Source organism: Ursus arctos, unplaced genomic scaffold (assembly GCF_023065955.2).
Source record: "Ursus arctos isolate Adak ecotype North America unplaced genomic scaffold, UrsArc2.0 scaffold_11, whole genome shotgun sequence".
Taxonomy (NCBI): Eukaryota; Metazoa; Chordata; class Mammalia; order Carnivora; family Ursidae; genus Ursus; species Ursus arctos.
This window is the reverse complement of record NW_026622775.1, coordinates 34,171,218-34,459,575: the sequence shown is the minus strand read 5'-3', so window position 1 is coordinate 34,459,575 and position 288,358 is coordinate 34,171,218. Positions and strand designations below refer to the sequence as shown.

The 288,358-nt window shown below is 37.4% G+C and overlaps 3 protein-coding genes and 1 pseudogene across 13 annotated transcripts; 3 read left to right on the top strand and 1 right to left on the bottom strand.

Annotated features, from left to right (window-relative positions):
- The first annotated feature begins 58,041 nt into the window (after window positions 1–58,041).
- OTUD4 (OTU deubiquitinase 4) lies at window positions 58,042–101,652 on the top strand. Of its 6 annotated transcripts, none has more exons than XM_057310097.1 (21): window positions 58,042–58,760; window positions 63,298–63,381; window positions 66,116–66,166; window positions 72,394–72,440; window positions 73,107–73,179; window positions 74,636–74,717; window positions 76,341–76,473; window positions 79,654–79,711; window positions 79,960–80,077; window positions 80,170–80,234; window positions 82,658–82,755; window positions 84,058–84,161; window positions 84,262–84,445; window positions 88,697–88,859; window positions 90,723–90,846; window positions 91,147–91,202; window positions 91,697–91,774; window positions 93,019–93,154; window positions 93,899–94,159; window positions 95,159–95,199; window positions 96,603–101,652. In XM_057310097.1, exons 1-21 carry the CDS (start codon window positions 58,602–58,604, stop codon window positions 97,809–97,811), a joined length of 3,324 nt encoding a protein of 1,107 aa, XP_057166080.1. In that variant the 5' UTR covers window positions 58,042–58,601; the 3' UTR covers window positions 97,812–101,652. The 6 variants fall into 6 exon arrangements, with proteins under 6 accessions (XP_057166080.1, XP_026355206.3, XP_026355205.3 ...); XM_026499421.4 differs by having other exon boundaries at window positions 58,043–58,760; window positions 82,661–82,755; window positions 93,016–93,154; XM_026499420.4 differs by having other exon boundaries at window positions 58,044–58,760; window positions 93,016–93,154.
- Window positions 101,653–106,879: 5,227 nt separating this feature from the next.
- Window positions 106,880–136,422, bottom strand: ABCE1 (ATP binding cassette subfamily E member 1). 4 transcript variants are annotated; one of them, XM_026499419.4, is made up of 18 exons: window positions 136,256–136,422; window positions 130,055–130,188; window positions 128,847–128,932; window positions 125,948–126,045; window positions 124,834–124,951; window positions 124,108–124,245; window positions 123,893–123,962; window positions 123,548–123,644; window positions 122,556–122,645; window positions 117,278–117,399; window positions 114,406–114,627; window positions 113,330–113,389; window positions 113,172–113,230; window positions 111,366–111,476; window positions 111,144–111,286; window positions 110,897–111,019; window positions 109,187–109,298; window positions 106,880–107,398 (listed from the first exon to the last, which is right to left on the bottom strand). In XM_026499419.4, the coding sequence occupies exons 2-18, from the start codon at window positions 130,155–130,157 to the stop codon at window positions 107,351–107,353; spliced, it is 1,800 nt and encodes a 599-aa protein (XP_026355204.1). In that variant the 5' UTR covers window positions 130,158–130,188; window positions 136,256–136,422; the 3' UTR covers window positions 106,880–107,350. The 4 variants fall into 4 exon arrangements, with proteins under 4 accessions (XP_026355204.1, XP_044240279.1, XP_057166082.1 ...); XM_044384344.3 differs by having other exon boundaries at window positions 135,822–136,387; XM_057310099.1 differs by having other exon boundaries at window positions 130,055–130,161; window positions 135,822–136,387.
- A 44-nt stretch (window positions 136,423–136,466) lies between these two features.
- Window positions 136,467–241,448, top strand: ANAPC10 (anaphase promoting complex subunit 10). Of its 3 annotated transcripts, none has more exons than XM_057310100.1 (5): window positions 136,467–136,592; window positions 139,310–139,432; window positions 161,267–161,357; window positions 181,046–181,166; window positions 194,260–194,604. In XM_057310100.1, exons 2-5 carry the CDS (start codon window positions 139,318–139,320, stop codon window positions 194,299–194,301), a joined length of 369 nt encoding a protein of 122 aa, XP_057166083.1. In that variant the 5' UTR covers window positions 136,467–136,592; window positions 139,310–139,317; the 3' UTR covers window positions 194,302–194,604. The 3 variants fall into 3 exon arrangements, with proteins under 3 accessions (XP_057166083.1, XP_057166085.1, XP_026355203.1); XM_057310102.1 differs by lacking the exon at window positions 194,260–194,604 and adding an exon at window positions 182,063–182,766; XM_026499418.4 differs by lacking the exon at window positions 194,260–194,604 and adding an exon at window positions 225,992–241,448 and having other exon boundaries at window positions 136,468–136,592.
- Window positions 241,449–257,624: 16,176 nt separating this feature from the next.
- On the top strand, window positions 257,625–258,100 carry LOC113255485 (NADH dehydrogenase [ubiquinone] iron-sulfur protein 5-like; annotated as a pseudogene).
- The last annotated feature ends 30,258 nt before the right edge of the window (window positions 258,101–288,358 follow it).

Here is a 288,358-nt window from a genome sequence, read left to right as displayed (position 1 = left end):
TCTATAAATATTAAAACCACCTGATCTCCCTAAACATTTTACAGTTTCCCAATCTGTAAACTGGAAATAATATCTTCCTTACAAGGTGGCTGTGAGAATAATTAAGAAAACACATGTAAAATATCTACGACACGCAGACACTCAATAGGCTTCACCAGGGAAACCTTAGTGTGAAGATAAGAAAATTGAGAGCAACGAAATCAGGGAACCAGCCAAGATTAAATACACATCATAATACAGCTTCCCAAGTCACTGCTTCAGGGCAGCCAGACTAAACAGCCTCTCCTTAGCCTCTGTTATGGACTTGGGCAGTTGGCTTTCCTTTTGACTTTATGTGAAACAAGTACACAGACCCATTGAAAATAGCTTACCCATCCCCTGTTCAGTGAGGACGATGGCTTCTGTGGTTGTCATTCCCTTCTTTTCCACCTCCCACTTGACCCACCATAGGGTATCTACAGCTGTGTCTTTCCCTCTTCCTCACATTGTCATTTTCACCCCTGCCTTGGCCTCAAATCTATCTGTCTACATACCAGGTCCCTAAAGCCTGAGACATTGATGAACATGGCACCAGGGAAGAAGGATCCAGGATTGGCAAACTCCACAGGGAGGAAGGAACACTTCTGACTCTTCTCTGTGCCCTAATTCTTAACTGTCTCATCTCACTTTCACGTAAATTACTTCAACAACCTCCTTGCCTCTCACCTTCCTAGCCACCTCCACTTCCCTCCCACACACATATCCTCCTTTCTGTTGCCTTAAGAATATTTCTAAAGCCAAATCTGATCATATCACTTCCTACTTAAAACCCTTCAGTGGCTCGGCCCCTCACTAGCTATTTGGCACTAGGAAAATACTCACATTCGTTTGGTCACTTTCTCCATGTGAAGAATAGGCAAAATGGTGATCCATTGCTTTTACTATCAGTTTAAATATCTTAGCCTGGCCTATAAATCCCTGTATGACCTCCAGCTTCATCCTAGCCATTCTCTCTCTTGCATTTCTAGGTCAAGTCATCCCTGTCCCCTTTCCATTCCTAGAACACAACACGCTCACTCTTAACACTGTAATAATGCACACACTTTTCCCTCTGGAAGAATACTCTTCCCCCAGCTCCCAGTGCCCTTCTCTACACACTCATTGACTATTCTTGCTTATACTCCAACATTCAATTTCCTCATGGACTATGTTTCTAGTACATAATAGTCTCTGAGTAAATATTTGTTGAATGAATAACTTACCAAATATTGAGTATCCATTATATTTATAATCTACCATATTAATAATTTTATGCACATTACCTCATTTAATGCTCACGAAATTCCTGTGAGGTCAATATCATTTTTCTCATCATTGGATGTTAAAACCAAGTCTGAGAAAGCTTGAGTGACATGTCCATGTGTTACAGTCATACTGTTATAGGTGGAAGAACTGGTATCCAAATCCAGGTCTGTGTGACTCTGAAGACCAAGTATGGAGTGAAATAAAGGGTCAAGCAAGAAATGAAAAAGAAGTAACAGTAAAATCAAATCTTAAACAGAAAGCTCTTAAGAATAAGGCCTTCTCCAGCAGAGGCCACATAGATTTTCAGAAGCAGCACCAAATCTTTAGAGCTGGGCTTTTTCACTAATTCCTGGAGAGAGATACCAAGCAGTGAGTTTCTCTTGGCTGGCAAAGAGGTGTGGCAAACATTCCAAACAGCCCTCTCCCACCAGCACTCTTGTCCCACAGCATCTCTAGCATGAGAAATTAGGAATTAGAAAGCTCTAAAAAGAAATTTCTTGGGGCGCCTGGGTGACTCAGTTGTTGAGCCTCTGCCTTCGGCTCGGGTCATGATCCCAGGGTGCTGGGATCGAGCCCCGCATTGGGCTCCCTGCTTGGCGGGAAGTCTGCTTGTCCCTCTCCCACTCCCCCTGCTTGTGTTCCCTCTTTTGCTGTCTCTCTCTGTCAAATAAATAAATAAAATCTTAAAAAAAAAAAAAGGAATTTCTTTTTAAGAAATGTCTCTTTTTAATAAGGGCTGTTATCCTGACATACAAGTTTACCAAAAAATCACACTATGAGAGTAGAAATATTGTAGATACAAAGGCTAAGCTACTGAAGTGCCCACTTCCAGGACCTGGGAGAGTCTAATTTGTAGTCAGAGCACAAGGAAGAGACTGTTGCAGTGTGCTCTACACTGTCATAGATTATAGGTACAGAAATAAAACATGGAACAAATATAGGTCTCCATCTCAAAGGGTTTGAGTGCCTTTATTCTCTGCTCATCATAAGAAAATACTTTACAAATAGTCACATGCTTATGGTACTGTTAAGTTTGCTGAGAGTTTCTGGTAATAGTATGTATCAAATAATTCTGTAATGGTTTTGTCCTCAGACAATGCTGACTTCAAATAGCAGGAAGGTAACTTTCTCTGATGGTGGATGTAATGATGAATAGAGCCTAAAGAGAAGGAGGAGCAACAATGCGACATTTATTAATGATGGAATAGTCCAAACACAGGGGTTGGGAGTGAGGTACTCAAAATTTCATGCGTAGGTAGATTGTGAAGTGGGGGGCAGAACGATGACAGAATACAGTACAGTCTGTGGTATGTGTATGTGTGTTTTAACCAGATGCGTGCATTTTCATTTCTAAACCAAACAGGAATGCACAAGGTTGCCCATAAAGGCAAGGCTCAGGTGTTTGGGGCACCGTCAAGGTCAGCCAAGCTACCTTAGATGCAGTCTATCAGAAGCAGACCTGAAATAAATTACAACTTTCAGAAAATCGAGGCTTAAATAGCTCCGCTGTGCCCAGCCTAGAAAGAACCTGAGGGCGCGTATGAGAGCCAAGGAAAGAGCAATGGGAAAACTGAAAAAGAGATGGTCACTATGGTGCCAAGGAAAGTGAGAGCTGAAAACCAAGACTGTATCCCCATTCAGGAGCCAGCTCCCAAGGTCACTGTAAGTCTCTGTCTCTGTCAGGTCTTTCCAGAATAGTGGAGGCTTTTCCGACCATCATAGCTAGGCAACATCTTCCGCTTGTCTCTACTTGCTCGGGAGCAAGTCTCTAATGATCACTTGGCTTCCCATGTATCTTGACCACGGAGAAAATATGTCCTAATCATCGAAGGAGGGTGGAATGAGAGGTGATCCTAGCCCACCTTGCAAATGTTTTACTGCATTTAAATAAATGAAAAGGAAGTCACTTGTATACAGACAAGATAATAGTTCTGAAAGAGTTTTTGTTTCCGAGCATTTCCTTCTCTCTCTATTGAGAGAGCTAAATCATTAGGTATTCATTGGCTCAGGGAAGACATGTAATTGCAGAAAACAGAGAAAAAATAGACTTTTCAGCTTTGTGTTTCAAAAGCTAGCTACCTCGAATTAAAAACAAAAAGGGGGTTCGGGGCGCCTGGGTGGCTCAGTTGGTTAAGCGTCTGCCTTCAGCTCTGGTCATGATCTCAGGGTCCCTGCTCAGTGGGGAGCCTGCTTCTCTCTCTCTCTCCGTCCCTCCCCACTGCTTATTCTCTCTCTCTCAAATAAATAGACAAAATCTTTAAAAAATACATAAAAACAGAAAGGGGGCCATCATGACGAGGTTCAAGAACTGTAAGAGCAGGACTTCCCTACCTACCTTCGCTACCAACTAGAAAAGGAATCTCCACATCTGGTGAAAGAAAAGAATTACAGGAGAAGTGAGAAGAGGATAACAGGATTGTGACCCTGAGAAAGGGAGTCTACGCCTTCCTCTCCAGGCTGAGCACTGAGCATCAGGGTCAAAAATTCCACACGGCATTATGGAAACCAGTAGCAGAAGACACTGGGCCCAACCAACTGGGTAGAACCCTGGGAAGGGAGCGTAATACCGGAGAATAAATATCTCCATGATCTGTGTAGGCAGATAGGCTCACCATCTAACTTCAAGCTATCATGATGCGGCGGCAACAGGATGAGTCTCATGTGTCCAAGGGAGGTAAAAAAATAGTTCAGAGGGAGTGGCTGGATTTGAAGGATTGCACAGATGGGAACAAAAGATGTCTCCAAGACAAACTGCGTGGACCAATGAGGGAGAAACAGATTTTCCCCTGGCCTCCTCGAGGAAGACCAGATTTCCCCCTGTCCTACATGACCACCACCAATGCCTTGGAACCATATAACCCATGTAACCATATAAACTTAACATAAACCGTATAAAGTCAGAACTCAGAAATAACCCCATGTAAGGGAGGGGGCAGGAATCCAAGCTGGCAGGGATACGTTTCTGCCATCCCGATGGAACGGCTACTGAGAACATAGATCTAGCTGAGGTACCTGATAAGAAAGTTGACATATTTCTTGGGCACCTAAATGTGTGGCCTTAGATTAGTACCCCCTGTACCTATTGTATACCTCAGCTTCCCGTGAGTCAGAGAGGTTAATCCAAAGCTTTTACATGTAATGTGCCACTGGAACGTCAAGTTCCCCATCAGTTGAGTAAGGATTTTAATATCCATCATGTGGGGTTAATAAGAGGCTTCGATGTGACATGTGTGTGTAATGCCAGGCCCAATGTCAATGCTCTATAAATACTATTTCCCTCATTCCAATATCATCACTTCTATTGACAACCATAGAATATTACAATTTCTAAGTTTATAGCTGGTTAGGCATTAATTATACTTTAAGTTGCCGGCTTCATGGTGGCATCTTAGCATCTTAATCTCATCAGTAAAATGTCCTCAAATCACATGGATTACTTCTGGGAAGGGTTTCTGTGGCCGGTTAGTCCCACCCACAGTGTGTGGTTTCCAGTAAGCTTCAATCAAAGAGAGTGTCCCCTCCCTGACCTGAGCATGCTGTCATTTCCCAGTCCTTTTTGCCACAATCATCTTGGAGTCCATCTTTCGGCATGCTAACTTGCTGTCCCTTATACGTAAGATAAGCCATGGTCTGCTTGCTCCCGATCCAGGAAATGAGTGCTGTCCCATTGCAGAACATCTCTTCCTATAGTTAGGTAAGGAAAAAAGAAGGGTATCAGCGTCGGCCCTCTATATGCATTATTTCATTCAACCTGTGCAATTATCACCATTTCATTGACCAAAAATTAAGGCTCGGAGAGGCTAAGTGATTTCCCTGGTATCCAGGAACTAGTAAAAGAGCAAAACTGGAAGCTAAATCTAGAAGGCTCCAAAGCGTGTGCTTTTTCACCACACAACCACACATGGAAGAAAGAATGTGGAAGGCAAGTATGATTTGTACCAAAATGATGGTTGATTGGAGTATGTGGCTAGTAATTAGGGGTATTTGCAGTTTGTCACCAAAACACATGCATGTGTTTACATAGTAGCATGTAACGTCAGAAAGAGAGAGAGTATTCAAATATCTTTCGTTGAGCTATCGTCAAAACTGGGGCTGACATTTAGTTCTATAATAGTAAAAATAATGATAACAATACTTTGTGTATGTCTAGTACTGGGCTTTTCTAAGTACTTTCACATCCATTATATGATTTAATTCTTACAACATTCCTGGCAAGATGTGCAGGAAAAGCATCATTATTCCCATTCTTATGAAAAGGAAAACAGGCACAGATTTATCCCACATGGCCTAGCAATCTCAGAAACACAGATCTGAAGTCCCAAAAGATGTTTGCAGCATTCGTGGATACTCTGAGTGATGGCAGGAGATACGGAGGGGTGTGACCTCTGTTTCCTTGAAGTAGGGAATGAGGTGTACCAGCCAGGGGCTCAGCAGGAAACAGATGACTTGGTGAAGTTGGATCACTTGAGGAGATTTTATTTAATAAAGGACTACTTATAAAAGAATGCTCAGGGTGCAGAGAAACCAGCAGACACAGTGAGTTCTCCAGATTGCTTCAGTCCAGGGACATAAATACCTGCATCTTACTCTCCTGCCTCCTGCCCCCTGATCACTTGCAGTGCTTCCTGTTGGCCAAATCCACATGAAAGTCAGAGGCAAGGATACCTATTGATGTGGTCAGAACAGTTCAGCCTCAAGAGGCGCAGAACAGGGAGCAAAGGGGTAGAGTGGATCTGGAAGAACAAACGAAAGATATCCTGGGTATGAGGCTTTCTACTAAGTGTTGAGACCACTCTAGAACAGTGTGTCACTAAGACTTCAGCTTACTTGAAATGATTAAACAATAAAGAGTAGTTACTGGACAGGCTTCAGGTACAGTCAAATCAGGAGTCTTGCATTCTGGGAGGGTGTGAGATTGTCCTCCTTGGCGTGCCAACTGTGTACTCAGGCTGCCTGACCACATGGTAGCAAAATGGCTGCAGCAGTTCCTGGTGCTGCATCTGCACACCACATTGAGTGGAGAAAGAGAGGGACCATGTTTCAGAATTCCCAGTGAAAACCCTAAGACTCACTGCAATTGGACCATCTTGGGTCATATACTCAATTATGGACCAAACATTATGGCAGAGATAGGGAATGCACCAATTGGCTTAGCCTAAGTCAGTGCTTCACCCCTAGATAAAGGAATGAAATGGCTTTCTATAAACCACATAGATTCTGGAACAGAAATTAGAGCTTTGTAGGATGACTGGGGAGCCACCAAGAAGTACTCACCCGGGTAGGATTGCCAACCTGCCACAATCAGTAATGGGAAGAGCCAACTAGGGCTGAGGAGTCATTCAGTCCAAAGTGTAATCAAACAGCAGAAACCTAAAATGGATTAAATGGACAAGGGTTTATTTATTTCAGTCAATGAAGCAACAATGTGTAGGTCATCAAGTGCTGTGATCGTGGCTCAATGATGCCCTTTGGTATGCATACTCCTTTCTTCTGATTATTACCTCATGGTAAAAAAATGGCTGCTGCTCATTCAAGTTCAAGGTAGGAAAAAGGAAAAGAGGCAAATGATGATCTAAAGGGAAAAGACTGTTCTCTTAGAGAGTTATATTGCCTTTCTATTGGCAAAAGGAAACCCTTTACATCATTGCCAGAATTATACTGTGTGGCCACCGCTTAGCTGCAAAGGAGGCTCGGGAGGAGGGAATTTTTGTGCCCCAGCCCGAGTCGTAGATGATGGGAGAAGGAGGTTGGGAATCGTTCTGGAGAGCTCAACCATGGTCTCCGCCACAGGAATGATTGCCTAATGGCACTGAAGACCCAGCTGAGGCTGGGAATCATAAATCTGTGGTGGAGCCAATCAGCAGGGAATCACCCGCTCAACAATGAAATTGGTTAACTGGAAAAAATGAGTTTTATACTAAATTTCACTGATTCTGCTAACTCAGAAGAACTACGGGCCAAGCTTTCCTAGCAAAGAGGGCAGTGAAGTCAACCACATAGACAATTCAAGAAAAGTGCTGGAACAATGGTGTTATCTCATTTCCAGAAAAATTAAGAGTTTTTCTGAATAAATGTATAAGGCAGAGTCTGTACACCGTCTATATCATATACCAATGTTGATAGTGGTTATTTTTCCAGAGAAGCTCATCCATTGAGGGAGACCTTTCCGTCTAGTTTTAAAGACTATGAACAAAGTTTCAGTACTCGTCTAAACAAAATAGTTCATACTTTATTTAGGCAGAAATTCAAAACGAATCCCTTAGTAGACAGGTCCTCCACTTTTTTACATTATCATTGGAATACAATTTTTTTCTTTTATACACATCTAGAACAGGGCCATATACAAAGGTGTATCTAATTAAATATAGCTTAATTAAATGAATTTTGTGCGTATGATTGTATAACCCAACTATAACTTCGCTTTGACTTTAAGACCCACAGTGAAAAATCTACAAATTCAACTCCAAGAGACTTGAAGAAACATGTCAATCTTCTCTAGGTGTTCTCTGGGAGCAATTAAGAGAGTTTACCCCCTACATAACATACCACAATTTCCCTCAAGTCCTTCATCACATGGCAGCTGCTGTCCCCACAATTTCCTTCCCGTCTCTCCTACCTATTCCTGGAGAGACACCATGTCCTTATTTATGTAGAACCATTCACGCCCTTTCCTAGGCTCCCTTAGGTCCAAATCTTGTCCCATGCTTCCACCAGTACATCAAAGGCTCTGTGTGTCTTCCCAAGCAGGAAAGGACCTTCCTTCTTAAACAAAAGAGTAGGGAGAAAGACTGACAAAGGTCAAATCCTAGCAATGCCAAACTCTAGGCAAGTGCTTAATATAGCTTCCTAGAAAGTACTAGTAACTTCCCACCTTTAATAAATAATGTAAGTATTGGAGCAAAAACATATTAATGATTAATTTTCACATGGCATGATATGGCAAAAATAGCAAACATCACACATTTCACAGATTTTCAGTGTAAAAAAGAAGAGGGAAAGGACAAGGGGAAGATAATGACTTAAAAGATATGAAGCAAGAGCAGTAGTTAAGACTGTCGTTAACAGACCATGTGTAACTGGAAAGGGATTGCTGGAAATATGGATTTTTAAGCTCCTGAATAAAAGAAGTATGTGTTCTATGAAAAATGAAATGGCTCCCACTGTAAATGTATAAGAAAATTTATGTTTCATATAGCATGTGAATTAATAAAGCTGCTTCATGGTTTGTGAATATCCTTAAATATTAATAACTGAAAAGTAAAATGAAGTGATTTCCATATCAAAGCAAAGAAATGATAAGCACAGTTATTTTTTTCTTTACGATTTTATTTATTTATTTGTCAGAGAGAGCACAAGCAGGGGGAGCTGCAGGCAGAGGGAGAAGCAGGCTCCCTGCTGGGCAAGAAGCCCGATGCGAGACTTGATCCCAGGACCCAGGGATCATGACCTGAGCCGAAGGCAGACGCTCAACCAACTGAGCCACCGAGGTGTCCCAGTAGTGCAGTTATTAAGCTGACCGCCAAGTCCATCGGTGACTGTTTTCAAGTTCTACGATGCTTATTAGCAACCATGAGTGATGACTATGTGTATCCAAGTTTGGTTTCTTCAGTTTAAAAGCCATGTGATTTTGGTCCAGCCCTTTAGCTTTTTCCATGTCTCTGCTTCTTCCTCATAAACTGAGAAGATAATATTTGCCCTATGTCTACTTCCCCAGGTGCAGTGAGGATCAGTCTAGGTAACACTTACTCCAGCATTCTGGGAATTGTGAAATACGATCAAACCCAAAGTATTACTATCACTCATAATAGTGGTAAATAGTATTTACTGCCTATTCACAGAGCATCTTGCAAGGTAATGCCAGGCACGTAGGCTGCACAATAAGATGTATGATGTTTACTCTGAAATACTTAGTCTCAGTATCACTCTCTAGGACAGAACAACATGTCTTTGGAATGTTAATTAGTAGATCTAATACAGCTATCATTTAGTGAGAGCTTACAAGGCACTAGTCTAAAGGCACTTTAAATACTTATATCATTTAAAGTTCACAAGAACCTGATAAGGGAGGTAGCGTTATCATCATCTTTATTTTACAGAAAAGGAAGCTGAGACTCAAAAGAGTTTAAGGAATTCACCCAATCCCATTTCATGAGGGTATTGAGTGGTAGAACTTGGAATGGGTGCAGCTGATAGACTCTACATGCCACGATGTCTCCTTGTAGTCACACCAGTGATGTGTCTACAAACACCGGCAACAGATATGTGTTGACTGAAAGAACAAAATAAATCCCCATGTTTCAAGTAGTTAGAACATTAAGAGATTCCTATGATATTTATTATTATTTTCCTAAATGAGGAAAGGGAAAGAAAATTTCTCATACCTGTAATAACTGCCATCATCAAGAAATGATCTTTCAAGAGCAGACTTTTCCAGATGGACACTTAACTCTTAAAAGACCAGATTAAAAATCTTCAATTTATTTTGATGAAAATTTTATAACATATGCTAAAAAAATAAAAAAGTTTGAGAGTCAGTGGACCAGGGATGGTATTTGATCCCCCCTCCAAGAACTGAGTTGGTTTGTCTTCTAAATTATCCTTTCCATGGGGCGCCTGGGTGGCTCAGCTGTCAAGCATCTGCCTTCGGCTCAGGTCGTGATCTCAGGGTGCTGGGATCGAGCCATGCATCGGGCTCCCTGCTCAGCAGGAAGCCTGCTTCTCTCTCTCACACTCCCTTTGCTTGTGTTCCCTCTCTCTCTGTCAAATAAATAAATAAAATATTTTAATAAATAAATAAATTATCCTTTCCACTGTCTGAGTACATTTGTGTGTGTGCTACTCACTGTCCCTGCATCTAATATATGCAGCTGTGACGTATCTCTACTGCTTTCCGCCTTTTTCTCTCTCTTTGCTCTTCTTCCTCATAGATCATCTATTACTTCTTTCCTCTATGCTTCCATTTGAAAATCTGGCTTTTTAGAGGCAGAATCCACCTTTTCACTCAACTATCAAAGTAAATAATCGCAATAAATTAGATGTGTTCCTGATATTTATTTGTCTTTCCACTCAATTTCCTTGTAACTTCTTGCCTGGGATCTGTCCCACTGGTAACAAAGACTTTTTTAGGGGGCCTAAATCCCAATTAGACAAAAGTGGGCCACTGAGCACTTCCTGGCAATCCTTCTAGATTTCATTACTTTCCTTTCCCACTGTCTAGAAGGACCATCACACCTTATCTTTTCTCCTCAAACATTGAGGCCTCCTCCTCCATCTTAGCTGGTGATCTCACCTTCAATTTTTCTTTTTTTTTTTTTAAAGATTTTATTTTTATTTATGTGACAGAGAGACAGCCAGAGAGAGAGGGAACACAGCAGGGGGAGTGGGAGAGGAAGAAGCAGGCTCATAGCAGAAGAGCCTGATGTGGGGCTCGATCCCATAACGCCGGGATCACGCCCTGAGCCGAAGGCAGACGCTTAACGACTACGCTACCCAGGCGCCCCATTACCTCCAATTTTTCTGAGCAGGGAGAAGCAGTACAAATGCCCTGCCTGATCTTCCCCCTCCAAATACACCAACACGCCAGTGTCGATACCCGTATGCCCTCTCTGTTCACTCTCTATGCTGTGTTCTGGGCTGTTCTTTTTTATGATCTTGCAAATCACGAATTCTCCCATTAACTATCTTAGAATTCAGATTTTCTAATACTTTTGTACTCCCTGACTGCATTTTTCATTGACAAATTTTTGATCACCTCTTTTGTGTTTCCTTTTTGTGTGTTTTTACTCCGTAATTTCTTGTTCTTTTTAGTGGAAGTTATGCCTTTATCCCTTCGATCATCTCAATCATATTTATATTAGAATCGTACCAAACTGCTGCAGAGATAAATCTGATCTCATCTATAGTTAATTCACATTCTAATTGTCGATTCTGTTGGCTTTCTTTCTGAGCATTGAACCTACCCACGTGTTCTGGAATTTGGGTTTGCAAGCTCATATTGAAGCATTTGGAAGCTTTTAACATTTTTCTTCCTGTCTCCCCTGCGCCTTCAGCCATGAACTCACCCTACTCTGTCAGCAGACCTTGGATCAAAAGCCGAGTCCTGTAGTAGCAGCTTGGAATTCCTGCCCTAAGGTGGTAGGCTGAGTTCCACAGATCCAGTCACAGAACAATCAGGCAGCTTGGCTCCATTTTTGACTGTAAGATTGTAACTAGGTACCTCCATCGCCCTAGCTGCACGGCTTTCTAAAAGCCACGTGTCTAAGTAAAAAATCACCTGGCATTTTAATTCTTTTCAGCCTGTTTTGAGAAGGAAGGGGTTTTCAAACTGTAAAGGGATCCAGTTTCTCACGGAGCAATTTTAGTGTCCTCTAACCCTCAGGAACTGAAATTCTGGCCAGTACTCTACACTTTCTGGATTTCCATAAACTTTGTGGTTTCAGCCTACTCCTTTGGCATTTTTGTTCTATTTCCATCTAGGAGATGTTTGTCTTGTTTTTGAACCTGGGTTTATCTTCCTCTTTTCTCCCTTTAGGTTTGATCTATTGTTGTCGTATGTTTGGAGAAGAGTGGGTTATCAAAGCTTGAACTCGGTGAGGTGTCTTAATCTAAAAATTGTACCAATATACTCTATCTTCTCTTTCATTTCTATCATAAGTCAAGCTCCTTATTTGTGCACTGCATTTCAGGCACCTTGTCTTCTTAAGTACTTTACTCCTGTAACGACTCCCCTCTTTTCTGGAATCATTCATTTTTTCTTCCTCCCTGGGCCATTCCCATCTCATACAGGTAAGCTGAAATATCACCTATTTTATTTTTTTAAAAAAATAGCGACAAATCTCTCCTTAGACTCCACATTCTCCTCCAGCTACTTCCCATTATTTTCTGCTCTTCTTTATACCAAAACTCTCTGCAAGAGTTCTCTATATTCGCTGTCTTCACTTTCTCATTGCTGCTTCTTCCCCAGGCTCAGTTCAATCAGCCATCATGTCTGAGACTGCATTATAAAGAGAATGCTTTGCTCATGTGAAGTTTGAATTGCCAAGTGGACATTCAAGCAAAGATAATAAGTAGTCTTGAGGCTCAGAGAAGAGTGCAGGCCTGGGGATATTAATATGGGATCTTTCAAAATATTGATGTTATGGCAGAGATTATTAGGTGCTTATCAAAAATTCTTTCTCCTCTGCCTCCTTAATACAGAACTTCAATTTTTAGCTAAGCATATTGCTGCCTGGAATAAAAGCCTCCCTTGCAGAGAGATGTAAACACATGACTAAGTCTAGTCATTGAACTAATGAGATAAACATGCAAAGGGGGGGATCCCCAAAAGTCTCCTTTAAAAAAAACGATCTGCGGGGAGGGGCCCCTTTCTCTTTTCCTTCTTTCTGGAATGTGTATATAGGGCCTAGAGCTAAATGAGCCATCTCAAATCATATGGTGGGACATGAGAATGAAAGCCACATGCTAGAATGAGGGAACAGAAGATCACAAGTAGCCTGAGTCTCTGAAGACTTTGTGGGTCTGCCACTTCAGCTACTGACCAACTCCTGACTCCCCCTGTGTGAGAGAATGAACTCCCACAGGTTTAAGCTATTGTAATGGGATCTCTGTTATCAGCAGTGGAACACCATCCATTAGGGAACAGATAGTATTGAAAGCCATGGAAGTGAAAGAGAACACCTAGGAAATGAATGGAGATAGAGAACAGAAGAGGACCAGGCCAGAGCCTATGGAACTTGAACAGCCAGAGGAAGAGGAAGAAGATCTAGAGGAAGAGGATCGAGAGGGAGAGGATCGAGAGGGAGAGGATCTAGAGGGAGAGGATCTAGAGGGAGAGGATCTAGAGGGAGAGGATCTAGAGGAGAGGATCTAGAGGAGATCAACAAGGTAACAGGAGAGCCAGGCCGGTGTGGTGTCCTGGAGGCAAGTGAAGAAAATGTTTGACGTAAGGAGCAGTCATTGTCAAATGTTCTTCGTAGGTCAAGGAAGGTAGAACGGAGAACAATTGACCACTGGATTTAGCAACATGGAGCTCATGAGTGACCAGGACAAGAGCAAGTTTGGAGGACTGATGGGGAAAAGCCTGATTTGAATGGGTGTGAAGAGAATGAGAGGAGAGGAAGACAGAAAGTGTAAGCAACTTGTTAAGGTACTTTTGTTTCAGAGAAGAACGGAGAATTGGAGGAATCACTGGAGAAGTCGACTCAAAATAAGCTTTTGTTCATTTGTTTAAAGCTGAGACAAATAACAGTGTGTTTGGTGCTAATGGGAATGATCTAATTTAATGATGCAGGAATGAGAAGGTAGAATTGTTGGTGTGTTTTGTTTAAATCAAGTTGCTTTCTGAGCTTAACTCTAAGAATCACGTTAATCAACACTTTAATATGTTTTCATAACTAGCCATCATGTAGTTCATTCTTCCTGGTTCTTTTATATTTAGTATGGCAAAAAAAATAATAATAATAAACTTAATGCGTTAAAAAAGGGCATAAATAATGACAGAAAAGATTTTTAAAGAGAATGCTTGATTAAAAAATATTAAAATATATCCTAATTCAACCTTATTTAGATTACATCATTTAGATGCTAAGCACTGCAAACAAATACATTCATATATAAATCTCCAACATATTAAGAGAAAGCATGAGTTGAAGGCAAAAAAAAAAAAAAAAAAGAGAGAGAGAGAGAGAGAGAAGTGCAGTAATTTTATTTTAGGGTATGCTTCGTATTTAAGGATAGTCACTTTGACATACAATGTAAAGGCATGATTCTGAGTTTGTCCTTCCTGTAGTAATTACAGTGAAAATAAATAAATACAATTTTAAAATAAAATTACGGTCTTAAAAATGTACTTAAAGTGCTACCCAATCTTAGATAAGAATGGAGATGACTAAAATGTGAATGTTGAGCCTGAAGTATTTAAAATGTTACATGGAAACTGGAACTGAATCAAGACTAGAAGTGGATTCTTTAACTTAACAATGGACCCTGGAAGTATCAGGCTCTCAGGAAAGGAACTAGGGTGACCCCTGCTGGGAGGATGAAGTGAAGGGCTCTCCGTAAAGAGCTAGGAGGGGTGTAAATAGGAGGTTGCAAATTTAAAAACTTGAGTGGAGGAGGAGTTAGAATGAGGAAAGAAAAACAGTAAGAGATAAGTGATCATGAATGACCGAAGTAACTAGTCCACGAGAAAAATTAAAGCAAAGACAGGGAAAGAGTCATACTACAAAAAGAATCATAGTACATGAAACTCCCAGTGGGTAAATTCACATGGAGGTTTTGGTTCCAGACCCTGTGAAAGGACATCTGCAAATTCCTTAAGAGCTCACAGACCCTACATAGGTCAAGACACCTTGCTAGGAGAAGGGAATATTCTCTGAGATGTGCAAATGGTCAGTCATGGTGCACAAAATCTCTTCAGAAACTCATCGTAATTTCAGAGAAACATTGGGGTTTAAAAAAATAAAATCCGAGGGGGGAAAAAGGTCTGAGGAGAGGCGAGGAGATGACAAGAGGAATGACAACAGGAGGTCTGGGGAAGACTGGAAAAAGTGATGAGTTTTTTTTCAGTGGGCTACCAGTGATCCTTGCACCATAGCTTATAAACCCTCACTCTGACTGATTTCAGTTATTTTCTCTCTCACTTCATACAGTTATACTTAATAGATAAAGGACAGGTGAAATTGAAATGAGAGAGAGTGTATAGTACTATAAGATTAGAGATTTGATAGGTAAGATTGCTAGTTTCGGCTTCATGGCCCGGAGCTGCCGTGGATGGCTTTCAGAGGATCCACAAACCTGGGAAAAAATACGTTTTCCTTTTCTGTCTTCCCCAATATTTAGAATTATAGTTGGGGGGGAATTTTTTTGTACAACTTATATTTTTATTAAAGCACTGTATAATACTAAACAAGGAAAAGGCAACATGCCGAGCAATGCACAGGTTGATGATTTATAATTGTCCTCACCGGCCAGCTTTAATATCCAGCAGGCCTTCCTTCCGTATGAATTGGAAATGCGACACATCATTATGATTGTGAACATCTATCTAGCTATACCTTGATACCGACTTAGGCTAGGAAATATCAAAACAAAAAATCATTGGGTTTTATTTGTACCAGTGAGCATAATGGAATGAAAAGTCAGAAGGCATCTTATGCAGCAAGATTTTTACGTACGGAAGTAGGAAACCCAAGTGGTCCCTTACACCCTAAAAATACATTGTACCACCTGCTTCTTTTGCCCATAAAAGACTCGATTGAAAAGTGTTAAAACTTTACCAAAATCGGACTTGATCCCACAAAGTGTTGTCCTGAGTCTTCTTATAGAATTGCTCACTGCATTACCAGATAAAAGACCTTGGTGCAATGGTATGTCTTGGAAATGGTTACTTTGATTTGTGCCCTAGAGGAAAATGTAAACACTAGAACAATGTCTCTCTCAACTGTTCCTATCCCTTCCAAAATTGCTAAAATCTATTCCAGTATTTTGAAGTATATCATAAAGGGATTGCCATTTCTCTTCAAATGAGAGTACTGACTTCTCCTAGCAGAGACAAGTCCTGGTTCTCATGTTATTGGCATAAGGACAGAATCAAATGAGGATTCCTATTTTGGGAGCCCTTTTGGAAAGCTCAAAGGCCTCCTGTGGTTTTGAAATTGTAAAAAACGGTATTTGCCAAACAAAACGTCAACGCCCCGGTTGGAGAGCCAGCAGTGTTTGACAGCACCTCTGGGGTTTCTGCCTTGGTGAAGAAAGAAACTCCGCATATCACTAAGATTCATTCCAGATTGCCTTGCATCCGTGTCAAAGACAGATCCTCAGTACAATTTTGTTTTAAAGATTTTATTTATTTATTCGACAGAGATAGAGACAGCCAGCAAGAGAGGGAACACAAGCAGGGGGAGTGGGAGAGGAAGAAGCAGGCTCAGAGCGGAGGAGCCTGATGTGGGGCTCGATCCCATAACGCCGGGATCACGTCCTGAGCCGAAGGCAGACACTTAACGGCTGTGCCACCCAGGCGCCCATACAATTTTGTTTATTACCACAAAGGTCTCGTCAACCTATTCAACATTAGAGCCTTGAAGTTCTGTTAGGAGCGTAGAGTACAATTCTCCTCTGCTAATACAAAAATCCCCTGGCTGTCTAAAAGGTAAGGCTAGTGGCCCTTAATTGAATTGGAGGTAGATAACGCCTCCTTGGCCTGAAGGTGTCAGGTTAAACACTTCCTTGGCATCATATCCCCCTTTGTTGGTACTCATAGAATCATGTACTTTTCCTCCACAGCAATTTTATATGTGCGGTTGTGATTGTTTGATTAATATCTGCCTTCCCTACTGGACTGTGGACTCAATGAGACCAGGAACTAATTCTATTTTAGTTGTTCATACAACTCAGCACAGTGCTGAGCATATACTGGTCTCAAGAAATATTCAGAAATAGAAGAAAGAACAAGCAGCAAAATAAGTGGCATGAACAAATTTTTCCGCAGCCTTCCAGGTATATGTGGCCATTTGATTAATGAAATGTGGCTGTTTTATTGTAAGTCTTTATCTGAATTAAGCTAATTCTCACAATAATCTTGTCAAGTAGGTACTATTATTGTCCACTGATGAGGAAATTGCGCCATATAGAGGCAAGTAACTTGTTTAAGTTCTCATGATTAGTAAGAGACGGACTCTTATTCTAAATTTAGCACCCACACTCCTAACTCCCTCTTTATTAGAGGAGTTGCTTGAAAACTACCTGCTCTTTGGATGAAGCTACCTCTCTGGAAGTGAAGAACAGAGGTAGACAGGTGGATCTGGGAGGAGATTTCCTGCCAGCTAGAATCCAGGGTAGCAGTTTCTCTGCAGGAAGAAACCTTTCAAACTGGGAAAAAACCCTGCATGTTGCTTCTGCTCAAAATACCACCTTGAGAGGGGCGCCTGTGTGGCTCAGTTGGCCGAGCACCCAACTCTTGATTTCACCTTGAGTCATGACCTCAAGATCATGAGATTGAGCCCCACAAGGGGCTTGGCGCTCAGCACGGAGTCTACTGGAGATTCTATCCCTCTCCCTCTGCCCCTCCCTCGCCCTGTGCATGCTCCCCACCCCTCTCTCTCTCAAAAAACAAAACAAAAACAAAAACAAAACCAAAAACACCTACACAGTGTCAATGGGGCAGATCTTGACAAAGACGATCTCAAGGACTACAAAACAAAGGAATGGTATAAATGGAATCCATCCCACAACATGTTTGAGAATTCTGACTTTTTTTTCTGATTTAAGCCAAACTTCACCCGGAAAAGGAAGCAATGGGAACTTTTATTCCATCTGCAATACTTACCCTTGTACAGGGACTTCACAGCTTACTGTCATGAGAGGTAAAATTCACCTCATAGAATGTCAACTCTGACCAGTGTCACTATGCCAATGACCGTTCCAAAGCTAAAATTCTTACTGAAGTTTTAAAAAGAAAAAAAAGAAGCCATGTACTTTGACATTTCCTTTTCAGCAGAAATTTACCTATTGAATCTTTTTTTTATTTTAACTACACAATCTGGATTTATTTTTAAAATTTCAGGCATCGGCTACTATTTTTTTAATAAAAATGGAAGTGAGAAAGATCCAATTACTTGTTTAATAAAAGTTCTCCGTCTCTAAGGAGGAAAAACATTGTATGTTAATTTGTATGGGGGCTTATATGCCCTTTTTGGAGTCTGTGACCAAAAAGGAATTCATAATCACCAGTCTCTGGGTTGAAACCATCTTTAACAACTTTACAGCTAAGAAGTAGGTGGGTTAAAGAGTGACTGTATGGGAAGAGTAGGCTGTTGTTGGAAGTCCGTGTGGGGACATTCTCCATATGCCTCCCCAGATTTGCTATCTATCCTTCCCATCTCCTCTTTGGACATTCTGGAAACTGACCTGTCTGGACTACCTCATAGCTCACCTGCTTTCTTGCCTCCATTGGTTTCTCTACTGAAGGCCACACTCTTGTCCAGAAGCCCTTGTCCTTCAGCTTCCTGTAGCTGATACTTCCCTTTGCCCCCTTAGGCTTGGAGCTGGAGACCATCTCCTGCTAGGTCATCACCTTTGGTTTCCCTTAACCTTGACCACGTCTCAGTAAATAGTGTCTTCATTACAATTTTTTCAGTGACCTTTTGACAATGTTTTCTATTAGGACCCTGACGGATACAGGCTGCCTCTCTTCTTTCACTTTACCTAGTCAAGAGGATTTTTTAAAAATAGGGTTTTGGTTTTTTTGGTGTTTTTAAAGTGAGATATGTCACTGGAGATCCAATCCATGGAAGAAATCATTAATAAGCTGAACTTCATTAAAATTAAAAACTCTTGCTCTGCAAAAGACAATGCCAAGAGAATAAGAAGACAAGACACAGAGTGAGAGAAAAGATTTGCAAAAAAATACCTGATAAAGGACTTTAATCTCATAAGCACAAACATTTGTAAAATTCAACAGTAAGAAAATGAACAACTCAATTTAAAAATGAGCCAAAGACCTTTAGAGACCCTTCATCAAAGAAGACAAACAGATGACAAATACACCTATTAGAAGATGCTCCGTATCACATGTCATCAGAGAAATAAAAATTAAAGCAAGATACCTCTACACACCTCTTAGAATGACCAAAATTCAGAACACTGACAACACCAAAGGCTGACAAGGGTGTGGAACAATAGAAACTTCCATGCACTGCTGGTGGAATGCAAAATGGTAGAGCCATTTGGAAGACAGTCTTGCTGTTTCTGACAAAGCAAAACATACTCAGTCTTACCATTGGATACAGCAGTCACACTCCGTGGTATTTACCCAAAGTAATTGAAATTTTATGTCTAAACAAAAACCTGCTCGTGGATGTTCGCAGCAGCTTTATTCATAATTGCCAAAACTTGGAAGCAACTAAGTCCTTCAGTACGTAAATGGAGAAATGAACTGCTGATATCCAGACAATGGAATATTCAGTGCTTAAAAGAAATGAACTATCAAGTCATGAGAAAATATGGAGGACCTTAAATGCATATTACCAAGTGAAAGAAGCCCATATGAAAAGGGCACATACTACATGATTCTAACTACATGACATTCTGGAAAGACAAAGCTGTGGACACAATAACATTTCTCAGGGGTTGCCAGGGGTGGGGGAAGGGAGAGATGAATAGGCAGAGCAGAGAGGATTTTAGGGCAGTGAAAATACTCTGTATAATAGTTTAATGATAATTTAATAGTTTAATGGTATATGTCATTATACATTTGTTCAAACCCATAGAAAATACAACTCCATGAGTGAGCTCTAAAGTAAACCACGGACTTTGGATGATTTGGGGTGATTATGATGTGTCAATGTAGCTTCATCCCAGGCTTAAAAAAAAAATATATATATATATATATATATATATATATATATATATATTTACACACACACACCATTTTGATGAATGATGCCGATAAGACTACTCATGTGTGGAGATGGGATATATGGACAATCTTTCTACCTCCTCTCGGTTTTGTTGTAAACCTAACACTGCTCTAAAAAAAATAAATTCTTTTAAAAAATATGTTTTAAATTATTTTAAAAAATAGTGATTTAAAACTAAATTGTGTACTTGCTCTACATTTCTCTCTTCTTCCACTACTTCCTCTTCTCAGTCTAATAGTTTTTGTAACCTGAATGCCCTAAAGGCTCCTTGGCCCACCCCTGCTCTCTATACCAACCTGGAGATCTCCAGAAAACACACATTAAACTCCAAAAAGTATTAAAGAATAATGTTGATCTTAAAGATGTTTTTCTGGGCAGATGAAGAAGACGGTTATTTCGCCCTTCCACAGAACAATTTCCTCTCAATTCCCTTGCTTGGACATCTCTTTCCCAAGGTTTTTCCGCCACAGGCAGCCTTCTCGTCCTCTTATCTGTCTCCAGAACTCGCCTGTCTTTCCCGAAGCTTGGCTCAGCCTCTCCCTCATCTCCTCCTCAGCCGCAAGCAAAACAAAGACCAAGCAAAACGCTGCTCAAACACTACCCTCCTTCAACCAGATCTCTCCAGATGTTCTCTTCTCAGGAAGCATCCTTATAATGTTGTCTGAGAAGAGGTAGCAGTAGCTATATATAATTCCATTCCCATTACTCTAAAATGATTATCGCGACCCTCGTCACCGAATCATTAAATCTGTAAAGATTGTCTTGATTGCGTGTTTTGCAAGAAAAAGAAAGACAGATATCTTTTTTAGATAAGAAAAGTGACGCATGCTCATTGCAAAAAAGAAAAAAATCAAACATATCGGAAACGCGTAACTTACAAATTCGAATTTCCCTTTAATTCTAATATCCACAGATAATCACTTTATTGGCTTGGGGAATGATCCTCCAGATCTTTTTCTCTGTATATACTAATCAATATTATGTTACTTCTTTTTACTTTTTTTTTTTAAGGGACCACATTTTTTTAATAAGCAAAAGATTTGAACAGATATGGATAGCAAACAAGTTCATGAAAAGATGCTCCACAGCGTTAGTTATTAGAGAAATGGAAATTAAAACCACGATGATTGCAACAACATGGACCTATGGGGTATAATGCTAAGTGAAATAAATCAGACAAATGCCATATGATTTCACTTAAATGTGGAATCTAAAAAACAAAACAAACAAATGAAAACAGAGATAGATTCATAAACACAGAGAACAAATGAGAGGTTGCCAGAGGGGAAAGGAGTGGGGGATGGGCAAAATAGGTGAAGGGGATTAAGAGGTACAAACGTCCAGTAATAAAATAAATAAGTCACAGGATGCATATAAATGTCAAACCACGATGCTGTACACCTGAAACTACTATAAAATTGTATGTCAACCATACTTCAATTAAAACAAACAAACAAAACTGCAATGAGATACCACCATGAGCCTATTAGAAGTATTAAAATTAAAAAGACTGGCCATATCAAGTGTGGGCCAGCACGCAAAGACTAGAACTTTCATACACCACTGGTAGAATATAAAATGGTACAGTCACTTTGGAAAACAGTTTGATGGTTTCTTCAAGAGTTAAACATACACCTGCCCTATGATCCCGTCATTCCCCTCCTGAGTACTTACCCAAAAAGAAATGAAAGCATATGTCCATACAAAGACTTGTACACAGATGTTCATAGGTTTTTTTGAAATAACCAAAAATGGGAAGTGATTCAAATGTCCATCAACATTTGAATGGATAAAAACGCATTGTACTATATCCACACAACGAGATACTGCTCAATAATAGAAAGGAATAAATTACTGATAAAAGCAACAACATGGATGAATAAAGTGCTGAGTGAAAGAAGCCAGACAAAAAGAGTATACACTAAATGTTTCTATTTTCTTAGAACTCTAGAAAATGTAAACTGATCTATAGCGACAGAAAGCAGATCAGTGATTAGGTGGGAAGGAGAAGCCAAAGAGAGATCATAGGAGCACAAGAAAACTTTTTTCCTTATTTACTTATTTATTAATTAATTAATTTATTTATTTATTTTTAAAGATTTTATTTAAATTCAAGTTAGTTAGCATATAGTGTATTATTAGTTTCAGGGGTAGAATTTAGTGATTCATCAGTTGCCTATAAACTTTTGATGGTGGTAGATATTCTCATGATCTTTTTTTTCTTTTTTTAAAACATTTTTATTTAAATTCAATTAATTAACACATAATGTATTCTTGGGATATTCTCATTATCTTGATCGTGATCGTGGTAATGAGTTCATGTTTATAAAGATATGTCAAAATTTATCAAAGTACACATTAAAATATGCAGTTTATCACATGTCAATTATATATGAATAAAGCAGCTTAAAATGGAGACAAAACAAAACATACAGCTTCGTAATTTATGGTTTCCAGGCAACATATATGGAAGATTTTTTTATATAAAGGAAGTGAGGGACACAATTCAGATCAGTTGTACTGGGGCGCCTGGGTGGCTCAATTAGTAAAGCGTCTGCCTTTGGCTCAGGTCACGATGCCAGAGTCCTGGGATGGAGCCCTGTGTGCGGCTCCCTGATCAGCGGGGAGCCTGCTTCTCCTTCTCCCTCTGCTTACTGCACCCCTGCTTGTGCTCTGTGTCTCCCACTCTCTTTCTCTGTCAAATAAATAAAATCTTTAAAAAAAAAATACCAGTTGTACTAAAGGAAATGCTCACCAATAATGAGAAACTACCTACTTCAACAAATATTGTGTTACTAAATCACCCTTTTTTTTCATATTTCACTTGTGTGATCTATAAGTTTTCTTAAAAATAACGACTGGCTTAAGATTGCTAAAAATCAATATTATAATTGGAAAAGTGAGTTATTCAATAAGTGTTGTTGCCTTTCTCAGATAGTTCTCAATCTCTAATTGGTTTAATTCTATTCCTATCTTAGAATTATTTGGAAAAATAAGTGTTTTTTATATATACTTTAAAGTGCTAATAATTTTGACGCCCATATTTCAAAGTCAAACAGATCTGAGTTTGAATTATTGCTCTGATGGTAGGTAAAGCCTCCTCGTTTTCATCTGCTCAATTATTAAAAGGGATCAAATGATCTACTTGTTAGGGTTTTCATGAAGAATGAATGTGATAGTCATACAATTTACCTATCATGTAGCATGTATCCAACAAATGTTAGTTCCCTTCCTCCTGTTCTTCCTAAGCAGACTCTTCTTTCCCAGCAAACAATCTACTATGTAGGTAATAAAAGGATGACACATAGGATGTTCCTGGTAATCTTGGCGTGTCAGATGGGGCCTTAAATCTGAGACCATTTGGGTAAGTGCTTACACATTCCAAGAGAGAAACTAGACACATGACCGTGGAAATAGTCAAGCTAGTGTGACAACGAGCATCTACCAAGAGCCTAGAGATTCATTTTAGAAGAGATTTCCTTCATAGAATTCTTGTGAGTAGAGAACACCGAATTTGCACAGACCCAAGGCTGCAACAAGATCCCAATGTGACGTTTAGCAAGTAAAAGTTTCTAGGGAAGCTTGTCGTGTAACCCCTGCAGTTTGGGAGCATAGAGGCTGGCGTCTGGATGAACCTAGCACAGGAGGCTGGTGGAAGCAGCCAGCAATGTCGGTGACAGGAGGCGAGACAGGGGAGGGCCGGCTGTTTATACACCAGTTACACATATTCTGAGTTGCAATGAAGCTGGTAACTTTTTTAAAATTTTAGGTAGTTAACATACAGTGCAAGATTGGTTTCTGGAACAGAATTCAGTGATTCATCACTTACATACAACACCCCGTGCTCATCACAAGTGTCCTCTTTAAGACCCATCACCCAGCTAGCCCATCCCCACCCACCTCTCTCCAGCAACCCTCAGTTTCTTCTCTGTCATTAAGAGTCTCTCCTGATTTGTTTCCCTTTCTCTTTTTTCTTCCCCCCTTCCCACATGTTCATCTGTTTTCTTTCTTAAATTCCACACTTGAGTGAAATCATATGGTATCTGTCTTCCTCTGACTGACTTGTTTCACTTAGCATAATACTCTCTAGCTCCATCCATGTCATTGCAAATGGCAACATTTCATTCTTTTTGATGGCTGAGTAATAGTCCAGTGTGTGTGTGTGCGTGTGTGTGTGTGTGTGTGTGTCTATACACACCACATCTTCTTTATCTTTCATTAGTCGATGGACATTTGGGCTCTCTCTGTAGTTAGGCTATTGTTGATAATGCTGCTATAAACATCAGGGTGCATGTACCCCTTAGAATCTGTATTTTTGTATCCTTTGAATAGATACCTAGAAGTGCAATTGCTGGATTGGAGGGTAGTTCTATTTTTAACTTTTTGAGGGACCCTCCAAACTGTTCTCCAAAGTGACTGCACTGGTTTGCAGTCCCACCGACAGTACAAGAGGGTTCCCTTTCTCCACATCCTCGCCAATGCCTGTTGTTTCCTGTTATCAATTTTAGTCATTCTGACAAGTATGAGGTGGTATCTCATTGTGTTTTGCTTTGCATTTCCCTGATGATGAGTGATGTTGAGCGTCTTTTCATGTGTCTGTTGGCCATCTGCATGTCTTCTTTGGAAAAATATCTGTTCTTGTCTTCTGCCCATTTTCTTAACTGGATTATTTGGGTTTTGGGTGTTGAATTTGATAAGTTCAAAGCTGGTAACTTTTCATATCAAAATAAGAATTACAAAAAAAAAAAAAACAAATGAGAAGAATTGTCCTTACAAACTACGGACAAATACATATGCATCTACAAGATGGAAAGGGAGTTTAGAGTTTCATTGGACTTTTCATCAATGTTTATGTAGTTCATACATATATGGGTAAGAAGCAACTCAGCATTGGGGCACCTGGATGGCACAGGGAAGTGTCCAACTCTTGGTTTCAGCTCAGATGGTGATCTTGGGGTGGAGAGATTGAGGCAGGCATCAGTCTCTGTGCTCAGCGCGGAATCAGATTCTCTCTCCTTCTTCCTCTGTCCCTCCCCATCACACATGCGCTCTCCCTCTCAAATAAATAAATAAATCTTAAAAAAAAAAAAAGAGGGGCGCCTGGGTGGCACAGTCGTTAAGCGTCTGCCTTCGGCTCAGGGCGTGATCCCGGCGTTCTGGGATCGAGCCCCACATCGGCTCTTCCGCTATGAGCCTGCTTCTTCCTCTCCTACTCCCCCTGCTTGTGTTCCCTCTCTCGCTGGCTGTCTCTATCTCTGTCGAATAAATAAATAAAATCTTTAAAAAAAAAAGAAAGAAAGAAAAAAGAAGCAATTCAGCATAAATCCTTAGGTGGTTCTAACTGGAAGCAGAAATATTTGAATATGTTACATAGATACCAAAATTTGTGATAATAAGAAATAATAAGATGATTCTTTGGAATAAAATTAATATTCGAAGGTAGTGCCACTTACACCCCTTACCACAAATAATGTTTGTTCTATATACAAGTGTAGGTAAATTGAAACCATAAAGGGTAATATTGAACTCATAAACTATTAGTGTAGCTGAATCAGATACTTTCTATGATCAAAAGCTATTCTGTGTTCCCAGAACAATTAAATGCCTTGAGATAGACTTAGACATAAGTCAGAGATTACTTCTGCTTATTGGCTCCTAGATTGCTTATCTCTTCACTGCAGATTGAGATCCATTAGCTCAAGGGCCCTTTGACACCAAACTCAAATTTTTGCATGTCCTATTGTTTTAAAAATGGTGCAAGCAAAATTTTAGCCATTTAGTGCCTGCATGCTTTGCATATCCCAAAAACCTCACTCAGCCGCTGTTACCTATTGTTTTGACAGGGCCTTGCAGAGATAAGGCCCCAGACTGATGCTACCCTCAGAGCAGTCTGTCACCCAGAAATTCCACGGAAGGCTCTGTCTAATCCCTCTCTCCCATGGGAGTTTCTTGGCCTTCCTCTCCCTCTGCGTGGTGGCCCCTTGTGTTTCGTGCCAGGAGGGTCTTCCTCTGTAATGTCGCCCTGTTCAACTGCCACCCTGTGTAGTATTGCCTCGCTTGGTCATCTTTTTCTTTGATCAGCCCCGCATCCCTCGAACTCCTCCCTCCAGAGACAAATTACAAATTTAGGAGAAAAATTGTAAAATGCTGCTGATACAGAACTATAAGAAGAAAAATTGTGAAATACATCCAGAATACATTTATTGTTATCTGAGACTATTAAGGAACGAAATGTGGGGAATAGGACAAAGATTCAAAAGATGCCAGTTTGGGGTGGGCAACAAATATGCCTTAAGCTTAAATTAATGGTTCCTATTTCCACCTATATTCAACGGGAATGGACTTCCCATTGATCTTGGTTCTATCATTTACTAGTTGTACAAATTTGAGCAAATCTTTTTTTTTTAATTTCTGTGGACTTCCAGTTCTGTACCAACAAAATGGAGACCATAATACTCATTGTGAAGTTATTACGGGTTATTGTAAATATTATTTGAGATAATAAATGCAAGGCACAGGGGCGCCTGGGTGGCACAGCGGTTGGCGTCTGCCTTTGGCTCAGGGCGTGATCCCAGCATTGTGGGATCAAGCCCCACATCAGGCTCCTCCGCTATGAGCCTGCTTCTTCCTCTCCCACTCCCCCTGCTTGTGTTCCCTCTCTCGCTGGCTGTCTCTATCTCTGTCGAATAAATAAATAAAAAATCTTTAAAAAAATAATAAAAAAAAATGCAAGGCACAGACACATATCGGGTTTTCAAAATTTGTGAGCCCTCTGTCCTAAATAGGGTGGAAACTTGGGTTTTTTTCCTTTAAAAGTGTTCCAAGTGTTATTATATATGTGATATATGTCAGTTATCTATACAAACAGGCACAGTGGTTCCAGCAGTAATTTACTGAAGAAAAAGCTGATATTTCAAAAGGTAGAGATGACCCAAACGACTGGCTTATGGAAAAGGCTAATCTTACTGTTCCCATCCTTGCCTTAAAAGAAGTCTTTATGCAAACAGTCAAGTGAGTAAAAGAGCTTCCTTCCGGCTTTCAGCCACACTCTGGTTTCATTTGGAAGACAATGTGGTCTAGTGGCGAGACGGAACAAAAACTCAAAAACTCGGAGCCAGCTCATTCCGACGCAGCGCAGGGAAGGCTAGCTGCCAAGTCACCGTCACTGAGACCCTGGGCAAATCCCTTGACCTTCCAAGCCCCAGTCAAACCCATGACGACAAAATGAAATGGACTAGAGTCAAGTTTCCTTTTCCTGAGAGTAAGGCATCTTTTAAAGGAGTCAAAGCAGATTGAAAATTAAAAAAAAAAAAAAAGTATCTTTCTGCCACATGAACTCCGAGTGCAATAGAAAAAGAAGAAGGAAAGAAAGAAAGAAAGAAAGGAAAGAAAATACAAATGTCATTGCTTCACACCAAAATCCAAACATCGGAATCAGGAAGACAGCAACAAACTTCCCCACATCCTTCATTGCTAGATATTTGGTTTAACCTTCCATCATGCCAAGCAGAACTTTAAATTCTGATGTCTGAAGTGTCGGTTCAGAGAAGTGCGGGTAAGGGATTCCTTACATTCTCGAAAGAACCCCCCTTTAATCCAGACTTTTACCATGTGTGGGAGAGAAGATAGTCTCTATTTCTCTTAGGACCTCACAGTGAGCTTCGAAACATTTTTAAGATTTTTGTTCTAAAACGACCTAATCCAGGGCAAAGTCCTGGAGAGTATTTGCTTTAAGAAAAAGTAGGAGGATAGAAGTTAGAATATAGCTTGCATCCTGAAAGAGGGCTCAAGATGCCCAGGTTCTATATTGATTTATCCTGCGTTCTAGGCCCCAAATAACATTTGGATCAGACTTTAAATCCATCAAGCTATCAAAGCATACCCAGACACATGCACGATCCAAAAATCTCCACAACACATGCCCAAGGATCTAATGCCATCTAAAGGCAGCTGAGGCAAACTGCAAAAAAAAAAAAAAAAAAAGAAAAGAAAAGAAAAAGAAAAAGAGAGAAAAAAAACCCAAACAAACCAAAAAACTATTAAAACTTTTCACTTTGGATACAAACATAAATGAGGTGTTCTTAGCGTCATTTATTCCTGTATTGAGTCTATATAATACCTATTGAAGTCAGTGAAGCTTTTGTCCCAATATCCAGTGTAAGCAAAATAAAAATACAAATAACTAATCAGGAGGGGGAAAAAGTGTCTGTCTGTGTCTGTGTGTGTTCAGCATTATAATAAATCGAATAAATATAATTAAAGATACATAGGGAAAAGTTTTTTCAAAATTCAATACTGCTCAGCCAAAATGTGGAAGCAACCCAAGTATCCAGTGACAGATGAATGGATAAACAAAATATGGTATCTACTTGCAATGGAATATTAATTCTGTTTTAAAAAGAAGGAAATTCTGGCACATGCTACAACATGGATGAACCTTGAGGACATTATGCTAAGTGAAATACGCCAGTCACCAAAGTCAACCGCTCTGGTTGTATAATACAATATTTGTATTGTTGTATAATACAATATAATACAATATTTGAAATATTGTATTATCCCATTTGTAAGAGGTACCTAGAGCAGTTGAATTCATAGAGTAGAATGGTGGTTGTTAGGGGTTGAGGAGAGGGAAGAGAGGGAGTTAGTGTTTGTTTGTTTTAAGATTTTATTCATTCATGTTTTAGACAGAGAGAGAGAGGTGGGGGAGGGGCGTACACAAGAGGAAGGGGAAGGGACAGAGGGAGAGAGAAGCAGACTCCCCCCTGAGCAGGGAGCATGATGCAGAACTACATCCCAGGACCGTGAGATCGTGACCTGAGCTGAAGGCAGTCATTTAACCAACTGAGCCACTCAGGCACTCTGGGAGTCAGTGTTTAATGGGTAGAGTTTTAGTTTGGGAAGATGAGAGAGTTCTGGAAGTGGATGGTGGCGACGGTTGTGCAACAATGTAAATGTACTCAATGCCACGGAACTGTACACTTAAAAATGGTTAATATGGTAAAATTTATGTCATGTATATTTTACCACAATAAAAAAAGTTTAATGCTGGTATGAGAGGGCTGAGATGCATTGATACGCTGTTGATGGAAGCATAAAATTGATACATCATTTCTGGAAAATATTGTGACAATATGTAGCAGGAAATTCTTAAATATTTATATCCTTTAATTTATTGTGTTAGTTCTATGTCCAAGACTCCATCCAAAATATATATGCAACCCTTATGCCAAGGATTCATTCAAAGAACGATGTACAAGGATGATCATTAAAGCCTTATTCACACTGGGGAAAATAGGAAACAGCCTACAAATCCCATGACAAGGGGAGATAAATTATAGACAATGCATAAAGACTGGTGTGTTGCAGTTGAATCATGTCTATGAAGAATACTTAATGACCTGCAGAATTAGATGGAAAAAGGGGGATTCTTGTTTGGTTTATTTTTGTTTGTGTATTTTACAAACATTCTATTATAAGCATTTCTTACCATTAACTGGAAAAAAATGTATATATGTAAACAATTTGTGACTTGATGAGAGAGTTGAATTCATTCTCTATTGAAAATGCATTGGCATTGTGTTTAAGAATTTTTTTTTTTAAAGATTTTATTTATTTATGTGACAGAGACAGCCAGTGAGAGAGGGAGGGAACACAGCAAGGGAGTGGGAGAGGAAGAAGCAGGCTCCCAGAAGAGGAGCCCGATGTGGGACTCGATCCCGGAACGCCGGGGATCACGCCCTGAGCCGAAGGCAGACGCCCAACGACTGCGCTACCCAGGCGCCCCCGTGTTTAAGAATTTTTAAGGCTTTTGTTGAGATATAATTAACCCCCTCACTTCCCAGACAAAAATTATTTGAATATTCAAATGTGTTAAAAATTCACATTGTATCTACCACCACGAGAACCTACTGTGAGTGAAATTATAATAGGAGTTTAACAGATTAAATAAACTGCATCTAAAACCACAATCTCTGGGGTGCCACGTGGCTCAGACAGTGGAGCATGCGACTCTTGGTCGCAGGGTCGTGAGTTCAGGCCCCATATTGGGCATACAGCCTATTTTAATAAATAAATAAATAAATAAATAAATAAAACCATCTCTCTCGAGCCCCTATTAGACCTCGCATGAACTTAAAAGCCATGATACAACGTTTAGATTAGCAGACTGCTTATTCTGTTACAATAAATAAAATAAGCACTTGGCTCTATGTCAAAGATAATGCTTTAAAATATTGATCGCTTTATTCAATTCAGTAAGTATTTACTAAGTCCTATCTGCGTATTAGAGATACAGCAGTGAATAAAACAGCCAAAAATCTCTGCCTTCCCAGAATTCACCATCTAGTGGGGAAGGGAGAAAACAAACAAAATAAGAAAGTAAAAATATGGGGTATGTTAGACTGTGATAAGTGCTGTGGAGAAAAATACAAGGGAAAAAGAGAATAGACAGTGTTGGAGAGAAGTAAGCTGGGTAATGAAGGGAGGTGACCTTTGAGGAGATTTGAAGAAACTGAGGGCGTAAGCCACACACATGGATATCTGAGTAAAGGTGAAGGGCATTCCACATACATGCAAAGGCCCTGTGGCAAGAAAATGCCTGTGTTTGAGGAAGAACAGCTTAGAAGCCAGTGTATCTGGAGCAGAACAAATCGGAGGGAAAAGAAGAGGTCTGAGTGGTGGAAGGAATAGGAGCTCGTATACTGCCTCCTTGTAGATCATTATAAGAACTTTGGCTTTTGTTCTACAAAAATGCCCGGGAAGCATGGAAACAAAAAGAACAATTTCTGTTATTTTATTTTTTACAGACTGCAGATGTCCTCGATAGCATTTTTTTTAAAAGATTTTTATCCATTTACCTGACAGACAGACAGAGAACACAAGCAGGGGGAGTGGCAGCGGGAGAGGGAGAAGCAGGCTCCCTGCTGAGCAGGGAGGCGGATGTGGGACTCGATCCCAGGACCCCCAAGATTATGACCTGAGCTGCAGGCAGATGATTGACTGAGCCACCCAGGTACCCCAACATTTATCTTATGTATCAGATTTTCTGGACACCCAAAATGAGACAGGAAGTCACTTGGAGGGGCAAGTCACTTGGACGACATACCTTCGTTCCATATGTCTTAACCTTCTCCAGGTTAGCCCTGAGATGTTCCCATGGTAAAGGCAAAGGGACCTGGCAGCGAGTAGAAATGTGCCTGCACTTTTTCAATCCTCTGTTTGAAAACATCCCACTGGTCAAATCGAATCACATGGCTCAGGCATGTGCCTCCTGAGGCAGAAAGTCCCATCCAGAATGGGAGGTGCTGCTGAGCCACAAGGGCATGGCAATAGGGAGGGGTTAAGAAGTCAGGCCAATAATGAACACCACTACTGGTTCGGACTCTCTCTTCTGAGCCGGATGAAAGAAAGCCTAGGGACCTGGGCTAGAGAATACCAATGTTAGTATTTGAAATCCATAGTTCCTATGGAAAGTGTGGTTCTCAAAGATAGGCAAACACCCAAGAGGAAGGTCAATATTCTAGATCTAGCAGCCGAGGTGAGGATGGAGAGACAGAATACTCAGAACGGTTCTTTATTAAAACGGAGCTTCAGGAAGAGAATTAAAAGTATGATGGAAACTTTAAAGAGTTTTGTGAACAGCATAAATGGACTACATATTTGGCATACTAATTCAAAGAAAAGATGTTTAAAATTGAGGTTGAAATTTCTGGCCTGAAGATCAAGTTATCGTAGAACAAAAGCTTAGGAGAAAAATACAGAGGGATGGAAACCATTAGGGAAATGATAAGAGATTTGAAGGATAGGTCCAGAAGACCCAACATATGAATAATGTCATGCCACAGGGGAATAAAAAGAAATAATAGAAAAAAGGGAATAATTAAACATAGCAGAAGAACATTTCCTTGAGCTGAGGAGAGATATGCAGGCTAAAAGGGCTCACTGAATTCCAGATGGTTTTAATAAGAAAAGATACATTCCTAGGCATATTCTGGTAAACTTGAAACTCCAAGAAGATTGAGAAATCATAAAAGCTTTCAGTCAGAAAAAATTTTACTTACAAAGAAAGACATAGTGCCGTTTGACTTCAAATCTGTAATGTGAGAAGCTAGAAAGTAGTAGGATAACATCTATAGGTTATTGTAAAAAGAACTGAAACTCCAGGATACTTTACATAGATTACAACAACAACAACAACAACAACAGGAAATGAATTGGTCAACTGGGAAAGGAAGTTATAATCAGAGATTCAAAGACTATATCATGCCTGGATTCAATCTGAAAAAAACTACTAGGAAAATCTCTATAACCAAACAATATGTGAAATCAGAACAGACACCTCAGGCTGGGTGTTGAGCAAACAAGGCAAAACAATGCAGCGCACACGTAGAGCTGCATTCGTCGTAGAGACTCAGGAAACGGAAGTCTCAGGAGTACAGATCCTCCCATCGCCCACACATCCGGGGGTAGCGCAGAGACTTCTGGCTGAATCAATCTGTAGACAGGAACCCCAGCCCCTGGGCTATTAAGCTTTTAAGCCGCTTGTATGAGGTTAACAGCAGCGCCTCCAGCACATCGTTAGGTATGACCGCAGATGGGACTCAAGAGCGACTTGACGGGGCAGGAACTTGGTTCTAGCTCTATCCTGCCAGTTCAGTGGTGTCCCCTCATCCCCTGACATGAAATGGGGACTGAAGTTCTTGCAGCTAGATGATGCCGTGAGCTGTTACATGACTCAGGACCTTACCACCCATGGTTGGGGGAGCAGGATTCCCTTCCTCGCTACGATCAGGATGGAGGCGCATTGGTCCATTGATCCAACAATTGCCCTTGGCCAGTGCCTTTATGCGCTGAGCTATAATCAGTTTCCATGGAACTTTGCAGAAAGGCCATTTTTTTTTCTGAAAGACCAACCTGCAAGGGGGTCAGTCCTGTACAAGTTAACCCCCACTTCTTAGTGCCTCCCCCAATGATTCTTATCCTCAAATTTGACCTCTACGCTTCATACTTTCTCTGTCAACACTCTGTTTCAACTACTGGGGCAGTGAGGCCAGTCTATTGACTCTGTCGGTGTCACTAGAGGTGATGAGGAATGACCTAGTGTGAACCCCAGAGCGCAGATAATGTGCACTCCAAGTAGACAGAGGAGGCCGTTTGTGAGAACAGCCTGGGCCTGAGAAGCACACACCGTCCAGTCTGGGGTGTAAAATGAGTCCAGCATCTGTGGCTACAGTTCTGCAGTCCAGAACAAAGGCTAAACAGGACTTGCTCTCAAGCCTCTTCCAATGACAGGGCACCCCATGTTTGCTGGAGGAAGAGCCATTGTGCATGGCTTGATTACCAGTCTCCTATATTTCATCTACCATTGCTTCCAGACCCCTAACTGGAGTCAGATGCCAGCTTGCCCTGGTGGGGGAATTACAAGGTCTGATCCAGAAGACAGCTCTGTGCTAATAAAAAAAAATACCCCAATAAAAGCGGGACGGGGGCACCTGGCTGGCTCAGTTAGAAAAGCATGCAACTCTTGATCTTGGGGTCATGCATTCGAACCCCACATTGGGTGTAGAGATTACTAAAAAATAATAATTTTTTTAAAAGCTGGACTATTACACGCTCAGGTGTTTCAGAATAAAGGTTGTAGTCACCCAATCAAGTAAGGAATCCCAACCAATCATGGCGCTGAATGAGGACAAAATGATTATAGAATGGGAGGTGAAAGAAGTAATAAATATCACCCTTGACCTTGCAATAGTTACAGAAATAAGGATCATTGCAGCTATGCTCTTTTTAAAAACACACACACACACACACACACCCCAAATCGTTGTTTTTGTTTCAGATTTTTCCCTTTCTCTTTCCTACTATGTTGAATGAGAACCAGTAGTGCTGAACTTTACAATCGAGTTCATAGGTCACCCTGACCACAGTGAGGACCCACACCCAGGGACGATTGCTTATCACCTGGAAAACCTTGAGATGGATACAACGGCTGGTAAGGTTTTGTGTCCCCCGCCCCCTTGCTAGGAAGAAGAGGTCAGTGTCTTTGTTTGCACGATAGATAGTTGCTTTCTGTGAGGCAGAATGGTGAAGTTGCTTAAGGGTAAGAATGGTTGCTGAGTAGCAAAAAGGCCAGACCTCGAATCCATCCTCTGCCCTTTTTGTGCTCTAATCTATAGCAGAGGGAACAACGTCTCCTCACTCCATTTGCCCTGGCTTCCGTGTAGGTTCAGCCGATGAAAGGCAGAGGCAGAAGACCGGAGTGCAGGAGGAGAGAAGGTAAATTATTCATAACCCAGCTCAGGCAGCCCCTGTGAAGTGGCTGTGTCACATTCTTGGTTTCAGTTTCTGCCAGGCAGGCCATGCTGGCCCCGCTCAGTGCGAACAGGTCCCCGACTCCAGCCCGTTCTCTGGACTTTGGTAAATCTGCCTCCTCTGGATGTCTTCCTGCTCTGGGACCATGGGAAAGTTCTGGGTTGCCAACTCTGGTGTCGCCTCAATGTCCTACGTTTGCCTTCTCAGCTTGTCTGTCCCTTGTGTGTGAACAATGTCATTCTCCGAATGAAAGTCCCCTCTTGTGAAAGCCCTTGAGTGGTTTCTGTTTTCTTGCCTGGACTTTGATAGAAACAATCTGCATATGTCATTATAAACTACCTCAAATTCTTGGGGAAGTAAGTAGGAGTTTTACAAATTGAAAGATGCTGGGGCATCTGGCTGGTTCAGCCGATAGAGCCTGTGACTCTTGACCTTGGGGTCCTGAGTTCGAGTCCCATGTTGGGTTGTAGGGATTACCTAAAACATTTTTTTAAAAAAATATATATTTTTTTAATTAAAATTGGGGCACCTGGGTGGCTAAGTCGGTTAAGCGTCTGCCTTCGGCTCAGGTCATGATCTCAGAGTCCTGGGGGGCTGTCTGCTTCTCCCTCTCACTCTCCCTCTGTGCTCTCTCTCTCAAATAAATAAAATCTAAAAAAAAATTAAAATCAAGATATTAAAATCATCTAAATACTTGAAATATTATTGCAATCATCTTTTAAAATTCAGTTATTAATTTTGTAAAGTATAAACAAGTCTTTTTATAAGCTACAGAGCACTTTAATGCAAGATGGTATTATTATTTACATAAATATTGCTGAGTATTTTTCCTGTAACGCGACAAGGTAATGCTCTTTTTAAATTTTAGTCTCTTGATTTACGCAATGGATGTAGGTAATCTTTTGATGGGTGAAATTCCACAAACCTCCCCAAAGAAGTCTGTTTTCTAGATTTTATATTTGACCAAGCCCTAAATGTATCCTTCCAGGCATTTTATTTTTTTCTCCTTAAAATTGCATGTGAAGTTGCAAATAATCCATGTTACTGATTTGTTTATATTTAAGTAATCAGCATTGTTTGGCGTAAAAGATTTGAAGGCCTGTGATGCTTTTCAAATATCTTTATCCTTTGAAAACCGAAGTTTATTGCCAATGCTAAGTGAAACTTGAGTTACAAAAGACTCAAGTCCAAGTCAGCCTAAGAAATTGTAAATTTGCACAAGCCCAAAGCTAACTGATGTTTTCACATCTGGCTCTTAATGCTAAGGAAGAGTTTTGTTTTGTTTTGTTTTCGCTTGTTTTGTTTTTGACCGTTAATTCCGCTCTTGTTAAAGGTTCCTATTCAATCACAAATTATATTTAATGACTTATGATTCTGACCAGATGGCTTCAAGATTACATGGCATTTGCATCTAAGAATGTAGCCAACATATCTGGCCTCTGTTCCGAAACAAGGTTTTTCTACCCATCAAATGCCATAAGCTGTTGTCAAATAACACCTACACATTTTTCTGTTACTAATCTATTTTCGTGGGCTGATGTACAGCCAAAGGTCTTTGAAGAATTCAAGTATACTGAAAGAAGAAAAGACTAACAGTATGGCAGAGTGATTAAACACAGCCTTTTGAGTCCGTAAGACATGGTGTGGATCCTGGCCGTGTTAGATCAATGTCCTCCTCTGTAACGTGAAGATAAGAATAGTAGCTGTCTCATGGAGTTGTGAAAATTAAGTGAGAATTTGGGGCAGGGAGGTGAACAAGGAAAAAAAAAGTTAAGTGAGAAAACATGTGAAGAGTTGAGCATACTGCCTGGCTCATAGCGTGTGTTTAATTAGCTATTACTATTTTAATACATTTTCCAGAACATGCTTTTTCGACGTTAGGAAATCTTTTTATACAAGGTAAAAGACAGAGATGAGAAGACATTCCTAAATGTGAGTAGAACCAATGAAACTTCTGGGGATCCGTGAATAGTTCTGTTCACCTATTTATATTTTTGTTTTGTTTTGCTGAAATTTATTTATTTTTCAAATAGTACATTTACATGGTTCAAAATTCAAAAGGTACTAAGAACTATACAGTGAAAGGACTCCCTCCCACCTAGTACCCCAGTTACCCAGTTCCACTCTTCATGAGAAAACCAGTATTAACGCTTCCTGGTGAATCCAACCAAAGATATGCACATACAAACAAATAAATATGAATAGGATCCCGCTTTTTAAAAAAAAAGATTTTATTTATTTATTTGAGAGAGAGAATGAGTGAGAGAGAGAGCACAAGCAGGAGGAGGGGGGAAAGGGGGAGAAGAGGGAGTAGCAGACTCCCCACTGAGCAGGGAGCCCGACATGGGGCTCGATCCCGGGTCCCGGGATCGTGAGCTGAGCCAAAGGCAGATGTTTGACCACCTGAGCCACCCAGGCACCCCTGATCCCTCTTTTTCACACAAATAATAGCATACTACCCACTTTGCTTATTACTGCACTTGTCATTTCTGCCTCACAATATATCTTGTATATATCATTACGTATCACTATGGCTATGCGGTATTCCCTACTTGATTTTAACCAATGCCCTGTGACTAGAAATTTAGGTTGTTTCCAGGCTTTTGCTATTGCAAATAATGTTACATATAACCTTATGTATTTATTACTTAGCATATATGTTATACATAGCATATTACTTAGCATCTTTGCTATACATATCTGCAGGATAAATTCTGTATTTCTATAGGATAAATTCTTCCCGGAAGACATGCTGGGTCGAAGAGTATGTGTAATTGTAATTTTGGTGATTATTTGCAAATGGTTCCCCATAGAGGTTTTACCCCATAGAGGCATAACCTCACAGAGGTTGTATTTTATATACCAACTAACAATACATCTGGACGTTTAAAAATCCACCTTTTGGGTCAAGTACAGACCAAAGGTTCAGCCCCTGAGTTGATCTGAATATACTTTGAGCTTCACATCCTTTTTTTAGTGATAAGCTCCAGGCAGAAGGATATCTCAGAGAGATTTCTTTTTGTCTCCATGGTGACACTTACCTCCTTAGAAGCCTCAAATTATTGTTCCTAGGTTACAACAGTAAAAACTCTGGATTAAAACAGTCTGCCCACTCCATGTTTTAAATAGGAAAGAGATAAGAAAAATGTACACAGGCAAACAGTGGCACACACGCCACATCACGTGCCTGGGGACTGTTCAATTTAGGCATTTTCTTAGTGTGTATTTGGGGTGTAATTTTCTGCCCTCTGAAACCGTCTTTAATTCTTCCCTCTGGCTTTTAAGAAAGAGTCTCTAATTTGTTTTCTTTACTAGCAGAACATGCAGAGAGGGTAAGCTCGGAGGGGACAGTTATGGGTTTGCACTTAATTTTCAGGCTCTCTAAGCAGAGGATTTTGCTATTTTCTGGCATGGCCCTTGATGACTTAAATGCATTTGAATTTCCTTTTTGCTATTAAGAGTTAAGATTGTATTAAACAGTGTTTTCCAAGGACAAAAATGTATCTACTTGTCTAATTTTCTCTTTCATTTCAGTAGTAATCAGAAAAAAATATTCAACTGAACTATTGGAAAATCTCACAGGGCAGAAGTAAACACATATACAATCTTCAGTGTTACTAATCACAGGAGGAAAAAAGTCCCTCTAAAATATCCTTCAAAAACATCAGAGAAGGGGGCGTTTGGCTGACCCAGTCGGAAAAGCATGGGACTCTTGAGTTCGATCCCCATGTTAGGTATAGAGATTACCTAAATAAATGAACAATTTTTAAACATCGGAGAGGTATGTACGTGTGGTCCTATCACTTGGGGTTGATGTGTGAAAATCTGCCCATTTGCCAAAAGGATTTGATTGGCTGTGAATATATTTATTTGCAACACCGAATCGTCCATTTGTGAATATATGCCCCTCTGCAGAGCAACTGTTTTCTGCATTTGGGTCAAACCAGGGGAAGGCTTTAAAACAAAAATCTTCTAGAGGTTTAAGCTTTTACTAGAACTTCCTTCATAGTGTTGATTCTAAATTCAAATAAAAGATTAAGTGAGGCGTAATTTCATTGGTCCAATTTTACGATGCTCTTCAGAGTGAAGATTTTTATTTATCCTTGCGGTTTCTTTATTAGTCTTTGAATTCTGGAAAATGTGTCATTTCAGTTAGAACAGAGAGACGAATAAAAGCAAAACTGAATATATTGTGTGATAATAAATCAGGTATTTACCATACTTGAGAACCAAAACTGGACTGATGTAACAAATGTTTTTCTTTCCTTCTATCTGTTTTGACATCATAAATACAGCTACTGAAATATTATTGGACTGCAAGTACTCATTACAGCCCCACAAATCTTTTCAAGCTTCTTTCCGAGAACTGATGGAAAGCTGAAATGTGAACTACCGCAAATGAATTGCAGTTACTTTATTTACATCAGTAATAGTCCTTATTAAAAAATCAGCAATAAAACTCTAGCATGTACATTTTTATGGATAATTGCTTAAAGCATCTTAGGAGAAAAGGGAATTAGTTGGGTCAACTAACCAAAAAAAACCTTTAAAATTTAAAGTGATTTTCACTTGTGACCTAAAATCTAATAATCCCACACTCCAAGATGTGGTGGTTATTGAGAAAATGCTGTTCCATGTATCCCTTCTTTTTTTTTTTTTTAAAGATTTTATTTTATTTTATTTTATTCGACAGAGATAGAGACAGCCAGCGAGAGAGGGAACACAAGCAGGGGGAGTGGGAGAGGAAGAAGCAGGCTCATAGCAGAGGAGCCTGATGTGGGGCTCGATCCCATAACGCCGGGATCATGCCCTGAGCCGAAGGCAGACGCTTAACCGCTGTGCCACCCAGGCGCCCCCCATGTATCCCTTCTTAATGTATGAGCCTAATCTGATATAAAAATTGAAATAATTTTCTTTTATTTTTCCAAACAAAATTTAAACAAAAAGAAGAGAAGGCATTTCGGTTAGGGGATGTTAAAACACAACCAGCCAAGCCTATATGTTCATACCTGTTTTATATTCTTTTCAGAAAAATAAAACTAGCTTTAAATCGTCACTGGTTTTAAAGATTTTATTTACTTATTTGAGAGCGAGAGTGAGTGAGCACAAGTGGCGGTAGGGGCAGAGAGAAACAGACTTCCTGCTGAGCAGGGAGCCCAGCTAGGGGGTCAATCCCAGGACCCCAGGATCATGACCTGAGCTGAAGGCAGACGTGTTAACCAACTGAGCCAGGCAGGCATCCCCTAAATGGTCATTGGCTTTATTTCAAGACCGTGTGCAGGGCTTCTCTTCACGGCAATATAGAGCTACATCAAAGGCAAATTAGGCTGATGGGGCCCTTCCTAACTCTGCCTCCATCGTGTTGTGTGTATACCAGTAAACAGGCAGGTAAAGAAGATCTATCTTTATATCGAGAAGATTCAGAACTTCTAAAGAAAAAAAATGTCTTTAGATGTCCAATGTTTAGTAATGATTATCTGGTACCCCTGGACTCCGCCTAATTATTCTTCCTAAACCATCTCCTACAGTGAAAGAGAAAAGTATATACAATAAACCCCCAGAGGTCTTCCTTTTAAAATATAATGTATAAGCATTACAAGTGAAGCAGCGTAGATTGGTGGATCAACCTTGGAGTCATTTAAGCCTCGGTTCAAATTCTGTTATGTTCATTTAACTTCGGTATTCTTACATTTAAAACGGAAATAATACTGGGGCGCCTGAGTGGCTCAGTCAGTTGGGAGTCTGACTTTGGCTCAGGTGGTGATCTTGGGTTCCTGGGATTGGTCGGCGGTGGAGGGGTTCCACATTCAGCAGGGAGTCTGCTTCTCTCTTCTTCTTCCCCTCCCCCAGCGCTTGCTTCACGCTCTCTCTCTCAAAATCTTTAAAATGAAAATAATACTTCATAGTGTTACAATTACATAAGATAATGTACATAAAATACAGTTCTTTAAATATACCAGAGTCTTAATAAATAGAGGCTGTTGTTATTACAATATGCTATTTGAATATTTCTTCGGCACCATTCACTGTAATAGATAGTTAAAGGAGACCCTGAAAGGGAAACAGATAACTGCATTTGTAGCTCCATGAGATTGCCAACTATCAGTTAATCAGCAAACCATGTGCGTGGCACTGTAATAGATGAGAAGATTACCATCTAACCGATTAGAGTGCTCTAACTCCAACATTTTTTTCCCCTTTCCTCCTATTGTTGCTTTTCCCCCTCACATATTAACCTCATTGTCTTAGACTGACTTTTTCTACAAGGCTGGAACTATAGTTATCATCAGGTCCAAGTTCACATCTCCCCAGGCTGGCCAGACAGGAAATGACTTGCTCCTTTAACTTCTAAATCAGAAACATCCTAACCAAAGTCTCCAACTGGCTAGGCTTGAGTCCTGTGCTCACTCCTATAACAGTGTGTGTTACTGGCAACTTCCTATAAAATCATACATTTAGAAGAGTGGGTGGGAAAGGGAGAGGAGCAGACCCCCCCCCCAAGGGAATGGCTGCATTTTCCAAAATGAGAGGGTGCAGGACAGGACAGACAAAACAATGGGTGTGCAACACTAAAGATGAAGTTTGAAAGTGAGATAAGTCTGTGACTGTCTAGTTGAAGCAGGAATATGATGGGATAAAGGTTAAAAACCTACACTAAGATGCATAAACCTTTTAAAAACTTGACTTCCCCCTCTAATGTGTATTTGTGCTGTGATTAATCACTGGCCATAGATGATGTTTGATACTTCCATAGTTTTGTATTGGTAACAGATGGAATGAGGCGAAATACAGCAAATGAGTGTATTTCATCAGGGTCCAGTCAGGAGAGATGAACAACATAGTCATTTGAACAGGGAAAGTTCTACATAAAGAATTATTACCTATAACAGGGGATTAGAGCAATGAGGTCTAGCAGGAGGTAAAGAAAATGCTAAAGGCTATGTGAATAGCAGATGTTGGGAACAGCCATCACCCCCAGGGCTGAGATAGAGCACCAAGGAAGGGGCACCCAGTGTTGACATCCAGACTTTGTCGGAAATTGCATGGCCTTATCTCACTGGGTCGCCAAGTTTGCTAAGGAGCCACACTGGTGAAACTAGCTGGAAATCTACCCCCTGTAGTGCTGGAAGAAGGTATTCATGGAGAAAGACCTTGCCACAAGCCCTCAGATGCAGTCACCCAAGAGACACCATGAAAAGCTGCTTATGAGGGGCTCAGCTGGTTAAGCGTCTCTCTTCAGCTCAGGTCATGATCCCAGGGTCTGGGGTTGAGCCCCACATCATGGGGCTCCCTGCTCATGGGAAGCCTACCCCTCCCTCTCGCCACTGCTCGTGCTCTCTCTCACTAGCTCTCTCCTTCTCAATAAATAAATAAAATCTTTAAAAAAAGAAAAAGAAAAAAAAGACAAAACACTGCCTTAAACTATTTCACTTGATTTTCCTTTACTCTTAATTCTGTTGTCCTGGGAAGTTAAGTCTATATTCTCTGTCTTCCTCACCCCACTGCCCTTCTCACAAGAAAACACACACACACACACACACACACACACACACACACACACACACCCCTCTTAGCTTGCGATGCCTGGTTGGCTCAGTCGGTTAAGCACCTGCCTTCAGCTCAGGTCATGACCCCAGGTCCTGGGATCGAGTCCCGCATTGGGCTCCTTGCTCAGCGGGGTGCCTGCTTCACCCTCTGCCTGCCCCTTGCCCTGCTTGTGCTCTCTCTCTCTGAGAAAGAAAGGAAAGAAAGAAAGGAAGGAAGGAAAGAAGGAAGGAAGGAAGAGAAAGAATCTTTAGAAAGAAAAGAAAAGCTGCTTATTGGAAGCTGCCAAATGCTATGGTCCCAAGTGCGGCTGGCTACTGCTAAAGCCTGGGGAGGGAAGAGCCCCCTGCAGCCAGGAAGAAAAGCCCCTTTCTCCTCCAGCATGCTCGCAACACCTCTACCGACAATGCTGAAGAAGGAGAAAGTCCATTATTCTAGAGCCGGCAGTGAAAGGTAGATTTGGAGGTGGGAGGCAATGAATTAGTAACTGGTATGAAGTATTTATGAATTTTTCTTAAGTACTCATCTTCAAGAAATCCCCTCCGCCAGCCTTATTCTGCCATACTTAAATACAACTTAACCAGAGAAGGAGGAGGACAGAAAGTGTCCAGGAGGCTCTGCAAATTCTACAAGTGAAAGGACACTACTTAAAAATGTAAAAGGAAGGGTTGAAAATCCTGCCACTAGAAGAGCTTTTTTTTTTTTTTTTTTTTTTTTTTTTTTTTTTTTTGGCTCAGAATGGATGACTGAAGGTAGAAATTTGGTAGTCTCTTACTTTGATCTGGGGAGTACATGGAAATACATTACCAGGTGACCTTTAGCCGTATAGATGCAATAGAAAGTACATCCAAAGTAGATTTGTGTTTTTATAAAAATGGGCTACATACTCTAAGAAAAAGAAACTCAGATGCTTATTTTGCATGGAAATTCATTCACTGGTATAGAAGGCTTTATAGGTGGTGTGTAGGCAGGTTGAAAAACAACTGTGACATGTTCAAACTGAGATGAATTACAAATTTTTAATTAAGAAGATGATAAGGGTTGAACTAACTGAGAAGCAATGCTTACCAATGTTTTTTCCTTTTTGGTTCAGTCTTCCCTTTGTAAAGGAAGAAGTGGATACCCCTCCATGTTACAGCTAGCAGAGCACAGTATTGCATCCATCAGAGTCCAATGAGGGAAAAAAAGAGAAAACAAAAGAAAAAGAAAAACACCGGGTACGTTAACAGGGAGATTTTATGGTGACTCGAGGGTTGTAGAACTGAAAAAACAAGAGTGGAGCAAGGAGATCCCCAGAGCTAACAGCAGAAGCAACGGCTACACCGAGGTCTAGGGAAACAAAGGCAAGATCTTGGGATTTTCATTCACCTCCGTGGAGGAAGAGAACCTTTGGAGCTGCGTCAGGCCTCCGAGAAGTGTTTGCTGCCTGGCTACCTCCGAGGGGCTGATGAAGCTGGGGCTGCTGACAGAAGCTTGGTCAACACAGTTAGAAACAGCACAAAATCAAGAAAGAAGTCTTCTCCTTCCTCCTCCCATCTTCTAATCTGGCTCTGGAACTGGCAGAATTCAACACCAGCTGGCAAAGGAGTGTGGGAACTGTAACCAGCAAAGTCCCAGCAATAGAGAAGTCATGAAAGGGTGCGTTTGGGTTGAGTAAATAAATGATCATTCCTGTGAGCTAGCTAGCTAAAGGGTTTCATTTAAGAATTTTTTTCTTGGGGTGCCTGGGTGGCTCAGTTGGTTAAGCATCTGGCTATCTCTTGGGTCCTGGGATCAAGCCCCGTGTGGGGCTCCCTGCCCAGCAGGGAGTCTGCTTGCCCCTCTCCCTCTGCCCCTCCCCCTGCTTATCCTTTCTCTCAAATAAATAAATAAAATCTTTAAAACAAATTTTTTTTCCCTTGGGGCACCCGAGTGGCTCAGTCGGTTAAGCCGCCGACTCTTGGTTGTGAGATCAAGCCCCATGCTCAGTGGGGAGTCAGCCTGAAGAGTCTCTCCCTCTGCCCCTCCTCCCACTCACACGTGTGCACACTCTCGCTCTCTCTTTCTCGCTCTCTCTCAAATAAATAAGTAAATCTTAAAAAAAAAACCAGTAGATTTGTTCACAGGAAGTGTTACTCATTTATAAAACTGAACCTTGTAGTACGTCCGAAGGCAAATCATAATCAAATGCATTCATTTTTGGATTTTAAAGTTTATTAAAATACTTATATTCCATTTTATTTATTGGTTTGTATCAGCTCTGTTGAAGTGTAATTCACATGCCATAAAACTCACCCTTTTTCTTTTTTTAAAGATTTTATTTATTTATTTGACAGAGCGAGAGAGCACAAGCAGGGGGAACAGTAGACCGAGAGACAGCGAAGCAGGCTCCCCTCTGAGCAGGGATTCTGAAGCGGGGCTCCCAGGACACTGGGATCATGACCTGCACCAAAGGCGGATGCTCAACCATCTGAGCCACCCAGGCGCCCCTGAAATTCACCCTTTTAAAGTAAACAATTTCAAGGTTTTACTATAGTCATAGAGTTGCGGGCATTTTACCGTGGTCTAATTTTAGAACATCGTCTCCCCTCCAAAATCATACCTATTAGGCACTCACTCCCCATTCTTTCCACCTTGCAGCCAGCAGCACCTGTAAAACTACTTTCTGTCTCCATGGATTTGCCTATTCTGGACATTTCATGTGAATGGAACTCTACATGTGGACTTTTGTGACAGGTTTACTCCACTCAGCATACTGTTTTCAAGGTTCATTCATTTTTGGGGCATATGTCACTACTTTCATTTTTATTAATAAAAGATATTGCATTTTAAAGAGCTATATCATATTTTGTTTACTCACCCATCATTTGATGGACATTTTCATTGTTTCTAGTTTTGGCTATGATGAATAATGTCTGTATGAACATTAGACTACAAGTTTTTGTGTGAACATGCATTTTCAATTCTCTTGAATATATACCTTAAGTAGAATTGTTAGATGGTGTGGTAATTTCTATGTTTTCTTTTTTTTTTTTAATGATTTTTGATTATATTATGTTAGTCACCATACAGTACATCCCAGGTTTCCGATGTAAAGTTCGATGTTTCATTAGTTGTGTATAATACCCAGTGCACTGTGCAATACGTGCCCTCCTTACTACCCATCACCAGCCTATCCCATTCCCCCACCCCTCTCCCTTCTGAGGCCCTCAGTTTGTTTCTCATAGTCCATAGTCTCTCATGTTTCATTCCCCCTTCTGATTACCCCCCCTTTCTTTATCCCTTTCTTCCCCTACCGATCATCCTAGTTCTTATGTTCCATAGATGAGAGAAATCATATGATAGTTGTCTTTCTCTGCTTGACTTACTTCACTTAGCATTATCTCCTCCAGTGCCGTCCATGTTGCAGCAAATGCTGAGAAGTCGTTCTTTCTGATAGCTGAGTAATATTCCATTGTATATATGGACCACAACTTCTTAATCCAGTCATCTGTTGAAGGGCATCTCGGCTCCTTCCACGATTTAGCTATTGTGGACAATGCTGCTATGAACATTGGGGTGCATATGGCCCTTCTCTTCACTACGTCTGTATCTTTGGGGTAAACACCCAGTACTGCAATGGCTGAGTCATAGGGTAGCTCAATTTTTAACTTTTTAAGGGACCTCCACACTGTTTTCCAGAGTGGCTGTACCAACTTGCATTCCCACCAACAATGTAGGAGGGATCCCCTTTCTCTACATCCTCTCCAACAATTGTTGTTTCTTGCCTTGTCTATTTTTGCCATTCTAACTGGCGTAAGGTGGTATCTCAGTATGGTTTTGATTTGAATTTCCCTGATGGCTAATGATTTTGAACACTTTTTCATGTGTCTGTTAGCTATTTGTATGTCATCGTTGGAAAAGTGTCTGTTTATATCTTCTGCCCATTTTTTGATTTGTTTATTTGCTTCTCGTGTATTGAGTTTGAGAAGTTCTTTGTAGATCTTGGATACCAGTCTTTTATCTGTAGTGTCATTTGCAAATATATTCTCCCATTCCGTGGGCTGCCTCTTAGTTTTTCTGACTGTTTCCTTGGCTGTGCAAGCTTTTGATCTTGATGAAGTAATCCCTTCAGAAGTGTATGAGGGATCCAATTCCTCTACATCCTTACCAAAACGTGTAACTGTCTGTCTTTTTTATTGTAACCATTCTAGCGGGTGGGGAGTAGTATCCCATTGTGGTTTTGATCTACATATCCATAATGAATAAAGAGCATCTTTTCATGTGCTTATTGGTCATTACTATCGCTTTTTGGAGAAACGAATAAGGATTGTGTTGAAACTGTAGATCAATTTGTGGAGTATTACCACCGTAACAATATTAAGTCTTCTGATCCATGAACAGGTGATACCTTTCAATGCATTTGTGTTTTCTTTAGTTTCTTTTTATTTATTTATTTATTTATTTTTTTCAAGCAGGATCCACGTCCAACATGGAGTTTGAACTCACGGCTCTGAGATCAAGAGTTGCACGCTCTATTGACTGAGCCAGCTAGGTGCTCCATTCTTTAATTTCTTTTTAAAAATATTTTTAACTACTTTATAATTCACATACTACATAATTCACAAAGGAAACAGTCAACAAAACCAACAGGATGGGAGAAGATATTTGCAAATGACATATAAGATAAAGGGCTAGTATCCAAAATCTATAAAGAATTTATCAAACTCAACACCCAAGGAACAAATAATCCAATCAAGAAATGGTCAGAAGACGTGAACAGACATTTCTGCAAAGAAGACATCCAAACGGCCAACAGACACATGAAAAAGTGTTCAACATCACTTGGCATCAGGGGAATACAAATCAAAACCACAATGAGTTACCACCTTGCACTAGTCAGAATGGCTAAAATTAACAAATCAGGAAATGACAGATGTTGGTGAGATTGAGGAGAAAGGGGAACCCTCCTACACTGTTGGTGGGAATGGAAGCCTGTGCAGCCACTCTGGAAAACAGTATGGAGGTTCCTCAAAAAGTTGAAAATAGAGCTACCCTATGACCCAGCAATTGCACTACTGGGTATTTACTCCAAAGATACAAATGTAGTGATCTGAAGGGGCACATGCACCCCGATGTTTATAGCAGCAATGTCCACAATAGCCAAAATATGGAAAGAGCTTAGATGTCCATCGACAGATGAATGGATAAAGAAGATGTGATATATATACACACACACATACACACACACAATGGAATATTATGCAGTCATCAAAAAATGAAATCTTGCCATTTGCAACAATGTGGATGGAACTAGAGGGTATTATGCTAAGCGAAATAAGTCAGTCAGAGAAAGACAATTATCATATGATCTTACTGATATGTGGAATTTGAGAAACAAGGCAGAGGATCCCAGGGGAAGAGAGGAAAAAATGAAACAAGACGAAACCAGAGAGGGAGACAAGCCATAAGAGACTCTTCATCTCAGGAAACAAACTGAGGGTTACTGGAGTGGAGGGGTGTGGGAGGGATGGGGTGGCTGGGTGATGGACATTGGAGAGGGTATGTGTTGTGGTGAGTGTTACGTATTGTGTAAGACTGATGAATCATAGACCTGTAACCCCGAAACAAATAATACATTATGTGTTCTTGATAAATAAAAAAATTAAAAATAATAATAATACCTATTTTGTGGAGATCAAATTAGTTAATTCATATGACTTTATCAGATTATGATAGTTTCTGGCCAGCTGTTCATCAAACATTTTTCCTTCTCCCAAATAATAGAATTACACCTCACCCCCACAAGAAAAAAGTTTGTGAAAGACTTAAGAAATAGGTCCAAAGGGGCACCTGGGTGGCTCAGATGGTTAAGCATCTGCCTTCGGCTCAGGTCATGATCCCAGGGTCCTGGGATTGAGCCCCGCATCGCATCAGGCTCCCTGCTCAGCGGGGAGTCTGCTCCTCCCTCTTCCTCTGCCTGCTGCTTCCCCTGCTCGTACTCACTCTATGTTAAATAAATAAATGAAATATGAAAGAAAGAAAGAAAGAAAGAAAGAAAGAAAGAAAGAAAGAAAGAAAGGGATCCAAAATCTTTGCCTCCAGTTTTAATGTATACCAAAAGAAGCAGTTTATTACAGTTTTTGTCTTTCAAGTTTGCAGTGAATTGTTGTCTTTCAAATAAAATATTAGATAATATTTTCCTTTTGCTATATGAATGTGAAAAGGCTAATGTATGCAAGAAAGACCCTTTTAGAAATGGAAATAGTGTGAGTGACTTGTTAACAGAATCATCAAAATTAGAAAAAAATGTTATGAAATGTTACCTAAGATTGAGAGACTTAAAACTTCTCGTACTGCCACAATTCATTCTAAATTCATCATTTTGGAATGTTTCTTTTCCTTGGGTTTGTCATATCCCTTCCCTTCAGTTTACTCAGTACTGCAGTTTGTCAAATGCAGTGAAAACTGCTTACCAGATGATATTGAGCAAGACTGGAAGCCTTTCATAACGGCGCTGGGGTGGGACCATGTCTCATTAATTTTTTATTATCTTCCTATTTGAATTCATAGCACCAGATCTCATAATTAGTTAGAACTTTGTAAATGGTCACTATTAGACAGAAATGTGAAAGCTGTTGTTCAGATAAAGTCATGACATGTCTCTTGTGTTTTTAGTTAACTGTCCATGACATATTGAAATATGGTGTTCACCATACATGAAGACAATATTATTGGTAACAGGGTATAAGACATGGTGAATTTTTCTTCCTTTACAATAGAGGTTGTGGTTTTGAGCTGTCCACTAATGATTATGTTTAATAATGATGTGAATATTATACTTATTATTTCTGTGGTATTCTTGTTAATGTTTTGTATACTGAAAGAAAATAAAGTTGTACTTGTGAAAAAAATTTTAACGACTTTATAATTCACATACTGCATACTACATAATTCACATACCACATAATTCACCAAATTGTACAATTTAAGGGTTTTTAGTACAGAATTGTGACACCATCACCACAATTAATTAATATTCACCATCCTCAAAAGAAACCCTGCAGGCATTAGTACTTACTTCCCACTTTTTCCTAACCTCTCACTTGTAGCCTGAGGCAAACTTTCATCTTTCTGTTCCTATAGATTGACCTATCCTGGAGATTTCCTATAAATCGTACAATATATAGTCTTTTGTGGCTGACTTCTTTCACTTAACACAATGTTTTAGCATGTATCATTACCTCTCTCCTTTATATTGCTGAATAATATTCCATTTTGTGGATGTGACACATTTTATTTATTCATCCATCAGTCGATGATGGATATTTGGATGTCTTTCACTTTTTGGTTGTTATAAATGCTGTTTTGAATGCTCATGCGTAGCTTTGATACAGACATCTGTGCCTCCTTTCATTTCTTTTAGCAATGTTTGTAGTTTTGTGTAAGTCTTGACCTTCTTTTGTTAATTTCTAAGATCTTAATCTTTCTGATGTTGTAGATAGAATTGTTTTCTTAATGTCATTTTTAGATTGTTTATTGCCAGTGTGTAGAAATAAAATTGATTTTTGTATTGATCTTGTATCCTGCAACCTTGCTGAACTTGTTTATTAAATCTTAAAACTCGGAAGGATTCCATTTTATTTTTTGTTTTTTCTTTTTTTTCTTTTCCTTTTTATTTTTTCAAAGTGCAAATGTGTCTTTGGTATGTATCCCATATATCAACTTCCTCCACTTTTAGAAAAACTTTTCTCTCCATTTACAATTCTATTGTACAACTTTTGTTTAAATCCTTATTCCTCTTGGGGCGCCTGGGTGGCTCAGTCGTTAAGCATCTGCCTTCGGCTCAGGTCATGATCCTGGGGTCCTGGAATCGAGCCCTGCAGAAGCCTACTTCTCCCTCTCCCACTCCCCCTGCTGGTGTTCCCTCTCTTGTTGTGTCTCTCTTTGTCCAATAAATAGATTTAAAAAATCTTCAAAAAAAAAAATCCTTGTTCCTCTTATACTACCGCTATTTTTGTATATCTTGTGAATTGGGTCACTGCAAGATTTGCTGAACAAATCTTCAAATAAAAGTATAGAACCACAAACTGATTAACAAACATGGATCAAAACATAAAAGTAATAAGGCAGTTTTTCAAAATTAGAATGTTTGTGGTGAATCATCCTTGTATATATTAATTTGTGATTGTCCAATGCCATATGGTGAAGAGAAGGCCCAGGGCATTCCTAAAGGGTAGATTGGATGCCTCAAGAAGATGTGACAGAGATGCATCCCTGCAGAGATGGTTGGGATCAGACCGCTTCCAGTAGGAGTCAAAATAGCACAGCACTCTTAGAGCCAAAATCAGGGAAATCTGAACTTATTTTGTGGCCCAAACTGAAGAATCTATAAAAAATAAAAATACGCACTGTATTTGTTTTCAAATTATTACTTCAGACGTCAGCTTTCAACCAAGATGGAATCACAGGAATTTTACCTTTTCTCCTAAAATGACCAAAAATCCAGACAAAGCATATGAAACCATGGTTTTAAAGACACTGGACATTAGACCACAAAGGACAATAATCGCTGAAAGATGGGAAATAGATGATTTGAGTTCTATGATTATCCTAGCTTAATGTCTTCAGAGAGGTTTCAGGCTGTGGTATAAGGAGAGGGAACTCAAGCGAAGCCCAGAGACTCTCTGAGTTGAGGAGATGGGATGCAGAGTCTGGAAAGACCAAGGCTGCTACAATTCACTGGGCAGTTTACAAGAGAGGACACGGCTACACAGAGAAAGAACTATAGTAAATTTGTGGAATCCCGCCTTACCAATGCATGGATAGGAGAAAACAACCCAAGATCAAGGTAAGAACTATCTGAGAGAACAATGCCCAGTGTATACAGAGGGCCTGGAATAGTCCTGCATCCCATCAGTTAGGCTAAAAAACCTTAAAATTCATGGGACATAGGGTACAATGCTCAGAAAGGTCTTGCCTTATAGTGGAGATTTTAAGCTAAATGCTGTTTTGATCCCATCTAACAAAACTTAAAAGACCCCCCCCAATATTAAAAAACATTAAACCGAAGAAGATACATAGTCAATACAAAAGCATACTTAAGGATACTCAACATCATAGTCATTAGGGAAATTCATATTAAAATCACAATGAGAGGTGCCTGGCTCACTCAGTCGGCAGAGCATGTGACTCTTAATCTTGGGGTCATATGTTCTAGCTCCACATTGGGTGTAGAGATTACTAAAAAAAAAAGTAAACTTAAAAAAAAATCACAATGAGATACTACTGTTTACCTCTCAGAATAGCAAAAATTAAAATGTCTGACCATACCAAGTGTTGGTGAGGGTGTGGAGGAAATGGAATTCTTATATACTGCTGGAGGGAATGTAAAATGAGACAACCCACTTGGAAAACAGTTTGGCAGTCTGACTCTGGCACCAATTGTGATGTGTGTTTTTTTCCACATTTTCTGATACCAGCTAGATGCCCTATAATTCAACTGAACTCAGACACTATCTACCTGAAGATAATGTCAATCCCAAAGTTTAAGGGCTCAGTCCTACAAGACTGTCACCCACCTGCCCAACCCACTTCTGAGATAATCACAAGACCAGGTGTCGCTGGTACTTCTGACCAATCTGCTATAAGGACTCCTCTCCCTGAGTTTGATTAAGCTGCTAGAGCTGCTCACAGAATTCAGGAAATATTTTAATTACTAGATCGCCGGTTTACTCTAAAAGGTCAACTGAGGGTGCGCCTGGATGGCTCAGTCTATTGAGTGTCTGACTCTTGATTTCAGCTCAGGTCATGATCTCAGGGTCGTGGGATTGAGTCCTGAGTTAGGCTCCATGTTCAGTGCAGAGTCTGCTTGAGATTCTCTCTCTCCCTCTCCCTCTGCCACTCTCTCTGCTCTCTCTCTCTCTCAAATAAATAAATCTTTAAAAAAATAAAAGGTTAATTGAGGAACAGCCAGATGGAGCAGATGCATAAGGCAAAGTATGGGAAGAGAGGCATGATGCTTCCATGCTCTGAGTGTTCTACTCTCCCTGAATCTACGTGTGTTCACCAACCCACAAGCTCTCTGAACACTGTCCTTTGGCAATTTTATGGAGGCTTCATTACCTGGTATGATTGATTAAATCATTAGCCATTGGTCATTGAACTCAATCTTCAGCCTGTCTCCATTCCCCACAGACTGAGGTGGAGCAAAGAGTTCCAACCTTCTGTTTGTGATTGTTTCCGCCCTAGGTTACCCAGGGACTTCCCAAAAGCCAGCTCAGTAACGTAACAAAGACACCTTTATCACTCTTTTCACTTAGGAAATTCCAAGGGTTTTAGAAGCTCTGTGCCAGGTACTGAGAGAGACAAAGACCAAATGTATATTTCTTATTATAAATCACAATATGACAGGCAATTTCTTAAAAACTTTACACACACACCTACCATATGACCCAGCTATTACACTGCTGAGTAATTTGCCTCAGAGAAATGTGGAGTTCACAGCAGCTTTCTTTTTAACTGCCCAGACTGGAAAGAACCCAAATGTCCAACAACAGGGAAATGGATAAACAAGTGTAGCTGGTCCAGACAATGAAATATAACTCAGGAATAAAAAGAAATGAACTATTTATACAAGAATGGATCAGTCTCAAAGTAATTATGCTGAGTGAATGAAATCAGGCAAAAAAGAGTTCATATTGAAATAGTTCCACACACATTAGCCTCTAGAAAATGGAAACTAATATACACTGACTGTTTGAAGCTGAACGATGTATTCCTGAAATTCATTTGTTGAACTTCTAACCTGGAGTACCTCAGAATGTAACTGTACTTGGAGATAGGGTCTTTAAAGAGGTAATTAAGTTAAAATGAAGTCATCAGGGTGGGATCCAATCCAATCTAACTGGTGTCCTTATAATTTCCTGGAGGGAAATTTCTGTTCAAATGGGTACAGAGCGAAGACCTTGAGAAGTCATAGTGAGAAGATAACTGTCTACAAACCGTGGGAAAAGGCCTCAAAAGAAATGAACTCTAAGCATACTTTGATCTCGGACTTCTAGCCTCCAGAACTGTGATAAAATAAATTTCTGTAGTCTAAGCCACCAGTCTGTGGTATTTTATTACAGTAACCCTGACAGACTAATGCAGTCACAGAAAGCACATCAGTAGTTACGTGGAGAGTTGAAGGTTGAGGAGGGATGGTGGGTAAAGTGTTACGAAGGGCAATAGGGAACTTAAAGGAATAATGGATATGTTCACTGTTCTGACTGTGATGATGGTTTCATGGCTACATACATACATCAAGAGCTGCCAAACTGCACATTTTAAATATGTACAGCTTATTGTGTGTCAATTGCATCCTGTTAAAATTTATTTTTGCTTAACTTTTATACCGCTTTTAAGAGTAGTGTGTTCCGTATCTATTTTGGTTTTGGTTGTCATGGTACAATTTGTATTTTTTATGAACAATGCCTTATTGTATATTCTTACTTTAATTTTAAAATCTTGATACTGCATTTTGCAACCATCTTAAGATACATAATTTTATCTTTAGATGGCTTTGTCTGGTAGTATTCTATATAAAATAATAAGTACAACATTAAGATTGGAGTCTTTTTAAGAACTTTTCATGACGATCTAGGAATTATAAACTCAGGAGTTTATTCCTCCTCTCGCATTAACTTAAAAGTCCATGATTTCCTTTTCTTGAGGAAATCCTCCTGCCACCACCCCAATTTTCAGATGTTCCAAGACCTGCTGGGTGAGCTTTTGAATCCCTTGGGGAAACTGATAAAAGAGATTCCTGTGTCCCATCCCTTGTTACTCTAGCTCAAGAAAACGAAGTTCAAAAATCTTGTTTTTAACCTTTTTAATTTTTTTATTTTTTATTTTATTTTATTTTTTTTAAAGATTTTATTTATTCATTCAACAGAGAGAGAGACAGCCAGCGAGAGAGGGAACCCAAGCAGGGGGAGAGGGAGAGGAAGAAGCAGGCTCCCTGCGGAAGAGCCTATGTGGGGCTCGATCCCAGAATGCCGGGATCACGCCCTGAGCCAAAGGCAGACGCTTAACGACTGAGCCACCCAAGCGCCCCTAACCTTTTAAATTTTTTTAAAGATTTTATTTATTTATTTGAGAGAGAGAGTGCAGAGAGAGAGAGAGAGAGAGAGAGAATGCACACCAGCCAGGGAGAGGGAAAGTAGGAGAGGGAGAAGCAGGCTCCCCACTGAGCAGGGAGCCCCGACTCTGGACTCAATCCCAACATCCTGGGATCATGACCTGAGCCGAAGGCAGATGCGTAACCAACTGAGCCACCTAGGTGCCCCAACCTAACACATAATCTTGACTAAATATTTAGACCTCAACTATAGTTTGCATAATTATAAATTTTCATTCTAAATATTTTCTTCATTGAGAGATTTATTGGAAATACATGAAAATATTTAATGAATATTTGTTGAAATATTCATCTAAATATGCAAAAACATTCTTAGATAGTTGGGAAATACAAAATAATCTTAAATTCTACAAAGCTACAAAGAATTTATAATCCCACTGGAGATCTAAAGTTAATTCTCTGCAATGCGACTTTGTGAACTCACTTTGGTGAGAGTGGGAATTGACAGGTGGTAGTGGAAGGAGGGCTAAAAAAGACTGGAAATATGTGGGGGTTTATCTAGAGAGATGAGGGACTCTGACTAACTGCTTGTATAAAAGCCTCAGTCTACTGTGAGATGGCTTAGTCTTTCCAGCTCTGGCATGGTGGTGTGTTCACCTGACAAAGAACTGACAGCTCTGATAAGAAACTAACCCATAATTTGACTCTTCCAATCATACTGATAATAAGGTTTCAGGACTACAGTCCAAGCACTGTGGTTTGGAACTCACTCAGTTTATTCCCTGAAGCACAGATCGGTGTTCCCTCTCCTCTCCTCTAGGTATTCATCTTGGGCCTGGGCAAGGGTCTCATAGCATACACCTGCTTTAGTCTTACAGAGCAGTCAGCAGCGAAGCACTGGGGTAGTTCATTAAAATGGCCAGTGGGAAATGCTCCCTCATATGGAGACTGGGGGGCGGAATGGGGATGGAAAAGATGCAGCCACCCTAGCTCTGGGGATCTCCAACCAAGCTTCTTGCAAGATCCTTCTCTAGGTTTGCTCATCAGGCACTTGCTTGTCAGTTGGCATCAGGGGCATGCCCATTTGTCCTCCCTCCCTCCCTTCCTTTCTCCTTCCTTCGTTCTCTCCTTTTTTTTTTTTTAAGTTCTTCTATTAATCTTAAGAGATATTAAGCCAGAGCCAAAAAAAAAATTCTGTTTTAATTAACTACAGGAAAGTGGCTCCCTTTTTTTGTCAGGGCTAGCAGAGGGTGATCATGAAACACTTTCCTGTGGTAAGAAGAAATATTTGCTGTCTCGGGAGAAGGTGTCCCATCTCCACTATTCATTTGAGCCTTTTCATGGAGCTAGGAAAAAGTAGAATAACTGAATAATTAGTGCTGTGTTAAAGGATTTTTGGCTACTTAAGAATGTGTAGTATTAAAGAGTTAAAAGATTCATGAAGGACCTTGTTAAGGCTGATATTTCAAGTTACGACAGAAATGGGCATAGTATCAGAGGCTTACTCGTAAAAATCTCTTAAAACCACAAGTCTTGGGACACCTGGGTAGCTCAATTGGTTAAGCATCTTTCTTCGGCTCAGGTCATGATCTCAGGGTCCTAGGATCAAACTCCACATCTTGGAGTCGTGAGTTCAGGCCACACATTAGGCATAGAGATCACTTAAAAATTAAAGATATAAAAAAAGAGTTCTTCACTTTTGCTGTTCACAAATGGCTTCCTCAGAGTGAACATTTTCAATCAGATGTGGTTTCTTACAAAGTTTCAGAGGTTAATGTTAACAAGGTCCTTTGAAAGTGAGGTTCTGTAAATTAGGGTCCAGTTTAAAGACATAGGATCCTTTAACCTTGTCTGAACAGTGAGCTATATTTGGGGATTTGGCATACTGAGGGTCTGTCTTGGATTAGGTCTCTAAATACCTAAAGGATTTCCTTAAACAGACCCAGGGTCAGATACAACAGGTGTTTCTCTTCTAATTTTGGAACCAGAAGCAGCCAGTTGATAGTGAGGCAGTTCTTCACTCATTCAGCAGGAGTGAGAACAGTAATTTTGCCAAGACGTCAAATGTAGAAAACACCGGAAATGTGTTATTCTTCTAATACTTCCGATAACAAACCACAATTTTAGAAGACAAATAGAATTTTGATGAATTCTGATAAAGACTTCTGTTTTCTTAGTATTTAATAAATTCGTTTAAAAATATTGAAAGTACACTTTAGTGTCAGGTCTTATTTAAATGATCATGTACCTTCTTATTTTGATTATACTATTGTCAGTGAATTACATTTTTGTAATGGAAAATAAAGACATGGTAGGTAAAGGATGTATCTGGTTTCCTTTTCTTTTCAAAGTATTCAAAGGAATTGTGGGGCTTTAGAAGATGGTGATATCACTTTATTAAAAAAATATATATGTAAGCACATTTAAATAAGGTTAAAAGATGGATAAGCTTTAAAATAAAAAATATGCTTTGAAACACAGCCACCCAAAATGAAATTACTATATATATAAAAGTGAGCAAAACTTTGTATTTGAATGACAAGAGTGAGATGCTCAACTACTGAGCCACCCAGGTGTCTGAAACATTTCAACTACAAAACAAGGGTTTATAAATTTTCAAATGTGAAGTTCCTGGAAATACACGTTTCTAATATGGCCTCAAGATACTCAGCAATGCAATCTTAACACGATATATACAGTAGATTCCTCATAAACACATATTGAACATGAAGTTACCTTTAGAAATTCTTATTGAAGGAATAGTAAAAGAAATATTAGAAAAGGCATAGTTTTCTTTTGGCACATAGAATCTACTCATTTTAGGAATTCAGTATTTAAGCTCTACAGTTTAGATTTTACCTTGAATCCCTCTGTGGGTTTAAAAGGCAAAACATGTTAAGATTTTTTTTTTTTTTTTGACAGAGAATGAGGTGGGTGGGAAGGGGCAGAGGGAGAGGAGAAGCTGACTCCCTGCTGAGCAGGGAGCCCCATTAAAAGGCAAAACATGTTAAAAAAAAACAACAAGCCGTGTTGTAGGTAGTGGCAAAACTTGGTGTAATTCTTTTTGAGTGAAATGAAAAACATATACATGCAAAATAATTATTTTTAAAGGAAGAAAAGCAATAGGTTTGACTTGAAACTAGATTTTTCTAAAAAGTGATTCCAAAGTGTTTCTCTACAAAATGTACAAAATTTAATAATGGGGCAAGAAATTCATTTAGGTCACAGTAACTTTTGTGTTCTTGAAAAACAGCACAATTAGACAAAGACTCTTAGATAAACATTAAGAATTCAAAATTAGAAGCACTGAGGAATCCGAATATGGGCATCATTAACTGCTTGCACCAAAAGTACTGAAAACAAATTTCGTAAAACAGAGTTTTCAGTAATTTGCATTAGATTCTCACCATCTGGCCTGCTTTGCCCCCATTCCAGAGTTTACTTAACTACATGCCTAAACCTATGGTAACCATACACTTTTCCCTTCTCTCTCTTGCCCCACAAGGCCTCAAGACTGGAGTCCAGTTTATGATTAACCAGGTATTTTCATAATTAGGGCACCAGATGCTGTTGTATTTTAGCCAAGTGAATTCTGGTGCCACAAAAACACGCTGGATAAATTCTGGGTTCTAAAGCATAACATGTCATTCAACTTTGAAGGGTAGAAAGTTGAGTTGGAAGCCTCAAACACTGCAGGAACCCATGGCAAATCCAGCATGTTATCAAGCAATTACAAGACGAATTTTTAAAGAAAAAATATTGTAACTTTTTCCGACCAGTGATATCACTTTGTGCTGGGGTGCTCAGCTACCCAGGGAGAACAAAGTCTGTGGCAAAGGCATCATCTTGCCATAGTGAGGGAACTGTACTAATTTCTAATAGGAATCAGCAGTCCACGGTTGATTTATGGACAGCCTGTGTTGTCCTGCACGATGCCAGTTCCAGGAGACCTCGCCAATTAGCTCTATTTTCTGCTTAAGCCATTAAAGCCACCTCCATGGAAACGCCAAAAGAGGCCGGGGGGAGGGGAGCAGACAGGTGCGCCCTCTGTTTGGGAATACACAAAGGGCCGACCTCGCCGCCGCTGTGTCCCTGGCAACTCCACGCACGCAGGGCGCGCGCACTTGTCGCGGCGCCGCGGCGCAGTGGGCGGGCGGCCGGGCGGGGCGGCGCGCGCAGGTCGCCGCGCGTCGGCTCGCGGACACCCTCGGCCTGCTCGCGGACGCGGTGCCCGGGAAGCGCGAAGCCTGCTCCCGGACAGGGCGGCGCCCGCGCTGTAGGGACTTGTAGTCCGCGTGCGCCCCAGCGCCTCCCCCGGGTAGGCCGGTCCGCGCGTCCCCGCCCGCCGCAAGCCTACTTCCTGCCGCTGCCAAAACTACACCTCCCGGCGTCCTCTCCGCTGTGCGGCCGAAAGTGAAAACAAATTCTGGGCTGAGAGGGTGCTGTCCTCCGCCGGGCGCCCCCACCCGCTCCCCGCCCCTCCGGCGCCCTCCTGCGAGGTGGAGAAACGAAAGGCCGCGTCTTTCTCGGTTGGCTTCTTCGGCTCCCAGGGTGGGGAGCGCTCGGGGAACGCAGGCCTCGCTTCCCCTGAGTCGGCCCCGCGCACGCGGGGGGCGGGGGTTTCCTCGCCTCACCCCAGTCGGGACGAGGAAACTTGTGGGGGCGGCGACCCCCGGCTGTGTTCCTGAGCCGGGCAGCGAGGCCGCCGGGAAGTGACTTCTCACGCTCGGGGGTTCTTTAGTTTGCCCCCCATTGGCGCCGGGCGCGTGGTCCCCCGGGAGGCGGCCGCGTGCGCACAGCCATGCATTAGGCAGGGCTCCCTTATGCGCGCGGGGAGCGCCACCCGCTGCCTCAGGCCGCCGCCGCCTGCCGCCGCCCGTCCTAGGCCGGGGCGTCGAGGAGCCGGGGGCGCGGCCATGTGGGGCTAACCCGCGCCGCGCCTGGCCTGCAGTAGGACCGGCAACATGGAGGCGGCCGTCGGCGCTCCCGACGGGGTGGACCAGGGCGGCGCGGGGCTCCGCGAGGACGCGACGCCCATGGACGCCTATCTGCGGAAACTGGGCTTGTATCGGAAACTGGTCGCCAAGGACGGGTCGTGCCTGTTCCGGGCCGTGGCGGAGCAGGTAATGGGGTGGGGAGCGGGGGGAGGCTGGGTGGGAAAGCGGCGGCGGGGCCGCTGTGCGGGCCGCCCACGTCCGGGGCAGCGCGTGGCCCGGCTGGCGTCACAGCGGTCCATTGTAACGCAGGAATGGGACGCTACCCTGGGTCTGGAAGCTGTAAATCGAAACTGAAAAACCCGTAAATTAACTGGGTGTCGTCCCTCCCGGTGAAGAGGTAATGAGGACAACCTGTGAGGCCTGTTGAGCGCGTGTACGGTGGATTGATTGCTGGGGACTTGGCGAAATGATATTTTTCCATTCTGTTCCGCATTCACCTCCGGTCGGGTTTATAAGCGCAGCGTTCACGCCAGTAAACCAGATGTTTACTGGAGGAGGTGGTGAACCAGGCATTACTCGCCGAGCATTGTTTTTTCTGCTACTGGACTTTGGAATGTGGGGGAGTCTAGCCCGTCGACGTCCGCTTGAATCAAGAGCGGAAAAAATGTGCAGTTTGGGAAAGTCAGCTTTTTAAAAAACAGAGAATGTTTTAAAAGAATTGTCTTTCAGTAGATCCCACTCTTTGTTATGCTCTGCAAGGTATGCTAAAAATAATTTACTTCTTAAAAGTCTGGTGTTGGGGATTCTCTAGGCTTTTGACCGAATTTTTCCTTGCTAATGGTCAACATGACTTACTAACAAGGAAGAATTTTTTTCTTTTATAAGAGAGCTTTTTTCCGTGTTATATAACACTGTGTGGTTGGTATGCAATCACCAAAACCCATCCTATATTGAAAAATAGCTGCTGAAATAGTTGGATAAAAGTTTCACATTACTGCCCTGGTGTGTATTTCATACCGTTCACAGTTTGCTTTCCTTCGGCTTAAGATCTCTTCCTCCCTTCTCTTCCCCTCCCATGGAGTTTTTATGATTTTTTTCCCCCTCTCACCTTTTCTTGAATGCTAAATAGTTTTTCAAAATTTCTGTTTGTGAGTAAATGTTTTACTTAACATCTGTAGACTGGTCTGTTATTTTTTTCAACTACTAAAGGCCAGCCATTTATTTTCCAGAGGCCCTTGTTTTCACATCAGCATCATAAAATCTTTTTTTCAAGGGAGAAATTGATTTAACTACTTAAGCTTTGCATTATGTTGCAGGCATTGTCATTCAGACATTCTTTGTATAACTCCCCAAATCCAACTGTCTTTTTCAGTTCATTAAATTTCTCTCATTTTTAGAAATTTAGGATGTTCCAATGTTGTTGTGGGGTATGTTCACACACTCCCACCCCAGTCTTTACTATTAGTGGATAAACAGTCTGTCCCATTTATGAATTTTCTGAATCTCCATCTGCCCTGCTGCTTCTGCCTCAGCTTCCCTGGACTGATCAGCACCTCCGGAAGCAGAGGGAAGGGGTGGAAGTGAATTCAGCCCTTATTTACATGTAGTGTTAGGTCTAGCAAGAATTTGTTAAGGAAGGAGGTAGAGACGAATGGAAATAAGGGAAGTGTGATGCTTATTTGGCATTGGATTATCCCGATCCTGGTTCATACTGAAGTAGAAAAGCATGTCAGTATCCTGTGCCATAATCGGCAAAACTTGATTATACAGAAACCTCTCTTATTGAAGGGGGATCTCTATGTTTTAAGTAAAAGGGGGCAAAGTTAGCGTCACTAAGAACGAACTCATTACATCATATAACACATTTTATTGTATCTCATAGGATTTAAATCAGGCATAAGAAAATATCCCCTTCGATTATGTGACTATGATTTTTAGTACACTGACCTTAGAAAGCTTAATGTGAATTTTGAAGGAAACTCCTTTCTTCAGTAGACATGGATTAAGGGTGTAGCCTTCCTGGCTAAAGGCAAAGTTGTGTGTGTGTGTGTGTGTGTGTGTGTGTGTGTGTTGGGGTGGGGAGGGAAGTAACACCAACCTCAGGCTTAAAGGGTGTGCTCTATAAAAATGTGTACAAAGGATTTACTTTTTTGCCAGCAGTTTTTCCAATAATATCAAAATAACTTATCATTTCTAAGAAGGAGCCCGAGTAAATAATCTAAATGGCAGTCTTTGGGAGGTAGGGTGGGGGAGAGACTTGAATTAGGAGTAGTCTTTCCCTCCAAATTACCTGATTTAGATAGGCCCTTCCCTTTTTACACTTCTGGACTTGGGCCTGCAGGAGGCCTGACCTGAATCAGCTCTGTGGCCCTGGAGCTAAAAATAGGGCGCTCTTAGAGGATTTGCTAAAGCAGTGTGTCTCGCCCTTTCCCAGTGTTTATCACTATCTTGTCCTAAGTAAAAATCGGAAAGTCTCCTATTTTCTAGGTTATTTTCATGTATATAATAATTTGCAGAGATATTTGTCTTAACCATTTGCATTCTTCCTGAGTGTCCTTGAACTGCACAAAGTTATACTTTTTAAACAGTTGTCATTTAACCTTCTCTTGCAGTGCTTGGCTTTGTAAAGCTCCAGCACTCTACAATTTATGGAAGTTGCTGAGAATTTTGCTTCTGAGTGACAGGTTCAGATTTCATGTACTAATAAGACCTTTCAAGAGGAGAAAAAACAGATATGCTTGTCATTGTTTTTGATGGAAAATAAGCTTTATTCAGTTATGTCTGCCATCTGTTGCTAGGTAAATGGCTTTAACACTATCTTCAGTTTTCCAATGGCAGGAAAGCCGCATCAGACAACACTGGTTTACTCAAAGTAATAATACCTTGATTCAAAATAGTGTCTAAAATAGCTTCTGTGGAAGAAGTGTTGCTAAATGTCATTTGTTGAATTGGCAAAAAATATTGTGTGGTGATTTATTTTTATATATGGACATTTCTTCCAGGGCTGGAAGCTTAGAATGTCTAAGGATGCTTTTTAATGGTTTCCAAGATAGCAATGTAGGTGTACTCCGTTAAGCTGAAAACCAGCTGTATACTGAAAAACTTATTGCTAACCTCAACTAGTACATCTTCAGTGTTTCTTAATGTAAAGGCATAACTAGCTCTCTCCAGACAGTTGTGCCTCTCTGGTTCTGTGAGTATAAAGATTTTATTTATTTATTTATTTTAGAGGGAGAGGGGGAGAGAGAGAGAGATGGAGATGGAGAGAGTGCGTGCTAGCTATTGCAAGTGCACGTGGGGGGAGAATCTCAAGCAGACCGCACCAAGCGCGGAATCTGGTGTGGGGCTCGATGTGGGGTTCCATCTCATGACCCTGAGATCAGAGATTATGACCTGAGCTGAAACCACGAGTTGGTCACTTAACTGACTGAGCCACCCAGGCGCCCATCTCGTTCTATGAGTATAAACGAACCTTGGATGTTATCCATAGAGACCTGTAAAATGCAGCTGGAGCCTTCCTTTTCCTGAATTCTCTGCTTACCTGAACATGAGGAAGAATCACTCATTTGGAACTGTCACTCTTAAAGCTACTTTATATTAATATAAATTCTCAAGAGCCTTATTAGTAGTTGGACATGTGATTATTATAAATGTTTCAGGTTCCCCCCCACCCCACCTTAACCCTTTAGGGTACCAGGAATACCTTCATTTGAGACACTCAGTAATAGAAAATAATTTTAATCTCTTCTTTCAAGCATGACAGTTACAGTATTAGAGGCGAGCCAAAAGGGTTCCCAAGCATTTGAGTACTAGTTTCTCTCAAACCAAAGCTTCAGCATTTTAGTAAGAGACAGAATGCCCGTAAGTTATCCTTTTGTTGAACTAGTTTAACAGAAGAATACAGAGGCTAGAAAGTGAGAGGATTTGGATCATCTTTGTATGGTGGCTTATTTCAGTTGGTGCTTTAAGATTTTGGGCCAGGGCTCTTAGCTCACGAAGTTCGTAGAGCACGTGACTCTTCATCTTAGGGTTGTGAGTTTGAGCCCCATGTTGGGCATGGAGCCTACTTAAAATAACAAACACAGATTTTGGGCCTAGGAGCAAGTTTCAAGGCTGTTGGGGTGACAGCACACAGCAGCATGTTTGCGTCCTGCGTGCCGCTCGCTTGGTTGTTCTTTCAAGGGTGCGTGAGCCGGACAGCTAAGGATGTGGGAATTTTTCTGAAACCCACAGTGGACTTAAATTTCTACATAAAGCAAGTAAATTCCGAATTATTGGGAAAAAGAAATCTAATTCTTACAGGCTTAACGGATTCCTATTGAAGTTGCCTGTTCTCTTTTCCGACAAGCATAGGATGAAGCGGAGGACTATGTAGCAGGGATTCTGCTAGCCCTGCTTTGTGAAGAGCAAAGCTGTAAGAGGGCTGGTCAAGAAAGGAAAAGTATGTTAATTTTACAAAGGTTTCCTCACAGGAGTGACCTAAAGGAGAAATGGTAGTAAGTTCTTCCTAGAATGACTTAAGAAGTACCGCCAACTGTATAGGTCACTTCCTCTGTGGTTAGAGGAAGAAGTGGAATGAATAAAGATTGAGAAATAGTACTAAGTGGCAAACGGAGAGACACCGATTTCTATCGGTTATTTAGGGTGTGAAAGAAAGTGCTAGCTTGTACCTTAAATCCTCTTTTGACAAAATGTGTAATAGCATGTTGCTTTTTCTTTTCAGGTGTTGCACTCTCAGTCTCGCCATGTGGAAGTCAGAATGGCTTGTATTCATTATCTTCGAGAGAACAGAGAGAAATTTGAAGCGGTAATTCGTAATTTTAAACGTGGAATGGTGTCTTGACTTGCATTTACATTGCAGCCTTTAGAAGTGGTCTGGTGGGAGTTTCACAGCCTGGATCTTAATGCAGGTTATGAAAAAAAACTTAAAAGAAAACTGCTTTAGGGGCGCCTGGGTGGCACAGTGGTTAAGCGTCTGCCTTCGGATCAGGGCGTGATCCCGGCGTTATGGGATCGAGCCCCACATCAGGCTCCTCCGCTATGAGCCTGCTTCTTCCTCTCCCACTCCCCCTACTTGTGTTCCCTCTCTCGCTGGCTGTCTCTATCTCTGTCAAATAAATAAATAAAATCTTTAAAAAAAAAAGAAAAAAAAACTGCTTTATTGAATTTAAATCCGGTTATATTCAGTTGTGATATTTTTAGGCTATTTTGTGGTTTTCATTTCTTTAGACATTTGGAAAGCTATGATACTTAAGATACTGACCTGTGGAAGATGGAAAGATGACTTGGACAGAGTCCTTGCGTATTAAGAGTGAGCTTTGTTTGTTATGGTCAGGGAATTGGGTGTCATGGTTAACTAATAGTTTTCTGTGATTGGTAACACCCTATGAATTTAAAAAGTTTCAGACTTGGAGTATAAAAAATATGCTGAGTATAGCTAATACTGAGCCTTTAATTTTATCAGAAGGCATTTACAGATTTTTAATTTTCAGGGTTCATCATTGTGAATCACACATCAGAACACTGTAATTATGTAAATAATGATTAATAGTTGCTAGTGTTGTATAACAACTTACTGTAATTTTCTCAGTAGTATGTAGTAGGCTGTGAAATAAGATGCCACAGTGGCCTGTTTTCATTTTACATTGAAAGCTTTATAGGATTTACTAGTTATTGGTTTTATGACCTAGAATTATGTCATCGGACTTTCAATGATATTTTTCCCCTTTGGCAAAAAAAACATTGACACCTTGCAGATAACTCAATTCTAAAACTTAATAGGTAAATAGTTCTTAAATTGGATGTACTTTTTGGTTGGTGTTCTGTATTCAAGCCGGATGTTTCTACTGGTGACATTCTGGGTGCCATGTTATAAGACAGGCGTTAATACATTCCAGGAAGGAGAGTTAACCCACTTGATCAGGAGATTTGAGAACTTGTTCTACAAAAAGGAAGCTGGTGATGTGAAGGTTAGATAAGAGTATTAGGGTATAGTATAAAAGGGGGAGGGGTGGGGAGAGTGGAGTGTTCTTTTTTAAAGAAATTACAAGTGATTAATCATTATTGTTGGCCGCAGAGAGTAAAACACTGTTGACAGTAATGGAAATTGCTGTCATTGGTTGAGCACTTCCTATGTGCCAGGCATTGTTTAAGTTCTTTGCATGTATTTATTTAGCCCTCAACAGTCTAAAGAGGTATGATCAGAGGTTGAAAAGTTCCAAGGAGAAAAGTTTCACTTTCCTTTTATAATTTATAGTAAGTACCTTCAAACAATTCCTATTGGCCAAATTGGAAAAGGCTGTCAGGGGAAGGAGCGTGGGGGGTGTATGCTTTGTTTACCGACAGTGTTTAGTCAGTCTAGATGGATACTTTCTAATTGATTAGAAAGGAGAATCTCAGATTGGATGGTGGCTTGTGTCAGAACACCGCATAGGTTTCTTCCAACTTTAAGTGGTTGTGTGGGTTTTTTTCCCCCAAAAGTATAAATTAATCACCTAACACAGAATTGTGCTTGGTGGGATATTTAAAATATATGGCTATAAAATACTGATTGGTGGGATATTTAAAATATATGGCTGTTTTATTATAAGCATGTGTTGAAACTTAAGATACTTTTTGGGAATTTGACAGCACATGATCTATAAAAGAATTAATCTCAATCTCAAAAAAAAAAAAAAAAAAAGCCATGAGTGTTTAAAAGATTTTTATGGACTGGAGCGTGTACTTTAATGTTTTTAAGTGTATCAATTTGCTAAGTTAACTGCGACTAATTTAAATAGAATTTGGTGTTTCAGACGAATGTCTTTTAGAGATTTCTCAGTTAAATTAGTATGATGGCTAACAAAAATCACATAGCTTGAATAAACTTTTTAAGTTAAACAATGAAGCAAGTTGTATTAGAAAAATCTTGTTGGTTCTCCAAAATATCTTGCATTATTAGTTCTCATCTGTGTTTTTAGTGTGACTGACCTGAGAGACAATATTCATATCTGTATTAGTAAATTAATATTTCTTAGCTCGTGTATTGTCTTTAATTCTCTTCTCTGCGTTGGCCATTATCAAAATACTCCTAAGTGCTTATTTTATATATTTCTCTGTTCGTAATATCACCGGCAGTGACCTTGAATTGCTTGCTCCCTCAGTCTGCAAGTCCTTCCTGGGCTCAAGGCCCTCTATAAACAGGTGTCCAGTTGAATTCCTCTTTCACTCTGTTCTCCCCACCCAGTTGTCCTGTTCCTGCTGGCTGGTTGGCTTCTGTCTTCTCAACACAGTGCTCGCTCCCTCTTTACGCCACATTGTGCCCGCGCCTGTCCACATCCTGTCCAGGAAATCTTTTCTGACCGTGTTTCCTTTTTAAAATTTTTTTGTCTGTTTATAATCTTTACTTAATGATTTTTATGTATTTTAATAATTAGGTTGTATATATGTATATAACGATTACTGATGTATCCAAGGTTCATGCAAGAACTCAGTAATTCACAGTGAAAACGTTTTTTGTTTTGATGTATTTCTAATAGACTTTTTTTTTTTCTTTTTTGCAGTTTATAGAAGGGTCATTTGAAGAGTATTTAAAACGTTTGGAAAATCCACAGGTATGCAGTGATTCTATAATATATTTCTGTTTTTTATATATTGAAGTGTAATATATTCAACATTCATTAAAATGTGTAGGGTATGGAGGGGTTCCAGCAAGTACTTTTTTTCATAAACATTTCTTAGTTGCACATTTTACGTAACTTTTAATTGGAAGACAGTTGGAGCTGTGTACTGGATGTTGCCTCAGTAAGGACAGAGTTGTGCTTTCTTTATCTTTGTCATAATGGCATCTGAATGTAGCATAAAAGACTTAAAATAACGGTGGTGATGATTTTCAGGATGCTGTATCGGTATGGGTATTGGTCTTGGTGGACAGGGTGCAAGATTTGATTGCTTATTTAGGCCGCTGAGAAAATAGGTTCTTCTATGGAGGTTCCATTTCCCATGATCAGCTTGAGAAGAGGGAAGAAACTGTTGAGAGGAAAAGGAAGGCGCTTCCCCAAGTCCCGCTGCCATACTTCTCTCAGTCATGTTGAAGTTAAAAGAATTTTTCTGTTTTTTCTGCTTGCAAAACTAATACTCTCCCTGTAAAAATTCACATATCATGAAATGCCACACAGAACGCCCTGTAGAATATTCTGTCATCCCCAGAGGTGATCACTGTTGAGTTTAAAATGGCATTAGCCAAGGAAGAAGCTCAGAAGAGGAGTTAGGGAGGAAAAGGAATAATAACATAGGAACAGGGTGTTTGATTAACAATTGGCATCTCCATTTGATTCTCTGAAACTAATTTGAGTCTTTGTTGAGTGCTGAGAATTGACACTCCGGGGATGCAGATGTAACTGGGGTTTGGGTGCTATTAGGAGTTTCCCTATAGTAGGGGAAAATACCTAATACAAGTGAGAAAGCACGTGTCTTAAGAAGTCTAGATATGATGCTGTAAGCATTCAGAGTTATATTTTTACCTAGGTAGGCAAAGGTAGTGGGTTGGCATTTGAAGTCTGAATAGATTCTGAATGAGAGGTGCCTAGGGTGAAGGGTATTTCTAGGTAGGGAAAATTGTGAGCAAGGTAGATTCAGAAAGCAGTTCAGTTTGTGTGGAGCACGTGAAGGTAGGAGGTAGCGAGAAGTCAGAGGGCAGGCTTTGGGACTGAACACGGAAGAGCCTTCACTGCTAGGCTCAGTAGTTTGGAGCTTATGCCTAGCATTTCTCAGAGTGTCAGCCATAGACTGTCTGCATCAGAATTACCTGAGGTGGTTGTAAATTCCACTATTCCAGACCTGAATCAAAGTCTATGCCTGGGGCCTGAGAATCTGGTATTGGGAAACCTTTCAAATTGTTGAGGAAGGAAGTGAGTGTGTCACTGCTGAGAACCGAGAATAGTGCTTGGCTTCCTTGTTGGCTGCCTGAATGGATGGATAGAAGAATATTGTGCAGAGATTGTTTGGATGGATTGGTGGATGAGACCAGAGGTGGGAAGACCAGTTACATGGTTTAAAAAAAATGTTTAGCACATTTTCCCAAATGTGCACAGTACGTGCAGTGTAAAAAAAAAAAAAGGAGTAAGTATTGTGTTACTCCAGTTTTGAAGACAGACACCTCTAAAGGTCTTTTCGCTAAATCCACTCCTGACTCCATTTTTATTTCAGTCATTTCAATACTGAGTTTTGCCCACATATCATGGTCAGAAATATCATTTGCCTGCAGTTTTTTTTTTTTTCCCCTCTTACTTTAAAGCCTCTTTGAAGACAAGGATTGTATTTTTTATTGCTTTTGGGATTTTCATAGTTACCTTTCAATTTGGGGTGCTGAACTGATTTGTGTGTGTGGTTTGTATGTATGCATTGTATGTAACCTACAGGAAAGGTAAACACCAGAATGTTGTTATCTCTAGTAATATTCCTGGTGATTTTTACTCCATTATGGAAAATAAAGGAAACAAAGTCTATTAACTCCTCTGCCCCCTTTTTTTAAAGTAAGCTCTACCCCAGTGTGGGGCTTGAAACTCACTACTCGGAGATCAGAAGTCACATGCTGTAGTGACTGAGCCAGCTAGGTTCCCCCTGTCCATTACCTTTTTAATCAAGAAAAATTGATGTTTTTTTCTTTTCAGGATGTTTTTTATAGTAATCTTTGTGTAGCAGTTCAGGCTGTCAAGCTATGAGGTTCTGAGTAAGGGTGGACATGGTGGGAGTGGAGAGAAAGGGGATAGAGGGAGGAAATGAGGTAGTGTGAACTGAACTGAGATTGATTTGGGCCTCTGTAGGAGAGGAAGGAGGGAAGTTGCTGTGGTTTTGAGCACATGGGACAGGGGCCTCCTTCCCAGGGTGCTGGCTGGCAGCTTATTTATTTTTACGACACCCCTTTCCCCAGTCTGATCAGATTTCTTCTCCAGATGTTTTGTACCTTCTGAACAGTTGTTTGTGCCTTTTTTTTTTTTTTTTTAAGATTTTATGTATTTATTAGAGACAGTGTGCCTGTGCACATGGGCAAAACGAGGGGCAGAGGAAGAGGGAGAATCACACTCTCCCTCTGGAGCCCAACCACGTGGGGCCCTATCCAAGGACGCTGAGATCATGACCTGAGCTAAAGTCAGAGGCTTAACTGACTGAGCCACTCAGGCGCCCCCTGGGCTTCTTTGTTAACAACAGATATTTATGTCATTATTCTTTTTCCCTGATATATGGAATGTATGAAATGAAAAGAGAAATACAGTTGATGTATAAACTCTTATGTTTTGTCTAGTTCTCAGAGAAAACATCTTTATTCTCTTCTTAAAATGCCAGTGGAGCATTTTGAAAAATGCCTCAAACTTTTTGCAAGAATGTATTTTTCTAAGCTTTATGGAGGTAAAATTGACATATAGTAAAATTCACCATTTTTTTTCTTTTACGCCTAAAATTCACCAGTTTTAAATGTATAATTTGATGAGATATGACAAGTGTATACAGTTGCATAACCACCACTACAAATACATAGGGGACGTTTCCATCACTTCACAGAGTTCCCGGGGCCCTTTTGCCCTTAATCCCTTTTCCCCCACCTCCTGGCTTTTGGCAACCACTGATCTGCTTTTTAAGTTTTGCATTTTCTAGACTATAGAAATGGAATGATATAGTTTGTAGTCTTATGGATCTGGCTTCTTTCACTTAGCATAATGGAAACGCTTCTTTCACTTAGCATAATGGAAACATATAATCCATGTTGTTGGGTGTATCAGTGGTTTGATCCTTTTTATTGATGAGTTCATTATATGGATATACTGCAGTTTACTCATACATTTATCATTTCATGAATATTTGGGTTCTTTCCAGTTTTAGACTATTTCATGATTAAAACTGCTAAGAATATTTGCCTGTAAGTTCATGTGGACATATGTTTTCTTTTCTCTTGGATTAACACCTAGGAGTAGAATTGCTCTGTCATATGGTAAATGTATGTTTAACTTAATGAGAAACTGCCAAACTCTTTCAAAGTGGCTCTCCCATTTTGCTTTCTCATTGGCAATAGATGAAAATTCCAACTGCTCTGTGTCTTTGTTAACATTAAGTCTTGTCAGTCTTTGAAATTGTAGCTGTTCTAGTGGTTGCGTAGTGGTTATGTCATGGTGGTTTTAACCTGTTTATTTCTCTAATGTTGAACATCTTTTCATGTGTTCATTTGCCATCCATATATTTTTGTTGGTGAATGTCTGTTCATAGATTTTGCCCATCTTTTGTTATGTTGCTGGTTTTATTGAATTGTAAGAGTTCTTTATACTGGATATAAGTTCTGTATTGATATGTAATTTTCACATATTTTCTTCCATTTGTAACTTTATCTTTTCATTTTCTTTTTTTTTTTTTTTTTAAGATTTTATTTATTTGGCAGAGATAGAGACAGCCAGCGAGAGAGGGAACACAAGCAGGGGGAGTGGGAGAGGAAGAAGCAGGCTCATAGCAGAGGATCCTGATGTGGGGCTCGATCCCACAACGCCGGGATCACGCCCTGAGCCAAAGGCAGACGCTTAACCGCTGTGCCACCCAGGCGCCCCTATCTTTTCATTTTCTTAATAGCATCCTTAGTAACAGAAGTTTATTTTTAGTGACTATTGAAGAACATTTAAATTACATGTTTTTTGTATAGTTCATGAGTTAAAACAAATTTTGCAGAAATGCTTTACTATCACTTACAATAAGGAAGTATATTAAACATCATAAGAAGTGATGAGTAAATAAAATTACAGCCTTAAGGTGGAAGACAATGGTAGAACGAACATAGGTATTTTTTATAATTTAAAATTGACCCAGGTTAGAGAAGACGAGATCTTATGATAGCCATTATTTACTTAGACTACAACAGAATTTATTCTGAAGATTAAGGACTTATAAAATGGTCCATTATTTGAGAGGCAGTATTTTGTTGACACAAGTAGAATAATTTTCCATTTTTAAAAGTGATTTAACATCTTTTGCATGAAGTAGATGTAGCTTATGTTAGTTATTTAAGCAAACTGGTTTGAACAAAGGATTTCCTCTACTGCAGAATGTCACTTGCAGTTCATGAGAAGCCATGATTGTTAGGCAGAGGCCTATTTTAAGAAATCTATTTTAAAATATGGTACCCGCTTCATTTTGAAAACCAGAGCCAACTTTTAAGAACTATTAAAATGAAAAATCTCTGGGGGAAAGATTATCCTTGTCTGAGATCAACACATTGTTTAAAATCTTTTCCTTATCTCAAATTTCTTTAAGGGAAAAAGTAGCAGCGTTCACTTACCATAGCTAGTTATCGTTAGTGAGTGTCGGTATGAAGTCTTGACTAATTTCACAAGTATCATAGGAACGCATTCTCATGTTAAAAGATTTAATACAGAATGAAGAGTGAAAATCCTTTGTTTTCCCTGATCTTGAATTCCCTGTCTCCACTGTCAGTTTGGGATGTATTTGTTTAGTCCTCATACACCTGCACATACATATACTGAACATACCTTTTTGTTTTTCTTACCCAATAGGGTTTTTTATTTTTTTGTAAGATTTAATTAATTCATTTTAGAGAGTGAGTGAGACAGCGTGTGTGCACAAATGAGCAGGGAGAGGAGCAGAGGGAGAGAGAATCTCAAGCAGACTCCACACTGAGCTTGACCCTGAGATCATGACCTGAGCCAAAATAGGGTTGGACGCCTAACCGACTGAGCCACCTAGGCACCCCATGACTGACTTCTTATACTTGATAGTTTGGCTGATCTTTCCAAGTCAGTTTACATAGATATACCTCATTCTTTAGATGATTGCATGGTGTTCCATACGTGGTGTGGGTGAACCATAAATTATTTGATTACTCCTTTCTTATTAGTGGAATATTCAGACTTTCTTTAAAAATTTTTTTTAAAATTATTACAAATAGCTACAGTGAACATCCTTGTTTATGTACACTTTTGTGGACATATGAAATACTTGTTTAGGATAGATTTACAGAATTTGAATTGCTGGGTCAAAGAGTATGTATGGATATTTAAATTTTTTTTTAAAAGATTTTATTTATTTATTTGACAAAGAGAGAGACAGCCAGCAAGAGACGGAACACAAGCAGGGGGAGTGGGAGAGGAAGAAGCAGGCTCCCAGTGGAGGAGCCTGTTGCAGGACTCTATCCCAGAACCCCAGGATCACGCCCCAAGCCGAAGGCAGACGCTTAACAACTGAGCCACCCAGGTGCCCCTGGATATTTAAAATTTTGATATATATTGGCCATTTCCTCTAATAGGCTTAAAGACATAAAGTGACTCCTTTAGGGCTGTAGAATTTCTATCTCATTTCAGAAAGATTGCTAGGACACTGATCTCTTTGTACTTTGAATCACCCTGAAAATAAGAGATCATCTCCTTTTTTATCCTTTCTGATTCTTGAGTTCTTCTTCTATTCAACATCTCATTTTCTGGGCACATACATGTTCTGAGCTGTGTCCTGGGTGCTAGGTTAGAGGACAGAGTCCTTGCCTTCAGCAGGTGCTCCACTTAGAGAGACCACTCCATGGTCTTACCATACCAATGGAACTATCATTTCACCCTGTGGTACTAAGGATTTTTACAACAGAGACTTGGGCTATTTTTTTAAGTAGCTTTTTAGTTATATATGTAAGGTCTGTTTTTTATCAATGTTTTCATAATATTCATAATACTAATAATGAGCTTTTTCTAGCTCATTAGGTATATTGTATGAAGGTATGTGTTAAGATATTGTATAGAGGTATATGTATTGTAAAAGTATGAGACACTTAAGTGCCAACTTTTTTTCTTCACTACAGGAATGGGTTGGACAAGTGGAAATAAGTGCCCTTTCTCTTATGTACAGGTAAACACTGTAGTAACGTAAGGAAACAAAAGATGAAATGGGAAATTAGTATATTCCGTTATACTAAAATTGTTAAAATATTAAAGCAGTTTTATGCCTTAATTGTGAAGCATCTTTTATAAGATTTTTTTAATTGCATCAGTTAGCTTTTGACGTTAAATATGTCAGTGTTTGGAAACTGTAATTCTCAAAACATTTTTGGGAAGGAATATAGATGTTTTTCCAGGCCTGTAACCAATATCACATATTAACTTGATAGAGGAATGATTTCCTACTTTCTCAGGCTGGTAGCATCAGATGGCTCTAGAACAGAGGCAAAACATTATGTTACCATTTTACTACTTCTGTCTGGGAGAGGAGCAGGTGAATGCTTTATTTTTTCTTTTTGAAGTATCTGTATAAAATTTCGTCTTCACAATTTCTGTAATTTTGAAGTCTCCTTTTAGAATTATATCTGAAGTTAACATATATTCAAATTATATTTGAAGTCCTACTTTTTAAAAAGGTACTTTCATATAGGTGTTTTACAACTTAGTTATTGTTGACAGACTGCTCCACTGCTTGGAACATGGCTCAGCACATATTAGGCTCTTGATGAATGAATGAACAAGTGGTTAAGTCATGAAATGCATTTCCTCAGAAGTAATTGCTCAATTTTATTTTCAGGAAAGATTTTATAATTTATCGGGAACCAAATGTTTCTCCTTCACAAGTAACTGAAAATAATTTTCCGGAGAAGGTAAGAATTTTTCTAAGTGTTTCTAAAGGATTTAAGTAAAAGAACTACTTGCAACCTTGACCTTCTAAGCTATAATTTTAAGGAGACCTTTGAAATATTTTTGTATGAAGGTTAGGATAATTCTTTTTTAGAGTTCCTGTTAATCATTATTGAGTCATAATTTATATTTGTTTTTTTCCACAAATCACTGTGAATACTATCAGAACATTACACTAGAGGAAAAAACCTCAGATGCTAGTGTATATGATTAGACCATTTTGCATCACTATAAACATTAAGTAGTAAAATAACTTGTGAAAGCAGATTCTGCCATTGCATCAAAAAATACTTGGGTATTAATGATGTATTTCTCCTTATAAAGATAATTTACTGGCCCAGGTGTTATTATCTAGTCACAAACTAGAAACAACTGAAAAATTATGTGAAGACTAAAAAGAAAAAGAAAACCCTCAATTGATTCATTGTTAAGAGAACTTTGTTTTAATTAGCTGTTTTGGAATCATCCAGGCCAAGTTGAAGTGTTTTTGTCATCATGCTAATCGTGGTAAGGGGGAGGGGAACTGAGTGAAATACTACCTCTATAAAAAGGACTCCGGAGTTTCTAAGGTACATTGGCTCTGGATTTGGCCTTTCCGGTACAGGTTTCGGAATATGACATAACCCAAACAAAATCAGTGTGTATTTCTCATTGCATAATTGGCTATTTAGAAAGTACTTAAAACTAAAGCAACAGAAACAAATTTACTTTTGATTGTGCCTCTTACAGGTAAGCATCTTAATAAGGTTTTGGAGTATTTAGTATTTTCTTACAGTCTTTTAACTGTTGTTTTTTAAGTAGTTGAAATTCTGTTGTTTTCATGTATATTGTGTATTTTTTGTGATCCCATAAGCCTTTCCCCAGAAAGGTCATTAAGAACTTGTTGGTTTAAAGGCTGTGTAACATTTCAGCATTGGATATACCATAGGTGACCACATTGAAGAGTTAGATTACTTCTAAGATAATCTTTTTCTTTTAAGTAAGCTCCACGCCGAGCATGGAGCCCAGTGTGGGACTTAACGACCCTGAGAATGAGATCTGGGCTAAAATCAAGAGTCAGACACTTAACCGACTGAGCCACCTAGGTGCCCCTAAAATAATCATTTTTTAAGAAATTTTACTTATTTTGAGAGCGTGCGAAAGAGAGTGGGGGAGAGAGCACGAGTGGGGTGGGGAAAAGGAGAGGGAGAAGCAGAGTCTCCACTGAACGGGGAGCGCGATGCAGGCTTTGATCCCAGGACGCTGAGATCATGACCTGATCGAAGGCAGATGCTTAACCGACTGAGTGACCCAGGTGCCCCTAAAATAATCATTTTCTATTTGGAAATTATTAGTATTTCAGAGAAATCGGAGATAAAATTTGCTATGTAAGTGTCATAAATGAAAGACTGAAAGGTGCCTTTAATTTTTCCCTTTCAGGTATTACTGTGTTTTTCAAATGGAAATCATTATGATATTGTCTATCCCATAAAGTATAAAGAGAACTCTGCAATGTGTCAGTGTGAGTATCACCCTTGCGTTTGTATAGGAAGTTATATTACTAAGCTATACAGTCTTAATGCAAACAAGTCTGTTTTGTTGTATGCAAAGCTATCCTAAGAATCTTAGGTTAGCAAAAATATTAATACAGTAATAAAAACTTGTTTGACTAGGGAAAAATGGAGCTAATAGCTTGAGTATGACTTGTAAAATACCGTTATTTCTTCCTGCAGTAATTCATTTCAGTAATAAGGATTTGTGTGTGTTTTTAAAGCTATTGGTGTAGAGCTTGAAAATCTAAATGAGCAAATCAAGCATTTGATTGTTTTGGCTCTAGAACAGGGTTTCTTAACCTTGACACTACTGACATTTTGGGCCAGATAATTCTTTGGAGCTGTTCTGTGCATTATGGGATATTTAGTAGCATCCCTGGCATGTACCATGTAGAGAGCTCTCTTTTTCACTGCAACAAGCAAAAAATCTCTCCAGATTTTGCCAGGTGTTTCTTGGAAGAATAAAATCCCCTCTCCCTCCCCAATTGAGAATTACTGCTTTAGTAGTTCCTTTCTGCCTTCTTAATCTCCTTTATCATCTGTCTGAAGAAGTGCACATCACTCAAACAGAGCATCAGTGCTGGGCACGTAACAGCTTTTTCCTCTGTTTTTAAGCTAGTGGTGACCAGTAAAGATACGTGTAATGCCGTTTTTAAAATTGATGGATCTGTTTTAAAATAAGAAAGTGTAGCTGTCTGTGTCCTGGGCTGTGTCCCCCTCTTCCAGCTGGTTAAAATCTAGATATTTCAGCTTTGGGAAGGATAGTTCATGGAGCCTACCTTACCTCTACTTTTCAGTGCCTTTGGTTTGGATGATAATCAGGGGTGGAAGAAAGGTGATCTGTGAGAAAGTAGTCTCTTTGGGGACTCATTTAGAGAGTGGGCACCTATTGTTGATGATTTTTTAGTTTCATAAAGATGACTGCAGTATAACCAAATGAGAGTCCTAAACGCCATGTATAATGTGTTTTTGAATATTTGGTAATTATATTTTTGTGTTTCTGGAGGTTTTTTTTTTTTTTTCCTTTTAAAGCAAAAAAGTTGATTATGTATGCTTCTTTCTTACAGTGGCTGCTCAGAATACATTTTATAACAGTTGTTTTTGGAGTCCCTTATGAAAAGCTGTCTTTTTCTAGGAATCTTAATGTTTCTTAATGTTTTCCTTCCACGTCTCTTAAGGTTGGGCAGATGATGTGATCTCTCTAATTCTCAAGTTTCCTCATCTGTACTGTTAGGATGTGCCTGAAATTAAATATGAACATACATAAAGTCTTTGCACAGTGCCTGGAATGCAGTAATTGTTCAGTATGCATGTTTAGCTTTTACTGTCATCATACTTGTTTCATGGTTGTGGTACCTTTTTGTGTTTTAAAAATGGCAGTATCTTATGTAATGATTTGAAATTAATTACAGAGACAGAAATTCTAACTTCTTTCTATCTAGGTAATTTTTTGGTTAGATCGTGTTCTTGATCAGAAGACGTTATAGGTGCCCTAGTTAGGATTTTAGAAGCCTGGGCAACAGACATTGTCAATTTTGTGTAAAAACATAAAATTAGTTAATGTTGCATAACATTTCTTTTGTTAATTGCAGCTCTCCTTTATGAATTGCTGTATGAGAAGGTATTTAAAACTGATGTTAGTAAAATATTGATGGGACTAGACACCTCTGAAGTAGCTGATGAAAACAACAGTGAAATATCAGATTCAGAGGATGACAGTTGCAAGTAAGAGTGAATTTAAGTCCTAAAGTATCTTCATAGTGCTCTATAAAGAAACAGTTCAATAAGGAATGTGAGGTATGGAGTTGCCTCACATATTGAAGTATTAAGTATGGTATTCCTAAAATACAGCAATCTGCAGTACAAGTTTCTTTTTTTCCTGCCACTGATTTTATCTAATTTTTATTATAGGACTGTTTTTGAAAGTTGATGTTTTTGGTTGATAAGCTCTATTTCTACATAATCTAGAAGTATATGTGTATAATAGACTTAGTCCTGCCTATATATGTGTGTATTGTAAAATTTTAAGGTTAACCTGTCATTTGTTTACATATCCAGTGATGGAAAAAAATGACCATTTTATTTCCGTGACCTTATTTTGTTGTTTCCTTACTTAGATAATGCATTCCTTTTTCTTTTTAGATAATAAAAATCCCAAGTTGGGGTACAAGTATGTGAACAGCTCTGGGTAATGCCTCTGTTTAGGTTGTGAATAAGCACCTTTTAACTTAGAGTCTCTGAGGCTTTTCTTTCCCACACAGGATATATAGGGTAGTCCGTAAGAGCTTGGGGCTGTGGACAGCCAAAACTGGTTTTGGTCTTGGCTTCCTGCCAGAGTAACGAGACTTGGGGCAAGTTACTTAAGTTCACTAGGAAGCCCCAATTCTATATAAAATTAGGATATGTTAGTATTTCCTTGAAGGAGGGAATTTGTAAGAATTAAATGATGTATAATGTCCACAGCCTAGCTTCTAGATACTGTGTCCAACCTTTTTTAGTTTTTATTAACAGTGTTAGAACAGTTACTATTTTATAAGAACCCACCCTATTCCATTCCTAGTGAAGATAAAAAAATATTATTCCTAGTGTGTGAGAGTATGAAAGTATCCTACTTGGTGTTCCATACTGTAAAACTAGAGAAATAAATGAAATTAAGCCATAGGATATCTAATTTTTTATTAAATACTTAAATATATCTCCTTTTATCTGGAATACCAGGCATTTGGTGAGTTACGTTTTTCTGATCCTCATTGAAAACTTGATTGACTACCATTTCTTTGTAAGAGAGAAATGAGTCAGGTTAGAACCTGGGTCCGCTATTATAAGTTTAATTTTAGAATAGACTAACTTTGAACAGATAGAAGTTCTGCTCCATCATTTAATCCAGGCACCTGTCTGATTAGGATGTGCCATTGAGCTTAGAGGAAGTCGAGATGGAGAATGACTAGCTTGTTATAACTTATTACCTATGGTTGGTGTGGGGGCACTTCAGCACATGCCCTTTGGTTACTGTTAATAGTTTTCACAATAGTTGGGTCTGGGATGGCAAATGGCCGATGAAAGAGAGTATGGAGTTAAGGCTAGTAAGCTGGAGAAGTTTACGAGGAAAGGTGTGCTCATTGAAAAGTGTAGTCTTTTTATACTGTGCTAGTGTGTAGCCCTTGGAACATGGAAGCTGTTTTTTATCTCTGAAGATTTATTTATTTGAGAGCAAGTGAGCGCACACATGCCAGAGGTGTGCACAAGTGGCAGGGGGCAGAGGGAGAGGGAGAATCTCAAGCAGACTGCCCTCTGAGCACAGAGCCTGACATGGGGCTTGATCTCATGACCCTGAGGTGACAACCGGAGCCTTAGAGTTGGACACCCAACTGAATGTACCACCCAGGCTCCCCAACATAGAAGCCTTTTTAATTTTTTAAAATTTATTTTTATTTATGTATTTATTTTGTAAAGATTTTATTTATTTATTTGCTAGAGATAGAAGAGCACAAGCAAGGGGAGCAGCAGGCAGAGGGAGAAGCAGGCTCCTCACTGAGCAGGGAGCTGATGCGGGACTTCACCCCAGGACCCTGGGATCATGACCTGAGCCGAAGGCAGACACTTAACTAACTGAGCTGCCCAGGCGTCCCAGAAGCCTTTTTTAAATTAACTCTTTGTTCCATTAATGACATTTCTCTTTACTTGTGTCGTATTTGGCTTAAGGAGGATAAGGCTTCAGTTAGGGAAGAATGCTGCATTAATTATGGCACAATAGATAGGCATAGTTAAGGTATTAAGGAGGAAAGACCAAGGATGTCACTCTGCTCTTGTGCCTGGATTCTTTTCACATTCATATTGGTCAGTCCTGAAGTAGTGGGAATTATGGGTGATTTTTTAGTCTAGATTGTTGTTACTTGGGGTCTCTTAAATATTGCTACATTTAAGGACACAGATTTGGAGATTGTCCTGAAGACTAGAGATTGTAATTAAGGAGGAATTGTAGGACAGAAGACTGCAGTCTCGTCTCCTCTTCTGTTCTATCTGCCATCAATGTGTTCCTGCTTTGCCAATCTCTTGGCCACCCCAGGGTCTTTCCATTTGTTCTCTCTGCCTGGGTTACTGAATAGCCATATGATTTGCTGTATCATCACCTTTAATTCTGTATTCAAAAAGGCATTTTAGCACGTCCTTTCCTCATCTCATTTTTAATTAATCAAGTCTATGTCTCAACACTATCAGTTCTGCTACCTGGACCCCACCCCATCCTGTAGATAGCACTTACCGTCATTTAACATTACTTATTTAGTTTGTGTCTGCTCTCATTAGATTGTTGTGGAATATTTTGTTTAATGGAGCCTCATCTATATACTGAAAGAAAAATTTTACATTAAATGTTTTATAAGTTCAATTTTTCTATCCACCCAAATTTCATAGTTTTGTTTTTTTTGATGATTGAGCCTTAGACAAAGAATTACTGATGAAGTTTTTGATTTATAACTTAATATGCATACACACATGTATGTATGTGCATGTGTGCACACGTGTGTGTGTATAAAAATACATCCTTGGGGCGCCTGGGTGGCACAGCGGTTAAGCGTCTACCTTCGGCTCAGGGCGTGATCCTGGTGTTATGGGATCGAGCCCCACGTCAGGCTCCTCCGCTATGAGCCTGCTTCTTCCTCTCCCACTCCCCCTGCTTGTGTTCCCTCTCTCGCTGGCTGTCTCTATCTTTGTCTAATAAATAAATAAAATCTTTAAAAAAAAAATACATCCTTATACTGAAGCTTGTATGAACTCACTGGAATATAGCTTTGACTTTTTGGAATGTAACTGTGACTTTGGAGACTTTTATGTGAGGTTAAGATAAGTTAATTGCATGAACACATTTTTGTACTTTTAATTATGGTTATATTTCTTCTTTCGTAGGAGTAAAACTACCAGTGCTAATGATATGAATGGAGTTAAAGCTTTGTCAAGTGATCAGGTATTTTTTTTTTTAAAGGTTTTAACTAGTTCTTCCATATTAGAAAGCTCATGAATTTAGTCTTAATTTTTTCTTCTACATTATCAATGGAGTCAGGATCATCTGACTCTGAGAAAATTTTTGGTGACTTCCTAATATTTTACATTTTCTTTTTCATTTGATTTTACTCTTATACATGTCTCAAACAAATATGTTTTAAAAGCATTTCTGTTCTGTGTTGATTGGACTTCCTGACTTTGTTTGTTTAGCACCCGAAAAACAATGGGAACTCTCCTAGCCTCCCTTTGTCTAGAAAGGTTCTTAAGTCACTCAATCCAGCAGTCTATAGAAATGTGGAATATGAAATTTGGCTGAAGTCCAAGCAAGGTAAGTTAAACAATCTATATTTTCCATAAATTTGTTTTGTGGCACTTGAAAATAATTAAGTCAACTTGATGTTGTATTGGTCTTGTTTACAGCTCAACAAAAACGTGATTATTCCATTGCTGCTGGCTTGCAGTATGAAGTTGGAGATAAATGTCAAGTAAGTGATTATATAGAAGAAGAAAAGATCTTACTTGAAATCTTAATTTATTCTAATAGGAATTAAGAAAACAGTTCAAGTTTGAATGTGTTGTTAATTCGAGGTTTCAGAATATACTTTATCACATATACTTTTTAATAGTTGTAAATGTTTAGCTTTTTGATCCATTAGAGTACATTACCAAAATTGTGTGTGTATAAAAACCATGGTGTCCCGTCACGGGATCTTAAGTACAGTGTCAGTCTTTGATACTACTTGTTTGAAAGTGGTAACAATAACATCTTAGATTTTTTGGTATTTTCATTACAGTTGGCAAATTACTGAAATTGATTCAAACTTGACATTATTGGCCAGTTTGTTTTATGAAAGTCATCCTGGAAGATTTTGATAGATCCATAATGGTTTTCTGTCGGATTGAGAAAGAGTGAATAGTAGTGAAGGGAGTTTTGCCATTTTGAGTAAACTATTGCTCTGGACTTAGGTAGCTGATTGTTAAAGGGGAAAGTTGGGTTAGATCAGTTCTCAACTTGGAGTGATTTTGCAATCCTCGCTGTCCATTTGGCAGTGTTTGCAGACAACTTTTGTAGTCACAACTGGGGAGGTGCTACTGACATCCACTGGGTAGAGGCCAGGAATACTGCCAAACATCTGCAGTGGATAGGACACCCCCACTTACCCCCGAACAAAGACTCGTCCAGTCTAGTGTCAGTATGCCAAGGCTGGAGAAACTGGATAATTTCGAAGGTTCCTTTTCTCTTTTTGTTAATGAAAAAATAGTACTATTTCCAAAACAGAAATAACCTATGTACACAAAAATTTTATTTGGAGATAATTTTCATAAAAAATCATTTTCATTGAACAGTCTTGCCTTTTAAAAAATTACTTTAACCATTGACAAACACTTTTGCTTGACTTGTGGAGGTAACACTCATTTCCTGTTTGGTAAAGTGGTTTGTGAAAAGTATCTGATTGACTAGGATTGTATCCGCATCAATGATAAGACTATCTTAACAACTTTTGAAAGTGTTCTGATTCTGAGGTATTTGAAAGAAAAGGAAGAAGTGGATGATTCATGTATGTTCTTCCTAACAGAATTGTCAGAAATGTGCTGTAATCACAGAACAGAATTTTGGAATCTTTTGTTACAGTGATTTAGAAAACTTGGAAAAAAACCAGGAGAGAATCTAGGGCTCAGGGCCCCCCTCCCTCTGACTCCTCCTTAACAGAGAAGATTGCTTATCCTTACGCTGCCTCACTAAAACTGTTATTTGTTATTTTAAATCAAGTATATTTCCTTTGAGGTTGCAGTGCTTTTGGTAAAGTAGATGCTCTTAATAAAGTAGATGGTAAAGCGGATATTTGTTTTAGTTTTTTTCCTTTTTAGAGTATTTTGTTTCTATACCTATTAGACTGTTTCACTTGGGTAAAATTTAATTGAAATTCTATTATGGAAACTGCTATGACTCAAAGGGAACCTTTGTTTACTCAAGCATGTAAGATGTAGTTTAAATTTTTGATACAGATTAACTTCAGAAAGATCTGTTTTATTGCTAGGCTGTTGAAGACAGGAAGGCACAGTGTCCTTTTGTGGTGAATGAGAAATGAAACCTCAGGTTTAGGACTTGGATCTCCTAATAGAAGTAGGAGGTGAATGTAAAGCAGTCCTATGTACATTGGGCTCCTAGTGCAGTGATCAGCAGGTGCCCTGTTCATTGAGTACCGTTTGACTCTAGGAAGAAACCTAAAGGCTTACTCTTGTCACAATTTACTATTGGGTAATATGAATTGTATATTAGGGAACGTGTGATGAATCTATTTTTAGGGAGGAAAAAGGTCACAATTATGCATTTTAAATATTGGGAAAGTGAGAAGATAATAGTAATTATAATACTAGTTGCTCTCATTTATAGAATGGTTGCCGTGTATTAGTCAGTGTCCTTTCTGTATATCATATGTTCCTCATTCCATCTCCCTGAGTCCTATGATGTAGGTACTATTATTAGCTCCATTTTGCATGTGAGGACACTGAAGCATGAAACAAGTAACTTGCCAAAGGTCATATTGCTGCTAAGTATTAAAGATGGGCCTAGAATCCGGGTATGTGCAGTGCTGTCACCCTTTGTTCACAACCGGGGCATGCTGCCTCTCTTGTTTGGAGCCTTGATAGATTGTGCTCCTACTTCTCCCTGAAATACTTACAGAAAGAGTTTATAAAATTTTGGAAGTGTAAACAAAGAAAAGTATTTTAGCTAGAGGTAGAGAGGTCTGGGAGGTCAGAAAAATATTACAGTGTACCGGTTTTAAACTTGGTTTTGTTTTCAACAGTAGTCATTTTCTCTCTAATTGAAAATGATAAAAATTTAAAAGGTCATCATTAATGCAAAGGAAGCAGGTGACTGATTTTTCTTTCTGGAATTGTTCAGCAGGGTAGGTTGGATCACAGTGGAAAATTTTCTAATGCAGACTTTCCAGGGGTTCACTCAGAGAATGGACCGGTTTTGGTCGAAGAACTCGGAAAGAAGTATGTACTGCTTTTCAACTAAGGCATTTACAATTAGCCTATTGTAATCATGAGGATTTTTTTTTTAAATAATTTTTTATTATGTTAGTCACTATACAGTATATCCTTAGTTTTTGATGCAATGTTCCATGATTCATTGTTTGCGTATAACACCCAGTGCACCGTGCAATACGTGCCCTCCTTACTACCCATCACCGGCCTATCCCATTCCCCCACCCCCCTCCCCTCTAAAGCCTTCAGTTTGTTTCCCAGAGTCCATAGTCTCTCATGGTTCATTCCCCCTTCTGATTACACCCCCTTCATTCATGTAATCATGAGGATTTCTAAATGGCCCTGTGTATTTGTACGTTAGTTAAAGGTATTGCCTATCTGTAGAAAATGTATTCGTTTAGATCTCTAGAAACAGCGGTTTGAGTTCAAATTTTGTGTTTTGTGTGTAAATGCATTTTAAAAACTTGTTGCTTACATTTTAAAATGTGCTATTCTTCATTAAGGCAGTTTGGGAAACTGACTCTTTTGTAACTGTAAAGTGGGGAGCATTGGAGGACAGGGACCATATTCATTTCTAATTTTCACTTTTAATACCCATTGCATGTGGTTGATTTTCACTAAATGTCACATGGAGTAGTACTGTGGTTGACTTGCTGTTACACGGTCTTACTTTATAGCACCTTTTGTTTCAGTTGCTGCTGTCTTTGTTAGAAAAAAGGGTAATAAGTCACACCTAAACTTTACTAGGGAAAATTTCAAACATACAGAAATGTAAAGATAGTACAGTGAATCCCACTCTCTGTAAACATCACCCTGTTTCTGCAACTAACAGTGTTTGGGCAATCTTTTCTAATCTGTTCTCCCTAACCACCTTTTTTAAAAACGGGAATGGAATTCAGTATTTGAAAGCAAATCCCAGATGTCACATCATGTTTTATAGACACTTAGATGCTTATATATTTCTCTAACATAGTAAGGACTCCTCCCTCCCCACCTTAACTGTGGTACCGTCAGCACATCTAATGGAATTAAAGTCATTCCTTTCTTATCCAGTCTTTTGCTTAGATTGTGTTTAAGGCCTTTTAGTCTTCCATTTTTTTAGGTTAGAAAATATGCTTTTGATTTGTGTTGTCTCACTTGATTAGAATTACATATGGATTGCTAAATGCTTTGTACTTTAATTTTTAAATGTAAGAACTAAAACTAAATTCTTTTATAAGTTAAAAATACTCATGGTGGAATACTGAAGTAAATATTCTTATTAGGAATACTTTGTTGTTATAAATTTTTTAATTTTAATTTTTTTTGAAGACACTCCCCGAAGAACCTCAAACCACCTCCCTCTGAAAGCTGGAACACCGTATCAGGGAAGAAGATGAGAAAACCTTCCACTTCTGGACAAAATTTCCACTCTGGTTAGGATTATATCAAATTAATCTTTGGGGGAGAGATGATGGTACTTAGGTTTTTTTTTTAATAGGAAAATTGTGTGGTATTTTTGGCTTCTTGTCACAGACATGGATTACAGAGGGCCAAAGAATCCAAACAAGCCAATAAAAGCTCCATCAGCACTACCTCCTCGACTCCAGCATCCGTTGGGAGTAAGACATGGATTCTCTAGTCATTCTGCAGGGTCACAGTCTCAGAAACCCTCCAGTGAGCACAAAAATCTTAATAGGACACCCTCACAGATCATAAGGTAACCTTCGTGAATGCAAGAGAAATAGAAATTGAGTGGCATTTCTTTTATCTGCCACATTATATGCATTTAAATAGTTAAAATTTTTTGTTTATTTCCTTGTCTATAGTATAATATTAAAAGTCTTGTTGATAAAATACCGTGTGAGGATTTTAGTTCTTTATAATTAAATGCATAATTTTCTTTAAATAAATCAAAGTAACTTTTAGGGTAAGGCGTCTTTAGTTTTGAATAATTTTTTTCAAATGATCCGGGAGACCTTATCCTAGCCAAGTCTTATTCTTGTACTTAATAGTTTTTTGGTAGCTTGTGATGTGTTAAATACTGAATTCCAAATTGCATTTCTGTTCCTTGGTGGGGGGGTGTTCCCTTTATATAAGAACGTAACCAGAATGGTCGGTTTCCTTTCTTCTGATAAGTTCGGGTTGTTTGTGGTCATGTGCTTCATACTGAATGGGTCTACAAGTTTTATAAGTTAAAGTTATCATGATATTGGCCATCTGAGTGAATATCCGGAGACAGATGAACTTCAGGATCATAATTTTCCTGTGCAGTGGATTTTATTCTTTTCCCTAATCTTTTTGTGGAGTAGTTCATGGCCCTTTGGAGGAACTTTGTGAGGGTATGTCTTAAGTCGAGGCTGTCCTTGTCCTGCATACTTGGCCGTGTCTCCTGGTTACTTGACCGTTGCCCCCCCATTCCGAGCTTCCTCTCCCCAGTCACCTGAGCAGCTGCAGCATCAGCTCATGTGCTCACCACACTCTGGTCTCAGTTCCTTTATTTCTGGCTTTTGGGCATTCTCCTTTCTTGGGATTGCACTTAGCTTTTTTTTTTTTTTTTTTAAGATTTTTATTTATTTTAGAGAGAGAGCGTGCGAGTTGGGGAAGGGGCAGGGGGAGAAAGAGAGGGAGAGAATCTCAAGCAAACTTCCACTGAGTGGCAGGCCCAACACGGGGCTTAATCTCACAACCCTGAGATCATGACCTGAGCCAAAATCTGGAGTTGGACTCCTAACCGACTGAGCCACCCAGGTGCCCATTAACTTTTTGTCATTAAAGACAGCTTATGTAATGAAGATCTTGAAGACAGAGTTGCAGGTTCCTAGGCTTACATACGCCAAATACTGTGTTAGTTTTCTGGGGCTATTTGTAGCAAGGTACTGCAGACTTCTGGCTTAGAACAGCAGAAATTTATTTTCAGTCTGGAGGCTAGCAGTCTGAAATCAAGTTTTCAATAAGGCCATACTCTTTGTGAACTCTCTAGGGGAGAGTCTGTTTCATACCCCTCTCCTATTTCTAGTGTTGCCTACAGTCCTTGGTGTTCCCTGGCTTGTGGATGCATCACCCTGGTCTCTGCCTCCATCATCACATGGTGTTCTCCCTGTGTGTCTGTCTCTCTTCTAATAAGGATAGCAATCATATTGGGTTTAGGGCCCACCCTACCCTGGTGTGACCTCATCTTAACTTGATTACCTCTGTAAAGACCCTATTTATAAATAAAGTCATATGCACAGGTGCCAGGGCTTAGGACTTGAATATATCTTTTTGGAAAGCACAGTTTCAATCATAAAAACACCAGGACCTCAAGTCCATTACGTTTTTCTTGTTAGTTTAACAAACTATTAAGGATAGGAAATTTACTTTATGTTGTTCAAAGTCCAAAACATTCAAATGTTTATTTATTCTGATAATTCTTCCTTTCCCTATTTTCCCAGTGATCTAGTTTCCTTCTGCAGAGGCATCCAGTGTTCACAGATTCTTGTGTATCCCTGCCAGGGTACTTCACATATGCATAAAAAGTACATAGATATTCACAAACCAACTTTCCAAAAGCTCTAAGGAGAACAAAGGATTCAAAATCAGAAGAGAGATGTTACCTCCTTCCTGAAAGTTGATGATACAAACACAATCCTGAGAATTGGTTTGGGTGAAGAGTGGTCAGAGCTTTGCATTGTTGGCACGCCCAGCAACAGTGTGCAGGGACATTCAGGGATTGTGGTGGGTTATCGCTCCTAACAGACAGAATTGGAGCCAACAATCAGCTGGTTGTGGCTAAAGTCTGTTGTTTGGACATTAGACTCCCCTAACATCCGGTAGCATCTTATTCAAAGCAGGTAAAGTACCTAAGAGGACTAATTTATTTTGAATATCAACTTTGGAAACCTGAATATATGAAGTAAATATATGAAGGTCATAGGCAGAATTAAGATTTTCCTTTAATAAAGTTCTCACTTTCTTACTAGATTAGAAAAGAAACATTTTTTCCCTTGAATACAAAGATGCTCTTTAGTGTTTTAAATATTAAAGAAAATACACATAGACTCTTAAATGGCTGATTTTATACTTTACCACAAACTGAATTTATGGCCAGTGTTTTGTGGTGGTGTATCTAGTCTCCTAGGAATTGGTAGAATAATCAGACAGTTGTGAAATGTCTTTGTCTTCCTAGGATCTTTATGTGTTAGCTATATACTTGCTGTATAAAAACGCTTGATAGCAGAAGGCAGTGGGTAATATATAGACATGAAGCTTCAAAGAATTTTTGACATTGTAACTGATTACATAGGAACCTACTTGGATTTGCAGTTAAGTGCGCCTTCTCTACTGTGGTCAGGTGTATTTTGTTAGCATATTGAAACAGAGTTAGAGACTCCTGATGACTAAATAGTCACAATAAGAGTTTTAAGTCTAATTAAAGTATGGAATTTTATGGCTAATAGTCCAATTGATTTTAAGCCCATTACTTTATCTTAACTTTATATTTAACACACCCGTTTTGAAGTCTTTTAGTTACAGAATAAAAGAACTGTATAATGTTGGGCCTTATGACTGTCACTTTTTCATTTCTCTGTCTTTGGAGATAATAAAATGTAACCAAAACCATGCACGATTGCCATGTGTGCTTTCACTGTGCAAGTGCTGAAAAAGTAATGTCGCTGCTGAATATCTCTTCAGCTAACTGCAAATAGGAAGGATTTGGTTCTTGCTGTGTGATGGGTGAGGGTGAGGTGGACAGTTTGGGTGATGGGACATGGTGGTGAGGTACAGTTAGCTTTCCAGGGATTCCTGGCACTTGCTGAATCCTCTCTGGAGTCTGAGAAAGACTGGTCTAAGATTGTGAGGGTCCAGATTTGCTCCTGTGCCTTTTTTTCCCCCAACTGAGTTTGATAGCTGCCCTGTTGGAATTAGGGTTGTGATTTTAAGTGGGACTATGTGAGGACATGAAATCGGTATTTTTTAATTGGAGGTAAAAAAAAAAAAATCAGATGATATCATTGTGTCCTCATTTATTTATTTTTTTAAAGATTTATTTATTTTGGGTGGGGGAGCAGGGCAGAGGGAGGAGAGAATCTCAAGCAGATTCCCCACTAAGCTTGGAGCTGGCTGCAGGCTTGATCTCATGACCCTGAGTTCATGACCTGAGCCAAAATCAAGAGTTGGACACTTAACCAACTCTGCCACCTAGGTGCCCCCATGGCCCTCACTTTTAAAAGGAGGATTATATGTCTTGGTATTGTGACAATGAATTTTTCCTGTAGGTTTTGGATTTTCATTTTCCACTGTTGTGGAACTGTTAGACATGGTAGAAATATATTTGTATTGCCTATAATAGTTACAAGCCATATAAACACGTTAGGGTTTTGGTATAGGCTGCTAAACTATTCATGAATTTCTTGTCGTCCTTCTCGAATCAAATTATATTGAGATGATGGCAGTCTTACCTGTGCAGTTCGTATCTAGTCTCGTGTATTTTAATTTTTATTCTTTCTAGCTTTCTGTCTCTCGGTGGCCGTCATCAAAAAGCGGAGGATAGTCCTGGTGTCTGCTTTGAATGTTGCCCTAAAGGGTACAGAAAATGAGAGTGCTCTTGAGATCCAAACTAATAACTTTCCTTTTATTTTGAAAGTGAATTTTATGACAGAATTGGACTATGGCATAGTGCTTAAATTTCTGCCCTGATGAAAAGAAAAAAAAATCTCAGTTATTTCTGTACCACTTGAAAGTGAGTTATACTTTTCTTTTTTTTTTTTTCTTTTTTTCCCATGTCATTAGTCGTGACTCTGTCACGTGGCCTAAGCTACAGGAGCTTCCATTTACTAAAACATTTATTAGTCAGGCCGCCAAAAGTTCTATAATGTCACAGTATATAGCTAAATTAGTCAAATATTTGTATTGCAAAAAGAATTATTTTATTTTAGGTACTCAATAAATTTTGTCTTTTTTTTCATGACGAGAATGTTTTATTTGACAGAAAACCTGATCGTGAGAGAGCTGAGGATTTTGATCACACCAGTCGAGAATCTAACTATTTTGGCCTCTCCCCAGAAGAGCGCAGAGAGAAGCAAGCTATAGAAGAATCTCGTTTACTCTATGAGATTCAGAACAGAGATGAACAGGCTTTCCCAGCCCTTTCCGTATGTATGAAAAGAGATTTTAAAAGTTGTTTAGAAGTCTCTTCTTAATATAGTGTTTATATTAAACTATAGTTTCTAATGGTAGACTAGTAATTTTTAAACTGAAAAGTACCTTAAAGATCATGTAATTGCCCCTGATTTTCACATTTTTCGTGAGGAAGATGAGGTTTGAAGATACTGCTTGTTGCCAGAGTTGAGGCAGGTAAATTGTTTAGCTCACTAGGTTAGTATTTTCTCTTGAACCAAAACAAAATACATTTATTTTGCTAGCTAAAGTCATGCAGTACAGGTTCCTGTTCAGTAAACAAGATATGTCTATAAAATCAGGGAACTCTTTTCAGTGTCCTTTACTAAACACGCCAGGACCTAATTAATAGATACAGAAAGAATTGTCATTCAGAGTTTGCTGTCGGAGGTGGTAGTCCATGTAACCCTGTGGCTTTGCCCTCGCTCTGTGTGTCACGCTGGGCTGTGGTAGATACTTCTGATGAAAGAAAGAAATGTTTTCTACCCTTGGGTCTCTTAATTCTATGGGGGAAGTCAGAAGGGAAACCAGTTCTCATGTAAAGTGAGGTAACTAACTCAGTTTGGGGCACTGGGCTCCCTGTGCCTATGGTCTTTCAAATATTGGTAAGTGTACCAAATACTGTGATCAGAATGGTGGTTGGACGCTTTTATTCTTAACAGTGGATTAAACAAACAAAATGGAATGTTACGGCATGCTCCAGATACACCCGTATAAAACATTAAAGCACCATACACTCAATTCTCTGGCCTCTGTGGAATCCTTTAGAGGTGTGAAATGCTCAGTTGAAACCACTGATTCGGATAGTAGTTCAGTCCGGCCACAGAGGTTGGAGCTTTGGAATTATTGGAAGATGTGCCCAAATCCATGTGTGCTTTATGCTAAGTATATTTGTCTGTATGTGATAGATGTTATTTTCCCATAACATAACGTTTAGATAATAAAAAAGTACAAATCATTTACGCTTGTATCCTAGCTTTTTGTCCTTTTGTTGTTGTTGTTTTTGTTATTGTTGCTATGGTAAAATACAAGTAGTGTATGTAAATGGTAAAAATGGTAGCGAATGGTAAAAATACAACTAGTGTAATGTGGGAATAAATTGAAATTTTTTGATTGTTAAAATGGGTCATCACACTTACCATTTTTAGACCTGTCTTGGACTCGGTAGTGACTCAAGTTTGTTTGTCTTCTAGAAAACTCCTGTCACAGAGGGCTGAGTTCTTGTTCTCTGTGCAACATTCACTCACAGAGAGCTAGAGAAGGAAAGGACTTTCAGTGATAGCTTAGCTTAGAAACCTGACTTTGTCCCTTTGTTTCACCAGTTAGAAGGTTGGATCTCACGCAGAGCTTAAGGATTTGCTGATGGTCAGCATTTCAGTGGGAAGAATCCTATGCAGTGTATCTGCTCATTTGCACTTGGGTATTTTTTCCCTCACAAAGGTCTGTGGACCTACAATGGGCTTTTGAAAGTTGTTATGAAGGGCGCTGTTCTTGATGCAAAGAATAGAAGTGTAATAAGTTGCAAGGCAAAGGTTTGGTCAGGGTGGCTTCCTGAAGAAGGGGTATGAAGAAGTCGCACTACTAATATAGGATAAAGGTCTGATTGCCTAGTATTTTTGACTTACTAATAAGCCTATTGCTATAGAGTATATAATTATATAATTAAACAGGAACCCTATGTCCTGTTTTTTGTAGTTTTTGAAGTATAAAGACATTGGATTATGAATTTTGAGATTTTTAATCAGATGTATGAAAAGTAAGATGAATTGTAAGACTTTTGTTCATACATTTGTGGGTAAATCTTTAAAACAAAGTATTGGGTTTTTGTTCCTTTTAAGAGCTCATCAGTCAGTCAGTCAGCTTCTCAGAGTAGCAACTCATGTGTCCAGAGAAAATCATCACATGTAAGTGACAGAAAAGGAAGCAGGCGGAGAATGGATACCGAAGAACGGAAAGATAAAGGTATGTTATTTCATATGAAAGCAGATGCTAGAGCATTGTGTCTAGCTTGAAGTCATAGGTTGGGAAAGAACCCTTTCTAAATCATTAAGTAGTGTAACAGTCACATATCTCACTGTTGCAGAGAAACATTGACTCAGGCCAAAGCATGTTAAATGTTATTCCAAAAGCTGCTCTTTTCATTGACTAAACACAATTCAAATAGTACTTTTGGTTTTGTCTGTCTTCATTATTTTGTTGTTCTATCCTCAGACCTGTCAAGTGGCTGATACGGTCTTTTTTTTAAATCTTGATCTGTTACAGACTCTGTTCATGGACATATGCATTTGGATAAAAAACCTGAGCCAAGCACATTGGAGGTAAATGTTTTAAATAATAATTACATCTTTTTTCCCCCCTTAAACATGATAAAATAGCAGGAAGAAGTAGAAGATGAAGCTGGAGATGATTTCATCATTTCATAACTAAGTGTTATGAAAGTAGAAAAGCAGAGAAAAAAGTGGGAAAAGCGTGCTTGCGGAGAATTCACTCACAAATTATAACCCGTTTCTTCAGGATGACCTATGTGAATCAGTGGAAAGTAGCTTTTACTTTCCATTATTCTATAGTACGTTGGCATTTTTAAAGATTTTTCAAACCACATCCCCAGTAAAAACTGCCTGGTAGTTTGATATGATCCAGATGTGCAGGCCAAGTTACCTGTCGAAGACCAGATGGAATTGAAAACCTACTTAGTCATGAGAGGGTTGAGTCAGGTGCAGGAAGGGTGAACTGTATAAGCAGCCATGATTATTCTAGAATGTGGGTCTTTGAAATATAAAGTGTCATTTTTTGGTTTTTTTTGCTTCCAAAGAATATTAGTGATGATAAATGTGCAAGAGTTTCGTCACCATCAAAGTCAAAGAAATCAGAGTGCCCACCTGCAGAGCAAGTAAGTACCTCGTCGCATTTGACATCAAGCGCTTCATTCTCTGGGTTTCTTATGTCTTTAAATGATTGTCTGAAAACAGAAAATGGGAAGACTTTGGCATCATAATTTGGGTGCATTTGTGATCTGTAATTTTTTGTTGCTTATTTAGTCTACAATGTTTTTTAGTTTTTGTGAATTTTTTTTGTCGTTGCTGTTTTTAAGTAATCCTAAACCCAGCGTGGGGCTCAAACTCAGAACCCTGACATCAAGAGCTGCATGCTCTACTGACTGAGCCAGCCAGGTGCCTCTGTGGAATGTAATTTTTATAACACCATTTTTTGGACATAGAAGCCATACTTCTGAATTGATCTTGAATAAGTTTATATTTGCTAACTTGTGTTATCTTTGCGGTGGGTTGGGTTGGCTTGAAAATTAGATTTTTGAAGGGAAATTACAAATTTCTACTTTATTTCAAAGCATTAAAAAGAGTTGTCTGAATCTTTAACAATTATTTCGTAGAAGAAAGGGAATGTAGTGATTGAAGAGATTAGAAAAATAGATACTTAGAAAGCAGTACCACCAATTTACAAAGGTAATGAAGAAGGAACTTGAGTTCTGTCAGACGTTTTGGTTCTCAGTCTAATACAGGATAAAGTTCTTTGTCTTCCTTGCCTTTCAGTTGACATCCTTCATGTCAGTTGGAGAGCATACAGTTTAGGGTACATCTTTGTGTGAGGAGCAATTCAGAATAACTCACGAGGGGCGCCTGGGTGGCTCAGTCATTAATCGTCTGCCTTTGGCTCAGGGCGTGGTCCCGGCTTTATGGGATCGAGCCCCACATCAGGCTCCTCCGCTGGGAGCCTGCTTCTTCCTCTCCCACTCCCCCTGCTTGTGTTCCTTCTCTCACTGGCTGTCTCTCTGTCTGTCAAATAAATAAATGAAATCTTAAAAAAAAAAAAAAACTCACGTATTTCAAAATGATTTCAGTGATTTTTGCGTTCTTTCTTTAAAAGCATAATGTTCAGATTGCTTTAGAGTTTGTGTGTAACTCTTCCAGTGTCTTCTGTGACTTCTGGTAGGCAATTCCTGGTTAGGATCAAATATGTTTGTGTGGAATTTTTAGCTGTGTTTTCTTCCACTTGTAAGATCAGAAAGACCATTTATACAGAAACTATGTGAAAGGCAGCCGAAGGTACATTTAGTGTTAAAATTAGTGTTAAGCAAAATGAACTCTTGTCTGTTTCCACCCCCCTCTCTTGAAGAAGCCAGCGGAACACGTGTCTTTGTCACATCCAGCTCCCCTTCTAGTCTCTCCAGAGGTACATCTGACTCCTGCGGTGCCTTCTTTACCAGCCACTGTGCCAGCCTGGCCAAGTGAGCCTACAACTTTTGGACCAACAGGTGAGATAAGAATTAAAAAATTCCTTGAACCAACCAACAAAAGCCTTCCAAGTCCGCGACTTCAGGTTCTTTATTATTATTATTTAATGTTTTTACTTTTTTGAGTAACCATTACACCCAGCGTGGGGCTTGAACTCCCACCCCCAAGATCAAGAATCGCACGCTCTACTGACTGAGACTGAGCCCGCCAGGCACCCCAGAGAGTTCAGATTCTTGATAGCTTAAACTTGGAGCAGGGTTAGCTGTGTGGAGCCTCACAGAGCTTTTTGTGATCCTCTGCTTTGCTCTGCTTCCAGTGTGGGAGGGCCATTTAATTTGGTATTCGTGTAAGATATGCCCTCAAAATCTCAGGAGCAAGGTGTTCGAGCTGATTGTCTCCACTGGTTGCTTTTGTCGCTCAGCACTGACACCACAGTTTGCGTGTCCCATCAGCCAGCTCTGTATACTCCCCCTGCCCCAGCCATTGAACCTTTTGCCTGGCTCTGTGTCTTGCTCATGTTTGTAAGAGGTGCCATTAGAAGACATTGACTCAAAGCTTGTTTCCTGGGCTCATTTCCTCCTGTGTGTCTAGGAGGCTTCTTAGTTGATATAAAAGGTACTTCTTTAGATTTCTTGTATACTGTTTTAGCAGCTGTGTCACTTGCCCAGCATTTTTTTTTCCTTTTAGCTTAATGGAACCTTACATTTGTAGGGAGAAATATTTTCACCTTTTTATACTTTGTGATTCCTTTCCCTCTCTTGCAGGTGTCCCTGCTCAAATTCCTGTTTTATCAGTGACACAGACTCTGACGACTGGACCTGATTCTGCTGTGTCCCAAGCTCATTTAACACCCTCTCCAGTTCCTGTGTCAATACAGGCAGTTAACCAGCCCTTGATGCCTTTGCCTCAGACATTGAGCCTTTACCAAGACCCGCTCTATCCTGGGTTTCCTTGTAATGAAAAGGGAGATCGAGCCATTGCACCACCTTATTCACTGTGTCACACTGGGGAGGACCTGCCTAAAGGTGAGATCCTTCTCTAAGTTGCACTTGATTTTATTTATCAAGTACTGATAGGGGTTACTGATAGGGGTTCAGTGGGAAATGGGACTGGAGGTCAGCGGTTAATATTACTCAGGAAGCCGAAGGACTGACTTGGAGAAGGAGAGAAGAGATTTGGCTCTCAGTCATTTACTTTCTTGTTTCAGCTTGTGCTTGATTGGAATATGGTTTTTGTATGTTTAGTAACTGTCTCTCCCCTGTGTCTTTTTTTTTTTTTTTTTTTCAAAAACAGCCTAAAACTGTTTGAATGAAATCTTAATGTCACTAACTAGGTAACTTAAACGTTACTGAGTTTTCTCATTGGATTGGGTTTTGAAATTACTGCTGATATTTCATTCATGAAAGAATGAATATAACAATGTTTTTTAAGAATTTCTTTTAAATTTGCCTTTTTTTTTAAAAAAGGAATTTTAGTTTGTGAAATTTCCTATTTGTAGAAAAATTGAAGAGTCATTCAGTGACTGTATGCTCTTTACCTGGATCTTTGTGGCTTATTTTGTTAGTGGTTCGATGTTTGAGTCTATGGATAACTGGTTAGTGTCAAATGAATACCTACTAGTCTTATGTTATTAATGAGTTAGGTTTATGTTGATTTTGCCCATATCCCCCAACATTTTTATTTCATAATTTTTAAAACCCCATAGAGTTAAAAAAGAAATATGAACACCTGAATTTCCTTCACACAAAATTAATTTTAATCAGATAAAAATCTCAGTTTAAGCCATTTTTGGACTTAGGTGTTAGCATAGACAAAGCATACTGAACCTGGAATTACCCTATAGTAACAGAGCTTGGTTTGGGTTATATTACAGTTTTTATCTATGTTTTATATCAGGCTAGAGAAAACAATTTCAGTAGGCAGAATTGTCTTTAGAGCTATGTATTGTTTGAGGATAGTGGGGCAGGGGGAACCTTTTCGAATGTATAATTTTAGTGAGTGATTATTATGTTATTTATTTTTAGATAAGAACATTCTTCGATTCTTCTTTAATCTTGGCGTAAAGGTATTTATATTTTATCATTTTAAAGTTATTTTTAAGTCAATAGTGTGTTAAATTGTCTCTATTTAAATAATCTTAACTCTTGATCTTGTCAGTGAATAACCTAAGGTTTACTAAATCACATTTAAAAACACGGATTTTCAATAGTGTATAGCTTATTTTAAGTGGTGGTTTGAGGCTACAGTATTTGCTTGCTTTTTCTTTTAACTGGCAGTGTTTTAACCGTGTGAGTATATTCAGGAAATAGTCCTTGTGCCCTGGGCAGCCTAGTGAAAATGCTGTCATTGAGGAATTCAGTGAAAGATCTGGGTTTGAAATTCTGTTCCATCACTTTTTAGCTGTATATCCCTGGGCAAGTCATTTAATGTATCTTAGCCTAGCTTTTTTCGTTTGTGTTATGTGGATAATCTTCCATTCGCCTCATTTGTTGAAAGGATCAAAGGAAAGAACTTGTGAAAGTTCTCCTATGGAACGTGATGTGTTCACTAGCAGAGCGGAGGTATCCTTTGGGAAGTGGTCAGCCTAGAAATAGCTTGTCATAGGGACGCCGGAGGACTCTATGTCCTTGTCAGTGCTACATCTCCTGTTGTGGATTAATTTCTGTGGGTTTTCGACCATTGACATATGAAATGAAGTGCCCTGCTATAGCCTACTGGTCATTTCATAAAAGGAGACTCAGTTAATTTTATCTACAGTATTCATTGTCTAGTTTTATATTTAACTAGTTAAAGTTGGCTTCAGCTAATTGGTTAATTTGCCAATTAACTGGTAAATTTTTATGTTTGGAGTTTAGCTGGCGCTTTGCAGGGGGAAAGATTTGCTTTATTTTCAGTATTTCTCTTCTCGGACTGGAAGTCTAACTTAAATCTGTGACGTTGGAACGCTCTCAGGGCTCCTGGACCTGTAGGGCCCTAACATTGGGGATCATCTACTTCTATAGCAGCGTTTTTCTGGTAGAACAGAAAGGTCCAGACCAATTAACTAATTGGCATGGGCTCACACAGTGAGTTCGTGGTAGAGCCAGAACACGAGTGCAGGTCAAGCTAGAGGGCCAGTGATTGAAGTATTCAAAGCTGGAGGCTCGGGTGCTTGATTTTGGTTGTTTCTGCGATCTGTGCCACCCCAAATTGTTTCCATGCAGTTAATAGCCTAAGGATGGAATTAGTGATTCATGATAATCTGTGGGTGAGTTCATCATATTGTCTCCTGTCACCTCAATACCAGGACCTTGGGTTGGTTTCAGGTTAGGAATAAAGAATAGAATCTTATAGCAGTGACTTAATTTTGTAATTTCTTTTCATGTTACATATCACAGTGATGATACAGTCTTCGCAGGCATGAAAAACTTGAAGCACTCGCTCTTAACCCCCCCCTTTTGTTAATGTAACTGTTTTTGTCTCTTTTAGGCATATAGTTGTCCTATGTGGGCCCCGCATTCTTACCTGTACCCTCTGCACCAGGCCTACCTGGCAGCCTGCAGGATGTACCCAAAGGTCTCTGTCCCCGTGTATCCTCCAAATCCTTGGTTCCCGGAAGCTCCTTCTGCTCAGAACGAAAGTGATTGTACCTGTACCGATGCACACTTTCCTATGCAGACTGAGGCCAGTGTTAATGGTCAGATGCCACAGGCAGAGATTGGACCGCCAACATTTTCTTCACCTCTGGTTATCCCTCCATCTCAGGTGTCTGAAAGTCATGGACAGTTGTCTTACCAAGCTGATCTTGAATCTGAAAACTCTGGGCAGCTTCTTCATGCTGAATATGAAGAGTCACTAAGTGGCAAGAATATGTTCCCGCAACCGTCCTTTGGACCGAATCCATTCTTAGGCCCAGTTCCCATTGCACCTCCTTTCTTTCCTCATGTTTGGTATGGGTACCCTTTTCAGGGATTTATAGAAAATCCAGTAATGCGGCAGAATATTGTTCTGCCCTCTGATGAGAAAGAATTGGATCTGCCCCTGGAAAATCTGGATCTGTCTAAAGATTGTGGTTCAGTTCCCACAGTAGATGAGTTTCAGGAGGCCAGAGGTGAGGGCACACATTCGCTCCCTGAAGCAAGTGTGAGTAAGCATGAAGGCCGGGCGGAGCAGTCGTCCCAGACACCTAAGGCGGATCTGGCATTGGCTTCCATCCCTCCTGTAGCAGAGGAAAAGGCCCATCTTCCCACTCAGATTCTAAACAGAGAGAGAGAAACTGTGTCTATTGAACTTGAGCCTAAAAGGACCATTCCAAGTCTGAAAGAAAAATCAGAAAAAGTGAAAGATCCTAAGACTGCTGCTGATGTGGTCAGTGGGGCCAACTCTGTGGATAGCAGAGTGCAGAGACCAAAGGAAGAGAGTTCAGAAGATGAAAACGAAGTGTCTAATATTCTGAGAAGCGGTCGATCCAAGCAGTTTTATAATCAGACTTACGGAGGCAGGAAGTACAAAAGTGATTGGGGCTCTTCTGGTAGAGGAGGATATCAGCATGCTAGGGGTGAGGAGTCCTGGAAAGGGCAGCCAAGCAGAAGCCGAGATGAAGGTTATCAGTACCATCGAAATGCCCGAGGACGGCCTTATCGCGGGGATAGGAGGAGATCGGGGATGGGAGACGGCCATCGGGGGCAAAACACTTGACGTTGTTGCTGTGGTATGTTAGAGCAGAAGCCTCTTCTTAGGTGGGATGTTTCTGAAGGCTTTAAGAAAATACGTTAAAATAAAAACCCAAATTGGAACTATCTCCTCCCCTCCCCCTCGGCCCTCACCCCATCCTGGACAGAGATTTTGGATATGTGTTCAAGGGGCAGGTGAATTCCTGGCATTGCCATTTTCCTTTGTTCAGAATCTGTGTATCAGGTAACTGCCCCCATAAAAAGGAGAAAATAAGTTTGTTAAAGTATTTTTTATAAACAGCTTAATATAAAACGTAGATTTAGTGTTTGGTTTTTTTCCTTATATAAGTTTAATTTCAAATGTTGGAAATGTGTGCTTTATAGTGTTTATTACTAAAGTGACAAGAAAAATACCATTTGACACACTATAGATTCCAAAACATAACATTGCACCAAATAGAAATGTATATTTTATTATGCAATGCCTTAGTCATAAACTGGGCTCAAATAATTCTTAGCCTAAAACACTGTTGTCTTTTGAAATGCTTCCAACCCAAAGGCCTTTCATCTCAATATCTGTCAAACTTGAATAATGTCTTCTCTTTAATATTACACATAAGGCAGCCTATTAACCTGTGTCTTAGAAATGTTGTATATAGTTCTTTTAATATTCATAGGGTATATTTTTGAATTTTGGTGAGTATTTGTTGAACTTGAGATCGCATACAAGACAGATGTTTAAGAAATAATAGGAAATCTAATGAAATGGCTGTTTCCACCAAGAATTCCTAGCACTGGTGTAAATATCATGGTGCCTACTTGAAAGAAATGTAGATGCTATGCATTTTGAAAATAATCTGCATCTGTTAAAACTGCAGAAGTTTTTTAATGCCACTTTAACACTAATGCACTGACAGATTTAAATATTTTGTGAGAAGAAATGTTAAAACATTTTTAGCTTGACAGGTTTCTATGGAGTTACTGTGTTTTGTTTTTCTCTTTGCACCATTGGTTATGTGTATCACTTTACATTTGCATGTTCAACTTGTCACTCGCCTGGAACTCTTGTACAAAAAAAGGATGATTGTGATTTCTAGTTCTTTTCTAGAGGATGCTGCTAGAAACAGGTTGCTTTGCGTTTTATGGCTTGTTTACCCTCTCGGTAACCTAGCTCTTCTGATCCTGCTTCTTTTCAGTCTTCGCAGTATTCACAGAAATTCCCTTTGCATGTTGCACTCTATTCTCAGTTGGAGATTTAACTCTGAATCAACATAGTATTCATGCATCTGTGTTACTCTGTAAAAATAAGTGTAGCTTATGGTTCTTATTTGTACATACCAATGTGAAAATCTACCCTTTTTTTTATGTTCTCTTTTGATCAGGAAGTTTGAGTGCTATGCAAATAATGTAATTTCTCTTTGCATGCCATGTGTAATATACCTAGCCAAAAATAGATTTTGTTTTTTAAAGGCAAATTACTTTTAAAGGCAAATACAATTCACTTGAATTTGACAAACTGAAGCAGATGAGTTTTCTGGGTTCTCTGATTACCCGCAGGAATGTTTGGATGCCAGTTAGGCTCAGTGGAATCTCCACTGTACTGTAATAATGGTTATTTACCTCCGTGTTGTTTTAATTACCGAATGTCTGTGTAACTGCTGAGTAGTGAGTAGCATTTAGATGTTTTGTAACATAGGATTTTAGAGAGCACTTTGAAAGATAGCATTTTATTATGATGGTGCTAGGTAAAAATTTGTAAAGATGGATGATTGTGTAGAAAAGAAAATTTCTTGGGAGAACTTGTTGGAAGAAGTTTCTTTTTGTCACCTTCTAAGCTAGAACAATTGGGGAAGGTACTGCTGAAGCCATTTCTTTCTTAGTTAACATCAGCAGTTGTTAATGGAATGAGAAGATTATAGGGTCCCTCCACTTTCAGCTAATGCTTTTTTTATGTTCACATTAGCTTACCTGATAAGTTTTATGAAAACACATTTAGAGATAATGACCAGATTTAAAAGTTCAATAGAAGTTTGATCTCAGGAGTCCAAAAGAAATTGCTATTTCCAGTGTCTTTTTGTTTTATTGACTGAGATTTGATCTCCGTTTCTTCTGGAAATGTCTAAAATCCATTGGATAGGAAAGAATACCGTTCATTTCTTCACTGTCACTCTGTCTTACCTCAGTTGAGTAGTGGAATACTCTCTAGTTCCTGCAGGAAAATACCGATTCGCTTCCTGTTTCCCGTCTCTTACCTCCAGGACAGGATGGAAACAGTGCTGAAGAGAACTTTAGCACATTGTACTCTACGCAGTGACCTCTGGAATAAAAGAACTCTGACTTTTGATCATTAGTTTTAAAATTATTAGTCTTTGCATGAAGGTCAGTTTTACTTTTTTTCCTTTAGTTTTGTTTTAAATGTTTTATTAGTGCAGGGGATTTTGCCTTATGCTGAGGTCAAACTAGGGCCAAGCAAGCTTTTGTTCTCCTTCATTTTAACTGAGTCATAAGGTATGTTGACATGAGATACAATGTTTCTATATAAGAGAAAAACAGAAGCTTAGAAGTGAGAATCATTTGTATTTTGAGTTAGAAATTATGGAACTTCACTGTATTATGGTGATACACATTTTGAAGAACAGATGTTTAGAACGACCAAAGCTCACCTGTTCTTTTTTGTTAGTTGCTTTTGCTGAACTTGATTCCTGTCCCTTGGCTTTTAGTATCGTATGTATTTCTCAAGTCCGGTTTCCTCCAGTTACGTCCTCAGCCCTTGTTCCATGTACTCGTTGGCAGTAGGATGCTAGCATCTGTGTAGTCGTCGTCGTCTTGTTTCCTGGTAACCCGTATGTTCATTTTCAGGCTGACCTAAGCTCAGACCCTGTCTTGACCTGGCAGGAGTAGGTCTTCCCAAACCACAATGTTGATAACAGCTTATTTGATGCAAGCTATGTATATTCTTGCAGTGTGTTTCCTTTGTGACTCAAGGTTGAATTAAAATGCCTGTGAACTGCAAACTTGCTTATGATTGACTTGGTGCAATAAAGTTCCTTTCTAACCATTTCTGGTTTAGAAAACATTCAGCCATCCTAGAAACTAGCAATATTTATTTATGCCTCATTTATTTTACCTTTGGTTTTAGATGAGGTAACCTTAGTCTTTCACTTATGGGTACTAAGCAAGGTCCATTTTTGTGTAGCTGAAGAGAATGCTTATTTGGCTACACGATTTCTGTTTACTGTAATTTGCTTCCTATTTAATGTCTAAATGCTATTGTGTTTTTGTTTAAAATCTTAGTAATGGCTCAGTTCCAGTATGTCAATTTCAAAGAACTAAGGTTTTGCTACTAGTATCAGCCATTTACTTTCCCACTAATTGGGATTTCCCACTAGCTGGGAATTTCTTTCCCCCCTGAAATAGAAGTTTTAGAAAATCTTAGAAGAGGGGTGGGTGCATGTCTTACTGCTGGGAAACAGCAACTTTGGGGTTGAATTTACTTGAATGGATTAAAAATTGCATTGTTACAGAGCTAGAAGAAAATTTATGTATGAAAAATGATAATAGCCTTACACTGAGTACAAATAATACTTAAAAGCATGTGAAGATGTGATCATTTGTGATGTTACTTGTAAAAAAAGTATATACATATCTTTTGAAGTGTTGAAAGGAAAATAGTACTTTATATTCTTTATCATATCACTTTTTGTAAGTGTTGAATATATTCCTGTTTATTTTTCTATGTTCTGTTTTGTAGCCTTAAGAAGTGTTTCAAACATATCTGAATGTATAAAATAAGAGTAAATGCCCTACATGGTGTGATGCTGCATTATATCTAAAACTGTGTGCATATATTAAATTTTGTCTCTTGATTCTGCTTGTGATTCTTTGGTTTCAGGGTTAACCAAGTAATATAGCATATAAATCTTAAGAGGAGTTTTAGTAAGCATCTGAAAATAAGAGATGATTTCCATGGTTTTTATCCAGTCAGAAGATAATTCTAGTATGTGCAACTAAAAACCATGTGGGATTTATAATCTCTGGGGTAGATACTGTTATTTTCCCTACTTCATATATATAAAACTGAGATAGGCCAAGTAGTTTGAGTAAGGTCATGCACCTAATAAGTGATAGAATTTGGAGTTTGATCTAGCTCTGAGTGGTTTTAGAACTAGTGCTCTCCCATTTTTCCCAGCGTTCATTAAATGAAATGGGATGTGTAGACTAAGAATAATTTACAGATGAAATGACTTTTTAAAAAGTTCATATTCAATACAGGCATACCTTGTCTTACTGTGCTTTGCTTTATTGTGCTTCGCAGATACTGTTTTTACAAATAGAAGGTTTGTGACAACCCTGCATTGAGCAAGTCTGTTGGTCCCATTTTTTCAACATTTGCTCACCCTGTTAACATTTTGGTAATTTGTGCAATATTTCAATCTTTTCCATTGCATTTGTCGTGGTGAACTGTGACCATCTGATGCTCAGATGGTGGTGAGCATCTTTTAGCAATAAAATATTTTTAAGCTAAGGTTGTGTACATTGTCTTTAGACATAATGCTATTGCACTTTATAGTCTAAACATTTATATGCACTGGGAAACCAAAAAATTCTTTGATTCCCTTAGACCCACAGTATTGCTGAGGAGGTATACCTCTATTACTGTCTAATGAAGAAAGATAAATCATTCAGAAGTTTTACTTGAAAACTGAGGTAGTAGGTACACTTAAACGCTTCAAAACCCCACGTTTCTTAATGCTCGTTTAATCTACTTATTATATGGACTTTGTCTTAAGAATGGCTTTCCCAGGAAGGAGAGCCTGAAAGAAAGCCTTCCTTTTCAGTACAAGTGTTTGGTGGAGAGGTGAGCTGGGAACAGGGGCAGCAAGCTGGGTAGGTAAGTTGGTTAGACATGGAACCCGGTTGTTTGGGGGATTGCCCAAGCAGGTGAATGAGGTATCACAGAACCTTGGAGGGAGAGGGAGAAACGGGAAGCATTTCGCTGTTAGCTGTGTGAGTCAATAGGGAAGCTGGAGTATGGGGAAACAACGGTGTCTCTTGGTGTTGGGTGGAGCTTTCAGAATTGGTCACTTGAAGTGGATGGGATAAAATAAGGTGAAACCAAGTGACCAGGAGTGTTCTATACAGTTTCTCTTCAAGTTTTCTATAGTTACAAGGGCTTGCTTTCCTCTCTATTTGTTGTGTTTATCTAGGAAATAGTATGAGAATGTAGACTACAAAAGAAGGAACTTAAACAGCTAACTTTCGTAAACCCTAAATTTACCAAGCCCTTCTAAGAGTGAATAATGAACTCATCAGAATAGTGAAGTTACATTATAAACATCATGTTAGAATTTTTAAGATTGATCTGAGTTCATTAGAAATTGGAGCTTCAAAGTCCATCCTTTTTACATACGTACTATCCCTGTGATTATGTTTTACATTTAGAAAAATCTAGATCAAAAATGTAAATACAGATGAACAATGTGATTCTCATGGCCTTCTAGCCCTTTTAATATTTTAACTGTCAGCGAAAGTTGTGTGTAGTAAGCTAATTTTTTTCTTTTAAGCGAAAACTGGCTTTGAACTAACCAGTAGAAAACAAAATAATGCTTTGTGCCTACCTAGGGATGTACATATTACTATGTAACTTGTTGAATATTTCTTGTGAGTTCTTTTCTAAATTAGAAGTCAGTAAAAGCATTTAAGTCCTTCATAATTTTGTAAGGTGTATGTAATTGTATGAGATATTCACAGGTTAGGGCCAAAAACGGAGACCAGAAACCAGAGGTACAGACTTGAAGTGGTACTAAGACTGCAGCCCATGAGAAGGAATGGATGGACATGGTTGACAATCTGATTAGCTGAGAACTGTGTAGGTCTGGGAGCGACTGGAGCACATGCAAGGTTGGGAGCTGGAATGAACACGTTTGCATTAAAGCCAGGAGCATCCCAGTAAAAAGGGCAATCAGAAAAGTAAAAATTCCCTATACCTAAATATCCCAAACACCGAGCACATTACCATATTTGTTTACAAGCTATGATAAGTGGTTCCCAGCTGTTGGTAATACACTTGGGTCACGTGGCAGAAACAAATGTAGAGCTTCTGGAGAGAGACCTGTTTGACTTATGGTAGCCTAAATGTATTTCCCTCATATAAGAAATCTGGAGGGAGGTGGCAGCTGCAATTGAGCAGTTCTAATTTGAAGACTAGCAACCTTATGGCTTTCTTGGCATTTCCCTGTGTCACCTTATGGACACAAAAAATCCTTAAGAGGCAGTACCAGGTATGCATCTCCTTTTATTAGGAAATCAAGAGGGCTTCCAGAAACACTCCAAGAGACTTGTACTTTGAACTTACTAGCTAGAACTGGGTCAATATGGCTAGGAGAATATGGAGGGAGGACTGTCACGATTGGCTTAGCGCATTCATGATCTGCCATCTGGGGCTGGGCACATGCTACCCGTCAAACTGGAAGGAGGGAGGTGCTGGTGAGTACAAGGTTGGGTGGGAAGGAAAACGGGGAGTGTTTGGGACACCAAACCTCAGAATTTTCAGAGATACAACCTCACATCAATTCACAGACCAAATTACAAAGAAAAAATATGGGTTAGGGGGTGGTTCAAAATACTAAGACAACAGGGGCACTTGAGTGGCTCAGTTGGTTAAGCATCTGTCTTCAGTCCAGGTCACGATCCCAGAGTCCTGGGGTGGAGCCCTACATAGGGCTCTCCGTCTGCCTGCCGCTCCCCTGCTTGTGCTGTCAGATCTTTAAAAAAAAAAAAAACACTAAGACAACAGAATAAAAATCAAAAGCTTCTGAGTAACTGCTACCTTGGTAATTCTAGCTGCTTCTCTAAGTGGCTTTTGCTTTCTCTCTTCGATTCCTACAATGAACACGTAAAAATCTCGAATTTCTATCTTGAAGGCACTGAAAATCCACACGTGCCTATATCCATCCTTTTCCCTCACTCATCTCCATGCCCATGCTGATTTCTGCCTCGGACCTGACGTTTATTTTGCCCTACACTGCAGATTTATCACGTGTTACAGGTGCAACTTTTTCTGGGAGCTACAGCCTTCACTTAGCCCTTTCTGACTCTCCAACCCAGAAGAACAGTTTCTCTTCTAAACCACTGAGTGTGCATAATATGCCAGACACTGGGTTGAGAGCTTGACGTCAATGTATCTCAATGTTAATGGATACCAATGAAATTACAGAACCGAGTAGTTTACCCAGTCTTCCTACTTTCTCTCTGGCATAATAGGTTCATTCCTCCAACATAGAAGGCAAACTACAAGCCAGATGCCAAAATACACAAGCAAGAGATACAGGACTGGGCTTGAAGATGCCATGGTCTAAAATTATGTTAATATTGCTGTACACTGGTTGAACATAATACAGATTCTCTTTATTAAAGATTTAAAAACTTAAATGATCTCTAAACAGTTGATACATGCAGCATACAAAATTCAAAAGGTAATGGCTATTACGTGTATTTATTTCATTTTCTTACCTGTTCTTTAACCAAGTTGTTATTCCCCAAAGACAGTAAGTATCCTTCTGGTATTTTAGTATTTTGTATATTTTCATATAAATGGTGTATTGTGTTGCACTATTTAGAGAGATGTTCCAGTTAGGGCATATTGAGCATTCTTTCTAAATGTAATAGCTAACATCTGCACTGTTGGTGTATTTGAGTTGGTATTACTGATTTTTATAGAAAAACATTTTTCTTACGTTAGCAACTGTAAAACCTTTCTTATTGCTATATAAAAATTTAAATCTGTATTTTAAAAATTCATTTACATGAACAATATAACTAATACATATTCTGTCATTAGCAGTAAGTAGAAAGAGCTGTGCTCTCATCACAAGTGTTTTCTTTAGGACAGAATACGGAATCAGTAAGTAAAAACAGCTTTTGTCTTATTTTATTCAATATACTTGAAATCATCATTCACAAATCTAACCTATCCTTAAAAATAGGCACTACTTATTTTAGTATAATCCCATTTATGTACAAAACAAACCCTTTACATATTCACACTTAGGTAAGTGCACAGAAAAAAAAACCATAAAAGGATATATATTATTAAATGCAAACACTGGTAACCTTTGGGAGGGTAATGTGAGGAGAGATTGTAACATTTTATTACATATATTTCAGTAGGTTTGAATTTTTCACAACAAATATATTTATGGATTACTCCTAAATTAATTTTTTAAAAGTCCTAACGGGGACCAGTTAAACCATATTTTCTATTCACTGTCTGCATATTAACACTTCTATTGTTTCAAGGAGCTCTAACAGTCTTTAGTAATTTCCAATTCTATTTTGCTTGCCCTATTAATTTATTTAGTAAACTCTTTTCCTCACTTGTAGTATAAGTTAGTTCCAGTTCAGTGCATTAGAAGTATAATTGAAAGTGGTGTCACACTACATCCCACTGCTCAGACTCAGGAACTTAAAAGATGTGGGTAAATTTCTAGAGCTCTTGCTACATAGTATCCAAAATTGCACCCGCCCCGCCCCGAAGTCAAATAAGTTTGATCATGTCCTCTACATCCGAACACGGAGGTGAATATACTTGGTACCAAGAGGTACTTTACATTGCTATCTGGGGGATTTGTTTGCATTAATGTTGCCTTTAGGAAAGTGGCTCACTGTCCTTGGCTGCCCATTAGAAATCTGTGGAAGTTTAAAATTACATAGATGCTTAGACATCAACTCTATAAAGATTTTGAGCCTATAGTTTTAAAGGAAGCACATATTCTTTAAAATGCTTTTCCTAAATTTTGATCAGTGATTATATAGTTGTGTAAAGAATGACATTACTTTGTGAATTACAGAATATAGAATCTTACGGAATACTAAAACTGAATAAATTCATAAAGTTAGGGTTTCTTCTGGTGAATGGGGGGAAGGGTAATGAAATGATTTCTGATACTCAAAGATATTCAAAAGCACCAAAAACATTGTAAACAATGCTTAAGTTGGGAACATGGCCATTTTTCAACAATGGTGTTTTGTAGTAGATCTCTTCCTTTGAAAGTCTAAACACACTGAAAACATAGTGCAAAGACTGAAAACAAGTAACAAATATAATCCTGATGTTTATTTATCAAATTTCATTAGTGGAGTCTTCGACCGGCTTTTAAAATATGGGCAGTTTCATTAAAGAGGAATATCTGGCAAACTAAATACGGAAAGCTTTTTCAAGATTTTTAAAAGGGGGTAACACTGGTCAGCATTTGGTACATGAATATGATAACATCTACTGAAAATCTCCCCATACATCATGAAAACTTGGAGGTAATTTGTGTAGCTTGAAATGTCTTCATTTTAGGATGTTATACACAAAAAGGGCCTTATTAAGAACAGAAAAGTACGTTTTCTGTGTTCAGACTATAATTTACAACACAACTGGCTTTTGATGTTACATTAAGTAAATTATACTTCAAGCTCCAGAGTATGTGGGGCATAAAACCTGATTAAAGTTTTATATGACAAAAATCCCAATAAATGTTTCTTTTATGAAATGGCTTTTCAATATTCTGATTCAGTTTAGTCATCCAAGAAAAAGTAGTTTCCACTCTTCTTTTGTTCTACATCCTGAAAAATAAAGCAGAGAAACAACAAAATCAACACCATTCTCTTATACGTAGGGGTCGATTTTCACTCGCAGTGTTGGTTAGCAGTGTGTACACCGCATCTACACAGCCTCCTCTGCACTCACTGCATCTGGATATTCCTGGGTCCCCTAAAGCAAAGGCAAGATTAGTACCTCTGTTACTCATCCCTACCATCAGTAAACTTCCCTTGGTCCACCTCAAGCACAGCCCCTTTATATAAAATGCCTTATTTACATACGTAAAATTTTATTATATAAAATACTATTTTCAGTGAAACTATTAAATTCCATTTTCATCATTTTGACTTTAAAACCCTAGTCCAAAAGGTTAACACTGTCAGTTTGAGAAATGCCTATTACACAAAATGCATATACAAGTATTTTTTCCCAGTACTGTTTATAGACTGGCCAGTAATGACCCATTTATCTACCTGCCTAGGTGCTTCCTTCTTAGGATCGAGATATGAGGACTACGATGAGTGGGCACAGAGAAATGATGACTGGGTATACCTGGGGCCAGAACCACGGGTCTCTACTAAGAAAATGACAAATACAACATTTGTTACGCTTCAGAAGGAATTCTTAGGAAAATCAAGCTGTGCCTAAGTGTTGTAGAATTCAGTTCCTCTTTTCTACCCAATATGATTTTTAAAACAAAAACTTTTCAATTTTAAGTCAGAACTTGTAATTTCATTATCCTGGCCAGAGAGTAAAAATAATTTATAAACAAAATACACAGCAAAGTCTAAAGACATCAATACACTGTGCCAGGCACTTGAGAGTACATGATGTATATATTGACCTGGTGGTCTCTGTTTTCTAAGAGGTCAGAGTTTAGTAGCAAAGCTAGAGTACAAATATGAAAATGATAAAATCTAGTAAATGTTAGTATTAAGGACAAGGGCTGGAGGGCCATGAAATGTAAGCAGCATTCTACGTAGGCACTGCAGTAGACAAAAACACAGAAATGGTTTTTTAGAGTTCATTCACTTTTTTTTTCTAAGTGACCAAGAAATTACTGCTTTTGAAAACACCTGTTCCACACTTACATCAATTGCAGGGGCATGAGAAGTAATTTTATGTACCACAAAGAAAGGAAAAAACTGCCAGTTAAACTGACAAAATGTTTTTCCATTGTGTAGAATTTTATGCTCCTTGAAGGAGCGTGTCTGGATTCTTAAAATATTTTAATCAGGCGTTGGCTGTTGTGTATGCACTAGAAGAAAGAGATGCGAGAAACTGGTCATGGTATTTATTTTGTTTTTTTAAAAGATTTTATTTATCTGAGAGAGACAGAGAGAGACTGAGAGAATGAGTGGGGGAAGGGGCAGAGGGCGAAGCAGAATCCCTACAGAGCAGGGAGCCTGACATGGGACTTGACCCCAGGACCATGACATGAACCGAAGTCAGATGCCTGACTGAGCCACCCAGGTGCCCTGGTCACAGTATTTGAAAAACTTCTGTTTCAACAGTGAATTAGGGTAATCTTTCTGAAGATATTTAAAATGGCAATTAAACTCAACACAGGCAGTACAACAGTGGGTACAATTCCGAGACAACATGACCGGGTCTGAGGCTGCACAGCGATAGCAACATCATAATTACTGCCTACCAGACTGAAGGATGCCCTCAGGTATTCATGTGAAAAATACGAATCTTAGAATTAACAAAATGACATAAATTTTTTCATGAGACAGTCTTCCAATTTGAAGTATGCCTTTCAATTATTATGAGAAATTATCCACAATTTAAGAGTTCTTTTTACCTACCTTAATTGAATTGAGTTTGTTTATTCTTGGCCTATAGTTGTTTGGATCTCTTCTGAATGTGATTTCAAGCTGAGACAAAAATTTATTCATGCCAGCCAATAGGGTCTGAGGACTAGAGGAAAAATAAGATCTGTCAATTGTGATTAAAATTTATCCCACAAATTTAACTACATTTTGGGATGAAGAGTATTAAGCAACACGGTTCTCTCTAGTTCCTCAATTGTAAGTTATCTACGTAATAGTATAATCACAGCATATTCTAAATTCTATGTTCAGAAGGGTCTTTGCTTGGACCGTTTAGTTTGTTTTGACTATATTTTTGTGCCAAACAAACCCAGTTTAATCTATGTTTCTGATCTGGAAAAAGAAACATTTAAAAAATACTTTAGAAAAACAAAAGGTTAATTAGGAGATTACAGAGTTTCCAATCTGACATTTCAAGGGGAGAAGAGAATTGAACAGAAAAGATAACATTAACATCAGAAATTTGGCACTGGAGGGAATATGGACAGCACAATGGATTGTACTCATCATTCCTTTTTCAATTTCTATGCTTTATTCATCTTTTTTACCCAAATTAATCCTTAAAGCATACTAAACTGCATCACACTTGTGGAACATTTTAAACATTTTTGTAAATACAAAGGACTGTTTGAATTCAGTAAGCTTTATATAGTCTATGAAATTTCCCTCTCAAATACGTTCTCAACTGGTAAACAAATTTAAAATGAAAACAAAGGAATTTTGGGAAGAAGCTAAGTACTTTCATTTTTTGGATGAATTATTCAAATAGTAACTCCATTCCTCCCTCTCTAGTATCAGAAAACATGTTGGAATCACACAAAATTGCTATTTTTACAGGAAAAAGATGGTGGCATACCATTAATTCCGTATGTTTCACCCTAACATAAGGTTAGCACTAAAAAGTATAAGAAATTTCTCATTAAACTGATTTGAATGTTAGGCTTCTCTATATTACAAGTGCTCTCAATAAAGGAAAATCAGAGGAAAAAAGGGGAAACGGCAAAATCTTTCATTTCTGCTGTAGATCAATACCAGATATTTGGGGTCTACTGTGAGCATTACCGCTAGCAGTGTAAGCTGGACAAATCATGTAAACTATGTGCATCTTGTTTTCTTTACCTGCTGTATACAACATCAATGGTTTTCAGGCAATCAAAATCCTAATCTGTTTTGAAAATCCAAATAATAAACCAAACAAAAGTTAACTTTCAAGAAAAGGTGAGCGGCCCAGAGCTCTGCATGCCTATTCCCTGGGTCAGGAATGCTATAGTCTGAACACTAGTCTTTCCAGTCCCATCCAGTATTCAACATGAATAATCCTGCGAGTCACACAATCATTTCTAGAATTTCCAGCTACCTCTTTAAAAATTAAAACGGTATGATTAATGTTTATAATAGCTTAATGGAAAAAAATTTTTTTTAAAAGATTTTATTTATTTGACAGAGATAGAGACAGCCAGCGAGAGAGGGAACACAAGCAGGAGGAGTGGGAGAGGAAGAAGCAGGCTCATAGCGGAGGAGCCTGATGTGGGGCTCGATCCCATAACGCCGGGATCACGCCCTGAGCCGAAGGCAGGCGTTTAACCGCTGTGCCACCCAGGCGCCTCTAATGGAAAATTTTGGTTAGTAACTTTCTAATTGTCAGAACTTATACTTAGGCTTGAATGTTCCAGAAAATAGTTTTACCTGTTTGCGACTGTGTTCTTAGATGGAATGCCATCAAAAACGATGACTCGATCTGCTAGATAGGTGGCCATAATGAAGTCATGTTCCACAACAAAGGCTGTCTTCTTAGCATGGAGTATGAAACTAAAATACATGATTTTGAAAATGTTTCCAGTTTTCTATTATCAACTATTCAAATGCTGTATTAAGCACCACTGTATGCTGGTGCACGTAATTAAAACTAATACTCTTACTGGCAGGACATTACCGTTTGACAACTCGAGCTGCCATCAATCTTTGCTCAGAATCCAAATACGCAGATGGTTCATCAATTAAATAGACATCAGCAGGCTTGCCCAAACAAAGAGCTAAAGCCACTCGCTGCAGTTCACCACCAGATAATGTCTGCACCTATTTGGAGAAGAAGTTTAGCAAACTATGTAGAGACACCCAAAGTTTAAAATAACAAAATAAAAATCAGAGTGTGTACTTCCTGATCGATGATGTTTTCAATTTGCAGAGGCTTCATCACATCAGTCACAAATTGTGGATGAGTGTAAGCGTCTCTTATCTTTTCATGTAGCAACTGTCGGACACTTCCCTGTTTTTAGTGAAAAAATTATCGAGACTTTATTTCAGTACAGAACTCTTCTAATTACCAATCTTGGCAAAGTTAAGCTGCAGAGCAAAAGAAGTGTACCAATTTGCCACCTGTAGATATGATAGTATTTTTATTGCTTTTTCAGCATCTATAGCATGTTCTGAAATTTTTAAGTTAAAAACCCATCATGTCCAACAAGTAAAAAAAAAAAAGCATCTTAAAATCTGAAAGTAATAAATGATGACTTTCAACAAAGATACCATTTGACAACAGGAGTAATTTCAAGGTCAGCATGGATATCAAGTACCCCCTGGCAATCAGAAAGATAACACAAAATGCATAACATGATAGGGATGACTCTTAAAGATTGTGTCTTGTGCTTGTTATTTCAGGAGAGGGCTGACTGAGTCTGAGAACTTAAAAGCTAAGATCATACAAAGGATCAACAATAACATTTTTATTGTAAGCTAAGCTATCTCAAATAGGCCTAACAAAGTGGTACTGAGCACAAATATTATAGTTTCAATTTCATGGATATGCCACACGGTGTTTATCCATTTATCAGTTGATGGACACTGAGCTGGTTTTCCTTTCTGGCTATTATGAATAATGCATTTGTGTGCAAATTTTCGTGTTGAGACAAGTCTTCTTTTCTCCTGGGTATGTATCTAGGAGTGGAAATGCTGGTTCATATGTAACTCTATGTTAATCATATGAGGAACTGCCAATTTTTTTTTTAAGTGGTTCTTACCATTTTAACATTCCCATCAGCAATGCATGAAGTTCCAATTTTTCCACATCCTCACCAATACTTGTTACTGTCTTTTTAAGTCATCCTAGTGGGTGTGCAGTATCTCACTGTAGTTTTATCTGCATTTCCCGAATGACTAATGGTGCTGGGCATCTTTACACATGCTTATTTGGCCTTTTGTACATTTTCTTTGAAAAAAATGTCTATTCAAATCCTTTGCTCATTTTATTTATTTATTTATTTTTTAAAGATTTTATTTATTTATTTGACAGAGATAGAGACAGCCAACGACAGAGGGAACACAAGCAGGGGTAGTGGGAGAGGAAGAGCAGGCTCCCAGTGGAGGAGCCTGATGTGGGGCTCGATCCCAGAACGCCGGGATCACGCCCTGAGCCGAAGGCAGGCGCTTAATCACTGTGCCACCCAGGCGCCCCCCTTTGCTCATTTTAAAAACTGAGTTGTAATAGTTCTTTATATATTCTGGATATAAATACCTTATTATTAGATAAATAATTTGCAAAAGTATTCTCCCATCTTGCAGATGGCCTTTTACTTTCTTGCTGATGTTATATGCAGCACAAAACACATTAAATTGTGGTTGGTTTTTTTGTTTTGCTTTGTTTTTTTTAAAGTAAGTTCTACAGCTAACATGAGGCTTGAACTCATGACCTCAAGATAAAGAGTAACACGTTCCACTGACTGAGCCAGCCAGGTGCCCCCACATTACATTTTTATTTTGGAAAAAGATGTCAAACAGATCTTAAAAGCACGTCCTAACAATGGAAATGAATCAAGGACTGATGTCTTAATACTCTTCCTTAGCACTTCTGGTAAAACTCTAGAGAAAATAATTAGAATTTTGATACAGTGAAAGATTAAAGCTATAGGCATATGTGTGTGTATAAACTTTCCTTTAATAACCAAATAACAGAATCATAACTCACAGTTGATTTGGGACTGATTTTCTGTGGCTTATAACTGACATTTAGAACCGGCACTTCTCCTGCAAAATAATGCAAATAAAGAAGACTGAAAATTACCCATATCTTCAAAGTTTCCTGTGTGTGACAGAGTAAAAACAGTCAACAATATACAACAGTACCTCCTTCATCAGGCTTAAGTCTTCCAGCGAGCATTCTGATAAATGTTGTTTTACCAGTACCTGCCAACACAATATGCAACAAAAGACTTGAAAGATGGTTCACAGTTATAGTAAATCACCATGTACACTCCTGGGTTTTAGTTAGAAATTAGTTTTAAAGATATATGCTGACACTACTGAATTCTGAAGGTTTACAGAAAAATACTTAAAACTTTCATGATTCACCTCTGAAGTATCATTTGGAAACTAAATGGGAGGAATATAGACTAATAAATCTTATTAATAACAATTTGAATAAACAGATCTAGAAAAGACAAGTCTTGGGTTAGTTTTTAAAAGACTTATTTGGCTAAAATACCAGTACAATTTATTGTTAAGTAGTACAGTATTATGATTGATACCATCCTTATAAATCCATTTATATGAAATATTTAAGTCAAATGCAACCCAGTTCAAAATTCCTCCATTAGGTAACGACTGACACATTGGAAAATCCTCCTAGGGAATTTCTACAGATTTGTAAGCTGTATGTATACAATTCAAATCTTTTCTTTCTTTCTTTTTTTTTTTAAATCTTGAAAGCAATACCAGACATTTGGTACTCAAATTCAACTCACAGCTCTATTTATGCCAGCAATCTAATATTGAAAATTCAGGTGATACAACTATTTACAAAGATAGACTAGCCTGAATTTAGAATGAGAGCTCAATTGGATAAACACAAGAAAAAATTTTAAACTAGACTGTTTCTGAATTACCTATTTTATCCTTTCCTTCCTCATCTGTTTCTAATATGAATAAATGTCCTATTAATATATACACAGAAAAGCTAGCTTGGAAAAAAATCTTATTTTCACTATGGGTTATGAAACAAAATACATAAAATACAAACTTGACTGAATGACAGTGAGATTAAATCATACAACGTCAGAAAATGTGAACTACGCTGAGAAGTGTATGGATTCGGCCTAGCTCCCAGACCTATAACTGAGTCAAAGTTTTTCATGGAGTAGATAAAACTAAGTTACTGGATAAACAGAACAGACTTTCAAATAAAGGAAATAAGGAAAACTTACCATTTTCCCCCAACATCACCATGATTTCAGAATCTGTAAACTCTCCAGCTACAATTGCTAGCTCAAACTCTCCCATCTTTTTCTTCATTCCAGGATATTTATACATACACATCTTTTTAACTTCTTCTTCATTTGCTGTCTCAGCCACTTTAAAAACAAGTGATGCATCTCTGAATCTCAAGTTTTCTGTTGGAACGTAGCCATCCAAAAAAATGTTTATGCCTGTTGGAAAGTCATTGGCAACAGATTAGTAAAGATCAATTAAAGACTAGTTTTTCTCCACAGCAAGAAATGATCATATAAAAGCAAAACCCTAGGCTCTCTTGGGAGCAATCTAAGCATAGATTTCCAATATCTGTGGATTTGTGGTAACATGCAGTGACAACATGTATCTATGCAAGTTGAAATGACCTATGCGTATGTATGTGCCTATATATACAAAGCATATCTTTTCATTACGATGTGATTTTAATAAGATTAATTTTTCCATCAAGTTCTATGCAAAAGAATACGGTGCCATTTTTGCTGTATTTTTAAATCAAAACTTGCAATTTTTCTGAAAAAAATGACAGGTAGGTAAAAATGGAATATTTTCGAAGACTGACATAAAATGATATAGTTTGGGGAATAATTTTTTAAATAAATAATTATGAGTATGCATTTTCACATGAGATCCAGATACCACAAACTGAAGTTATAATATATACTGCATTTTTTCAGATTAGTTTTGCAGGTTTGTAACATATTTATAGTAATGAACAGACTTCATTTAACATTTTTTTGGCTTCGCTGTACAAAAATAAACACCATTATCTAAACAGATTTTAGTAACTGAAAGAAAACATATTGTACATGAGAATCCCTCAATACTAAAACTGTTAAAATCCACAATGGCAGACACAGAAATGAAAAAGTGGGTTATTTGGGAAAAATAAAAAGATCTGTTTTCAGTGTTTCCTATATTTAAGATAATAAGAGAAAGATAGTAGCTCAAGCCTGTAAGGTCTTGAAAGAAAGCCTAAGGATATTATACATCTCTGGAACTGAGAGCCATATCGGGGTTTACAGCCTCAGCCTAGACACAGGTGTTCAGTATTTGCTGAAAGAACAAATGAACGGATTCTGCCAAAATCAGCATTTTTTTTTTTTTTTGTCTTAAAACTACTTAAAACCTATAAATGTGAGGATAAAAAAATTAAAACCAAAAACTAGACAGGAACATAAATTTGAAGGAAATCTTAGTGGCCATTTAATCCAGATACCTAATTTATCAGGTAAGGGAATGAAGGCTCAGAAAAGTGTGACTGTGCAAAAAACCATTAACAAACCAGCCTTTCCGTTTCTACTGCAATGTTTCTTGTCAGTTTAAGACAGGTCAAGCTATAACTGCCTTTACAGTTATACAGTTCAAAGAAAGCTTTGACATATACGTATGGCATTAATTTCAGAATATTCACGGAAAGCAGAAAATAAGTTCTAATTTACCTGAATCGTTTTAACAGATGGGGAACATCAAAAACTTCACTAGGAACCATTTCTTAAATGGCGTAGCTTTTAGACATGGCATTTGTAACTAGAATTGTGTAGAGTGAATGCCAGCTGCCTACACCATTATCAACACAATTCTGGACTTACTACATGGTATAGACTAGGTACTCAATAATAAGTATTTGCTAAACTGAGAATAAAAAATTGTTTTTGATATCATCTTTTAAGACTATTGGAAAGAACTGGGCAATCTCACAATTTTTCCCTTAACATATGCATATATTTATATCAAATGTACAAATAGATAAGTGAGAGCAATTCCTTCATCTTACCCTAACCTAAAAACTTTATGTACTTTTTATAAACTAAAAAGCTATTGCTGCCTTTTTATGCGAAGTGTATGGTGCAATATAAATTTCTTTTCCCAAAAGTTTCTTAGGTATCTCAAAAAATTATCTCTTTGAAGAGATCACTTTAAACAAAAAAAGGAGCCTGCTCAACCTGAAGACTACATTAATAATTATTCTTGTAAAATATGGTATTTTTTCAAAGTATGAACTAGGTAGTCCTTCTGGGTGTTCCTAATTGTTCTAGACTGTCAGCTGAAGGCACACCTAGAGAGATGAAATATAAAGTAAAAGAGGAGGAAGAAATCAGGGGGTAAATGACAAAGAAATTAAAAGGAAAAAGGCATACCAGGTAGAGAATGCACTGACATTTGTTTCAGGAGCCACTTAGTGGTAGGTTAGTTTTTACTTTTGCCTAACTTGCTTAAGTAGAGAGGAGACATGGAAAAGAGAGGCCAGAGAGTCCCTCTTTCCTGAAAGTAGAAGGAATAAATGAAAATATACTTACTAATAAGCTATTTTATTAGACTTTGAGTTACTTTTTAAACCAACTTACTAAACTACCTTATTTTAATATACTTATTAAACTATCTTATAAGGCTTTTTAGACAAAAAAATTAGGTCTACAAACTTAAGATACAGATTACAGATAAATTTGAAACATGAAAACAAGATGAACACTAAATAAATTTTAAGAGTTTCACTACTGGTATTGGTCTTTCAAAGATAAAGATGACAAATACTACAATGGTGCTGTAGAAGCCAAAATACAATAAAAACTTTTAAGATCGCAAAGAGTGAAACTGAAAAAGCATTTCTACCCCCTCCAATAAAAAATTCTCCAAAATGAAATGTTTTGAATAACTGATGGCTATAACCTCATACATATACATTCTGTTGAATGATTAAATCCCATTAAGATCGGAGTTTTGGATAAATATTAGAGCCACATGTAACTACTTAATATCAACAATAATACATTTTCTAAGCATTAAAGTCAACGAATACAGCATTGTGGAAATAGTTTTTCAAGTTACCTTCTCTTACACTAAAAGGCATAGTGACAACACCATAAGCACTTGGTACGCCATATAAACAGCAGATGAAGTCAGAGAGATAGTCTAATACACTTAGATCATGCTCCACCACAATGATATATCTGCAAATCAATATAGATTTTTATTTTTAAATGTAACATAACATAATGGAATTAAAATTATATTTAATTACAATTTAAACTCTTACACAGAACAGTGTAAATGTCAGGAAAACAGATACATTAAAAAAAAATTAAACGTATAGACCATACTAAACAAAAGCCTTAGAACATTTTCTTTAAAATAAGACTCATTATCAGTCTTCTGTTTCAAACTGTTTTCCTAAACTAAAAGGAAGGGGAAAAAAATTAACAGGAAACAATTTATGGATACATGAAATAAATGTGTTTTGCCAATAAAGAACGCATTTTAAAATAAACTTTACCAAGCAGAAACAATTACAATAGGTTTAAATCTGATGTAGCCTCAACTCTTTATTATGCTATTCATCTTACAGATTAAGCCCTTCTAGTGGTCCTTTCCCATGTGCTAACTGTAGTAGGGGATGCAGAGAATAACAGGACAGGATGCTTAACCGGAGAATTTTCAATTTAGCAGGGGAAAACAAGGGATAGACAGGAAACATTACCAAAAAACCTACACAGCCAAGTATGTCCTCTAGATATAAAATCCAGTGAAGGTCAGAAAGGAAACAGGTTGTACTGGAGTACTATATAAGTGGGATGGGATATGACACGACTCTTGAAGTGGTAGGAAACAGTACTGCTAGTGTACAAACTATCAGACAAATAACAGTCGTTAACACTTTTATGCAGCACTTCATTCCTATCTTAGTGCAAAATGTTAAAAAAGCAATGTCCTAGAGACACCTCAAATTCCAACTTAATTTGTTTCCTATACAAATAAAAATTCTCCATATTTGTATTAATGGAATCATCACTCTTGTAAAAAAACAAAAAAACAAAACTAATTTTATTCTCAATGATATACTGTTTAAAACGTCAAGTCTGTCAACTCTTTCTCAACAATGTCTTTTGTGTTCATTTCATTCCTTTCTTTTTCGAAATGCCTAAACTAGTTCAGGCTCTCAGATTTCTTTGAATATTACAATAGACTTTTAACAAACCTCATTTTTTTAGGTTCCCAGATATGGCTCTCAGTTGCAAACAAAACAAATTAACATCCTGAGACTTTCTTTCAAGACTTTCCAAAACTTCAGGTACTATTTCTCTTCATGTATGTATAAGGCACACTGAAAATGGATCTTTTATTGTTTCCTGAATAATCCGCTTTTCCATTTCTATGTGTCTAAGGGCTGTTCCTTCTCCTAAGTGGTCTCCTGTCTAAATCTCACCTGTTGAAATCTTACTCAACCCTGTGAGGTCCATCACAAATCCTACCTACTATAGGATCACCCCTCCTAATATGCAAATGAGCTTTCCCCAACTCTTGATCCTTTCTAACTCTGAATTGATACTTGGATTTTATTATTTTTGAGTATTTCTACAAACTGTCCCCAAATTCTATGAAGTGAGACAGTATAGTACATTTTAGCACCTCTATGATTTTTAGTCTTGTGATATGTACCAAAGAAATGTTTAATAAAGTTGTTGAATGACAAAATGAAGAATTTGGACTTATGCTAACTGGCAATGGGGGAAAATGGTAGGTTCTTAAATAGCATTGTCCAGTAGAACTTTCTATGGTTATGCAAATGTTCTAGTGTCCATATTTGGTACAAGTAGCTACTTGGAATGTGGACCACGTGGAATGTGAGTACTTTTGACTGAAGGAATGAATTTTTAATTTCAATTAAAATTAAAATAGCAACATATGGCTAGAAGGTACAGCACAGTTCTAGAATAAGAGAACAAGAAAAAACATCATTTTAGATTAATCTGGCAAGAAGAAAGAACCATAAGCTTTTAAAAGGACGCTATCACAGCAATCTAGGTATCTGGTGGTAAAAGGAATGAAAAAAAAATAGGGGCAAGTTTAATTATGAAAAGAAAATATTAAAAGGAAATGTTTTTGGGGCACCTGGGTGGCTCAGTTGGTTAGGTGTCTGCTTTCAGCTCATGTCATGATCCTAGGATTGAGCCCCACATCTGACTCCCTGGCTCAGCAGGGAGTCTGCTTCTCCCTTTCCCACTCCCCCTGCTTGTGCTCTCTTTCCCTTTGTCAAATAAATTTAAAAAAATATCTTAAAAAAAAAATATTTTCTACCACATTGGTAGTAAGAAGCATCAATAAAAATGGCAAATCACGCAAGTGAGCCAATACTCATCCTGCCTTGGTATCTTTGTTGGTAATGTGCCATTATCTGGAGTAACTGTCTACTTTTTACCATTAAAATCTTCATGACTCATTGTAAGGCAGCACAGTATCATCTGGGGCTTTTAATTTGCTTTGAAAAGAAGAAAAAAAACCAGGTCAAACCTTCTGATATTGCTACCTTTAAGCAGAGCTTATACAGAGGTCTAAAATGTAAAAAAGATTTAGGTGTGCCACTCTATTTTCTGATGGTTTGGAAAGAAATAAATCAGCAGCATAATGAGAAATCTATGCTCTGAAAATCTTACAATTAATTTTGGGTTACCTGTTGGTTTTTAATCTTATCAAAGATGTTCTTGGAGGTTAAATGCCAAAAAATCTTATGTATTAGTGTCCTTTCTTCAATCCATGCTCTATTTCTTGTTTTAAGGATATGATCTCTGAATCTTTTTACAGCATTAAGACTGAACGTTGCCTTGACATGTCACAGAATTTCAGGATGCATATACTTGTCACTTTTTATCATCAGTGTATCACTTACAAAGAGATTATTTTAATCCTTTACCTATAACACCCAAGACAGTTATGAAAATGTCTAACACAATCATTTCCTTCACTTTGTCAATCTAATTTGTTTTGACATATTATCCTTATTACAATTAAGGTTACTGCCCTCTCAAAATACAGGACTGCAGTGATTTGCCTGAACATTTACATATTTTTTAAGATTTTATTTATTTGTTTTTTTGAGAGAGAGAGAGAGAGAGAAAACATATGTAAGCGGAAGTAGGGGCAAAGGGAGAGAATCCCAAGCAGACTCCACTGAGCATGGAGCCTGACTCAGGGCTCGGTTCCACAACCCTGAGCTGACACCAAGAGTCAGACGTTTAACCGACTGAGCCACCCGTGCACCCCCTGAACATTTACATACTAAGATTCAGGTCAGCTGGTTGCAAATTACTTTCCTTTTAGTTCTTTTTATTATGGTTACGATGTTGTATGATATATAAAAAAGGATTACGTGTGAAAATAGGGATCTACGATTTTCATAATAAGAGGATATAAAAATATTTTATAAAAAGGGGTTAGGGTTCAGAACCACTGACTTGACTGCTTGTATATTCTTTTCTTTACCACATTGTGAAGTCTTTGAATACTGGGACTACATGTTACATTCTTATATTCCTCAAAGAGTCTATCATAATGTCCAGGCCTACATATGAACTGAAAATTATAGCTACTATTTGGCTCAACTAACACTGTCTCTTTATCACTGATATTTTAACTTTCATTTCAAAGTATATATGCAGCTCATTTGTACCTTTAAGAATCTAAAGAGAAATGATAAATTCACCATGGCTTTATTTTTCAGACTCCTATTAAAATATATGTAAATAGTCTTCTCATTCCAGTCCCTAAACCTCCCTTCTGAACTTCATCTGAGTTCAATCTCCTTCTCAATCTGCTGTATTCTGGTAACTTGCACAGATCAACTTCTCAGTTTTCTAATGCTCTTTTCTGCTGTCCCCAGTCTGTCTCAGCTGTTCAGCGAGTTTTTAATGTCACAGCTTTACTTTCAATTTCTAAATCTGTTTGGGTTTTTTGGACATTTACCTATTGCCTTTTCGTGGTACCATATTCTTAGGATTTTGTACCCTTTTATGTTTTTATTTTAGATACTATTATTTTGTAGTTTCTTTGAGAATGTCACCTGAGACATTCTTGAAGGTCTAATTCTGTTGTCTGTTGTGTCTACTGATTAATTTGCAGATGGTTTCCTAATTTCGTTTGGATCATGAGATTTTTCTTGTAGAAATCCTGTATGACCAGGGTTGAGGGCATATTCTTGCAAAGTGGTTTTATATTTGCTTCTGCTAGGTACCATAGCAGAATCTTTAGTGAAGATTCTAGGACCCTCTCTACGTTACTTTCTTACCGTGAAGAGTTGAGACTCCCCTGATTATATAAATTTTAATTCCATATCCATGTGAGCTGCTGGTCAATAATTATATTTGAAGGGGAGCCATCCCTTCACTCTCAATGAGCTCAGTGAGTGACAGCTATGCTTCCCTGACATCTTCATATGCTTGTGTTTTGCAGATAAAGCAGTTGAGAGTCCTGGCATTTTATGTGTGATAATCCAATACACAAGGCTTTGTCTCCTGCTCTTGAGTGGTTGTTAAAGCCCAAGACCTATTACAGATAAGCAACATCCATCAGGAAACCCATCTCTTGGTCCCTTCCCTTTAATTTATAGTTCTTTGATTTTGACCCCTAGGAATTTCTTTTGCACTCTTATATTGGCTGTGTATTACATCAGTCACTGATAGAAAGGCATAGAAAATGCTACACAGAAAAAGATCCCTGGGTTTTGGCCATAGCTTTGCCATGTAGTAAATTTGTAACCTAGACAAATAACTACCATTTCTGACCTTAAATTTCTTCATCTACAAAATGGAAATACCACCTAAAGAGTCTAATACATAAGACTACTATGAGGCTCAAAGGAGAGAATGGATTTAAAAATTCTGCAAATTACAAAAGTACCCCATAAACACAGGGTGTTGTGATTACTTAACAGGTTAAGAACTCTCTGGAGTTCAGCAAGATCCTAAACAACTACAGTTACTCTGGTGATCCTTATAATGTTCTAAATTTTGTGCATTTGAGTGACTTATCCATTTGAGGATCTGATAAAAGCTAATGATCTGCCTCCCAGAAATACATACACAGATGCCAGAACTTTCTTATCATTTCAGAGTATCCCTAGGCTACCTGGAGACAGGCATGGTAGTTAAATATATCTTGCATGAAGACCCTCTGTTCTAGATAGAGGAAGGCTGATTTCAAGCAGTAGCTCTAAATAACCAAAACAGAAAATATACACATGTATATGACATTGATGATGCCAGTGTTTAATCTTTAGAAATCTGTATAACTCCCCAATTAAAATAATACAGACATATACCAAATCTGTACTTACCTATCTGGATTTATTAGAGATCGTATAGTGATAGCAGCCTTTAAACGCTGCTTGACATCTAGGTAACTAGAAGGTTCATCAAACATGAAACTATGAAAAAGAAAAGCAAATATAATAATTTGTAAGACAAATATAATTCTCTCTTACATGATACTTTAAATCCCTGTAATATGGTTTCTGATTCAACAACAACAATCCCCTGTTACACTAATGAGGAGTCCACTGCATAAGGGTAAGAACTTCCGTACTCTGTTCAGAAGTAAAAAGAAGAAAAAAAATTATGAAAGCAGGGTTGCACATCAGGCCTGGGAAGAGACTCTCAGCTTAGGCTAACTTACAAATTATCTCCACATGAAAAATGTTCTGATATAGTCTGAAGTAGTTCAGAGAGGCTTCTCTTGATTAGCTGAAGTCAGCTGCATTAAAACAAGTAAGACTTTTTAAAAAGGAGGGCGCTGAAGAGAATTATAGAATACTTTGTGGAAAAGACCTAGCCTGCATTGGATGCCAGAGTAGAAACGTGGAAGAAGATGGGAGCAAAACATATCTGGAAGAAAGAAGAGAGGCACCAGAAAGCAGGGAGGAAACTCCTTCTTTCTTTTTCTCTCTCACATGGCATGCCACCCTTTTAGGGTAACTTCAAAGACCTCATATTCTGCTTGAGGTATTTAAAAAAGCTTGTTGGCCTGGTTGTTTCCAAAAAAAAAAAAAAAAAAAAAAAAAAAAAAATCCTTTTATGTATAAATAGAGTTTAAATAATAAGCAACTGATTATATTAAAAAGTGCTGCACCCCATAAGTTATAAAGTACTTATTCTGGGAATAACAGGGAAATGGGTAACAGATACACAACTGCTTCCATATCTTACCTCAGAAGTAGAACCTTAGATACTATTTGTTAATTTCTCTCAAAAGCACTGCTTTATTAGCAGTAATTCAAATAAAAACTCTAAAATAAGGATCAAGATATACAAAAGGTATAAAGCAACCTACATATCAGCTTTCTGTATGCAAACGACAGCACAAGCAAATCTCTGCAATTCTCCTCCTGAAAGATCTTCAACATTTCGTTCTTTTAGATGGGTTAAATCTACAAAGAACATAGAGGCATTGTGTTCAATGTTGTAAGTTTTATTTTACCTCTTCTAGGCAAAATGTATATTGTACATCATTCTGGGTGTGAATGATATCTCAGTTGAAAATTGTGTTATCGTAGAATATAAATACGACAGTTACTAGAAATTTTCCCATTTATTTCAGCAATCCATATAAAAGGTAACTGTCTTTATGAGTTAAGTTCAGGGCCTATTAAAACATGTACACAAAATAAACACTCACCAAGTTGCTGACATACAATTGCTTGTGTCTTTGTTTCATCCTTCCGGTCCAAAATAGACCCCACTGTCCCCTGTCATAATATACCAGAAATAGTTAACTAGTATTTTTTTTTTCAATATTAAAGTGAGTTACAAAGTAAAACAAGTTTAGTTTGATACATCTTTGATACCTCCACAAATATGTAATACATAAATTCCTCCTAAAGAATAACTGACCTTTGCAGCCTTGGGAATCTGGTCTACATACTGAGGTTTGATAATGGCTTTTAAGTCATCTTCCAGAATCTTGGTAAAGTAATTTTGCAATTCAGATCCACGGAAGTAAGTCAAAATTTCTTGCCAATCAGGTGGATCCTAGAAATATAAGTATCTGAATTTAATAATACATAATAATGCAAAAAGGATGACTTATACAGTTGACTCCTGAGGAACATGGGTAAATTTTTTTTTTATAATTAAAGTACTATAAGTGTATTTTCTCTTCCTTATGATTTACTCAGTAACATCTTTTTTCTAGCTTACTTTACCATAAGGATACAGTATATAATACATACATGAAATGTGCAATTCACTGTTCTTGCTAAGGCTTCTGGTCAACAGTAGGCTATTAATAGTTAAGTTTTTGGGAAGTCAAAAGTTATACACAGGTTTTCGAATGTATGTGTGGGGGTCAGTACACCTAAGACCCACACTATTCAAGGGTTAACTATACATCCAAATAGAATCCTCTGGCATCTAAAACTTCTAACAGTTTAAGGAAACCCAGATTTGTCTGTTAAGTAGCATTAACAGATCTTAATTAAAAAGGAGTTTCATCTATAGTTTCTCAGCACTAATTAATGAATAATGTTGAAAACAGGAGCATTAAAAAAATTATATGCTCTCCTTCAAAGTCTCATAAAACTGACCTAAGTATTCATTTTCATAAGGTAGTATACATACGTCATATTTTCCAAGGTTTGGCTTTTGTTTTCCTGCTAAAATTTTTAAAGCAGTTGACTTTCCAATTCCATTAGTTCCAACTAATCCCAAAACTTCACCTGGACGAGGGATAGGCAACCTGTCATAAGTATACAAAAAAATAATAAAACTTGGACTTGGGCAGAAAAAGCTACATCATATTAGGATCATGTATTTTAATGCACGTGCACTCCACACACATTCATTAATAAGCTAAGAAATATATGCCAGATATTATTGGCTATTAGAAAAAAAAGACCAGCCAAGATTAACTGTTAATTGTTAGAAATGCATCCATGACCAATATTACTCCAAATTTTATTTTTCAATTTTCATTCAAGTCCATTCTAAAGTAATTCTCTTTTACATATAAGGCTAAGTTTTAATGTATAACCAAATGCTCTGGTACAAAATTACATAGCAGGTGCAACCTCACACTGTCTTTTTTTTTTTTTTTTTTTTGGCCTGCCATTTACTTACAAGGAGAAAAGTGCCACATCAACCAGAAATATTCCACTTCATTCTCCCTGTTGCAGTAGGCTCTTTAAAGCTGGCAGGTTGAGAAATACCTTTTTATTAGTAAATCTAGACTCCTAGATTCGAAATATCAGTGTTCAGCAGAAATTAAAAACCTCAAAGAACTCCTGTGATTTATTTACAACATATGTCCAAGTTCAGAGTAATATTCTCTGTAGATGAGATTAATAGGTAAATAAAACTGAGAACAAGTTCCCTTAAAAGTTATTTGGGGATAAGGGTATTATTAACAATAGTGATTCTCAACCTCACTTGTATATTTAAATCACCTGGGAGCTTTTACGACTTACTGAGGTCTAGACTCTATCTGGGGATATGATATAATTCAACTGGACTGAAACCAAGGTATTAGTTTAAAAAAAAAAAAAATACCAGGTAATTCTAATGTTAGCCAGAATGAACCACTGACATATACAGCTTGATTCCATATGATGTTATAGTTTTGCATTTCTCTTTAGTGGATGGTTAATAACTTTTCCCATTTTTATATTTCTCTGAAAATTTCAAATGTATTTTACTTTTGACTCAAGTAGAGAGGAATGCTGACTTGAAAATATACCTGTGAAGTTTGAAGGCATTGGCACAATATCGATGTGTTGTTTCTTTTTCCAAGTTGCTTGGTAAATTGACAATTGATAAGGCGCCAAAGGGGCATTTCTGTTATTTAAAGTAAAGAATTTTGTGTTAATTTTTAGAAATATACATATGACTGGGGCACCTGGGTGGCTCAGTTGGTTAAGCATCCAACTCTTGATTTCAGCTCAGGTCATGATCTCAGGGTCGTGGGACAGAGCCCCATGTTAGGCTCCCCGCTAAGTGGGGAGTCTGCTTGAGATTCTCTTCCTCTGCCCTCCCACCCTCACATGCACTCTCTCTGAAATAAATGAACACATCTTAAAAAAAAAAAATCACACATATATATCTATTACATAGATATATAATATATACATATGACTAAAACAAATACGTTAAGAATTTTTTTTATAAGCAATCTTCCAAACGTGGGAATTATGGGGAGCCTGGCTGGCTGGCTGAGCCAGGAAAGCATGCGACTCTTGACCTTGGGGTCATGAGTTCTAGCCCCACATTGGGTGTAGAGATTAAAAAAAATAATAAACTTAAAAAAAAAAAAACCCACCCAAATGTGGGAATTTCACAAGGATATAAAATACTGCTTCACTTTCTTATTTACTTAAAAAATAAAAGTTCCTTGAAGGCAAGAATCATATTAACGAATTTTCTCCCTTAGTGACTGGCATATTTTTATTAGACTTTAAATGTTTTTAATACTTACTGAAACACTTTATAAAAATTGATGTTTTTTTTCTCTTTGTTTTTTTTAACATTATTAGATGAGGCTAAGAGGCAAGATAAAACATGGTTACTGAGTATATCATTCCATATTCAGTTGATGACAGATGCTGTCTCACTACTTCCTTCTTCCTGTCTTTGTATGCTTTCTTTTCTACTTTGTAGAGTCCTTTAAGGTCTTTATGGTTAAGGTTTAGTTAGGCTTAAGGTTAAGTCTATTATGGATTGTACCTTTTTTTGGTCTATTTATGTCCCATCAACAGCTAGCATAATATTTGCACAGAGCAAGGATTAATGCCTTTCCACTGTAGTTTTTAACCATCTTGTATGAAAAAGATGCTTTATATTTCAATTAAGTAAATTCACATTAAAAAAATTCTTAGAAAAACATACTCAAATAACAGTTGATTATCAATCAGATAAATGTCCAAGGAACAAGAATGGCAAGAATTGGAAGGTTATATAAGAGCATCAATGTGATCAGAAAAATTTCTCAGAGAACTATAAAGGTACATTCAAAGAATAAAACCCTAGATTAGAGATGTGTTCAGCAGAACTGTTTAAAGACCTGACGGAATCAATTCAAAAGTCTCTGTAGAAAAAGATTTGAGTGAACTCCCATTTTATAAGTTATAAGAACACCGAGAATTAAAAAACAAAAACAAAACTCTTGTATTCTAACAATGTAATTACCACCCCCTAACCAAAACTATTAATTCTTTACATAAGATAGATTTCTGCCAGTGGAGTTACCTCCATTCACACAAATTTTCTATTATTCTATCAATGTACATAAAATGTTTATAGGCTGCAAAGTAATCTAAGCTTCTTTAAATCTATAAGGAAAAAAAAATCCATACTGTTTCATCTATGAGGGGCAGTTTGTAAGTATCTTAGTGTTCAGAGGGTATATACTACCCCCACCCCCAGAGTCATCACATCAGTATCTTTTCAGCCACTGAAGTATACTGCAAATCTGGTATCTCATTTTGCTATAGCAGTAAAGAAGAAAACAGAGTAGAAGATAATATATTGTTCAAAATCAGATCTCCAGCACCTGCAACACTGACAGGCACATAATGAGATTAGTAAATGTTTGCTGGCAGTAATGTTTCCTGATTATATTTTCAAAACAAGGTACACTTTTATGTACCAATGAAATCTTTCTGGATACTTAACTAAGGATTCAGAAACCAATGTAAAATACACATAAGCCTTATTAAAATCAGTTAACAGGGTGGTATCCATACTCTGGTAAAGTTCCTTTCTAAAAATATTATCTACAAATAAAAATATGTAAATTAAGAATGTAATGCACTGGTTCTTAAATATTGTTTATGAACTAAATTTAGAAATCTATCATTTTAAAGTTAAAAGCCCTAACCGAACTATTCGATGCAACAAAAACTAACTGAAGTATTTTGAAAAATTATATTACTGTGATAACGCCAACAGAAAAATGTATAATATAGCAGAAGCACTTATGAATTAGGTTAAATTAAAACAATTTTGGCTGTATGCATTTCTATTTAAAAGGTGTGATTTAAAATTAAATACAGACTCGAAAGTGCTATATGTAATGACTCATACTTTTTGTATTTACGTTTCTAAGAAGTACTTGTAAAGACATGGGAAAGAATGTCCTTCTCATAAAAGGGTGAGGAAAAAAAGGACGAAAAAAGAGAAATTAATTTTGGTTAGAAATGTCTTTCCAAAGTTGAGTATGGCAAGGATAACTTTTACATAGGGTGGTTTAACTAGTTCAAAAAGCAACAATATTAAATATTATTGATAGAATACCATTTTCCTAAATTTGCATTTTTAATTCACTGCTTTTTTTTTTTTTAATTTAAGGATTTTATTTATTTATTTGACAGAGACAGCCAGCGAGAGAGGGAACACAAGCAGGGGGAGTGGGAGAGGAAGAAGCAGGCTCCTAGCAGAGGAGCCTGATGTGGGGCTCCATTCCAGAACACTGGGATCACGCCCTGAGCCGAAGGCAGATGCTTAACGACTGCGCCACCCAGACGCCCCATTAATTCACTGCTTTATACTTTGCTTCTTTAAAAATAGTTATAATGTATTCAGAATTTTCTGACTTCTTCTTCGGGTTCCAAATTTGAGCCCATAAATAAAATATCACTTACCTTAATACAAATACCACAACCAATACAAAGGGTTTCAGAAATCCATGCTATTTTGCTCTGGGGTGTAACCTCTATGCATAATTTTCCTGGCAAAGGAAAAGAGAGTTTAGTTATTTTCCCTGCCATTCTAATTTTCTGAACATTGTTATTTAGGTAATTCTGGTTCCAAATCTCCATACAAAAGCAGATTTTCAAGAACAAAGGCCACACAAAAAAATACAATTGAGACAATATCCTAAAAAAATCAGTGCTTTGTGGGGATTAATTTTAATATAATACATATTAATTTACTACTGGGGAAGAAAATATGCTCAAAAAACGATGGCAGATCCTGAAAGCTTTATTTTTAAATTTTTTTAAAAGTTTATTTACTTATTTAAGTAATCTCTACCCCCAATCTGGGGCTCAAAGTCATGGAACCGAGATCTATTAAGAGTTGCATGTTCTTCTTACTGACCCAGACAAGTGCCTCCAAAACAGTTTTATTTTTAAGCTGTTTGACCTGAATATATAATTCACAAAATATGCCCTGGAAATGGTAATGTAGAGAAAGGAATATAATACACCAGCTAAATCAAGGAAACTCCGAAAAGGTATGTAGTCATCCAATATACACATGAAATTAAACTTGGCATTAGGGATATTAATAATGGAATTTCTAAATACTATGGTAGAATATAATAGATGACATCTAAAGTTTCTTTTAAGATTCAAAAAGCTTACGCCTCACCAGCACAGTAAAAGTAACAATTACCTTAACATAACCCTTAAAGACTACCAATAATTCTGGATTGTTTTAAATTTCTCTAATCTTGAAAATATAGCAAAATCTCATGAATTAGCTATTCTTCTTAAGTTATTCATTCTTGATTTTTAAAATGAGAATACTATCAAAAACAAATACATTGGTAGTCCTTTCTCCATAACTTAAAGTAACTACAGTACTTTTCCAAAACAGTAAGAATCTCAGTAACAAACTGATTTTATAGTCAAAATGAATTTTAAAAAATATTGGTAATAATACATATTCGTATTAACAAAAATAGGATCATTTAGTCACAAAGCAGTAAAAGAAATTTAGAACAAAATCTGGTCTTACCTCTATATTTTAAAGAAACTAATAGGAAATAAGTATATGCCTAGAGGACTATGAAGCCAATTTATTTAAAACCTTCTCTTATCTTTAAATGATCCACAGAACAGCTTACCCATTCGAACCACAGGGCAGCTCTTTTTGCACTCCTGCCGACATTTCTTAGGTTTACATTTGTCGTGGTTGACAATAGCAATTCTCGTTAATTTATCCGCCATAATTCTAAGAAAGTAAGAATATCCAGCTCTTCTATTAAAGAAAAATTAACAAAGTTATGGCACAATCAATGCAATTAGTTAAGAGAAATGAGTCACAGGCATAAAAGCTAGAGATGAGAACATAAATTATCACTATCTTCAGATATGATTATCTGGAACTACTAAAAAAACAAGTAAAAGCAATAAAATAATTTAGTAAGGCTGAAAAAACACAATTTTACATATATACTACTAATCAGAAGATTTATATAAAAAAGAAAGATCACCATTTTCAATGGTCACAAAAAAAAAGGATCTAGGAATCAACAAAACTATATACATGTGAGGAAACTTTCAAACCATAACCGAGAAATATAAAAGACCTGAACAAATAGAATGACATACTGTCTCAGTTTTTATAATATAGAATAGTCAATACCAGAGATTTCAACCTTCCCCAAATTTATACATTTAATTCAATTTCAAAGAAAAAAACAAACAGACAAACCAAACCAAAAGCTCTTATGCAAAAAGAATGGCTAGGAAAAGGAAAAAGAACAAAGGGGATGTGGAAACTATACTTGATAGATGGACAAAAATGATATAGTATCTCCACAATTAATACTGATACCAGTATCTGAAACAGTCAGTAAAACAGAATAGGAGCTGATGTGAAAAAGTAATACGTAATTAAGATGTTTATTCCCTCTCTCAAAACATGAGAGACTATGGACTATGAGAAACAAACTGAGGACTTCAGAGGGGAGGGGGGTGGGGGAATGGGATAGACCGGTGATGGGTAGTAAGGAGGGCACGTATTGCATGGTGCACTGGGTGTTATACACAACTAATGAATCATCAAGCCTTACATCGGAAACCGGGGATGTACTGTATGGTGACTAACATAATATAATAAAAACTCATTAAAAAAAAAAAAAAAAAGATGTTTATTCCCTCTCTCAAGTTAAGTATTACTTCATGTCTTATTTGACTATTAAAGATGCTAGTAACGGAAGTTATTATTAAGGTTGTGACCATGATGTTGATTAAGGGGAAAAAATAAAAACTGCATTTCTCTGGGAATTTGTAATATGGCCAAGATGAATTTTATGCTAATAGCATTAAAACGAAAAGACCAAGGAACTGTTTAGGTGTGGACTGTGCTCACTTTCAAAGCTTTTATAAGTCTTGATAATTACCAGTGCCATCACTTATGCAATTAAAGTTAAAGTGCACTTAAAAATCTTCTACAATATTGGACTTAGTGACAGACATCAATTTTCTCAGAATAGTGATTAAAGTTAATAATTCCAAAAACGATCTTAAAATTTCAGGTTAATCCAGTATGTAATGGCAGAACCTGAAGCCAAAAGACTACCCACTGACAAAGGCAATCTGTTGGCCTTTTCTATCAAGGACTGGGACAATCAATTCTGATTTTTTTTTCTTGACTGCTTCCCTTTGTAGACCTCTTTCTCACACACAGCAATACCATTAGGCTTAAAGAGGGATAAGACAGTATGTTCCTCAGTGCTGCTCCCAGACTATCTTATCTCATCCTCCTCCCTAAAAAGTCAGCTTTTGCCTCTCAGATCATCCAACTGCTTTAGTTATTCACTATCAGATCACCCCTTCCATTTGAAGACTTCTGCCCTTGGCTAAGTTTCACTCTCTCTCTTACAGCTCCTACCATAATTCTTGATTTCAGTATGTTCATAGATGATCTTTCTATTAATACCCTGTCTTCTTAGTTCAGTAACCTCTCTCCTCCAGTGATCTTTCACCCTCCCTCAATCCCTCATTCCTTTGGTGAAACCCTTGACCTTGTTATTACCAGTAACTGCAATCCTTCTATAACCTCCATTTCAAATACCCCATTCTCCAACCACCACTCCTTTCAGTTTACCCTTGTTGTACCCAACAATCCAATAACCTTTTAACTCCTCCATTCCTTAGATCTACTATCATTATCTCTAGATTCTACCACATTTCCACTGTTCCTCAGCTCTTGTATCTTCATGTCCCTCTGTACCCAGCTAAAATTTCTTTGTCAATCATTTATACTCTTAACTACAATCCTGGTTACATACAACTCTTCACCTGCACACATAAAGCTGAAAATGGTAGACAAAAAAGCAAAGCCATGCTGACTAGTGTCACCTCATGTGAACCCTCATGCCAACAAGCAATCACATTATATATATTTCCATGGTAAAGTCCACTTGCACACTAAAAGATGTCTGTTAAGGGGAATATTCTAACAATTCTATCTCCGGTCTTTCACATCATCAATTATTCTTTCCATTGGCTCGTTCCTATCAGCATTCAAACTTTCTATTATCTGACCCCATCTTTTCCCATTGCCTTATTTTGCCCTCCTTTCACAGCAAGACTACTTAAAAGAGTTGCCTATAGTCAGCGTTCCAAATTTCTATGTATTTTTTCTGGACTCCATTTCAGACTTTAGTGCCCATCATTCCATTAAAACAGCTTATCAGGTCATCGCTACTCTACACATGAGTAAAGCAAATAGTTAATTAACGGTTCTCAATTCACTTGAACATCTACTGCATCTGACACAAATTATGACTTTTTCCTAAAGATAGAAAGCCTTTCTTAACTTGGTTCTGGGACACAGCACTAATCAGGTTTTCCTCCTATTTTCTTGGTCACTTCTTCTCATCTTCTAGGCTACTGAAAGTTGAGAGGTGCTCTAATACTCGGTCACATTTTTTATCTATATTCATTTTCTAAGGTATTCTATTCTGATCTCATGGCTTTAAATTCTATTCATAGGCTGCTAACTCCCAAATTTCTATCTCTAGCCAGGATACCTCTCCTAACCCTAAATTTGTGTATCTATCTACCCGACTACCCAACATCTCTTCCTAAAGGTCTAACATGCATCTCCGAAACTGAATTCCTGAAGTCTCCACCAAAATTTGCTTCTCTAGCAGTCTTGCCCATTCTGTTATAGTACTACTCCAGTCTTCCATTTACTCAAGCCAAAATCCTTGAAGTTATCTTTTACACGCCACAAGAGCAAATTCTGTCCAATTTACCTTCACGAATCTGACCACTTCTCATCACTCTGGTCTAAGTCACCATTATTGCTTATCTGCATTACTCTAATAGCTCCCTATCAGGTCTCTCTGCTTTACTCTTACCTTCCTTCTACTCTGACTCTTTAGTGTTCCTTCTCACTACAGAAACCAGGATGATCCTTTTTAAGTGTAAGCCAGATCATGTCACTCCTCTACTTAAAAGTCCTACAATGGCTTCCCTACTCATTCTGAGTAAAAGCCAAAGTCCTTAAAATAACTAATGAGGTACTGATCAGCCTCTATTACTTTCTGATATCATCTCCAACTCCTCTAGCTTTTGTTCATCTTGCTCCAGCCACACTGGCTCCTTGCTGTTTTTAGCACACGTCAGACATGTTCTTGTTTCAGGGCCCTGACATTTTCTATTCCCTCTGCCTGTAATGCTATTCCCCCTAGTGAATTATAAGGCTCATTACTTCAGGTCTTTAATGTTTACTTCTCAGTTAGCCTTTTCTAGCTATACTACCAAAAAATATACCCAACCGCTTTTCTGGTTTTTCTTCTAATTTGCTTTTTCTCTTTGGCTCTTCCTACTATACTGCACAGTATATATTTCATATGTATGTGTACATACGGTTTATGTACATATTTATCGTGTCTATATACATTATTTATATACTCTTTCTCTCTACACACAGTATTTTTCCCAACCCAAGTAAAAGATACTCCATCATGAGGGCAGGAATTTCTTGTCCGTTCAGCCCAGTGGCTAAACTAGTGCCCTGTACATCATAAAAGCTCAAATATTTCTGTTGAATAAATGAGAAAATGAATTTAGTTATAGTAAATAATTTCTTATAGGTTATAGTGACTTCAGAAATATTGTCGATTATTTCATAGTGACTGCTATCTGCTAAAGTATATAAAGAAAAAAAAATCACCCAAGTATTTATGTAATAAATAGAATTATGGTAACTAACATCCACTCTACCCCCTTAAAGCCTTTAAAAACTGGTCCAGTTTTCATAAAGAACTGGAAGAGAAAGAAATTAAATGACTTCTGAATTGCTACAAAAAAGCTTTCACTCTAAGTGACAACTCTCTGAAAACTGAAGTCTTTAGTTATTAAAATAAAGCTGGACACCATACAAATTACCTGGTGAGTGAATGTCATGAAGTCCCTTCTAGAGGATAAATCTTTTATCACAAAATTGCTGATGCTAAACTTTATTTCTGCCAAACCACTAAAGTGTTTCATCTGATATCTCAAACCATTTTAAAAACCAAGTGACTGAAAGAGATGACTTACAGAAAAATTAAAACATACCAGAGATGATTAATAAGCTGATCTGTATAATAAACAGTGGTAAATTATAATGCATTTAAGAATAAGGAATATCAATTCTTTGTAGAACTGTTACTTGTGTGAACAATAATGACTAATATATTATTTTCAAGAATTGGGGAACAGGGATCCCTACTTTCTTTTTCAATGAGATACAGCACAGTAAATCTGCCGGAGGGCGGGGAGATAGTAACAGACTCCTGGAAGTGAAGAGGAATTTGAAGATATTTCAGATCTGAAGACAAACTGTGTTCAAAATACGTACTCAATGTCCCTCACTGTCATTCTTCCAGCTGGGAGGAAAAAAGGAAGTGAGAGGCATTATGGAAAGCATTTTCAGTCTAAGACCAAAATTATTACAACATCATGTGAAAGCATTTAAGACTGCTGTGAACAAATAATGCCTGATATCACATAAAATATTCCAACCTACGGTTACTGTAGGTTATTAGTGTTATACAACATGTAAGTTGTGAGTGGTGCACAACTCTTGATTTCAGAGTCTTAAACTGAAGACATTTAGAAGGGACACCCAGTTAATACTTTTTTTTCCTCTCAGAAATTGTATTAAATGTTCTTCCTAAGAAAATGCTTTTAATGGGCATAACAAGATTTTTAACACGAAAAAAATACCCTTTTGGTACAAATACAGGTAAGAGCCCTTGGTTAACATTGACAAAGCATTACTGTCCGGTAGCTGACATAGTACGAAAGTTTTCAGTATATGAGACAAATGTATTACATGAGAAATGCAACACAACTACCATTATCATAAATGCCTAGCTAGCAGTCTCTGTGGAAGAGAGGGTAAAAAAACCGACAACAAAAAACTCCCCAGCATAACCTCTCCCACACCCCTCCCCATTGTTTTGACAGTTATTTCTCACTCTTATGGACTTTACCACACAAAAAAGAGAAAATAGGCTTATGTAGTTTATGGGATGTGGAAATTGGCTTTGGCCATCGTGTTTACAAGATAGGAACCGCTGCGCTCCTGATCTCATGCAGTTTATATAAAGACAGGGAAAACAAGTAAGTCACCAAGAAGAAAAGTGCCAAGTGCTAATAAAAGCGCACCAAAAAGCTACAGGCGTTGAACTGGGAGATTACTTGGGATAACCGAATACACGGGGCTCTACGAGAAAAGTAGAGCGACAACTGTCCGTCATTTCTATAAAGACGGGGAACGGATAAGAAGGATTCGACTTCATGGCGGCAAAATGCCATGACTCATTCCATAATCACCAGAAAAGCCGTGGAAGAAAAGGCCACGACTTCCTAGAATCACATACGCACGTGTGACAGCATGTCCATTTTACTGCGTCAGGGTAAGGACGGGGGAAAAAGAGGATGCGCTAAGTTCTGAAGTCGCCTTCTCTGTAAGGTTCCGCGCTCGGGCAAGAGCGTAGTAAAGGGGGGAGTGGAGACGGCGGAGTCTGGATCTCGGAGATGCATCTAAGTCCATTCTGGCAGCCCCTCCGCGGGTGGCGAGCAACAGTGGCCGAGTTACAGGTCAGCGGGAGCGGAAGAGCGACATGCCTCCATGCCCTCGGCGGCGCCCCCGCTCTGGCGGTTCCAGCTGTCCCTTCCGAGCCGGCTGCCACGCGCCGCTGCGTTCTCCGCCACCGACACCGGAGGCCTCACCAAAGGCTCTCAGAGAACGTTCCTACAGTCTTTAAATCGTGTGAGGCCTCAGCCAACGGCCAAACCCTCCCGGGCTAATCACGTACCTGGAGAAAAGGATCCCCTCGCGGAGGGGAGCTCAAAGGCCAAATCAGTTCTTCCTTTCACTTCTCACCCACACGGCGTGTTCTTACGGCCGCCGGCCAAAATGGCGGTGCTCAGCCACCGCCTCGCGCATGCCTTAGGGACGTAGTGCGCGCGCGCGCGACAGAGAGCGACAGGCGGAGCCCTGGAGTTGGTCCGGCAAGCCGGCGAGAACTGACGTCATTGTGCTGCGACTCCAACTTAATCTCGTTGGGAAAGCCGGGCTGTCCTGAGTGGGAGTGGCACGGAGCTGCTCTGTATCCTAAAGAGCTGGGTTGCGGCACGTCGGTTCTGTGAGCTGTAAGTGCGTGGGCTTTTCTCTCTGATGTGGACAATGGTTCTAGCGTAAGCAGACGCGTTCTCATCCCCATTTTCCGCTTCCGACCTCAAGGCTGCTGGAGAGCCATTGCCCATTCGAGCATTTCTAGCTGAGGTATCAAGCAGGACCAACAGAGTCTGGTCTAGATACTGCTGTTGATGGAGATCTCTCCTTGGCCTCAGCTCGTTCTTCAGTGGGTGGCCAGACACCCAGGCTTTTTCAGGCTCCGTGTTTTATCCACTTGGTGGCGTCCAGTACCAAGTCGGACAGTTGAATTCTGCTCCAGTGTAGAGATGAGCTGCCGTTTTTTTGGTTTTGTTTTGTTTTTGTTGTTGTTGTTTTTTGTTTTATTTGGTACAATTTGACGTTTTGGAACGTTTGACAACGACAGGATATTCAGCTTGTAGTGATGGTTACAGGTTTACTTGTCTCATCCTAGTCCTTCCTTAGCTTGCAGAAGGCAAATACTTTGGCTTACGACAGCACCTATTCATTCATTTGTTCATTCAGTAAATTGCTAATTGAGCATTTAAGCCTCAGGCCTTTCTGAACTTTAGAGTCCAGTTGTTCTGCTATTATTAAATGAGTATCAAGTGCTGTGTCGAGATTAGGAAACAACTGAGATCTAAAAGATGTCAAGGAGATGGTATACTGAACTACTGCCAGGTTTACCATAGCGTATATAATAACCATGTTCAGTATCTGTAACGTTGCACTACCTAAGCTGTTTTACGTATTGTTCACTATTGGAGATTTTTTTTTTCATGTCTGCATAGATTTACCAAGATTAAGAAAAGAAGTAAATTTGGGGTTTAGAATGGGTCGTTTATTAACTTCTATGCTTTGAAATCATTTTTCTGACGTTATCTTCTATGTCATGTAAATGGAACTTTTGACAATTTGTGGGGAGAAGTGATTTTTCTCTGTATCACTTAATGGATTATTTAAAACGGAGACCTATATATCTCATTGTGGTTTTGTTTGCATTTTTCTGATGATTAGTGATGTCGAGTATCATGTTTCTGTTGTGAAATAATCACGTTATGCCTATCAAAATGACTAGAATCAAAAAGACAAGAAATAAGTGTTAGCAAGTTTGTTGGAGAAAAAGGAACCCTTGTGCACTGTTGGAGGGAATGCGAATTGATGCAACCACTGTGGAAAACAGTATGGAGGTTCTTCAAAAAAATTAAAAATAGAATTACCTTATAATCCAGTAATTCCACTACTGGGTAATTTACCCAAGGAATACAAAAACACGAATTCAAAAAGATATATGCACCCCTGTGTTCACTGCACCATTATTTACCATAGCCAAGATGTGGAAGCAACACAAATGTCCATCAATATGTAAATAGATAAGGAAGTTGTGGTACACACACACACACACACACAGAGGATGAAATATTAGCCATAAAAAAGAATGAGGTCTTGCCATTTGCAACAACATGGATGGACCCAGAGGGTATAAGACTAAGTGAAATAAATCTGATAGAGAAAGACAAATACCATATGATTTCTCTAATATGTGGAATTTAAGAAACAAAACAGAAAAAAAAAAACAGACTCTTAAATAAGGAGAACAAACTGGTGGTTGCTAGAGGGGAGGTGGGTGGGAGGATGGGTGAAACACATAAAGGGGACTTATCGTGGGGCACCTGGCTGGCTCAGTCAGTGGAGGGTGGGACTCTTGATCTCAGGGTTGTGGGTTTGAGCCCCATGTTGGGTGTAGAGATTACTTAAAAATAAAAATTAAAAAAAAAGAGTAGCGTTATTGTGATGAGGACTGAGAAATGTATAGAATTGTTGAATCATTATATTGTGCACCTGAAACTAATATATAACACTCTATGTTAATTATATTTTAATAAAAAAATAAGTTATCTAATTTACATTCAAAATAAGTAAAATGGAAACTAATATTTACATATTCCTGGAATAAGAATATTTCAAGTTAACTTTTCTAAAGAAAAAAATTCATTTGAATTAAGAATTTTTACTCAGAGGGGAGCCCGACTGGCTGAGTTGATGGTGCGTGCAACTCTTGATCTTAGGTTTGTGAGTTTGAGGCTGATGTTGGGTGTAGAAATTACTTAAAAATCTTTATTATTTTTTTTAAGATTTTATTTATTTGACAGAGAGCAAAAGCAGGGGGAGGGGCAAAGGGAGAAGGAAAAGCAGGCTCCCCACTGAGCAGGAGCCCCATGTGGGGCTCAGTCCCAGGACCCTGGGATCATGACCTGAGCTGAAGGCAGCCGCTTAACCAACTAAGCCACCCAGGCGCCCCTTAAAAATAAAATAAAAAAAAAAAAAGAATTTTTACTCAAGTATAGAATTATACAGTATTATAGAATTATAGATCAAGTTGACCTCTATTACAGGTAAGGAAATAAAGCCCAGACCTGCCCAAAGTCTAGGCTAGTTAAAGGAGAGGGTGAAGTTAAAACACTGATCCCGTGCCTTTTGGCTACTATACTGTTTTGCACATCTTGTAAGTCATAATATATTTTAGAAACAAAAACTGAATTCCCAAGACTTTTTGATTACAGTCATTGAGTTATGTTACCTGCATTTGAGAAATAGTTGATTAATATCAAGGGTATATAAGTGATCTATTTTGCTATTAAATTTTAGTTTTTACCTTTGTAGAAGATGCTCAGATCCTGGTAAAATGTGGATATTCTTGTTTTCTACATAGAATAAAAAATGACCACACCAAACAAGACACCTCCTGGTGCTGACCCTAAGCAGTTGGAAAGGACTGGAACAGTACGGGAAATTGGGTCACAAGCTGTTTGGTCACTCTCATCTTGCAAACCAGGTAAATCAAAACAAAATAAAAAAGTTGTTTGTAATAACTACTTACAGTTTCCTTGTACTGTGGACTGATTTTAATATTATTTTTTTAGATGCTTTATTTTAATTCTAAAATAAATTTAATTGAGTTTTCATTTGTTAATATATCTGTTCCCAATTGCTTTACTAATACCCACTTCAATTTAACTGCATATTTCATAAGGTATCTTCTTTATCCTCCTCTATCTCTGCAATGATTTAGTTATTTGGTGAGCATTTTTAGTTGGCTATTTCTCTAGAGGGGATAAGTGGGTAATTCATTTTTTGAGTGATTGGGTATTCCTAAATAACTGTATTTTACACTTGGTTGGGATAGAATTTTTGGGTGGTAGTCCTTTTCTCAAAAATTTGTGGATACTATTTCACCGTTTCCTTTTTGTTACAAATAAGAAGGCCTAAACTTGTCTCTTTTGTTTTTCTTAGTGACTTTCTTTCTGGAAAGCATTTAAACATTTCTATTCTTAAAGTTTAAGACTTTTGCCAGGATATGCCAAGATACATGTGTATCTTTTCTTATCTGTCTAACTTATAATTTGATGGGCACTTTCAATCTGTAGACTTAAGCTCAGAGAAAGTTTTTTAGCTTGAGGAACTTTAATTGTAATGTTATTCGTTTAATAGTCACTTTTCCTTTGGAAACTTGTTATTTACACATTAAGACTCCAGTAGCAATATTCCCAACAACCTCTTTTTTCCCCCTAAGATTCTTTTCTCTCTATTTTTATAAGTAATTTTTGAGGTATAATTTATTTACAATAAAACTTACCCTTTTTAGGTGTATAGTTGTATGAATTTTAACAAACACATATGATCATATAACCATCACAATCAAATATAGAATATTTCTATTATCCAAAGAAATTCTCTCATGCCCTTTTGTAGTCAGTCTTCTGCCCCCTTCCCAGCTCCTGACAACCTTTGATCTGTTTTGTATCCCTTTGGTTATGCCTTTCAGAGTGTAATACATCATACTCTACATAGCTTTTTGGGTCTGGCTCTTTCACTTAGTATTTGTGATTTTTTCCATGCTGTTACATGTATCAGTAGTTTGTTCCTTTTTATTGCTGATTACTATTCCACTGTATGGATGTACCATAGTTTATCTATTCACCAGTAAATGGACATTTAGGTTTGTGGTAACCAGCTTCCAAAATGATCCCAGTGATCCTTATCTTCTGGTATTCGTGCCCTTCTGTTGACCTCTCCTGCACTGTCAGGATTGGTCTCTGGAACTAGTAGAATATGGCAGAAGTGATAGTGTGTGATTTCCGAGATTACATTGATAAAAGACATTGTGCCTCTGCCTTATTCTCGTTTGGATCACTCACTCGGGGAAGCCAACTGCGATTTTGTGAGGAAACAGCAGACACTGTAGAGAGGTTTGTGTGGCACGGAACTCTGGCCTCCCGACAGTAGCCAGTGAAGAAATGAGACCTCTTATCAACAGCATATAAGCAAGCCATCTTAGAATGGATCCTCCAGCCCCAGTCAAAATTTCAAATAATTTCTTCAGATAACTTGACTGCAAAATCCTGAACATCCCTGAGCCAAAGTGCTCAGTCAAGCTCCTCCCAAATTTCTGTCTCATAGAAATTGTGAAAAAATGCATGTTTGGTGTTTTAAACTGCTAAGTTTTGGGGTAATTGTAATGCAGCAGTAGTTAACCAAGATTGCTTCCCAAACTAGGCGATTATGGATAAAGCTGCTATAAGCATTCATGTATACATTTTTGTGTGGACGTATGTTTTCTTTTTTTGGGTACTTAGGAGTAAAATTCTGTAGAATTTGTAGGAGTAGAATTTGTTTTTATTTCTTCATTCCCAATCTACCTTTTATTTCCTTTTCCTGTCTTACTGTGTTAGGTAAATTTTCCAATATGATATTGCAGGGGAATGGTGAGAAGGGATATCCTTCTTATTCCTGATCTCAATGGGAAAGCTCTTAGGTTCTTACCATTAAGTATGGTGTTAGCTGTTGGTTTTTTCATGGATATATAAAGTTGAGGTAGTTCCTTTCTATTCTTAGTTTGCTGATTTCATATTGAATAGGTGTTAGATTTTGTCAAATATTTTCTCTATTGATATGATCATTTTTTTTCTTCTTTAGCCTGTTGATACGGTGGATTACATTAATTAATTTTGGAATGTTGAACCAGCTTTCCACGACTGGAATAAATCCTACTTAGTTGTGGTATATAATTCTTTTTATACATGGTTTCTTTTTTTTTTAAATTTTTTTTAAAAAGATTTTATTTATTTATTCGACAGAGATAGAGACAGCCAGCGAGAGAGGGAACACAAGCAGGGGGAGTGGGAGAGGAAGAAGCAGGCTCATAGCAGAGGAGCCTGATGTGGGGCTCGATCCCATAACGCCGGGACCACGCCCTGAGCCGAAGGCAGACGCTCAATCGCTGTGCCACCCAGGCGCCCCTATACATGGTTTCTATTTGCTAGTATTTTCTTGAGGATTTTTGTATTTGTGTTTGTGAGAGATACTTTTCTTTCACTTTCTTTGTAATGTCTTTGTCTGGTTTTGGTATAGGTATTGCTGCCCTCATGGAATGAGTTAGGAAATCTTTCCTCTGCTGCTATTTGTAGAGATTGTAGAGATTGTATTATTTTTTCCTTACATGTTTGATAGAAGGCACTGGTGAAACCACTTAGCCCTGGTGATTTCTTTTGGGAGGTTATTAATTTTTTATTCAATTTCTGTAATAGATGTAGGACTATTCAGATTATCTATTTCTCCTTGTGTGAATTTTGTTGGATTGTGTCTTTCAGGGAATTGGTCCATTTTATTGAAGATATTAAATTTGTGGGCATAGAATTGTTTATAATACACTTTTATTTTCCTTTCTATTATCCATGGGATTAGTAGGGATGGCCCCTCTTTTGTTTCTGATATCAGTAATTTGTGTCTTCTCTCTTTTTCTTGGTTAGGCAGGCTAGAGGTTTATTGATTTTGTTGACCTTTCAAAAAATAGCTTGTGGTTTCAGTGACTTCTTCCCTTTTAACTTAGCTGTTTTCAGTTTCATTGATTTCTGTTCTGATTTTTTTATTATTTCTCCTGCTGATTTTGGTTTAATTTGCTCTTCTTTTTCTTGTTTTTAAGGTGAAAGCTTAGATTACTGATTCTAAATCTCTCTTCTTGTCTACCATACATAACTCCGTGCTATAAATTTCTCTGTAAGCACTGCTCTCACTGTATTCTACAATTTTTGGTAATTTTTATTTTTTCATTCAGTTTCAAATATTTTGCAGTTTCTTTTGATACTTCTTCCTTGATTCTTATAATGTTTAATCTCCAGATATTTTGGATTTTCCAGTTATTTTTCTGTTAGTGATTTCTTGTTTAATTCTGTTGTGGTCTGAGAGCATGTTTTGTGATTTCTATTCTTTTAAATTGTTTATGTATGTTTTATAGGCCAGAAAGTGGTCCATTTTTGTGAACATTATACATGGCATTGTGTATTCTTGAGAAGCTTGTATATTCTGTTGTCACTGGATAAACTAATCTATAAATGTCAATTTGATCAAACTGATTGATGGTGCTTTTCAGTTCAACCATATCCTTACTGATTTTCTGCCTGGGATAAAGGCTAAGATTCAGAATTTAAAATTGTTTAGGTATCCTTTTTTTGTTTGCCTTGTTACTTTTGGATTTCCTTAGAGACTCATTAAATGGAGTCTAAGCTTATAGTTCTTTGAATTGTAACCTCCTGGTATTATATAGGAGCCCTACTGATACAGTGGTAAGTTGTAGGGGGAGCAGAAGTGTTCTATAATCCTGTGACTAGATCTTAGTCTTTTAGTGAGCCCATATCCATGGCTGTGACCTTTACAGGTGCTTCTCACTGCCCCCCCACCCCCAAACTTATGTGAGAGACAGGAAGGCTAGAGGAGTCTGGAGTTGGGTATTTTCCTTCCCCCATGTTAGTTAGGCTCTAGTAAAACCTGCGTTGGTTAGACTCTAAAACAGTTTTCCTAGAAGTCAAGTCTTTGTTAAAGAGAGCAGAATGTTCTGGGTGTATTTCACAATGATTACTTCCCCCCTCCCTCTGCAGGAAGGGCTGGAGAATTTTCTTTGATCTTTACCCTGAAGGGAACCTGGTGGGGCTCCTAGGTAAAATTCATGAAAAGCCAGAGAGCTCTTACTAAGGTTGGGCTTCCAGGAGTTTTTATCTCTCGACCTTGTCCATACTCAGTCGCCAGCCATTAGTCAGTTAGCAATTACTCTTTAAGTTTTCCTACCAGTTGCTGACTCTGTCTGCAGTTGCTGCTTCTCTTAAGCTGTGATTCTCTGTATTTACCTGTTTCTTCAGTTCCATGGGTGGTGGTTTGCCCTGTGACCTCAATTCTCTGTTGGACCTAAGAGGTATTATTGGTTTTCAGTTAGTTTAGCTTTTTTGTTGTTGTGAGGATGAGAGTGACATTTTTCAAGCTCTTTACATGTCAGACTGGAAGCTTTAATGTTTTCCTTTTAAACTATATATATACACACATCTTTATATTTGAAGTGGATTTCTTATAGATAGCATTGGATCTTGGTTTTTAATTTAATCTGATAGTCTTCATCTTTTCATTGGGAGTGTTTAGATCATTTACACTTTATATGTTGATGTTATTAGATTTAAAGCTACTGTCTTGAAAGTTGTTTTCTTTTTTCTTGTTAATGTTTTTTTCTCTCTTTTTCTGTTTTTGGATATATTCAGTATTTTTTATGATTCTCTTTTATCTCCACTGTTGACTTACTGGTTATACATCATTTTTGAAATTTTTGAGTGGTTGCCCTATGGATTACAATATGTATCTTTAATTATCACAGTTTACCTTCATGTAGTAATATACTACCATAGATACGGTGTTATGAATCCTTCAGCAGTGTACTTCCAGTTTCTTCCCCCAGACCTTTATGGCATTTGTGTCATACATTTTATTTTTGGATATTTTAAGCTGCAGAATATATTGTTGCTATTTTTGTTTTAAATGGTAAATTATCGTTTGGAGCAATTAAATATTAAAAAAATACTTTTTATGTTTACATTAATTTTTTTCAATTTTTGGAACTTAATTTCTTTGAATAGATCCAAGTCTTCTATCTGGTATGATATTTCTCCTACCTGAAGAATTTTTTTTTTTTTTAAGATTATTTATTTATTTATTTATCAGAGAGAGGAGAGAGAGCACAAGCAGGGAGAGCGGCAGGTAGAGGGACAAGCAGGCTCCCCTCTGAGCAAGGGGCTGGATACAGGGCTTGATCCTAGGACCCTGGGTCATGACCTGAGCCAAAGGCAGATGTTTAACCGACTGAGCCACCCAGGTGTCCCCTGAATAACTTTCTTTAACATTTTTTTGTATCACAGGTCTGCTAGCAGTGTTTGGTTGAAAAATTTTTCTTGTTGCTTTTATTACTGTGGTATATTTTCCCTGCGAGGGATTCTAGTTTACCAGATTTTTCATTTTTTTAAAGCTGTCATTCCATTATTTTCTGGCTCGCATAGTTTCTGAAGAGAAATCTGCTCTAGTCAATGTACTTTTTTCCCTAGCTGCCCTTAAGATTTTATCTTTGATTTTCAGTAGGATGACTATGATGTGTGTGTGTGTGTGTGTGTGTGTGTGTGTTTGTGTTTAATTCTACTTGAGATTCACTGAGATTCTTGGATCTTCTGGTTTTATGTCTTGCATCATTTTATGAAAACTCATGGCCATTATTTCTTCAAGTATTTCTTTTGCCCCATTCCTTCTCTGTTGTCCTTCTTAGAATACAATTATACATATGCTAGACCATTTGATTTTTCTAGACCATTTTTTATTGTCCTATAGCTTTTAGATGCTTTATTTTTCCTACTTTTTTTCCTTACTTTGTTTTGCTCTGGATATTTTTTTATTGATCTAGCTTCAAGTCTACTGCTTCTTTCTTTGGCTTTGTGGAGTTTCATCTGTGATGTGGTGGTTTTTTATTTATAGTTCTTCCATTGACTCTTTTTTCTTTTTTTTAAGATTTTATTTATTTATTGGACAGAGAGAGACACAGCGAGAGAGGGAACACCAGCAGGGGGAGTGGGAGAGGGAGAAGCAGGCTTCTTGCTGAGCAGGGAGCCTGATGCGGGGCTTGATCCCAGGACCCTGGGATCACGACCTGAGCCGAAGGCAGACGCTTAACGACTGAGCCACCCAGGCGCCCCTCCACTGACTCTTAAGAGTTTTCATCTCTGTTGAAATTCCCTATCTGATCCAGCATTTCATCTGTCTTTCCCCCTAGATTCTTTAACATGTTAATCATAATTATTTATTTTTTATTTTTTTTTAAGATTTTATTTATTTATTTGAGAGAGAGAGAGAAAGTGAGCACGCACAGGCGCCTGAATGGGGGAGGGGCAGAGGGAGAGAGAGAGAATCTCAGGCAGACTCGGTGCTGAGTGCATAGCCTGACTGGGCCTTGATCTCACAACCCTGAGATCATGACCTGAGCCAAAATCAAGAGTCGGTCACTTAACCAACTGCCCACCCATGTGCCCCGATCATAATTATTTAAAGTCCCTGTCCAGTAGTTCCAACATTTGGGTCATCTCTGAGTGTATTTCTATTTATTACCTTGTCTTTTGGTAATGTTTGATTTCTTGTATGTTTGGGTGTTATGATCTTTTATTGAAAGCCAAATATCTTGTTAGTAAATACTGGGAGAAATGGATGGTACACTTTGGAATGCATACCTTGAGTTAGTTAGGAATTGACCTGGTTTTTTGGTTTGTTTTGTTTTGTCTTTTGGTTTGTTTACCTTCAGTATCTCACAGGGTTCCAATTCCTCTAAATATGTCCAGTGCTTATGGTGGGGGCTGTTGTGCCAGAGGAGGTGTTTTTTTGTTTTGTTTCATTTTTGTTTTTGTTTTTTTAATTCCAGTTTTCAGCATACAGTTTAGTATATTAGTTTTAGGTATACAATACAGTGATTCAACACTGCCATACATCACCTGGTGCTCATCACCACAAGTGCCCTTCTTAATTCCCATCACCCGTTTAACTCATTCCCCCCACCCCCTCCCCTCTGGTAACCATCAGTTTGTTCTTTATCGTTAAGAGTGTTTCTTGGTGGGGCGCCTGGGTGGCACAGCGGTTAAGCGTCTGCCTTCGGCTCAGGGTGTGATCCCGGCGTTGCGGGATCGAGTCCCACATCAGGCTCTTCCGCTATAAGCCTGCTTCTTCCTCTCCCACTCCCCCTGCTTGTGTTCCCTCTCTCTCTGGCTGTCTCTCTCTGTCAAATAAATAAATAAAATCTTAAAAAAAAAAAAAAGAGTGTTTCTTGGTTTGCCTCTCTTTTCCCCTTTGCTTGTTTGTATTTTTTCTTAAATTCCACATATGACTGAATTCATATGGTATTTGCCTTTCTCTGACTGTCTTACGTCACTTAACATAATACTGTCTAGCTCTATCCATTGTAGTTGCAAATGGCAAGATTTCATTTTTTATGGTTGAGTAATATTCCATTGTATGTGTGTATATGTGTGTGTGTCTATATGTACAGACACAGACACCACATCTTCTTTTTTTTTTAATTTTATTTATTTGAGAGAGAGAGTGTGAGTGAGCACACATGCACACAAGCAGGGGGAGGGACAGAGGGAGAGGGAGAAGCAGGCTCCCCCCTGAGCAGGGAGCATCATGTGGGGCTCGATCCCTGGACTTGGGAATCATGACCTGAGCTGAAGGCAGACGCTTAACCAACTGAGCCACCCAGGCACCCCACACCGCATCTTCTTTATCCATTCATCAGCTGATGGACACTTGGGCTGTTTCCATAACTTTGCTATTGTTGGTAATGGTGCTATAAACAGTGACGTGCATGTATCCCTTTGAATTAGTACTTTTTTCTTCGGATAAATACCTAGTAGTGCAGTTGCTGTATCAAAGGGTAGTTCTATTTTTAACTTTTTGAGGAATTTCTGTACTGTTTTCCACAGTGGCTGCATCAGTTTGCATTCCACCAACAGTACAGGAGGGTTCCCCTTTTCCACATACTTGCCAATACCTCTTATTTCTTGTGTTGTTGATTTTAGCCATTTTGACAGATGTGAGGTGATTATTGTAGTTTTGATTTGTATTTCCCTGATGATCAGTGATGTTGAGCATCTTTCATGTGTCTCTTGGCCATCTGTATGTCTTCTTTGGAAAAGTGTCTATTCATGTATTCTGCCCATTTTTAATTGGATTATTCATTTTTGGGTGTTGAATTTTATAAGTTGTTTACATATTTTGGATGCTATTTATCAGATATGTCATTTGCAAATATCTTCTCCCATTCTGTAGATTGCCTTTTAGTTGTGTCAATTGTTTCCTTCCCTGTGCAGAAGCTTTTTATTTTGATGAAGTCTCAATAATTTATTTTTGCTTTTGTTTCCCTTGCCTCAGGAGACATATCTAGAACGAAGTTGCTGTGGCTGGTATCAAAGAGGTTACTGCCTGTGTTCTCAAGCCAGAAGAGTTTTTTTTAATGTTCTTCCATTTTCAGTTTTCAGCTATCTCTGCACCCCTGTGCTTCAGAGTGCGTCTGTCTCCATGCTCTTGCCCTGCCTTCAGCAGTAGAATGCTGTGCCTTGTCACTCAGTGCAGGGGATGAGAGGTAGGGCTTCCTTGTTCTCCAGGTCCAGCTACGATTTTAGCCTTTGTATGCCTGGCCTGCAAGGTAGATTATAATTGTCAGTTATGGCATGAACTTAAAAAAAAATAAAAATTTTTCTCAGCATTTTGGTCCCTCCTATGATACCCAAATTCTGCCTTGGATCTGTGGCTGGTCTTTTGTGGGAGAGTTTTCTGCCCTACCCTCCCAGAGGAAGGACTGTTTCCTGAGTCTACCCCGGGTGTAGAGGGTTTCTTCTTCTCCCAACAAAGAAGGGTCTGTCCTGGAGTCAGTATGTTTGATGCTCATCCTCCAGCAGCTTAAGTCCTTTGTTCTTTTGGAGAAAAGGGTTTGGGAAGGGGGTGGGTCTTTTTGCTTTTCTTGTAGTGGTGGTCAGTTCCTTTCTTCATGCATCTATGATTGAAGTACACTTTCTAGTCTCCTGCTCTCCAAATCTTTCTGTTTCATATACGTTGAAGACCCTTGGGAAAGAGTCTGAGAGTCAATGTGAGTTCCCCTTATATTTGGGACTACCAGGGTTGCTGTACTTTTATGCTAGCCCACACTTGGCCTTTACAATTTGTTTAGCAAGTTCTGACTAATGTCTTATGTGTTTGTTTGGCTACTGCTCCTTCCTCCCATGCTCTACCACAGTTGGGACAGGCTATATATCCTTTTTCTCTTGAGGTTGAGAGCTGCCCCTGCTTGGATTTTAGGCTTTTTGGTTGCTGTATTTTTTCATGCTCTCTTGTTTTCAAGAAAAATTATGAGTTTGTGGTTTATCTAGCCTCTTCTTGTTTGAATGGTAGTGATGCCTTTTTCCAGTTTCCTACATCCTGGACTGCTTCAGAAGTTTCTGATATTCTTTATACTATGAAATAATTCTGTGAATTTGCTCAAATTGAACACCTCCCTTTGCTTGATCTAGTAGCATAATTCACCTGTGCCTTACTATATCAATAATGGGGTATAAATCAATGTCAGTTCATATGCCTTTATGCTATGGAGTTTGCAGAGGGCAACGCATAACTGGTTCCCTGAAGATGCCTCACAGCTCTGACATCTTGGAGGTACAGAATAGAACAATACTTCCACTGCCAGGAGAGTGGTGGGATCACTACAAAATGTGTTAGGTATGAAAGTCATGCAGTTCATCAGCGTTGTGTCATACATTGTACCTTCCATCACCTTTGGGTCCATCAGTGAACTACCATTATGTGATTATCATTTTATACATAAAAGAGTGAATGCTCTTTATTAATGAGAAACTGGATGAGAAGGTTGTTTAACTTTTGCTTCTCTATGGTCAGATATTTTTCATTTCTAGGCAGCAGATAATTGCTGAAGTCTGTAACACTGTTAGTAAAAGATAAAAAAAAGACAGAATCCTTACTATCAAGGAGTTCACAATCTAGTGGAGGAATTATAGCTTTGAACTAGTCATTATTATGCAGTGTAATGATTTATAACTTTTATTTAGTGCTTATTAAATGACAGGTCCTGTTCTAAGTACTTTACATGTGTATGCAATACGTACTGTTATTTTTATCATCTTCTAAATGAGGAAGCTGTAGTACAGAAAGATTAAGTAATTTGGCAATGATCACATAATTAGTGGGAATGCTGTGACTCAAGGCAGTCAGGTTCCACGGTGTCATACTGCTTTCCACTAAGTATGGGCTCAGTATGGGCCCAGAGGAAAAAGTGATTGATTTTGCCTGACAGATCAGGGAAGGCTTCATGGGGATGCTAGTCCTTCATGATGGAGCAAGAATATAATTTCACTGAATAAGGACATAAAGGCAGGAAGAACATTATGTACAAAGGCGTACAGCTTAGACAAAACGTAACTCATTCAAAAATTGTAAGTAAAACTAGAACAGAGGGTAGTGGCATAGGTGAAGCTAGCTAGTTAGGTAGAGGCCTGATCATAGAGGGCTTTGTTAAACAGTTGTTACTTTATTGTACAGAGCCATTGAAAAATTTTAAGTAGCAGAGTATAACACTCAGTGTTGTTCACATTTGAGAGGTGTAGAGGATGGATTAAAGTGAAGCTAGGTTAGAGGTGTTAAGCAATCATTTAGAGGACATGCAATAATTCAGGTGAGAAGTGATAGAAGGAAGACTTAAAAAAATTTTTTTAAAATAATTTGTTTCTTTTTTTTTTTTAAGATTTTATTTATTTATTTGACAGAGAGACAGCAAGAGAGGGAACACAAGCAGGGGGAGTGGGAAAGGGAGAAGCAGGCTCCCCGCAGAGCCTGATGCGGGGCTTGATCCCAGGACTCTGGGGCCATGACCTGAGCCAAAGGCAGATGCTTAATGACTGAACCAGAAGGAATAATAGACTTAATAAACTTTCAAAACGTTGATAACAGTTTGTTGGAGGTACGAATTTATTTGCCTGCTACAGTGTGATAGGTGGTATAGAGCTCTGCAAAAATTATTCTGTCTTCTAAATACTGGTTCAATATTTCACTCAGATTAAAGTTGGAATGTATTTAGTAGATTCAGCTTAGTTGAAGACACATCACAAAACAATTCCACAATTCAGCACAATTGTCATTCTCTGTCCAAGAGACTGGAAGAGCTAAAGGTCAGATTTGTGTGACTGCTAGCATTATAACAGTTATATTATTTAATCATTTAATTTCATAAGCACTTAATTCATATCATGTTGGGAAACAAAATTGGGAAAATTAGGGGAAAAACGTCTTCTGTGTTTGACTCCATATTTGATACTTTATAAGCCAACAAAAATAAGGATTTATTGAGGCTGTATTTTGTAAACATCTGATCCATGACATATTTTCCACTCAATTCATGTCTTTTACCAAGACATTGCTTTTATGAATTAATTTTGAGAGGCATAATTGGATGGTGTAAGTTCTGTTTTTCTTTAAAAAAAAAATCACTAAATTTTAATTTTTTTAAGTTCATGCCATAACTGACAATTGTAATCATTGACTGAGTTTCTGGTTGAATAGCAATATGTGCTTTGGAGAAAATAAAATAGCAATATAATAAGTAGATTAAGAGAGGCTTCTCTTAGAAAAAGAAATTTGTGCTGAGATGTAAATGTTAAGAAGAATTCATTGTGCAAAGATTTCAGAGAAGAACCTTGCTGACACAGGAAACAGCTAGTTCCAAAGGCACTAAGCTAAATGGTTTGTCATGTTTGAGGTTCAGAAAGAAGTCTAGTGTGGCTAGAGGATGGTGGGAAAGAAGAAGTGTAGAAGATGAGGTTGGAGACATAATTAGACATGGGCCAGATTATGAATTCTGATTGAATTTGGATTTGAAGTACAATTTGGATCTGAAGTACAAACAGGTGCCACTGGAGATGTTAAGCAGGAAAGAGAGATGATCTGATACAGGGTTTCTTTCTTTTTTTTTAATTTCTATGGCAGAATTTATTTATTTACTTATTTATATTTTGAGGGGGAGGGGCAAAGGTAGAGGGTAAATCTTTTTTTGTTGTTGTTCTTAAAAAAAATCATTATGGCCACTGAAAATAATGACTGGTGGGATAGTAATGGTATAGACCAGTGGAGGAAAAACTAGTACAGTAATTTGTGTCAGATGATGTTGATTTGGAATAGGCTGATGATGGTTGATATGGAGAGAGATGATGACTTTGGGATGTATTTTTAGAGGTGAAAAAGTCATGACTTACTAAAGGAAAGGAAAGATTCAAGAGTGACTCTTATGTGTCTGGCTAAATAACTCAGTATTATTTCCTAAATTGAGAAAGTGAGGTGGGGGGAAATAAATGGGTTTTGAGTCAAAAAAAGTTATGATTCAGATACATTAGTTTTGAGATCAGCATTCTAGTGAGGTGTTTATTAGGCAATTGAGTATAGAAGCTTGGAGCTCTGGGGAAAGGTCTGGGGTGGAAGTACAAAGTTGAGGATTATCAATATATTGATGATATTCTGAGCCTTGGGACTGGATTGACTTCCCTAAGGAGAGACTGTATTTAGAAAAAAGAGTAAAGCCTCAGGGCACTTAAAGATGTAGGGATCTGGCAGAGCAGCAGGAGTAAGAATCAGCAAAGGGAACTAAGGAGAAGCAGCTGCTGAACTTGTTGGAAAACTAGGAGAGTGGGAGATCGTGGATAGCAGTCAAGAGAAGACAGTGTATCATGAAGTTAGTTAATTCTTCATCTCATTTTCTTTCTTTCTTTTTTTCTAAATTGAAGTTTCCTTGACATACAATGTTGTATTTGTTTCAGGTATCACCATGATGATTCGACAATTCTGTATATTACATGATGCTCACCTTCATAAGTGTAGTTACCATCTGTCACCATACAGCATTATTACAATGTTATTGACTGCATTCCCTATGCTTTATTTTAATCCCTGTGATTTATTTACGACTAGAAATTTGTACCTCTTAATCTCCTTCACCTATTTTGCCAACCCCTCAGCACCCCCCTCCCCTCTGGCAACCACCAGTTTGTTCTCTGTATTTATGTTTCAGTTTGTTTGTTCACTTATTTTGTTTTTTAGATTCATAAGTGAAGTCATACAGTATTTGTCTTTCTCTGACATATTTCTCTTAGCATAATTTCTCTTAGCATAATAATATTTCTCTTAGCATAATATTTCTCTTCGCATCTCTTAGATGGACCTCTAAGTCCATCAATAAAAAAGAATGAGATCTTGCCATTCACGACAGTATGGATGGCGCCTTTGTTCACAACAGCATGGATGGCCCCTTTATATTTGCTTTTGTTTCCTTTGCCTGAACAGACATATCTAGAAAAACGTTGCTGAGGCCAGTGTCCAAGAGGTTACTTCCTATGTTGTTTTTTTTTTTAAAGATTTTATTTATTTATTTGAGAGAGAGATAGAGCATAAGCAGGGGGAGCAGCAGGCAAAGGGAGAAACAGACTCCCTGCTGAGCAAGGAGCCTGATGTGGGGCTTGATCCCAGGACCCTGGGATTATGACCTGACCTGAAGGTAGACGCTTAACTGACTGAGCCACCCAGGTGCCCCTACTGCCTGTGTTTTCTTTTAGGAGATTTATAGTTCTAGGTCTCACATTTAAGTCTTTAGCCATTTTGAGTTTATTTTTGTATATGATGTAAGAAAGTGGTCCAGATTTATTCTTCGTGTAGCCATCCAGTTTTCCAAACATCATTTATTGAAGAGACCGTCTTTTCCCCATTGTATATTCTTGCCTTTTTTGTCATAGATTAATTGACCATATGAGTGTGGGTTTATTTGTAGGCTCGCTATCCTGTTCTGTTGATCTATATGTCTATTTTTGTGCCAGTACTATACTGTTTTGATTACTATAGCTTTGCAGCATAGCTTGAAATCTGGGATTGATATATAACCAGCTTTGTTCTCTTTCAAGATTGCTTTGGCTATTCAGGGTCTTTTGTGATTTCATACAAATTTTAGGATTATTTGTTCTAGTTCTGTGAAAAATACTGTTAGTATTTTGATAGGAATTGGATTGAATGTGTAGATTACTTTGGGAAGTGTGAATATTTTAACAATATTAATTTTTCCCTAATCTGTGAACATGGTATATTTTTTCCATTTGTTTATCATTTTCAGTTTCTTTCATTAATATCTTATAGTTTTCAGATTTTACAGGTCTTTTACCTTTTTGATTGAATTTATTTCTAGGTATTTTATTCTTTTTGATATAATTGTAAATTGAATTATTTTCTTTTTTTTTAGATTTATTCATTTAATTTTTTTATCTTAGAGCACAGTGGGAGGGGCAGAGGGAGAGGGAGAGAGAATCTCAAGCAGACTCTTCACTGAGCCCAGAGTCCGAGGCTCCATCTCAGGACCTTGAGATCATGACCTGAGCCAAAACCAAGTGTCTGTCACTTAATGGATTGTGCCACTAAGGTGGCCCTGGATTATTTTCTTAATTCCTCTTTCTGCTGCTCTGTTATTGGTGTATAGGAAGGCAGCAGATTTCTGTTTACTAATTTTGTGTCCTGCAACTTTACTGAAATCATTTATTGGTTCTAATAGTTTTTGGTGGAGTCTTCAAGGTTTTCTATATATAGCATCATGTCATCTGCAAATAGTGGCAGTTTTACTTCTTCTTCACCACTTTGGATGCCTTTTATTCCTTTTTCTTATTTGGCTGCGGTAGCTAGGACGTCCAGTATTATGTTGACTAAAAGTGAGTGTGGACATCCTTGTCTTGTTCCTGATCTTACAGGAAAAAATTTCAGGTTTTCACCATTGAATGTGATGTTAGCTGTGGGTTTTTCATATATAGGCTTTATTACGTTGAAGTATGTGAACCCACTTTGTTGACAGTTTTTATCATGAATGGATGTTGTACTTTATCAAATGTTTTTCTACATTTATTGAGCTGATTTTATGTTTTTTTAATCCTTCATTTTGTTAATGTGATTTATCATGTTGATTGATTTGTAGATATTAAACCGTCCTTGCATCCCTGCAGTAAACTCAGTTGACTGTAGTCAGTGATCTTTTTAATGTATTGTTGAATTCCATTTGCTAAAATTTTGTTGAGGATTTTTGCATTCATATCTATCAGGGATATTGACCTGTAATTTTTTTTTTTTTAATGTCTTTGTCTGGTTTCAGGGTAATGCTGACCTTGTAGAGTGGATTTGGAAATTTTCCTTCCACCTCTGTTTTTTGGAATAGTTTGAGGAGAATAGGTATTAACTCTTCTTTAAATGGTAGAACTCATCTGTGAAACCTTCTGGTCCTAGACTTTCATTTGTTGGGAGTTTTTTCAATTCAGTTTTGTTACTTGTAATCAGTCTGTTCATCTCTTTCTTCCTGATTCAGTCTTAAAAGATTGTATGTTTTTAGAAATTTTATCCATTTCTTTTAGGTTGTCCAATTTGTTGGCATATAATTTTTCATAGTAGTTTTTTATAATCCTTTTTATTTCTGTGGTATCCATTGTTACTTCTTTCATTTCTGGTTTTATTTATTTGAGTCCTCTCTCTCTTTTTTTTTTTTTTTTTAAAGATTTTATTTATTTATTTGACAGAGACAGCCAGCGAGAGAGGGAACACAAGCAGGGGGAGTGGGAGAGGAAGAAGCAGGCTCATAGCGGAGGAGCCTGATGTGGGGCTCAATCCCAGAATGCCGGGGTCACGCCCTGAACCAAAGGCAGACGCTTAACCGCTGTGCCACCCAGGCGCCCCGAGTCCTCTCTCTTTTTTAATTTTTTTTTAAAAGATTTTATTTATTTATTTGACAGAGATAGAGACAGCCAGCGAGAGAGGGAACACAAGCAGGGGGAGTGGGAGAGGAAGAAGCAGGCTCATAGCAGAGGAGCCTGATGTGGGGCTTGATCCCAGAATGCTGGGATCACGCCCTGAGCCGAAGGCAGACGCTTAACCGCTGTGCCACCCAGGCGCCCCTACTCTCTCTTTTTTAAAAGATTTTTTTATTTATTTTAGAGAGAGAGAAAGAGAGAGTGCGGTGTGAGTGGGGAGAGGGGCAGAGGGAGAGAGAATCCCAAGCCGACTCCCTGCTGAGTGTGGAGCCCGATGTGGGGCTTGATCTCATGACCCATGAGATCATGACATGAGCCAAAATCACAAGTCAGATGCTTAACTACAAGACTGAGCCATTTATGTGTGCCCCCCCTTTTTTTGACGAGTCTTGCTAAAGGTTTGTCAATTTTGTTTATCTTTTTAGAGAACCAACTCTTAGTTTCATTGATCTATTGTTTTTTAGCCCATTTCATTTATTTCTGCTCTGCTCTTTATTATTTCTTTCCTTCTATTAACTTTGGGCTTTGTTTGTTGTTCTGTTTTTAGTTCCTTTAAGTTTGAGATTAGATTGTTTATTTAAGACTTTTCTTGTTTCTTGAGGCAGGCCTGTATCTCTGAAAGTTCCCTTTTAGAACTGCTGTTGCTGCATCCCAAATATTTTGAACTGCTGTGTTTCCATTTTTATTTGTCTCCAGGTAGTTTTTGATTTCCTCTTTGATTTCTTTATTGATCTATTGGTTGTTTAGTAGCATATTGTTTAGCCTTCACGTGTTTGTGTTTATTTCTTCATTTCTTTATTATAGCCCTGAACACTGTATATCATAATTTATCTGCTTAAGTCCCTCAGTGCTGGCCAGTAGAACATATTGGACTGTACAGTGAGGTAACTGCTAGCTATGTGTAGCTATTGAGTACTTTAAATGTGACTAGTGTTATTGAGAAATCAAATTTTAAATTTTATTTATAATTAGTTTAAATGTATATAGTCACGGCATAGATTGTGCATTAGATAGATGAACTCCTCCACAGAGACATTTTCTCTATCTTTGTGTCTTCAGAGTAAAGATAATGCCCTAGTTATAGTAGTGCTTTAGCAAATGTGAAGGGATTTGTGTTAAAAGATATGTTTTAGGTGATAATGTCTGTTTTACTCCTAAAGGGAATCTAAGCTGGGCTAGTCAAATGTATCTCATCTATTGATGTTGTGTTAGTTAGCTCTTGGTGCACTAATGGTGTGTAACAAACAACCCTAATCTCTCAGTGCTATATTATAACAACAAAACTCATTTCTTACTTGGTTATGACTTGGCTCTAGGTTGTCAGTTGGGTCCAGGCCTGCTCCATGTGTTCAGGCATGATGTCTTAGTGGGGTGCCAACATTCAAAAGGCTAAGCCAGACCTTGCAAGCACATTTAAAACCTCTGTTTGGGGGTGCCTGGGTGGCTTGGTCGGTTGAGTGTTCAGCTTTTGATTTCCACTCAGGTCATGATCTTGGGTTCCTGGGATGAGCCCTGCATCAGGCTCTAAGTCCAGTTCAGAGTCTACTTGTCCCTCTCTTTCCCTCTACTCCTCCCCCAACTCATGCGCTCCCTCTCTCTTTCAGTTTCTCTCTCTCTCAAATAAATAAAATCTTTGAAAATAAATTAAATTAAATAAAACCACTGTTTGTGTCATGTTTATTCACGTTGTGTTGACCAAAACAAGTCATGATTAGGCTCCAATATGACTGGAGTACAGAATCATTTTCTTCCCATGCAGGATGGGTAGAGAAGAGTGGATATTTATTAAGCAATAACAGTAACCATAGGTGAATGCTGGTTTTCTTTTTCTTGGAGTAGTGGTTCTCATCTGGGAATGATTTTGCCCCATAGGAGACATTTGGTATTGTCTGCAGATGTTTTTGATTGATACAACTGCTGGCATGGGGAGGATTGTAACTGACAACTAGTGGATAGAGACCAGAGATGCTGCTAAATATCCTGTAATGCACAGGACACTCCCTGCCCCTGAAAGAATTATCCAGTGCACGCTATCACTAGTGCCCAGGCTGAGAAGACTTGCCATAAAACAGTAGTTCTAAAAATTTAGCATGCATCAGAATCACCTATAGGATTTATTAAAATACAGACTCTCAAAGGGGTTAACTCTGAAAGTTTCTGATGTAGTAGGTCTAGAATTCCTAACAAGTTCCCAGATGACAATGATGCTGCTGGTCCAGGGACTATACTGTGAGAACCACTGCTTTAAGAATCAGTACATCGTATAAAAGTTTTTTTCTGGGTAATATCATTTGTGTGCATTATCATAGTACCTGTTAAAGCACTTATCAAGATTTGTCTTTTAGCTCTTTTGTTTGGACTAAAAGAATTGAGGTATAATACTGAGTGGGAAGCTTTGGAAAAGAAATTTACTCTATGAGTCATGGCGTTGGCACTTAAACAGATGTTTATAAAATGTTCTGTTTGTGAGACATATTTTGAAGAATTAGAAGCCGATAATCATACTTAGTACTCCAGAGGTGAAGATTTAGACTGATTGGTTCTTGACGGGATTGCAGAGATTGCGCCTACTTAGTTGTACCGTTGTATTTTCATAAGCCGTATCTTAGAAACAAATTTAAAATGATTAGTCTTACTTGAGTTACAGGACATCTCTTATTCTGGATAAGTTATTCAGGTTTTTTGTTTAATGTTTATTTTGCTTGTTAAGAGCAAACACCATTCTATGAAATTCTTTGAGCTCCCACAGGTAAAATTGTGAAATGAAGAGAAAGAAAAACTACCCAAATAGCTAAAATAAAGTTAGTGACAAAAGGTCTTTTAATCATAGAACATTTAATGGTGGAGCTCTTAAGGAAGAGTCGTTTAATTGAGTTATCTTCTATTAGGGAACTCATAAGCTGGTAAGAAGAGAAAGAGATTTAAAACTTAAGAACTCTTTATATTGGTAGCAAAACAACTTTTTATCTTATAACTTGCAGAAATATATATTCTGGATTAGCCTTAAAAATAATGTATAAAGAAAGAATAGAAGCATGGTCTAAGGTAGCACTGTCCAATAGAAGTATAATGCATGTTGGATGTGTAGTTTAAATTGTTCTAATAGGGACGCCTGGGTGGCACAGCGGTTAGGCGTCTGCCTTCGGCTTAGGGCGTGATCCTGGCGTTATGGGATCGAGCCCCACATCAGGCTCCTCTGCTATGAGCCTGCTTCTTCCTCTCCCACTCCCCCTGCTTATGTTCCCTCTCTCGCTGGCTGTCTCTATCTCTGTCAAATAAATAAATAAAATCTTTAAAAAAAAATAAATTGTTCTAATAGCTACATTAAAAAGGATACATTGGTGAAATTAATTGTAATAATACGTTTTTAATCCAATATAAGTAGACTTATTATTAATGAGATATTTTATATTTCTTACTAGTCTTCAAAAACTAGTATGTATAGCAAATCTAAAGTTGAACTAGCCATATTTCAAGTGTTCAGTGGCCATATGTGGCTAGTGGCTGCCATATTGTACAGCACAGATCTAAGAGTTACAGAGTGAATAATGGAGAGCTCAGTTTTTATATTTTAAGATTTTCTTTGGGGCAATAGAAAGCTATTTTTCGAACATTTGCCTTGGTCACTGTCTGAATTCAGACCCTGATCACTTGCAATGGCTTATCATGGCTTTCTCCCTTCCTGGCATTGAAGAATCTATCTAAAGATCCTAATCTGATTATTTCCTGATCATATGACTTACCTACTAAAAATTCTTCAGTAGGCTGATGTATTTTTCAAGATAATTTATACTTCATCTCTTAGCGCACTAGAGTCTGTATGATCTGACTCCTTTCATATGTGTCTGGCTTATTTCCTTATTCAACCCAATGTGTAGCCTTAGCTCCCAAAAGGACCTACCTTTGTTTCCTATAGATTCCACTTCTCTTTTCCCAAGCCATTACATGTTTTTCTCTTTACTGAATGCTTTTTAACCTTGCTCTTTTATCTCTTTACCTAGCTAACTCCTATTAGTACTTCAGAATTCATTGTAAAAATTACTTTCTCGGGGAAAACCTCTCTCATTCACTAGTGTACACTGTAAAGGCAGCATGTGCAAATTTAAGATACAAATCACAGACTTAGGGAGAGCATATTTGGATCATATGGAACAGACATAGGGTTAATATCTATAATAGTAGAAGAGTTGTAAATCAATAAAAAGACCAAAGTACAGTGAAAATATAGGAGAATATGAATAGGTATTTTCTATGAGAAGAAATATAAATGATCAATGAAAGTTTGAAATACAATTTTTCACCTATCAGGTTAGTAAATACTTTAAAGAATGATTGCATTTTAGCATGAGTACAGAGCAGACCTGTCCAACAGAAATTAATGCAAAACATGTATGTAAATTAAAATTATCTAGTATCCATATTAAAATTTAAAAAGGTACAATTAACTTTTATAATTTATTTTGCCTCATGATGTCCAAAATGATTTCAATATCTAATCCGTATAAAAACTTATTAAATAGATATTTCATGTCTTTATACTAGGTCTTCAAAACCTAGTGTAAACATTTCAGGATACCCTAGTTTTTACAAGTTACGTAGAAGAATAGGTGTTTTTGTACATTATTGGTGAAGATGCATTTTGGAGATGAATTTGGCAATATTTGTGAAATTAAAAATTTAAATGACCGAGGGTTCTAGTCCTAGAAATCCATCCTCCAGAAATACTAGTAGGGATTTAAAGATTATAATAGGTAGATGTTTACTGCAGTGTTGTTTGTAACAGGAAGACATTGGAAATAGCCTAAATGTCCTGTAGGGGTTTCGTTAAATAATTATGGTATTTCCAGACAGTGAGATACTGTATAACCATTAAAAAATTTGGGAGCTGTTTAGGTTAACTGAGTTTTTATAGGAGTTAAATAAATATTAACACGATATAATCATGTAAAATACTTAGAATGTGTCTGGCACCTAGTAAATGTGATATCAGTGTTTGCTACTATTATTATTAATTATTATTATTGATATGGAAGAATCTTCCAGATATGTTAAGTGAAAAAGAAATGCAAAGTGTAGAACTATGTATGGTATATGTCATTATTTGTGTAGAGGGGAAAAAAGAATATATATGTATTTGCTTGTATATGTGTACTGTATCTGTGAAAGAGTATGTAAAAAACTGATAGCAGTGGTTATATTTGGAGAGAGAAATTAGATAGTGGGGGGGTATAGAGACTTTCCACAGTGTTCTTTTTTCTACCTTTTGAATTTGATCCATGATGAGTATAGTACGTAGAGAAAAAATTAAAATGTAAGTTAAATTTATTTCTCTTAAATGTTTTTGAGAAATCCACACTTTACCATTAAATTATTTCTATAATTAATATGCATTATTATGGTTTTAATCAAGAAAAAACAATACAGGATATTTTTACTTCAGTTAATGTGGAATGACTAGATGATATGAGATTCTGGGCAAATTTAATTTTTGATTAATCAAAAACAGTTTCAAAATGTATATGACTTCTGAAAATATTTCTAAGTTGTCCTTTTTGTTGTCACAAGAAAGATATATGGCATATTGAACTTAATGCAATCTGATTTTACAGGACATGAGGATCATTCCTACCTACCACCTTGTAGAAAGTGTAAAAAACTGGGTTTGAATACATGTTGTCTCTAGAGTATATTTCAAAGACATTCTTTAAAAATTAAAGCCGACAACCAAGAACACTTGCCCTAATATAAACTTTTGTCTGTGCAAGCGATATTCTAAGAGTTGAGGTCTGGTAAAGAGGATGGAAGAATTCTAGTTAATTTAAATTTTACAGTATTGACCATCCTGTTCATCACATTTTCTGGACCAATGTGAATGGTAATTTTATATTTGGAATATATAGCTCTTTCTTGTTCGTGAAAACTTACTGTCACTTGTGTTTTAGGATTTGGAGTGGATCAGTTACGAGATGACAATCTTGAAACTTATTGGCAATCAGATGGCTCCCAGCCTCATTTAGTAAACATCCAATTCAGGTAATACATTTTTGGATTATTCGATTTGTGTAAGTTAAGTGGACAAAGTGATCTATTGAAAGAAATACAGAAATTATAGTGAAATGCACCTAACTCTGGTTTTTATATAAGCCTTAAAATTATTTTTCTACTTCTCTAGATTGTGTTTTAAGTTTACTCAGTCTTGTCTTTTGTGAATTCTTTATAGTACTTGACACAGTTCCTTTTGCATAGAGATGCTTTTCAGTGTGATTTATTTTGAAAAATATGCTTTGCTTGTGACCCAAAGCAATGAATGCCTTAATTCATTGCATTAACTACATTTGTAGTGATATAGTAAGTTCTTTAGGTATAGTCTATTCACGTAATTCTCAAATTTGTATTTCCATTTGGAAAAAAAATTATTTTAACCTAGAACCTCTAAGGACATTTTCAGTTTTGAAATGCTTACTTTCTTGGGGAAAGGAAAATGACCATATGTTTTCCAACTGCTTTGAATTTATTGAGATAGATGGAAACCAGCTAACTTGGTTATCTTGCCTCCTTTATATCATCTATTTTAACATTTTATAGCAATGTATTTTTAGTTGGCTTTTCTTTTTCTTGAATCTATAACCCCGAGATCAAGAGTCACATGCTCTACTGACTGAGCCACCAGGGGCCCCTTTAGTTTGTTTTTCTCACTGAGGGTACAGATAAGCAAATTTCTTTTTTCTTTTCTTTTTTTTTAAGATTTATTTATTTGAGAGAGAGAGTGTGAGTGAGTGCACAGAGGGCGAGGGAGAAGCAAACTCCCTGCTGAGCATGGAGTCCATTATGGGGCTCGATTCCAGGACCCTGGGATCATGCATGACCTGAGCCGCAGGCAGACTCTTAATTGACTGAGCCACATAGGTGCCACAGATGAGCAAATTTCTTATGAAAAAGCCAGATAATAAGCATTTTATGCCTTCTGGGCTATTGGGTCTCTGTTGCAACTGCTCAGGCCATTATTGCATGAAAGCAGCCATAGGCAATGCACACTGGCTAAATTTAACTATACTTATTAAACTTCATCTTAAAAAAGTAGGTGGTGAGCAGAGTTCACCCAGTGGGTTGTAGTATGCCAACTCCTGTCCTTGTGTATTCAATATGTATATACCAGAAATAAAAACAGCACCTGATATTTTTTAAAGACTTAAAATATCAGATACTTTGCTAACATGCGTTACCCATTCATTTCATTTAACCTTTACAGCTATTTTTATCCTTATTTTATAGTCTCAGAAGCAGCTAAGATAAATTAAGTAACTTACCCAAGGTTACACAGCAAATAAAAGTGGCAGAATTGCAACTGAACACAAGTACTCTGACCCCAGAGCCTGTGCTTTTAACCATTATACTATATAGCCTAGGGTAAATTTCGTTTCCGTGAGAATAAAAGCTATCCATTACTTAAAACTGGTATAATGAGTGTCCTAATTTAATTGTATTATATTAGAATAGCAGGATTTTTTTTTTTTTAGCAAATACAATTATATACAGAAGGCCAGTGTTTTGAACAAATAATAATAAAACATCTGTTCCATATATTGAGCATTAAGAGTGTCAGGTATTGCATTATCTCATTAAAAGTTTAAATTAAATATTTAATAGTTGTTAATATATATCATTTGTAAATGGTCCTCAGGACATCTTTGTAAGATGTAGGTACTATCATTTTTCTCATTTTAGAGATGAAAAAGCTAAAACTTAGAAAAATTAACTAACTTATTCAGGTCACACCTATGTGATTTAGTAGTCCTGACTTCAAAAACATTTTATAGTTAGTATTCAGCTGTTTCTCAACCACACTTACTAAAACAGTCAGGAACTTAAGGCCCTCCCTGCTTAACTCAGCCCTTGCCCTGGCTAGGGAAGCCTAAGGCTTTGAGGAACACGTTTTTAAATAAGTGTTTTAGGAAAAGGGAAATTGATTAAGAATTTTGAAACAATCTCAGACTTAAAGAAAAGTTCCAAGTACAGAACAATTTTTTTCCCTGAATTGTTTCAAAGTAAGTTGCCAGTGTATGTCTCAGCTCTCCAGGATGCTTTTTGTATGTCATTCCTATAAAGAAAGACATTCTTCTACATGACCACAATACACCCTTAGGAAATTAACATTGATACATTTAATTCTACTACCCCATTCCTGTTCTACCAATTGTGCCAGTAAAGTTGAATCACAGGTTGAATTTGGATGTCCCTTCTCTTTACTCTCCTTTAATCTGGAACATTTCTTCACTCTTTGACTCGGCACTTTTGGAGATTATAGGCCATTTATTTTAAAGAATGTCCCTTAATTTTGGTTTCTTTGATCTTCACGAGTAACTTCAGGTTGTACATCTTTAGGAAAAGTAGCACAGAAGTGATGTTCTCTGCTTGTCATTGCATCTTACTACTTGGGGTACATGATTTGCATTTTGTCCCATTACTGATGATGTTTACTTCTATCATATGATTAAGGTATTATCTACCCAACTTCTCCACTGAAAAGTTTCCTTCATTTTATTCAAAATTATTACTATCAGCATGGACTCAGAGTTTAACTGTTTTACTCACCCGCTTTAAATCTATTATTATCATTTCTGTCATCACTCAAATTGCCTCAGATTTGGCCAGTGGGAGTCCCCTCCAGTTGACACTATTACCTTTTGACAGTCTCTGTGATTATTTGAGCAATTTTTTTTGTTCTGGCACAAGATTGTGTGCCCCATTTCTCCAAGATCGGGTGTGTTGTAGTGGAGAATAGTAGTTAGAAACCAGATCTTGTGGGGCGCTTGGGTGGCTTAGTCGGTTAAGCATCTGACTCTTGATATCAGCTCAGGTCCTGATCTCAGAGTCGTGAGATTAAGCCCCACGTTGGGCTCCCTGCTCAGCGGTGAGTCTGCTTGAGTTTCTCTCTCTCCCTCTGCCCCCCACCCTTGCGCACTCTCTCTCAAATAAATAAATCAAGAAAAATAAAAGAAAGAAAGAAATCAGGTCTGGTACATTGAGCATACCCAGTACACAACATCTTGTATGGGGTGTGCTCATTGCTATGGGATGTTGCTATTTCTTTTCTTTTCTTTTCTTTTCTTTTCTTTTCTTTTTTTTAAAGATTTTATTTATTTATTTGACAGAGATAGAGACAGCCAGCGAGAGAGGGAACACAAGCAGGGGGAGTGGGAGAGGAAGAAGCAGGCTCATAGCGGAGGAGGCTGATGTGGGGCTCGATCCCATAACGCCAGGATTGCTGAGCCGAAGGCAGACGCTTAACCGCTGTGCCACCCAGGCGCCCCGGGATGTTGCTATTTCTGAGCCTTCTCAGTAAGGGGATATATGTACAAAACATACATACATGAACATATTTATGTCTGTATTTATTTCTCTGTCTTCACACATATACAAATCATAAACTTATACCAACACTTCCAATTCTAATCCAGAGTAAACAGGGTTTATTTTAGTTTTTTCTCTTTCTATTCATAAGCCAACCTTCTTTATGAATGAGAACCTGGTTGGTTCTCTTCTCCTTCCTTGCTTATCTCATTAATCCCCCTGTATGTAACCAGTCTTCCATTTCTCTCATTGTCCCCTCCCCAACACAGATACCCCTTCACCCCACCTAGGCTCTCAACCTGTCCTGTCCTGTTTTCTTTTCATTCTGTTTTCCCCTATTTGCAGATACCTTTTTTCCTGGTCTGGGCACTGGCATCTTACATCAGTCACTCCCTTGTGTGGGATGTTCTCTTCAGCTCACTTGGGCTTTGATGTTGCATGGCAGGCCACTTTTCCAACCCTTCTTGGTTCCAGAACCTCACTGTATGGTATGAATGCCCTCTTTTATCTGCCTTTGGGCTTGACAGTCCATAATAGGCTACCTTATAATGTAGATGACTTCTCGCTCCACAAAGACTCTTATATGCTGTATTGGGCCACCTTGTGGTGTGGATGTCTTCATCACCCCACTCAGGCTCTAACACCCCATGCCTGGGTGCTGTCCTCTTCAGAGGTTCTGCTCACTTCCATATGGGCTCTGACACTCTGTACAACACTTGATCCCTTACCCTATGTGAATGCACTCCTCACTTTGAACAGGCTCCAATATCCCATTTTTGTGCACATGCCTATCTTGCTTGGTCCTTTCTAACAGCTTTAGGACTAAATCATTCAGAAAGGGGAAGTGCTTTTTATATAAAAAACAAAGGAGGTTCTTTTTTATATAAAAGTTTTGTATTAAAGTGGTTTCTAAAATCAAAGTGACCTTGGACACTCGTCCCTGTATTAGTGGATAATAAACTATTATATTTTAAATAAATGAAATAATAGTAAACTATAATTCTATACTTAATCTGCATCCCTCTGTCCCCCTTTTCAAAAAAAAAAAATCATAAGCTCAAGATGGGAAAGAAGGACAAACGAAGAAGTGCAAAGGATCTTTAGTAATTTTGGTTGACAGTAAGTTTAATCTTAGTTAATGTAGTGAGTTACCTATCAGAAAAATTTGGGGGGCTCCTGGGTGGCTCAGTCAGTTAAGCCTCTGCCTTTGGCTTGGGTCATGATCCCAGAGTCCTGGGATCCAGCCCCATGTCGGGGGTCACTGCTCAGTGGGGAACCTGCTTCTCCTCCTCCTCCTCACATGTGCACTCTCTGTTACTGTCTCATTCTCTCTCTCAAATAAATAAAATCCTAAAAAAAATTTTTTTTTGAATCTGGGTATTTACCTGGTACAGATGATTAGATCTTTTGACCCTCTAAGCTCATTTTTAGCCCTATGGGCTTATGATTCTGATTATGTCTAATTAAAATACGTTATTTTTTACTTTGGTATATGCTTACTGTGCTACTTTGTGAAATAGCTTTAAATGTTAGACTATCTCTAAATTCAGGAATAGACACACTAGCAACTGAAGTGTCATGTAGGGCTCATGTATTCAACATCCACTTTTTTTTTTTTAAAGAGTTTATTTATTAGAGAGAGATCAAGAGAGAGAGTGAGAGACCATGAGTGGAGGGGGGGGGGAGCAGAGGGAGAGGGAGAAGTAGACTCCCCACTGAGCCAGAAGCCCAATGTGGGACTTGATCCCAGGGGTCCGGGATCATGATCTGAGCCAAAGGCAGATGCTTAACCGACTGAGCCACCCAGGGGCCCCTCAGCATCCACTTTTATTTGGAAAACTTTCATATTTCTCTGCTTTTCTTTAGAGGAATGTACTGTTTCTACAGCCTTGCCAGAAATTTACAAAGAAATAAACTTCATGAAAATTTGAATTAGATTTAAAACTGTTATCTGTTAAATAAATGAAGAGAAAAGACTCACCTCCCAAAAGAAAGAATCTCGGCAGTTAGGGAAAAAATGCTAAGGCAAAGAAGGGAAAGGGACATACATCCTAAAAAAATGAAATATCCTTTGAGTGAATAATGCTGTAATTAAATGGAAAATTGGGAAGTTTTTTGCCTCTTCTGTTTATAAAGGCAGTACTCTTGGGAAGAATTTTTAAATTTGTTAATAATTGTCAAAGAAAAATTAGTGTAGTTTAATATGGAACATTTAAAGTACATACCAGTTTAAAAGGGTAAGTAGTAAAATATTAAGCTGAGCAGGAACAAAATAAAATTTCTGCTTGTTTTTGGTTTGCCTTCATGAAAATTTCTGCAAATTTTATTAAATATGATCTCGTCATTTTTATCATGATGATAAAAAATATATGCCATTCATAATTATATACCATTTATAATGATTTTCATGTCATGAGGAAATTTATTGAAATAGTGAAAAACAGAAGAATGATGAGTAAAATACTGAAAGTTATAGTGGCTTGTTTTGTTTTGAAGAGAAAGGTTGATAGTTTAACAGTGAGATAAATGATAACCCCCCCCCCAAATAAACATTTCCTAGAATCTAGTTGAAGGGGAGAGCATTGATAGTCATAAATTCCAGTATCATTTAAAACACTGAACAAAAAGAACTTTATAAATTTAATAATAACGTTCACACACACATGTATCAACGCATGTATGGTTATAAGTTAAGTCAAATTATACAAATTAGTTTCCCCATTTCCCCAAATTGCTGACTGTTCATAACTTTTATGCTTTAGAAAATTTTATAAAGTCTATACTTTTTGCTCCATCATGTCTGTTGATTAGTTTTAGGTTTGTAAACAATACCCATTAACAGGTGAACACCAGGACCTAGCTCATGGCAGCACTGTAGTTTCACACTTAGACATCTTTGTTAAAAAGGATTTGTACAGTTATTGTATAGTTTATTGCATTTCTTCCTTATTTTCAAAAAGTAGAGCAAATGGAAAAATCAAAGTGCTGATGCCATTAAAAATATATTAGGTACTAAGCTTCTTAATAATTTAAGACAATTGCAACTGCATTAGAAATTGTTTATCTCAACCAGATATTTATTGGACTTTCCTAGTCAACTACACATTGAATTATGAATGCAAAAAAATTAAAGGAAGTGTTTGAAATTTATTGTCAGAGATTATGACTAAAACATGTGATATAATTTAGGATTGGATAATTTTTTTTAGCTCTTAAGAACTGACTTTCATACTGCCATTATGTAAGCTCCGTGTTTAATTTTCTTCCATTTGCTTTCCATATATGTGTTCATGAGTACTTTATGTACTAAAGAAAGGACTGTGTATTGAAAAAAAATTATATTACAAATAAGAGTGAAAGAGGTTCAGTGTGGACTTTATGCAGTTGACCCTTGCACAACACAAGGAGTTAGGGGCTCCCCTGCACCTGTAACTTTTGAATCCCCAAAAACTTAACTACTAATAGCCTGCTGTTGACTGGAATCCTTGTCGATAATATAGATGATTAAAATATATTATTATGTTATGTGCATCATACACTGTATTCTTACAATAAAGTAGGCTAGAAAAAAGAAAATGTTACTAAGAAACTCATAAGGAAGAGAAAATACATTGACAGTGTTGTATTTATTGAAAAAAATCTAAGAATGAGTGGACCTGTACAGTTTAAACTCATGTTATTCAAGGGTCAACTGTATTTTGTTAATATCATACAGAATATTTGACTCCGTAGATGTTCTTCCCTTCACAGAGAAATAAGCAACTTTTAATTCTGTAGCAGTTTCTTCACTAGTTGAACATGCAGATTTTAGGAATAACTGGTATGTGTTATTGATGTGTGGAGATGGACTTGAAGTATGTAATAACAAAGTAGCATTTACTTTTATACCTCATTGTTCATTTTAATTATTTAATTCATTGTTCTTTAAAAAATTCTTTTTAATTTTAATCTTTCCTTGCCCTGGATGAGAACTTTGTAGGAAATAGGTATGACATTTTTGGGTAATATATACAGTTCTCTGTTCATTTCAAATAGCAAAACAGACTAGAAATTAAAACATTCCATCCTAGCTGTAATGAAATAAGCTAGTAGTCCTAGCTAATAGTGAAAGCCTCAGACTTGCTTGTTTTTTTTAAGATTTCTTCCTCTCCTTAAGCTTCAGTCTATTGTAAATGGAATAAGAAGATGTGGTTTGCTTCTCTTTCCATACGTAGGTTTTATTTGTCTTCTTCCATATTTTTAACTAATTCTGAACTCTCCAGGCCTGCAGGGATGGGAATGGAGAAGGAAAACGTATAATTGCTAATTCTGTCTTTGTGATCTAGCACTGGTGCTCTCTTTACTTGGCTGTATGTTTAAAGCGAATCTGTCTTATGGATGCTTTTGTGGGTTGAGAGAATCTACTTCCACAATCACTTAATGCTATACATGATTCACCTGCAATTCTCTTAATAAAGGTGCATTTATCATTTACTCCTTCCTCAAATCCTAGGCCTCTGGTGATACCTGTAGCTTCCTGCTGAGGAGTGTTCTTTCTTTCTGGACAGAAATTAATATAACTCTTTAGGTTATCAGGTTGATGAAGTTCCCTTCTATTTCTAGTATGCTGAGGCTTTTTAAAAAAATAAATAGGTATTGGAATTTCTCAAATGCTATTTCTATGATCATATGGTTTCTTCTTTAGTTTGTTGAGATGGCAAATTTCATTGATATTTTTATCGTAAAATATACATAACATTTACCATTTTAAGTGTATAGTTCGGTGGTATTAAGTACATTCACATTTTTATACCATCACCCACTGTCCATATCTAGAACTTATCATTCCAAACCAAAACGCTAGACCCATTAAACAATAACTCTCCATTCCTTCCTTTCCCCAGTTGATGATCAACACTGTTATGCTTTTCTTTCTCTGTTTTTAACGGTTTTTCTTTTTCTGTATTAATCTGTACTTAACCTCTCTATGTATTTAACTATTCTAGGTATCTCAAATAAATGGAATCATATAGTATTTGTCCTCTGGTATCTAGCTTAACTTAGCATGTTTTCAAGGTCCATCCATGTTGTAGCATGTATCAGAATTTCATTTCCTTTTGAGTCTGAAAAATATTCCATTGTATGTATAGACCACATTTTGTTTATTCATTCATCCATCAATGGTGTTTGGGTTTTTTTCACCTTATGGCTATTGTAAATAATGCTGCTGTGAACATGGGTGTACAAGTATCTGTTTTGAGTCTTGGCTTTCAGTTATTTTTGTGAATATACTCGGAAGTGGAATTGTCTGGTCAGTGGTAATTCTGTTTGATTTTTTTGAGTACCACCATACTGATTTTCACAGCAGCTGCACCGTTGTACATCCCCCAACACTGGACAAGCATTCCAGTTTCTCCAATCTACACCAACATTTGTTTCCTTTCTCTTTTCTATTCTTTTTTCTTTTCTCTTCTTTTTCTTTTCCTTTTCTTTTCCTTCCCTTTCCTTTCCTTTTTCTCTTTTGTTTTCCTTTTCTGTTCTGTTCTTTTCCCTTTTCTTTTTCTTTTTTTTCCTTTTTCTTTTCTTTTTTTCTTTTCTTTCTTTTCTCTGTTCTGTTCTTTCCTTTTCTTTTTCTTCTTTTCTTTCCTCCCCTTCCTTCCTTTTTTTTTTTTTTTATTAGAACCATCCTAATGGGTGTGAAGTGGTATCTCATTATGGTTTTGATTTCCATTTCTTCAGTGATTAGTGATGTTGAGCCTCTTTTCATGGGCTTATTGGCCATTTGGTATCTTCTTTGGAGAAATGGCTATTCAACTCCTTTGCCCATTTTTGAGTTGGGTTTTTGTTTGCTTATTGAGTTTTAGGAGTTCTTTATATATTCTGGATATTAATCCTTTATCAGATATATGATTTTCTGATATTTTCTCCCAGTCTATGAGTTGCCTTTTCACATAAGTTTTTAATCACAAGTTTTTAATTTCAGTTGTCTATTTTGCACATTGTTTGTGCTTTTGGTGTTATATCTCATCATTTGGTTTTTAAGTGTTTTTAAAAATGTATTATTGGTTTTCTGTTACCAGTATTTTGTTGAAGAATTTTATGTTTCTATTCATCAGGGATATTGGTTTATCATTTCTGTTTATTATTCTTAGTCTGATTTTGTTATTGGATAAACCTGGCCCCATAAATAATGAATTGGAAAGTGTTTCCCCCTCTGTTGTCTGAGAGTTCAAGTAGAATTTCTATTATTTCTTCCTCAGATGTTTGATGGAATTTGTCATTGAGACCATCTGTTCCCAGCATTTGCTTTGTGAGAAGTTTTTTTTATGAAGTCTGATTTCTATTTTTTTGAATCAGTTTTGAAAATTTGTGTTTTTCAAAGAATTTGTTCCATTTTATCTAAATTATTTTAATTTATTGGCCTAAAGTTTTTCTAATATTCAATTATTAACTTTAATTTCTGTTGAAACTGTAGTAATATCTTCTCTTTTATACCTGGTATTGATAATTTTTATCATTTCTCTTTTTGGTGTCTCTAGTCAGACTGGCTAGAGATTTATCAATTTTACTGATCTTTTTTATTGTTGCTTGTTTCAACTTTTTATTTAAATTCTAGTTAGTTATCATATAGTGTAATATTGGTTTCAGGAGTAGAATTTAGTGATTCATTACTTATATATAACACCCAGTGCTCATCACAAGTGCTCTCCTTAATACCCATCATCCATTTAGCCCATCCTCCCCCTTCCTCTCCATCAATCCTCAGTTTGTTCTCTATAGCTAAGAGTCCCTTATGGCTTGCCTCCCTCTCTTTTTTCCCCCTTCCCCTATGTTCATCATTTTTGTTTCTTAAATTCCACATATGAATGAAATCATATGGTATTTGTCTTTCTCTGATTGACTTGTTTTGCTTAGCATAATACACTTTATTTTTTTAATTTTTTTATTTTTTATTTTTTTGAAGATTTTATTTTTTTATTTGACAGAGATAGAGACAGCCAGCGAGAGAGGGAACACAAGCAGGGGGAGTGGGAGAGGAAGAAGCAGGCTCATAGCAGAGGAGCCTGATGTGGGGCTCGATCCCAGAACGCCGGGGTCACGCCCTGAGCCAAAGGCAGACGCTTAACCTCTGTGCCACCCAGGCGCCCCAGCATAATACACTTTAGCTCCATCCACTTTGTTACAAATGGCAAGAGTTCATTCTTTTTGATGGCTTAGTAATATTCCATTGTGTGTGTGTGCGCGCGCGTGCCGCATCTTTTTTATTGTAGTTTTAAAAATTTTATTTAAAATGAATTAATTAACATATAGTGTATTATTAGTTTCAGAGGTAGAATTTACTGATTCATCAATTGCATATAACACCCAGCGCTCATTACTTCAAGTGTCCTTCTTAATGCCCATTACCCAGTTACCCCGTCCCCTTCCAGCCTCCCCTCCAGCAGCCCTCAGTTTGTTTCCTGTAGTTAAGAGTCTCTTATGGTTTTTCTCCCTCTCTGATTTCATCTTATTTTATTTTTCCCTCCCTTCCCCTATGTTCATCGGCTCTGTTTCTTAAATTCAACATATGAGTGAAATCATATAATTGTCTTTCTCTGATTGACATATTTTGGTTAGCATAATACCTCTAGTTCCAGCCATATCATTGCAAATGGTAAGATTTCATTTTTTTGATGGGTGAGTAATATTCCATTGTATATATACCTACCACATCTTCTTTATCCATTCATCTGTCAATGGGCATCTGGGCTCTTTCCATATTTTGGCTATTGTGGACATTGCTGCTATAAACATTGGGGTGCAGTTGCCCCTTTGAATCACTATGTTTGTGTCTTTTTTTCTTACTTTTTTTTTTTTTTAGATTTTATTTGTTTGTCAGAGAGAGAGAGAGCAAGCACGAGCAGAGGGAGTGGCAGGCAGAGGGAGAAGCAGGCTCCCTGCTGAGCAAGGAGCCTGATGTGGAACTCAATCCCAGGACCCTGGGATCATGACCTGAGCCAAAGGCAGACACTTAACTGACTGAGCCACCCAGGTGTTCCACTGTGTTTGTATCCTTTGGATAAATACATAGTAGTGAAATTGCTGGGTCATAGGGTAGCTCTATTTTCAACTTTTTGAGGAACCTCCATACTGTAGCTAGCTAGTATTTTGGTGAGAATTTTTGCATCCATGTTCATCAGGGATATTCGTCTGTAATTCTCCTTTTTGGTGGGTCTTTGGCTTTGGGATCACAGTAACGCTGGCATCATAGAATGAGTTTGGAAATTTTCTGTATGCCAAATCTTCTTTATCCATTCATCAGTTGATGGACATTTGGGCTCCTTCCATAATTTGGCTATTGTTGATATCAATTTTACTGCTCTTTACTATTAGCTTATTAAGTATGCATCTTTATTTTATTTGATTTTTTAAAATGTTAGTGGTTCTAAGATTTACAATATGCATCTTTAACTTATCGCAGTCTACCTTCAAATAATAGTCTAACATTTCACGTATTATACAAGAATCTTAAACTCTTTACTCTCATTTCCCGATTTTCCTTTATGTTGCTGTTGTATGTACTTTATTTCTCCATTTCTTTAAAGCCCACAACATATTGCTTTAAACAGTTATCTTTAGAAAAATTTATTTTTATTTTATTTTTTTATTTTTTTAAAGATTTTATTTATTTGTCAGAGAGAGAGAGAGCACAAAAAGGGGTAGCAGCAGGCAGAGGGAGAAGCAGGCTCCCCACTGAGCAAGGAGCCCAATGTGGGACTTGATCCCAGGACTCTGGGATCATGACCTGAGCCAAAGGAAGATGCTTAACTGACTGAGACACCCAGGTGTCCCTTTAGAAAAAATTTTAAATCTGAAAAATGTTTTCTATTCACTTACATATTTATTATTTCCAGTACTGTTTATTATTTTCATAGATTCACATTTCTATTTCATATTTTCCTTCCTTCTGAAGAACTTTCTTTAACATTGTGAAGATTTGTTGGTGATCAATTCTCATAGCTTTTGCTTGTTTGTAAATGTCTCTATTTTGTCTTTATTTTACTTATTTATTTTTTTAAAGATTTATTTATTTATTTTTGGGGAGAGAGAGAGAGAGAGAGAGAGAGAGAGCGCGCGTGTGATTTGGGGTGGGGGAGGGCAGAGGAAGAGTGAGAGAGAGAATCTCCAGCAGATTTCCTACTGACCAGGAACTGGACACGGGTCTCGATCCTACAACCCTGAGATCATGACCTCAGCTGAAATCAAGAGTCAGATGCTTAACCGACTGAGCTACCCAGGCGCTCCTATTCTGTCTTTATTTTTAAAATATATTTCACTGGATACTGAATTCTAGATTGTTTCTTTAACACTTTAAAGTTGCTGTTCCATCATTGTTTCTGATATGAAGTTTGTTATCTTTCTTATCTTTGTTTCTCTGTATATAATGTGTCTCCTCATCCCCCCCTGCTGCTTTTAAGATTTTTTTCTTTATCACTATTCTTTTTAAAGCAGTGTAATTATGACTTATTCTAATGTGGATTTCTTTGTATTTATCCTTCTTGTAGTTCATTGACCTTCATGAATCTGTGGGTACTTTTCATTGAATTTGGAAAAATTTTGGCTATAATTCTTTAAAATCATTTCTATCTAACTCCCCTTTTTCCTAGGACTCCAATTACATGTTAGTCTGCTTTATACGGCCTCACAAATCACTGATATTCTATTTATTTTAATGGGATGAGAGCTTTTTGTTTTCTATGGCTAATTTTGGAGAGTTTCTGTAGTTATATCATTATGTCCACAGTCTTCTGCAATGTTTAAACTGCTGTTAATTCCATCCAGTGAATTTTTTATTTTAGATTTTTTATGTCTACAAATTCCATTTTTTAAAATATTTTTCATCTCTCCTATTGTGCTCATGTTTTCTTTTAATTCTTTGAGCATCTTTATGACAGACTGTATTTTCCAGTATGTTCACATTCTTTTCTTTTTTTAAAAAAAGATTCTATTTATTTGAAAGAGAGAGAGAGAGAGTGTGTGAAAGCACCAGAGAGACCATGAGTGGGGGGGGGGGCAGAGGGAGAGGGAGAAGCAGACTCCCCACTAGCAGGGAGCCCGATGCGGGGCTCGATTCCAGGACCCCGGGACCATAATCTGAGCCAGAGACAGATGCTTAACCGACTGAGCCATGCAGGTGCCCCACAACATTATTTTCAATTGCACATGCCGTTCTCCAACTTTGCTACTGCCTAATCGAGATGGCATCTATGTCTCCTCACTTGAAACTGGTCAGGCCCTTGTGGATCTGTTGCCTGAGAATATGGATGTTATGACACTGTTATTTCTAAGCCTGGGTCATAAAAAGTGTACAACTTCTACCTTGTTTTCTCTCTTTTATGTGATTCTCTCCGTGATACCCACCTACCATGCTGTGAGAAAACCCGCATCAAATGGAGAAACCCATGAGGAAATGAACCAAAGGCCAAAGCCTTAGCTAATAAGCTCCCAGCCAATAACCAGCACCAGCTTTCCAACCATATTAATGAGCTGTCTTGGAAGCAGATCCTTTAGATCTCCAGTCAAGTTGCCACACCTAATGCTGTGTAGAACTTCCCTCTGAGCCTTGCCCAAATTCCAGATTCATAAATAAAATAATGATTATTTTTTTAAGCTACAGGTTTTGAATGGTTTGCTATAAACCTGTAGGTATTTATATTTTCTCTTTTAATTCCTTATCTTTCAATTCTGTCTTCTTTGTCTTTTCCATATTTTTATTGACTGATTTTTTTCCTCATTGTGGGTCACATTTTTCTGATTCTTTGTAGTAATTTTTGATTGGATGCTGGATTTAGTAAATTTTGTTGAGTGCTATGTAGCGTTTTGTTTTAAAAGAGGATTGGACTTTGTTCTGGCAAGGCAGTTAAGTTATTTAAGAATCAACTTGATCTTTTTGAAGGTTCATCTCTTTACAGTGGGACTAGAGTACCTTTTACTCTTGGGTGGGGTTCAGCAAACTTTTTTTGTAATTAGATAGTAAATATTTTAGGCCTTGCAAACCATATTTTAGGCTGTTGCAGCTGTTCATATTTGTAGTGCAAAGCAGCTGTGCACAGCAGGTAAATGAATGGGTGCTTCTTTGTTTAAATAAAACTTTATTTACAGGAATAAGTGGTGGGCCACATTCGGCCTGTGAGCACTGTTTTGCTGATCCCTGCTCTTGGGCAGTAGTTCTTCAACTTTTTTGGTTTTTAGTACCACTTCAAACTTTTATCTAGGTCTCCAAAGATCTTTTGCTTATTTTTATATCGGTATTTACTGTATTAGAAATTATAGCTGAAGAATTTTAGAGTCTTTATTCATCTAAAATTGAATAATGATTAACCTATTATATGCTTGCATAAATAACATTTTTTTAATGAAAAATAACTGTCTCTTCCAAAACAAAAAATAGAATAATGTTATTGATTTGCTTTTTTGGTGTGAATGTCTTACATGTCTGGCTCAAGAGAGAACAGCTGGAGTCTCATATGTGCTTCTTCATTAAATCTTTTGCAACATCCCATTTCAGATAGCATTTGGAACACTCCACTGTGTACTCATAAGAGAATGATTCTGAAAAAGGCAAGTAACATCTTAGTATTATTAGAAAAATAGTTGTGACCTTGTTGATCCCCTGAAAGGGTCTTGAAGTCCTCCACAGGTCCCCAGACCACACTTATCTTGGGCAAGATTAGCCTCAAGTATGCTAAGCCCTGACCCTTCTGGGATCTCAACTGAATGTGCTAGATATTTGAGGAGGTATTTGTACTCTCCTCTTTGGTTGTTGGGAACTCCAGTGATTCCCTACCCTTTGTGACCTCTGGGAATTGTTTAGCTTACTGCTTCCCAGTGATTGTTCCTTTCCCAGCAACCGCTGTTCTTTGCTTGTCTTTGTAGAGTTTCACCCTATGCATGTGCAGGACACTCTGTGAGACTTCTGGAGTTTTTCCGCAGGACAGCTCCTTCCTCAGCTTAGGGAGACTGAAAGATTCTATTAGGCTGTGCTCTCCTTGCATTGCAGCCTACAGGTTGCCTTCGGTCGGAAAGCCCAGTTGTTCATAGGGCTCACCTCATGCATATGCATTCTCTCAGGATTCTTAGTGCTGCTTGTTGTTTAGTGTCTGCAGGTGGTGGTTTCGTATGTGTTGTCGGCATTGAGTGGTTTATGTGGGGGGAGGGGCGAGTCCTGTAGCAGTTATTTCTTTGTGTGCAGACATCCCTGACTGTTTTGGTTTTGTTTTTAACCATATCTGCAGAAACAATTACACAGAGGTCTTATATGTCCTATTAAAACATGATATTTGTTGTCTTGGCCTTCAGTAAAAACTTTCATTTTAGTGTTCTGTTCATATTGATGAAAAATAACTTTTACACAAAGGGGACATTTTCCACCATTGTATGAGGAACAAAGAAGAATGTAATCATTAATTATATATGTAAACCATTTGTTTGCCTTTTGTTTTAGGCAAGTACGTGGGCTCTTTATGTCTCAGTCTCTTAGTAATAATGCATCTAGCATGTTAACAGGAAATGATAAACAGAATATTATAACTTTTGTGTTTTAGTTTTAAGTCTTGTACCTCAGGAGTTAGTAGCTACTCTTATATGCGGTAGTCATACAGACACAGATTCAAATTCTGGCTCTGTGCTTTAGTAGATGTGTAAATGAGACTGTTCGCTTACCCTGAATCTGAGCCTCTGTTTTCTTGTCTGTAAAGTGGGCATGATAATGCTGTATTAAATAGGAATGAGAACTTCTGGTAACAGAGCTGCAGCTGCTGCTGCTACTGCTGCTGCTTCTTTTCCTTCTTTCTTTTTTCTTTTTCTTTTTTTGTTAATAGAGCTTCTAATAACAGTGCTTTAAACAAGGTAGAAATTTATTGTCTCTTTCTCTTCATATAAGAAGAACCTGGCAATTCAGGAGTGGTATGACAGCCCCACAGAGTATGTATTGTGGACCCAGATTCCTTCTCTTTCCATTCTACCATTCTTAGCTCAAGAGTTCTTTCCTCAACGTCACCTCATAATTCTATCCTCAGGGTCACCTTAGAATTCTACTAGAATTCTACCCAGCATGTCCATATCCCAGGCAGCAGGAAGGAGTAGGTGGGGAAGGCAAAAGGGGCATGTCTTCCTTTAAAGAAACTTTATAAAATATAGTCATTTGATTAAAATCTTACTGGCCATCACTTAGTCCTGTGATCATACCTAGCTTTAAGGGAAGCTGGGGAGTATAGTCTTTTAGCAGGATGCTATGAAGAAGGAAGGGAAAAGGGGCTGTTAGGTTGGCATCCAGGAGCATCTGTCACTACTGTCTTGTCTTGCAATTTCATGGGTTCCCAATGAACTGAGAAATTATCCAGCAGTCAGCAGGTGGAGACCAAAATATCACCCTTGTAAAACTGACAAAGCTGATTCTTGAGAGAAAGGGACTGACATCTGCAGTTAAGTGTGTTTCCTAATATTGAACCCTAGCATTAAACAGACTTGTCCATCCAGTCATGAAAGTGCTAGGCCAGGTAGAGCCTGCCCCTATTAAATTTGTGGTGTGAAGGAGCAAAGTCAATGTGCGTGTCCTGCCAGCAGCTCTTTCTCAGCAGAAGGGAAGGGTGGGTGAGGACTAGAGAGGCTGGGAGTGTTACTTATGTCATCAGAAATGGGGAAGTGTTACCCTTTCCCTTCTCCCTTCCTACATACTTTATCCTAAGAGTTTAGCATGATGCTTGCATTGACTAAGCATTCAGTATATGGTGATTATTATTATAATGATTAGAGCAATTTGAGTGGCCACCACAATGTCTCAGAATCTGTGCATTTAATCTTCCCACATGGGTTTCTGTTTGACACGTATCATGGTTTCTGTGCGATATTTATTTTTTAGTTCACCATGAGACAAAATTGATAAATAATTTTAAAAGGCTGTATAGGTACCTTTTAGGGTAACAGTTTTTAAACTTTTGGTGAGGTCACAGTTTCCTTTGCAAATGCAATGAAATTATGTAGATAGTATAAATTGTACATATGCTTTCTGGGAATACATGGATCTTAAGAACTTATGGCACATAAATTTAATGAACTACAGGTACCTCCACATTACTGTAAACTGGTATCAATGACTTGAATAAGTTAAGTACAATTAATTAATAGGAAGGTGAGAGTGGTTAAGATTATGTGAGGCAGACGGACAGACACATGTTTCAGCTCCAACTGCTCCCACCTATTAGCTTTTTTACCCTAAGCCAGTTACTATTAACCTGGGTGTTACTGTTTTTTTTTTTTTTTAATCAGTAAAATGAAGGTGATAATAACTTCTGTATCCAAGGTAGAGGAGTAAATGAAATAATACATAGAAAGCCTTAACTTCTGGGCCAGAATATTCACTTGCTCTTTTCTACTGTTGCTGTTGTTTTTATAGTCATTTTTGTTGTTACCCTTCTTTGCCTTTCTGACCTCACCCTGATTATCTTGCAGGTTCCAGTGACTAAGTTATCTTGAATATCATAACTTAAGTTGGAGATAAAATTATTCTGAGCAAACAGCTTGGTCCTTTAGATCTGTTTTTGTTAAAAAAGAAAAGCAAAAGTCCTCAAGAGTAATCTTCGTGATCTTTGATCTCTCCATAATAAGAAAGACCTTTCACAGCCTGCTTCTGGCTCATCAGGGAAAAGATCTTTTGTATGCCCTTAAGAATTTCTCCTTTTTCCCTTGCTTCCTCTCATGTCTCCTTCCTGGCCCACCAGAAAGAGAAAGATGTCAGTTTGATACCTCTGGCCTCTTCTGAAAACCTGGTAATGGTATTTATCCTGTCAGCAGTTCCTGGGTATTTAGTGTTTTACATCTTGATCTGTCTTTATTATTTGAGGGAAAGTCCTTAACTTTCCCCATTCCTTCCTGATGAATAGCTTGGGCTATAGAAGTTTGGTCCCCTTACTAAGAGCTACAGATCCCCTGCTGTTTTTATAGGTTGACTTTTGACACAGACTACTTCTGTTCAAGGAGCTCATTGTTATTAAGTTAGTGCCAGTTTATACCAGAACTTAACTTTTAAAGCACATTTAAATAGACTTCTTAATGGTTTTTTTGGTTGATGTTTGAAATTGTCTAGTGTTTTTTTTTTCCTAATGACCCAAATAGCACATGCTCGATGTAAAAAAATTATTCAGAAAATACATAAATCGTAAAGAAGAAAAGAAAGCTCTCCCATAGTTCTACGCCACCAAACTAGTCACTTTTACTTTTTTTATATGATTCTATCTCCATCTGTCTATACGTATGTATATAAATAAATATATATATATAAAACATGTATACCTATACGTATATATAGGTTTATATGCCTTTCAAGTTTTTTTTGTTTTCCCCAGAATGCAGTCCTTCTATATGTACTGTTTTGTGATCTGCTTTTTTCCCCTAACCTATGTATGTGTGTGGTTGTTTTAAATAGTTGTATAGGATTTCATAGAATGGATACAATTTACTTAGCTAATTCCCTATTTGAGATGGATTTAGGTTGCTTATGGTTTTTTAGTAATTTAACCCCAGGATGGTAAACATTTTTCTGCACCCATTTTTGAGTAGTTGTGTTATTTTTGTTTTCTTAATCCATTCTTAGAAGTTGAATTCATGGGTCAAAGGCTGTGTACCTCCTAACTGGTTATGAAAGTACCTTTTTCTAATCAAATTTGGGTATTATTGGTGTTTTTAATATTTTTCAGTGTGATAACAAAACTAATGTCTGAGTGTTTTAATTTCTGTTTCTTTGATTATTAGAGATTAAACGTTATTTTCATGTTTTTTGGCCACTTGCATTTTTTCTGAGATTAATTTTGTGTTATATAGTCTTGCTTCCTAAGACATGTATATTTTAAAAATGGCAGAATTTTATTTCTTGTTTTAAGAGATTATATTTTAAAATTATACTGTTATAAATGCTATGATATATATTTATATATTACAAAATTATATTACAAATGATTTTGTTTTTGCTGGACTTAATTTCTTACTTAGCTAGTTATTTTCAAGTATTAACATAGGAAATTAAGTAATTAACTAGTAAAGAAAACCAAGCTTGTTAGAATAATTTGTTTGTCTAAAATACAAATGAAGAGGACTGAAATTCTTAATGCTTATTTGCACTTTAAGGTACCTATTTTGGTTTAACTGTTTTTAATTTGCTCACATCTGGTTCTTGACCATGTTCTGGATAAGAGATGCCTATATAAATGTGTATCTGTATTTTTACTTGTTCATTTTCATCACTGCTAAAATGACAGGAATTGGAAATTGATGATTGAGGTAACCATGATCAGAAGATGCTTTGGATATAATCTTTCCACATGATAAGGAGCATGTTTTTATTTTATTGCTTTTAGAAGAAAAACAACAGTGAAGACATTATGTATTTATGCAGACTACAAATCTGATGAAAGCTATACTCCAAGCAAGATCTCAGTCAGAGTAGGAAATAATTTTCACAATCTTCAAGAAATTCGGGTATGTCTTTCAGATTTTAAAATATATGTTATCCTGTAACTCTTGCTCTTTGGAAAATAGTTACATTCGACTCTAGATTAGACAGATTAAGATGTTAATATATAAAAGGAAAATTATTAATATTTAAGAAAATATTTTTAATTTTTTATATTTAAAAATTTTTTGGAAATCTGATTGTCATCTTAGTTTTTTTCCAGTGTTTTATTATGGAAATTTTCAGACATACAGAAAAGCTGAATTGTATAGTGAACCCCAGTATACTTACCTCCTAGATTCTATAATGATTAATGTTTTGCTATATTTGCTTTATTATTATCTGTCCATCAATTCATCTAATTTTTATATGCATTTCAAAATAACTTCCAGATATTTGTACTTATCACCCCAAATACTTCAGCATAATATATGATAACTGGAGTTATGAATATTTGCTTCAGGTTCATTTTTTAAGGTACAATTTATATGCAGTTTCCACAAATCTTAAATATATTATTTGTGAGTTTTCACAAAGGCAAACATATATGTAACCCCAACTCCTATTAACATATAGAACATGTTCATTACCCCATAAAATTCCTTCATATCCCTTTCTAATCAATCTCCATCTCTATCGTACTCTCAGAGGTAAATATTGTTCTAATTTCGTTTGCTTATTCATTCATTCACTATACAGATCAGTTTTGCCTGTTCTAGCATGTCATATAAATGGAATCACAGATGATGTAACTTTTTGTAAGGCTTCTTTCACTCAGCCTAATTTTTTGACAATCCATCCTGTTGTTGCATGTAGCAGTACTTCATTTTTTTTATATTCCTGAGTTATACTGCATTGTTTAAATATACCCCGATTTATTTTTTATTTTTATTTTTAAAGATTTTATTTATTTATTTGACAGAGATAGAAACAGCCAGTGAGAGAGGGAACACAAGCAGGGGGAGTGGGAGAGGAAGAAGCAGGCTCATAGCGGAGGAGCCTGATGTGGGGCTCGATCCCAGAACGCTGGGATCACGCCCTGAGCCGAAGGCAGAAGCTTAACCGCTGAGCCACCCAGGCGCCCCTATACCCTGATTTATTTATCTGCTGTATAACTTTTTGAAGCTATTAGGATAATGCTTTCGTGACCTGTTATTAGTCCCCAAATATTTGCATTTCAGAGATACTTTCAATGAGTTTGAACTTTGTACTTGTAAAGTTCTGGCCCTTTGCATTTTTTCTTGTCAGAAAGTCATTGAGCTCAAATAATCATTAAGATCTTTTAAATTAGGTGATTCTGAGAGATCTGGGAAGCACCTGTGATTTTTTGAAAGACTTCCAGCCAATTTGTGGCCTGGACTCTTATTTGACTTAGTGTTTATAAGACCCTGTCTCTACATTTATATTTCTTCCCTCAGTTAGTAATAAAATGCTTAATAAGAATCACATATACTTTCATTATTTACTAATTAAATGCAGTGTTGTTCCCTTGTGAAATTTGTTTATATGTCGACAAATAAGAATAAGTAAGGACATTGTCACCCACAGGTATTTGGTTTTTTGTTTTGTTTTTTCATCCTCTGAGGTAAGTTTGCAACTTTTTAAGATGACCACCTGATCTTATTCCAGTTATCTTCCTTTACTCTTAAGGAATGATCGTATAAATTTTCTTGACAACTAATTTGCCTTTGAAAAATTGTCCTAAATAAGATACTCTTTTTTAATTTAAAAATATTTATTTTGTGTGACCATACTGGTTAATGTGTACTTTACATGCTTGAATAAATTCATAGTCAGTTCTTCATTTTCTTTGTAAGTTTCTTCATTTATCCGAGTGCTTTTTTCAGTCAGAATATTTTAGATTATTTTTATTATCATAATTACATTGGGCCTTTTGCTAGCCCTTTTAGTCATATGATACATTTAATCAGTGTTTAGTGCGTTAAGGACTTGAGATATACTTTGTTAAACATTTTGTATTTATCACATGATTGGGTTACTCATACTGAGCAGCCTTTTGGGAGCAGAGCTGGCTTGTTTTGGTTTAAAATTAAAGGTTTATCATATAATCCCTCAGGCAGGTTGAATTATGTGACACACCCAAAATAAAGTTTTGATCCAAGATGTGTGTGGCATATATTTGAAATGTCCACTAGATGTCACTATTGTCCTTTAATTGCTAGTCTCATAATCTAGTTGTTAGTAAGACCTTAAGTAGTGTTCGTTGTAACTCGTTTTTCTCAGAGTATATATATTCAAATATTCTTTGATGCATTCTGGAAAATGTGCATCTTCATACATGATTTCTTGGTTTATGTTTTAAATATGTATTTTGTATTCTTTTGTAAATTGGACAAACTTGAAATGATATTTGGACCACTGCAGAAATCTAGCTTTTGCTTCTATTATATCGTTTAAGTACCGAAACATTAGCCACATAGAATAAGGGCTCTTTTAGGTAGTCTCTTAATTTTATTCCAAGTGTGTTTATATTTCTGTGTAGTGACCACATACCCTCATGAGACCAGTAATACTAAATATTACCAGGTGATAATGTAAGTTGTTTTCCTGAAAATCTTAATGAACATACTGCTTTTCTGCCACAGTTCTCACTAAGGAACCATAATTTTTGGATTTTGCTTTAAAATATTAGTGCCACCTTTGCAGCTCATGATATAAAGTATACTTTATCTTTTAATTATACATCTTTATATGTAATTTACTGTTTACTTTTTTTCTAAGTTAAAGAAATAATCTGATATCATTTAATTTTTTAAGAGAAGATAAGTAGATCATGATTTTATTTTCTTTCATTACTACTACTACTACAGGATATAAATTGTTATTTTTTAAAAATCTTCTCTAACTCAGATACTAAGACAAGTGATTAAAATAGTGCTAACTTTTATGGGGTTTTTAGAGCCATCATTTCATTAGTTATAGGACTGATTTAACTGAGTGGAAAATCCAACTAAATCTTTTTATATTTTTCCATGGAGGGTTGCCCACAGGAGGGTGTAGTGTGTATTGGAGTGTTTAATAGGTTTTCCTTTTTTACTAGAAATTATGGATTTGTTTACTTGAAAACACTCTAAAAACCTATTTTCTGTCATTTTATTATTGATTTGAATTGGTAACTTTACAAAAATTTAGTTCCGGGCAAAAAAAGCTAATGGCTACCCTATCTATCAAAAAATTACTCTTTTTCTATCGTGTGTTTTCCTTCATTTCAGTTATAAAGCACACTATCTTGATCTTTGTAACCTCTGTTGAAAAATCTCTGAGATCGGGCCTTCCCTTTACTCTTCTAGAATGCATATTTCATATATGCATTTTCATGTATCTGAGGAGGGACTTACAATGGAAATAAAGTTTAGACTTTCTGCTTAATGGTTACAAGATACTCAAACTAGGTTTGGTCGAATAGAATGCTTTTGATGCCAAAACTTGTGCATAACTTCCTTGATAACATGATGAATTCATTTATGCCACTCATTCTACTTTTTTGTTTTTAAAATTGTCCACTCTACAGAAATTGGGAACCAGTGACCTAAGAACATTTCATGAGATGTTTGTGATTTATTGCTTCCACACAAACTGCTGCTGCTGCTGCTGCTGCTTCTTCTTCTTTTACACAAACTACTTGTATGTAGAAGGAGGACTTAGCATTTCAGCCTTTGTGGCATTATCTTCTCAAAACACTTCATCTCAGAGGTGTTACTTTTGTGCAGAAAGTCATGTTCATCATATTATTGAGGAAGTTATTCAATAGAAGGTTTCAAATAAAGATAAATGCTTTTAAAATTTTTATTTATCTATCTACCTATTTATTTATTCAGTTATATTTATTTTTTTCAAGTAAGCTCCATAGCCAATGTGAGGCTTGAACTCTCGACCCGGAGATTGAGAGTCCCAAGCTCTATGGACTGAGACAGCCAGGCGCTTTTAAAATTTTTAAATCATTTGCCTTTTAGCATTATGTTTTGGTTTAATGCTATTTTTTTCCTTTGCCCTCAAAAGGAAAAATATGTGCGAAGGAACTGTTTTGTCATTTAGAGTAAGAAACCAAAGAAGAGTCTATCTTAGATGTAACCATTTTAACATCATAGAAAACATCGCCAGCTAAAGTTCAAGAAAACTTAAAGTCCCTTTCAGTTTTCCAACTAGTTATTTATCTTTTTAAAAACTATTATAGAAATTTTTTTGCTTAAATATGAAACTAAGGTGATTTATTAGACAGAATGGCAGCTCTCAAAATTATTTCTATGTAGTTCTGTAAAAAACAACTTGTTAACTGAAGGTTAAACATATTTTCAGCATATGTGAAAGTTGTCCTTTGATTCATTGTTAGCATTTTGCTTCTAAAATTTGTGACCACAAAAGTATAGAATATTAATGGAGCGCAAGATTGTGCACTTACATGAATTTTAAGCTTTGTTTTTGTCTTCAGATAATAAGGCTGTTACTAAAAGTTGTTTTTTTTTTTTTTTTTAAGAGGAGGGTTGAAACAAGTCTTCAATGTTAAGAGAGCTGTAATGATATTTTTCTTTTCTTCTATGTGGGCGAGCCTTTTGGCTCTCCTCCTTATGTCTTGAATCAGTAGCATGGCTATGGGAGTCCATATTTGGTACTTTGACAAAAGTGGTTAAAAAGTCAGCTCTTCTGTTAGCATAACATTTACTATTATAATTTGAGTTCTGTTAATGTGTGTGGTAGAGTAAGAAGATGCAGACAGAGTCTCTGACTCTATCCATCGATCTTAAAATCTACTTATATTTACTTTCTGATGAGGGGTCTGTTTTAAACAACTTGATATAAAGTGGAATGATTTAGGCGGTACCTATAAACATAAATTGATTTGATAGGACAGTGTTTAATTTATTGAGCCTTTGGAAAAAAATAGTTTTTGCTGAATTTAGCTAGTTTAAAAGAAAATGTTTTTAAAAATTAGTTTTGTTTTTTTTTTTAAAGATTTTTATTTATTTTTTTGACAGAGATAGAGACAGCCAGCAAGAGAGGGAATACAGCAGGGGAGTGGGAGAGGAAGAAGCAGGCTCCTAGCGGAGGAGCCTGATGTGGGGCTCGATCCCATAACGCCGGGATCACGCCCTGAGCCGAAGGCAGACGTTTAACCGCTGTGCCACCCAGGCGCCCCTAAAAATTAGTTTTTATTTTATTTTTTATTTTTATTTTTTAAAGATTTTATTTATTTATTTGACAGAGAGAGAGACAGCCAGTGAGAGAGGGAACACAAGCAGGGAGAGTAGGAGTGGAAGAAGCAAGCTCCCAGCAGAGCAAGGAGCCCAATGTGGGGCTCGATCCCAGGACGCTGGGATTACACCCTGAGCTGAAGGCAGACGCTTAACGACTGAGCCACCCAGGCGCCCTTAAAAATTAGTTTTTATAACTGACCTTGAGACATCTTTGAAATGAGTGTAGAATATGTTGTTGTGATACACATTATTTTTAGGCCAGAAATGTTATCCTCTCTTATCCTAACATGCAATTTTAAAAAAGTTATTCATGATTATATACATTACTTATTTCCAAAATGGAGTTGAGATAACTATGCATTTGGGGTATATTTCCTTTTGACTCTAAAATGTTACACAGTAGAATATTATATATATATATTTTTAAAGATCTTATTTATTTATTTTGAGAGAGAGAGCGGGGGAGGGACAGAGGCAGAGTGAGAAAGAGAATCTCAAGCTGACGCCACACTGAGCATGGGGCCCCATGTGGGGCTCGATCTCCTGACCCTCAGATCATGACCAGAATGGAAACCAAGAGTGGGATGCTTAACTGACTGAGCCACCCAGGCACCCCTATATATATTTTTAAGAGACTGATATTGTTGTATCTCTTGTTTTTTTGTTTGACCACAAACAGACTGTAGAGGTGTAATCTGGCATTCCCATTACAAGACAGACTCATACTTTATTTAGTAGATATTTATTTATGGCCTGCTAAATGCCAGGCACGGTATTAGATACTGGGGATACAGTAAAGATAGTCATTGTTTCTGTCCTTAAACACTTCATAGTTTGGTGGAAAAGACAGGCAAATAAATAAAAAATTATAATAGAGTCTAGTAAATACAGATGGGGCTGTGGGAACGCAATGGAATAGTAGGAGCAATGTTTTAAAAGCTTTTTCTAAAAGAGGTGATGGTTCAAGTGAATCTTAAGGATAAACATAAAGCCTACTCAGGTGGGCGATCAAGTGGAGGCATTTTAGAGGGGCCACAGCATATATAAAAGTATAGAAACAGGAGAGCGTGGCATAACAGCAGAACTGCAAGTAATTTAGTACTTCTGGAAGCTGGGTAGGTATGGAGGAGTGGCAAAAAAGACTGCAGAAGTGTTTATTCATTCTACACATTTATTGTGATGTAATGGTAATATGGCCTCTGTACATACGGAGTTTACATTCATTCAGGGGACAAATGTATAATTGTTACAGTGAAAATACATAGGCAAGAATCAGATTGTGCTTACCGTCAGAGAGTTTACACTTTAAATGTGGGGTTGATAAAATTTAATCTTGGAAATGCTGGAGCTGGAGCAATGTGAAGACTGGGTTGGTGGTATCCAGGTGAAAATTATGAGGATTTAACCAAGGCTATGGGAATTGTATTCAAAAGAAAAGGATGTATTTGAAATAGAATCAACAGAGCTTGTGACTGATTGGTACCTAGGGTATACTGGGAGGGTGGGTGGGGTTCAAGTAGGTGGAAGAGGGCATGTAGAGTTCTTCTCCTGTTTGGCACCTGGTTGATTGTTGTATTAATCAGAAACCGAGTACACAGTTAGAGAACATTGGGAGTGGAGAGAAAGGTTACTAGAAAACTAATGAGATTAGTTTTTGTCACTGATTTCTGGTATTTTTTCAGATGGAGGGTTTTTCAGGGTGTAGTCAGGTAATTGGATCTGAACCTGAGGAAAAAAGTCTAGGTTAGAGGTGTAGATTTGAGAATTATCAGTGTGTAAGGAGAAGCTTATGTGTGAGTTCTGATTCATTCAGGGAATGTGTATAGGAGAAAAGAAGAGTACCGGGGCTGGAACTATGGAAATGCCAGTATTCAAGGGCTGGGAAGAAAAAGATGATTCAATGAGCAAAAGCTGAGAGGAACTGCCAGTGACGAGAGGAAAATTGAGAGACAGTGTTGTCGCAGAAGCTGTGCACAGTTAGGAGGATCCAGTTAGACAGGGACGGAAAGCTTCCTGCCCCAGCCTGTGTTATATATTTTAATAGGCAATTTATTTAATGCATTTCTCTGCTAAGGCGGCTTCTGCAAGTAGTTTAATCACTCTTTGGAGCAATAGTTTCTACATTTATAGATTGGAGACTAGTGAAATTATTTAATAGCAGAAATTCAGCTTTTCCTACCCTAGTATTTGGGCCAAGTAAGAAGATTCTGAAGGGGATTCTTGTTTTGTTTCACAATGCTTTGAATGGGAAGGTTTTATACTGCGGGTGCATACTTAAACTTTGAAGATGAGGAGGTTTCTTTTCAGAGCATCGTGCTCTAGAGTCGCTTTTCTCAAGTGCTCTTTCGCAGCGGTTATGGAAGAACTGCACTGTTTCTTGTAGGCAGAGTGACAGCAGTAACAGCCGAGGGCAAAGAAAACAAAAAACAAAATTAAAAACCCTTAATTTAATTGTATGGCAGGATACAATAAATAAAAATAGGCACTTTACTTACGAAAATGAAAATGCCGTGGTTTCGGAGATACAGATTACCAACACCTTTTATATCAGGAGAGCCTACTGAGTGAGTATGGCCAGCTGAACAGGGCAGGGGGAGGCACCTGGCTGAGAACTTAGCAAGTGTCAAAAACAGCAGGCCTTTAATAGAAAGTTGTCAAATAAGTATACCAGCAGTCAGTCCCTACGCTTTCCACTGATCCATGCTTGTGTGGTTTGCTTCAAAAAAGATTATTTGGGCAAGTCTGATTCCTTCTCTCAAAAATTAAAAAAAAATTTTTAATTGTGATAAAAAACATATAAAATTTACCATCTTCACATTTTTAAGCGTATGGTTCAATAGTGTTAAGTGTAGTCACATTGTTGCACAACAGATATCCAAAATTTTTTTCATCTTGCAAAGCTGAAAATCTATATTTGTTAAACAGCTCCTCCTCGTTTTTCCTTCATCTTAGCCCCTGATAACCACCATTCTACTTTCTGTTCCTATGAATTTGGCTACTTTAGAAACTTCATATAAATGGGCTCATGGTATTTGTCTTATTGTGACTGGCTTATTTCACTTCGCACAGTGTCATCAAGGTTCACCCAGGCTGTAGCATATGACAGGATATCTTTCCTTTTTAAGGCTAAATGATATTCCACAGTATGTTCATCCGTCCATCTGCTGATGGACCTTCCACAAGAGGTGTGAATAATGCTGCTGTGAACATGAGTGTGCAAACATAAATATCTCTTTGAGACCCTGCTTTCGGTTGTTTGGGGTATATAAGAGAAGTGGGATTGCAGGATGAGATGATAGTTCTATTGTAATTTTTTGTCTCTCTCAGGACTATGACTCACAAGAAACAGGCAAGTTAGCACTGAGACCTGATACAGAGAGATAGTGATACGGAGAGGGTGGGAAGGTGAGGGACCATGTGCAATCTGAAGTTTTAAAGTTAGAAGAGTATATAGACTATGAGATGCGGGAGGAGGTAGGATGGTGTAGAATGATTGAGTGGATGCAGGGGCACAGTCAGATGGACCAGCAGAGAGAAAAGTAGAGTTGAACGAATGGCTGGTGTAGCCAGTGTTCTTCATTTGCTCACCTCTCTGGTACCTGGTTATTTACTTTCTCTGGGGTTCCCATGGGTGTATAAACTTTTTAGTAAGCCCCCTTTCCCTGGAGAAACTTTTGAATGCAACTTTCTTTATTCTTGGTGACTAAAAATGGCCCTGATTAGAACAGAAGGAGCTGCAGCAAATTTTGCTGGAAACTGTCTGCTGAAAAATTTTATCATAATTTTAAAGTGTATTTTAATTGAGGTCAGCCCACTCAGGACCTTCATTTTTTTTTCTCAGCTTCTTATTTTATGCATGGTGAATGAAGAATTGATAATCTCTAAAAATTAGAGGCAAGTAACAGATTTTTGATGGGATCAGTGCTGTGTTTGGAAGAGAAGATTCAGCACATGATTTAGATTGGGTTGACCATCACAGAACTGGTTTTTGAGGCCTCTTGTTCAGTGTTTCTTGTGTTGGTCACCTCTGCTATTTATTCAGCACTCCCAACACGCATGTCACTGTGCTAAGCGGTCACCACTTACTATTTCATTCTGTCTCCAAAGCTCAAGTGGTGATCAGATGTTGTTGCTATCCCTATTCAGGGAAAGTTCAGACTTAAGTTACATGGACCTTTTGCTATGTGGCTCACTCTAAACGTGAGAATGTTAGAGCTGAAAGAAACTTTAGAGGTAATCTATTTCATCAAAAACTTAGATGCTAAGCAGTCAGGCAGGTAATGGAACAGCACGATTCTATGCCTTTTTGCAGAGGGGGCAGCTTCTATGCAGTTTCAGCCTTCATTGCCACATGGGAATGTAGGCCCAGTGTTGTCAATCTTAAAATTTTTAAAGAGAAAGTGGAAATCTGGATTTGAGGGTGAAATTTCCCAGTTTTTGAAATATACTGTGCAAACAAGGAGGTCCACAGGCTGGTTGTGGCTAAAGGACCAGCAGTTAGCAACTTCTAATGAAGTACAATCTCATTATTTTACAAATGAGACAACAGAGGTGGAGTGGACTGCCCGATGTTACACAGCAGGTTGGTGGTATAGCTGGGAATCAACATGCAATACATATTTCTTCCATTTTTTCCTTCAAATCACATTAGATTATAAGTTACCATAGTATTTCCTTAAATTTTTCAGAATAATTGAAGCGTGGAGCCGAGGAAATGAGAAATGAGCTAGTGACAGGAGGTAGATTGACTATAGAATTTTGAAATATATTTAAAAATTATTTACTTCCTTAATATATTCTATTGAAAATTGATACTGTAATGCTAATGCTTTTGGCATAAACATTAACAAATATTTGCTTTTCTTTCTGTTGATTGCTTTTGCTTAATGATTTTATAAAGAGCTTTAAACAGTGTAATTTGGAGCATAAAATTTCTAAGGAAAAAGAAAAAAAAAATCTCCAAGCCTCTGAATAAAAGAGTGAGAATATTGGAGTGGAAACTGTGGGAATATAAGCCAATTTATTCTTTCTTCTCTGGCCATTTTACCTTCATAAGGAAGTTAAGAAAAATCATCATACTAGGGTTTGCAGGTTTGGGGGTGGGGTGGGTGGGTTTTCCTCTTGTTTTTTCAATTACAGTTGATGGTAGAAAACAAACAGTAGCTCAGCAATCTCAGCAACATTTTCAGAACAAATCGTCTTCTTTGTAATTAGCTTAGAATGATAATTAGCTAATTGAATGGTCCACAGCTAGTCTTGATCTTTGGTGCTTAATTAAGTAGGACAGAGGCACTAGGCAGAGGAGATCCCCAAGGAACTCTGATGAGAAAAGATCTAGATTCAGACTAAGTGGTACTGTAACTTTAAGGCAATAGTAGGGAAAATTGTCCAGATAATATGTTAGCTCAATTTTTATTGAGCCTGAAGCCTTTTATCTCATTCCAAATTAATATGGTGTTTACTAAGTAGCTGTGTAAATTTTCTGTTACTTATTTTTGATAATGAAGAGTGTAAGTTCTTGCTCTGGGGGTGCCTGGGTGACACAGTTGGTTAGGGGTCCAACTTGCTTTCTGCTTGGGTCATGGTCCCGGGGTCATGAGATTGAGCCCCACATTAGGCTCTGTGCTCAGTGGGGAGTCTTGCTTGAGATTTTCTCTCTCCCTCTCCTCCTCCCTGCTGTGTGTGCTTTCTCTCTCTCTCTCCAAATAAATAAATAAAGAAATTAAAATAAGTTCCTGCTCTGGTCCTGTATATCCCATAGGTTCCCATTCTTTGACACCAAATAAATAAAATTATCACACGGTGACGGATACCTCAAGTTGAAAATACATAATGCCAAGAGAATGAGAAGACAAGCTACAGACTGGGAGAAAATATTTGCAAAAGACACATCTGATAAAAAGGCTGTTATCCAAAACATACAAGATACTTTAAAAACTCAACAATAAGAAAGCAAACAAGAGGCCAAAGACCTTAATAGACGCCTCACTAAAAATTTGCAGATGGCAAATAAGCATATGAAAATATGCTTCAACATCATGTCTTCAGGGAAATGCAAATTAAAACGAGGTACCACTACAAACCTATTAGAATGGCCCAAATCTGGAACACTTAGAGTGCCCAGTGCTGGCAAGGATGGGGAACAGCATGGGCTCTCCTTCATTGCTGGTAAGAATACAAAATGGTGCAGCCACTTTGGAAGACAGTTTGGTGGTTTCTTACGTGACTAACCATACCAGCCATATGACTCAGCAGTAGTGCTCCTTGGTATTTATTTAAAGGAGTTGAAAACTTATATCCACACAGAATCCTACACATGGATGTTTATAGAGCTTTACTAATTATTGCAAAAACTTGGAGGCAACCAGAATGTCCTTCAGTAAGTGAATAGATTAATAAACTGTGGTATATCCAGACAATGGAATGTTACTCAGTGCAAAAAAGAAATGATCTGGCAAGCCATGAAAAGACTTGGAGGAAGCTTAAAAGCATATTACTGAGTGAAAAAAACAATCTGAAAAGGCTGTTTGTATAATTCCAACTATGTGACATTCTGGAAAAGGCAAAACTATGGAGACAGTAGGAAGATTAGGAGTTGCTAAGAGTTGGGGGTGGTAAAAGGGATGAATAGGCAGAGCACAGAGGATTTTTAGGGCACTGAAAATACTCTATAGGATACTATAATGATGGATACATGTCATAATACATTTGTCCAAACTCATAGACTGCACAACACCAAGAGTGAACCCTAAAGTTGATAATGAGGGAGGCGCTGCCAGTGGTTGGGGGGGGGGGAGGAGGTGTATGAGAAATCTCTCAGTTTTGCTGTGTATCAAACTGGTCTAAAAATTGTCTTTTTCTAAAAAAAATTTAAAAAATTAAAAAAAAATAAAAATTATCTTTTTCTAAAAAAGAAAATATATAATATACTGTCCAGCTCCTTCCCCACCTCTCAGGGTAACAAGTTTTCATAGGATTTGACTGGCATGTTGAGCTCATCTGAAATAATTGTAACATACTGGCAACTTCTGTTTTCCCTACTCCTTCCCTAAGACTACATACTTATTGCAAAACAAATGAGATTTCATAATAATGAGTACCCTAATATTTTTTTCTATAGAAAAACATCTCCAATTTTATAGTAATCAATAAAATAATTATAACAAACGTATAGCCAGTTACTACTCAAATGCCATTTTAGTGTATTATGTATCTATTTTATCTGTATTTAGAAAGCAACTTTGAAAATAGACAAATTCTAATTCTGTAAAATGTTTAGACTAAATAGTGTTATTTTACTCTAATTTTATTTTATTTATTTTTTTAAAAGATTTTTATTTATTTATTTATTTGACAGAGAGAGAGAGAGCGCCAGCGAGAGAGGGAACACAAGCAGGGGGAGTGGGAGAAGAAGAAGCAGGCTCCCAGCAGAGCAGGGAGCCCGATACTGGCCTCAATACCAGGACCCTGGGATCACGCCCTGGGCCGAAGGCAGACGCTTAATGACTGAGCCACCCAGGCACCCCATATTTTACTCTAATTTTAAAAGAAGAATCCCTCTTAACATAATCTTATATTCTTTAACTTAACTGAATTTCAGTTTTGTATGAGTTAACCTAAGTATTCAGATTCAGTAAACTCCTCTGAAGTTGAGGAAAAGGTACTTTGATTATTTAGTAGTAGATAGTATGTTTAGAGTTTTTTTTTTTTTTTGCTTTTTCTCTCATTTCACTTAATTGTAGTGAATCTAGCCAATCAATATGTTATTTACATAGTTTGTCTCTTTTTATAATAGTCATATACAATAATAACTGGTCTTTGACTTATTCCTCTAATTGCCTTTTCTTTGAGATTCATGAGAAAAATGAATAGCCCTTTTATTTTTTATTTTTTATTTTTTTTAAAGGTTTTATTATTTGTCAGAGAGAGAGAGAGAAATCATGCATAAGCAAGGGGAGCCACAGGCAGAGGGAGAAGCAGACTCCCTGCTGAGCAAGAAGCCTGATGTGGGATTCAATCCCAGGACCATGGGATCATGACCTGAGCCAAAGGCAGATGCCTAACCGACTGAGCCACCCAGGCGTCCCATGAATAAAAAATATTGCATCTGTTTTCATTGTCCACTAAGTATTATACTCATTTTAGATATAATTGCTAAAACCTCAAAACTTAATCTGAAAGCTCTATTTTCCTGTGTTTTATGAATTACAGTTAAGAGGTGTTACACACAAAACTTGCGTAAGCAATGACTGTGATGCCAGTAGTCTTAAAAGCTTATTCTTAGATCTTCAGACTGTTTTTCCAAGAGTTGAATTTCCTATTTTTTTTCCTTTTTTTTTTTTAATTGGGAGCTGCTTGAAAGACATGCATGTTCTTTAGCTATTATAAATATTATATTTTGGCTACATTATTTTGTAAAATTTTTTTATAGAAGTTCTCTTCAGTGGTATTCCATAGGCCTACATTGAGACATATAGGAAATTATAAAATGTATTATTGTAATCCTTTTAGGAGTATTGTTGAGGATGTAGTCCACTATATCACAAAGTGGTCTTTTAATACAGATTCAGAGTAAAAATATCCTTCCAGTCTGGATTCAGGAAACAACAGCATGGTTGTTATAATACACACACATGTACATGCACGCATGCACACACACAGAGGTTCCTCTGCTCAAGACCTTTCAGCCTAGGGACTTTGGTAGATACGCAAAACCTACCTGTTGTGAGGGGGCCAGTGGCTGGGTGAGAGGAGTATGTGGCAACTCTCTTAGTCACCAATAGATGGTATTAGCAGTTGTTTCTGTAGTTAAAAATTTGCACATGTGATTAAATGGACAGAAGGGGAAATGAACCATGAGAGATTGTGGACTCTGGGAAACAAACTGAGGGCTTCAGAGGGGAGGGGGGTGGGGGATTGGGATAGGCTGGTGATGGGTAGTAAGGAGGGCACGTATTGCATGGCGCACTGGGTGTTATATGCAACTAAAGAATCATGGAACATTACATCAAAAACTAAGGGTATACTGTATGGTGACTAACATAACATAATAAAAAATTATTATAAAAAATAAATAAATGGATTTAATGATAGCTCTTTGGAAACTAATCTGTTTATAAGTAGAAGAGCCTCTGTACTACGTCAGAACCAATAATGATATCCACTTTGCTTTGACTGCTAAGAACCGTGGAGCCGAACTTGTGATCTACTTAATAATTGTATATATATTTTTGTGCAGTAATCTTATCCTTCTGTCATTTGTTTAGTAATTTTATGGAATATTTCTTTTTCTTTCTTTTTTTTTTAGTTTTTATTTAAATTCCAGTTAACATACAGTGTTGAATTCAACCCTTCCATATATCACCTGGTTCTCATCACAGCTAGTGCCCTCCTTGAATCTCCATCACCTATTTCACCCATCTCCCCACACACCTCCCCTCTGGTAACTGTCAGTTTGTTCTCTGTAGTTAAGGTCTGTTTCTTGCCTCTCTCGCTCTCTTTTTTTCCCCTTTGCTCATTTGTTTTGGTTCTTAAATTCCACATATGAGTGAACTCATGGTATCTGTCCTTTTCTGACTGACTTATTTCGCTTAGTATAATTCTCACTCCATCCATAGTAGTTGCAAATTGCAAGTTTCATTCCTTTTTTAAGGCTGAGTAATATTCTATTGCTTTATCCATTCATCAGTCGATGGACACTTGGGCTGTTTCCATAATTTGGCTATTGTAAATAATGCTGTTATGAATATCAGAGTTGCATGTATTCTTTTGAATTAGTATTTTTGTTTTCTTCGGTGAAATACCTAATAGTGCACTTGCTAGGTCATAGGGTACTTCTGTTTTTAACTTTTTTTTCCTTCTGTCAAGTAATACCATCTTTAGTTTTTAAGTTTTTATTTAAATTCCAGTTAGTTAACATGGAGTGTAATATTAGTTTCACACGTACATTTTAGGGATTCAATACTTCCATACATCACCTGGTGCTCATCACATATTTTTAACTTTTTGAAGAACCTCCATACTGTTTTCCAGAATGGCTGCACCAGTTTCCATTCCCATCAAGAGTGCAAGAAGGTTCCCCTTTCTCCACATCCTTGCCAACACCTGTTTCTTGTGTTGTTGATTGTAGTATGCCATATTTCTTATTAGCTGCCACAAATCTCTGATGGCTTCCACTAGTGTCTGTCTTGATCACCTTCGTGCCTAAGTACCTGGCCCATAGGTATTCAGTTAATATTTGTGCAATTTTTTTTTTTCTGGTCTATGCAGTGGCCCTTTTATTTACTTTAAAGATAGTGGAGGGACATTTGTTTTAGCTTTACTGAAGAAAAGGGCCCAAAGCAGATTAGTTTTTAAACTAATTCTACCCTAGCAGGCCCACTTTATGGTATAAGCATGTGATCTTAGAGATAATGACTAAAGGGAAAGTAATTTACCGGGGAGAATCCAGGAGACTCATAACTTACCTCTTATCATGGCCCAGATGTGATGAGCTCCGGTTAAGTATGATAAGGAAGCCCTTCAGGGAATGAGGACAAACTGAGGAATGAAAAGAAATCTCTGTCTGTCTTCACTCATCTACCTTAGTGTTTTAGGTAGCTGCTTCACAGTAAGATAATAAAAGGAGGAAAAAATCAAAATTTTTCTCAGCTAGTTTGTAAAATCTAGTTGTCAACATGTTAGCTTTATCTATCTAAAAATTTTACTATTTCTCTGAGGAAAATTAGTGAAAGGCATTGAGAAGGGTTCCTTGCTTTAAAATACTTATTTTCTATGAAGAGTTGCCTTGTGTTGAAAGAGAATTGTCTCAGGCAAATCTGGAATTCAAATTTGAAAATTTTCTATTGACTAAGATCTGGATTATCAGTGGCATGGAATTATCATGACTCACTGAACTCCATTTAACCTGAATTTGTAGTCATTTGAAACTTACTGCGATTCCCCCAGAGTCCTGTTGTACTCACCATCGAACGCAGAGTTCTCTAACCTTGGCTTACAGGGGCGAAAACCCAGTCTGTTTCATAATCTGCAATCTGGGTTTTAAATATTGTATTCAAAGTGGGACAGAAGGATGAGACCTAAGCCAGAGGAAGTAACATGTTTCTAGATTGTCTTTGCCACATGCTGCTTTGATCACAGGTTTTGTAGTTAGATCAGAGTTGCAGTCTTGGTACTATAACTTCTTTATTTTGTGATATAAGGCAGTTTCTCTGTTCTTTCTGAGCCTCTCTTTACTTTAAATAAGGAGAATCACAGTACCTGTTTTATTTGGGTGGTTGTGAAGATAAAATGAGATTAGGCTGTGTAAAAACATCTGCAACATATACCAAACACATAGGAGGTTTCTCCATCAATATAAATTTATATCCTTCCATATGTCTTTTTTCTTTAGTTTTGTAATGGCTGCTTGCTTTATCCTTACTCATTCATGACTGCACAAGGTTGAAAAGTGCTAGATAAATGTGTCTTCTCTTTATTAAGGCATGCTCCTAGGAATAGAGTAGATAGGTTGTCTTGGATTCAGTTCCTTACTGCCAGACCTAAGTGTGAAATTTTCTTTTTTAATCAGTGGTGATATTTTGCATTTCAGTATCAGTTGTCTAGAGTTGGACAGAACATATATCCCATGCAGGTTTTCTAGTTTTTGTTTTTTATTCTAATGAAATTTTCCATTGGCAGTGGATTAAATATTACAGATTCAATTCTTTGAAACTACAGCATCAGTAGCATTAGTATTATGTGGCTTTTAAAAGGGAATACATAGTTTAGCAATTTTAATTTTTCTGATATGATCCAGTTAATAGCATAAAATCTGTTGGATCACATGTTGATCCATTGTGTCAATATACTAGAACTTTCTTTACAAATTAAGGCAGTAGTTTGCTAACTTGGATACATCCTCTGATTTTGTACTCTATTATTGAAATTTTTTGTGCTTATGGGATTTATTTTTATTTGATTTCTTTAAAAAGTAAGCAAAACTGACTTAATATTGATGACTCTGAATTCTTCTCAGCCCTTATACTTTCTTTGCAGAATATATTCTTTTAAACTAATACAATATTTATAGTAATAAATTTATAGAGTAGGGGGATAAATGGACATTTTAAAAATGTCATTTATGCACATCTTAACTGTCATTTTTAGTCAAGCCAATATTTTCATAAAAACTCTGTTTATCCTAATTGCACAAATATTTTTACAAATATTTCCACTAAGCAGTGAATGAAGCCCTGAAAGTCACTCTAGCCAATCTGAAGGCTCCCATAGCAGGGAAGTTGAGAGTAGTAATTGAATTTTGGGAATGCACACAGGCTTGCTCCTGTTAATAGGCATTTGCTTTTAGGGCAGTTTGCCCTAATGATTGAACAAATTGTTTTTGTTTGAAATTCGTAAAGCAAGATCACAAAACAATTTTTGCTAGAATATGTTAAGTGGGCTTCTTACTTGATCAGATAGTTTTAAAGAACATTACTGTATGAAAAAGTTATTCAATGTATTTTAAAAATCCTTCTTTGCAAAGAAATTTGATACCTTGATACCTGCAGTATTAAGGCAGCTTTTCACTTCTTTGTGGCCTGGCATAACACACGATACCTCTGGCTTAGAAATCAGAAGTATTAGGTGTGGCAGTTTGGATGACTTTCTGTGTGTATATGTGGGCCTGTGTGTTCTACAGGCCTGTGTGTGAAAGATCGCATGTACATTCATCTATGTGAGAGTGCATTTGGGTTGGAAATGATATGAAAAAAATAAATATTGTCTTACCATTAATAAAACTTTAGTGTTGATATGATTATATGGATATCAAAACACATTCATTCATTCATTCATTCATCTCTTTCTCGTTGATCAGTAACAATTGGATATCATTCTTTTATACAGTGTTTTTGAAGCTTGGCAGTATAGGTGATACTGGGAATGACTGGGTATTATCTCATAGTTTTTAGGCCAAGTGATGTTGAAAGACACAATTTGGCAAACTAGACAGATCTAGTTTTACATCTCGTATTTTTGCCACTTACTAGCTCTGTGAAACTTGGGAACATATTTAACCCCTCTGAAACCTCAGGTTCCTCATACATAGACTAGGGATAACAGTGCCCTTTTCATTGGATTCCTGAGATGATTAAGATAAAGTTTGCATAGTATTTGTTCATATTGCCTGCCACATAGTAAACACTCACATAGCGTAAACCCTCCTCTTTTGTGTTTTAAAAATTAAGTAATATTTGACAACTTAAAGACTTTTCAGTATTTGAAGTTCAATACAAACTAATTTCCACATAATTTCTGGGAGAGCAGTGTGCTTTTTGCACTTTGGGAGAAAGCTTGATAAGAAGACTGGATATTAAAGGATTCTCATATTCTTTATTTAGTTGTATAAACCGTATAAGCAAATGTAGGCATAATAGCTGGTTATTGTTTTTTAAAAAAAACTTCAATATCTTTGTGGTGAACTTCCTTAAAATAGAAATTACTCTATGTAATTTGTATACCATAACTTACAAACTAATTCAATTTGGTGAAAATATAGAGTTTCTATCAATATTTTACCAGTTTGGGAAAAATAACATTACTGTGGTATGTTATTAAGATAAACTTAAAGTCCCATTAGACACTAGAATTGTTATGTTTCTGAGGTTAATTGGCTGCATTCAGTTATGGGTTATGAACAGTCCCACTTGAATAATCCACCAGGCTATCAGGCAGAAGAACCAAGAGTTCACAGGACTAATTGACCTTGTCAGTATAATAGGAACACTTACAAATAAAATTCTCTTTGCCAACAACATTGCAAATGAAAACCCCAGAAGAAACTGTTATGTCCTGTAACTGTCCTGGAATGCTATGATTCAGTTAGCAGACTGGCTGGAGGTGGGTCATGGTGGGCAGGAATTGGGGGGAGGGAAATGTAAAAGGATAGGAAGGAGAATTTTGGAGGGAAATAAATCAGGCAAAATGTTAGATGCACACAGTTTTAGAAGTGATTTTAGGATCATTTCTTGGATCTCTAAAAATAGTGTCTTTGAATCTCTGTAAAGTAGTGTCTACGTTTTTTAAATTTGTTCACCCTTCCTGGTCTGTAAATCAAGCCCTTTTGTACAGATTCGATAGTTATTATTGCAGTGAGTTCTTTTCTGAAAGGTAAGAGCACATCTTTGACAAAGCACAGTGCTGTTATGAGGATGAAGGGTGTTTGTCATCCTGCAATCTTGCTTCATTTATGTGTTAAACCGATATAAGACAAGTATTGTCTGGGCACCATTACATCCTTGACTCTAAAATGGATTTTTGTTTTTGTTTGTTTTTTGGTATAGGTTTGGATTTGTGCCAGAGTGGGGGAAGGGAGGAATGTTGGGAAGAGACAGAATTAACACTCATTCTGTGACAAATTTTGACAGTTTGTTTCTCTCTCTCTCTTTTTTTTGGTAATGATGAAAATCATGTATTTTGTTTAAAAAAATCCCAAAGCAATAGATCAATTTTTCTAAAAGCAAATATTTTCAAATGCTCTAAGAAACTTAGTGAACCAGTATCAAGGCTTGGTCTTTAAAGGAAAAATAAAAAGAACGTTAGCTTAAAATGCATTTTAGGTAAATAGATCCCCAGAATAAGCTATGAGAAATTGTGCAGCAGATATCAGCCTTCATTATAATACTGTAGTAGGGTGATAACATTCCTGTTGCATTTTCTTTTTTAAAAAGGCATCTTTTACATTGTAAGGAAAAGACAGATTGTTAAATGGGCTTCAAAAATAGTAATAAAAAAAGATTTATAATGGAAAGAATTGATGGTATATTTCACCTAGAGTAAGAAACAATGTGTAATAAGGGATTTTGTGGTTTTACAGCTCAGTGCATGTGTTTGAAAGCTGTTCTCTCAGCAACGTGGGTGGCAGGTTATGCTACCATATAATGTATTGTAGTTGGCTCTCCACACTTGTCAGGGTTAGTGTTCAACCATTCGGAAAATTTTCCCATTGTTCTATCATGTGAACCAAGACTAGTGTTGAATTCCCAATAACTTACAGAAAAAAGGTTTAATTAGAAAGTTTGAAATTTGATTACATCTTTTTGTTTTAATACAGTCCTATATGTTTTAGTATTTTATCTCTGACCACAGTTATTTTTCAGTCAAAAAGATACCCAAATCGAAACTTCATCTTTTTCTTTTTTTTAAATAGGTTTTACAGAAATTTGTATACTGAATCTTGCTCTTTTTTCTGTATTAACACTCTATTTCCATCTTAACCATTTTGCTTTAGACGGACCATGGCTCTTGGCAGCTAGTGCATTTTTAGCAAATAATACTGTTTCTAGTAAGAGTTGCAGAGAGAGAAAAAAAAAACTTAGTGTGAGGTCCTTGTAAACTGAACCTTTGGAACATTACTTTATTTCTTTTTTCCCCCCCTTTTGTGCTTCTTCTCTATTTGTGTAATGGTTATAAATTACATCCTTTGAAAAGAAGAATTAAAAACATTTTGTTTTGTTATTTTTGTAGTTGATTTTTTTCTTTACCTGTTATTTTAAAGATACACAGAGAAATAAGCGATTATAGTATTGAAATTCCATTGTGCCAGCACCTCCAGAGCATAATCCAAAAAAAACAGAAAACCGCCTGCTGGGTTGTCTGCAGTATGCTTGTGTGAACATCAGTGTCTGCTGTTCACACATCATTTTTTTACCAAAAGTTCCTCTTGGAATAAAGACTCTGTGTTTTCTGAGTGTAGTGAAACATTTGTTGGTCCCTATATTTTAAATTTGTGAGTATTTCTGTTTATAGAATAAGTTGTTATAGATGTATATTACATGATTGTCCCTGGCACATCAAGAAGTAGAAAAAAAGCCTTATATGTTTATGTACAACAAAATAATGAAACACTTCAAATGAAATTATAAAGTATTGAAGGTGAGAAATAATGAGCTTTTGATATAAAGAAGGATTAATTTAAATATTGACTTTTGCCCTTTAAAATCTATTTTATTTATAAAGTGAAGTGTATCTTGGCTAGAGGGATGTAAAAATATCGTAAATTTGTCCTGTATTCCATTTGAAATTCAGATACTTAAATATGGTGGCTTCTTGACAATATTAGTAAAATTTTTCAAATGACCTTGCAAAATTACTCTAATCAAGAAGTGTATTAGAAAGTATATTTATGGATCCTTAGGTTGATTTTTTCGTTTCTAATCATATTCACTTCATTCATTTTTATTCTTATTACATGGGTGGGTATCATATTAGACAGACAGGAAACTTGCTAAAATGTGGTCCAGTGTATTCACAGTCTCTGCCTTTCATTCAGACTCATAAAACATCAAAAAGAAAAAGCATTTACCAGATAATAGGGAACTGCAGGTTTAAATTTGGTTAAATGGTAGTCGATGCCCACAGTCTCCCAAAAGGTTTCTTTGAATCATTCAACATCATTTGTTTTTTTCTTTGAAGCTTTCTGTGTAGAGGTTAATAAGAGTAAGTATGCACGTCTTTGCTGATACTGGTTTTTTACCCATTTCAACTATTTTTCATCGAGAGATAATTTCAGGTTTGTTTGCCTCTGAATTCCATTCTGAATTTCTGGACCAATTAAAATGCATGTTTACATTTCATAACAATTGCATGAATCTTTCAATTATCATTTCCTCTGATTATTGAGATGAGATTATTGTCTACCTGGGACCAGTTAGTGCATTTAGTAATTAGGTCCAGTAGACAATGATGCTTGCTAATCTCTCAAATGTTCTCCCCAATTTACTTATCAGTTGTCTTAACCTTTCAGTACCGTAGATGGAAGAGATTGTCATCTATACAAGATATATCTCACATATGCCTCCTGGAAGGGGAGGTAAAAGCACCAAGTCTTTAACATACTAGTTTTCTGAGGGCCTAAGACTCCTGAGTCTCCTGATTGCCACGAAGCCTAATTGCTCACAAGGCAACCTGGCACACTGCCATTTCCCTACTGAGCTGTTTGTTGGTGCTTGTGAATAGAACAAAAATGTCTTTGCTTTTTCTGCTCACTTGCCACTGATTGCAGCTTTAGGAAACAAGTTAACATTTTTCTTAAAATTACAGTAATTCACATCAAGATGAAGTCAAACCTCATAGTATCTAAGCAATAAGTTTATAGTTAGTTCAGAGCTCTTAAAACCTATATAAAATAAAATTCATTACTTCTTCCTCCAAAATATTCATTTTGTGTAATTTCACCTGAACTATGCTAGATAGCTGTTCTAGATTTGGATGAACACTTTTGAAAATAGATTATAAGGTGAGTTTTTTGAGTTTTTTGGGTACTTTCATAAAATCTGTTATGTATGTGAATTATGAGACCAGTGGAAATCACAGATCTGGCAAACCAAGTGTATGTGTACGGGTGAACTACTTCAGCTGTTTTGAAACCTGTTATTGAGACTACTAAAGATATTTTCATTTTAATTTTTAATATAACTGGAGGTGCATCGTGGGTTTTGACTTCTGCCTAGACCTGTAACAAGAATTTCATTAGTTCCCATTGTCATGCTTTACTTCTAGGTACCATAACTAATAGGAAACAGTGAGTATTATGGGACTTTCACCGAGTTGAGGTACTTTCTTATTTTCTTCCCAGTCCCCTTCAGAGTTCCATATCTCTTTAAAGCGTATATAGTATTATAGCTTTTTGAATTGTCAATGTTTATTCACTTGTACTCATCTCAGAATATATTCTTGTTTTATTTTTATTCCAGACAGACATATTTTAAGACTGCTTTGTTACTTTGATGTTCACAGTTTTGGCAGGAAAATTACTTCCAAATCCTGGCTTCATCCTTCACCAGCTAGGTGACCCTCAGCAAGCTATATAACCTCTCTATGAACTTTGGGTTCCTCAGCTCTGAGTTAGGCATGTGGTGTTCGGATGATTACAACAAATGTGTATTAAGTGCCTGGCACATGGTAGCAGCTCAATAAATGGTAGTTAAAAGGAGCAAAGCCTTGAAAACTGGTAGTGTTTTTATAGGCTGTAAAAGCATCCATTACTATGCTTTTCCGTATAATCTTTTAAAATTGGGTTTAACTACATATAACTATTGGATATATATGTATGTTTTGAGTTGATAAAGATTCAGGAACATGGGCTTTGGAGTCATCTGCTGGGGTTTGAGTTCCTGCTCTGCCACTTCACTGCGAACCTTGGAAAGTTCGCTTTCTCTGTGCCTCAGATTTCTTGTGTATAAGATAAAGATGAAAGGGCTGTTGCAAGGCTGGAATAAATCAGTACACGTAAAACTCTTAATGCCTGGCAAAGAGTAAGTGCTCCAAACACGTTAGTTGTCGTTAACTAGTATTTTCTCCTAGAGAAAGAAAAATCATAAAGCCAGAAATCTTGGAATCAGCCCTAATTAATGAGTATTTCTTTCATCCACTCCTAAATACTTCCCATTACCTTACTTTCCAGTTGCTTCAGAGCTCCACATCTCCTTAAAGTACACTTAGGATTATATGTAGCAGTTAGAAGTCTGCTTCTTATCTATTACTGTCATAGAATTGTGATATCTTTATAGTAAGAATTTTAGATGTCTCTTAATCAAATGGCACGGTTGAGTTTGTTACCTCCTTCTTATAGGTCTTGCTCTAGTTAGCTTTTTAACAGTCCTTTTGAAGGCAGCTTGATTGTGAGAAGACCTTTTAAAGGATTCATTGCTATATTGAACGTTCTTTTAAAAAGTAATTGCATCTCCATGTATCCTTCTTCATCTGGATTTTGTATATAAGCAATTATTTACTCAGTGGTTAAATGCTTGATATAAAAAGTATTTTATAATGATTCTTTAGAATCTTAAATTTCTGATTCTCCCATTGTTTTTCAGTGTTTTATAACCCAGTGGTAGGCCATCAAACAGCCTGTTTCCTTAGATATATTACTGACATGTGTGGGAAGGCTATCTCTATCCTTTCCTTGTTTTGAGTACTTATTTACTATTAAGAATGATGGTGATAGAATGACAGTGTACTTTTTAACTTAAAAATTACTCATGCATGTGAAAAGTCCAAATTTGTATATATTTGCATAAGGTTTTCTCAGATCTGCTGTATATACAAATTCTATTTCATTTTTGTTCTGGGATAAAAGATTAATTTACCGTATAAATGAAATAACACTTTCAAATATTTTAAAGCTCATTTAACAGCATATTATAATTCACTTGGAATATCAAGGACTAGGAAAAAAGCTAAACTTTATATATAGCATGAGCAGTTGTACAAATGTGTGCGGGGGTTTCAGTTGTGTGCTTAGTGCTCCCTTATCCCCAGAGTTCATAAAACACTCATACAATTTATATGTGTATATAGCCTATTTAAGGTAAGAAATAGAACTTTATGAGCATCCCAGAAGCTGGAAGTGTACCCTCTTCCAGTCCCTATCACAATCCTTTCTTTACTTCTTAGAGGTAACCACTATCCTAACTTTTTACGGTAATTTCTTAGCTTTCTGTATAGTTTTACCACCTGTGTATGCATCCCTAAGCAATTAGTGCCTGTTTTTGAACTCTAAGTGGCTTAGACTTCGTATTGTCAGATTTTGCCCTCTCTTTTTTTGTTTTTGTCAACTTAATGAGTCTTAGTCTTCAATTTTCAGTTATATTAACTTTGAATTTTTTAAGCTTACCTTTTTAAGTTTAATTTTTTAACTTAAGTGTGTTATTACTACAGTGCAACATGTACATAGGTTAAAAGTCTGGAAGGACTGCGATAGCATTTATAGCAACAGCACCTATCTCCCTATCCCACACTCCTATCCCATTCTGTAGGAACAATCCTCTTAGTTATTTTAGCCTTTTTTCTTGTATTTTGCTTTCATATTTCTAAATAATATGTGTACACAGATTTCTATAATAGAGATGTACAACTCTAAATGTGTGGGTACCTATTTGTATTTAAAGACATGATCTAATGATGTCTTATCTATGAAACATTGGGATTAAGTCATATTATCCTATTTCTTCTCTCAGAGTCTCCCCTTCTCTTCATCTTCCTAGTACGACTTTTCACGGTATTTGCTGAAATTATGCACATTTTCATTATTATGACCACATAAGTATTGTTCATACCTGATTCATGTCATGTCCTGCTTTTAAATTTCCTTCTCAGGTTTAATTTTATTTTTCTGTAATTAATAGTTGCCTCATTTTTTTCTTAATGTTTAAAACATTATCAGTTATCAGTACATCCTGAAATTCTCTTACAGACCTCTAAAATACTTTTTGAAAGGGTCATATGTACTCTTTGAGTTCTACATATTGTTCTTGAAGACCTCCCTCCTGGGCCTCCAGCTCAGCCAATGTCATCAGTGTGTCAGTGGAAGTTCAGTTAGAGAAGCAGAGCACTAATGTGTGTGTGTGTGTGTGTGTGTGTGTGTGTGAGCGTGTATGTATGTATATACATGTGTGGGGAGGATGGGTGGCAGTATGTAATAGCAGGTTTGATATAGGGATTTTTGCCTTGCACAAGTAGGAGGTGGTTCTATTTTAAGGCTGTTGCTTTCATGTCTGATGCTGGAGCTTGAAATTCACAGAGCAGGAAGTCAAAGTGTCAAAAGTGAACACAAATATGAAGTGCTGGAGAGCGAAGATAAGCCAGAACCCATGAGCACAAACTAGATGAGGTAGAATCCTCGTCAGTTCTCACTGCCTCCACCCTTATGATGTGAGTGTTCTGCAGAAGAAGCTGATGCCCTTCGTCGTAGAATAAACACATCTGTCCCAGAAATCAGAGAACTGTAGGAGGCAGGTGGAACAGTATGGGGAGCCAGCAGATAGTGACACCATGTGTGATCTACAAGAGCACCTACCTCAGTTTGAGTGTAAAAAACAAAATGGCTGCTGCTTCACTTTGGCCCTCCAAATGGTCCATGAAAATATTCCTTGTGTCTCATGTAAGCAGAAACATGTGAGGAAGAGAATCCTGGGAAATGTAGTTTAGGCTAGCCACGGTGGCACATTATTAAGCCACCACAGGTGGCCATGAGAATGTTCCTCTCAGATCTCTGACTGTGGGGAGTAACTGACTGATGGCCCCAGCTGCTGCTTTCTGAAATCCATCACCACGTTTATGCTGAGGCCATGCCTCCCACAGGCTGCCCCCAGCCAGTGACTGAGACAGCAGGGGTACTAAAGCAGCTCATTCCTGGGGACTCTGGAGTCCGCTGAGACGCAGCCTTGGCTCAAGGAATCCCCGATGGTCTTGCTGAACTTTCCCTAGAACTGTCCTGCAGCCTAACACGTGTCCCCCCAACCTTCCAACCTTCCTTCCCTCCCTGTCTCCTTCCCCTGGGGTCAGACCTGCATCACTGTCTGACAGCTCTTCTTGCCTCCCCAGCTCCCTCCCCGTGTCCTCTCACAGATGTTTCCCTTAATACATTTCTGGCACTTCTAATTTCTATGTAGTCTTGGTGTCTATTTCTCAGAGGACCCAGTCTGACAGCTATCTTCTTAAGACATCCCTTTAACATCATCCTGGGAATTTCCTTCACCTTCTCTTTTGGTGGATCCCTTGTTTCCTGGATCCCAGGTCTTCATCTTTTTGATTTACTTCCTCTTTTGGTGGAATGCATCCTCCACATGGGAGGTAAAATTGTTGAAACCTTGCATGACTGAAAAGTTTGTTTTAATCTCACCCTCGAGGGATGATTTGGCTGGGTATGGAATTCTAGTTTGAAAATAATTTTTCATCAGAATTTTAAGGATGTTCTCCATTGCCTCATAGTTTTCAGTGTAAAAGTTGAGAAATGCAAGACCACTTTTGATTCCTGATGCTTTGCATGTGATCAGTTGTTCTCTGTAGAAGCTTTTATAATCTCCTTACCCTTGATGTTCGGAAATTTCATGCTGCTATGCCATGCTTTTGTGTGTGTGTGTGTGTGTGTGTGTGTGTGTTTCCTTCATTGTGCGGGGTGCTCAGTGGATCCTATCAGTGAGGCGGCACCTGTTCTTTAGTTCTGGGAGGTATTCTTATGTTCTTTCATATTTTTCCTCTCTGTTCTCTCTGTTCTTTCTGAGTTCACATTTGTTACCTATGATACCTCCTACATTGAGCCAGTGATTTTCTCTCTCTTTTGTTATCTGCTCTTCCAAGCAGATCATTAAAGTTTTCTTTAAAATTTTGCTCCTATATGCATATAACCATAGCTATCCATGATGGTATATATCCATGACAGTCGACCCATTTTAAATGACATACAATTAATATTTGTCATCTCTTGATCTTTGGAATATTTTCAGAGCCAGTGTCCTGTACAATGTAAATTTGTTTTTGCATTACTGCAGCTTATATGGCTAAAATATAGATGAAAGACCATTCAGGGTAAGCTGAAGAGGTAAGCAGAGAACAGATCACGCAGGGCCTTATCAACTGTGTTAAGGATTGTGGATTTATTCTTACTGAAATAAGAAGCTAATAAAAAGTTTTTCAACTTTACAGTTTTATCAAATGACTCTGCTGCTAATCCAAACTTAGACTAGAGGAAGACAAGTGACTCTGGCAAGACTAGTTAAGAGGCCATTAATAATAATCCTGGGTAGCAGATAGTGTTGATTACCTATGCAGCATTCCTCCATCTTTCTTCCCTGCCAACTGAGACCACGTTCCACTGTAAAAATAGAAAATGCCTGATGCTCCATTTCCACTTTCCTTTCAGTTAGTGTTTAGACATGTGATCCAGACATAGCCAATGGGAAATCTGATAGCTTCTGGAAAACATTTTCCTTCATAATTAAAAGAGGAGAAAGCTTTTTTGGACATTGTTGTATGAGAACATGATGCTTGCAGCTGCTGCAGACATCACAGACACAGCATGATAGAGCAGAAAGGTCTGGGTTTTTTTTTTTTTTAAACTTTTAATTTTTATATTGAAACAGTAAAGCCCGCATATCGTAACTAAAAAGCTCACTGAATTTACACAAACTGAGCACACCTATATAACCAGCAACTAAATAAAAATCCAGAAACCCTCTTTATGTTTCCTTTTGCTCCTTAAAGGCTAATCATTATTCTGACTTGTAACAGTATAGATTACTTTCATCTGGGTTTTTAAAATCTTTTTTGTTTTTATTTTGTGATGGTTTACTTTATAGAGATGGAATCATATTGTGCCTGTAATTTTTTTTTTTTTTTAAGTAAGCTCTATGCCCAATGTGGGGCTTGAACTCCTGACCCTGAGATCAAGAGTGACATGCTCTTCAGACCAAGCCGGCCAGGCATCCTGTGCCTATACTTTTTTGTGTCTGGTTTCTTTTACCCAACATGTTTGTGAGAGTCATCTATATTGTTGGGTAGTTATAGATTTTTCATTCTCATTGGCTGTAGAATATTCCATTTTGTGACTTCATTCTACTTTATCCATTTGACTGTCATTGTGTATTTGGGTAGTCTGGCTATTATAATTAGTGTTCCTGTGAACATTTGCATGTACACTGTTGAACAACTATATGCATTTCTGTTGGGCATATACCTCTTTGATTTGTAGTGGTTATTTTATATAAATAAATATATATATATATGTTATATATATATCTAATATATATTTTTTTTCAAAATAAGTGTCTCTTGCTGGATATAGGCATAATATTTCCCAGTCTGTGGTTTGTTTTTTTTTTGCACTTTCTTAATTATGTCTTTTAATGAACAGAAGTTCTTAATTTTAAGATAGCTGATCAATATTTATTGATTAGTGCATTTTGTGTACCGTTAAAGAAAATTGTATCTACTTCAAGGTTACAGACATGCTTTATTTTCTTCTGGAAGCTTCTGACATTTTACCTTTGACATTTAGATTGAAATCCATCTGGAACTCATTTTTGTTTATGGTGAGAAATGTAAGCATCAAGATTATTATGGGTTTTTCCCCCTTCAAATGGAAGTTCAAATTATCCAGCATCATTATTTGAAGAGACCATCTTTCCTCTACTGCACCAGAGTGTCATCTCTGACAGTAAACAAATGACTAAATGTGTGGGTCTGTTTCTGAATTCTCTTAGCTGTTCCATTGGTCTATTGCTCTATCTTTGCACTAATCCCATGCTCTTTTAGTTATAACTTTATATTGACCTCGTATCCAGTAATCTTGTTAAATTTTCTTATTAATCCTATTCGTTTATAGATTCTTTGGGATTTCTAGATATGCAGTCATATAATTTACTAATAATGTTATCTTTTTCTTCCCTTACCATCCTTTTTCATCTTGTCTCCTCCCTCCTACTCCTTTCTCCTCCATTTCCTTCCATCTCCCTGCAGTATTTCTGTGCTTGACACCTCCAGTACAGTGTTAAATGGAAGTGGTGATGATCTTGTTTTGTTTATAATCTCATTGGAAAAGTTTTCAAGGGGCGCCTGAGTGGCATAGTCGTTAAGCATCTGCCTTCGGCTCAGGGCCTGATCCCAGGGTCGTGGGATCGAGCCCCGCGTTGGGCTCCTTGCTCTGCTGGGAGCCTGCTTCTTCCTCTCCCACTCCCCCTGCTTCTGTTCCCTCTCTCGCTGGCTGTCTCTCTCTCTGTCAAATAAATAAATAAAATCTTTAAAAAAAGAAAATTTTTCAAGATTTCACCATTGGATATGAATGCCGTAGGTTATTTATTTGAAAGATGCTATTTTTTTCATATTAAGGAAATTGCATTCTGTTCTTATTTGCTAAGAATTTTAAAATTATAAATGGGTATTGAATATTTCAAATGCTTTTTTATTTTTTGCACTTAACAAGACGATTATATGATATTTCTCCCTCCTTCTATTAGTGAAGTCAATTACATTAATTTTCAAATGACAATCTGACTTCGTATACCTGGAATGAACCCCATTTGGCTGTGATACATTATCCTTTTTATATATTGCTGGATATGATTTATTAATATTTTGTTCTAGATTTTTTAATTTGTTATCATGAGAAAGATTGGTCTATAATTTTTCTTCCTTATGTCCTTACCAAGTTTTGGAACTAAAGTTATGGTGCCTTCATGAAAACAGTAAAAAGTGTTCCTCCTTTTTCTCTTCTCTAAGCATTTGTGCAAAATTAATATAATTTCTTTGAATATTTGGAAGAATTGACTGCAAATTCTGCAATTGGAGTTTTATGATAGATTTTAAATTATGAGGCAATTTCCTTAATAGACTTAGTTCTATTCATATTTTCTATTTTAGCTTTGATAATTTTTTTGAAGAAATGTTCATTTTGTCTTTTCATATATATAACTGGTTAAATCAATCTGATAAATTCTTAATTGCAAATATTTTATTTTCAGCTCTGTAATTTCCATTTAAAAATACATTCCTATTCTTAGATGAAATTCTTTATCTTTTCATTTATTTTCTTCATCTTATTTCTTAGCCATGTTAATAGTAGTAATTTTTTATTGATTGCTAGACATTAGGGGGGGAAAGTTGTTTTTGCAGCTCCAGATCTGTCCTGTTCATTCAGTATCCATTAGCTGCATGTGGCTTTTAATTTTAAGCATTTGCGATGTGACTAATCTTTATTGAGATGTGCTGTAAGTGTAATATGCTGGATTTTTTGGTATAGCAAAAAAAAAGTGTAAAGTATCTCATTAACAGCCTTTTATATCGATCACAAGTTGAAGTATTATTTTGTATGTACTGAATATAAAAGTAATTTGACCTGTTTCTTTCTACTTTTTAAAAATGTAGTTATTAGAAAATTTTAAATTATGTATGTGGGTCACAGTTGTGGTCCACACTATTTTTCTATTGGGCAGTGCTGCTCTTGATATTTTCTCTCTCTAGAAAGAGTTTGCTTTTTCCTGGGCTAGACAGATAGATTGAGTAGCTTTACTCCTCTCAGTCTCCAAGTTGAGTTGAGGCTTTGTTGCAATTTGGGTAAGGTTCTGTCTACCTCTATTCTTTACTACTCCTACATCATAGCTACTCAAGGTTGCTCAAGGTTTTCATCTAGGGGCCTGGTGTATTCACTGGGTTCCTTCTCCTTGGCGTGTTCTAGACTCTACTGTCAGCCTCGAGAGATTACCAGAAACTCTGCTCTGCTCTCAGTGACCCCTTGCTTGTCCCTTCAGCCTCCCATTTCAGACAGTTCCACAATGTGGCAAATGTTTTAAGGGGAAAATAAGATGTGTGCTTGAAGCTCTTAAAGTCTCTAATTTTGCCTTTTCTGAAAGACTACTGGTAAGCTCTGCATGTTTCTCTGGCTTCAACAAGCAGCTCTCTGCCTGGGCAAAACCACAGTTCTCAGCATCTTGCCTCCTCCCAGAATCTATAAATGCCCCGCCCCTCGCCGCCGGTTGAAGTGGGCGCACAGAGACAAGGAACCTCTCTGAGTTTCTCTCCTGCCCAGGATCCTGGCCTCCTGTAGTCCTCTTTGCTTCAGCAGCTCTCTGATGACTCTAAAATAATGATGGTATTTTGCCTATCTATTTATTTTTAGCAGGAACATTGGTCTGCTACAACCTACCATTCTCTTCTATTTAAAAGAGATACTTTTAAAGTCCAGACCTTTCTCATGTGGCTTCTATAGTAGAATCTTTCTGTTTTGCCTTGCCTTCCGTAGGTCCTTTGCTGATCCCTTCAGAAGTTGCCTCTTAAAAAGGACATATAAAATTTTGAGTCATCAGCATATAGCCACTTGAGGTATCTGAAGTCATGGATCTGGATATGATTATGTAAGACAGTTGTGTAGATTAAACTCTGTTGTGAGACTAGCTTTAGGACAGAACTATGAGGTATATAACGTTAAGGAACAGACAAGGAATCTCCAGAAAGACAAAAAAAAAAAAAAAAAAAAGATGAGAAAGGTAGTAGAAATATCTGAAGAATGTGAAATCACAGAGGCCATGAGAACATTTCAACAAAAAGGTTGCATCAAGTTATATAGAAAGGATAAGAAGTTTCAAACTGAAAAGTGTCCCATGGATTGAGCAATAATGTCACTTATTAAATATTACAACATCCCTATGAGGAAAGCTTAAAAATTATACAGGAGTAAAGTTATCCTACTTTAATTTTTAAATTTTTCATTTTTTTAAAAGATTTTATTTATTTGTGAGAGAGAGCACAAGCAGGGCGAGCGGCAGGCAGAGGGAGAAGCAGGCTCCCCTCTGAGCAAGGAGCCCGATGTGGGGCTCGGTCCCAGGACCCTGGGATCATGACCTAAGCCGAAGGCAGATGCTTAACCGACTGAGCCTCCCAGGCATCCCTATCCTACTTTTATTTTTGATCTACAAAAATGACACCATACTACATACTTGTATCTATTGCTATCATTTCTTGATTATACATTGGTTAGATAAGATTTTAGGCTTTCTTTACAACTAAAACATAAACTAAAACTAAAGCATAATTTTAGTATGTATATATGCATGTATTTATATTTACTGGTTTTCTTTTTAATGATAGTTAAGTCTGGTTAACTTGATTTTTCAAGGTTTGTTGTTGTCCAGAAACTTTCTGCAGTTTCTTCTTAACATTTCTTTTCCATTTTAGGCTTTTGGTGAAATTACTGTTTTTAAATGACATAAATTTCAAATTTATTCAGGATTGTTCGTGTAGATTAGAACACTCGGCTAGTTCTTTTATTTTCATTATGCCCCCCCACCTTTTTTTTTTAAACAGGGCACTTTACGATCAATTAAGCTATTTAATCTTACCTCTCTAGGAACTCATTCTGGGGTAAATTTGTCTGTGTAGAAACTTTTTCTGGGGCGCTTGGGTGGCGCAGTCATTTAGCGTCTGCCTTTGGCACAGGGCGTCATCCCAGCATTCTGGGATCAAGCCCTGCATCAGGCTCCTCTGCTGGGAGCCTGCTTCTTCCTCTCCCACTCCCCTTGCTTGTGTTCCCTCTCTCGCTGGCTGTCTCTCTCTGTCAAATAAATAAAATCTTTAAGAAAAAAAAAAAAAAAGAAACTTTTTCCTACTTACTATCCAAAATGAATGTCTTGACAATCTGTAGCAGGGTGACTGGTTTTGACCTCAAAGTCACCTTCTTATGTAGTTGCCTTCTTCACTTGGGCAAAAGAGCTTGCTTTCCATACTGAGCTTTTTGAGTCAGATTCTCTCTTTCTTGTTAAGCTGCCTTTGTGGTATTCTTACTTTTAGCACATTTGGAACTTCTGAAGTTTCCTTTGGATCATATTAGACTTTTTTTCTTTACAAGTAGGTCATCATTGCTGTTAACTGGGTCTATTCCTTCATAAGTGAAAGGATGGTTAAAATTCCAGAGTCTGCTGCTTTGTGTGTTGACAGTTCTCGTTGAGATTCTATAGAACTTTTTCAAGTCTCAGCTATGGTTAATGCAGAGGAAAAGATAGTGAGAGTGGAGAGTAGAGGACAACTTTCTTGAAACAACTATCAAGTAGTTATTTCTTATTTCAGTAATTTTCCAGGGATATGTGATTAGCAATAGCAAAGGACATCTAAACTTTGTATTTAATATTTCACATTATTTTTAATGATGAATAACTTCTTTTTTTCTTTTTAATTTAAGCTTTTTTTATGGTGGAGTTAAGCAGTGTATCCTTGGAGGGGTACATCTGCTCTTAAATAAATCATAGCCAGAGTAGAGGTAATGACTTAGGCTGGTGATCAGAAGCAGAAGATCCCAGAGCCAGGCTGAGAGATACCTTCATAGAGAAATACTAATGGATTGTATTTACATACGCTTTTTACTACAAAACTATTTACTATTGTAGGCTTTGCACCATAGCAGCTGATATGAAGGAAGGAATATTTTTTTTTAAAGATTTATTTATTTATTAGAGAGAGACAGCCAGTGAGAGAGGGAACACAAGCAGGGGGAGTGGGAGAGGAAGAAGCAGGCTCCCAGTGGAAGAGCCTGACGTGGGGCTCGATCCCGGAACGCCGGGATCACGCCCTGAGCCAAAGGCAGACGCTTAACGTCTGCACCACCCAGGCGCCCCTGAAGGAAGGAATATTAAGGCAAGATGTGGCTCCTGTTCAGAAGTAACTTAGTAGGCTTTGGGCTGGCAGTAGCGTTGATGTTGTGGTCCATTACATGGGTCCTCCTGCTACTAGCTGGAATACCTACTATGTAGGTTGCCTCTAAAACACATCTTTTAGAAGTAACTAATTAAATTAACTAAACAAGATCATGGTCAAATAATGAAATGAAATATGGTTTTAAAAAATATTTTATTTATGTATTTGTGGGGTGCCTGGGTGGCTCAGTTGGTTAAACGTCTGCCTTCAGCTTAGGTCATGAACCCAGGGTCCTGGGATCAAGCCCTGCATTGGGCTCCCTGCTCAGCCAGCAGTCTGCTTCTCCCTCCTCCCCCCACCACTCCCCCTGTTTGTATTCTCTCACTCTCTGTCAAATAAATAAATAAAATCTTTAAAAAATATATATATTTATTTATTTATTTATTTATTTATTTATTTATTTATTTGACACAGAGAGAGAGAGAGTGAGAGAGTGTGTGTGCTCAAGCAGGGGGAAGAGCAGAGCGGGAGGAAGAGGGACAAGCAGACCCTACATGAGCACAGAGCCCTACTGGGGCTCAATCCCAGGACCCTGAGATCATGACCTGGGCTGAAACCAAGAGTCAGATGCTTAACTGACTGAGCCACCCAGACGCCCCAAAATGAAATGTTGAAGAAATATTTATTTCAAATTAACACTAGGAATTGTCTCAGTTTATTATATCTGTTTGGGTTAGTTATAAACACTTGTAAAACCCTAGACATTTTTTAACATGGAATTTTCACCAGTCTTATATACATTTTTCAATATTCATTATTCATCTGATGCCCTTATGTATTAGTTTTCTGTTTCTGTGTAACGCATTACCACAAATTAGTGGGTTAGAAATACACATATTTATGATCTCACAGTTCCTGTGAGTCAGGAGTCTAGGCATATCTTAGCTGCATGCTCTGCCTGGGATCTTACAGGGGCTGTAGTCAAGGTGTTCCAAGGCAGTGGTCTTATCACAGGCTTGACTTGGGAAGGATCTCCTTCCAAGTTCACTCACGTAGATATATTTTTAAGCACATAACTTCAAGTATTTAACTTAGCATTGTTAAGTCTTGACTTTATTAATCTTTAAATTTATCTATCTTTACCAAGTTACCACTTACTTTCTTTGTAATTTAGAACATTCTCTTAACTATCTTTAGTAAACCATGTTACATATTTGTGTATAAGACTGTTTTTAAACGACAATATTATATAAAGCTTTAAAAAGCCTTAAAAAGTTATATAAATAGATATTGTGGTCAGGATTGTAGTAAAATCATTAGATAAAACTCAGAATTCAGTAATAAACTGTATCAAAGAACTGGTCTGAGAGGGAATTGATTTGGCAAGTTGGGGGTCCCTAGTGACTTTGACCAGATTGGTCAAAGATTGGTTTCAGTGGTGGGGACAAAATTCAGGTTGGAGTGGGATAACAATAACTAGCAGGTAAACAAACAAACAAATTTTTTAAAGGAGTTTTGCAGTAAAAGGGAACAGAGAATTGGGGCGGTAAGTAGAGGAAGACATAGGATTAAGAAAGGGCTTTATTTTTAATTTTTAAAATGACAAATATTGTGACATGTTCAAATGCTGATGACAGTGATCCAGTGAAAAAGACAAAATGATTTGGAGAGAGAATGTTTATCAGGGAGCAGGGTCTTTGGTTTGGAAAGTCTTTGCAAAGAGATCTGTTGACAAATGGAAGAACTGGCCTCAGAAAAGTGCAGGAACAGTTATTTTCCTGTCTAACAGCTGATGGGAAGATGGTATTTTTATTCTGATTGTCTCTGTTTTCTTCATGAAATCAGATATTAGCTCAGAGAGAAGATTAGAGGAGGTGTTAGGATTTGAGGAGAAGCCTGGAAACGGCTATCCCAGAGACAGTGAAAGCAAATTTTCTTAAGGGATATAGTAGGAATTTTGCATGGTGCTAAATGTACACTTGAATAGACATTTGCTGTCTTGAATTTAAAATGAGAACCAGTTAGCATGGTTATTTTTCTTCAATAGGTATAGAACAAGCAGAGAGTTGGATTTAACCAGGATTGTTATTTTCCTTAAAAAAACAAACAAACCAAACAGTGAGAAAGCAACATTTAAGTGTATAAAGAGTGATTATCATGATGAACTATTGGATGTCATTGAGATAAAGTAGGAACTAAGATTGAATGGATTAATGAACAGTAAAAAAGTAGATGGAATCAATAGTGTAGCTGTTTTGCTGGGCGTAATACTATTGCTGTGGGGATCACTAGAGAAAGCCAGTAACTTAGAAGCCTGTGGATATGGGGATATTTTAAGTCAGCATTTCAGCTATATTGCAGCCACTGCTCATGATCAAGTACAGACTATGACCGTGGGAGGCATAACTAAGGCAGAAAGCAAAATTGTTGGAAGTGAAGAAATTGAGGAAAGGAGAATCCAGATTGTTAAATGGATTGTCTCTATGGATGTAGAAATCACCAAGAAGGATGAATCTATTAGTAGAGGAAACGAGTACTATCAATGAGATACTAAACTCAGGTACTGAAACTTTCTGAAAAATTTTCCTCCCCCAACCACCATCAAATTAAAAATAGCTTTGTAAATAAGATAAATACATGTTTATTAAGAACAACATAGGTAATAAATAAGTTAGAATGAAAGGAAAATGGTCCATATTCTCATCATTACAGATATTATCTATTTATATTTTGGCGAATACCTTAGACTTTTCTCTATCCATACAAAAGTAATCTATAAAAATATATAAGATCGTACAAAAGTTATTTAGTATTCTGCTTTTTAAAATTAACCAGAGATAGCTGCAAATAACTGCAAATATATAGAGAGATACAGCATTTTCACTTACTATGAGATATTCCAGGATATGGACCATTATTTATTTAACTACTCTGTGTTTTACTATTATTGTATAACAAATAACCCAAAACTTAGTGTTATTAAACAACAGTAATCATTTCTCTCTTATAGTCTCTCATGCATTTATATGAGACTGGAGAATCAATCCAATTCTAAGGTGGTTCACTCATGTGGCTGGCAGGTTGGGTCTAGGTTTGTCTCCACATGGACCTCTCCTGGGGTCTTCTTGAGTGCCTTTATATCATGGAAGCTGGTTTTTCCCAGAAGGAGTGGCACAACAGACCGAGGCAGAACCTGCAGTGCCTCTTATGACCTATCTGCAAAGTCTCTCATTGTCACTTGTGACACACTATGTTGGTTGCAAAAGCCAACCCTAACCCACTGTAGGAAAAAACTAGTTAAGAGCATAAATCACCAGGGTCATCTTGGGGGCTGGCTACCACAACCACCCTTCTATTGGTAATCATTTAACTTATTTGCAATTATGAATATTATTATATATATAATCCTTGTGCCATTAAGTATTTCCCTGTAGTTCCAAAAGTGAAGTTACTCTGTTAAAGGATAGTTACATTTAAAATTTTGATAGGTGTTACCAAATTACTCTTCAGAAAGGTTATACTTATTTAATTTCCATATCAGTCCACGAGAGTACATTTCCCTTACCCTCACCAATAATTGGTGTTCTTAATTATTTTAATCTTTACCAATATGATAGATTTTTAAAATTTAAATTCAATTAGCCAGTATATAGTACACCATTAGTTTCAGATGTAGCGTTCAGTGATTCATCAGTTATGTATAACACCCAGTGCTCATCACAGCACATGCCCTCCTTAATGCCCGTTACCCAGTTACCCCATCCCTCCACCCACCTCCCCTTTTGCAACCCCTCAGTTTGTTTCCCAGAATCAAGAATTTCTCATGGTTTGTCTCCCTCTCTGATTTCTTCCCATTCAGCTTTTCCTCTCTTTCCCTATGATCTTCTGTGCTATTTCTTATATTCCACATATTGAGTAAAACCCTATGATAATTGTCTTTCTCTGATTGATCTATTTCACTTAGCATAATACCTTCCAGTTCCATCCATGTCGATGTAAATGGTAGGTATTCATCCTTTCTGATGGCTTAGTAATATGCCATTGTATATATGGACCACATCTTCTTTCTCCATTCATCTGTTGAAGGATATCTCAGCTCTTTCCACAGTTTGGCTATTGTGGACATTGCTGCTATGAATATTGGGGTGCAGGTGTCCTTTCTTTTCACTGTTTCTTTGGGGTAAATGCCCAGCAGTGCAACTGCTGGGTCACAGGGTAGCTCTATTTTTAACTTCTTGAGGAACCTCTGTACTGTTTTCCAGAGTAGCTGTCCCAGCTTGCATTCCCACCAACAGTGTAAGATGTTTTATATATATATTTAACTTATATCTATTTAATTATTGAGATTGAACAATTTCCTTGTGTTTGTTGGCCCATTGCATTTCTCCTTTTTTGTGTGTACAGACTGTACATGGTATATGTCTATTTTTTAAATTTGTGTTGATTTTTTCCTTAAGATTATTTATGCTACTTATTTAAGAGAGGGAGAGAGGAGGGGCAGGGGAAGAGGAAGAGAGAGAATCTTAAGCAGTGTCCATGCCCAGCATGGAGCCTAACACGGGATTCAAGTCTCAGGACCCTGAGATCATGACCTGAGTGAAGTCAAAAGTTAGGTGCTTAACCTAACCGACTGAGCCACCCAGGTGCCCCTCAGGATTATTTCTAAGATATCATTCCTTTGTTGTGAAATTCAGGTGTTTTCCTCCCAGCTTACTTTTTGTATTTTTACTTTATTTTTAGCCTTATAGAAATTTTTGATATGCATTGTAGTCAAATTTGTTTTCTTCCTTCATCATTGCTTTGGAAGCTGAACCCTGTTAGAAGATTGTAAACATGACCTTGTATATTTTTTCTAATACTCTTGTAGTTTTGTTGTTGTGCTTTGTTTATCTGTGTAGATATTAAATTCTTTAAGAATTTACTTTTGAGTTTGGTATGAAGTTAAAATCTAAACTTTTTATTAAATAACCAGTTTTGCAGTGCTAGTTTTTGAAAGCCATCTTTTCTTCACTCTGGCTGCTAGTTTTTCTACTCAATATCCATTCTCCCTAACCTGTATTCTGATAGAACTCCAATTTTATTCAACTCCCTACCTTCCAGAAAGTAGCCATGTGCTGTCACCATCCCTATACCCAGGGAGTGAGTCCTAATTGAGCCAAACCAATCATAGTGGTCCCACTCCTTTTCTGATGATTAACTTATGGATGGATATTTAACAAGAGCTTCTGAAAAGGTGTGCTTGTTCTTAAAAAAGATCCAGGAGGTGAATGGTATTTGCTTTCTGCCTCTGGAAGAGTGCTGTAGCCATCAAGTGATGACTACAAGGGAAGCAAGCTTGGAAACAATGCTAATCCACCTGGAAGAATGAAAAGATGTAAAAACCTGGGTCTTAGCATCCTTGAGGTTTTGAATTAACCTATCCCACGACCATGTTAACTCAGGCATTCCTATTATGTGAGATGCTAAATTTCCTCATTGTTTAAGTCTCATTGAGTTAGATTTTATGCAGCCAAATGCATCCTGACTGGTCCACTTACTGGATGAAATGAAGTACCATACCATTTATTTAATATGGCTTTATACTAGGTTTCTCTATCTAGAATTATCAGTTCTACTCCTTGCCCTCATTTTTCTTTCAGATTTTAACTTTTCCTATCCTCCCCTTTTTTCCCAGAAAAACTTGAGAATCGAATTAATATTTATAGCTCTGCTTTTTTTTTTTTTTTTTTTTTTGAAATAGGCTCCATGCCCAGCGCGGACCTCCACATGGGGCTTGAACTCAAGACCCTGAGATTAGGGGGTGCCTGGATAGCTCAGTTGTTAAGCGTCTGCCTTCAGCTCAGGTCATGATCCCAGGGTCCTGGGATCGAGCCCTGCATCGGGCTCCCTGCTCAGCAGGAAGCCTGCTTCTCCCTCTCCCACTCCTCCTGGTGGTGTTTCCTCTCTCGCTGTGTCTCTCTCTGTCCAATAAATAAATAAAATCTTTAAAAAAAAAAAAAAAGACCCTGAGATTAAGACCTGAACTGAGATCAAGAGTCAGACACTTGACTGACTGAGCCACCCAGGCACCCGTCTGTTTTCTCTTTGATTTCATCTGTCAAATATATTTTTACCATTTGCTTGTATTTAGAATATTTCTTAATCACTGTATTAAAACACAGATTTGCCTTTTTTAGATGCTATGTAGTCAGCTTTATTGAGATATAATTTACATACCATACAGCTAATCAGTTAAGATGTGTAACCGTTGGTTTTTAGTGTGTTCATGGAGTTGTACAATCATCACCTGTTTTAGAACATTTTTATCACCCCCAAAGGAAACTGTGTACTGATAAGTAGTCACTTCCCATCCCATCCTCCCCCCCCCGACCCCCCCCCCCCCCGCCACTACTCTGCCCTAAGCAATTGCCAATCTACTTTATGTCTGTATGGATGTACCTACTTTGGGCATTCATATAAATGGAATCATATAGAATGCAGTCCTTTGTGACCAGCTTATTTCACTTATTTTCAGATTTCATCCGTGTTATGCATATGTCAGTGCTTCATTTCTTTTTATTGCCAAATTATATTCCATTGTATGGGTATATTCAGTTTTGTTTATCCAAATTCATCAACTGCAGGACATTTAGGTTGTTTGTGTCTTTTGGGTATTATGAATCATGCTGTTCTAAACATTTGTGTACATGTTTTTGGGTGAACATGTTTTCATTTCTTTGGGATATATATCTGAGGGTAATCGCTTGAGGAACTGTGAGATGGTTTTCCAAAGTGGTGGCACCATTTTACACTTCTATCAGCAGTGTTTTAGGCTTTCAATGTCACCACATGATTTGGGGGTTTTTTGAGTTGAACAGAGAACTGGCGTTTTTGTATGGTAAAATATACATAACGTAAAATTTACCATTTTAATCATTCATAAGTACAGTTCTGTAGTGTTAAGTGCATTGTTGTGCAATCATCACCACCATCCACCTCCACAACTTTTTTTTATCTTCCCCAAACTGAAAGTCCATACCCATTAAACACTAACTCCCCATTCCCCTCTCCCTGCAGCCCGTGGCAACCATCATTCTACTTTCTGTCTCTGAATTTGACTCCACTAGCTAGGTACCTTATGCAAATGGAATCATGTAGTATTTGTTCTTTTGTGACTGGCACATTTCACTGGCATGATATCCTCAAGAGAACCCTTTTTTTTTTAAAGGTGTTATTGTTAAGTAGTCTCCATACCAAACATGCGGCTCGAACTCACGTCCCTGAAATCAGGAGTCTCATGCTCCACCAGCTGAGCAGCCAGGTTCCCCAAGAACCTGAGTTTTTTAAAGGCAGTGTTTGATGTATACATATATCTTTTATGAACTTCTTTTATGCTTTCCATATACCATCCTGCCATGTCCTTTTTAAAAGCCTGTTTTTAGTCTATATAATACTATTTACCTTTTTCCTCTCTAACGATTTCAAAATTGGAATTCTATTTTTAATTCTATTATTGTTCCTTTTATAATTCCCTTTATATCATATGTGTCTGTGTTTATGTGTAGGATATGAAGGAAACTGTATTATGATGAGGAGATTAATGGGGAATTCTCTCCTACCCGTATTTCATTTAATTCATGTTTTATTTACTTAAGAGGATTTCAGATAAAATTATTACTACTAAATTATTATCTTTATATAATGTAAAACACATTATGTTTTTAAAAGCATAGTCCCTGGGCTGACAACTGCCTGTTCAAATCTCAGCTCTGCCACTTACCAGCTGTATGACTTCACCGAAATTACTTAACCTTTCTGTGTCTCTGTTGTCTCATTTGTGACATCAGGATAATAATATTACCTGCCTCATTGCTAGGATTAAATAAATTAATATCCTTAGTGCACTTAGAGCATTACCTGGCACATGATAATGCTTGCTAAGAGCTTGGTGCTATTATTATCATTAGCATTCTTTGTGAGGAATTATTATTGACATTTACATTTTATTTTATAAGCATGTTGATTTATTCTTTTTGACTATTTTTGTTGTTTCTTCCTCACTAGTATTTTTATTATAACTTCTTTCTTGAAGTCTTACTATCATGTTTAAATCCTATCTCTTTGTACCTCTGTAATTTTTTTCAGTTGTGGTCTGTCTTATTTGCCACTGTATTTTTTGTTTATATGTTTTCAGTCCCTAGAACATTGTTTGGCACATAACAGTTGCTCAGTAAGGATTTGATGTGTGTGGAGCCCTTGCATATCTGTTAAACTCTGGTAAAAGGGTGGGCTAGAGGGAGACTGCATGGCAGGAAGATGAAGAAGAGACTTACTTCCTTGTGTTTGTGTCCTGTTTGCTTTCCATCCTCCTAGCAGTATTTCTTCACAGCAGCAATTCCTTCCCATAGCTATACCTGAGTCCAGTTTGCAGTTTTTCTAACACTCACAGTACCAGCCTAGTGAACCCCATGTTAGAGATGTCAGTACCACAAGCCGCTTGACTCCCACTCCTCAAGAATTCTGTATGCCAGCCCCGTAGGGCTCTTCCTTCAGGGACACCAGCATCAGCCAAACAGCTCCCTCCTGCTGCGCAATCTTAATATAACTTTCAGTACACTGAAGCATTTAAGATATGCTAAGAAAATAACATTGAGTCTACCAGAAATAATGGTTACATTTGTCAAAAACATTCCATTAGTAAAAGTTGAATTTAGAATCTTAGTTTTACTTTTTGTTCATTGTTGAGGTTCATTATAGTACATTTACCTTGAGAATAGATTCTTCCTTCACCCAGAAGAGCTTTCTTCCTTCTCTGAACTCCTGTAGTTCTCTGAACTACAAATATCTACTGTAATAGTTTCCTTTATCTGCTATAACAAATTACCACACAGGTAGTAGCTTAAAACAACATAAATTTGTTATCTTACAGTTCTAGAGGACATAAGTCCAAAAATGGGTCTTACGAATTAAAATCAAGGTGTCAGCAAACTGCCTTCTTTCCTGGGGATTTCTAGGGGGAAACCATTCCTTGCCTTGTCCAACTTCTAGAGGCTGCCTACTTCCCTTGGGCTTATGGTCACATCACTCCAACCTTTGCTTCTACCATCACATCTCCAGAAATCCAGGATAATCTTCTCATCTCAGGATCTTTAACTTAATCACATCTGCAAAGCCCTGTTTGCCATGTAAGTTAAAATAACCGCAGGTTTGGGGAAGGACTTGCACATCTTTGGGGTTCATTATTCTGCTTACCATATCTTTCTTTTACTTAGAGTCATTGAATGTCAGAGCTGGAAGGGACACTGGATGATAACTTGTCCAATCCCTTTATCTTATACTTGAGGAAACTGAATGAAACAAATGAAGGTTGTTTGTCTGCCTCTGAGCTTGTTTTAAGGTTAGGAAGAAGGCCTTATTCATGTTTGGTATGCTTAAATATATTTAAATAGATTACCTGGTTGAATAAAAGGTTAGTGATGGAAACCAGATATATCTGGTCTCTAATTCTTTTATTTTAAGTTACTGCTAATGCGAGTTTATTTAAAAAAACACAACAAACCACTGACTAAAAATACCACGAGGAATAAAGATTTATTCATTCTTACATTCTGTAGGTAAAAGGAGAAATCATGTAATCTTAAAAATACTTACTCTTTTTAAGATTCCTTTTCTCTTTATCTTGTCCACATCTCTGCTTTCGTCTACCCACCCTTCTCTATTAAAAAATGAATGAAAAAATAAAGAAAGAAGGAAGGAAGAAGGGAAGGAGGGTGGGAGGGAGAAGAGAAAAATGAAAACGAATGAAAGGAAAAGAAGAAAAAGGAAGAAGGGGAGAGAGGGAAGGAAAATAAGAAGATACAATGGTGTTCACTTAATTGTTTTACTAGAATAACTCATGGAATCCAGACTTAGATTCTTTGACACTGCTATTTGGCTGTGTTAATAAGGTAAGCCTATATTTTTGGTGATGTATATAGTTTATATGTGTTCAGTAATTAAGATAATTTAGAAATCAATATTTATCTTTTAAAAACTACTTCATAATTTTAGAAAAACTTTTAGGAACTTAGGTTTATCTTTTGACTTATGATTTTCTTTCCCTTGTTAAGGAAAGATAGTTTGGACTCTTGATTAAAATAAAATTAAGAATTAAAAAACTTTATCTGGCATTTCTTATTAAAAATCTAGATTTTAGGTTTAGAATATCATCCAGACTAGATAAATCACTTAACTATTGTTCAAGAAAAAAAGCTTTGTCTGTTTTTTTTAATGATTGATTTTCTTTTGTTTAATATTCTTGTAGTTTATATAGAATCTGATTTATTATTAAATGTGGTTAGGTATATTAGGTATGGTCCTTGAAATAAAGTACACCTGAAGCATAATGTTAGATTCTTTTCCTGCTTATGTCAGCATGGTCTTTCATTGGCTGTATACACATCTCATTCTAAACTTGTATGTTATACAAGTCTCTATAAACACTAAAACTGCATACATCTATTTTTATTTTGTCTCTTAATGTAGTACATGTAGAGTGCTTATTAACAAGTGTAAAAATGGACCATGATGTAAAAGTGCCAAATAACTGGTAGTGATTGTTATCATATTGTCATTCTCTCAGTGAGCAAAAACTTAATTATAAGTCAACCTTAGAGTGCATTCATTATAATAAATTCTATTCATTGGGTGAAAACATAATCTGACTTTTGTTTTCTTGGCAGCAACTTGAATTGGTGGAACCAAGTGGCTGGATTCACGTTCCCTTAACTGATAATCATAAGAAGCCAACTCGCACATTCATGATACAGATTGCCGTTCTAGCCAATCACCAAAATGGAAGAGACACCCACATGAGACAAATTAAAATATACACACCAGTGGAAGAGAGCTCCATTGGTAAATTTCCTAGATGTACAACTATCGATTTCATGATGTATCGTTCAATAAGGTGACCTTAACACAGAACAAAAGTCATTAAACATATCTTTGTTTTATCTTGTCAGTAAATATTATATCTGGAATCTTTATTGAAAAAAGCATCAGTTATTTTGCAATTTTGTATGCATTGAAGAGTATTTTATTGTAACTTTAATAAATAGATTTTGGGTCATATAATTTTTATTTTCTTTAACATATAATGAAGCTCACATATTTTACATTATTGAAAAAGGATATGAAGCCAATCATTAACTTTTTCATTATATCAAAACAATTGAACTGAAAATTTTAAGAGATAACATAATTTTTTACTAACTGATTATTTGGTTTATTGCATATTTAGGAACAATACTATGTTTCATAAATAGATACTGTCTTTAATAGGCCAAAATTCTTCTCTTTTTTTTTTCTTTCTAGAGGAAGCTTATTCTTTTAATACTGGGCCTTTTAAAAAACAGTGTCAAAAGAGTCTTGGCATTAGGTGTCTTATGAGAACCATTCTGATTTGGAAAATATAGTTAATTGTGTTGTAATTACTTCCATGAAATACTTCTAATCCCAGGGTTCTCTATATCCTAATATTGGGTCAGAGATTACCAGTATCATCTGCTATTTATCCCAGTTCTAGTGCTGCTTGTATAAGAGTTCAATTCAAATTTGTGTCTGACACTGAAGCATTCCTTGAGGGATAATGTGTCTCATAAAAATTTTTAAAATGTATGAGATTGTTCTTTGTATATAAAAATATTTTAAAGGAGCTTAAGTGTGTTTTCTTTCCATGGTTTAAAGTGAGTAGATTTGATTCTATATGTTTTTTTTCCCTCCTATATCTATTACTTTTTAGGAGGATGATTATTTAGCCATAGAACCTCCCCAGATTGATTCTTGTTTGGGAAAGATTCCTTGGTGGTTTTTGCATTGCTGGGTAGACTGAAGTCTTAAATAGTAAAATTTTCATTCCATTTTTTAAATTGAAGTATAGTTAACATACAATGTTGTATTTGTTTCAGGTGTATAACATAGTGATTTGACAATACTATATGTTACTCAGTGCTCACCGGGATGAGTGTAGTCACCATACAAAGTTATTGCGATGTTATTGACTGTATTTTCTATGCTGTGCTTTTTATCTCCAGGATTTACTTATTTTATAACTGGAAGTTTGGATCTCTTAATCCCTTTCACCTATTTCACCCAGCTCCCTAATCCCCTCCCCTCTGGCAACCACCAGTTTGTTCTCTATATTTAAGAGTTTGTTTTGTTTTGTAGAGTACGCATATAAGTGAAATCAGATGGTCTTTGTCTTTCTCTGTTTGATTTATTTCACTTAACATAATACCCTCTAGGTCCCTCCATATTGTGAATGGCGAGAGCTCATTCTTTTTTATGGCTGAGTAATATTCCATATTATGTATTTATATGGCACATCTTTATTCCTCTGCTGATGAACACTTGGGTTGCTTCCATATCTTGGCTATTGTTACTAATGCTGCTTTAAAACGTAGTGATGCATATATCTTTTTGAATTAGTGTTTTTGTTTTCTTTGGGTAAATGCCCAGCAGTGGTATTGGTAGTTCATATGGTAGTTTTTTTTTTTTTTTTTTTTAAGATTTTATCTATTTATTTGAGACAGAGTGTGAGAGAGAGAGAGAGGGCATGAGCGTGGAGTAAGGGCAGAGGGACAGGGAGAAACAGACTCCCCACTGAGTAAGGAGCCCAATATGGGGCCCAATCCCAGGACGCCGAGATTATGACCTGAGTGGAAGGCAGACGTTTAACCAACTGAGCCACCCAGGTGTCCCATGGTAGTTCTATTTTTAATTTTTTGAGGATCCTCCATATTGTTTTCTGCAGCGGTTGCATCAATTTATATTCCCACCAAGAATGCATAAGATTTCCCTTTTCTCCACATCCTTGTCAACACTTGTTATTTCTTGTCTTTTTGATAATAGCCATTCTGACAGGTATGAGGTAATATCTCATTGTGGTTTTGATTTGCATTTCCTGCATGATTAGTGATGTTGAGCATCTTTTCATATATCTGTTGGTTATAAAGGGGTGGGGTAGAGGGAGAAGCAGACTCCTCACTAAGCAGGGATGCCTACGTGGGCCTCAGTCCCAATCATGACCTGAGCTGAAGGCAGACACTTAACCGACTGAGCCACCCAGATGCCCCTTTGCCTATTTTTTAATTAGATTGTTTTTGGCGTTGGTTGTGTAAGTTCTTTATGTATTTTGGATATTAACTCTTTATTGGATATATCATATACAAATATCTTCTCTCATTCAGTAGATTGCCTTTTTGTTTTATTGGTGGTTTCCTTACCTGTCCAAAAGCTTTTTATTTTGATGTAGTCCCAATATTTTATTTTTGCCTGAGAAAAAAAATCCATGAATAAGTTGCTAAGGCTGCTGTCCCACAGATTACTGCCAATGTTTTCTTTTAGGAGTTTTATGGTTTCAGGTCTCACATTTAGGTGTTTAATCCTTAAAATAGTAAAGTTTAAAAAATAATTATGTGTATGCTTTATTCTGGCAAGGAGTACTAATTTACATGGATACTCTAAAAGAGGCTTTCACTTTTTCACTCAGTAGAATCTCTGCTGTTCTTTCTATGAGTTCCACAAAGAGTTGTATTGTTATTTTCATTTTGTTTCTTTGAAGTATGCATGGTAGGTGATCTATACAGTCACTGAAAATCTGTAACCAAGAGTTCATTTGGAATCGGCAGATTAATCCAAACATAGATAGGGGATGTTGGAAATGGTGGAAGAGAGGAAAACACATGGATAGGAATTAAAAGAAAAGGAGAGAGGAGCACCTGGGTGGCTCAGTTGGTTAAGTGTCTGACTCTTGATCTCAGCTCAGGTCTTGGTCTCAGAGCTCCATGCTGGATGTGGAACCTACTTAAAAACAACAACAACAACAACAACAACAACAACAACACACACACAAAAAAAAAAGGAAAGGAGAGAATCAAGAAAATAATAACAATATTCACTAGGTACTTTATTGAATGTTTTGCTTTCGTCTGATAAGGAAAACATTCATGTAACTGTAAGGTCTTAGTAAAAGAGAGAAGTCTAATAAAAAGTACAGAAGGTTTTATTAGTAATAATGTTAATACTTGCTAAATGCTTTTTAAAATTTTGCTTAAAAGAAACAAGAGGACTAATTATCATTTACATGATCCGCTCTGTTATCTCCTACTAATAGTTTCCTGAGAGGCTCCTAAAATCAGGAGGGATTAAGAAGAATGTTGAGAAAATCAGTATGTTTTCTATTTCTACTCTTATTCTCTCTTTTTTTATATGCGAGCGGGCTGGCCACTTTTATTAGGCATGGGAAATCTTGGTAGCTGAGGATTATGGAGATAATGGTTCTCTTTTTATTTATCATATTTAAAATACAGATAGACCATGTATTATAATATTGACAAAGCATAATTATCTAAAGTAGTTGCATTTCTCTTTTAAAAGTGCAAATAATATACCCGACAAAGAATTTGTGTCTAGACTATATAAAAAATTCTTAGAACTCAACGGTAAGAACACAAACAATTCACCAAAGGAAGAATGAATAGTCACTTTACCAAGGAAGATACAGGATTGGCAAATGAGCATGTAAAAAGACGGTCAGCTTCACTTGACATTAGTGAAATGCAAAGTAAAACCACAATGAGATACCATTTCACAGCTGTTAAACTGGCTACAATTAAAGACAATTGCAAGCATTGGCAAAGATGTGGAGGAACTGGACCTCCCACAGATGGTGAAGTTGCAATTAATGTATAACCAGTTTGTAAAACAGTTCAGTGATTTTTTTTTTAAGATTTTATTTGTTTATTTGACAGAGAGACAGCGAGAGAGGGAACACAAGCAGGGGGAGTGGGAGAGGGAGAAGCAGGCTTACCACTGAGCCGGGAGCCCAATGCGGGGCTCCATCCCAGGACCCTGGGATCATGACCTGAGCCGAAGGCAGCCACTCAACAACTGAGCCACCCAGGCGCCCTGCAGTTCAGTGATTTCTTAACAAGTTAAACATATACCTGTTATATGATCCAGTCATTTCACTTCCTGATATTTACCCAGCAGAAAAGAAAGTGATATGTCTATACAAAGAATATACATAGCTTTATTTGTAATACCTGAAAACTGGAAACAACCCAAATATTGATCAATAGGAGAATATATGACCAAATAGTCATATATCTATATAATAGATTACTATTAGTATATGCAACAACATGTATAAATTTTTGTAATAATTATGCTGAGAGAAAGAAGCCATACAAAAAAGAGTACATACTATTTGATTCCTTTTTTTTAAATTCTGGAAAATACAAACAAATCAAATGACAGGAAGCAGATCCATGGTTGTGTGGGATGGGAAGTGGGGAGAAGTAAGGAGGGATGGACTCTTCGGGGGAATGATCGAGATGTTCATTAATCTGACTGTGGTAGTGGTTTCACAGGTATATACATATGCCAAAATTTATCAAATTATACACTTTACATATGTGCAGTTTATTGCATGTCAATTATACCTCAATAAAGCTGTTTTTAAAATAGCTTATTCTACCTGTTTCATATAGTAATCATTCAAAGATGCTAGATTTGAAGTAGTTCTATGTCTTACTGATAAATGATCTGAAAATAAAAAACCAAGATTGAAGAGCCATTTTAATAGTTAATGAAACAGCGACAGCAAATTAATTCATTCATAATCCGTATACGCTTTTCACTATTGGACAAACTGCAGGTATAAGATTTAAATTTTTAAATTTCACATGTAATCTAAGCGTAAGATACTTTCAAAATCAGTTTATTAGCTGGGGAAATATTGTCATAAGAAACTGTATAAAACTGTGGAATTTTAAAATACAGTGTTTCCAAATCACTAAGATGTACACCTGAAACTAACACTGTGTGTCAACTATACTCACACTAAAAAATTAATTTTAAAAATTAAAAAAGTAATAAAATACAGCAGTTCATTGAACACTAATAAATACACAGCTCTAAAAAAGACTAGTATTGGGTCTTAAATTAGATTTAGTAAGGAGACCAAGATAAATATGATGCAGACCTTGCTTTCCAGTTGCTTATAGTCTATTAAGGGAAATAATAGATCTCTAATGAACCAAATCAGAAATTAAGAGTGGTAGGATCTCTAATTGATGGGTAAGGGTGTGGAGGAAGGGAGAGTTGACTTTCTGTTCAGGAAGACAGAGGTAAAACTAAAGAAGACATTTGTGGAGAAAGTGGAATTTTTAAAAGAAAGACTATTTGTAATATCATCTAGTTACTTACTTTTCAAGCCTATTCTTGAATCCAGACTATCATTGGTTTTATGGGTAACAATTAATTTGAAACAGATGATTTGTGTGTCCAGATTAAGTGATGTTTTGTACATTTACTCTTGTTGGAAAGTTTCGAACAGTTAAAACACTGACAATCTTGAAAAGTAATTTTAGTTACCATGCCTTCTGTTCTTTTAGCCATTATGACTACTAACTTAGTAATTAGTTAATGTAATACACTAGATTAATAAGCCACAGTATAAATTTTTATGAGGTAAAATTCTAGTGTTTTAGAAAATTTTTACTGCTGTAAAAATTCTTAATAAAATATTGGCTTATTATATATTATTTTTAATTGAATTCTTGGTTACTAGTTTATTTTGTCAATTACCTTTAAAAAATGATAAATTTTGTGAAATGTGTTACATTAAAGCATTAGGGGAAATCATACTTTGTAGTTGTAATTATATGTGGACACTTCTGCCTTGAGCATCTTTTAAACCAAGATTATCTTCTTTTGCCCACATCGTTTTGGCTTTCACCGCTTGTACTATGACTCCCCTGGTGAAAGTACCCTCTCTTTCTTCTGTGGCTAATCCCATTACCATCATTTGTCTTCTCTTGTCCTTTCTGGTGAATAGAACCAACTTACTATTTTGTACATACAGGCAAAATTACAACTGGACCAATCTAAAAGTGTTCTACTTGCTTATGAATCCTTTTTCTGGGTGAATTTTTATTTCAGGAAATGGTATTTCACCTCATGTATTACTGAAGCTCTAGTGTTTACCATCTCAGTTGTTATAATTACTATGTTTGTGGCCATCAGCTTTCTACTGATGCAGTTCAGTAATCATCATAAGATATTCTTCCACTTTGCGTTTGCTTTTCTGATGTTGAGAGTAAATTACAATTCTCTCCCTGTGGTCCTAGAAATAATTTCCCAAATTGTTTTTATAGACTTTATTCTGAGATTAGCTCTCCTCTTTACCCTGGCATTCCTCTATAGCTGGAGATCCAGATTTTAACAGATCATTTCCTGTTGTTACTACAGCGCCATCAAAATACTGATCACTTACCAAGAAGCAAAGTATCCAAAAGACTGAAGCAGAGAGTTCAGCCAGCTGTTTGTTTCTCAATTGTTAAAATTTGTAGGAATCACATGTTCAATGGATATGGCTGCACAATGAACCGGGGGTAGCCTGGGTAAAAGGAGAATGGTAAGAAGCCATCCAGCTCTTGAGTTATAACATGCTCAGGTATTTACCAAAGACAAAGAAAAGGAATTTCGCTATTTTAAGAGTGCTTATTGTTTTAGGTAGCATTCAGTAACTACTAGGAGATGCAGGTAACCTGTTCTTTGGAAGTTTTATTTTTTTTCTAAGTCATTAGGGCTGTTTAGAATAAAACCCACTTTTTTTTTTCCTTGAAATTTTCAATTGTTAGACTGGCAGTCGGGTATGATTTTGACTCCTGTCCTTCATCTTCCCATACTCAGGAGCACCAAGCCCTGCAGATTCTTTCTCCACAGTAATGATCACTGTTAGTTTTATTCCATTTACATCACTGTAGGACAATTGCAGGAAGCTCCCAGCTGGACCATTGGTCTTTAGTTTATGCTAAGATAAAATTATCCAAACAGTATTTCATCATATGTCTTTCTGTAAAATCTATACTAATTTCCACATTACCTATATAAATTTACCTATGTAAATAAACCCAAAGTCCTCTGGCAGCCCTTCAAGGCCATACATCCTCTCTGCCTCTTTTATAACCTTTTCATATTCTCAGACTTATTGCCCAGCAAATATGCTTGCCTGTTTTATGCACACAACTCCCTTATTCTCATTTTTACTATTTTATATGTAATATCTATTGGCCTTTAATGTCACTGTTCTAACAATTGATACCACTTTCCTAAACAAATTGGCTCAAAAGTCACTCCCTTGAATGCCTTTACTTATCTGATTTTAATCCTGTGTATTTTGGTAATTCTTTTATTCTAAATCCTCTTAGCACTTATGTATTCTGCCAGTACTATATTAACATTTGAACGTTATATTGTGTATGTTGTTAACTCTTGAAGACAGACTCAGACAAGGAATGCAATGATTTGCATTATTACAATTCTCAACAACGTATAGTACACATGAAGTAAACACCCATTGTTTTTCTAAGATCTTGCTTTGACATACTTTTATACCTTATATCTCATTTTCACAAAACCACTGTGTCAGGGCTACATTTAATTATGAATAACAAATCTCTGCCACGGGGACTTAACGAAGTCTTTATATTTCTTGTATATTAAAAAGTCTGGAGATCCATGTTTGTTTCATTGATGCAGTACCTTAATAACAGTGGCTTTCTGAGAATTCTTAAGTCATTCTCATGGTCAAAAGATAGCTGCTGTCATCCTAACTCTCACATTGGCACTTGAAAGAGAAGGGAGAAGAGTAGCACTGGCCATATCTCTTCTGTCATCCCCAGGAATCTCCAGTGTGCTGCTTATGTCTTGTTGGTCAGAGCTGGGTCACACGGCTGTCCCTACCTGAGAGGCAAGCTTGTCTGGGAAGGCAAGGAGCCCGACGGTCATTGTTGCCTTAGGCAAACTACTATTTTCTAGGGCAAAACACATCATCTCCCTGAAACAAAACAAAACAGAACTAGGAACAGTATCCTCTCTGTGAGGAAGAAGGGAGAATAGATGATGAGGCAGACAGTGAGCAGTATCTGCCACACACAGCTAAGCCTTGGCACCCTCATCTGCACACTGGAAATAAGAGCAGTACTCACCTCAGAGGATTAAGCGAGATAATAAAGCACTTAGCACAGTGTGTGGCAAATAGCAGTATTCAACAAAAAGTAGCTGGTTCGGTTATTATTTTGTCTTCAGTTCATGTGGTTTGATCTGAGAAATCTATGGGGAAGAAATGGCTGTTTTTCCCCTCTTCCCTCATGAATTCTGCTGGACTTGGGAAGATAACCACTAATTCTGCAACACTGCCTGTGTGGTAACCTTAGAACCCCTTTTAGCATCTGTATTTTATCATCTACCATATACTTCTACCTTGCCATGATAGCAGTTATATAGAATTTTCCCACACAAAGCAGTAGGACCTTCTAAATTCTGTAAATTCTGTTACAGTGGGTGCGGGCTAAGACAACCTTTTTAGTTATTAACTTGTCCTTTTGAGCCCACGGAAGATAATAAAAACTCTTATCTTGCATTTTTCAACCTTACCAAAAAGAAAACATACTTGCTATAGTTTTCCAGTGTTGCAGGCTGGAGTAGATGAACAGACCTATAAGTTCTTTAACACACACATTTCCAGAAGCAGGAAGTATCATGCTAGAAGAGAAGCTCCAGCACACTTGCCGTGTCTAACTAGTTCTAAGCCAGGCTCCTAGACCCTTTATTACTCCTGATCTAGGTCTGAATGCCTTAGCTGCTGGTAGCTACTTCTTGTTGATGTCCTGTCTTGCCCCTTTAGAATTTTATGATAGCACCATTTTGCTAGCTCCAAACTTGTCTCTTTTCAATGTTCTCTCAGGCCACTACGAGTAAGCTTTCTCTATTTTGATCCACGGAGTAGAAGTTCCTGTTCTAGACTATCTCTAATGACTTAACTGATCAAGTTAGTAATGCTGTGCTAGTGAAGAAAGATAAGTAGTTTGGCTTATGATATATATACTAAGGCTGAAAGCATACATTTTACAAAGATTTACTTAGAAGGGAATAATCCACAGTGTCATCTTTTAATTATTATGGATACTTGATTGTTCATTCCTATCAAATAAAAAAAAAAGATGTTTACAATGCTGTGACCAATTGTGTTACGTATAGTTCGCAGGAAAAAAATATTGCATCTTTTTTCAAACAGTCAATATGTACTACTGAATGCCTTAAATCCCGTGGAGAATACAAATAAGGAGAAAACATGTTTCTTATTCAGAAAGAGCTTACAGTCTAGTTGACGATGGCTAGGGATGTATAGGGACATTCACACATCCTCAGTATGAAGTAGTATTGAGTGAACCAGATATCACCAATGCCTAGTGTAGTTGTAAGGTTCTTATGGAAGAGATAGGCACTCATGTATACAAGGTTATCTGAAGAGGCCTCCTTCCTTGGTTCCATACAAGTTGAGAAACAAATAGTGAAGATGGAGGCTGAAGTAATTACCTTCTTTCCTGAAAGCTGATGGGTGTCTTTTGAAGTCTTAGCTAGTTTGGGTTTCTAATAATGAATCCCTAAGATTCATGTTGTGGCTGGCTGCACACTCAATGGGGCAGGATACTCTCTTGGAGGATGGAGTAGACCATAGATGCTCAATTGTTCTTCCTCTGTTTACAAATCAGATGTTCACCGCCTCAGGGCCAGGGTGACAGGGTGGAGAGAGGTCCGGAGTAAAGGAATTGAGCTTCCTTCTGGTTGGGAATCATCAGGAATGGGGGAAAAAGTGTTCCTAAATTTACTCTCTAGTTCCAAAACATGCAAATTTCAGTAGACAGTGATGAAATGGGGAGGCATTTTAGGCCTGGAAAATTACAAATTTGTGGAGGAGTGAGGGGGTTATTTTCAGACTGTAGTACAGTGGGGTGCTAACTGAGTAATCTGTAACATCCTTAAGTTACGGGATGGAGAAAAGGTAGGGTAGGATGTGGTGAAAGTTTAATCTTACCCTGTTATAACTATAGTTTGATATCCATACCCTTATATAATTCTTATACTTAATGCTATATTAAAACTTCGGAGAAGAAAAGAGGCAATATGGGTAGCCTAACACCCACTACCATTATAAGTTGTGAAGGAGACTGTGGAATAGAAACCCTAGTTTTTGAAACAGTTTTATGTAAATTAAAATGTTTAACTAATATTTGTGTAAGATTATCTAATATTATCTAAGATTGAACCATGGAGAAGGTTATCAGAAGTTTGCCTGGGGTAGAAAGTCGGGTGGAAATCTGTGTTTTTCCGAAGGGCATTCCTTAGAGCTTGATGCTTGTGGAATCACAGAAATGTACACCCAATTTGGATCCATTGTTCCAGGTTCCCTCTTCCATTCCAGAGATTTAGATAACAAATGGAATTCTTAGAAAAATACACTTGTAAGCAAGACCATCAGAAATCATACATAGCTCCAAATACGGCTCTCAAGTGGCCATTACAAAAATATTTGAGTTCTTGGACTATGGCATGTTGTGTTTTTAAACAGAATCATCATTAGTAGGAACACAACTTCATTCCTTTGGGTCCAGTTTGTGCTTGTCTTACATCTAATTACTTTTGGACTCAAAATAAGAAAGCCCTATTTTAAAACTGAAGAAGGCTTTGAAACAGTATTATTCATACTATATTTCTTTTTGAAGATGTTTCAACTGAAGCTTAAGATATACCAGTGATATGAAGAAATGATACAATGTAAGCAGTTTCTTGTTTTAAATAATAGTAACCATTTTGCATATACTCTGTAGCTAGTGAATATAATAAAAGGAAATATTATTTTAATGGGAAGGTTCTGTATATGACAATTTTTCTTTATTATTTGCAAGCTAGGAGGGAGTCCCTTGGTATAGGGATTAGATGAGTACCTGAGCCCTATCTATGATAATTTTTGGCTAATTTTGTCAGCCTTTTTTTTTTTTTTTTGAGCCTTTTTCCATTTTAATTGTGTGTATAGTAAAGTGCACCAAACACCAGCTCAATGAATTAGGCCAAGGTGGACACCTATGTACATGCCAAAGATTAGAACATTTCAGTACCCTGGAAGCTCCGTGTCCCCTCTCAACCACTTTTTTCTCCTCCTCTCCAAGATTAGTCTCTACCCTGAGTTAAATGGTGCGGCTGAGTTTCACCTATGTTTAATGTAGTATAAATTATGTATATATGTATGTACAAAGGTAAAATACCTTTTGTGTTGGTTTTCTTTTATTCAGCATGATTTTTGTAATATGTATCCATATTACTGCTTGTAGCTATAGTTTATTCATTTTTCCTGCTATATATGTAGTATTTTATTGTAGAAATATACCGTAAATTAATCCACCCTACTTTTGGTTATTGAACTTTTCAGTTTCAGGCTGTTACAATAATGCTCTGATGGAATTCTGGTGCTTGTGTTTTGATACATATTGCATGTGCATTTCTTTTAGATACATATATGAGAACCAAATACCTCTCTCAAAGGGTACACGTATGCTCACTTTTTGTAGATAATGCCAAATCAGTTTCCAAAATAGATGTACCCATTCATGCTTTGACAGCAGGGTATAAGAATTGCTGTTACTCCGTATACTCACCAAACTTGAATATTGTTGGTCTTTTTAATTTTAGTCACTTTGGTGAGTATAATGTTATCATAGTTTTGATTTTCCTTTCCATTAAAACTAATGATGTCAAGCCACTTTTCATGTTTGTTGGCAATGTGGATAGCCTCTTCTGTGAAGTATTCTAGTCTTTTGTTCATGTTTAAAATTTGTCTCTATTTTTCTGGGGCGCCTGGGTGGCACAACGGTTAAGCGTCTGCCTTCGGCTTAGGGCGTGGTCCCGGTGTTATGGGATCGAGCCCCACATCGGGCTCCTCCGCTATGAGCCTGCTTCTTCCTCTCCCACTCCCCCTGCTTGTGTTCCCTCTCTCGCTGGCTGTCTCTATCTCTGTCAAATAAATAAATAAAATCTTAAAAAAAAAAAAGTTATAAAAAAAAACTTGTCTCTATTTTTCTAATTGATTTATAAATGTACTTCATATATTCTGGATATACACCGTTTGTTTGATAGTTACAAGTGAGTAACTGCCTTCTTCCACGCTATGGTTTGCCTTTTCATTCTCTTAAAAATTGGATCTTTAAATGACTAGAAATTCTTATTTTTAATGTAAACCAATTTATTATCTTTTCCATGGTGTTTAGTGTTTTCTTGTGTGCTAAGAAATGTTTTCCGACTTGAATATCATAAAGAGGCTCTCTTCCATTATCTTCTAAAAGCTTTGGTTGCTTTGTTGTGCAGATTTAGATCTGCAATCCACCTTAGATGACAGGAGTTAAATTTTATTTTTTTCGGGGCGCCTGGGTGGCACAGCGGTTAAGCGTCTGCCTTCGGCTCAGGGCGTGATCCCGGCGATCTGGGATCGAGCCCCACATCAGGCTCTTCTGCTATGAGCCTGCTTCTTCCTCTCCCACTCCCCCTGCTTGTGTTCCCTCTCTCGCTGGCTGTCTCTCTCTCTGTCAAATAAATAAATAAAATCTTAAAAAAAAAAAAAAAAATTTTATTTTTTTCTTCTCTATGTAGATATTCAAACGACTCAGTATTTTTTGGAGACCATCTTTTCCCATTGCTCTGCAATGCCACCTTTGCATTAACTCAAGTATCCATATGTGTGTGGTAGGTTTTTCAGCTGCCTATTCTATTTGGTTTGGCTATTCTTTTATCAGGATCATGCTGTCTTTAGTACTGTTGATTTGTAATGCGCTTTGACATCAAGTAGATCAAGTTCTTCCAGCTTGTTCTTTTTTAACTGTTTCAACTATTCTTGGCCTTTTTCATTACTATATACATTTTATATTCAGCTTATCAGCTTACACACACACACACAAACTATAGAACTTTATTGGGATTGCTCTGAATCTACAGATCAAAATTGGGTTTTCTAATTTACAGAAGACTCCATTTGTTGAGACTTTAATGTCTTTTAATACTGTTTTATAGTTTTCTTGGGAGACAGCTTATATACTTTTTATAGATTTATTCCTAGGAATTTGATATGTTTCATGCTATTATAAATGATACTTAAAGAAGTTTATTTTGGTAAATTGAAGTAAAACTGATTTTTGTAAATTTATTTTATAATCAGCAACTTTCTAACTTCCCTCCTAATTAATATAATTTTTCTGTAGATTCTTTTGGGTTTTTTACAACTCTAAATGTTGCCTGTTTTTTCTTTTCCTTTCCTTATACTTTTAGTTTATTTTTCTTATTATATTAAGTATGCCTCCAGTCATGTATTAAATAGAAGTCTGAGATGTTAAATTGAGCATTGAAAGCAGTCATTCTTACCTTGTTTCTGATCACAATGAGAAAGCTTTAAGATTTCACCATTTTGCATAATGTTTGCTGAGGTTTTTTCCAAGAATGCTTAGGTTTTTTTCAAGAAACCCTTAATAAAATTAATGCTGGTCTTTTCTATTTCTAGTTTACCAAGGTCATTTGTTTGTTTTAAAGTCATGAATGAATACTAAGGGTATAAAAAGTTTTTCTTGCACCTATTGAAATAACCATATGATTTTTTTCTTTTTTATTGTTATGTTGACTTATATTGGTGGATTTTTACATGTTGAAAAACCATCTTTCTGGAATAAATCCAGCTTGACTATAAGCATTATCTTTTGTTATGCATCACTGAACTTGGTTGGTAAAAATTAGTTTAGAAATTTTTCGTCCGTGTGCACCAATGGGTTTTGTATCATGAGTGAGATTAGCCTATAATATTCCTTTTTGTACTGTCTTTTTCATGTTTTGGTATTGGAATTGTTTTGGCTTCATAAAATAAATGAGAAAGTTTTTGTTTATTTTCTGGAACACTTTGTATGAGCTTAGAATAATTCCTTAAATGACTTATAAAATTCATTGTGAGAACATAATTGTAGGTTTGATTTCTAATTCTAAATAGATGAATTATGTAGATTTTTGTACTTCCTCTTGTGTAAGTTTTGGTAATTGGTATTTTTCTGGGAATTTATCCATTTCATCTATATTTCAAATTTATTGGCATAAAGTTATTCATATTACCATTTTATGATCTTCATAATGTCTGTAGGATCTGTATTAGAGCTCTCATCATTCCTGATATTGGTTGTTTGTGATATCTTTTTTCTTTTTTATTAGTCTCAGCAAAAATGCATCAGTTCTGTTAGTATTTCCTATAAGCAACTTCTGGCTTTATCCTTTCTAATGCATATATTCTATTTCATTACTTTCTGCTCTTTATTATTTTCTTCGATTTTCTTTGGGCTTGATTTGCCTTATTTTTCTAAATTTTTTAGATTAATACTTAGATTACTGACTTCCAGCATTGTTCTTGTCTAAAATACACACTTATAGCTATAAATTACCCTCTAAGTACGGCTCTGGTTGATCTTATATGTGTTGATACATAATTATATCCACTAGCATCCAGTCAGAATGGTATCTGTTATCTATTAGGATGTTTCTCTTCGACCCATGGGTTATCTAGAAATACATTTCATAATTTTCTCTCCAAATATATGGGGATTTTCCAAGTATCTTTTTTTTTTTAAAGATTTATTTATTTACTTTAGCAGGGGAGGGTCAGAGGGAGAGGGAGAGAAAGAATCTCAAGGATCCTCCCCACTGAATGTGGAGCCCAACAAGGGGTTCAGTCCCACAACTCTGAGATCATGACCTGAGCTGAAATCAAGAGTCCGATGCTCAACGAACTGAGCCACCCAGGTGCCCCTGAGAGTATCTTTTATCATTGATTTCTAGCATAAGCTTTAATAGCCCAGCATATGCTCAATTTTTATTAGTGTTTCCTAAAAAATTGTATGTATTCTATAGTTTTTGGTTGCAGTACTCCATATATGTTAATTAGATCAGGTTTGTTAATTATGTCTTCCAATATTTTATGTTCAACTGATTTTTTTGTCTGCTCATTCTATCAGTTAATAAGAAAGTTGTATGAAAATCTTCCACATGTTTGTGAATTTGTCTACTTTTCCTTGTAATTCTGTCAATTTTCTCTTTATATATATTGAAGCTATGTTATTAAGTACATACACACTTAGAATTGTTATATCTTTCTGATGAATCAAACCATTTATAATGAATGTACTTCTTTGTCTCTAATAATATGGGTTTTTTTTTTTTTGCCATAAAAGCTACTTTGCTGATTTAATAAAGCTATACCAGTTTTCTTTTGATTAGTGTTGAATGTTATGTCTTTTTCCATTCTTTTATTTTTGACCATTTCATATACTTATATTTCTTATATGTTTTCTATAAATTGAATATAATTGGGTTTTGTTTTTTACTCAGTTTGGCTTTCTGGGAGGAAGAAATCTCTATGGCTTGTTTGGAAGATATTACTTCTCAGGGTTCCTGGCTGGCTCAGTTGGAAGAGCATGTGGCATTGATCTCAGGGTTGTGAGTTTGAGCCCCACTTAAAAGAAGGAAGATATTGCTTCTCACTTGATCTTAACCAAAAGCCCAAGAAGCAATGGAAAATATTGCTTCTCGAACCAATGCAAGTAAACATCTAGGAGAGAGGTGAGAGAAAACTTTAGAAAGGTAGTTTTGGGCGAGATTTTGGAGGACCTTTTAATGTCAAGATAAAAAGTTTGGCTTATATCTTCTTTCAGGGAACTCTTGAAGAGTTTTGAATAGGCAGGTGAGTGATAAGGGTTTTAAGAAGGTTAAATCAGTAAGATTCAACTGGAGTAGGAAGCATTGGAGGCAATAAAGATAGGTTCTGAAAGCATCTTACTAATGTAGCACCTGGAACAACAGTACCTGATACATAGTCAGCTTGCAGTGAAATATTTGATGACTAAATGAAAAGCCCAGGTGGGATGTGGTGATGGACCAGGTAGGAATACAGCAGAAGTGGCAAGGAATGACTGGAAATATAAAATAGGCAGAATTCTTTGTTCGTTTACATGTGGCTGGGAGGAGATTTAGGTAAAAGATAATCCACAAATAGCTATAGATACCATGCTGAGATGTTTATATAGGTATCTATTACATGGGGCCTCAGAATAATAAATTAGGTAAGGAGACAATGATGAATATATTGATTATTAATTTATAAAGTTAAATTTTTTCTATAAATTTATAAAGTTAAATTATAAATAGTTAAACATAGGAGAAAATTAAAGATGAGTAGAACATTTTTCTTCACCACCACCTCGTCCAACTTTCAAACTTCTGTGTTCACATTGATGTGTAGACCAGGATCCCCCAGGTCCTACATAGGGGCTCGCTCCACGTCAGTGTTTTTGCAGGTACTTTTGACCAAAGAGCCCGAGTTTGCACATTTCCAAAAGAAGGCCATGTTACCCTACAGTAGCTAACTATTAAGTGCATTTGCAACTTCATATTCTTACGTGGTGCCAAAGTAATTCCATGGCAAATAACTGAATATCTCCTGTTTCTGGGTTTGCTCTGATCTTCCCCCAAAACACAATTATTAATCTTTCCTGAATGGCTACTCATCCATTTTTCATTTTTGTGGATGTTAAAGAATGCAGATTTGTATCAGTTATTAGAATTTTAGGGAATTTTAGACTAATTACTTAAAATATATGATAATTCTTTTAGTCATGATTATCTAGTAGTCTCTATGAGGCATTTCTATTGTGTTAATTTCTTGGATGTTTTAATCCACTATTTTTTGTTTTCTCTTTTGCCTTAAATCTTGGGTTATGAATTTATCTATAAAATTCCTGTGCAACTTGAGTTAGAGTGTTCTTCCGAAATAGTTTTGGATTTACTTCTGTGTGTACTCATTGGAGATCCTTGGCTTAGGGCTTAGTTCTTCATAATTTTTTGACTTGTGGCTTTCTAGACCACATGTGACTTCAATTCTCTGTGTTGTGCAGGCCCAGATTATTCATTCCCAAGGGATTTATTTTACCCCAACACAGATACACCAGTTTCCCTATTGTCTATATCTTCTTTTGCTGGTGGAGAGATTCTTTTTTTGCCCCCAACTGAGATTTTAGCCCTTCTAGTTTTATTCAGGGATCTTAATTTCAGTTTTCCACCTTGCAAGAGCCAAGTTCTCATCTCCTGTCCTTTGCATTCCCTTAAAAGCCAAATTCCTAGGTTGCAGCTGTTAACCACCCATCATTAAGACAAATGCAGAGTAGCCTGTTCACTTGCCAGTCCTGTTTTTAGTTGCTTCAGTATTCTTTTCTTTTCTTTTTTTAAGATTTTATTTATTTTATTTATTTTATTTATTTATTTATTTTTAAGATTTTATTTATTTATTTATTTTATTTATTTATTTGACACAGAGAGAGAGATCACAAGTAGACAGAGCAGAGCGGCAGGCAGAGGGAGAGGGAGAAGCAGGCTCCCTGCTGAGCAGAGAGCCCAATGCGGGACTCGAACCCAGGACCCTGAGATCATGACCTGAGCCGAAGGCAGATGCTTAACCGACTGAGCCACCCAGGCTCCCCTATATTTTTCTTTTATATGGGCTTAGCTGTGCATTGTTTTCAAGTTTGTGTAATTTTTCTCAGCATTTCCAGCTAATCTAGCAGAAGAGATTTTTAATGTGTAGTCTGCCATATTGCTAAAATTCAAATCTTGTATTCTTTCCACATCTATAGAGTTTTTTTTTCTCCACATATTTCCAGATATCTTTGATTTTATTTTATTTTTTTAAGGACATTGCATTTCATAGTTGGAGTGGCCTTAAAATGGGTTTTTTTCCCTTTTTTGATTTAACTTAAAATTATGATGTTGCTAGACCTTGCCACATCATAAATTCTACTCAGAGGCACAGAGGGAATAATTAACTCTAAATATTGAGGAAGACTAGCCCTTTTATCTTGGTCTGAGAAAGTAACCTTGAAAATGCCTCCCATGTGACTAAATAACACCAAATTCAATATGGTGACTATCTTGGGGTCTAGGGGAAAGAGGAATTAGGAATGAGATCATTAGGGGAGGCTTCAATTACATTTGTAATGTTTTATTTCTTAAGTTGAGTGGTGTATACCCCAGGGTTTATTATATTCTCTATATTTTAAAAATATATGTGAAATGCTTCATAGTAAAATATGATTGTAAAGGGAATTATCACCATAATGAAATAGTACTGTACCTTTAGTTTCACATAACAGAAGCTACACGGGGCATTTGTCACTGTCATGTGCATTTGTCAAGTGAAAAGACAGTCTTCCATATTAAGTAAAGGAGTAAGTTATTTCAACTACTGTTCACATTTAGTTATTTCCATATTAGACTTTGTTTCCCCATGCCTGTTAAAAATGTTATATGACTGACCACATACTCCAGCCTATCCAGTGATCATGCTAGTTCCAACTTGGGGAGTAATTCTAGCATTATCCAGAATAGCCACAGTTTAAGCATGAATCCTTCTGTGCTAAAAAAGTTCCTTTTAAATGTTTTCACAATCAAATTCGCTGCCGATTTTCGTTGTTCATGTTCATTGCAAGCATTGCTGTTGAGTGATCCTATTCACTCACATCTTTAACACCGAAATATGAAAGGAAGGAAGGGCTGGTGTGCAGAAGCGTCCAGGTTCTTTCAGGGGTTTACTGAGGCCTGGTCTTCTGGCTGCCTCGCATAGACTCCCTCTTGTCCTCATAGCAACATGAAAAACAGTGAACACTTACCGAGCGCTCTCTTTGTGCCAATGATTGGGAGGCATCTTTATGTATTATCATATTCAACCCCTGTAATAATCTCGTAGTTATTATTCTCCCCTTCTTAGAATGAAGGAAACATTGATTGCTTTGACTAAATCACACAGCTACTAAATGACGAAGTTGAATGCTTGGTGAAGTAACTTTCCTTCCTCTTTCTGTCTCTGTCTATAAAATATCATCTAGTGTTGGGGCGCCTGGGTGGCACATCGGTTAAAGCGTCTGCCTTCGGCTCAGGGCGTGATCCTGGCGTTATGGGATCAAGCCCCACATCAGGCTCCTCCGCTATGAGCCTGTTTCTTCCTCTCCCACTCCTCCTGCTTGTGTTCCTTCTCTCGCTGGCTGTCTCTATCTCTGTCAAATAAATAAATAAAATCTTTAAAAAAAAATATATCATCTAGTGTTGATACCACCTTGCAGTAATCAATAATTTAATATTACTTAAGCATCAGAAACATTCACATAGCTGTGATGAAATGTAGGGTTTAGCTGACTTGTGTTTAGAAACAGTACAGAAGAGGGAAATACAAGGAATGGATGAATAGTCGAAAGCCAGCTGGGTCATCAGGATGCAGGAGTGGTTGGAGGGCAGAATGCTTGTTAGAATCAGCGGCCTGAGGCTGTCGTAGAGTACCTATTGATGTTGATGGTATGTGTGGATAAGAGAGGTATGCGGCCTCTGGTTTTACGTTTTCTGTCATACCAAAGACTATTGAAAGGACAATATTGTTCTGGGATTCTCACCTTTGACCTAAACAGATAAAACCTTCCCTCTCACATCACTACTGTGAGGGGAGGGGGCGGGGCAGGGTGGGGACACAAGAATAAAGAAATATGGAGAGGAGATCAGGCCATATTGCTTCCTATTTCTTTATAGACTAAGCCCGTTGCTTTTTAGAAAAAGAAAAGGCAGAATGGAGGGGAGGGCTGGAGGGACAGAGAGATGGAAAGCAGGAGAGATTGATTCAATACAGAGAAAAGTACTCACTTTACTTCTCTCTGTGACTTCTTACAGAATAAGGGGCTTGCGTGACTATGTTGTGACTTTACAACTTTGAGAATAAATCAGTGTGATTTAATTTAAACTGAGCCTTGTAAAGAGCAAGAGATCTCTTTCCCCCAGTCTCTCTTAGAGAAACTCACTTATCTCCAAACTTTGTCATGAACTAGTGTTTCTAGGTCATACTGAGGCTTGTGTTCAATTGTTCTGGCCTTGTTTAAGTAATTCTGGGCCTGAGGCATGTAGACCTTTAGGGCCCTTCATTGGATTTGCAATAAATCATACATAAATGAGTTAGTATAATCTCAATTAAAATAATACTTCATATATCCAATTTCATATATCCCTTGTCATCTAAATGTGGTCTAATCTAAATCCCACTATGACTATAATAATTATTAATAATTATTAATAAATTAATAATAATGTTGGGTTATAGGACCCCAAGGCATGAATAGGGATGTGAGCTGACATTTTCTTTTGCCTTCAGAATTTCACAGGTGTCCAAAAACATTGTAAAGATGTGAGAAGGGGCCAATCTAAGGACAAGTGCCCCGAGGTGGCCAATAAATAGCTCTGCTTGTGTGAATATTTTGCTGTTTGTAGTTAAAAAATCAGTAATTAAATTGAAATTAGGTCTTGTGGAAAACTGAATCTATTTTCTTCAAACTTTCTTAGAAAGATTTGAGTATTTTCAGCACTCTCCCTGATGTCAGAGTTTGAGCTCTCTGTTCTCTGATCCCTTGGGCAGCTGCTACCTCACTACCCCCTTCCCTTTTGTTTCTGATAAGGACGGTAAAAAATTTTACTGGGAATCTTTTACAGTCCTTTTGAAACTTTTTAATAAAAGTTTCTTTTAAAAATGCATTTCATTTTCTGCACACATAAGAGGTAAGTGAATTATTCAACTATTTTCTAAAGCACTTTATTGTTTATAAGGGCCATTCATGCCTGCTGCCTCATTTGGATGCTCAAAGCAACCTTGTCAGGCAGATAAGTCAGGTGTTGCCCCCGGAAACCGATGAAACTAAAACCAGAGGCAGCATGTGACCCAGGTCTTCTGACTCTTAATCCAGTGCTCTTGCCTTATTTCCACTCACTCCCTAACTAAATGCCAATGAAAGGGTTCTATTTTAATGTGCACTCTTGGGTTTTCATATTATTGATAATAACTTTTTGAACCTTTATGGCATCATCAGGACTCTCACTGTTCATCAGACGGACAGTTAATAGTTAATAAATGCTCAGTCTGCTTCCGTTAACTGACTTTGTTTTCTCTTCCTGTGTATGTCTGGGTCTCAGAAGGGCAGGATCGAGTGTGAATGGAGTCAGTGGAGGCCTTATCACTAAACACACATTTAACTTATTGCCGCTGAATGGTAAGCGTGTAATAAATGCCAACTTCAGTGACCATTTCAACATGATACAGGAGGAGATTCTTTTTTTTTTTTTAAATGATTTTTTATTATAATGTGTTAGTCACCATACAGTACATCCCCGGATTCCGATGTAAAGTTCGGTGCTTCATTAGATGCGTATAACACCCAGTGCACAGGAGGAGATTCTTAATCGGGATTCAAAGATTTAAACACCTTCTTCATTTAGTGGGAACTAGGCGTGGCTGCACACAATTCAAGTCACTTCTTCCTGGAACTCGGGTGCCCGGTATTTTCTTGTGTCATCATCCCACAAGAGCAGTGTTAGCCCCGAGAATGCAACTGTGATGCCCAAAGGTTGTGAACTCTAACATCGCTGTGTTTATTTTTATGAGAATCGGGTCAAGATTAGCCTAAGCAGAGGCACCAAAGAACTTAGGATCACAAGCAAAATGGGAAATAAAATGCGTTTTATACTGAATCTTTACAGATGGATTTTGCAAAGAGCAGTTAATTAACTGTGGGACCAACTGGGGATACATTTTTAATGATTTGCAGGTAGTCTAGAGAAAAGCTAAGTAAAAAAATTCCAGCCCTAATGCTCTTCTAAAATGGACTAAGAACGATAGCAGTGAATTAAAATAACCTGTGAATTTTTCTAACCAAAATAAAAATACCAGTTATGAAATATTTCTTTTACTCTTTGCCAATTCTTTAATAGTCCATTAGGTATTTCTAGGAGGTGGAGTAGTTGAGATGAAAATTCGAGCTCAGAAACCTGAAAGGCCAGAATCTTGAATAAACTGATTGAGGCGAGATGGAACTCTGTGTGACGGGAGGCTTTTTCTGTGGTAGAGTTGCCCTCAGACTGGGCATGTGTTTCATTTGGATAAGTCTTTGAAAGTTCCAGGAATCAGTGAAAAAAGAGACTTGAAGGAACATAGAAAGAACTAGTCTAATCCTACTATAGCCTAAGAGTAGGCCACTTCCTGGAGGGGGAATTCAGTTCCTTCTGTATGACTTAGTTAAAGTCTTCTGTCCATTTCAGACGAAGAGGTAAGTCACTCAGCGTGGTTCAAGAATCTGCTCTTTTAACCCACTCCTCCCCTCGTTATAAAACCAGATGTCTTATATACTGCCGCTCCTTCCCCTGACCTAGAAATTATTGTGTTGTTTTTTGTGTCACAGAGAAAACTAGAATGAGTGTCTGGCCTTTACACTGGATTTCTTTTCAGTTCCATAGGCCAATATTTAAGAACATTTTAATCTTTCTGTCGCTTGCACTGGAAATGCTGGGAATTACATGGTTAGTAATTATATGATTAGTAATTAGGTGTCCAACAGTGAAGCTGAATAAAGTTTTATTCTTATATTTTTTCCCTTAGGTAGTACATGGGAGTGATTTTCAACTCCCAGGTCCTTCCCACAGCTAGTTTGTTGGTTTTTTTTTTAAAAAAACTTCTTAACTGCAATAAAAATAGTTCATTTACTGGGTCCCTTCTTTTGTGAGCTGGTTTATAACGCAGGGATGCTGGCGTGGTATTTATACCTACATAGATAGGTTTAAAAAGATGTACTCATGTGGGACATTATTTCATTGAAGACCATTTTCCTCTAAGTGACAACTTTTATCTTCCTTTCTTTTTATGACTGCTTCTTTAAATAGCAGCCATTCCTGGTTTCATTCTTTAAATACTCCCCTAAAGGAGTAAAGCTAAAATAGGCGCCTTGAGCTTTTCTTGTACCATAGAGATTTTATTTTAGAAAGAAAGGAAAAAATCAAATTTCCTTGAGGCAGAAATTGGAAATTTGGCTTTACTTAGGGCTCCTTAAACTACAAGTCACTGAAAGCAAAAATGAGATCGAATTATGGAATGTTAGCTCGCAAAATTACTTTGTTAAATTTCTTTATTTAACAGACAAATAAGCCAAAGCCCTATGGGCTAGCCAGTTCTCTTGCAGGTTACACAGATGGGTGGTGGGGAAGTCTGTGGGGATTTCTCTCAACTCAGAGTGAGTCTGTTTAACCCTGAGTATTTGGTGGGCTCTGGCTTGGAAAGCAGCAAAAGAAGGGAAGCTAAGTAAAAACAACCCATGACAGGTTTATGGCCAGTTTGTTAAGTGAAATCCTTGGCTTGACACTGTATTGCTTTCTTTGCTGGATGTGGATTGACAGGTATTGATGAAATGTCTTAGGTTCTAATTCAAAATGCCTGGTGACAAAGTATAACTCTGACAAGTCGAGGTTATCAGCAAACCACAGGGTGAGTCTGTGGACTGTAGCCTGCAACAGCCATTATACTGTCTCTAGCAAGCTTCTGCTTTAACAGGGGTGTACTTGATCTCTTCACCCCCCCAAGAGTAGATTAAGTGCTTCAGTAAATATGCCATTAAGATACTTCATTGTACTAAGCCATTGGTACACACCTCAACTGCACTGGAAGCAGAGGGCCTTCAGCCAGCCACCCAAGAAGCGTTACAAATGGCCTAGAGAAATGCCTAGTGCAGTGTGTGCTTGGATATTGCATTATTAAATACAGTTTTTCTATTGGTTTAAGTAAAACCAGAGTGGAGGAAATAGCAAATTCCTTTCTAGTCTACGCTAAATGAGTCCCTCTGCCACCATGTCCACTTTGTTGTGGTTCTGCCTACATTAATTACCTGACTTTGTGCCTGAGTCAGACTGTAGGTTTCAGAGTACCCTTTAACCACCAGCTAAACCTCTTTGGGATTTCATTTCCTTATGAAGAAGCTAAATTGGAAGAGTTTTAGAAATGTTTGCCATGGATACACTATGTCTGTTGTCTGCTGTTTTCTTTCTTACCTTTTCTGGGCATAATTCTCATGATAATAGAAACAACGTGGTGATAGAATTTTGCCACCGCATGAAACCCAAGATACCATTTAACTCAAACCTTCATTTTAGAGGTGAAGAAATTATAGGTCAAAAATGTGAAGGGGCAGTCATTTGTGATGCCTGTGCTATCTTAAAGGAATTTGATATCTGCAGCTTATTTTTTTTCCTAAAAATTTAAACCTATTTATCCTCTTATTTTTTTTTTTTTAAGATTTTATTTATTTGACAGAGAGAGAGACAGCCAGTGAGAGAGGGAACACAAGCAGGGGGAGTGGGAGAGGAAGAAGCAGGCTCCCAGCGGAGGAGCCTGACGCAGGGCTCGATCCCAGAATGCCGAGATTGTGCCCTGAGCCGAAGGCAGATGCTTAACGACTGAGCCACCCAGCCGCCCCCCTATTTATCCTCTTAAATCCTTAGTTATGATTTGCTTTTCATCACCTTCTAGTGGTTGGTATGATTTGTGTGAGAAAACTTGGATACAAAGAGATGACTTGGCCAAAGTCACAGATTGAGGTAAACTAGAGAAAAGCCTGGTGTTGAATTTTGGGGTGCTAATCCAGAGAAGAAGCCCTCTTTTAAAAAAGGCTTACACTCCTTTCTTTTTATATTGAAAAAAAAATTAATCTGCATTTTTCACATTGATTTTTTTGCATAGATTTTAAAAAATTTTTATCTTAATTTTTTTGCTTAAGTGTAGTTGACACACAATGTTACACTAGTTTCAGGTATACAACAGAGGGATTTGACAAGCTTATGCATTATGCTGTGCTCACCACCAGCATAGCTACCGTCTGTCGCCATACAAGGCTATTACGATATCATTGACTATGTTCCTTGTACTGTACTTTCTATTCCCGTGACTTGTTCATTCTGTCACTGGAAGCTTGTTACAAGGGAATCTCCCATTCCCCTTCACACATTTTGTCCAATGCCCCCGCCCCTCTTCCCTCTGGCAGCCATCAGTTTGTTCTCTGTGTTTACAGGTCTGATTCTGCTTTTTGTTTGTTTATTCATTTTTTTTAAATTCTACTTATGAGTGAAATGATATGGTATTTGTCTTTCTTCAGTCTGACTTATTTCACTTAGCATAGTACCCTCTAGATCTGTCTGTGTTGTTGCAAATGGCAAGGTCTCATCCTTTTTTATGGCGGCATAATATTTTATATATTTATGTAAATATATATATTTAATATATATATATATATAACACCTGCCTTACCTATTCATCTATCAGTGGATTCTTAGATTGCTTCCATATCTTGGCTATTTTAAATAATGCTGCAATAAACATAGGGGTGTATATATCCTTTCAAATTAAGGCTTTCATTTTCTTTGGGTAGTGGAATTATTTGGGTAATATGGTATTTCTATTTTTAATTTTTTGAGGATCCTCCATATTGTTTTCCACAGTGGCTACACCAGTTTGCATTCCCACCAACAGCATGTGAGGATTCCTTTACTCCACATCTTCATCAACACTTGTTATATCTTGTCTTTTTTATTTTACCCTTCCTGACAGGTGTCAGGTGATACCTCTTTGTGGTTTTGATTTGCATTTCCCTGATGATCAGTGATGTTGAGCATCTTCTCATGTCTGTTGGCCATCTGTATGTCCTCTTTGGAAAAATGTCTATTCACGTCCTCTGCCAATTTTTTAATCATGTTGGTTGTTTTTTTTTTTTTTTTGGTGTTAAGTTATGTAAGTTCTCTGTATATTTTGGATATTAACTCCTTATTTGATGTATCATTTGCAACTATCTTCAGTAGGTTGCCTTTTGCTTTATTGATGGTTTCCTTTCCTGTGCAAAAGCTTTTTATTTTGATGTAGTCCCAATAGTTTATTTTTGCTTTTGTTTCCCTTACCTGAACAGACATATCTAGAAAAATGTTACTATAGCCAATGTCAGAGGAATTACTGCCTGTTTTCTCTTCTAGGTTTTTTATGGTTTCAGGTTGCTCATTTAGGTCTTTAGTCCGTGTTGACTTTATTTGTGTGTATGGTGTTGGAAAATGGTCCAGTTTCATTCTTTTACCTGTAGCTTTCCAGTTTTCCCAGCAGCATTTATTGAAGAGATGGTCTTTTCCCCATTGCGTATTCTTTCCTCCTTTGTCATAGATAAATTGACCATATAATCATGGGTTTATTTCTGGGCTCACTGTTCTGTTCTGTTGATCTGTGTGTCTGTTTTTGTGCCCGTGCCATACTGTCTTAATTACTACAGCTTTGTAGTATATCTTGAGATCAGAACTTACACCTCCAGGTTTGTTTTTCTTTCTGAGGGTTGTTCTGACTCTTCCAGGTTTTTGTGGTTCCATACAAATTTTAATATTATTTATTCTGGTTTTTGAAAAATGCTGTTGGTATTTTTATAGGGATTGCATTGTATCTGTAGATTGCTTTGGGTAATATGGACATTTTAACAATATTAATTCTTCCAATCCAATTCCAGCATGGAATAACTTTCCATTTATTTGTGTCATCTTCAGTTTCTTTCATTAGTGTTTTATAGTTTTCAGAGTACAGGTCTTTCACCTCTTTGGTTAAGTTTATGCCTAGGTATTTTATTATTTTTGGTGTAATTGTAAATGGGATTGTTCTAATTTCTCTTTTTGCTACTTCATTACTAGTGTATAGAGATACTACTGATTTCTGGTTATTAATTTTGTATCCTGCAACTGTACCAAATTTATTTATTCTAGTAGTTTTTTGGTGGAGTCCTTAGGGTTTTCTATGTATAGTATCATGTCATTTGCAGATAGTGATAGTTTAACTTTTTCTTCACCAACATGGATGCCTCTAATTTCTTTTTGTTGTTCGATTGCTGTGGCTAGCACTTTCAGTACTGTGCTGAATAAAAGTGGTGAGAGTGGACATTCCTGTCTTGTTCTAGATTTTGGAGGAAAAACCTCTTATTTTTCCTCATTGAATAAGATATTAGCTGTGGGTTTTTCATACATGGCCTTTATTATGTTGAGATATGCTCCCTCTAAGCCCACTTTTTATCATGAATGGGTGAGTTGAGAGTTTTTGTCATGAATGCATGTTGAATTTTGTCAAATGCTTTTTCTGCATCTCTCGAGATGATCATGTGATTTTTTTATCCTTCATTTTGTTGATGTGATGTATTCTGTTGCTTGATTTGGAAATATTGAACTATCCTTGCATCCCTGGGATAAATCCCACTTGATTGTGGTGAATGATCCTTTTAATATATTTTTGAATGAACTTTGCTCATATTTTGTTAAGGATTTTTGTATTTGTATTCATCAAGGATATTGGGCTGTAGTTTTCTCTTTTTTTGTGGTTTTCTTATCTAGTTTTGGTACCAGGGTAAAGATGGGTTTGCAGAATGCATTTGGAAGCTTTCCTTCCTCTTCTATTTTTTTTTCTTTAATAGTTTGAGAAGAATAGGTATCAACTCTTCTTTAAATGTTTGGTAGAATTCACCTGTGAAGCCATCAGTCTTGGACTTTTATTTTTTGGTAATTATTGATTATTGATTCAATTTTGTTACTAGCAATTGGTCTGTTCAGATTTCACCTTGATCTTTAATAATTGCATCAGGTTCGAGAAATACTCTGAGAAGTCAAATACATCCTGCTAACTTTCTAAAACAACTTTTCAAACGGCTTACCTGGAATGACTCATTGACTTATTATTAGTTCAGATAATTTTATAACCTGTTTGTATTTTGGGGGAAAGGGGTGGTTATGATTGATTTCAGTGAAAGACTTCAGTTTGAATTGATAGAACCAATGATGAACATAAATGTAGAAAAAGTGTTGTTTATAGAAGCGTTCTTCAAAAGGAACCATAGTGATACTAATCTCCAATAGTGTAGGAATTGATCTACCTCAGCTCTAGAGTCATACGATGATCTCTTTGTGTAGCTGATCCTTGAACAACATGGGGGTGAGGGGTGCTGACCTCCTGCATAATTGAAAATCTATATATAACTTTTGATTCCTAAAAACTTACTGTTGACCAGAAGCTTTATCAATAACATAAAAGTTGATTAATACATATTTTGTATGTTACATGTATTATATACTAGCTTACAATGAAGTAAGCTAGAGGGAAGAAAATGTTAAGAAAATCATAAGAGAAAATACATTTACAGAATTGTGCTGTATTTATCTTAAAAAAATCTGTGTGGTGGCTCCGTGAAGTTCAAACTCATGTTGCTTAAGGGTCACGTGTATTCTATAGATTGGAGTCGTTTACCCCATTGGGATCTCATAACTCTTTATTACCACTTAAAGCTTAAAAAAAGAAGAAAGGAAACAAAGGCCATTGTTCTTAAGCAAATCCTTTTTTCTGAATTAGCTCTAAGGATATAATCTATTTTACATGAAGAATGAACAGGTTTTAGGAGTGATGTATTACTGACCAGTATTACTCTCTTTATTCAGAAAAAAAAAACATAGTTAAGAATAATAAAGTGATGGGATTGTGGGTGACTTTTTTACAATAAACATGTTACTTTTATTATTTTATTTAAAAATATCAGAATTAAAATACTGTGGCTTTTTATAGTGATTTTGTTTTCTGATCAGATGACGTATTAGTGCTCCCATAAGACCGTGTATCATCATACCATCACTGAATTTCATTTCTATTTAAGTTAATAAAGTTTCAGGAATTCTTGACACCAGGAATACAGCAATGCCTGGCAGCCATCTTCTAATCTTGTGAAAATGTAATACTCATTTGCACTGTCTTCTCCACAGAGACCATGTTTTATTTATCTTTGTATCTTCGGTTCATAGAACAATGATACACTTAATGACTATCTTTTGAATGATCTATTTATTAAATTGTATAATCCCGGTGTACATTTTGAGTTCCTTATGGATAGGGCAAAATTCCAATTCTAAATGTATATAAAACAGAGTAGTGTCCTAATTTGGCATTATTGCTCCATCACACATAACTTGATACAGCTGTTAAATAAATGGGAGGACGCTGCAAGGCATGGTAACTGGTAGAGAATGCGCACTTCTCGACGCTGGTGACATGGTTTTATTAATACGAACCACGATTTTCCTTTGGAAGCTGCTGAACCTATTGCCTACTCACTGTCAGAACAGTTTAGCATCAACTGTGCTACAACGAAAACCATTGTATTTGACAGACATTCTCCAGTATTTAAATGAACAATACTAAGTAACCCCATACAACAGGTCAACTCATTCAGCTATTGGAATGTATATTTTGCAGCTAACTTACGCTGGTGGGTCCATCAGGGATACAATTCTACTTAAAAACAAAACAAAACAAAAACCAAAAAAAAAAAACAAAAAACAAAAACCCAAACCAGAAAACCCCAGACATTCACCAAAGGCCAGGCTGAACTGCTTTTATGGTCAAAGCAGCTCATTGGTAGTTTATAGAGTGCCTGGCTCTCTAGGAACCACCCTCCTCCCTGCTTACAGAAGGGATCCTAAACCCTCCTGCCAGCGGCCTTGCTGAAGATTACATAGTCTTATCGATTCTGAGTAAAGCTGCCAGCTGCCTTGACTGGAAAACAGATAAGAGAAACATTCCTGAGGAGAAGGAGTGGTGCAGGCTAGGAGGGAGTTGAGCAGAGCTCCTGGCCCTCCAGGAGGGGGATGAAGGGGATGAAGGGGCTGAGGGGAGGAAGTCCAAAGAACAGATACACCCACAAAACAAGTTTGGGTAGTGAACAAAGGCTCCTCTGTGCCTGGGTTGAGGTAGGATAACAAGGGGAGACCCCCATGGTGGTGCAGGAGGAGGATGGCCAAGGGGCGCGGTCACTGCTTACCAGGGGATGGTGGCAGAGGGAAGAAGGGTTCAGCTTCCAAATCTGTTCCTGCCTTTGCCTCTAGGGTCTTCCTTGCAGGGCTGTACCTTTGTTTCTGCCAATTGGGGCAGCTGACCTAAAGGAGCACAGACACCAGGAGAACAGTCCTGAAGCTGGGGAAATACTGTGGCCCATCAGGGAGATGCTCCTCCTGAAGCAGTGTTGCAAGCATGAATGAAGCCTGGTAGTAGACAACACCTGGTAGTAGACAACACCTGGTAGTAGATAACACCTGGTAGTAGATAACACCAGCCTCCAAACCTCAGGCCCAGATTGTCTTCCATAGTTGGTGGCACAGGACCCTAGAGTGTCAACTGAATACACACCTGAGTATTTGAGCAGAGTCACTATTACATTTTGAGAAAATAATTGGGCCTTGTTTATTAGGAAAACCCTATGTCCTTTTCTGCATAGAGGTAGTGAATACCTAGTGGAGAATGTCAGTTTCCTAGGAATTTTAAAAACATAGGGTTTGTTCTGCTACATGTGTGGCATTATTTTAATAAACGCTATGAAATTTTGGCATCTCAGATACCAGTAGAGAATTCACTTATGAAATGACAGCAATTTGCTTGCCAAAGCATGGCCAAAACATCTGTTAGGTTAAAGAAAGCTGATAGGGCCAAAGGTCAAGTCAACGCTGTAGAAAAACTTTTGTGTTTCGATGGAAAACTAACCTTATCTGGAGCATACCCTTCCAAATGATCAGATTCTAGCCCAGAGCAGTGTCTTTGAGCTATTCTGCCATTCTGTAAGTCGCAGGGAACTAATAGATACGTATATGATGTCTGATCCAGCAGTAATTTCAATTTACTTCCTCTGCCACGTGGAAAAACTAGTTTTGCCCTATTTGCAACATTCCTTTAATCCTTGTGAATTTGTGCTGTTTTGACTTTTCCTTTGAACTGGTTTATAACATCTCCCTGGTTCCCTCATATTATATGATTAAAAAAATTATTTAACCCATGTTGATTTTAATATCTGTGTAGGAACCATGATTTTACCTTTTTCTAAAACTTATTTTTAACAACTTTCTTTTCTGCTAGGCTCTCAAAGCACTTTTTCTCTACCAAAGGTAAGAAGAAAAACTAATATTTACATATTTTACCAAATATTCTTCAAGTGACCCAAGGAATCTTTGAGGTCAGTTCATCAGGAAGAAAATTACTATAGCCTCACGCAAGCTCCTCCACTAGCCTGACACTTTCATTATTTGCCTTGATGTTCTGGTGCTCTCTTTGGTGCTTCTGTTCTTACCATGCACATTCGCGTGAGCTGTTCTCTCTCTGGGGAGGTAGCTTTAGGGCTTCTGAGCTTCAGTCAGGTGAAGTTTGCCAGTTCTCACCTCTTTTGGCACATTGTGGGGCATTGTAAACTGCCCTAAGTTCCCTTTGAGGAAGGTAGACCATAGTAATTCAATAAATAACTGCCCTGCCCCTCCATTTTCCTACTATCAAATAGCCAAAAGATCTTAAGTTTGCTCCAATGAAGTTCAACTTGACTAATTTTATCTAAAAATGACTCAGGATGTAAGGAACTGTCAAGAACTATAAAGAAAACTTATTTCACAAATTTTGCTCATGTGTGAAGTATTTTAGGTGTTGTTTTATGACTTAGTTATCCATTTTTGCAGTTCACTCAGTGTTTACTGAAGCCTACTGCGAGCTAATAACCAGGTAAGAAGCCTCTGTCTTCAAGGAAGTCATAGGAAAAAAACTCACATGTAGAACTAACTATAAAATAGTGTGAGAGATCATCCAGTAGCGGTGGCCAGTGAGGAGACAAGGGCACCCTCGTGGGATGCCATGCTTTTCTTTGATGTGCAGAAAAGACTGGGCCTTAACTTAGATCATTGGGTGACAGTCCAAAGTGCTGAGCAGACTAACCAGATTCCAAGTTGATGCCATGCTTTTGGAAAAGAATGGATAGAATGTGCGCCTGGAATTGGTGGTATCCATGGAGAGAAAGCGCCAGATAGAATTTGGTGATTTCCTAGAATGTCTCCTTTGGCAGGAAATGATGAAACCCCTGAGTGACATCAGGAGGCAGCAGGATAAGCTAATAAAGGAAGGGAAATACACACCCCCACCTCACCACTTGGGCAAAGGAGGATCGTAGCCCCTGAGCAGAGCTGGTGACTGGAGGCTGATTTTCATGTTCTTTCACTGGGAAGTTCACTTACTGAAAACTTCTTTGTGAAAATATCTACAAATAAAGGATTGCTCTCTCCTATTAAAAAAAAAAGTCATGTGAGATCATGGCTGTACTTAGCAGTGAGAACACTATAGGAGAAACAGAATGGGTCCAAAAAGTGAATATAATGGCTTGGTAAAGAAATTTATCTAGAATTTTCATTGAACATACTTGAGAGTTGTCCAATCAGTTTACAGATGAGGAGACTGAGTCCCAAAGATGTTATATGATCACAAATCATCCAGTAATGCAAGCATGGAGATATATATTAAAGTATGTGCTCCTACCATGATTGAATAATAAATATATTTTACCTCTTAAGCTATAGCTGCTATTTTTGTCAGTACAGTGAATTAGCCTGCAAGATGTGTTGCTGTATTTCTAGTCAGTCCACTTGTGAATGTAAAGAAGTCATTTGTAAAGGCTTTTGGCAGGCTAATGTGTTGGGCCTGGGGGAGAATTTCTCAGGTTTTGCTGGATATCCCATTATCTGAGCTGTTATCTGAGCTGTAATTCTGGGAGGTCTCCCTGGGCTAAAGCAGACAATCTAACAACTGGGAAAGCTTGGGATGGTAGTGGTGGTGGTACCCCTCACCAGGTTTGTCTCCTGGGCTGGCAAAAATTAAGTGGAGGAAGGGCTACAGCTTTTTGGCTGGAGTTCAGGGCTGGGCTCCTATCCCAACAGGGAGCTAGGGTGAAAACCAGAAGCTGGGCAGGAGGCCAGTCAGATGAAATGGTAGCTCAATTCCCAGGGGTCTCAATTTACGTCCAGGAACACTGGACAAACTAATTCCAGATTCCCCTCAGTCATGAGAAGGAAGCTTCAAACATATTGACAGACTGAGCCATTCCCAGCTCAGGGCTGGGGAGCAGTTGGGTAGGGTTGGGACAGTAGGGGATTGACAAGGATGAGCTCTAACTTTTATAGATTTGGGGTTTCTTATAAAAATACACCTATTGATAGTAGAAAACACAGATAAACAGGAGAAGTTAGAATTAACCATGAATTCAGAGACAATTTAAAATCAGACAAGATTATAAATATTGTTAATTAAACTGATTTTCCACTCAATATTTTGTGTACATTTTTGAAATAATTAAATGTATATTTTTATTAGAAATAACTTCTCTTATTTCTAATAAAAATATACATTTAATTATAGATAAGTCTAAGTTGGTATTATCCCTGTTTGTGTAATTTTAATTTTAAATCACAGATTGAATTTAACAGTTGAGAAGGACATGATAGTCATCCTATCATCATTTTACAGATGGAGAAACTGAGGTCCAGTTTGATTCAGTGCAAGTTTAAACACAGTAGGTTTGGTGACTAACATAATAAAAAATTAAAAAAAAATAAAATTAATAAACACAATAGGTTTAAACAGAGCCAAGTCTAAAATCACTCTAGGGTACTTTATGCTGCACAGTGATACCCTGAATTATTCATTTCAGGGGCATATGGCTTGTCTGCCTTGCCAGTCTATGTGTTCCTTGAGGACAGAGCTAGTGTCATGTGGTGCCTTGCTACTTCAAGTGTGTCTTCAGATCAGCAGTAGTGGCTTCATCTGGAAGCTGGTTAGAATGCAGAATACCAGTCTCCACCCCAGGCCCAATGAATCAGAATCTACATTTAACAAGATGCCTAGGTGATTCACATCCACACTAAGGTTTGAGCAGCGACGAGGGAATGATCATTAAATATTTGTGGTTGTTACGGTGTTTAGTCCCCATCCTCCCCCACCACTGGGCAAATTCATATGTTGAAATCTAATCTTCAGTGTTGCGGTGTTCAGAGGAGAGTCTCTGATAGATGATTAGGTCATAAGGGCTGAACCCTTTGCCTGTGAACCAGGATATGTGTTCTCACCAAGCACCAAATCTTCCAGGGCCTTGATCCGAGACTTTCCAGCCTCCAGATGTGAGAGAAATACATCTCTGTTGTTTATAAGCTACCCAGTCTCTGGTATTTTGTTACAGCAGCCTGAATGGACTAAGACAGGGGCATAAATTATTTTGTTCAACACAATGGAAACTGATCTCAAGTACCTGAAAGGGAAAAGTGGGAGTGATGGCATTTGCTGGAAAGAGACTGGTGTGTTATGGAGAGTTGAAAACCAGACCTTAGGGATGAAGCTTCAGAGACCTTAGGGATAGGACTTGGTTGACTTTTTCTACGGGGCTCTACCATAAATGTGACTCCCAGTAACATTGTCTTTCCATTCCAAGTTTTAAATGCCAGGGAGGGAGAGAGAAAAAGAGAGAGAATACCTTACCTTGCACCAGGTTTATATTCTCTTCATCGGTGCCGAAGGTGTAGGGTCAGGAAGCAGCATGGCCATTGGACTCCACCCCTGTGGCCATAAGCCATCGCAGAGATGGAGGATCATTGAGAGGCAGGTACCATCACAAAAGTTGCTTGCTATAATTTTAAAACTGAAGTGGTCACATTTTCTGCTGATAATTGGGCATGGAAGTCTGAGAAGAGCCCATTTTTAGTCTTTTCCCCTCTGTAGCCCTTGTTTCTCTGATTTTCTTTGTTGCAATTTTTCCATCGAAGAGCTCATACATTCTAATGATTTCAGCAATTAACATTTTGCTGGTGACACCCAAATGTACTTCCAGCTTGAATCTCTTTTCTGAGTTCCAGCTTCATATCTCCAAATGTTCTGTCGCTGCTTAAAGTTCAACATGGCCAAAATTGGGTTCATCATATGTCCCTCCCAATTTCTTTATTTCTATCAAGATGCTACTGTTTTCCATGAAAACTAGCATCTGTGGCTCCTTCCTAGTTTTTCAAATTTTAAATCCTGAACTTTAAAATGTGAACGACCCTCCCCCTTCTATACTGACTGCTAACCAGAGTTCAAATCCTCCTCCACTCTCATTTTGATCATAGTCTGTTACCTGGCCATGCCCCTCCTCTTTTCTAATCTTTCTGTCTTACCATTGCCATGTAGATTGTTCTTAGATTCCACTTGTATCATACTATGCCCACCTCAAAACATACCGAATGCTATTTCAGGATATTTTATATATAGGTCTGAGGTTGTCACCACAAGATAACATTGATAACTCAGAGATATCCACTGTCAGTGATCTACTTAAAAATTATTTGAAAAAAATTTTTTCTAGAAATATTCTGTGAGATAGATAGTCAACTCTATTAGACATGAATAGCACAGTGTTGACAGAAAGGATAATATGTTAGCATAACCATTAACCTATTAGAGGAAAAGCTATTTTTTCTACTCACACCAGCATTTCTGACACCCAACCTGTGGGTTTTATACACCAAGAAATTCTCCAACTCTCTGGACACCAATTAGATGTTCTGTAATTCAATTAAGACATTAACTACCTGGAGTTAGTGTAAACCCCCTACGTTAAGGGTTTGGGTCCACAAGACTGTGCCGCACTTAGGGTGCCAATTGCAAGTCTAGGTGTTTATCTGTGCTTCTGACCAAATGGCTATATGTCAGAGGTCCCCATAATCCCTTCCTCAGATTTGATAATTTGCCAGAATGGCTCAACAGAACTCAGGAAAAGTGCTTAACTTAGTAGATTACAGATTCATTATAAAGGATAAACTCAAGAGTAGCCAGTTGGAAAAGATGCATAAGACAAGGTATGTGATGCATCCATGCCCTCTGGGCAGGCCACCCTCCCAGCCCACCTAGATGTGTTCAGGAACCTGGAAGCTCTCTAAACCCTATGGCTGGGGGTTTTTAATGGAGGCTTTATTAAGGAGGCATGATTGATTTAATCATTGGCCATTAGTGGTTAACTCTAGCCCCTCCCTTTCCCCCCTCCCCAGAGATCTGGGGGTGGGGCTGAAAGATCCAACTCTCTATTCATGTGGTTGGTTTCCTTGGCAACTAGCCCCCATCCTGAGCTATCAAGAGCCCCCAGCCACCAGTTATTTTGTTAGCATACAAAAAGACACATCATTTTGGAGATTCCAAGGGATATAGGAGCTATAAACCAGAAAACAGGGACAAAGACCTTCTTTTTATATCTCAGTATCACACCTGTTAGGTTTTTTTTTAACTTTTTATTTTGAAATAATTTCAGAGTTTCAAAAAAGTTACAAAAATAGAGACTTTCCATATGTCCTTTATTCAGCTTCCCCAAATAGTAATATGTTATAGCCGTGGTGCAATAATCCAAACGCTTAAGTTAACACTGAAACAATATTATTAACTAATCTGCAGACTTCATTCAAATCTTGCCATTTCTGCCACTCAAGCACTTCTTATGGTCCAGGATCCAATCCAAGACTCTGCATTGCATTTAGTTGGCCTGTCACTTAGTTCTCTCTAATTTGGGGCAGTTCTTTAGGTTTCATCCGTTGCTCGTGACTTTGACACTTTTGAAGAGTTCTGACCAGTTATTTTTGTAGAATGTCTTTTGATTTAGATTTGTCTGATGTTTCCTCATGTTGAAACATGCATGTTGAGTTATGCCTTCTTCACAAGAATACCACCAAAGCGCTGTAATATCCTTCTCAGGCATCGTATCAGGAGGTACAGGATGTTGACTTGTCTCATTGTAGGTGATGTTAATTTTGATCACTTGGTTGAGAAGGTGTGTGCAAGATTTCTGCACTTAAATTTACCATTTCCCCTTTGTGATTAACAAGTATTTTGTAAAAAGATACATTGAGACCATATAATATCCTGCTTTTTTACCATACATTTGCTTACTAATTTTTTAATCCATTGATTATTCTAGCCTGTAATAATTATTAACTCAGGTATTGCCAAATGGCAATTGTCTTATTTCCATCATTCAACCTCCATTTATTAGTTAGAATTCTGCTGTAAGAAAGAGCTATTTCAGGGCGTCTGGGTGGTTCAGTTGGTTAAGCGTCCCACTCTTGGTTTCCACTCAGGTCATGATCTCAGGGCGGTGAGATGGAGTCCCACCTCAGGCTCTGTGCTCAGCATGGAGTCTGCTTGAGTTTCTCTCTCCCTCTCCCTCTCTCCCTCTCCCTCTGCCCTGCTCCACCCTCCCACTCTCTCTCTCTAAAATAAATAAATAAATCTTAAAAAAAAAATCTGTCTTTTCTTCCCCATTTACTTGTTTATTCAATTATTTATCTCAGTATGGACTTGTGAATGTTTACTTTATTCTATGGGTTATATCTATTATTATTATTACTTATTTTCTTGTTTGAATTGCCCCATATTTAGCCATCAGATTGCCCCCAGAAATTGGCTCCTGTGTCCTTTCAACATGCCCACGTCATTTTGTGGTGGTGGTTGTTATTAGTTCTTTACTTTCTGGCAGGAAAGTTCCAGCTCATACTGTATGTCCCCTGCCCTAGTCCTGGAATCAGCCATTTCTCTCCAAAGCTCTGGTTCTTTCTGTTGCCATGAGGAGAATGACATTTGAAAACGAAGATCTAGGTACTTGGTGTGTTCATTTCTACTGCAGTGTCATTGCTTCTAGGCTTCTCAGTGGACAGAGCCAGGAAATATATGCATGTATATACATACATATACATATGCATATATGTCTACTTCTATAACATTAACTTTTAATGTGCTTTCTGTGTCCCCAGCAAGATGTCATAAAAGGGTGACTTGTTATTTGGATATGGATCATGGATATCTTTTACTGGTTCACTTTGTATTTAAAAAGAAAATATGAAATAATAGAATTTGTTTAGCTACATAAAACACACACCCCTTCTCCAAACAATATTTTAAATAAGATAAGGGTTGATTTTTCATTTTTCTATTATGTAAAAGAAGTTTGGAAGTAGGCAGTCAAGGTGGAATAGAAATGTTACAGTCATCAAGGACTTAGACATCACCCATGTTTGTGCTCTACCATTCCTAACTCATAGCTTCTATTTTCAAAGTCATGTCATGGCCTCAGATCATGGTCCAATATGTCTGTCAGAGCTCCAGCCATCATGTCCACATTTCAGGCTGGAACAAGGTAGAAAGGAATAAGGGCAAAAGGAGCATCTGTCCCAAGTGACTCAACACTCTCTATAAGTCACTTGACAACTCTGCTGACATTTCGCTGGCTATCCCATCACAAATGAAGCCTGGAAGTGTCAACTTTTAATTGGGACATTGTGGCTAGAATAAAATTGGAAAGGAGGGGAGAATGAATGTTGAAGAGGCACGGAAGAGTCTCTTATACAACACCAACATTTAAAAACCAGAAGGATTCACATAAAATCTGGATTTATGACTTTTCTTGAAAAGTTTCAGAAACAGGCATTGCTGAACCCACATTTGGATGGTACCTGTCAGCTGAAGTGGCCTTCTTTGGATGGAATATAACTTCTCCATAGAGTAGAAATTGTTCACCAACCCTTGAATCTTTTTTTGTTGTTATTTCTAGTAATAATAAAGATTTTGCTTTTAAACATGGATTATAGCAAAGCATTTTAAAAGAAACAATGGAGAAACTTAATTTCTTCTAGGGTTTATTCATTTTATATACCCTAGACAAATTCTCCAAATCAGACTCTCTTAATTCATGATCTCCTAATATTGTTTACAATATTGTCATGAGTGTGTGTGTGTGGGTGTGTGGCTGTATGTTTAATGTGTATGCATTTTCCTAGAGAGAGGATTCATAATTTTATTTAGATACTCAAAGGAGTTTTTGACTAAGAAAGGGATGTCTTATTCATGTCTATATGCCAGCATCTAGCACAGAGCCTGTTACAGGTCTGCAATAACATTTTCTTAGATTAAAAACCTATTTTGTTTATTTCTGAATTCCATTGCATTTATACTGTTAAGCTGTGAGATAATTAGTACTTAGTTATAGACTATGCTTATATCATCCATTAATTGTTGTATAATTCATTAATCATTTCATTTCAATTTGTCTTTTCCACTAATCTAAATTATTAGGGCAAAGATCATGCCTTGTGTCTCTATGCTTATATCATCCATTAATTGTTATATAATTCATTAATCATTTCATTTCAATTTGTCTTTTCCACTAATCTAAATTATTAGGGCAAAGATCATGCCTTGTGTCTCTTTTCTCTGTCCCATAGCACCAAGCACAATACCAAGCATCTAGGAAATTTCAAAAAAGTCTGTTAATGATTTCTCTCAAAAGCTCATTGACCCAGGAATTTGATTTTTATATAATTAAGCAGCAAATCTGAAGGTTAGGTCCACAAATGGCCTGGTGATTATGATGGTGACCTGAGCTATTCCTAAGGCAACTTTCAGGTCTTTGCACTTATGGGGACACAGAAAAATAATAATTACTCTGATTCATGTTTTTTTCACTAATCACATATTCATTTTTCCATTTATTTAACAAATATTTGTTGGGATCCTACTATGAATCTGGCACTGTTTAAGGCACTGAAAGAAATAAAAGGATGGTTGTTCCCTCCCACTGAAGAGTTTATAGCCTAGTATAGGACCAAACCTGTAACAGTTAACTGTAGTATAATATATTAAGTGCTATTAGAGAAGTAGCTACAAGGTGCTATAAAGGAGTGAATAAGTACCTATTGAAGTCAGGTTAAGTCTTTACAGAAGTGACATTTGAGCATGTTTTGAAGGAATGGGCAAAGAATGAGCATAGGTCAATTTAGACAGAAACTTAGAAACAAGAGAAAGATTTTATATTCATTAAATAAAGGATCCTTAAGTGTGATTGAGAAGAGGCCTGGGTTGGAGATAAATTATGGGAAGTGGGTGATGCAACAAACATTTATTAATTCAACAAATATATATGGCAGACACCATGCTAGGCAATGGTGACGTAGTGGTGAATCAGATAGACATAGTCTTCACCTTCTGGAGCTTATAATGTAGCAGGGAGGACAGAAATTAAATACATGGTGAAATGTGGGCATATAATAGCGATAATAGAATAATATCTATTAAATATATAAATAATAGAATAACATCTGAGAGGGTGGGAGCAGGTATACAAGGAAGGTAACATTTAAGCTGAGCCCTGAAAGATATATAGGGACTGGAAAGGGGAGGTGGGAAGAGATGGGGAAGAGGATAGGGGAACATTCTGTTATAGTGCTGGACATCTGGATATTCACATGCAAAAGAATTAAGTTGGACATTTACTTCACATCATATATGAAAACTAACCCAAAATGGATCAATGACCATATGAATATAAGAGCTAAATATAATACTCTTAGAAATAAATGTAGGGGCGAATCTTTGTGACCATGGATTGGCAATTGATTCTCAGATATAACACCAAAAGCATAAGCAACAAAAGAAGAAATAGATAAATTAGACTTCATTAAAGGGGCGCTTGCGTGGCTCAGTTGGTTAAGCATCCAACTCTAGGTTTCCACTCAGGTCCTGAGTAGAACAATATGTGGAATCAAGCCCTGCATCAGGCTCCACACTCAGTAGCAATCTGCTTGGATATTCTCTCCCTCTGCCCCTTTCCTTGCTCATGCTCTCTCTCTCAAAAAAAAATAAATAAAAATAACTACCTCATTAAAAAAAATTAGACTTTATTAAAATCAAAAGCTTTTGTGCATCAAAGGACATTATCAAGAAAGTGAAAAGACAGCTACACAGTGGAAGAAAATACTTGCAAATATATCTGACTAGGGTTTTATATCCAGAATATATAAACAACTCTTACAACTTAACAGCAAAAAGCAAACAGCCCAGTTAAAAAAATGGGCAAAGGACTCGAATAGACATTTCTTCAAAGCAGATGTACAAACAGAAAAGAGGCTTTATATGTTCTCTCTCCATGTACATACATGATGCTCAAAACCATGTAATGTAAATGTAAATCAATACCACATGAGATACACCTCACACCCACTAGGATGGTTATAATCTAAATGTCAGATAATAATAAGTGTTGATGAGGATGTGGAGAAATTTGAACGCTCATACATTGTTGATGGGAATGTGAATTGGTTCAGCTGCTATGGAAAACAGTTTAGTGGTTCTTTAAAAAGTTAAGAGTTAAGCTACAGAGTTACCATATGACTCACAATTCCATGCTCAGATATATACCCAAAATAACTGAAAACAGGTAGTCAAAAAAGTACATGTACCAGCATGCTTTTAGCAGCACTATTCACAATAGCCAAAGATGGAGACGGCCCAAAGGTCCATTGACAGATGAATGGATAAACAAATAGTGGTATATACACACAATGGAATATTATTCAGTCACAAAAAGTAAGGAAGAACTGATACATGCCATAACATGAATGAACCCCCCCAAACATTATGCTAAATGAGAGAAGCCAGACATAAGAGACCACATATTATAAGGTTCCATTTATATGAAGTATCTAGAATATGCAAGTCTATGGAGACAGCAGTTTGTGGGTGCCAGGAGGTAAAGAAAGGTGGGAATGGGGAGAAACTACTTAATGAGTAAAAGGCTTTATTCTGGAGTGATAGAAATGTTTTTTTTTAACAGTATAGAGGTGGGGGTTGCACAATGTTGTGATTGTACTAAATTCCACTGAATTGTTCACTTTAAAAGGTTACATTTCTTTTATGTGAATTTCACCTCAATAAGTCACGAATTCTGTTATCAGTGGTCTGTAAAGTCCAGGGCAGCGGAAATAGTAGTATGTATGAAGGCAGATGGGCTCTAAAAGAATTTGAAGAATATAAATAAAAGATAATTGTGGCCAAAACATAATAAACTAAATTGAATCACTAAAATGTAGGCTGGAGACGTAGGCAGAGGCCAGCATTGAGGTGATAATAGTAAGGGATTTGTTGATGGGAAATGAGAAGACAAATATCATGATAGAATTCATGTTTGTTTTTCCAATTTAGTTTGTTTTTCCAATTCAGGTTTGTTGTTACTTTTTTTAAAGATCAATACATCATACGTTCAATTTGAATTACAACCACGATAGTCAGTAGATTAAGATAGAATCACTCAAGGAGTGTTTGCAGAGTGAAAAGAGAAGAATGTATAGGATGATATAGGATCATCTATAATTAAAAAATGATCAGAGGAAAAAAAGACAGTATGGGAGACTGAGAAGGGGTTCTAAGACTGGGGAATGGGAACCATGATGGTAGTGGTGTGAAAGGGCAAGTCAGAGAGAGTTTCATGGAAGAAGAAGTATTCTATAAGGTAAAAGTTACAGAGAATCAAATCAACTGGGGACTGAAAAAGACCAGCAATGTTGGCAATTAGGAGATTTTGGGAGACTGAAACAAGAACTCCTTTAGTATAATGTTGTAGGGGGAAGATCGTGCAGATCTAAATTTGATGGTCTATGGAATGACCAGGTAAGGAAATAGAAGAAGCTACAAATTTGGTAATTAAGGGATTTGTGCTGGAATATCTAGTCAGACAGTGGTGGCAGTAAAGAACATCAATTCTAAATACTATATGTTGCCCTCCTCTATTAATTTTTTTTCTGCAGAGCACTAAAGCATACAATTAAGAATCCAATTTTTAGACTATAGACAAATACAAAATGAAGGAGTTTGGTTTTTTCAAGATAGTTCCTTCTGTTTTGTAGAGGAAGGCCACAACTTTTTGTATCTGACTCAACTTTGCTGTAACTAGTAGCATTACAGCTGGACTCTAGACAGATACAAAATGTATGTTCTTTTTCTTTTCTTTCCAAGATTTGCTTTTCAGCTCCAGTGATCTAATATAGTCATTCTTTTGAATATCTGGAGGGTTGATTAACTGTACTTATCACTTTATAATATGTAGGGCAGGTGTGTTTGTGGGTGTATGAGCTAGAGATAGAAGAGTGTGTCTAAATGCTAAGTCAATTAACATTGATTTGGTATATAGTGAAGCATACCATGTTATAAGAAAAATAAATATAACTTAAAGGCAAAGAAACACTAAACACCCAGTTAATTTATGGTGAAGCATACTTAGTTTATGATTTTGGTACATACTTTAACTAGAACACTGTTCTGTGCTCATTTTTATTAAATACTGTAGGTGTTTGCTGGGGCATGAGGTAATAACCTAAATACAATTAAAATGACCATAAAATTAGGGTCTCCACATAGGCTCCCAAGGATGGGTCTGTTTGAGGCTTCTAGTCATCAGCATTGGGTGGTCTGCTATTGGTGCATGATACTTAAATAGAGCTTTTTCCCCCTTAGGTCTGTAAGGTGTTAAGGTGTTTTTATAAAACCCCATAAACCCTTGTTAAACACTTTTTTTTCAAAAAGAAAACTTAAATCTTTATTTCACATGTTTTCTGTGGCACTATTTTGGCATTTTAACAAGTCCTTTAAAGAATCACTCTAATAATTGCATACACCTCTGGGGTGGGGGTGGAGGGGTATTTATTCAGGTTTTTTTTACATCAAACTGACTGACTCACTAAGCAACAAGCACAGCATTTTGGTACATTTTAATTTAATAAGGAAAAAGATCAAAAGATTCTCCAGGTGGAGAAAGTTAGGCTAATTTGGGTATTGAATATTAACTTATTGAAAGGAAGCTTTAACTACTGCCTGAATTTACTATGATTCAAATATATTAGATTATTTACTACAGCAAGGGTTTCCCTAAACACTACAGAAGAAATAGCAGCACTTTTACCCACCCTGACCCTCCTCATTCCCTTTTCCCACTTTATTTTTTTTCTCCATAGAACTTATCACCTTGGAACATAACGTATAATTTATTTATTGTGTCTACTATTTTTTGTCTATCTAAATGTAAACTCTATTAAGAAGAGACTTTGTCTTTTTGTTCATTGTTGTATATTTAGTGTCTAAGACAGTGCTTGGTACATGATGGTATACAATAACTTTGTTTAATGAAGGAGGGAAGGGAGGAGAGAAGGAAAGGAAGGAAGGGAAGAAAGGGAAGGAAGGAAGGAAGGAAGGAAGGAAGGAAGGAAGGAAGGAAGGAAGGAAGGAAGGAAGGAAGGAATTACATTTCATTTGTGTTCCAAGATATAGCTTGAATTCAGCTCTCTCAGAGTCCAGATTTCACATGCATGTAAGTTTCTTTTACTTAAAGATCTCATTTCTCTCCTTTGATTCCACATCTTGAATCACAAAATCTTGGCATCATTTAGAATAATATTTTTAAAAAAGAATAATATTTGTATGCTATAGGAATCATGTGATGTCAGACCATGGTTTTTTTATGATGTCATGAGGCAGTATTCTATATAAATGTGTTTGCACTCTAGAATTTCTTCCAAGTAGAAACAGGTGGTTATGTTAACTTTTTCTTTTTCTTTCTTTCTTTTTTTTTTAACTTTAAAAGAAAGAAAACACTTCAGTTCACAGCCATGTTATATTTGCAGACTCTATTTCTTAAAAATATTTAGCTGGAGAGGAGGATTCTGGGAAATTGGAGTAGGAAGCTCCAGAAATCTCTTTTTTCACCTAGACAATAATCACACTGCAGAATCTGTTTGGTGTAACTATTTTGGAACCTTGGAGTCTATTGAAGGCTTGCAGCTTCTAAAGGAAGGCTTGGACAGTTCATTTCCATCAATTTCTACTCTTAGCACAGTGGTAGCTCCCCCATCTTCTACTCCCCAGGCCAAGGCAGACAGCTATGCACGTGGTCCTAGAGCAGCTTATGTGCAACTTGCAGGAGACAGGGTGGGCATTAAGGACCCTTTCCTTTAAATAATGAAGATCTGATATTGAGTTCTGATTGCTGCTTCTAGTCATGGAAGTACAGACACAGAAGTGGCCAGCCATTGTTGTACCACCCCCCTCCATTGTTGTAAGCCTCTAACCCCCTGGCTCAAGTGGCTTCCAGGGCATTAATGAGCTGGCACCCCCTTTCATTGACCTCCCATTATTTTGATCTTTTTTCCCCTTATGGAAGCCACACATTAAAGACTAGGACATTCAAAAGCAGCTGCATATCCAGGGGAAATTAAAAAGTCATTGCACATGCCAGGAAAAGGTGCAGACTCAGAAAAGACCTGAAAAGACCTTGTTTATATCTCAGGGTGATCCTCATCAAGGAGATAACATACAAGGATCAAAGCAAAAACAAAAAACAGCAAACCCTTGAAGAAGAAGAGAATCTGATCTCAAGAGATACCACATTATTAGATTCAAATGTCCATCTTTCAACAAAAATACCTCAAGGCATATAAAGAAACAAAGCAGTATTCCCCATTCAAAGGGAAGAAATATACAAATAGAAAATATTCTTGAGGAAGACTGGAAGGCAGGCCTACTGGACAAAGCAACTATCATAATGATGCTCAAAGAATTAAAGGAAGATGTGAGAAAAGTCCAGGAAAAAATGTATGAACAAAATGGAAATATCACTGAAGAGATAGAAAACCAAAAAAGAAGCCAAGAAGAAATTCTATACTTGAAGGCACCCGGGTGGCTCAGTTGGTTGTGTCTGCTTTTGGCTCAGGTCATGATCCCAGGGTCCTGGGATCGAGTCCTGCATCAGGCTCCCTGCTCAGCAGTGAGCATGCTTCTCCCTCTCCTACTCCCCCTGCTTGTGCTCTCTCTGTCAAATAAATAGATAAAATCTTTAAAAAAAAAAAAAAGAAATTATATAGTTGAAAAGCATAATAACTGAAGTAGAAAATTCACTAGAGGGATTCAAAGACAGATTTGAACAGGCAGAAGAAAGATTCAGCAAATTTGAAGATAGGACAGTTGAACTTACCGAGTGTGAAGAACAGGGGGAAAAAAAGACAAGAAAAGTGAAGAGAGACTAAGAAACTCGTGGGACACCATCAAGTGGACCAACTTATCCATTGTGGGAGTCCTAGGAATAAAAGAGAGAGAGGGAAGAAGAGATCATTGGAGAAATAATGGCTAAAAACCTCAAAAATTTGATGAAAGACATGAAGATAAACATCCAAGAAGCTCAATGAATTCCAAGTAGGATGATCAAAGAGATCCACACCAAGACACATTGTAATCAAATTGCCAAAACGTCAAAGACAGAGAATCTTGAGAGCAGCAAGAGGAGAGCAAATGGTCACACACAAGACATCTTCAATAAGATTATCTGCAGAGACTTTGGTAGCCAGAAGGCAGTGGGCCAATATACTCAAAATGTTAAAAGAAAGGATTTGGCAACCAATAATCTTATATCCAGCAAAAGTGTTTCTCAGAAGTAAGGGAGAAATTAAGATGTTCCCAAGTAAACAAAATCTGGGAGAGTTCTTTACCACTAGACCTGCCCTGCAAGAAGTCTTAAAGGGAGTCCTGAAGATTGAAATGAAAAGATGTTAGGTAATAACTTGAAGCCGTATGAAGAAATAAAGTTCTCAGTAGACTATAACTCCACTTTTTATTTTCCACATGACTTACGTGACACTAATACATTTTTTAAATTTATTGGTCTAAAAGCTAGTGTTACTGTAACTTTTACTTGTAACTCCACATTTTGTTTTCTACATAATTTCAAGAGACTAGTGCCCTTTTCAACAAACAATTATTAGTTTAAGTTCTTGGACATACAGTGTATGAAGACATAATTTTGTGACATTATTAACTGAAGGGGTTGGGATAGAGCTATAAAAGACAGAACTTTTGTATCTTTTTGGAGTTAATCTGTTATAAATTCCAATTACAATGTTATAACTTTGGGATGTTAAATGTAATCTCCATGGTAACTACAGGGAAAATAGTTATAGGACATACATAAAAGAAAATTAGAAGGGAATTAAAACATTTTACTCCCCCAAAATCAACTAAATAGAAAAAAGACCATATGCAACAAATGAAGGATAAGAAAGCTATAAGGCATATAGAAAATAAACAACAAAATGACAGAAGTAAGTGCCTCCTTGTTAACAATTACTTTAAATGTAAATAGATTAAACTGTCCAATAAAAAGACAGAAAGGATTAAAAAACAGATCCAGGAGCCCCTTGGGTGGCTCAGTCAGTTAGGGGTCCAACTCTTGATTTTGGCTCAGGTCATGATCTCAAGGTCATGAGATCAAGGCCTGCATTGGGCTCTGTGCTAAGTGTGGTGCCTGCTTGGGATTATCTCTTTCCCTCTCCTCTGCACCCTTCCAACTTGCACTCTCTCTCTCTCTCAAAAACAAAACAAAACAGAACAGATCCAACTATATGCTGTCTACAAGAGACTTACTTTAGATCCAAAGACACAAATTGGTTGAAAGTAGAATGATGGAAAAAGGTAGTCCATGCAAATGGTAACCAAAAGAGAATAGAGATAGCTATGTTAATGTCAGACAAAATAGACTTTATTTTTTTTTTAAAGATTTTATTTATTTATTTGACAGAGATAGAGACAGCCAGCGAGAGAGGGAACACAAGCAGGGAGAGTGGGAGAGGAAGAAGCAGGCTCATAGCAGAAGAGCCTGATGTGGGGCTCGATCCCAGATCGCCGGGATCACGCCCTGAGCCAAAGGCAGACGCTTAACCGCTGTGCCACCCAGGCGCCCCAGACAAAATAGACTTTAAATAAAAAAAGGTCACAAGAGACAAAGGAGGACATTATATATTAATAAAAGGTTTACTAGAGTAAAGCTAAAACCATTATAAACATTTATGCATCTAATAATAGACCATCAAAATATATAAAGCAAAAACTGACAGAATTGAAGGGAGAGGGAGATATTTCTACAGTAATAGTTGGAGACTTCAATACTCAACTCTCAATCATGGATAGAACAATCAGACAGAAGAAAAGTGAGAAATTAGAGGACTTGAACAACATAATAAACCAACTAGATCTAATAGGCATATATAGGATACTCTACTCAATAACAACCGAATACACATTCTTCTCAAGTGAATGTGGAATGGTCTCTGGGATAGATATATGTTAGGTCATGAACTTTAAATTTAAAATAGATTTTAAATATAGATATCATACAAAGTATCTTCTTTGACCACAACAGGATGATGTTAGAAATCAATAACAGAAGGAAACTGGAAAATTCACAAATCTGTAAAAATTAAACAACCAGTGGGTCAACCTCAAAGAAAAAATCACAAGGGAATTAGAAAAGAGTTAGAAACTATTATAGACTGAATGTTTGTGTCCCCCTAAAATTCATATATTGAAAACTTAACCCCCGATATGGCTGTATTTGGAGATGAGACACTTAAGGAAGTAATTAAGGTTAAATGGGGATAAAAAGCATGCGGCCCTAATCTACCAGGATTAGTCTCCTTATAAGGAGAAATACCAGAGAGGACTCTCTCTCTCTCTTTCTTTCCACACTCACCAAGGAAAGGCCACGTGAAGATACACTGAGAAGGTAAGCATCTGTAAGCCAGGAAGAGAACTGAAGCCAGGAAACTGAACCCTGTTGGACCTTGATCATTTCAGCCTCCAGAATGCTGAGAACATTTATTTCCGTTGTTTGAGGCACACAGTCTGTGCCTGAGCAGACACATCTGGTACCATGAAGTAGGCATGCTGTGGGAACAAATACCTAAAGATATGGAAGTGGCTTTGGAAATGGGTACTCGGTGAAGACTGGAGGATTTGGGGGATATATGCATTTAAAATCCCAGATATCCATGAAGAGACTCTTGGGAGAAATGTGGATGTCAATGATGATGCTGGTGGGGTCTCTTAAAGAAAGGAGGAGAGCTGGAGAGAAAGCCTCCATTTTTAAAAAATAATCATGAATAGAATGTAGGTAGAAATGTGGATGTTAAAGACTACTCTCAGGAGGTCTCAGATGGAAATGAATAGCGGGTTATTGGAAACTGGAAGAAAGGTGACCCTTGTTACAAAGTGGCAAAGAAGTTGGCTGAATTGTGTTCTAGTATTTTGTGGAAGATAGAACTTGTGAACAATGAAGTTGGATATTTAGCTGAAGAGATTTCTAAGCAAGGTTTTGAAGGTGCAACCTGGGCAGGAGCAGAATGTTATAGACTGAATGTTTGTGTTTCCCCAAAATTCATATGTGGAAGCCCTAACTCCCAGTGTAGCAGCATTTGGAGATGGGACCTTTAAGGAAGCAATTAAGGTTAAATGAGGTAATAAGTGTGGGACCCTGATCCAATAGGATTATTGTCTTGTTAGAAGAGACAACAGAGAGCTCTGTCTGCCATGGGCCCTAACCCTTGTGTGCACAAGAAGAGTTTATGTGAGCACACAGTGAGACAGTGCAGTCTACAACTCAAGGGGAAAGTTCTTATCAGACATCAACTCTCCTGGTACTTTGATCTTTGACTTCCAGTCTCCAGAACTGTGACAAAAATAAATTTTCTGTTAAGCCACTATGATATTTTGTTATGGCATCCCAAGCAGACTAAGACAGAGACAAATGAAAATGACAACATGCCAAAACTTATGGATGCAGTGAAAGCAGTGCTAATGGAGAATTTATGATTATAAATACTTTTTTTTGAAAGATTTTATTTATTTATTTGACAGAGAGAGAGAGACAGCCAGTGAGAGAGGGAACACAGGCAGGGGGAGTGGGAGAGGAAGAAGCAGCCTCCCATCGGAGAAGCCTGATGTGGGGCTCGATCCCAGGACTCTGGGATCACGCCCTGAGCCGAAGGCAGACACTTAATGATTGAGCCACCCAGGCGCCCCGTATGATTATAAATACTTTTACTAAAAAATAAAGAAGATCTCAAATCAACAACTTGTACAACTTAAGAAGCTAAAAAAAGAAAGAGCAAACTAAACTGAAAGTTAGTAGAAGGAAGGAAATAATAAAAATTAGAGCAGAGATAAGTGAAATAGAGAATAGAAAAGAAATAGAGAAAATCAGTGAAACCAAAAATTGTTCCTCAAAATAAACAACAAAATTGACAAACATTTAACTAGATTGACTAAGAAGATAAAAGAAAGAAGATTCAAATTACTAAAATAAAAAAGAAAGTGGGGACATTACTACTGATTCTATAGAATTAAAAGGATTATAAGAGAGTACTATGAATGATTGTATCCCAACAAATTGGATAACTTAGATGGAATGGACAAATTCTTAGAAATGCAAAATTTATCAAGACTGAATAATGAAGAATTAGAAAATCTGAATAAACCTACAACCAGTAATGAAGTTGAATCTGTAATCAAAGATCTAACAAGAAAAGCTCTGGATCTGGTGGCTTCCCTGGTGAATTCTACCAAATATGTATATGTATTTTAAAGATTTTATTTATTTACTTGACAGAGAGAGACAGCCAGTGAGAGAGGGAACACAAAGCAGGGGGAGTGAGAGAGGAAGAAGCAGGCTCCCAGTGGAGGAGCCCGACGTGGGGCTCGATCCCATAATGCCAGGACCACGCCCTGAGCCAAAGGCAGACGCCCAACGACTGAGCCACCCAGGTGCCCCGAATTCTACCAAATATTTAAAGAAGAACTAACATCAGTTCTTAAACTTTTCCCAAATATTACAGAGGAAGAAATACTTCCTAACTCATTCTGTAAGCCCAGCATTACACTGATAACAGAGCCAGATTAAGAAACTACAGGGGAAAAATACCATACACACAAAAGAAAAGGAAAGGGAAAAAATTACACACCAGTATCTCTTATGAACATTGATACAAAAATTGTCAATAAACACTAGCAAACTGAATTCAAACAGTGTATTCGAAGGATTATACACCATGACCAAGTGGGATTTATTCCTGGAATGAATCATGAATCATCCAAAGATTATTTAATATATGAAAATCAGCCAATGTAATATACAACATTAACAGAATGAAGGGAAAAAATTATGATCATCTCAATTGAGGCAGAAAAGGTATTTGACAAAACTTGATACCCTTTCATGATAAAAACTCTCAACAAACTAGGAACAGAAGGAAACTACCTCAACATAATAAAAACAATATATGAAAAACTCACAGTGAACATCATTCTCATTGGGAAAGGCTGAATGCTTTTCGTCTAAGATTGGGAACAAGGCAAGCATGCCTGCTTTTACCACTTCTATTCAACATAGTAATAGAAGTCCCAGCCAGAGCAATTAAGCAAGAAAAAGAAATGAAAGGCATCCAAATTTGAAAGGAAGCAGTAAAATTATCTCTGTTCATAGGTAGTAAGATCTTATATGTACTCTTTTTCTGCCCAAAGCTCTAGGAAGATACATTTTTATTTCTCTAGCTCAGTAAATAGAATTTCTTTAGTCTCTTTTTACTTACAAAGAAGCCCTCCTAGATTCCTGACCTTACACAGGTACTCAGTTTTACCTTCCTGGGGAATAGCATCTATCCTTGAGTTCCCTTCATTTCCCAGGCTTAAAACCCTAGCTCCTAGATGGTAAGGCTCATCACTGGCCCTGATTACGAATTAGCCCTATATTTTTGGCTTTAGCTTACTCCTTGTATTAGTTTTCTGGAGTTCCTGTAATAGTACAAAAGACTGCATGGCTAAAACAACAAAAATTTACTCTCTCACTGTTTTGGAGGTTAGAAGTCTGAGATCAAGGTGTCAGCAGGGTTGGATCCTTCTGAGAGCTATGAGAAAGAATCTGTCTCATGCCTCTCACCTAGTTTTTGGTGTTTTGCTGGCAACCTTTGGTGTTTCTTGGTGTGTAGGAGCATCCCCCCAATCTCTGCCTTCACTTTCACCTGGTGTTCTTCTGCATGTGTGTGTCTGTGTCCAAAGTTCTCCTTCTTATAAAGATACCAGTCATGTTGGATTAGGGTCCCACCCTACTCCAGGATGACTTTATCCTAACTTAACTAATTACATCTGCAGTGAACCTATTTCCAAATCAGACCATATTCTGAGGTACTGGGAATTAAGACTTCAGTACATGAACAAGGAATGACATAATTCAACCCATATATCCTTCTTTAATGTTCTTCTTCATTTTTAGCACCTGCACATTTCTTTTTTTAATTTATAACCCAACTACTTAATTTTGTTTGTGCTATTTTATTCAGCATAGGTATGTATTTGAAGTGAGAGGGTAAGGTCCCATATTAGCACAATCCACTTATTGGCTGGAATGTTGTTCTCCCATGATTTAAATGGTGAGAAAAAGAAAAAAAGAATGACCAACTAATATTTTAAAAGAAATTAAAATAATTAAAGGCATAAAAGGAGAAATAAAACAGTTTTTAAAAATGCTATCAATAGGGGCGCCTGGGTGGCTCAGTCCTTAAGCGTCTGCCTTCGGTTCAGGGCGTGATCCCAGAGTCCTGGGATTGAGCCCCACATCAGGCTCCTCCGCTGGGAGCCTGCTTCTTCCTCTCCCACTCTCCCTGCCTGTGTTCCCTCTCTCACTGGCTGTTTCTCTCTCTATCAAATAAATAAATAAAATCTTTAAAAAAAAATGCTATCAGGGGCACCTGGGTGGCACAGTCGTTAAGCGTCTGCCTTCGGCTCAGGGAGTGATCCCGGCGTTCTGGGATCGAGCCCCACATCAGGCTCCTCCGCTAGGAGGCTGCTTCTTCCTCTCCCATTCCCCCTGCTTGTGGTCCCTCTCTCACTGGCTGTCTCTCTGTGTCAAATAAATAAATAAAGTCTTTAAAAAAAAATGCTATCAATAAAGAAAAGGTAAATTTGAAAAATAACTGAAGGGAACTTTTAGAAATGAAAAATGTGGGGGCGCCTGGGTGGCACAGCGGTTAAGCGTCTGCCTTCGGCTCAGGGCGTGATCCCGGAGTTCTGGGATCGAGCCCCACGTCGGGCTCTTCCTCTATGAGCCTCCTTCTTCCTCTCCACTCCCCCTGCTTGTGTTCCCTCTCTCGCTGGCTGGCTCTCTCTCTGTCGAATAAATAAATAAAATCTTAAAAAAAAAAAAAAGAAATGAAAAATGTGGTCATTGGAAATGCAAAACACAATGGATAGGTTAAACAGAAGTTTATGTTTTGTTAGGCACAACTGAAGAAGGAATAGTAAACTAAAAGAGTCTGAGAACATAACAAGAATGCAGAAAATAAAAAATGAAAAAAAGTAAGAAAAGAGGCGTTTAAAAACATGGATTTTAATTTAAAATTAATCTGATTTTAATTTAAAAATTAAAATGAGATGTAATATTTGCCTCATGAGAAGTTGTAGAAGAGGAGTTGGGAGGGGCAGAAAGAACTGGTAATTCCCACATATGAAGAGAAAATGCAGAGAAATTTTCAGAAGTGAGAAAGGCATTGATTTATAAAACTGCTGACTGTTGGTAATTCCTGATTATTCAAGAGTTGACACAATAGAGTCTTGCTTCTTCCTACTGCCTAGGGAGGGAAACTCTAAGGAGGATCCCTAATTTTGTGTTGGTATTTCTGGGAAAAGATCTGCTGGCCAAGATGTTGAAACTACTGGGTAGGCGGTAAAAAGACTTGTCTGAAGACGTCTCACATTTTTCTCCATTTCCGAATCACATTATGTTACAATAATACAAATTATGCTCTTTTAGTTGTTGGATGATGTATTATCAAAGTGAAACTCAGTGTATTGGTCATACTAAGCAGTTGAATGAATTAAATCATATTATAAATTCAACTATCTCATCAAAGAACATTTAGAAACTGTTTAGACTAAAGCTATGACCATACATACTTAGGGTGTGTTATATAACGCTTAACTAGTATGTGGTTCTTATTCTGAATGTAATACTTGTTTTGAAATTTAAATAATAAACAATATTTTATACATATTTTTGCTTAAAGTCACATTTTGTCATATTTGGCTGCACAGCATATGGCGGAATCAGCACAGTGCCCATCCAATGGAAATATGAACAGGACCACACAAAATGGTTCCACTGTGTCATTTTGTTCACTGTGGCTTCACGAAAATAAACTCTTCTCACCACAAAAACTTGCTTGTCATTTCCCACTTTTTAAAATGATCTCTTCTAACTTCATTTCCAGCACCTTATCCCTTTTCTAACCGTTGTCTACTCTAAAGTGACTCGAAGATTTGTTTATTTTGATTTGGAATCCCTCATTCTTCATTTTTACCACATTTCTAGCTATAAAATGCATATTATTAAAACATGTTGAGCCTTTGGGATAGTTTGATGTTGGTAACGTAAGATTTTTGGCTCATTCATTTAGAGTTCTGTGGTATTTGTATTTTTGGTGTATTTTATATTTTTCTATGTGTTTTAACTTTTAGAGATTTTCTTTCAGCATACAATTGAGAACTGACTTAATTCTCCAGAAGAGTCAATTTAAATTTTATTCAGATTTCTTTTTTAGTCTGTCTATTAGACAGTGTATTTGTGAGTATTTTTTCTATCCAGGAATCTTAGCTTTCTTGATGCTAACCTAAGACACTGAATTCAGCTTCAAAACAGGCATGAATTATTTCCACATCTTCTAAATAGGTGGGAGACAGAGTAATAACATAATGTTCCTTGCATAAGCAGAAGTGTAAGACATGGGCAATTATAGTAGAGTCTATTTTTAATCATTCCCAACCTACATTTTCTAAAGGGTAGTACCCTAAATAGGATAAAATGTTCTAATAAGGATTTGGTGCAGAATATTGTTGAGGGGAAGCTTTAAATGTCTATCATTTATTTCAATACATATTTGTATCACATAATTTTTAAATTTGTTTCTCAACTTAAACATATTGAACATTTGGACCAGGTAATTTTTTGTTGTGATGGTGGTGAACTTTTGAAGTGTGTATGATGTGTAGTATATCCCTGGCTTCTATCCACTAGAAGCTGGTAGCACTGTTCCCAATCATGACAGTGAAGAATGTCTCCAGATGTTGCCAAGTGTGTCCAGTGGGGCAAAATCATCCCTGGTTGAGAATGACTGGTTTAGGGAATTAGGGTACTAGCCCATTCTGCTCATGATCAAATCTAGCCCCTTATGTTCCAGTTGTTTACCTGTCAATTATACTTTATTCTGCATATGAATTATTTATTTTGGTTTAAAAATATACTTTGTCTCTTCTTTTTTTAATCTCATTTTATAGGAAATTTCCCCATTTCATCAAAGTCATTTAAATTAATCTTTTAAAGATTTTATTTGAGAGAGAGAGCATGGGGGGTAGTGGCATGGGGGGAGGGGTAGTGACAGAGGGACAAACTGAGTCCCCACTGAGCACAGAGCCCTATGCAGGGCTTGATCCCAGGACCCTGAAATCATGACCTGAGCTGAAATCAAGAGTCAGCTGTTTAACCGACTGAGCCACCAAGGTGTCCCTAAATTAATTTTTAACAGAGTACAAACAACTGCATATTTTTAATTCCTTTATACTGAACATTAGTATTGATAAGAAATGTAGGGCTTCTACCTGTGAAACACAGTGTGGAAGATTTCTCCAAATTGATAATGTATCACTGATAGTTGCCCTCTGAATGTAACCCCCATGTCAGTCATTCACATGTTTAATATACGCACGACTCAAAACCTCTTTTTCTAAATGTCTTTGTTTTGTAAATCAATCAAAATGCCTTATCAACATCAGGAGAGATTACATCTCTCTTTGGTAGAAGAATATTAATTACGTCCCTCAAAGTTTCTTTTTCACACCGTCACATTGGTTCCTTGCTAGTGATTGAATGGAATCATTCTTCAACTATGCAGCATAGCACTGCCCATGCTGTCCTGTGGAAATGGAGCATGCTGAGAATGGCCTGGGTGTGTCCATAAATGCCGTTTTTATAAATCATGGAGGGTGGGAAGTGGCATTTCTCTTATAGATGTAGAAAACCTTTATGGTTTGGCTTGTGAATAAGCATTATTAAGCATCTTTTCTCCCAGATTTCTTCCTTGCCTTGCCTTTCCTTGCCTTTTGCCTTTCCTTCCCTTCCCTCCCCTTCCCCTTTCCCTCCATTCCTCCCTCCCTCTTCCTTCTTTCTTTCTTTCTTTTTCTTTCTTTCTTTCTTTCTTTCTTTCTTTCTTTCTCTCTTTCTCTCTTTCTCTCTCTTTCTTTCTTTCTTTTTCTTTTTCTTTCCTTCTTTCTTTCTTTCTTTCTTTCTTTCTTTCTTTCTTTCTTTCTTTCTTTCTTTCTTTTTCCCACTTACCTATTTATTCAACTAACAATTATTGATCACTCATTGTATGTCAGGCACTGAGAGTACAATGATGAAAACAATAGGGACTTAGCCTTCAAGTAGCAGAAAAACTGATTTGGGGAGTAGAGTAGAGGAAGACAAGTGAACACTTATTTATACTATAATATGCCAAATGTAGTGATAAAAGGAGAATGCCATCACAGGAATATCAAGAAAATGTGGTGCCAACGAGTGCTTCTCGGAGTGATGTCTAAACTCAGGATTAAAGGTGGGGAGTAGGAATTATTCTAGGGAAAAGTGGGAGAGATGTTCTAGGTAAAAAGAGTGGAATGAAAGAAGGCGTGATTCGGGAAACTCAAATGGTTCAGTCTAGATGGAAAGTTCTCTGTGATCAGAACAAAATCAAGTAGGAGACACTAAATATATTGAAGGCCACCCATGATTTGTTAAAAAACAATAAGTGTCCACAGCGCATGACTATTTGTTTATTCCCCCCAGATTTATACTGGTAATAGGAATATCTAAAAATTGTCACATCATTTTTTGAGTGAACATTTCTTAATGGAGACATAGGTAGTTTTTCTAATGGAATATTAGAGAAAAAAAAAAAGCTGTTGCCTCACATAATGACCCTACTGTCAAGTTGGCATTAATTTATTCTCATATTTCCTTATGCTTTCAATACCACATTATGCTATTTTATACCAATATTTCAAATTAAGTCATACTTAGTGAAAAAAGAAGTCAGCCACTATGTAACCACTGTTTAAATTCTAAGGAAATTAGTGCTACCTCTCATTTATTTGTAATAGCTCCAATCTCCTTTCTTCCTAGGTCTTTTTTTCTTTTCTGATTCATTTTTCCTTTTTTTTTTAACTTTAGAACTCCTGCCTTCATCCTACCATATCTTATATATAATTATATACTGGACCAGACCATGTTCACTGTTGTCTAAGAGGATAAAGAATTAGATCACAAGACATAAATAATCCTCATGTCTGCTTACAGATGGGCAGATCATTTTTGTGTCAGTTTATTATAAGTTGAAAGCAAAGACTAATTATTGTTCATCTTTACTTAGTGATTTGAAAAAAATTAAAAGAAGATATTGATCACTACCTCAAAATAAACAGCAATTATATCATACACTTTGCAGATAAGGAAAGGGGTAAAAATAAGTACTTGCAGAGGGTTTGTAGTAAATCAAGGAACCTATCAATAATGAAACATGATGCATTGAATTGACTCTGAATGTAGCTTATTAATAATATATAAAATACCCCATTCTGTTTTTCCTCCCTTCCCCTACTGTCCTCTGCCCTGTTTCTTATGTTCTGCATATGATAATTGGGTGATAGGCATTAAGGGGGGCACATGTTGTGATGAGTACTGGGTGTTATATGAAACTAATAAATTATTGAACACTACATCTGAAATGATGTACTATAAGTTGGCTAATTAAATTTAAATAGAAAAATAATATGTAAAACATTCTTATTATATTCTTTTAAATGATCCTTCTTATTGTCAAAAAACTGTGATGCATTCTTTTCCATTTCAATGATGATATGGTAGATATTTCTAGAATTTGCATTGGGAAGATGCAATTTGCCATCTAAAGAAATTCTCCCTGGTATCATAAGCATGTGCTGCAAAATCTCTCTTGGAAGAATTAGTTTACATCCTTACGCATCAATATCTAAGCTAGCTTGAGAAAAGAGGTGGAATGGCCTAGATTTTGTGATAGGCAGAATTATGGCCACCCGAAGATGTCCAGGTCCTAATATCAGGAATGTGAATATGTTATGTTCCAAGGCAAAGAGGAATTAAGGTAGAAGACAGATTTAAGGTTCTTTTTTTTTTCTCCTGTACACAATTTTATTTTATTATTTTTTTTATAATAATATTTTTTTACTATATTATGTTAGTCACCATATAGTACATCCCTGGTTTTTGATGTAAAGTTCCATGATTCATTAGTTGCGTATAACACCCAGTGCACCATGCAATACGTGCCCTCCTTACTACCCATCACAGGCCTATCCCATTCCCTTGCCCCCCTCCCCTCTGAAGCCCTCAGGAGAAGAAAGGGATAAAGAAAGGGGGGGTAATCAGAAGGGGGATTGAAGCATAAGAGACTATGGACTCTGAGAAACAAACTGAGGGCTTCAGATTTAAGGTTCTTAATCAGGTGACCTTAAAATAGGGTGATTATCCTGGATTTGCGTGAGTCTGATATAATCACAGTGGTCCTTAAAAATGAAAGTGGGAGGTAGAAGAAGAATCAGTGTCAGAATGACGTGATGTAAGAAAGACCCAACAGTCACTGCTGGCTTTGAAGATGCAAAGAAGCCACGAGCAAGGAACGCAGGCAGCCTATACAAGCTCAAACAGGCAAGAAATGGAGTCTCGCTTAGAGCCTTCAGAAAGGAATGCAGCCTGTTGACACCTTGATTTTAACCCAGTGAGACCTATTTGAGACATTTAACCTCCAGAACTGTAAGATAACAACTCTGTATGGCTTTAAGCCACTACATTTGCGGTAATTCGTTATAGCAGCAACAGGAGACCAATACAGAATTAGAGAGAGGAATTTGAGATGAGATGGAAGACTCATCCAAGTGGGTTCAGTCATTACACCAATTCTCTTATAATTTAGGGGGAAAATGTAAGAAGAGTTAAAGCATTAAAGTATCAAAGAAGATCTCCTCTATCTAGACATGGGTACCTTTTGGTAATGGCAAAGTCAGACTTGATGTAAACTAAACACACCTGAATAAAGGACTTGTATTTTGCTAAATTCAGTCAACTATTGTCAATTATTAGCTAAATTTCCTATAGTCAATTTTTGTTGTTGTTCTTTCTAGGGGGAAGGAAACCATAACCTTACTTAAACCTATTGATAGCTGATTTTTGATGATGTCACAGCAACTACTGGGCCATCATCCCACACTCACGGCACATCATGAGTTCAATATTTCCTATTTGGAATTTTCGTCATCCTGAAGCTTTTCTGTGCTTTATGGAAATAGTGTTTTCTAGGATTCTGGTTTAGTGGGAAATGTTAGTGCTGTTTACTATAGAATCCCCAAGGAAAGACTTGAAGTCCCCTGTTACTTAATAGAGTTGGACATAAAAACTGACACAGACATTTAGAATATTCAGTGTCACTTGCCTCAGCTTGTCCATCAGGATTGCCAACATTCACCCAACTAAATACATGTGCAATCCATGATGTCCTATTTCAATAACAAAGTGAGAACTTTAAGTTATGCAGAGCGTATTTCTTTCCTAACATATTATCTTTCAGAAAAGAAAAGCACTGGAGATTTCTTGTTTGCCACTAGGAAAAAGATATTCTGTTGGCTCTGGACTTGACATAAGGGCACTTTCTGGAACGTCAAGCAGTTATTGATTTCTGAACTTCTATATCACGGTAAAAACAAACTCCTGCTTTTTCTTTTAACCCCTATTACTTCATTTTCATTGCAGAAAATTTTTAACCTAGGTTCATGATGGGTATGGTAAATTGATGGAAAAATTGGCCCTGATTCTCTCTCTCCCCCTATAATAATACCCTTCGCAATATAATTTTATAACAGCTTACATTAAGAGGTAGAGTCTATTTCCAGCCCACTGAATCTGGGCTGGCCTTGTGACTTGCTTTAGTCAAAAGAAGGGGGCATAGCACCAATGATGAGATTTGGCCTTCAGAGGCCTTGAGCATTTCAACTGTCTCTCTGGGACACCTGTCTCTACCATGAGGATAAGTCCAGACAAGTTGCTAGAGGATGACGGACCACATGGAACTGAGCCAAGGGTGTCCTGGCCTCCAGGAGCCAGCACCCAGAAGCAAAAACAACACCCATTATTGACCTATGGCTCACCAAAGATGGGGGGGAGGGAAGTCAGACAAGACCAGAAGAAGGGCTCAGCTGAATCCAGCCTAAATTGCTGACCCAAGGAATCTTCAGATAAATAGTGTTGTTTTACACTGTTACGTTTGGGTTGGCTTGTGATACAGTCAGTCATAGCTAACTGATGCAATAGGGCTTTATGGTGGTCTGTGAACCCTCTGAAATTTTGCGTAAAATTGGTGTGTATGCGTGTTTTTCTGGGAAGAACTTTTAGTGTTTAGCAATTCTCAGACAATGGTGGCCCAGAAAAGTTTTACAAATTGTTGCCCTATTGGTTTATTGATAGGCTTAATTACATGCCAGATATCAGACCCATTTACCTATTGAATGACACTGTGCAGATTCTGATGAAGACAACTTGTTGTTAGAGTAAGAGTTAAAAAACAAACAAAGCCATTGTGTGTGTGTGTGTGTGTGTGTGCACATGTGTGTGTGCATGCATGCGTGCCAATGCACGCTTTTGTCCATTGAACTGGAAATCTTTAGGTCTCTTTTCTAGATATATTCTAGATACCTTTGTATCACCTGTTACGTAGTACTTAAGTCTTTTGTGCACTGTTTGTGATTAAATGCTGGAGTATTAAATTAAAAGATCAATTTCAGATGCTAATATCCCAATTAGATTGCTACCACAGATTACAAATATGTTCTTCTTTGAAGAATTTGCTGTTAAAATACTTTCATAGTCCTTGGCTTAGGATAATTTCTTTCAACCTGTGCCACTTCCATCCTCACGCTGAGCTGATAGCCTCCCCTCCTGCTTTGTAGAGGAAAGAAAAATCATCAGAGGGGGACCTTCTCAAATCTTGTTTAGGATAACAATTATGTGAACTAAATAAAAGCTATAACATATGACCAACTGCTTAGCTAACGTATCTAATGGAAGCTTTAGCAATGCTTTAATTGTTTTAACATTGAAAAGCTAATTTTTTTTAACTGATTTTTTGTTCCCAAGGTTGTAGGGTATGTTTTTGTCTGATGTCTGTGGTATCCTTTGGTGAGCTGATGAGCCAACACACAAGGCTTTGCTTGAATGTGTACTGTTTGCTCTGTACTTATCTATCATGTGCCAAGGCTTGAGAGCTGTGCATTTTCCCCAAACTCAGATCTTCTGGCTCATTGTCAGTCAAGTCATGCCAGAGCTGCTAGCCAACAAAAGCATATAGGGAAAATAAATTTGTCATAGGAAAAGTACAGAAAAGTGATCACTTTCGGGCAGGACTACAGTAAGAACACTGTTAGGCTGCATTTCACTAATGTCAAAAACAAAATGCCTTGCCAAATATCTTTTTAAATTTTTTTTTTGGCATGTGTCAATTAAAGCACAAGTGTTTGGATACTTTCACCATATAGTTAGACCCAAATTTAGTTATACACATAATACCATAGACATTTGCAAGAGTTGTTTATCCAGGAACCATATTTTAACCCTTCCCCCACTCCCTACCCAACTGTGGTTTTGCTAGCCAGCTCCCAGATGTGAGTAGTTGAGAGATGGGGGTCTGGGGGTGTGGGAGGTTTGAATTTCAGTAAAGCATAGCAGGTGTAATGGTGGTCTCAGAGAAACACCTTCTTTCTTTTGACAGAATAACAGGTCATTTCACTGAGAAAAGAGCTGGGTTTTCTCCAGCACTTGCACCTTACGGCTTCAAATACATACCACATGGAGAGGATTTCCAGAAGAGTACAGCATGGCTGCTAATAAACACCTAAGGGCTAGGAAAAGGAGGTTTCTATCAGTTCTTTGTCTTTTCTCTAAGGTAGAACATAATAGTAATAATGTCTGCCTTCTTTATGGCTCTGAACTTGCTTTGAAATGCATATAAAAGATAAAAAGGGGGTAGCGCAATCTACAAAAGATTGATGTTCTGGGTATTTAAATACTCTTTTTCAAAGACAACATTGTCCACTCTGTACGCATCAGTCAGATTATAGTAGGTTTTGTCATCCAATGATGTAGAATGGAATAGGAACAGAAATCAGAGGTGTCCTCCACACGCCATATTTGCCACAAAAATAATTTCTGATGTTGCTAAAACAGGGACTTGGCCATTTGGCGGGCTTAAATGCTGATGCTGTGAGAACCAGGCATCTGAACTTCCTTAGGGAGGTAATCATAGTGGACAAAGGAGGTGGTGCCTACCACCCAGTGAAAAAGAAAACGAACCGCACATAAAGCCCATACAATTCACAAGCAGTTAGGAGAGTCTCTTTACTGCTTCCATATTCCCTAAGTCACATGTTCTTTTGTTACATCTGCATCCCTTTTTGTCCCCAGCAAGGTGGCCATTAGTGTTCCTTTTCACTAGATATTATCTGTATAAACATTTTGGATTGGCAGGATGGGAAATACACACTGTGTTTTGCCCTGACCCGCATGTTAAGGAAGGCTATGTTTATTACATATTATCCTCAGAAGATGATCATGATTTAGGGATTT

Coding starts and splice junctions, on each gene's coding strand:
- ANAPC10 (XM_026499418.4), top strand. CDS start 139,318: ATGACCACACCAAACAAGACACCTCCTGGTGCTGACCCTAAGCAGTTG. Junction 139,433..161,266: donor ACTCTCATCTTGCAAACCAG/GTAAATCAAAAC, acceptor CTTGTGTTTTAG/GATTTGGAGTGGATCAGTTA. Junction 161,358..181,045: donor TTAGTAAACATCCAATTCAG/GTAATACATTTT, acceptor TATTGCTTTTAG/AAGAAAAACAACAGTGAAGA.
- ABCE1 (XM_026499419.4), bottom strand. CDS start 130,157: ATGGCGGATAAATTAACGAGAATTGCTATTGTCAACCACGACAAATGT. Junction 126,046..128,846: donor GTTGTGGTATTTGTATTAAG/GTAAGTGATATT, acceptor TTTAAATAACAG/AAATGCCCCTTTGGCGCCTT. Junction 109,299..110,896: donor AAGAACACAGTCGCAAACAG/GTAAAACTATTT, acceptor TTTTTCCTCTAG/TCCTCAGACCCTATTGGCTG.
- OTUD4 (XM_026499420.4), top strand. CDS start 58,602: ATGGAGGCGGCCGTCGGCGCTCCCGACGGGGTGGACCAGGGCGGCGCG. Junction 88,860..90,722: donor AGGCTTTCCCAGCCCTTTCC/GTATGTATGAAA, acceptor GTTCCTTTTAAG/AGCTCATCAGTCAGTCAGTC. Junction 95,200..96,602: donor TCTTTAATCTTGGCGTAAAG/GTATTTATATTT, acceptor TGTCTCTTTTAG/GCATATAGTTGTCCTATGTG.